The following is a 288,358-nucleotide window of genomic DNA, read 5'->3' on the forward strand; positions in this document are numbered from 1 at the left end:
TTTCTGGTAGCTAACTAGAGATAAGAGTCTCCATAGACTTCTCTGCCTAGGCTGGCTTTGAACTGCAGTCCTTAGATCTCAGCGTCTTGAGAAGCTAGCATTACAGGTGTGAGCCACCAGCACCTAGCTGAGAATCTAGGTGTTTTTTTTTTTTTTTTATTGTGAGAATACCATACAGAGGAGTTACAATTACATGGGCAAGATAACGAGTACATTTCTTATCAAGCATTGTTGCCTCCTCTTTGTTTCCCCTTCCCATCCCTTCCCATACTCTCCCCTTTCCCCCCACCTAATCCTTCCTCCCCCATCAAAGTTGTAAAGATCGTTTTTCGACATAACGACTTGTACATCTCATTGTTGCAATGGGTCCACCTGTATCCCTAGTTAAACGATTTGTTTTTGCCCTTCCCCTCCACAACTTGCACCAACATCAAATACAGTGAAAGCAGGGGTTATACCGTGGGGGAGGGACATATAAAGCAACAAAGAAATAATCTTATAAACACGTTAGAAACAATAGCATGAAAGAAAAAAACATTTGAATACATATCTTAAGTTTCTTATTTAGCTCTTCTGCTTTAAGTGGGTAAAAAAATCATGTGAGAAAGACCAAATTTATCTCCCTATTTCTGTTTTCATTTGAAAATATACTTGATGATAACATTGAGTATTTTGTATATTGTATGTCTATACTATAAGTTCATGAAGTAGACAGAGGTTGTATTTTCTCTTATTTTATAGATGGGGAATATGAGATCCAAGTTGATTAGGATTATGCCACTAGTTAGGAGACCCCACATTTTAAAATGCCTCTATCACTTTCTGCATTTTTTAAAATAAATCTTTTAAAGCTGATTCCTTTGCTTTCCTTCATTTTTATTCGTATTTTATTTTATTGTTAAGATGTTGTACAGAGGGGTTACAGTTACATGAGTGACATTACTTGTTCATCATTGTTACTCCTTCCCTTCCTTGCTGCTGTCCCACTATCCCTTCCCTCCCCCAGCTCCCACACTCCTAATCCCTCCTCCCCACCTTGCCACTTGAAGTTGTAAAGTTCGTTTCCAATATACTGTCCTGTGGGTATCATTGTTGCAATGGGTCATCCTGTGTCCTTGTTTCAGAGTTTTGTTATTCCCCTTCCCCTCTCCAGATTAGACATGTGTTTATATAAGATGCAGGGTATCAAAATCGAGTATAGTGACAACAGGGGATATGCCATAGGGGAAAGAACATACAAAGGAAACAACAACAACAAAATAAAATCACATGGTACATTTAAAGCAGTAACAATAAAGACAGAACTCCTGTGTCCATATCTTGGGGTTCACTTGACTTAGTATCATCTTATATGGTCATTTGTACATGGTTTTTGAGCTTTCAAGCTCATCTGATAAGATTATCCTATATGTATACTAATTATTAATTGCAATAATTAGTATACATATAGGACAATCTCAAATTTTTGTTCTTGAGAAATATTAGCCATTTTTCTATTTCCATATAAAAAGTATAGTGAGGAATTTGTTATTTTTTAAAACCAGTGGTTCTTTTTAAACTTATATAAATCTCATAATGAAAGTAAGTATGTATCATGAATTAAGAATCCATACCTTGTATGGACCTTGAAAGTGGTGTAGAATAATACATCAGGGACTGAGTCAGGTGAATTATTTCCTGAATCAAGAATTAAATGGCCATTTGGTCTAGTGGCTTTTAATGAATTAGAGCATGGTGAAATGTTCAGAACAACTGTGATATAGTAGTGTGTATAATGCATTTCTATCAATTGAGAAACAGATTGTATTTCTGGGAAAGGTAGCTTAAAATACTTCTTATCACTTTGGTACTTGAGCTTCTTGGCATTGCACTATTGAATAATTATTTCTGGGTACTGTTGTCAGAACCAGAAATACTAAAAATAAAACCAACTCTTGGAGAATTAACATTTCTCAGAGTGTGGAGATATCAGTAGAACCCAGCACTTTGCATATGGTACTTGGCAATGCTTTTCTTGCCCAGATTCAGTTGATGATGCTGTACAGTCAATAATTAGTTATTGCACATACTCATGCCAGGCTTTGTTAATGTTGGTGAACTCTGCTAACTGGGTGTAGCATTCTTCCATACATCTTAGCTGATTTGAGGCATATTAAGTATTCTTTCTTATATTAAATGTTTTCCCCAAAGTGCTAACCATGTAAATAGAATCATATTAAATGTATTAAATGTGGTAGGAAAATGGTTATTTAAACATAAATACTTAAAAAAATTATGCAGGTGAAAAGTAGGTCTATTCTATATGGTTTAATTTGAGTCCAGATGCTTTTCTTATTCTTTCTCTAAGCCAGTCCTTGTCTTCGCTATGGGATCAATGTGGAGTGTGATGGCTGAAAAATCTCTGGAGAAACTTTCATTCTATTCCAGTCCTTTGAACACAGCTTCTGACATATAGGAGCACCTCTAGAAACTCCTAGACTAGAGAAATATCTGAAAGAGTTGAGATCAACTGATCTGCTCTTATTCTTACCACATCTTCTATGGTTACACTACTGCTATCAAACTAATTTGGATGGTTTCAATTCATGGTTTCTATCTCATGATAATCCAGGAAGGTATGTGTTATCTACTTATTATGTAAAAGTGGAGACTATAGCTCAGAACTGTTAAGAATACTTACCTCTACCTCCATAGGTCATTTTCATTGTAAATGAAAGTAGTTTGGGGAACTTGATACTTTATCAGTTGTATAAATTCATTCATTTCTTAACTTATTGTAGTTACCTTTGAATCCACGTTGGCTTTCATAATTTTTGAGTCTTATGAGACAGAAATTTGTGGGGGTAACAGTGTGAATTTTGCATTGTTTTGTGTTTGTGCCTGCCAATACTGGGGCTTGAAGTAAAAGCTTCACATTCTTAACTGGCTTTTTCTATTCAAGGCTAGTGCTCTATCAATTTAACCATAGCTCCAATTCCAGTTCTTTCACTGGCTAATTTGGAGATAAAAGTATCATGAGGTTTTCTGCCTGAAGGAAGTTTCAAGATCTATAGATCTCAGCCTCCTTAGTATACAGGATTATAGGCATAAGCCACCAATTCTAGCCTATTATAAAATTTTGTGGTTGTACTTGTGGGAAGGTTAATGGAGCCACAGACTGAGTAGAAAACTAGCTATGGGGTGTGTCCTCAAATAGTGAAAGAATTAAGGGTAGAGAAGATATCATTCCTCTCCTCACTGTTTTCATAATCTGCTTTTCACTTTTTTACCTCCCTTGAGAGGCATTGAGGGCATCAATTCTTATCACTTTTATAAAAATATCACCACGTTATAGTTTCTCTTTATAACTGAACCAACTAGAAAAGGAATGTGTAGCACAATACTGCATCTTTGTCCATGAAAGGCCTTAAACCCCTGGACCCCATTTTGGTGGCTCTTCAAAGACCCAACCAGGAAAACCTACAAACTATCTTTCTCCCTTTAAAATTCCACTTGGGTTCTTTATACTTATGCATACTAATATGCATTATTCTAGTATAAAGAAATTACTTGGGTAAGGAAATTATTTTTCTAGTACCAAATCTAGTTTGAAAAGAGTAAGTGATTTACAGTGTTATCTGACATAGCTCAAGAGAAAAAAGGCAAAATTTGAAAGGAATGCAAACACTGGTTAAACAGAATTATCTTCTAATATGTTTTGTGGGTAGGCAAGAACCCTGCATACAGAATTTTGATTATATATAGAAACTTACGGTGACATTCCTGATACAAAAAATGGTCTAACTCTACATTCCTTTTTTTGTGTTCTTGAAGATTTCCCCCCAAATGATAGTTTATCAGATATAATTGCTCTACAAGCCCACTGTACATTTTGAAACAAAAAATTCATGCAACATTACAAAATGGTAATGGCCCTAAGGGACATGTGGAGCTAGTGTTAAGCTACATCTTGCAAGTTGGAAATTTAAATAGTTTATTATTTCCTTTCAGTTTTTGAGACTCCTAGGAGAGGCAGAGCACATCCAAGATTTTGTGCATTGTGTAGAATTTCACAAAAGAGCCACAGGTAAGGTGTAACAAAGATTACTCTGTAGGTATATGCTTTCCTTATTCATGGCTACCACAGCACATGCTTGTTACAGAAGAGCATTTAAAGTTATCCAGTTTCACAGAAGCTGAGTGGGTCTTAGAGCTCACAGTAGCCTAAGATAAGCCATTGTATCCTCTTTATGATTTTCCTTTGAATTGGAGCATTGCAATGTAGGTATGTAAAATTAAAGTATTTTCATGTATTGGGTGAACCAAAATATCTAAGATTCCAAATATAATGTAAGTATACAGCATGTTTTTGGTGCACTTATAGCATTCCAAAGACAACATACAGAATGAATCAGAGTCTCTAATAATCCTAGAATTGAAAAAAAATGATAATATACTTTAATCATAAAATGCCTCATGAGAAGTTATAATTATTTATGGTAATGTCTAAACATCTAAGGGCATGAGAACCATCTCGTTAAACAGTATAATTTCTTTGGCTGTTTTGACATGTAGTAGGAGAAATAAATGATCTCCCATCCTTCTGGCCATTTATTTTATGGAACCAACAATCCCTAAGCTTCAGTGTGAGATAGCGTCTTAATTATATTTATGAAGATGTTGGCAATAAATTCCCTCTGCAGTGGATCTTCTTGGACTTAACACCAAGTGTTATCAAGGAAGTGTGATTCTTGTGTGGGCCAATGTGCCTCATGGCAGCTGACAAATTGAATGGCAGACATTGCAATGTAAGAGTATTAGTTACTTCCTACCTCATGCAGAGTCATATAAGAGGAAATCAAAACAACTGAAATTGTCCCAAGGTCTTAACTCTGGTGAAGAAACAAGTCTTAACTATCCATTGCACACTGCCCGCTTAGCACCATACTCCGTTTCTGTTATCTGCATCTCTAGCATTTTCTTTTGCTTTTTTAAAAAATATTTTTTTATTGTAAAAATACTGTACAGAGGGGTTACAGTTACACGAGCAAGGTAATGAGTACATTTCCTATCAAGCATTGTTACCTCCTCCTTTGTTTAGTATTAGAAGGGTTAATAATCTTGATGAACTCTAAATGCATGGAACACTGGTTTCAAGGACATGGGATAAAAACTGGATGGGGAACTCAGTATCATGAGTCAAGATGAAGCCAAGGCAGCAGAGAAAGCTCACCACACCACCAAGATCAATGTCCACATTATTTGCACTTATGGAAAATGGACCGTACATGAACCCATGGCCATGCTGGCCAATAGGTAATTGGTAACAGACTGTGGCAACAACTAGTTTGATTACTGATTAACTACCTCTGATATTTAAACTTAAATTTTGTTTCCAAATCTAGTGTTCTTTTCATCATTACCACCTTGATTTTCTAAAATGATATATTTAAAAACAGTAAGGCTAGACAAATGAAGAGGAGAAGGTAGGGATTAGAGTCATGCATTCAATGCGTATCCTACAAAATTAAGAAGAGTAGAGAGGTAGATAGGGAAAGGGTAGACAGGGAGGATGAATATTGAAAGGGGTGACCTTGACCAAGATGCATTGTAGTCCTAAGTTTCTTTGTTAAGTAGCAACTCCTTTGTGCAAAGACTTAAAGATTATTAGAATAAATAAAACAAAATATACTCTGAGTGTTCATTCCATCAACAGGTGAGCTGAAACTACAACCTCAATGAGACCTTCTGTCTTGGTCATCAGGGGTTAAGAGAAATGTGTACACTGGACCCCATCCATTATTCTAGTCTTTCCTGATTCTAGTCTTTCATGAAAGAACTCTAGATTCTTTTGCTATTTCTGCCAAACAGTATCAGCTTCACTAGCACATTCTTCTTTAAGTGTCCTTTATTCCTTTAAAATTATTACCCACAAGAAAATACACATTTCTCCCACATTCTTGTCCCATTAGGTTTGCCTGTTTCTTATTCTGTCTTCCTCCCTTGTTCTTATTCATCTCTTACAAGCTTTCCTCTGGCCACTCACATTCTTTCACAAGTAATCCACAACCCCCATACGCTCAGCCTCTTCTCTGAACACATTCTTGAGCTTTTGAACAAACACCAATGGACTCTGCAGAGGATCTTGTTACCCTTGCAGGAGTCTCAAATGGTGGCACTTTTCCTCAATCTACTCTCATCAGGACTATATGTGAGGGAGGTTTCCTAATCGCTGTTGCCATTTTAAAATCATTTTCTCTGGTCTTACTGTTGGATGTTATGTAAACACACTGTATGACCCTTTAATTGTGCTTCCACATTATTCCATTGCCCATTTCAATACTAGTTTCAATCGAAGGCATTTTAAATGTCTGCGCATATAACTCTCCCAGTGCCTTGTAAGTGTAGATCCTTGAAGTCTTCCTTTCCACCAATTTTGTCCTGCTTTCTGCCTCATACTTCCGTGGTCACGCTCTAGCTTTTGTGCTATTAGTAACTGCAGCCTGAACAGCTGTGTTGATCTCTGACCACCATCTCTGGCGTTTTAACTTAATTCTTTTTATCCTGACATTTTTCTGTTTCCTTCATGAAGCTGTCAATACCTTTAAGAGTTTTCTATCCTCCCCCTCTGTTTTCCTTCCTCAAGTCTCTTAATTCTATTAGATTTTTTCCCTTATTTTTATCAGTTAGTTTCTTAAGTGGGGTTCATTTTGACATGTCCATTTTTGGGTATAACATACCTTGATCAGATTCACCTCCTCCATCACTCTCCCTCATCTCTCTTTCCTCGTCCCCAACCTATGTCAATGAGCTTCATATTTCCATTTTCACGTGTGTACATATTCACCCTCCTTCACCCTCTCCATTCGCTTGTCCTTCTCCCTGTACCCACACCCAGACAGGACATGTTTTACATTCCTGTTATTCATTTTTAAAAATGTATGTTAATCAATATTTTATGAATATATATGCTGTGTGTTAATCTGACTGATGCCTCACTTTCCTCATTCCCCCTTACTCTACTACTCAAAAGCCTTCAGTGACTTTCTATATGCCATCTTATGCAGACGCAATGCATTTTGATACAGTTAACCCTCTAACGCTCTCTTTTCTTTTTCCTGTCCTTCGAATCATCTCAACATCCAGTTGTTTATCTCAAATTACAAATGTTTATTATACAATGCATGTTTATATATACATGTTTATTTTGTATAATGTACACATGTTTATATATACATATCAAAAGACATACAGGAATATATACATGTCTCCATAGATCTGTATATATTCATATATATATATATATTAGCAGATAGATCTGTACCTATTTCTGTATGTCTTTATATATCTATATTATTATTGTTTAGGTCTAGAATCACTATGTGAGAGAAATCATGCTACCTTTATTTTTTCTGAACCTGGTTTACCTCACTTACTACGATGATTCCTTTTCCATCTGTTTCCATACTAATGACATAATTTAATTTTTCTTTATGAGAGAATGATACTCTTTTGTGTGTAAATACTACATTTTCTTGATTCATTCATCAGTTTCTGTAGGAAATGGCTATGGAACAGTGGTTTTCATGGCTTGGTTTTTTGAGTTGTGGTTCAGGAATATGGGTGTACAAATGACTTTAGTTTTGTTTTTCTTTGTGGCTGATTGATATTCTAGTGTGTATGTGTTGTTATTTATTGATTCCTGTGTTGATGAGCACTGCGCTGATTATCTAACTTGGTTATGTGCCCCATGCCATGGTCCACATGGACATGTAAGTAAGAAATTTTGATCTCTTTAGGTATATACCAAAGTATTGTATGGCAGTTGTAATTTCATTGTTCGAAGAATCTCCATACTGGTTGTACTAATTGTACTAGTTGACATTTCCACCAACAATATAAAAAGGTTTTACCTGCATCCTATCCAGCATTTATTGTTTTTTGTATTTTCTTTTTTCTTTCTTTTTTTTAAAGATTTTTCTGGTGTGTGTGTGTGTGTGTGTGTGTGTGTGTGTGTGTGTGTGTGTGTGTGTGTGTGTGTGTGTGTGTGCCAATTCTGGCCTTGAATTCAGGGCTTTGGCACTGTTCCTGGGCATGGTTGCTCAATGCTATTGCTCTACTACTTGAGCAACAGCTTTACTTCTGGATTTTTGATGTTTACTTGAAGAGAAGAGTCTCACAGAGTTTCCAGTTCTGGTTTGTATTGAACTATGATCCTCAGTTCTCAGCTTCCTGAGTAGCTAAGATTGTGCTTAGCTTGTTGTTTATATTCTTGATGATGGTCATTCTAACTGAGTGAGGTAGAATCTCAATGCTATTTTGATTTCCATATCCTTTATGACCAGAGATGTTGAACATTTCTTCATATATTTATTGGATACTTGTACCTCTTCTTTCAAAAATTATCTATTCAGCCTGGTACTGGTGGCTCACACCTGTCATTCCAGCTACTTAGGAGACTGAGGTCAAAGAATCACAATTTGAAGCCAGTCCCGGCAAGAAAGTCCATGAGATTCTTATCTCCAATCAACCATTAACAAAGATGGAAAGCAGGAGAAAATGAGAGAGGGAATAACAATGTTGGACAAGAATTGTACTCACTTCCTTACTTATGTAACCGTAATACTTCCTGTATATCACTTTTACAATAAAAAACAGATTAAAAAAGACAGAAATGTGGTTCAAGTGGTAGAGTGGCAGCTTTGAGTGTAATAGTCGAGTGACTCTGAGTTCAAGCCCAAGTATTCATTGTCCATTTATTCATTGGGCTGTTGATTCTTGGGAGTTTAGTTTTTGAGCTTCCTGTATTTCTTATTCTAATCCCTTGCCATATGAATAGTTGGATTTTCTCACATTTGATTGGCTCTCTCTTTAGTGATTTATTTCTTTGACTGTGTTGAAGGATTTTTATTTGATGTAATCCATTTGTCAATCCTTGCTTTTATTTTTTGACCTATTAGCACTATGTACTGCCTATGCCAATATGTTACAATGTTTTTTTTATTCTTTCCTTTAGGAGTTTCAAAGTTCTTGATCCACTTTGAATTTATATTCATACAGGGTGAGTTATAGGGGTCTAGTTTTTATTCTTCTTGTGGACATTCAATTTTATCAATATTACTTGTTGAAGAATCCATCCTTTTTCCTATGAATGTTTTTGTCCTGTTCGTCACAAATCAGAATACTGTAACTATGTGGGTTCATTTCTGGGTCTTCTATTGTGTTCCATTGTTATACATGTCTGTTTATTTTTATGTTTTATTTTCTGCGGCTCTATAGTATAACTTGAAGCCAAATACTGTGATAACTCCAGAATTCTCTTTCTGCTCAGGATTACTTTGACTATTCAGGGTCTTTTGAGTTTTTACATGAGTTCCCTGCCCCCCCCCCCCACTCCTGTGAATTATGTTACTATAATTTTGATGGGCAGTATTTCTCAACTATTATTATTAATCCAATAGTCTCTCATTATATATATTTAATATTTTACATGTACTCTTGATTCATGTGCACTTATTTTGCTTTTCACACTTTCTTAGACAAGCACAACTTTCCTTAAATCCAAGTATTCTGCACTTGGGCAGCTATGGAGCTTTACAAAGAACAGGCTTACTGGTATCATTTTAAGTTTGTCAGTCTACTCTTTAAATGGATCTTGATGCTCCTTTGTAATCACACTATCCCTTGCTAGTTTATTTACTCTTACTCTCTCTGCATACCGATTTCACAAGGCTGATTGCAAAGCCCAGGCCCTCTTCCTCACCCTCATTCCTTCCTGATGGTTCCTGCTTCTTGTTCTACTGGAAAAGTGGAAGGATCTGCAGAGAATCTCCATGGCATCCCAGCACACACCTGCCATTTGCCATGATTGGCCTTCTTTGGCAGTTAAAGTTAAAAAAATCTATTAACAAGGGGGAAACAAACAGAGTTTATTAACATGTGTAGCACACTTACTTGCCGAAGCTCAGTAATGAGTAACTCAAGGAGGTGGTTAGAACATAGGCCTGTATATCACCTTGACAAAGCAATAAATCTCTGGACATGCGGCAAGGCAAAGGGATAAGTTTGAGACTTCCGGGGATAGCAAACTGGAGAGGTAAATACATGATGGTAGCAATGGAAGATAAGGACTGTTTTTGCAGTAAGGTTTGTTTGTTGACCCTTATTGATACCAACTTTTAAAATTTTTTCATGGCCTTAAAACTTCCTCGGGAGATGGAATTTATGGCAGTCCTCAGTTCTCAGAGGTTTATGCTTTTAGTCAGAGAAAGGAAGTTCCAATAAGGCTTTGTTTTTGCATCTGTTGATTCTTATTTGTCTCCTGTTCAAAATAATCCTTATATCAAAGTGGCACATTTTAGTTGTGGAGTGACATATATTTTTTTTTTTTTGGTCCAGTCGTGGGGCCTGAACTCTGGGCCTGGGCGCTGTCCCTCAGCTCTTCAGCTCAAGGCTAGCGCTCTACCACTTGAGTCATAGCGCCACTTCTGGCTTTTTTCTTTTTGCTTATGTGGTGCTGAGGAATCGAACCCAGGGCCTCATGCATGCAAGGCAAGCGCTCTACCACTGAGCCACCTTCCCAGCCCCTGGAGTGACATATTCTGGTCCTTTTTAATAATATACTTATTACCATGTATTCAGTTGTCAATGGAACTAATGGATAGTCTCCCATAATCACTGTATCATTTAGCATCTAAATTAGTGCTGATGGGTTACATAGCTTATGTAGTATACTGACTCTATAGATATTTTAATTTCAGTTCTTGAAAATGTTGCAAGTGCAAAAACAGCTATTGCAATCATTACATTATTTTAAAATTCTGTATATAGTGATTGCATACTGGTAATGAACTAATGAGACTTAGAATTTTAGCTGGAGTCAACATCAAGAAAGTGAAGTGGAAAATTGAGGGCATTATACCAATAAGCTAGCCTCAAATTAGATTTTCCTGAATTAAGCAATTGTGGTAGATCTTGCTGGTGTTGAGCAATGAGCTATTGCTCAAAGCCCATTTTCCTTCTTCTACTCTACTGGCTTAGCCTTAGTGACCAAATGAGATAAATGAGGAAAATGAATATTGTACACTTTAAATAAAATACAGTGACTCAATACAAAAATATACAATGATGTCATAAATTAGAAATATAAAAATACAGTGCAATGAAATAAAACATAACAATCAGGAAGACTCCAGTGATATGGAAAATAGCTATTCAGAAAGACAATTGGGAGGGGTTTCTAGAAACAAAGACCAATATGTGAAAGATTTTTCACAAGCAAAACAGCCATAAGACCATAAGAATGTAGGGCGTAGTGGTCAAGAAAGGAAGTTGGAAGGACAGGGAAGCTAAGAGAGGAAGATTGTCTTGATCAGGCAAGTAATTCTTGGGGAAAAAGTTGAACTCACTTTAATGATGGAAAAGATAATAATTATTGGTACAGTTACTTAATGCATTATTGTAGGAAGTGTGCTACATTCTTTTTTTTTTTTTGGGTCCGGTCGTGGGGCCTGAACTCTGGGCCTGGGCGCTGTTCCTCAGCTCTTCAGCTCAAGGCTAGCGCTCTACCACCTGAGCCACAGCGCCACTTCCGACTTTTTTTCTTTTTTGCTTGTAGGGTGCTGAGGAATTGAACCCAGGGCCTCATGCATGCAAGGCAAGCGCTCTACCTCTGAGCCACCTTCCCAGCCCCTGTGCTACATTCTTTACCCATGTGTTCTTATTTAACTTTTGTAACAGTCTAAAGAGACTGGAACAATGATCATATCCACTTTCCTGAAGAGCTGTCACAGGCATAGGTCAGGTATTCACTCATTTTCTCTGACTTCAGGGCTCTTAACCCTGGTACCAGTACTTTACAAAGAGCCCTAGAACATCTTTACCTAAATAAGGAGTCTTCTGTGTTCTGCACCAGAGGCACTGAATTAGTTCCAAGGATAGAGTCCAATTTTAAACAAGCATGGTTCATACGCCCAAGATAATTTAAAACTCCCTCAAGCCACCCAACTACTGCCTTTATAGGACTGGATATATTTACAAGATTCACACTTCTCTTGGGCAAAGTTTCATTCATTGTTTCCAGAATTTAGCTGTTGATTCTCTTCTATGGAGTTAGGCTGTGCCAGGATGTGGGCTAGGTCCTTTCCTTACTATGTGTATTCTTGGACCTTAAGATCTATAGCTGAGATATATATATATATATATATATATATATATATATATATATATATATATATATATATAGAGAGAGAGAGAGAGAGAGAGAGAGAGAGAGAGAGAGAGAGAGAGAGAGCTGTATCTGTGTAACACACAAACATTTTTGTCCTGTCTTTCTCTGGTCCTCAGTAGAATGTTTCCTTCATGGTAGGAATAAGTGGCTCATCTTGTCTCAACAGTCAATGAGGAAAATATATTTTCTTCTAGAATTTATCCGCTCTTTTCCTTCAATCTCCCACCTGCTGAGCTTCCTGATAAGTCACCCCAGAAAGCACAGATTAATTTTGGGATGGGTTGTTTAGGAGAGCTATCGAGTTTAATCAAATAAAAGGAATAAATAGCTAACCCAAAGATCTAATCAATGGAATCCAGGGCACTGTGAGGCACAAAGACTTCATCAATAGACACAATCAAGCAAAGCTTGGGTGCATAATTGCCAAAAATCTTGCATAAAGAAGTAGATATAATTCTAACTTATTATGAAAGAAAACGAAATGATTAATTTCTGGACAAGTAAAAATTGCGAGCAAATAATTTTGTATACTCCTTTCAAAATGCAGTCTAGACGAGAACTCACCGTGAGTAGTCTTATATCCTAGGCTTTTTAAAAATAATTTTTAAAAATTGTTTTATAAGTTTGCTTTGCTTTTGAATAATAGTATGTGTCCAGGTCTAGTGACCTAAGAACCCACTATGACATAATGCTGGCGATTTTCCTGACAGTAACTCTTCTTTACCGTGAACATTCATCTTTGCTTTCCTTGTATAGTAGATGGCAGGACTGGGGCTTGGAGCCCCACACGACTCACTCTTCTTGCCTTGTGCAAGTTCTTACTGCTCCCAGTTGGGCATTTAGGTTAATTAGACATGAATGACAATGATGTGAGTGAACTTATCCTAGTTAATGTAGCTATTAAAACACATTTCCATGCAGCATCTGTATATAATTTAGATAAGGGAGCATAAAACCTGAAATATAGTCTTTCTTAATTATTTTCCAAGCAAAAATCGAGAGCACGTTAGATTAATTCAGATTTTTCACTGCTTCTGTCAATTGAGAATAAGATCGTTATCTTGAACTCATACTTCAGATTTATTGAGTTGCCTGGCTCAGGTAACCTTACTCGAATTTTATTTCTAAGCAAAAGCTGGATGAAAGCAAAAGCCAGAGGCAGGCCAATTATTAACTAAGAAATCAGAGAATGCAAAAGCAGCAAAACTTTATAATCGTAACCACCAGGTTAAAAAAAATGGAAAAAAAGCAGTAGAGAATTTTCAAGTTAAACAACTATAAAGATGACTCAAAAGTCATGCATTCATTTGAACTAGTCAGGTTACAGTGTGAAATGATGACCATTAATAATACAGCAATAACTCTCCTTTCTTAAGCCTGGGGTATGTATCAGCTCATGTACTGGATACAGATTCTGTTGTATTTAAATCTCTCTCAACCTCTCACGCATGTGATGTTACCATTCCCTACTATGTAGAAGTTTAGACCCAGAGGGCTTAGGTAGCCTGAAAAAAAATTTAAACAGCTAGCAACTTTGGACCTGAAGACTTGACACACAACTAACAGACACAAACATGGCCAAAGCCTATGTTTTAACTGTTGGGAAATAAATTCTCTCCCTATTATATTTAGATTTAGATAGCATATTTTAAGAGGGACACAGATAAATCTGTAACCTGGTCAGAAAAGAGTGACTTTAATGTCAAAGACTTTCATCCTATTTCATATGGAGACTGACTGAAGAGCTGGAGATGAATTAGAATATTCAGAACACTCAGAAGTGGTCACTGCCTGATAATCCTTGAGAATGCCCTTTTCTTTCTCTCCTCTCTCTATTTTTTAACCTTGGGGCTTAAACTCTGGGCTTGGGTACTGTCCCTGAGCTCTTTTGTCCAAGGCTAGTGCTCTATCACTTGAGCCACAGTGCCACTTCCAGTTTTCTGGTGGTTGATTAGAGATAAGAGTCTCATGGGGAACCACAAAATGGTGAGCAAACAGCAGTACTCACTCATAAGATAACATGATGTAAATGAACTTTACAACCTGGTGGGGAGGGAAAGTGGGAGAAAAATGAGGAAGGGGGTAACAGTGTTTGACAAGAAATATACTTACTACCTTATGTATGTAACTGTAACCCCTCTGTACATCACCTTGACAATCAAATATGATTAAAAAAAAAAGAGTCTCATGGATTTTCCTGCCAAGGTCTGGCTTTGAATGGTGATCCTCAGATCTCAGCCTCCTGAGTAGCTAGGATTACAGGCATAAGTCACCAGTGCCCCGCTTGAGAATGCTTTTTGTTGACTTCTGAGGACTCTGACAGGATTTACATGGTGTGATGGTTAACTTTATGTGTCAACTTGGCTAGGTTAACAGACACCTAGATATTTGATAGCACATTGCTTTGGATGTATACCCATGTGGGTATTTTCAGATGATGTTGGCATTTGAATTAGTAGAGTAAGGAGATGTACTATCACCAGTATGGATGGGCATTATTGATATGCCAATGAAAAGATGGAATATGGATAAATTTATCTTGGTTTCTGAGTGGGAATATCCAATTCTTTCTATCCTGAGATAAGAGTTGTAAGTTCTGGGCATTTGTGATGTTTGATTTATATCAAGCTTTTCCTCCTCCATCTTAAATATTTTTCTGGTATTTAGCATTGAGTGAACATTGTCATGGTCTCCCACAGTTCTCCAGTTCCAGATGGCATATCCTGACTGGAACATCTCAGTTTCTATAATCAAGTACGCCAATCCCTGCATTTAATAAGTCCTTTGTGTGTGTGTGTGTGTGTGTGTGTGTGTGTGTGTGTGTGTGTGTGCCAGTACTGAGGCTTGAAATCAGGACTCTAGGCACTATCCCTTATCTCTGCCACCGAATGCTGATATTCTACCACTTGAGCCACCACTCTATTTTTGACTTTTTGATAGATAGTTCATTGGAGAGAAGAGTATCACCTTTTTTCTGCCCAGGTTGGATTTAAAATGCAGTCCTCAGATCTCAGCTTCCTGAGTAGCTAAGTTTATGAACATGAGCCATTAATGCCCAGTAAATCTATTCTTCTTTTTCTGTACATAACTTACTAGTTTTTTTTCCCCTGGAGGAACTTTATAATGTAATAGCTAAACCAAGGATCTACTGGAGAAAGAGTTTGTCATAATAGATAGGAAGGAGGGAGTTTTACTTTATTAGATGATTTCTGAAGTATGTAGGACAGCTATTTTGTGTGGATTTTATTGAAGGCATTAGATGGATGCTTGGATTGCTTATGTATGTGGTGCAGTTCCAACCATAAAGCCTGTTAATTTAGGAAGTGGAATTTTAGAGCAAGGTGTGATTCACACCTAGCCTATAAGCAGGATTTTCTTGCATGAGAAATATTAATAATGGCTTTTCTTTAAGTAGCTTGACCCTCTACCTTGAAAACAAGCCATTTAGAGAATAAAAGCTCTTACCTGTCTAATTTTTCATCCTGGTTCACAATAACACTGAAATGAGAACTGACTGAATGAATGAGTGACATGATCATTTTGAAATAAAAATTCGAGATCCTAAGGTCAGATCCTATAACCGCTCAACGATTATCTTTTGTGAAAATCTCATTTGAAAAAGTTTTCAGTGTCTAATTTCTTCTGATATTTTGTTTGTTCCTTTTGATGTGGCAAGAGAGTCTTCAACTAGAATGGCACTAACCATTTCCATGGGGTTTAGAGTAATCCAATAACAGTGCTTTCCACAGAATGCATTTCCAATTTTATGGACACTAAAGGTGATGGCCAAATTCTCACACTCTTGGACCTCTGAGCCAACTGCAGAGGCAGTGTGATGGATGTGAAACCCGTATTCTGGAGCTCTTCTCTACTTCTGACTAGCTTCAGGCGCCAAATGAAAATTCACTATGAGATGCTGGGGAAAAGATGGAAAAAGTTGGAAGCAAACTTTTCAATGCCTTCCCAGGTGAACTTTTAGAATAATTTTCTCAGACTGTTTGAAATTCTAACCATGGATCTTTGTCCTTAAACCATCAGGGACAGGAATGGGGAAAAAAAAGTAGATATTAGGATATTTTATCATTCGTTGGTCTACCATTATGCCAGACTTTGTCCTTAAATGATAGTATTCTAATCACTTAGTAGATATAGCGATCAGGCTTTTCTATTACAGGACCTAGAATGTTAGAATGGTTAGGGGATTGATTGACCACTGAGTTTAAGAAAAAATTATATTAAATGAAGTAAGCCAGGCCCAAAGAAACATAGGTCCCATGGTTTCCCTTATAAGATGATTTTTTTTGTTGCTTTGTATGTCCCTCTCCCATGGTATAACCCCTGTTTTCACTGTATTTGATGTTGGTATAATTTGTGGAGGGGAAGGGGAAAAAAAACATGGTTTAAATAGGGATACAGATGGACCCATTGCAACAATGAGATGTACAAGATGTTATGTCAGAAAAACGAACTTTACAACTTTGGCAGGTGCGGGGGTAGGAGGGGGGCAAGGAGGGAAGGGTGGGTGGATGGGGCGCCCAGGCTGGGAGGGCAGGGATAGTAAGGGGAAACAGAGGAGGAGGCAACAATGCTTGATAAGAAATGTACTCATTACCTTGCTCATGTAATTGTAACCCCTCTGTACAGTATTTTCACAATAAAAAAGTATTAATAATAAAAATGAAAGATCAAATATCCTGGCTCATGTTAAGTGAGGTGTTATCAGGAGGGCACTATGGGAGCATTCTCTAATTGTTCCTAAGCTTTTGTTACTATGACACATAACCACTTACAGAGATTCATACTTAAATATGTGTTTCTTTTGTCACCTTTATCTGAATATAGGGAAAACATGGCCATTGGATCTCATATGTTGTGATTTGTGGAAGGGATAATCTCACCCAGATTCTCCCATCTTCTAACTGTCCTGAAGTCTTTCAGGTGTGGCAGAGATAGCTTTGAGGCATATGTTCTTCTCTGACTAGACTTATAAAGAAAGAAAAATTACACGGCACATATTAATTAGGAATGCCAGCAGTACTCAGGAGGCAGGAATTGTGATTCCCCAAGCATTCCTTCTTGTGATTCACATTCTTCCTGGCTTATCTATAACACAGAGAGGAAGGTGACCCACAAACTGAGGCCAGATTTCTACAGAGGCTGTCAAAATGCCACCATCAATAATACAACCTTGAGTACATTTCTTCTCCTTAGTTTATCTCAGTCTTTTCATGGGTTAAACACTGTGACAGTAGAGTCACCTTCAGGGTCATTGTGTATAGTGAATAGTCACATACACATAAAATGCTTATTTTGTGAGTACTATAGGAAAGGATATCATATATAGTTACCAGATGACTATGAAGTCATCTCCTGGGCAATTATTAGAGTGTTACTAGTTTTTTAGTTTGCTGCCTTTAGATACACGTAAATCACCTATTTATTACATTTACTGTTCTGCTTCCAGCAGAACTGATCCTCTCATTTCTATAACCACTGTAAATTTTAAAAGCTTTTAACTTTGTGACCCAGACTTCTTTTCTAAGATGGCATTAGGTTTTTACAAGCTCTTCTGCAAATTAACTGAGATCAGAATTGAAACCTTGGATATATAATCAAGTCTGTTTTAATGTTTCTTGTATTTTTTTTTGGCTCACCTCTGTCCAGTCATGACTGTTCAGAAAAAAATAAAATAAAATCTCTTTTTAGTGAGATGAAAACTTTGTAGCTGCACTAAGGGGAATTAAAAGAGTGTTTGCTTCCCTACTTAGATGTGGGCATGATGGTGGCAACAAGAAATGATACCAGTGAGGAAGAAAGGATGGAAAGCAATGTGAAGGCCTTTGGTTGGCTTTTCCTACTGAGTAATGTTTTTCTGCTGTCAAATATTGTAGAGGTTGTGCGTTTTGTTTCAAAAGGTCTTTGTCAATAAAGACTGTCTAGAATTATGCTGATCCATGAAATAGAACACAAGCCATACATATAAAACACATCTTTTCTTCAGAATAAATGCCAGGTTAGATTATTTTCCAAACGTAACTTACTTAATACATGCAACATATAATTTCATAATTCTAGTGGTCGCAAGCAACATGCAGCTTGTTGTTACTGTGTTAGGCGGCATTGCTCTAAAATGAAGATGGCATGCTTTGTGCATAGATTGCATGCTGCAGAAAAGCAAATATTTTGAATCTAAGCTCTGGATCTTATTGGCTTGGTGACCTTAAGAGAGCTACTTAACATTCTGAGCCTTGGATGTCTCCTGAGTAACACAGGGACTTAGTATATTCCCAAGAGAGTTGTTTCCAGGTTTAAATGGGATAGAGCAGGTACCGGGTTTAACACAATTACATTTGACCTTTTTTTTTAATCATTAGGGTCTACTGAGGAGTTTAGATAACTTTCTTTATAACTTCATCCTTAATGAGAGCTGAATGAGTGCTGTAAGCTAGATGGAGGAAAAATCAACTTTTCAGCATTGGTCTGGTTCTTTGAGACTTTCCACACCTAGTTTGTGCATCCTAAGCTGCTTTCATTTGGTGGCTCATTTCCGCTGTCTGAGCCTTGCTTGTGTCCTAGCTGCTATCCTAGTGTTTTGCTTTCTCAGGGTCTTGTCAATCGTTGTCTCCTTCCCAATTCTATTTGGCACTCAGTGGAAACCTGATGTTTGTTTTCTGCTTCTTTGGTACTGACTCTGGTTTTATTCCTGCTCTGTCCCAGATGACAAGCTAGGACAGGCAACCTTACTCATTCAATATGAGAACTGTGTGCCTTTTAAAAACTTGAAGTGATCTTTAGAATCTATACCTCAGCCTGACACTTAATTCTTAATATGGCAAAACTAACTCAAAGTGTGTGTGTGTGTGTGTGTGTGTGTGTGTGTGTGCATGTGCTTGTGTGTGTGTGTGTGTGCTTGAGGAATATCATGACTTATCTCAGAAATGTGAAGTTAAACACAATTTAACTTGGTGGGCCAAGTAACACGACTGCTCTGGGAATAAGTAAAGCAATGTGTTAGGGCCTCTGATTTTGATTTTCAAAGGATGAGGCCAATCTCAATCCCTGTTTGCTTGAAATGTTGCCACACAGTCTGAGTCTCCATTAGTGCCAGGAGATATAAGTACAGAGTAAAGAATCAAGGAACAGTTTTTCCCACTGCTAAGTGATTATAATAGGGCTACTTATAGTAAATTGCTGCTTTTTTGGGTAAAATGGAAAATCGACACCCAACCTACAATCCAATCTTCAATGGTTGGCCCAGAAAAGATAGGGTAAAGTGAACATGACTGCTTTCATTTGAAAATTGTGAGTATAAAATCCCAATAAATACAACCTCTGTGAACATCTGTACATGATGTAACCCTCTAGCCATGCAGGAAACAAGTAGGCAAATTACTTGTCTTATTTTTGCAAACCCTAAAGACAAAGAAGCAGGCAAACATCTGATCTTTGAAACAAAATGCCTCCTAAAATAGAATTGCCCAAATCATTGGCAGCACCAGGGCTTTGAGGAAACACAGATGGTTCAGAGTTGTTCAGGGTGAGTTTATCAGCAGTGATAGCAAAGAGGATGCTAGTTAATTACAGTAGGACCAGCTGTTTTTGCTATTGTTGTGTTGTGTCTTTTTACTCTACTGCAAGGTGTCTTGACCTTTACCTTGTTTCAAGACTCCCATTAGGGAAGGGAAGGGGAGCAACAAAATCATGAGTGAACCAATGTAACAATGATACTCACAGGTAACATGTTGGAAATGAACTTTACAACTGGTGGGGGCATCAGGAGGGAGGGAAAGTGGGAGAGAAAGGAGGAAAGGGGTAACAATGTTTGGCAAGAAAGGCACTCACTACCTTACATATGTAACTGTAACCCCTCTGTATATCACCTTGACAATAAAATTAAATTACAAAAAGAAGATACTCTCTCAAAACAAATGATTTAAAAAATAATTATTGTTCTACAAATACAAAAAGACCCCCCATAATTTCTGCCTCCGTCAGTTTCTCTCTTGTACATTCCTTCTTTTAATAAAGTTCATTGGTAAGAAATTAGGCCAGAACCTGGAGATAGCTCTTCCCTAGTTGTTTTGACCCTTTATAGATGGTTGGTAGTGACTGGAGCCATCTTGAATAATCACCATGATAACTGCCCCAGAATAACCCTAAATGATTTATCTTGCAGTTTCCTAGCAAGCTGTAAGGAGACAAAATCATTAGAGTGGGGTGAGGAGCTTTACAAGCAGTCAGTGGACTAAAGGGATGTGCTTGCCTATTTTGATATTAGCTTAAGATAAACCAGTTACCTTCCAGCTGGGATAAAATCAAATTCCAGGGATCCAACTGGTCTTGCTACTTCCCAGGACCAAGCGTCCATCAATAAGCTTGCTGAAAGTTATACTCTATGTAATTCTAGATCTGTTTGCTTCTTTAGTCTAATGGCACTTTAGAGCTGGTCCTCACACACTAGGCCTGTGTTGTTCTGGAACAACCAGCACTAAATATCTTATTATTTAATTTTTCTTATGGTTATATTCTGTTGGGAACTTCTTGAAGATAGAGGTTAGCATTTCTACTTCAATCCCTGAAGGAAGAATTTTTTATGCTGTTCAGAGTAAGTAAGTATATAACATATTTCATTTAGTAGCCTAGACAATTTTTCTTTAAGCCATTTCTCCAAATTGTGACCACTCTTCTTTTAGACGTAGACTCTACTCAAAGTGTGTGTGTGTATGTGTGTGTGTAGGTGTGCGTGAATGAATGCCAGTACTGGGGCTTGAACTCAAGTCATGATTGTTGTCCCTTAGCTTTTTTGCTCAAGGCTGGTGCTTTGAGACACAGCTCTTGAGATACAGCTCTGCTTCAGGCCTTCTTTGGTTAATTGAAGATTAAAAAAAAAATCTCATGGACTTTCCTTCCCCGGCTAACTTTGAACCCCAAACCTCAGATCTCAGCCTCTTCTGTAGCTAGGGTGTTAAATGTGAACCACTGGTGCCTGGCTTCTACTCATTTTTTACACTTTGATTTTTCCATTGGTTCTAATGCTTTTTTAAAATAAATTTTATTTTATTGTAAAGATGCTGTACAGAGGGGTTACAGTTACATGAGTAAGGTAATGAGTACATATCTTGTTGAGCATTGTTACCCCCTCCTTTGTTGTTCTCCCTCTATCCCTCCCACCCCCACCTCCATCACTACCCACCCCCAAAGTTGTAAAGTTCATTTCCAACATAGTGTCATGTGAGTATCATTGTTGCATTGGGTCATCCTGTGTGCTTGTTTCAGCATTTTGTTATTCCCTGCCCCCTCCACAAATTAGATAAATGTATATACAAGATGCAGAGTACCAAAATCAAATATAGTGACAACAGAGGATATACCATGGGGGAAGAACACACAAAAGAAACCAAAGAAATCACATAGTACATTAAAAACAACAACAACAAAGAAAAACCTCTTATGCCCATATCTTCGGGTTCATTGTGTTTAGCATCATCTTATATGGTCATATGTACATCGCTTTTGAGCTTTTCTGCTCATCTAAAAAGATTATCCTAGACATATACTAATTATTGCAAATAAGGGAAACCATGGGGCCTATATTTCTTTGGGTCTGGCTGCACTTAATATAATTTTGTTCCAAGTCTTTCCATTTCCTAACAAACAGGGCAGTGTCATTCTTTTTGATGGAAGAACAGAATTCAGTGTGTGTGTGTGTGTGTGTGTGTGTGTGTGTGTGTACCATTTTTTTTGATCCATTCATCTACTGAGGGGCATCTGGATTGGTTCCATATCTTAGCTATGGTGAATAATGCTGTGATAAACATAGTTGTGCTAGTAACTTTAGTATGGATTTGTTTGTGATCATTTGGGTAAATGCCCAGAAGTAGGAATGCTGGGTCATAGGGGAGCTCTATTCTAATGCTTTATAGTTTATAGAAATGTGGTCATTCTCAATTGTTCCTCTGCATTTATAAACATTTAATGAATTTTTTTCTACCATGCTTATCTATATATTTATTTTTATCGATCTGCTATGGACTAATTATTCTTTCCCACATGACTGTCTGCTTAACTGTCACACTATATTGTCACTCCTCAGGACTCTATCATAGACTTTGCTTTTGCTTGTTCTTATTTATCTTTTAAATTTAAATTGATTTTTAACTGACAAAAACTCATAAAATTATTTAAAATTTTTCCTTTAAGTATTGACATTTCTATAGGGATTTGTTTTCTTCTATAGGTTTGTTAACAACAAACTCTTTCTGGTGAAAATGATCATGCTCCTTAGTCTTAACTCTCTCTGATATGCTCATGGTTCTCAAATGTGTGTTTTCTAACTTAGTTGTTATCTTCCTCTAGGTTCAGGATTTTATAGAAAACATCTTGCTGGCCATTCTCACATCAAAAGAATCTCTGCCTTATGTATCCTTACACCCCAGACTTACTGTATTCTCTTTATACTTTGGGACCTCATTGCAATTTGACAAATAAAGAACTATGGTGGTTGTTTTCTGGGATCATAATATGCAATGTACAAATGTGAAAGTGAAACTAGGGAAATTGAGAGGATGGGGGGCATTGAGAGAGAAGAATGAAAGGGGTGACATTGATCATGGTGCATTATACTCATAACCTGACATGCTGAATTGAAATTCCTTTATGCATCTACATAAGAATAATATAGTAATGATAATGGCAATAATTTTTTCAAAGAATATATTTACTAATAATTTAAAAATAGAACACTGTGATTTCAAGGACAAAATGCTTGTTATAGTTTCTGAATTTGTGACTGACTCCTCATCCTGTGCAGGGCCCTAGATACCTCTCTCCAGATTTCCCGATATAGGAACATCCTTCACTGTGTCCATGGGATTACAGACTGTCATCTCTTGTAATTCTATGACAGTGAAATGCAGGCTCCTTCATGCCAAACTTCCTTCCTAAAATTGCACTATCAGTTCACCGTAGGATTAAAAAATTACACTTCAGGCCAGAGAATGAACTGACTTTGGGAAAAAGTTAATCTCAATTGGATTTAAGTTTTCTAAGACTATGATATTCTAATCATACAGTAAAATACAGGACTTGGAAAAAAACCAGGAGATATTAATTCTTCCTTTCCTCAACACAGGCAAATGCTTATGCTGCCCATAAAGTGGCTTGAGTAAGTTTATCCTAAACAAGTTTATGTTCTTTAATAACATTACAATTGTACTTCCTTTCTTCCCCATCCAAGGTTTTGCTTTTCATAGTTTCAGTAATTCGTGGTCAACCATGATTTGACAGTATTAAATGGAAAATTTCATAAATAATTAAGTCATAATTTAAAGAAAGATTTTTGTCTTTAACTGGTAAATATAATATATATTCTTTATATATATATTATTGTAAAAATACTGTACAGAGGGGTTATAGTTACATGAGTAAGGTAATGAGTACATTTCCTATAGAGCATTATTACCCCCTCCTTTGTTTTTCCCCTGCCATCCCTTCCCTCCCCACCTCCCCAACTCCTTCGTCCTAGTTTATGAATTAATTACACAGTAGGTAGGTTGGCAGAAAAAAAATACATAGGTATGGTTTGTATTTCCATAAGCTACTTGGAATGAATGCCTTAAGGATGAGTGAGCACTATGGTATACTAAGAGTTGTAAGTAAACATGCACATTAACACCATGATTACAGAACTTAGGTTCTTGCTTTACATATACGTTATACATAGTGAGAAACAACAGAGTTTGAGGATTGTGTGAGAGAGAATGTCTACTGGCTAGAGTTACAGGGGCTAAATAAAAATGAATATTTGTCTTTTACTCATTTTAATAAAACTATTTTCACATACACAAATGCAGAGACATATGTATATATATGACCATGCTTTTGTAATTGTGCAGGATAAGAACTTTTCTTCTGACTAAATTCTACTTTTATGCTAATTTGATTAGTCCTTTTGTTTTCCCAAGAGAACTCCATGGTCTCTAGTAGATGGAGCAACGATCTATTGATGATACTGATTTAATATGTTGTTGTCAATTCTGTGTTTATTTAGTACTTGTATTATATATGTTCATTTACATTAAAAATAAACTTTATCCTCAAAGTTAATGAGATAATATCAGTTGCAGCTTAACTATTGAGAGGTGAAATTATTGATTTATTTTCTTTAATTTGGAATATTATTAAAGCTATTTATAATTCTTCAAATCAGAATCTTGATGCTAATCGCAGTGTTGGGTTGCTGAACTATACAGTTTTCACAGAACTGAACATGTGGTACTCTTTCTTTGTGATATATTTTATGTCATTTCAAGTAAGGAGTATACTTATTAGTGGGCTGGCAGTGCCTAGGACTTTTGAATAGTGATATAATCTTTTACTATTACATGAAGATAAAATGCATTTCTTTAAAGATTGTTCTGTTACACTCTAGGAGTCTCATATACTGTTGAGTTAGATTCAGCAATTTTGTGTGGAGCTGAACAATGCTATTTGGATAGTTTTCTAGATTCAGCCGGTTGTGAAGTTGTGAAGTGGAGATTCAGAAACTTATTAATGATTTCTTGACTCTTCAATGGGTACAGAATGTGCCTTGTTTTCTGAGGTTAGTATTTATATTTAATGATAGATAGCTGACATTGTATTAAAAAATATTTCATCTGGATATTGTTGTCTCACGCCTGTAATCCACTTACCTAGGAGGCTGAGATCCGGAGGACTGTGATATGAAGTTCTTGAGACTCTCTCCAGAATTACCAACAAAAGGCAGACTGGCGGTGTAGCTTAGGTGGTAGAGTGCCATAGCAGTGAGCAAGTAAGCTCAGTGAAAGTACAAGGCTCAAACCCAAGTAGCACAATAAAGAAAGAAAGAAAAAGAAAGAAAGTTCTTGGTTAGTGATTAAAATTGACAGCGTAACTTTGTACTTTCAATTGAACTGCAGCCAATAAAGATTTATTCAATAAACTTTTTTTTGTGTGAAAATATTGTACATGGGCAAGGTAATGAGTACATTTCTTATCAAGCATTGTTGCCTCCTCCTTTGTTTCCTCTTCTCATCCCTTCCAATCCTCTCCTCCCTCCTCCCCCCCAAAAAAAGTGGTAAAGTTTGTTTTTCAACATAACTTCTTGTACATCTCATTGTTGCAATGGGTCCACCTGTATCCCTGTTTAAACAATTGGTTTTGTCCCTTCCCCTCCACAAATTATACCAACTTCAAACACAGTGAAAACAGGGGTTATACCGTGGGGGAGGTACATACAAAGCAACAAAGAAATATCTTATAAATATGTTAAAGAACAATAGCAAGAAAGAAAAAACTTTTGAGTCCTTATCTTGGGGTTCATTTTGCCTAACATCAACTTATCTGACAGTTTCTGCTTGTCTCAGACATAGTAGTTATTGCAAATAAGGGAAACCATGGGACCTATGTTTCTTTGGGCCTGGCTTACTTCACTTAATATAATTTTTTCCAAGTCTTTCCATTTCCTAACAAATGGGGCAATGCCATTCTTCCTGATGGAGGCATAGAATATCATTGTGTATAAATACCACATTTTCTTGATTCATTCATCTATTGAGGGACATCTGGGTTGGTTCCATATCTTAGCTATGGTAAATAATGCTATGATAAACATAGTTGTACTGGTATGGTCTTGTTTGTGATCATTTGGGTAAATGTCCAAAAGTGGGATTGCTGGGTCATAGGGGAACTCTATGTGGAGTCTTTTGAGGAGCCTCCATACTACTTTCCAAAGTCATTGAACAAGTTTACATTCCCACCAACAATGCAGTAAGGTTCCCTTCTGTCCACATCCCCTCCAGCATCTGTTGTTATTGGAGTTCTTGATTATAGCCATTCTAATTGGGGTGAGGTGGTATCTCAATGTTTTTTTGATTTGCATTTCTTTTATGGCTAGGGAGGTTGAGCATTTCTTCTTCTATTGGCCATCCTTCTTTCCTCTTCAGAGAAGTTTCTCTTTAAGTCTTTAGCCCACTTATTTATTAGGCAGTTGTTTCTTTGAAGATTTGTTGTTGGGGGATTTAATTTTTTGAGTTCCAAGTATATTTTAGATATGAGACCCTTGTCCGTTGTATGACTAGTGAAGATTTTCTCCCAATCTGTGGGCTTTCTATTAATCTTGCTAGCTATGTCCTTTGTCATGCAGAAGCTCTGCAACCTTATGCAATCCCATTTGTCCAACCTTTCTTTGATTTGTTGTGTTTCTGGGTCTCTATTAAGAAAATTTCAGCCTGTGCCAAGGAGATCTAGGGCTTCTCCTCTTCTATCCTGTAATGTTTTCAGAGTGTCTGGTTTGACTCCAGGTCTTTGATCCATTTGGAGTTGATTCTGGTATGGAAAAACCTCTCATGCTCCTTGATTGGAAAGATCAACATCATGAAAATTGCAATACTTCCCAAGGCTATCTACAAATTCAATGCCATACTTATCAATATTCCAACCTCATTCGTCAAGGAAATAGAAGAGGCAATCCAAAAATTCATATGGAACAATAAAAGACCCCGAATAGCAAAAATGATCCTTAACAGAAAGAACAGTGCTGGAGGAATATCAATACCAAATTTCAAACTCTACTACAAAGCCATAATAATCAAAACAGCTTGGTACTGGCACAAGAACAGACCTCAGGACCAATGGAATAGAATTGAAAACCCAGAAATGAACCTACAGACCTATAGACATCTAATCTTCGATAAGGGAGCTAAAAAAAATAGAACGGAAGAAAGACAGCTTCTTCAGTAAATGGTGCTGGCAAAATTGGTTAACTACATGTAGAAAACTAAAGCTAGATCCTTATATATCACCCTGTACCAGAATCAGTAAACTTTTAAATACACTGGAAATGGGCAAATACAGCTTCTTGAAGAGTATCAAGATAATAAATGCCCAAGATAATAAATATAATTATTGACAAAGGAAATAAATGGATCCATATTTTTATTTCAACTAGTATTGTGAATTGCTACCAGAAATCACCTAGCTCATGAATGAGAGTGACCTGGTTGAAAATTATAAAACGTGATCATTCATTGAGTCTTAATTTTGTTTTAAGTATATTGTTTACTTTGTTTTGGTTGAATATCTTGGTCCCTTTCTAGTACGTGTGACCAAATAATGGAGAAAATAAGCATAAGAGAGGATGGATTTATTTCACTCATAGTTTCAAGGATTTCAACCCATCAGGTCTGGGATGACATGGTGGTACAGAGAAACTCACATCATAGCTTGAGTTAGGAAAGAGTGAGACATGGGGGGGAAGAGGAATAGAGAGAGTCCTAGGACAAGATACAGCTTCATGGGCAATTCTTCTGTGACCTATTCCCTCCAGCTAGAGCCTGTGTCATAAAGTTTCCAAAACCTTCCAAAATAATGTTAGTAGCTATAGTTTGAGCCTTGTATAAAGAACCTTTTGGGGATGACTTCATATCCAGGCCTTACCATCATCATCAGGATTGGTATTCCCATTTTATCTGAGAAAAATATTAGGACTGTGAACTACTTGAAATCAAACATTAAAATCTAATTTTTGGGCTGGGAAGGTGGCTCAGTGGTAGAGTGCTTGCCTTGCATGCATGATGCCCAGGGTTCGATTCCTCAGTACCACATAAGCAGAAAAAGATGGAAGTGGGGCCGTGGCTCAAGTGGCACAGTGCTAGCCTTGAGCTGAAGAGACAATGAACAGCACCCAGGCCCAGAGTTCAGGCCCTATAACCACTACCAACACAAATCTTACGTTTTAAAGTATTCATATCTAATACAATTCTGGATAGAACAGGTGCTCAGTCAAGATTTGATGTAGCAAATGTGTAATATACTCAGGAGTAAAATAATTTTGTACTTGTATACCAAACGTTTCTCTTCTCTATTTTTCTGAATTGCCTCTTAAATAAACGAGTACCTTGGTTGGGAAATTTTCCTACCAGAAAAATATCCTCTAATATTTTAATCAAAACACCAAACTTTTTTTTTTTTAAAATTTAATTTAATTTTATTTGTGAACATACTGTACAGAGGAGTTACAGTTACATGGGCAGGATAATGCGTACATTTCTTACCAAGCATTGCAGCCTCCTCCTTTGTTTATCCTTCACATCCCTTCCCAGCCTCCCCCCTCCCCCCCTAATCCCAATCCTTCTCCTCCCCTCCCCCCCCTCCCCCCCCCCCCCCCCCCCCCCCCCGCACCAACGTTGTAAAGCTCTTTTTGGACATGACAACTTGTACTTCTCATTGTTGCAACAGGTCTACCTGTATCCTTAAACAACTGGTTTTTCCCCATCTCCTCCACAAGTTATACTGACATCAAATATAGTGAAAGCAGGGGTTATACTGTGGAGGAGGGACATACAAAGCAACAAAGAGATAATCTTATAAATGTGTTAGAAACACATGCATGAAAGAAAAAAAAACATTAAAATACACAACTAAGGGTTCATTTTCCTGACATCACATTATCTGACCTTTTCCGCTTGACTCATACATATACTAGATATTACAAATAAGGGAAACCATGGGACCTACGTTTCTTTGGGCCTGGCTTACTTCACTTAATATAATTTTTTCCAAGTTTTTCCATTTCCTAACAAATGGGGCAATGTCATTCTTTCTGATGGAGGCATAGAATTCCATTGTGTATATATACCACATTTTCTTGATCCATTCATCTACTGAGGGGCATCTGGGTTGGTTCCATATCTTAGCTATGGTAAATAATGCTGCAATAAACATAGTTGTGCTGGTAGCTTTAGTTTGGTCTTGTTTGTAAACATTAGGGTAAATGCCCAAAAGTGGGATTGCTGGGTCATAGGGGAGCTCTATGTGAAGTCTTTTGAGGAACCTCCATACTGCTTTCCAAAGTGGTTGAACAAGTTTACATTCCCACCAACAACGAAGTAAGGTTCCTTTCTGTCCACATCCCCTCCAGCACCTGTTGTTGTTAGAGTTCTTGATTTTTGCTGTTCTAACTGGAGTGAGGTGATATCTCAATGTTGTTTTGATTTGCATTTCTTTTATGGCTAGGGATGTTGAACATTTCTTCATGTGTCTATTGGCCATCCTTCTTTCTTCTTCAGAGAAGCTTCTCTTTAAGTCTTTCGCCCACTTACTTATTGGGCAGTTGTTTCTTTGAGGATTTGTTGTTGGGTGGTTTAATTTTTTGAGTTCCAAGTATATTTTAGATATGAGACCCTTGTCCGTTGTATGGCTAGTAAAGATCTTCTCCCAATCCGTGGGCTTTCTATTGATCTTGCTAGCTATGTCATTTGCCCTGCAGAAGCTCTGCAACCTTATACAATCCCATTTGTCCAACCTTTCTTTGATTTGTTGTGTTTCCGGGTCTCTATTCAGAAAATTTCGGCCTGAGCCGAGGAGACCCAGGGTTTCTCCTATTCCATCCTGTAATGTTTTCAGAGTGTCTGCTTTGAGTTCAAGGTCTTTGATCCATTTGGAGCAAACTTTTTTTAAAATTTGAAATTGTTTACCTTTTAACTACCATGGTGGCTTCAAAGCCAGCACTTCTTCTATTTTTAGAATGCCACCACTAGCCACCAGAGTACTGATACTGATCCAACATACATTTTATCCCTCTTAAATTAATAATGTAGTGGATGCAGAAGGATTCTTTGACATTTCTACTCACTTCTATCTTCTATGATGTAGTGTCATTCTCTTAGTGTCCCACAGCGTGGCTTTGAAGATAGAGAAATCTTCAGCAATTTCAGATGATGGATCATGAAAAGAATAGCAGGACTTGCCAAAGGCAGACATTTTTCCCCCCTCAGATTTCTTAGACTATTGTTATTACATTGTCTGCAAAGGCCGATAATTTAATGAGTATAAATTACTACTGACATTGTAGAGAAGAAGATTTTGCTCTTTGATTTCCTCAGAAGTAAAAATAAAAGTGAACCTTTTGACTTTGTGAGAGAAATTATATTTTTGACTTACAGATAGTCATTGACATACAGCAAAACTGTAGATGTTTTAAATGACTATTTCTTGAAATAAAAAAATCATGTACTAATCAAGTAATTTCTTCAAGATCATTAAACTTGACATGAGAATAAAAAGAATTGAGGGCCTTTTTTTATTGTGCTTACAAGGTATCAGAAAGAAGGCTTTAAAATTTTATTTCCTAAAAAAATACTGGGAAGGTGGCTCAGTGGTAGAGCACTTGCCTTGCATGCATGCGGCCCTGGGTTTGATTCCTCAGCACCACATAAGCAAAAAGAAAAAAGCTGGAAGTGGCGCTGAAGGCTAGCTGAAGAGCTGAGGGACAGTGCCCAGGCCCAGAGTTCAGGCTCCATGACTGACCCCCCGCCCCCCCAAAAAAATACTTATTTAGAGATAGGAAGAATGAGCCGTGTAAAGGACTTGATTCTGTCATTTTTGCAGAAGTAAGAGGGAAAAGGGTAGTGATCAACACATTGGAATTCTACTCATCCATTTCCCCTCATTTTTGGTAGTTAGAATGTGCCTATAAATCTACAAGTAAACATACTGAGTTGTAAGTAAAGGGTTACAAATGAATTTACTGAAGTGTAGTAGATATTTTAGAGAACACAAAGAGTGTAATTCTTTAAAAAGACAAAGTCAAAGCCCAACAACAAAGTAAGAACCAGGAAATGAGTACTTGCAAGAGGAGAAGGTGGGGCCAATGAGAGAAGGATAGAAGAATGAAGAGGGGAACGTAGGGAGAATGCAGACAGTAATTCATTGTATATACCATAGAACTATTTACAAAGGAATGGGTGGATCATGAAGAGGGGATGGGTGAAGACATTGAAGTGGCAAGACAGATCAAGATGCATTTATACACAAACTTTTGTGAAATGGCAAAATTCAATATCTAACCTACAATTAAGATAAGTGAGAAAAGGGCTGGGTTGGGAGGGATGGCTGAAAACGTTGAAAGGAGAGGCATTAATGAAGACATGCTCTGTTTGTTAATGGTATCCATGAATGGCAACTCCTTTGTACAACCACTTAAAGATAATAAAAATAGTTTATAAAAGAGAAGTAGTTGGTGGACATATCACCATTAGTATACTAGCTCATGATAAGGAGTTGGGATTTTATTCTCCATATAGTACATGGGTTGTACCCTAGAACATTTTAAGTGAGGTGGTGATGAGGTTTACAGGTCAAGAAGACAATGATGGTTCTCTATGTTACGAGGAGAATTAACTAATGTAAAATGTAGGCAACATCAAATAAATAATGTTCACATAAACTCTGAACTAAAAATGTCAAAACAAAAAGAGTGGGGAGAAAGGGATCATATAGGAAGCCATCATAGTAGTGAAGGCCAGACTTGGACAAGAATAGAGTTGGAACATATTGGGTGGATTTAATGCATGTCTAAGTTACTGAACATAGGAGGGCCCCGAAGTGTTATAAATGGGGGTGAGAGAAAGAGACGGTTCACAAATAAGTGAATTTTTAGCTTGACTGGATGGTGATGTACTAAAGTAGAATACGAAGGGGACACTAACTTCTTAGTTGAATTTTCAAGTCTGAACAGGAAAGATGTAAAAACTGGAGAACATTTTTATAAGTTGCAATGAAGGATCATAGTAATGACTTGAGACTGGATTGAGTTCATCTGTGAATAAATTGTAGACAAAGGAAAAGATGCTGAAGTACTGCAGTAACCATTTTGAGATGCAATAGAAGAGCAACTACCAGCAAACTTGGATAATTAGAGGCTGGTTAGGCAATAGAACCAACAATGTGAAGGTGTTTGCTGCTTCCTTCCTGCATAAGAGGAAAGTGTTTCAAAAAGAAGGAAATACTTAACTGTGCATATGTTAGAAAGATAAGCACAGAGTTGTTAACTCTGCATGAGAGAGAGTTTTTGTGCTATTTTAAATCTGAGTATTAATAGGATTCTATTTTCTGTTTTGAATTGTATGGCCATATATAGAAAGTGGTCATGGAATTGACATTTTAAGAGTATTTCCTACACATCTTTTAAATGTAAGGTTGTTACAGAGATAATACATGGTTTTATTTCATATTATCTGCAAATAGAAATGATTTGACTTCTTCTCTGTATACTTTGTTTTTGGTTCTTGGTGGTCCTGGGGCTTGAACTCAGGGTGTGGATGCTGTTACTAAGCCCTTTCATTCAAGGTTAACACTCTACCGCTTTGGACCACAGCATTACTTCTGGTTTTCTGGTGGCTAATTGGAGAAAGAGTCTCAAGGACTTTCCTGCCTAATATGACTTTGAACCATGATCTTCAAATCTTAGCTTCCTGAATAGCTAGGATTACAAGCATGAGCCACCAGGGCCTAGTTGTATACTTTTGTTTCTTTCGTTTGCCTTATTGCTCTGGCTAATAATTTTAGCACCATATGGAACTATATAAATACTATATTGAGAGTGTCTCTTAACTGACATTAGAGGATATTGTCTCAAGTCTTCTCTATTTAGGACAGCATTAGATATAAGTTTCTCATATATAATCTTTACTATGTTGATACAATCTTAGTTTCCTCAAGGGTTTTATAATGAAGTGATTTGAATTTTTTTCAAAGGCTTTTGCTGCCTTGGTTGTGATAATCACATGACTTCTAGTCTTTATTCTGTTTATGTATTCTATTAAGATAATTGATTTAAATACATGGAACCATCTTTGCATTTCCTATATGAGACAACTTGATTATTTTTAATGTGTTACTGAGTTTGGCTTGTGAGAATATTGTTGAGACATTTTGTTCCTGTGTTCCTCAGGAAAATTATAATTTTCTTTTGTGACAAGTCTGTATCTATTTTTTTAAACTTTTAATGTTAATGCTCCATGAATGAATCAATAGAAAGAGTTTAATTGGTAGGTGTTATGAGCTGGAAGTCCTAGCTACTACTATAGCTAGGACTATAAAGGTCATAAAACTGTTGGATAGAAGCTATAGAACTAACCTAGATATCTACAGTAAATAAAACTTGAGACCTAACAATCAAATTTCCATGGAAATAGAAATTTCCATGGACATAGAAATCAGTGGCAGTGTATTTATGTATATATACATATATATTTTTTATATATACATATATATAACTGTATCACCATCATGATTAATCTCAGATGATATACCAATTAAAAATTTGTTTCCCAATGCTCTGTGCACTTGATAATTAATTTAACAAAGTTATATGCATCCCTAAAGATTTGATCCATACAATGCATTTAATCTAACTTTAAATTCTATTGTGTCTTTCCCCACTTTATCTAAACAAAAAATTAACATTCAGCTATGGTGGTTCATGCCGAAGTTACCAGCCATTCAGGGGGTTTGTCAGGAGGATCTTAGACCAGTGAGTTTGAGGCCACCACATGTAAAGTTACTGAGACTATGTCTCTAAAACAAAATACAAACATAAAAACAGGGAGCATGGCTCAAGTGATAGAGCACCTGTCTTGCAGGTATGGGTTCAATCCCTCATACTCGCAGAAAAAATAATTTTTAAAGGTCAATATTTATCTCCTTTTAAAGGTAACTGAAGTTTTTACATTGTAATTACATAGTTTGTATGACTTTTCATCCTGTAGGAGTTTCTTGTATTTTCTAGCACAATTTTCAGTGATTTTTTTTTTTTTTTTTTTGCTTATGTGGTGCTGGGGAATCGAACCCAGGGCCTCATGCATGCAAGGCAAGCGTTCTACCACTGAGCCACCTTCCCAGCCCTCTAGCACAATTTTCAAATGATAATAAAATTAATAAAACTTTTCTCAATGACTAAGTTGTAGTATAAGAAATAGGGGCTGGGAAGGTGGCTCAGTGGTAGAGTGCTTGCCTTGCATGCATGAGGCCCTCGGTTCAATTCCTCAGCATCACATAAGCAGAAAAAGCCAGAAGTGGTGCTATGGCTCAAGTGGTAGCACTAGCCTTGAGTTGAAGAGCTGAGGGACAGCATCCAGGCCCAGAGTTCAAGCTCCACAACTGACCAAACAAAAAAGAAAAGAAAAAACAAAAGAAAATGCATTTGTTGCTCAGGAATGTATGTATACCATTGAAGACTACAAGGTTAATAAGGAAGAAAACAAATAGCATAACAAAATACTGATTACATGTAACTATCAGTGAAATGAAAATTAAAACCCCAAAAGGATAATGTTTTGTACTTGCCAGAATGCCAAGAAAAGAAAAGCTTTATATATCAAGTGTTGGTAATATATGGAGCAATGGAAATTTTTGCACAGCTCTTTCTAGGGATGTAAACTGGGACAAGTACTTTGGACAACAACTTAACATTATCTTGCAAAGTGAAATGCATACATTCTCTATGATGAATAGCTAATTTCTCATGTATAAATAAGAGAAAAATCTTATATATTTGAATCATGAAATATGTATAACAATATTTCTAGGCTGTTTTGTTCAGAGTAACCCCAATCAGGAAACAGCCCACATGTCTACTGACATGAATTGGCTGAGAATACAGCTGTGACAATGGAATGACAATTGAAAAGAACAATCCTAAGTATCCTTAAATGTAATGTCCAATAGGGGGAGAAAACTAATTTTCAGCAGTCAACACACAATGTGATACCATATCTTTATGGTTCAAGCCATACATTACATACCTCTATATGTTAGCTAAAGCTATTTTTACAAAGGACAAATTAAGAAGTATTTTTAAATGAACAGAAGTAGGAGGAGGCCTGGGAACTAACAGGGAATAGTGGCTTTTGTTTTTGCTCTTCAACTAGTGGATTTAGCAGGTAGTATTTCACACTAATTTTCTGATTATACTTCCTGATGATAACTATGTTACCTATTTTATGCATTTCTGAAAGTATAGAAAAGTAGTACGTCCTGAAATTAATTATTGTTCACCTTGACTGACAATATAGATAAGCTACTACTATGATAGGAGAGGCCATATTGTCAGATAACTCTATGCATTCTCCGTTTGCTATCTGTATCACAACCTGTTAGCAGGTGCAAGAAAAGAAAGATCACAGAGAGCTTGCTGTGTCCTGTGGTCTTTCAGAAATCAGAATATATACTTTTAACATTTCGGTTGACAATGGGTCATGCTATTCGGTGCCTACTAAGTCTTCTGCCTTTCTTCATTAGATTTTAGAAGTGCTGCCTAGAGAAGAATAAAGGAAATCAAATAAATCATCTGCCTGAAGTCTCAAATGTAAGGTATAGACAAATAGTGCCCCAGTATTGATTAAAACAAGAAGATTGAAGTTCTCATAGCCTAAGCCACACTAAGCATAGAGATTGGCAAGGGAAGAGCTTTAAGCATTTGAAGTGGCCCAGTCATATCAGGAACAATAATGTGAGCGTGAATCCAAGCACTTGTCAAGGACTGTGTATTTAACTGAAGAGATAATTGTAAGCTCGTCTATAGAATCCCTGGGTAGATGAAAAATGTGGCGTTTGGTAGGTTATTAAATATTTCATAATGTTTTTTATATTCATGGAAGTATAATATAATTAGATCTTGGCTTAGTTTTTGCTTTTGACTGTCATTGTTCATTTTTTGTTCATTTCAGAATTTTATTAACTCTCAGCGCCACAGTCATTAACTCTCCTGGTGCAATTCATACTTAGCTTTGGCTAGACTTAAAGATTTAAATAAATATCTACGAAGGGAAATAAATGAAAAGAAAAAAAGATGATTTTTTCATTATGAGTAAATGAGTATATATTTAAGTAACGTACTGATCACCTACCCACTTCGGTAGTTGTATTTAGCCTCTCTTCATGTCTTCTCCCTGCTCTGTCTCCATCTCCTTTCTTTCTCTTTCTCCCTCACCATTCTTTCCCTTCTCTCTCTCTGATTGATGAATGCATAGATTTTTAGTCTTATGGAATAAGTAACTCAAACGAGTCTTTTTCTGAGGGAGAGGAAGCTTCTACATAACACCAAGCACTTGAGGAAGTTGCATAATCTGTTCTCCAATAGATTGCATTAGGATACTATATGACCAGGTTTATTTTATGTCATTGTAGAATGCCTGGTTATGCCCACCCTCATGATGTGTTTAATTTATCCAATAAACACATACATTGGATACCTACTATATGCCAGTGTGTGATGGACTCACGGAATACAAAAAAAAAAAATATTCACAAGAATAACAGTCCCAGCCTCCACAACATTTGCTTTCTGATTTCTGATTTAAAAGTCTGAACTGCCAACTATTTGGGGGCCCTCGGTGTTATTTAAAAATTATTATGGGGGCTGGGCACAATGGCGGATGTCTGTAATCCTGGCTACTTAGGAGGTGGAGTGGAGGATCACAGGCTGAAGTGAGTCCAGAGAAAATGAGCTACAGCCTATCTGGAAAATAATAAAAACAAAATGTCTGGGAGTATAGCTTAGGTGGTAAAGTGCTTACTTAGTGAGTGTGAGGCCCTGAGTTCAAGATCCAGTTCAAGTTCCATAGAAAAGAAAGAAAAGAAAAGGAGAGGAAATAAAAGAAAAATATTAAGCATGGAAGCTATTTTTTTAAATATTGGCCTCTGTGTTGTATTTGAGTTTGCCTTAAAAATTATATATATATATATATTATATAATATATATTTTTATTGTAAAGATACTGTACAGAGCAGTTACAGTTACGTGAGTAAGGTATGAGTACACTTCCTATGGAGCATTGTTACCCCCTCCTTTGTTTTCCCCCTACCATCCCTTCCCTTTCCACCTCCCCAAGTTCTCCCTCCCGCACCCAAGCTGTAAAGTTCGTTTTCCACATAGTGCCTTGTACATCTCATTGTTACAGTGGGTCAACCTGTATCCTTATTTCAGCCTTTTGTTATTTCCCATCCCCTCCCCAAATTAGAAAAATGTGTATACATGGTACAGGGCACCAGAATCAAATACAGTGAAAATGTTTTATACCATGGGGGAAGAACATACAAAAGAAACAAAAAAATCACCTAGTACATTATAAGTACATTAAAAACAGCAGCAAGAAAGATAAAACTTCTTGTGTCCCTGTCTTGGGGTTCATTTCACTTAGCATCATTATCAGCTTATATTGTCATATATACATAGCTGTTGACCTTTTCCGCTTGTCCTAGATGACATATACTAGTTATTGCAAATAAGGGAAACCATGAGATCTATGTTCCTTTGGGCCTGGCTTACTTTACTTAATATGATTGTTTTCAAGTCTTTCCATTTCCTAACTAATGGGGCAATATCATTCTTTCTGATGGAAGCATAGCATTCCATTATATCTATATCTATAACACATTTTCTTGATCCATTCACCTCTTGAGGGGCATCTGGGCTGGTTCCATATCTTAGCTATGTGAATAATGCTCCGATAAACAGAGTTACACTAGTAGTTTTAGTATGGCCTTATTTGTTATTGTTTGGATAAATGCCCAAAAGCCGGATTTCTGGGTCATAGGGGTGCTCTAATCCCCCAACAACAAGTCCTCAAAGAAACAACCACCTGATTAATAAGTGGGCTAATAACTTAGAGACTTCTCTGAAGAGGCAATAAGAATGGCCAGTAGACACATGAAGAAATGCTCAACTTCTCTAACCATAAAAGAAATGCAAATCAAAACAACATTGAGATTCCACCTCACCCCAGTTAGAATGGCTATAATCTAGAAGTCTGATAACAACAGATGCTGGAGGGGATGTGGCCAAAAGGGACCTCTACTGTATTGTTGGTGAGAGTGTAAACTTGTTCAACCACTTTGGAAAGCAGTATGGAGGTTCCTCAAAAGACTCCACATAGAGCTAACTCCCCTATGACCCTGCCTTAGAACCTTTAAATGCTAAGAATCAGGTTTTAAGTCTAACCACAGGGCTGTATCAATGAGGTAACTTTAATCTTGTGAGTGTATGAATGGGTAGATTTGAAGATACAAAGAGGGTATTCTTCGTAAAAGATAGGAGGATTTAGGAAGACTGCTTTAAAAGATTTTTTTCACTATCTTTAGTTGTGGAGTTGCTATTCAACAAAGCAGTATGTGAATACAATGCATCTTGATCTTTTTTGAAAGGGGTGACATAGATCAAGACTAGGTTTTGAAAGGGCATTAAGGTATTTGTCATTGATTTACAGCTTTAAGGAGAGTGACCAGCTGTTGAAAATCTTAGCTATGTCTTACTTTTCTCACTGTATAAAACAGTATGTTTGTGATTCTTTTCACAATGTGACTGGGTTTCATGGCTTCCTTTCTTCATCTTCTATTTGTCTATCTATCCATCCATTTTAATGGCTACCTGTTAAGTACTAAACACTTGTAAGACACATAAGGCTCTTGGTTCAGTGGAGCTTAGATTTTTCTCTTTCTCTGTTCACATAACAAGGTTATGACAGACACTACCTAAAAGGCAGTGAAGGTAGAACACTTAACTTGTGGTAACTATGTCAACTATGAATGTTTAATATGGATAATGTTATTCATATATCATAAGAATATTCTTTCTGCGACCATATTTTATAGGTTCTAAAAGGGGTATCTGTTTGAGTTCAAATGCTATGAACTTGGAGTTGAAAATTAAAGGAAGCATGTACAAAAGGCTTACTTTTTGATAATACAGGAAATGCTGTTTATCAAGCTATCATCGTTGGTTAATAAGAACATAAAGCATTGTGGGCCAAAGATCATGTTCATTTATAAGTATTATCAAACCTTAAGGTAACTGATAGATGACTTCATTATACCTAGAAACATGTTCTAAAGTATTTACCTCTTTAAAAAATATTTTTACTGTTTCTCTTTGCTTTTCACCAAATACAGAACTGCTCTTTTGCTTCTGAATTACCTTCATAACTATATCACTGAATACTTGACATTTATTTTGGAGTAAATCCAATGCAAATATCCACATTGATGCAACATATGCAAAGGTCAGGAGGTCCAAAGTGTGGTTCCCACGGCAGCAGGCTTTTGTTTCTCTAGAGCTCAGCAGTATTTGCTTTCAGTTGGTGTTAGCAAAACTTTTGTATTTAATGATGTATGCCATGGTGGAGTTGTTATGGGAATATTATTTAGGAGTTCCCGATTGCAACTCAGAAGAATCTCAGTTTGGGTGTTATAACAGTTTAGGAGTTATTTCATGATTTATATCTTTATGGAAAAATGGAGAACCATAGCACATAAATTAAAATGAACCTTTTTCTTAAACAATTGGTTAACATTCATTTTGCTACTAAATTATCTTGAAACAACAAAATATGTATTGCCTGTACTTATTTACATGAATATATAAGAACTGGCAGGTTTTTTTTTTCAAACTAAAATGTAAGAAAAAAGTATTTGACTATAAGTAGCTTTTCTTGGTATATATTTTTATTGTAAAAATACTGTACAAAGGGATTATAGTTACATGAGTAAGGTAATGAGTACATTTCCTATCAAGCATTGTTACCTCCTCTTTTGTTTTTCCCCTACCATCCCTTCCCTCTCCACCTCTCCAACTTCTCTCTCCTTACCCCTGGGAAGTAGTAAAGTTAGTTTTCAGCACAGTGTCTTGTACATCTGGTTGTTACAATGACTCAACCTGTATCCTTATTTCAGCATTTTCTTATTTCCCCTCCCCTCCCCAAATTACAAAAATGTATATACAAGATTCAGGGCACCGGAATCAAATACAGTGAAAACAGGGGTAATACCGTGGAGGAAGAACATACAAAAGAAAAAAAATCACATAGTACATTATATGTCCATTAAAAACAACAGCAAGAAAGATAAAACCACTTGTGTCTCTATTTTGGGGCTCATCTTACTTAATGTCAGCTTATATAATCATATGTACATAACTTTTCACCTTTTCTGCTTGTCCTAGACATATACTAGTTACTGCAGATAAGGGCAACCATGGGACCTATGTTTCTTTGGGCCTGGCTTACTTCACTTAATATACTATTTTTCCAAGTCTTTCCATTTCCTAACAAATGGGACAGTGTCGTTCTTTCTGATTGAAGTATAGAATTCATCTATATTTCTATCTATCTATCTATCTATCTATCTATCTATCTATCTATCTATCTATCTATCTATCTATCTATCTATCTATCTATCTATCTATATCTATATCACATTTTCTTGATCCATTCAACTACTGAGGGCATCTGGGTTGGTTCCATATCTTAGCTATGGTAAATAAATAAGCAGCCTTTTTTAAAAAAAGGGAAAACCGAACTTTGGGAACTGAACATAGGGTCTTGGCTTGCTAGGCAGCCACACAGATGAATGCTTACTTCAGCCATATCCACAGCCCTTTTTGCTTCAGGTTATTTTCAGCTCTGTCTCCTACTATTTTTGCCCAGACTGGCCATAGATCTTACCATCAGGGTCTAAATTTTATTCTCTCTCTGTCTTTTGTTCTGATATTTCCCCCTCTCTTTTCTGAATTGCCTAGTCTTCTCTCTTCTCTCTTTCTCTCTCATTCACACCAACTCTATATCCATCTGAAGCTGTTACCTCACATCTTCTCTTCTTTCATAGTTAAGCTTATTGGAGGAGGTTTCTATAATCACTGCCTTCAATTCTTCATGTCTTTCCCACTCCCGTATGCTCTCTGTTCCTCTCACTTCACTGTAGCTGCTGTTTCCCAGGTTTCCCTTAGACTTTCCAATGTTGTCAAGTGTAATGATTACTTCTTTGAGCACGTCATATGCAACCACGGAGCAGCAGTCAAAACTTTAGACTCCGTTTAGCATTTCCTTCTTGGAACACTCTTTTCCTTTCAGTGCTTCTGATACCCTCCTGACTGCCCCCCCCTTAAGTCTCTTTGGCTGCCTTTCCTTCCACTACTCCACTACTGAAGTTGGAATTGTCTCAGGTCTTGGATTTTCTCAACTGGTGATCTCACTCTTGAGTTTAAGTTTTTATAGCATGTTAGAAAGTAAAAACTAGAATTCTCAATTAACCTTGGATTTTTTTAGTAAAAATATGCACCATGTTCTATACGCACATGTATTTGAAGTGTTGTAGACACACTTATACTAAAGATATTCATTGTATCAGAAATCTAAATTTAACTGAGTGTCTTGTGTTTCCTTTGCACATTCTATCCTGAGTGAGCTCAGTCAGGTGGCTGCTGTTCAATATCCTCTATGTGCTTCAGAATTTGCCTCTCTTATGCTCTAGGTTTGTCATCCCCACTTCCTAAGTGATATCTTGAACATCTGTCTTTTCAAGCTTAATATATTCAGAAGAGAATTATTCATTTCCACCCACTTGCCACGCAACACACCAACATATATTCAATCCCTTAAGTAAAAATTCTAGTCTGTATCATTGATTCCCCTTTTCCTTTCTACCATGTCCTCAAGTCTTTGAATGAGTCCTAAGTCCACATACCCAGAACATGTCACAAGTATGTCTATCTTTCTTCTCTAATACTTCTGTAGGTCTAGCCATCATCTGCAGCCCTGGCTTTTTGACTGTTTCATTGCTCCCAACATCTATCATTCCCTCCAAGTCTTGATTCATGAAACAGCTGAGGCCTTGTAACAGGATGTTTGAAAACTATCAATCAGAACATATCAGTTTTCTGGCTACTTCAAAGCTGCCTCCATTCCCACTGTCCAGTGGTTTGATGCTTCACTGGCAATCGACCCAGATTCTTATTGTAGCCAGCAAGATCTCCATGGAATGACTTTTGCCAGTACCATTTTCTGCCTCACATTTACCCTTCAGCCACAAAACCTTTTCTATTCTATTTCTCCATTTCTATTCTTTCCTTTGCTTACAATATGCTTTCCCTTTTTAAAAGTTTTTTTTGGTATAGCCGCTTCCTTTGGCTAAACCTTTCTTACCATTTCCATCTAGTGTTGTTTTACTCCTTCACGCCTCCATCACTATTATATGATTCTCTTTTATTTATTTATTTTTACAGTAATAATCAGTAATTGAAATTGTCACATTGGCTTATTTAGATATTCATTTGTTTTCTCTCTCATGGAACACATTTTCCCTGCAGGCAGATAATTTGTTTCTTCTGATAGTTACTTTATTTATGGCTTCCAGAATAGAATACAGTAGGGACTAAATAAATATTTGCTGACATTTGAGTTTGTGTTTTCAGATAGCTTTGTGCCACACCATAGCATGAAAATTCTAGAATATTATCCTTCTCTGTATATTTGCACTGCTTTTCCCTCTGTGACATTTATGCTACTGTGTTGAGGTGGACATAATGGTGAAAAAGAAGCAATCAGCACCAAAGAAAACACTGAAAATGGATTCATCTGCTAGTGTGAGTTGGTCCTGTCCCCGGGGAGAAGGCTAGCGTATTAGAACCAGTCAGGATTCTGGGATGGATTGTCTTTCAGAGTCAAAATTCCACCTGTCAAAAGGTGGAGAAAATGATTTATGGCCTGAAGAGCTGGTAGATTAATATTTCTGAAGAACTTCTCACAAAACCCCCATAGCTACCTGTTCGTTCAACTATTAGCACATCCTTTCCTCTGGTGTAGGAAATGCTTTATACGAAACAGCATCTTTGCTTTGAGGATAGAATATATCCTAGGATGGGGTTTCCCAGTGAGCTGTGACATTCATTAGCCTCTTTGGACAATGTGGTCTGCTGAAACAGAGCTGCGTTCTTATCTCACAGTTTTATTTTCGAGTCAGAAGGCACTGGGTGCCTGGGAGAAGCTATGATGTATGAAGCAGAAAGAAGATTGATTTTTCACAAGGTACCTTGTACCTGGAGTAATGAGAGTGGCAAATTACTTGCTCACTGAGCAAACATGACAGGAATGTCATAGAGCAAATTTATATTTATGCAAACACACTGAGGTCACACAGGTGGGAATTCCACAAAGTGACCTTATCTGTGGGAGATATCCCTGTAAATCATCAGCTTGCACTTGGATGTGGACACTCAGCCAGAGCTGCGCAATGGTGGCTGAGGGGGAAAAAAAACCCAAAACAAATACTTCTAATGAATAATGTAATATTCGTGGTACAGTAAGAAACAGGATAAATTGTAGTGCCATTTTAAAATGAGAGTCTTCAACTCACAGGCTATTTCTGGTATTCATCTTGGATTTTTTTTGGCAGTGGAACATAAAATATCTACTTTAATAGAGTAAAAGAAATGGAGCGATTTATCCTAGTCATTGTGGGCCTTTAAAGCCTCTCATTGGGTAATGGAAAAATCATTGGCTGATAGAGAAGCAGATAATTTTTCTATGTGTAGGCAGCCCAATGCAGAGAGACCGCACAAGCTTCTCAGATCATCTGGGGGCTGACAGAAAAGCTGAAAAATCTCTAAGTGGCAGAAGTCATGGTGGCATTATTTGGTAAAAGTGCTTCAAGATTTCCAACATAAAGCTTGTAAAAAAAAATTAGTGTGGAGGATTTTAGCTGTGAAATATTTAACAAACTTTACAACTTTGCGGGGGGAGGGAAGGGGGAAGGATATGGGAGGGCAGGGACCCTAAGGGGAAACAAAGGAGGAGGCAACACTGTTTGATAAGAAATGTACTCATTAGCTTGCTGATGTAATTGTAACCCCTCTGTATGATATTTTCACAATAAAAACTTATTAATTAAAATATATTTAAAAATAATAAACCAAATTTTATTTTGCTAATGAGTTAAAAAGTCCGTGGATTTTAATTACATAGTTGTATATTTAGAGCTCTATTTATCCTGTTTGTACTTCATCTGTTGATTGTTTATTCATCATTTATTTTAAAATCCTAGTTTATACCTGCAATTATGATATGCAAACCACAAAAGGGTTAAAAGAACGAGCCAGCTTCTCAAGCAGTGCATTCCTAGTAAACCAGATGACAATGTTAGATAAATCCATCAAAAATGAACCTGTAAAGCCTAATCATGAGGACAGAACCAGAGGTAGCAAGGCAGAACACAGTTTACAAGAGGCCCCGCTTGCTTTATCTTGTCTCCAGAATCTTTTTTTGTGCAGTATTAACTGCATTGTATTATAATTAAAAAACTAATAATTCATGTTGCTAATTCATATACAGTATATAAACAAATTTGTATCTTTCACATATATTAGTGACCATCCTATACTATCAAACAATCATAAAAGAACAAGAACATGTTTAATCATTTTAATATTGATCGTAAAGTAGTTGTACAAAGGAGTTTCCATTCAACAAAATAATTTATGAATACAATGAATCTTGATCAATGTCAGCCCTTTCAGCATTCTCCCCCATCCCTCCCAATCTTCCCTCTTTCCTCAATTTTCTTAATTTTATAGAATCTGCATTGAATTTCTCTCTTCAGAATCTTGATTAGAGATATCCACAAAACAACAATGGTGACTTTTTTTTACTGGGAACCTATGAGACAACAGAACATATATATATATATATATATATATATATATATATATATATATATATATATCTCATACACACTGTGTGTCAGTACCATGCTAATTTGCCCATGTATGTTCACTACTTTAATAATCATGCCACCCAATCTGGGTAATGTCCAGCATTATCGCCTCCCTTCAGACAAGGAGACAAGAGAAACAAGAGACCAGGTGACTTTCTCAAGGTCACAGGGGAAGGAAGCAATGAAGGCCAACTCAGTGCTGCTGTACAAAAATGGTACAATCTCTGAGATTGTACTCCCCAGGGTAGTTGAACTTCCCCTGAAGGGGGGGAAATTCAAAGAATCTTAGGATGAAAGATAAATGAGTCCACATTTTGAAATTAAAAAAATACACATTGAATTTATTATGTGATCAAGCAAGGTATGTATATACTCTATTATAAATGGTATAGAGTGAGATTTGGGTATTTGCTTTTAGAACATGGTAGGAATCTGGAAATACCTACCTCCATCCACTTGGAAATTCTCTTTGTTTAGGTTTCTCAGGGCCTCCTTTGTGTCTACACAATTTGTACCTCCTATCTGTATGTATTGGATCGTTACATTCTTGGTTAAGGTCCTTAGGTTTTCTTCCCAGTCTTTTTAATCATTTGATAATTTTCAGCACAGCCTTTCACTGATCTTTATTTTTTTCCACAAAGATTGCATCCTTTAAAAGCTTTGCAAAATGTGAGTTGTTATAGGACCTTGTTATCTTTGCTTTGCTTGTTTTCTCTGTGTGGAAGAATGATAATATGATTGCTTCCTTCTGGTCTGAGGGCTCCAAGTTCTCTCCCAGGTGGAGTGTTTACCTTCTTCTTCTAGGCTTCAGTGAAGATTTGAGTTAACTTTACGTAAATCTCAATTAGTCTCTTTCTTCATTTGTCTCCTTATTTGCAAAGTGAAGATAATTCTGAACTCTTCCCAATGAGGATAGCATAGTTACTAAGTTGTCTCACTTACACAAATGAGCTGAGGATAATACACATGATGCTTATGTTTAGTATATTTATGTTTATTATATTGTGTCATAAAGCACCCTGTTAAAAAAATGTCAACATTGTTCTTTTATGGGTGTTATTGGGTATTAGAATCAAGATTCAAAAGAGTTCTGACTGAGGTCAGAGCTAATGAAAAAACTTTGTGTTGTCCAAAATATTTATGTCTCCTGGTCTAATCACTTAGAAACATTATGTTTATCATAAAATCCCCATAACTATGGAATAGGTTATAAATACTAATAGTAATAGCTAACATTTATCTTTTTCTATATGGCAGGCATCATTCTAAGTATTTTGTCTTAATTAAATAAGGCTAATCAGATTAAGTAGAATGCTTCTTCACTTGGAGATTTTTTCCATAGGTAGTAAGCTGTAAAAGCAGATCTGTTGCCCCTGCTGAACACTTGCTGATGCACATGGAGCAAATTCATCTAGTTTTAGAGGGGGGCAGGAATCTTCTTGATTACTGGCAGAATTCAATATGATTTATTTATTTATTCTTCTACTTGATCTTCTCCATGATTTATTTATTGGATATATTAGCTTACTCAGATATATGTTAGCTCTACATTTATTATTGGGCAAATCCTGCTCTAAGTCCTGTGCACTCTCTCTCTCTCTCTCTATACACACACACACACACACACACACACATATAAGCACATTTAAGCATCATACTTCTTTGAGAAGATATTATGGCTTTTCTCACTCCATAGTAAATGAAATAAATTCAAGAATATGCAAACGTTTTCCAGTGGCTCAAATTTGGAAAATGTTCAAGTGAAGATTTGAATCTAGGAAGTCAGGCTCCTGGATTAACTATTAACATATTAACTAGGGGACTAGTTAATATGGTCATTACACTGTCAGTGTCAAAGTAGGTGATTATGACAATAACTGCATAGCTGGTTAATTTGTGAATTACACTACTTCATTTTTTTTTGGTATTTCATGTGCCTATAAAAGTTAATGGTATACAACAAAGTCAAGGCCCGGTTTTTTTACATATATATATTTCTTTCATTAGACTATAAACCCTGCACAATCATCAGCAGGAATAGTTATGATAGTGGAGGCCCAGATCTGGGTACTATAAGGGCCCAATTCTTGGGTAAGGCATAATCTGCATTGGGAAGATCCATTTGCTGAGAAAATATGGCATCTTGGTGGCAAATCAAGAACAATATAACAAAGAGAATTTTTATTCATATTGGCATATATTAAATTGCACATTATGACATACCTACATATGTTGAACTTGCATTATATTTATCCTGTTACACTTTTCTTCCCTTCCCTCTTTCCTTTCCTTTCCTTCCCTTCCCTTCCCTTTTTCTTTTGTCAGTCCTGGGGCTTGAACTCAGGGCCCAGGCTCTATCCCTGTGCTCTTTTGGTCAAGGATAGTGCTCTACCACTTTGACCTACAAGTACATTTCTAGTTTTTGTGGGGTTAATTGGAGATAAGAGTCTCATGGGGAATTCTCTGCCTAGGCTGGCTTTGAACCAGGATCCTTAGATCAGCTTCCTGAGTAGCTAGGGTTACAGGGGTGAGTCACCAATGCCTGGCTTATTACTCCTGCTTAAGGATGTTTATGGAAGGCAAGAGAGGTACTAATGAGTAATCAGGGTTATGGGAGATGTATTCAAGGTGGCAAAGACAAGGATTAATTTTCATTGAAGATACTCTAGGAAGGTGGCAAGAACCAAGTGAAGTATTTCATGGATTTTTCAAGAGTCCTGGGAAAATGATGGAATCTTAGTTTTCTAAATTGGGGGGCTGAAGTGAGAGCTAGAGTAGAAAATGTGACGTGAGTTATATGATATTGGAGTAGATCATATTAAATTTCTCAGTCAAACACTGAGGTGGAACCTAATGACCAGAGCAAGGTCTGATTCTAAGGAGAGAGGAGATAAGATCTGACTGGAAAAACACTTTCTTCTTTGTAAGGAAGGGACTTATTCATGTTTACCATCAAGTATTAACTGATTATTTCTCATAATTATGGGTTGTATCTAGACTCAGGTGCACTGCATTGGGTCTATGGATAATTTGCTTTTTAATTGCATATTGTGATTGAGTAAAGATAGTATCTGTAGATGTTCTGTGTAATGTCCGTAAGAATAAAATAGGAGATAATATAATGCCAGTTTTTATTCATTACCCCCATAAAATGCAAGTTAATCTAGGGCTAGGAGAACAGCAAAGGTGAACAGAGGTAGAGGACACAGGGTCCCCAGATAGTTCACAAATTGGATAATGTCCTGAAGCAGATTAAAACTTAATTGTATTACCATCCACACTTGATGTTTGTATAGTGTGGTGTCAGCAGATGGTGTCAAGAGTTCTGTGAACTTGATTATTTTTATGCAGCTCTCAGTACAGAAAGTGGAATGCCACAGAAGAAGAAAGAGAGGGAACAAAGCTGCCCTCCACCCTGACTTTATGTTGCCCTTCCCCTTTTGTACAAAATGGCAACTGTTGCAGATGCCAACTGTTCTTCCTGTTCTTCATCTGGTGCAGAATATGTATGCTAATGTGGAATGGAGAAGGAGCAGTGGATTTGTAAAGGACCAATATGGGTCCTAGTGTATGACATATGGGTGGCGCCTATGGAATAAATTGCTTTTGCTCTTTGTACTCTGTTTTCTTAACTTTTACACTATAAAAGATAGTATCTTCTTCATTGTTAGACTATTAATATGAAAATGTCTTTCCACCATATCTTCAAAACAGGTTCACACACACACAAACAGATGCTATTATTTTTAATGCTTCTTACATTAAAAACAGAGAAATTTACTTATGTAAAGAAATTCGTCATAAAGTTTTAGTAATGGAAAGAAGAAGAAAACTCAAAAGCAAGGAACCAGACTTGAAATAGATTGATTTCTCTCATCTCATTTAGCTTTGCTTCACTATTTATCTTTGTGTTTTATTCTTTTCCTTTATTTTATTTTGCTCCTAGTATGATTCTTTTTTAATCATAGTATAAACACATAACATAGTATAAACACATAACAATGAATACTGGTGGTCTTGATAACACATTTTTGTCATGTTTTCTTCACTATATATTTGATGTACCATAGTGATCCACAAATGGTGTAAATGAAGCCTTTATGAAAAAAAGTTTCCCATTTAACTTCTCAGATTTTGAAGGTGTTTTGATGAAAAATGAATGCAACTATCTAGTTTTGAGAGAGCCATCCCACCAAATCCAAGTCCTACTAAAAACAAGCTTACCACATATATTCGAAGATGCAAATCTGCAATGCATAGTTCTTAGTTGTGTTAACTGAAAATAATTATAGTATCATTTGAGCTAATTGTAAGTTTATTACCTAGAGAGCGAGTTGACTCACTTTTTATGTGGTGTTTGATAGCCAGATTATAATGGGGTTTATATAGATTTCATGTGTTTAAGTTAAGGTGTTTCCCATGTTATCTCCTCATGAGGAGACCACCCCCTCCCCCCAGTACCTCCCTGACAATCCTACATTAAACCCAAACACTTCCATTTGGCATCCTTAGCACCCAGATTTATCTCTTACCACTGCTTCACAGATTACAGGATAGCATAGTTTTCACTTGCTGTTCATACTCTGTACATATTCTCAATGTTATGTTTTCCCCATTTCTTCTTATGAAAATCTAGCTCATCTTTCAAGGTTTAGCTCAATTATTTTCTGTATTAATTTCAGGCTAAATATTTATTATTTATAATTATATATAATTATATTTATTATATAATATATATGTAATATATAGAATATATTTATTATTTATAATTATTATTAATTATTTATCCTAAGACCAAGGAGGAGGTGGGGGTGCACTAAATTTGGTCTCTCTGTGTGTCTCTTCTCTGTCTCTGTCTCTGTTTCAGTCTCGGTCTCTGTCTCTCTCTATCTCTCTATCTCTGTCTGTCTGTCTGTCTCTCTCTCTCTCTCTCTCTGTAGACCAACAAAATTCTTTATTCAATATCCAGCACATTAGTTTTTAAATGACCTTCCTTTATAGTGAGGCCTTTGAAGTCAGGGCAAGATACAGGACTTGATGATCTTGGTATACCATGCAATAACTATTCCATGCACATTTCATAATACCTGTTTTGGAGGAATACACGGTATTTATAAGGTATTTCCTCAAACTAAACTTGACTAAACAGCTACATTCTCTTTGAGTTTTCCTGATAACAAATGTCTCTGTATTCATGGTTGAATAATTGCTGTTTCAGTGATACATATATTGTAAGCAATACTTTGACTATGTGATTTCAGGCTGTGCCTTTCTGAGTTTAACTAAGATAATATACCAATACATGCTTTTTTGTATGGAATTTAATGGAAAACAAACAACATATTATAACAAACTTATTAGCTAAAAGTTGATTTTTAAAAAATATTACTATGTTATTATCAAACTTCAAATTAAAGATAGACAGCTTTAATCAGAATATAGGTTCTATCACAAGTGTTAGAGGGCTAGTTGTGAACACAAAAGCTCAGGGATAGCACCCAGGCCTTGAGTTCAAGCCCCAGTACCAACACACACACACAAACACACACACACACACACACACACACACACACACACACACACACACTATATATATATATATATCACTTAAAATAGAGTGTAAAAATATATATGCATATATCGGATCTCTCTCTCTCTCTCTCTCTCTCTCTCTATATATATATATATATATATATATATGCACATATATATATATATATGTGTGCAGGGACCTTATCATTATTGTTATAGCTGGTCTCCAAATTCAAAGTAAGAGTAGGAGATTTAAGGTATTTCTTGCATAGTCAATGTAGCTTTTAGTTTCACTGGATGATAAACCTTTGCCCTTTAGAGAATATATTGCTAGGACTAAAATTTGTGAGACACTTGCATGTGGGTTTATCCTCTTTGATTCTCAAGATAACCTTGTGAGGATAATTACATAATTAGTATTGCTTTTAATTTATAAAGTGGTCAACTGAGATTCCAGAAATCATCCGTTATCAGATATTTCAACTCTAACTCCTGTGTTCTTTCCATATAATTACATCATAGGTAGAGGGTACACACACACACACACACACACACACACACACACACACACACACACACACACACACACGAGAATTTGAAAGGACCAAGTTACGAAAGGTGGAGCTACTAGGTTGGAGTGAAAGATAGTGCCAGTAGGGATGCAACTGGATGGAAGTTGGTGGGAGAATCTGAGTTAACTCTAATTGTCCTTTGGGCTGCAATACCAGCAGATAAGCTAAATTCAGCCATTTAATTTTCCTTCTTCTTTTTCTTCCTTTTCCTGGCTTATCTGAACCATAAGCTATTTCAGGCTTCAAGCATTACCACAGTCTTCTAAATATCCTTTTGTACTCAGTAGTTTTTGTTCTTACCAGTTGAAAATAACCAGATGACTCCTTTGGTATTTTTATTATTGTTTTTCTCCAGTGTTTTCCACTTGACACCCTAGTGCAGATGTGTGATTGCTACTTCTAGCTCAAGACATCTGTTTTTCAGTAGGTCTTTTCCTTTCCTTTCCTTTCCTTTTTCATCTTTGATTATAATGTTCATTTGCCACTGGTAAAGTATAGAGTAGAAATGTATCTGGTCTTATCCTTGCAAGAATGACTGCTCTGCTTTTAGCCCATAAATTTCCCCATGGAGGGTAATGCACATTAGTCTTTTTTAATATATATTTTTGTTGTAAAGATACTGCACAGCAGGGTTACAGTTACATGAGTAAGGTAATGAGTACATTTCTTATAGAGCATTGTTGCCCTCTCCTTTGTTTTTTCCCTACCATCCCTTTCCTCCCCACCTCCCCAACTCCTCCCTCACTGCCCCCCCCATCCAAGCTGTAGAGTTCATTTTCTTTTTTCCTTTTTTTTTAATTGTGAAAATACCATACAGAGGGGCTACAATACATGAGCAAGGTGATAAGTATTGTTGCCTCCTCCTTTTTTCCTCTTCCCATCCCTTCCCTTCCCATCTCCCCCTTTTCTCCCCCCCCCCCCCCCCCCCCCCCCCCCCCCGCCAAAGTTGTAAAGTTTGTTTTCTGACATAACATCTTGTACATCTCATCGTTGCAATGGGTCCACCTGTATCCCTATTTAAACAACTGGATCTTTCCCTTCCCCTCCGCAAATTAAACCATCAAATATAGTGAAAACAGGGGTTATACCGTGGGGGAGGTACATACAAAGCAACTAAGAAATATCTTATAAATATGTTAAAAACAATAGCAAGAAAGAAAAAAATTTTTGAGTCCTTATCTTGGGGTTCATTTTGCCTAACATCAACTTATCTGACCATTTCTGCTTGTCTCAGACATATACTAGTTATTGCAAATAAGGGAAACCATGGGACCTATGTTTCTTTGGGCCTGGCTTACTTCACTTAATATAATTTTTTCCAAGTCTTTCCATTTCCTAACAAATGGGGCAATGTAATTCTTTCTGATGGAGGCATAGAATTCCATTGTGTATAAATACCACATTTTCTTGATCCATTCATCTATTGAGGGGCATCTGGGTTGGTTCCATATCTTAGCTATAGTAAACAATGCTTCAATAAACATAGTTGTGCTGGTAGCTTTAGTGTGGCCTTGTTTGTGATCATTTGGGTAAATGCGCAAAAGTGGGATTGCTGGTCATAGGGGAGCTCTATGTGGAGTCTTTTGAGGAACCTCCATACTGCTTTCCAAAGTGGTTGAACAAGTTTACATTCCCACCAACTATGCAGTAAGGTTCCCTTCTGTCCACATTCCCTCCAGCATCTGTTGTTATTGGAGTTCTTGATTATAGCCATTCTAACTGGGGTGAGGTGGTATCTCAATGTTTTTTTGATTTGCATTTCTTTTATGGCTAGGGAGGTTGAGCATTTCTTCATGTGTCTATTGGCCATCCTTCTTTCCTCTTCAGAAAAGTTTCTCTTTAAGTCTTTAGCCCACTTATGTATTGGGCAGTTGTTTCTTTGAGGATTTCTTGTTGGGGGATTTAATGTAAAGTTCATTTTCAACATAATGTCTTGCACATCTCATTGTTACAATGGGTCAACCTATATCCTTGTTTCAGCCTTTTCTTATTTCCCTTCCTCTCCCCAAATTAGAAAAAATGTATATACAAGATGCAGGGCACCGGAATCAAATACAGTGACAACAGGGGTTAGTACACTAAATATCTTTAGATCTCAAGACTTCAGTATAGTCATTTGAACAAAACCACTTAATATGATGGCACCCATTTGAAACTCGTAAGCTTGGGCACGGTGTTCGATGGGAATTAATAAGGAGCACAAGGAACAGCACAACCAGTTTGCTGAAGGTCATTTCTGTTGGTAAATGCTCTCTCCCTGCTTTTTTATTTTTTCTCTCATCCAAGTCAGAGTTTACATAGCTCATGATTAAAAAGTGCTGCCTGCTCAAAAACTTATTCAAGAACATTATGGCTTAGTTCTGAGGCCACAACACTGTCTGCCCACAGACTTTAATTGGCACATGGTGTTCTTAAAAATAGGATTTAACTGAGAACACTTAAAACACGCAGAGAATTTCAGATATGGTCCGGTATTTCTGGCTCTTCTTTGAAAATAGGAAGGTATGTAGCACAAAATTCCTTGAGGTTGAGTTGAATGGGCTCTGGAGGGGCATGGGAGAAGAGATTAGGTCCTCATTTCCCTGACTTACCTGCCTGGTTCCTACTGGCCTATCCTCTATCTATAAACACCTTTTTACTCTCTGTACATATTTTTTGTACATAGTCTTATATTAACACAGTTAACCAAATATACTCTAGTTATGTATAATTTGTCTCCTTCTGAACATAAAAGGAAAAACAGAAAACATTGTGAAGCTCTCTATTTTTCAGTGAACCCAGAGGGAATATTTAGTAGGAAATTACTTTAACATATTCCATTTACAATAGCAAAGAAAATCAGAAACATGTTATTTGACATTTTGCAATGTTGGGGATTATGCTCTACCACATAGCTGTATCTCCATTCCTAATTATCAAAATATTCAAATAAAGAGCTTTAAGCCAGGGGCTTGAGGATCTGGTTTTGAGTTCTGGAGCTGCTACTTTACTGACGTTGACCTTGAGTGAGTCTCTTTACTTGTGTAAGCCCATCTCCTCATCTCTGTGAGGGGGTTGAGTTTATCTGCCAACCTCATGGTCATGTGTATCAAATGTGCTCATCATTGTGAAAGTTCTTAGTATGCCATATGGCACTGTGCAAGGGAAAGATACTTGGTGGGAAATAGAGCTATAGCATATGGTTTCTCAAGGAATTTGGAATCTGTTTACAGACACAGAGATTATATAAAATATAAATAAAAGTTGAAAATACCCTACTGCTTGCAAGAGGTAAAGATATTAAATGTTATGAAATGTAAGAAAATGTGCGATTATTCATGACAACCAAATTTAAAATTAAAAGGAAAAACTAGTTTTCCTTTCATTTATTACAATATTTATTTTTTAATTTTTCTTCTTTATCTACTTCTCTGATAAGGAATATTTTAATTCCTGGGGACAAAGTAGTGAAGTAGAAAACCTATTTTTTTTGTTTCTTGGCACTTTGTGTTCTAGTAAAGAGAGAAAGAAAATAAGCAAACAAAGGGATAGATTTAATTTAAAGTACCATGGAAAAATAAATATAGGCTATATAGGAGAGCCAATGAGCATAACTATTTCATTATGACCCTTTCCATGTTATCTTTCCTTCCCTTTACCTTTATTGTGGTAAAATAGTTATAAATGGGCTATTTATACCATTTGAAAGTGTTCAAGTCAATAAAATTGCAGTGATGGGCAACTTTCCCATTACACATTTCTAGACCTTTTAAAAAATGATCTATCCCACACAAAACCCTATACCCAGTAGAACATTAACTCTCCACATATTGCTTTCCCCAGCTTTTGGTAACATATCTTACTTTCTGTCTCATGAGTATGCCTCTTTTAAGTACTGTAGAATCATTAAATATTTGTACTTTTGGGCCTGGGTTATTTTGCTTGGCATGTCTTCAAGGTTCATCTACATTGCAAAATGAATCTGAATTGTATTCCTTTTTAAGTAGAATAATATCCTGCTACATATGTGTATCATTTAGCTATCGTTTATCAGTTAGCTGTATTACCTGGCTTAATATCTTTTGTCAGGTCTGATTTGTATATTGCTGGCTATGTCACAAAAGTACATCGACAAAAAGAATGTTAACTTAGGGAATACTGGTTAAAATCTTGGTAAACAGTTGAGGAATATGATGCAGCTATTTTGTGTAATATTTGACTTAATATGTGTTGAGTTCTTCTTCTCAACAGTTCAAGTAAGAGGATGTAACATTTGGAGTAGATGGTAAATCTGTTTTTGGCAGATAGCAGTGGTTATGGTTTGGGCCAGCCCTACCTGCCTGCTAATGTAAGACTTTATTTTACTCAGGTGTTCTTTAGAGAATTTCTCTAAAATAGACTCAGGTAATAGGCTTTCCCTATCACTTTGAGGCATAATTTCGCAATCTAGTAAATCTCACTATTGGGAACATTTCTCAAGATTGCACATTTAACTACTTTTTGACTGTTGCTCTGTAGTGTAATTGTATATTGCCGAACACATCTGCTCCATGACCAAGGAAAGCAAATTCAACCATAAGGAAAATGTTCAGAAGAAGTAGCTGATGGCAAAGAGATAGTAAGCGTCAGTGCATATTATGTGATTGATTTTATTCATAAAGAGGAGTCTCACTTATTGGACAATAAAAGAGTGAGTTTTTTTAAAGGAGCTGAAATCTTATTGCAAAAGAAACAAGCCAGAAAGCAATATGTAAACGGGTCACTATGGACAGAGCTTTATGACACATAGTGGTTGCTGCTTTGATTCTTTTTTCTTTTTTGTTTGCTTTGGTTCTTAACCATTTGGATTCTCAGTTTTGTTATTAACTGAAAGCTGAATAGGGGTCTTTGCTATACTAAAATCTTCAAAGACAGCACATGAACATACACAAAGTTATGTACAACTATTGAACACACACATGAGTATGTATAAAATTTAGTTATAAGTGTGTAGATGCCAGCATTGCCATCTTTCATTGTGTGCAGTAGGGAAATTGCTGTGCTGAGGTTTAATACTAATACCAATGACTGTTCTTTTCTTTTTTTAAAACTATTAGTCTGTTTTTACTTAAACTACTAGTTTTAGGGAGTGAAGGGGGTCCCCCAGTGAACTTCGTCTGATTCCATTATCTGTAAAAAGGTACACACAGCTATGTTTATTTTATTCTATAAAAAGGTACACACAGCTATGTTTATTCTATTCTATTTAGTGACAATCCACCCATACTTGTGAAATATAGTCATCTCTATATTATTTATAAGTAGATGCTTTGTGGATTGTACATGCATAAAGTATCTGGGTTTTGTTTGGAACCTTGTATTATTGCTATCTAGTGTTGGGAGATGGTAAATCTGAAGTTTTCTAAGCAAGTTTGATTTATGCTTTTGTAGAAGAGGAGACCAAGGGGCTGGGAAGGTGGCTCAGTGGTAGAGCGCTTGCCTTGCATGCATGAGGCCCTGGGTTCAATTCCTCAGCACCACATAAGCAGAAAAAAAGCTGGAAGTGGCGCTGTGGCTCAAGTGGTAGGGCACTAGCCTTGAGCTGAAGAGCTGAGAGACAGTGCCCAGGCCAGAGTTCAGGCACCACGACCGGACCCTCCCTCCCCCCCAAAAAAAGAGGAGACCAAATATGAAATGAATTTGTGATGTCTGTATTTTAGTCAAACAGCCTCCAAGATTTTGGTAGTAAGTGTATACCGTATATTAAATTATATAAGCAAAGTTTATTTTCAGTAAATAGTTCTCATGCATTTTAAAATTTAGCTCACATTGTAGATGGGTTGTTGTTTGATATCACATACTTCTTGCTATAGGGATACACTTCTTGCTATGGAGATCTCACTTTTCATCAGAAAATGTAGTCATAATGCCTCTTGTCAATTGCTTATTCCCTGGGAGCATCACATCTGGATTCTGGAAGCAATAGTAGTTCAGTATATTTCATTTTTTTAAATCAACAAACAATGTTAAGGATGAGGTGCTGAATACAAAAAAGAAATGAAGAGAAATACTGTAGTTTCAGGCTAATACTGAGAAGAAAAAAAAGAGATAGAAATTTAAACCTGATGGATTCCATGCCTTCAAATTATCTGTAGGCACCAGGACAGGAGTAGAATGCTTTAGCTAGGCATGTGAGATTGAAGGATGTAGATCTCAGGTTGTCTTATTGATGTCTTATGGTATTTATATGGTCTGGAAATTAACAACCTGATTATCCCATGCTGAGTGAAGATGTTAACCACGGAATTATTTTGAGTGACTCTATACAGATAATATTTGCAGATTGTTTACTCTGTGTCAAGATTTTACTGAGTACTTCACATGAAGGAACTCATTTGCTTTCCCAACGACTCATTGAAACAGGTACTGTGACCCAAAGGGAAATCAAAACTAAAATGGAAACTTTTGATACAGTAAATACAATGTCACTAATGAATAATATGTACCCAAGTCACAAACCTCGGGTCTTCATGTCATATTAGAGTAAATGTGCTCCATCAAAAATACAAAGAACAGAATGAGCATTTCCAAATCTTGATCAGAAGAATCTGTCAGTTGAACTGTAGCCAACTTGAAAAGAATATCCTTTAGGCATTTTCTTTTAGACTTGAGTTTTGTAAACAGTCAATCAAGAAACAGAAATTTGGAAATGGTACTGTGGCTCAAGTGGTGGAGCTCTTGTCTTCAGCACAAAAAAGCTCAGGGACAGACCTAGGGCCAGGCAAAAATAAAAAGGAACCAAAATTTCATTATTTTAGGATTAAACATATTCCATGTAATTCCAAAGATGGAGTAGTTTAAATATTCATGTTTCCACATTGAAGGCAATCAGAGTGTTTTGTTTAAAAACGGAGACAGGGTTGGCCTACTTGAAAATAAAATTGTAGGACATTTAAATATGGGCATCAGATAAATTCCATTTAATGTGAACATCCTGTATTTTACTTGGCAACCGTGACCAAGGTTGGCACTTTTGATGCAGCAGTTCCATTAGGTCTAATCTCCGTAGACTGGTGTCTGTTAGAAATAGGGCACTTAGTTCTGAATGTATTAAATTGCAATTCACAAGACCTTGCAATTTATAAGTGATACCCTTAGATATCCCAGAGGGCACAGTAATGAGGTGCAAACGTACTTGCTTTATCCACTATCAGGCAAATCAGGTAATTTTCTTCTGAAAAATTTCTAGATGATTGAGAACTAACATTTAATTTAAGCCATCATTTTCTGAGTACATATCTGTCTAAAAGGTTTCATGTTCTATTATAACAACTCATCACAGAGTTTGTGGAATATTGTCTAATCATAGCTGAGCTGAGAACTGAGTCAGTATGCAGAAGATCTAGATGTGAGTCCAGCCTCTACCATAAACAACTTGCCTTCAAAATATGTATCAGCTCCTAATACTAGGGATAGTCATACATGCAGAGTTCAGTTGAGATTTAACATGGAATGTTGAATGAATCAATGCATTTTAAATGTAAACCACTGCATTTAAAATAAAGCACATAGTAATATTAATACCATCAATTAGCCTATTGTGTTCAATGTCTCTCCTCTCAGTAGAATTTGACTCATATTTATTTACTGATCTAGTACTATTATGCTTTTAGAAATTATATGTGTATTCTCTGATATCCCAGAATTTATTCATTTTGTAGAAGATTCTCTTTTTAGTCTTGCTTCTATTTTAAGCCTTTGCTTCTTATCCTAATTTTTAGTTCTATAGATTTATGATAAATTCCTAAAAGGTAGCTTTTAAGAAATCTCTGAAATTTAAGTACATATGATTTTTTTCTTTTACTTAGACTTTTCATTTCTCCCTCATTCCTTGCAAGGTGATTATGGTCCACACAATATTATTAATAATTTGGAAAATAATAGTTTGTTAAGTGTCTATGCATGGTTTTGTGCTAAATGCTTTACATTAATGTTGCATTTATTCTTTACAACAATAGTACTAACGTGTGGGCATTGAGAGTCAATATCATTGACTAAAATCAACAAGTTCATTGATCAGTTTTGTCAGAGCCCAGGATCACATTTGGTTAGGTATTTCTGACTTATAAACTCGTCTCTTGAGGGAAGGATCTTTGAAGCCAGAGTAACACATCTAATTTAACACCTATTCTTCCTTTTAAGTATAAATATCAAGTGATTTCTTGTTTGTTATAATGGCAAATCTGTTTTGAGAAAATAGATGTCACACCTATAGTATAGACTGAAATGAGGTCCTGTGATTCACTTTGTAAGGATGCACAGTAATGTAGCTTAGACTTGATCATTTCAGGTTTCTTTCCAGTGCTCTCAGAAATCTGAAATGATTGCTCTATTTTTGTTTCATAGTGTTTCATTCTGAGTATTAGAGCTTGCAGCTTATAATATTGTGTTTCTAGATAAGTCATTTAAATGATAATACATTTCTGATCTCTGTTTCAACCTGTGGGTGGTAAAGGTATGCATAAATCCAACAATTTGGCCCTATACTGCCAAGCATAAATCAATCATTTTCCTGGAATTTTATGTCCACAAAAATTCCAGTATTCTGGAGAAGCAGAGTATAAAATTGGTGTGAATGAAGTGAGTGATCGTACTTCTTGCCAAACATTCCTTAGAAATCACATGAGCTTTCTACATTCAATGGACCTTCAAAGGTGACTGCTGAACAGAATCCAAGGGGTGGATTCTGCACAGAACATTGATGTCTCAATTATAATGAACATTTAAGAGAACAATCTCAGGGCTAGATATGGTGGCTTACAATTAGACATAGACGTTTGTGCCATAATCCCAGATATTAAGTAGTCTTAAGTAGTAGAGGGAGGGGTGATCTGAACCTGACCCTGGGCAAAAATTTGTGTCACTATCCAAAAAGGAAAAGGAAAGATTGGAGTTCAAGCCATAGTACTGGCAAAACAACAACAACAACAAAAACCTAGCACTATCTCAGTTCAGAAAGAGTTAAGAAGCTGATTTAGATTCAAATTCTGTTTTGAAGTTTGATTAGAAAAAGCTGACTTAATTAGGTGAATTGTGATTGGTATATAAAACCACAGCTTTGTAAACTTGATGATAATTTATAAGTTGAGAAGTTTATATTCTAGGTTTCTACAGGGAGAATCTGATTCAGGTACTGTAGTTGATAGTGTGGTTTTATAACACTGTAATGCCACAGTATTGTATATACAATATGAGAGGAAAGCAAAATGAATAGTAATAGTGAAAAAGATTAAAATGGTTGACTCAGCTTCTGGATGATATTACAATATAGTACTATCCTTAAGGTTAATGATTTGTTATGTTATTTTTTTGATTTTTTTATTGTTAAGGTGATGTACAGCAGGGTTACAGTTGCATAAGTAAGGTAATGAGTACATTTCTTGTCAAACTTGTTACCCTTTCCCTCATTTTTCTCCTACTTTCTCTCTTGGCAGCCCCCTTCACCCCCCCCGAGTTGCACAGATCACTTGCAACATATAGTCTTGTGTATATTGCTGTTGAATTTGTTCCCCACCTATCCTTTGCCTCACCATTCTGTTGTTCCTCTTCCCTTCCCAATTCAAATAAATGTATATACAATACCAGGGTACCAAAATCAAATACAGTGACAACAGGGGATATACTATAGGGGTAGAACATACAAAAGAAACAAGAAATCACATAGTACCTTAACAGCAACAACAACAACAAAAAAATCTCTTTTTTTTCACAGTATAACACACAGGCTTTATTTTATAGTCAATGGGTCAGTTCTTGTCCCCATGAAGGGTGGGGCAGGGCCAACTGAGATCCCTCCCAGCTCCACATCAGTAGTTCAGTCTCAAGTGCTCCACATGCATTGAGTTCATTGCAACAGTGTAAACATCTCCCCTTGACCTGATGCCCAGCTTGTAACAGTGACTCAGCTCCAATGTGGAATATGTCCTCTAAAACTTGAAAGCGTCATCATGGCACTTTTTGTTGTTAGTCGTGGGGCTTGAACTCAGGGCCTAGGTGCTATTCCTGAGGGTTTTTTTTTTTTTTTTTTTTTTTGCTCAAGGCTAGCACTCTATTACTTGAGCTATGTCTCCACTTCAGCTTTTTCTGAGTGGTTTATTGGAGGTAATAGTCTTAGAATTTCCTGCCTGGCTTTGAACCACAATCTACCTATCTCAGCCTCCTGAGTAGCTAGGATGACAGGTGTGAGCCACTAGAGCATCTGGCTTCATCTTAACATATTTAAAAGATAACATGATACTCTATAAGGCATTTCCTTGTCAACAAAGTAGTCATTCTACCATGTTTTACACACAGAAAAACGCACACAGTTCTAGCCATGTGTCTGCACCAGTGACAGCAGAACAGTCCATGCCAGCCAGAATTTGAGTCCTGTTTCCCAAGGTGGGACAGCCTCACGGCTCCATGGGATGCCATTGCGAGCAGCCATAGTTTCAACTCACCTTGATCTATAGCTGTGACCACACTGTACACGCATCTATAACAATGTGTACTATAGAGAACCTGAGAGTAATTAGGATTTTTTTTTTTTGGTTTTTTTTTTTTGGTGCATGTGTGCACTGGCCCTGGGGCTTGAACTCAGGGTCTAGGTGCTGCCCCTGACCTATTGTTCTTAAGGCTAGTGCTCTACCATTTGAGCCACAAAGCTCCACTTCCAGTATTTTGGGGAGGGGTTGATGGTTAATTGGAAATAGTTTTTGGAGAACTTTCCTGCAGGGCTGGTTTCCAACATGATCTTCAGATCTCAGCCTCCTGAGTAGCTAGGATTACAGGTGTGAGTAACTGGCACCCAGCTTTTCCTAGATTTTAAAATACACAACATCTCATACTTTATCATAAAAACGCAGAAGTAAGAACATTATAAAAACCACACTCGTGCTTGTGAAAGCCAGGCATCTCTGTGGCAGAACTCCCCACCCTGACAGCAATAGCAGAAACCCTAGGTCTCCTTGTCACAGGCTGAAATTTCAATAGAGACCCAGAAACACAAGAAATCAAAGAAAGGTTGGACAAATGGGATTGCATGAAACTGCAGAGCTTCTGCATGGGAAAAGACATAGTTAGCAAGATCATTAGAAAGCCCACGTAGTTAGGAAATGGAAAGACTTGGAAAAAATTATATTAAGTGAAGTAATCCAGGCCCAAAGAAACATAGGTCCCATGGTTTCCCTTATTTGCAATAACTAGTATATGTCTGAGTCAAGCAGAAAAGGTCAGATAAGTTGATGTTAGGGAACTGCACCCTACAATATGTATTCAAATGCTTTTTTCTTACATGCAATTGTTTCTAACACATTTATAAGATTATTTCTTTGTTGCTTTGTATGTCTCTCCTCCCCCACGGTATAACCCCTGCTTTCACTGTATTTGATGTCGGTATAATTTCTGGAGGGAAAGGGAAAAAACAAATTGTTTAAATAGGGATACAGGTGGACCCATTGCAACAATGAGATGTACAAGTTGTTATGTCGAAAATGAACTTTACAACTTTGGTGGGGGGGGGAAGAGAATTGGGTGGGGGAGTGGGGGAGGATGAGAAGGGATGAGAAGGGGAAACAAAGGAGGAGGCAACAATGCTTGATAAGAAATGTACTCATTATCTTGCCCATGTAATTGTAACCCCTCTGTACAGTATTTTCATAATAAAAAAAAAAGAAAGCCCACATATTGGGGGAAGATCTTCACTAGCCATACAACAGACAAGGGCCTCATATCTAAAAAAATACTTGTTATCTATTCTTATTCACAGGATACTAACACATATATGAATCTTTATAACCTCATATCTGCATCTCTGTAATAGCTATCATTTATGCATCTATATATCTATCTCTTCTTATTTCTTTTTTTTAATTTAATTTAATTTTTTTTGAACATACTGTACAGAGGGGTTACAATTACATGGGCAGGATAATGCATACATCTTCTTATTTCTTATTTTTGCTTTCTTATTTCTGATATTGCCATGTACCTCCAAATTGCCTTTTCTGTAAATAACTTAGATATATTATCTACAGCTCTACACACAGTAAATAACATATATATATATATATATATATATACATATAATATACAGGTGAATAACATAGACTGCTATTAAGTTTTTGAATAAAACCAATAATGTAATTAAACTTGTGATACTAGATGTCCTATTTTGAGAGATTATTATGGTAACCTGCTAATAACAAAAATGATTTCATTTTGAAGGATACATTTTGTTCCTATAAAACATGGATATTAGAAGAAATAATAAAATATTAAATGGTGCTTGAAGAATGCTTTAGTCTTACAAAAATTACCTATTATTTGACCTCATTTGAAAGCCTTCAGCATCTGTTCTGACTTGGGTGTCTCTTATTTTCCCATTCTGCTGGCTCTTTGACATTCCCTTTTCAAATCAGTTTTTACTTTCTTTCCCTATATGAGAGTGTATCTCCTACTTCTCCTACTTCTTGGTTTCCATTTCCTCCTGTCCCCTTTTTGCTTTACTTTCCACCAACATGCACACTACCCTTGTCATCACTATTCCTAGCTGCTGAGTACAGTGGAAATTTAATTCTTCCTAAATTAAAAGATACAGTTGAACCTCACCATTAAATAGGACTCATCTTTTCATTCTGATCATAAAATGAATGCATCAACTCTTTCATCGAACCTATCCTTTGATACAAGATCCAGGAGATTTTTTTTATGCGTTTAGGCTGTGACTCATAGACAAGATTTCTGTCCTCAAGGAAGTTACTTTTCAGTGGAAAGAGCATAAACACGTAAAAAGCATAAAGAGGTGTCTAGGATGATTTCAGACTGTAACAATGATACTGCTGGGTTTGGGGGATAGACTATTGGAGGTCCTCTGGACTTGAGGAGGCAGGATGGTCAGGAGTTACCTCAATGGAGATGCTTGTGACAAGCAGTCCACTCTGTAAGGCAGAGTAACCATGTCAGGAATGTCATAGAAGGTCAGCAATGAGGTGGCAAAATTAACAGAAGGAAAGCCAACATGGCTAAAGTGTAATGAATGTGAGGGAGAGGAATGAGAAGCAGAGTTCCATAGAGTAGTCCTTGATGGAATTCTTCTTGAGGATGAAATTTGGTTTCTATTCTCAGTCCAGTGAGGCGGTAAATTCTGAGATGTGAAGCACAGATTGTTTGATGTGGTGATATATGACCTAGTCTACATATTATACAGACATTCTGGTCTCTAGGGGGAGAAAGGGCTCTCATGCCTTGCCAATTAAAGCAGACTAAAGGTTGATTTTTCTATTTATAAAAGTGTAGGTCATTGTAATTACTTAATAGCAGGTTTGACTAAATATTAGATCAATGTAGAGAAATGTCCTAAAAGACTTAATTGTATGTTGTCTTATATGGCCTTTTCTTCCATAGAAGTATCTCAAGCCCAGGAGAAATCTAGGTTGTTGGAATCAGGTTTTTGGTTTTATCTCCATTGTATGTCCATTTTTTCACATTCTTCTCTTGACTAGTTAAATTTATTTTCTGTTTTTAATGGGAAAAGCCATTTGAAAATGGTTATTTTAGTACAATAAATGTGTTTTTTAGTAGATATAACTGAAACTTGTAACAGAAGGGGAAACCGGAAGAAAGTCTGGGAGATTTAACTGTCAGGTCCCTACTTTGACAGCTTTTCCCTTCCACCATCCTTCACTGCCAAGGTTACCATTTCTCAATTACCCCATTTCCCATGTGTTCCTTGCTAGCTTTTGCTGCTTGGGGAGCAATTTCAAGGTTCCATCTTCTGTGTGCATTTATCTTTTAGCTTTCAAAAGTTTCTTTTCTGAAACTCATTTTTTGTGATTACAAAATTCACTTATGTTTTTTGCTGTTTTTTTTTTTTTTTTTTTTTTTTTTTTAACTTTTATTTTATTTTATTTGAGAACATACTGTACAGAGGGGTTACAATTACATGGGCAGGATAATGCATACATTTCTTACCAGCATTGCATCCTCCTCCTTTGTTTACCCTTCACCTCCCTTCCAAGCCTCCCCCCTCCCACCCAATCATACCCCCCCTCCCCCCCCCCTCACCGACATTGTAAAGCTGGTTTTGACATGACATTTTGTACTTCTCATTGTTGCAACAGGTCCACCTGAATCCTTAAACGACTTGTTTGTCCCCGTCTCCTCCACATGTTATACTGACATCAAATATAGTGAAAGCAGGGGTTACACTGTGGGGGAGGGACATACAAAGCAACAAAGAAATAATCTTATAAATGCGTTAGAAACACATGCATGAAAGAAACAAAAACATTAAAATACATATTTGAGGTTTTGTTTTCCTAACATCACATTATCTGACTTTTTCCGCTTGACTCATACCTATACTAGATATTTACAGATGACTGTGACAATGCTAAACTGTAGTAGAAAATTTCAAGCTGAAACATGGTGGTTAGCAAATAGAATAAAAAGGCATGCTTCTTCCTTTTGGGCTTTCGTACAAGGTCAAGAAGAAATGTCCTGTTCATTTTCCTTTCTCTTTTGCTCCTCCCTTTTGATAGTGTTCTTTTTGAAAAATCTTTGATCACCCCATTATATTTCACTTTGTCCAAGATGGTTTGTATTTAAAAAATCAGAAGAAAAAAGTTATATATGAATTTCCCTTTTCTTGTGCTTCTTTTCATTTTGACTGATGTTGTCTGAGTTCTCTTTCTTTTCTCATTTTCTTCATGTTTATCATCTCCCGATTTCATCCTAAAGAGATAACACACACGTGTTTTCTCCTCACATTGACAACTACCCCATCTGCTTGTTTGTAAGGTGCCACCAGCATTCAACCAACACTCATTTACCAGTTATTAATTTCGTTCTTGGATCAACACATATTCACAAATATACTGGGCGTGGTTTTTATTTTTCTGGAATCTTCTTTGGGAGATGGTAAATGGACTGTGATGCAATGTGGTTGGCGAGGATCTGTTGTAAGGATACTTAACATGGTCCAGACAGTTCATCCTAGAGGAGACATTCTGACCTGCATTGTGACCAATGGAAAGCTGGCCAGTTTGAAGAGTAGGTTAGAATGGGGTGAGTTACTGATAGCAAGTGACCTGGGAATGAAATTTAACTGGAAGTCATTGAGAAAAATCTGAAAAGTTTAAGATACAATCTGTGGATTTGTGTGGAGGAACAGATGAGAAAAAAGAGCATTAAAGAAGATTAGAAAGCCGGACGTCGGTGGCTCACGCCTGTAATCCTAGCTACTCAGGAGTCTGAGATCTGAGGATTGCAGTTCAAAGCAAGCCCGGGTAGGAAAGACCATGAGACTCCTATCTCCAATAAAACCACCAGAAAACCGGAAGTGGTGCTGTAGCTCAAGTGGTAGAGCACTCGCCTTGAGCTGAAGAGCTGAGGGACAGCACCCAGGCCCAGAGTTCAAGCCCCATGACCGAAGAAGAAGAAGAAGAAGATTAGAGCTATAAAGAAAAGTCAGTCTCTAGAAAAAAAATGCTCCAGGATTTTTAGTATTCTGCTGTGGACTATACTATTTTTCTTGTTTTTCTTCTTCTAAGAAGAGAGGAGAATCTTTTTATTTGATTTGATTCCTTTGCTGTTTACATGTGAAGGTTTTAAGCAAGAGTGTCTCATCAGCTTAGTTGCTTATCTGGTTGTAACACAGAAAGTGCATTGCATTAAGTCAAAAGTATTTATCAGAAAAGTACTAATACTGCAAATATAATAGTAAAAAGTCAGATATATGCTTTTCCCTCATTTCCAGATGTAAATTCTAGGTGGTATAAGATCTGGTAGGATGCTATGGCCAGGAAGACATTTTGGTTCTCTGAATTTATGCTGCTGCATTAGGGATGGTGGGTATAAGTGTGCACATGTAAAAGATATCTAGGAGATAGTATAAAATATGGTGATTGGCTGGACAGGGGTGGGGTCAGTCTGATAGGGAGAAAATATGCAGCATTCCCAATATTGTGCTATTTTTTTCTTTCTCTCTATGCTGACACTCTGTTGACTTTGTGGGTGTTTCTGAATTTTCTATGTCTAGCTATCACTGTGGCCAGCTGTCCATTCTGTCATCCTGTTTGGTGGATGTACAATGGTATGGAATAAATGATGGGTCTCTGACCTCATAGCAGAATACATTGACTATGAGAAAGCTATTATCAAGAATTATGCTAAGCAGATCTTCCTGTCAGACATGTTTTGCTATTCATTCTGTTATATGAAATGCAGGACAATCAGGTGGTAACACAGGATGTAGAAGGTGCGGCATGATGGTGGATCATGTGAGAAATAAAAAAGGATTTTGAAACTGATTTAAATGTTTTGAGACGAAATAAAAGCAAGAGAATAGAATACTTACATGGACAGTTGGTGGTTGTTATGGCTCAGTATTTCTTTTTGTACATAGGAGGTTAATTAATTAATTTATAGGCCTTAAGTTGTTGTGTAACATGTCAGTTTGTGGAGTACAATAAATCTTGATCAATATTTCTTTGAGAGAGTCCCTGAAGACAGTAAGATTCTTTGTTATTTTGTGGAAGGACTTCTGGAAAATATTTCTGGCAAGATATATTTAACCATATATTTAACCACGCATTTATCAAACCTGGAGTTTTCCAAATATATCTCATCCTGCCTTTTATATTTCTACTGTATCCATCTTCTGTGGAACTGGAGCCCCCTACTCCCCAGCCCCAGGCTGCATCAAATGTTGATCTAAGTAAGTCATAACCATAGTAATGATTACTTACTATGCAGTATGCAGCTTTACACAACTTTTTCATTTAATCTTTGGCCACACTATGATGTATAAATTATTACTATCCTCATCTTACTGTAGTGAAAACACTGAGTTGTTGAAGAGTTTCACTTAAGTCATATAATGGTTACATAAGAAGTCTGACTTAAAACCCAAGTATGCTAACACTGAACCCATTGTATTTTGTTTTTGGCTTGTCATGAGACAAAGTTAAATGGAACTTTTGCAACCATGGGTGCTCCTTAGACTCCTCTGATTTGTGTCATGAATGGAACTTAGCCTTCCAGCATTTCCAAGAACAAACAGGTTATTATTAACAAGGATTTTTATAATCAGTGTTATAATCATTATGCCGTCTGAACATGAAAATCGGTGGGACAGACATTTCACATACATTATTTCATTTACAGATTATGGTAGAAGAAACTGAAACAGGAGATCCAAAAGTTAGAAGAGATATTTAAGCAGAATATCTAAGAAAAATAATTTACTTAAAAGTTATATATTTAGAAACTGGTAGCATCTGGATCCAAACCCAAATAGTCAGACTCAAAAGTTAATGTTTATAATCCTCTAATACTGCCTTCCTGGAATATGGATTAATTTGTACAACTTCTATAAGCAAAAATATTAACATTATATCTTTCAAAATATGTAATATATTACTTTATTTTTCATGCATTTATACATGTAAAAGCTTTCTTTAAATTATACACTCAACATTACTACCATGGAGTCATATTTTTGGGAAAAGGAATGCTTTGAAGGTGAAACAAGAAAAATTAACCTACAGAATTCAAGAGGAAGAAGAATTAGAGTAGATCAGGATGTAGCTCCAGGAAGTTACATTAGAATCTGAGAAGATAGGAATCTATAGGACAAATACAATTATAATTCAGCATAGGATTTAAATGTAAAATACTCTAGCCGACACATACAGATTTTATCACCCTCATAAACACATACATACAGATTTGTTCCATGTTAGTTTTGCTTTTCCCTGAGCAATGCAGTGATTTGTGGTAGGATTTTAGAATTCTATCATTCTGAGTTGGGATTTTTACACTATTATTAAATGAAGAAAAATTTCAAATTGCACCAGCTACGACATGGAAATGAACATACCCATGCTTTAAATTTGGTCTGAAGAACAAAATATATAATGTGTAAAGTGCTGGAGAAAGTTAAGTGCTGAATTTTTATTACTGGTAGCTCTATTGTGCTAGTATATCATTTTTACACTTTTCTGAGTTTTATGGGCTCAACTTGGAAATGTTAACTTGGATTTTTTAATTCTGCTTTTTAATTTTCTCTTACTTATGATCGGACCAATAAGGTAGATTTTAGCAATATTGTGTTTTCAGGAGCAGGCTTGTACATGTTAGATAGATCAGATTTGTTTACAATAAGGAAGCTGTTTTACCTCCCCCAACCCCTCATCCCAGTTCTTGGGGCTTTAACTTTGGGCCTGGGTGCTGTTCCTGAACTTTTGCGTTCAAGGCTAGCATTCTATCACATGAGCCATAGCGCTACTTCTGGCTTTTCTGATTAATTGGAGATAAGAATCCCACAGATTTTTCTGTCCTGGTTGGTTTCGAACCACCGTCCTCAGATCTAGGATTACAGGTGTGAGCCACCAAAGCCTGCTTTACTAGATGATTTTTAAAGATCCATTACAAATAATAAATTTGAATGCTTTCATTATGTGTAGGGATTTATGCCATTTTGCCTAAAGTATTTATTTTAATAACTTCGCTTGACATTAGGAAGAATATTTGCAAAATGTAAAATAATATATTTTAAATATATAATAATAATATATTATAATATAATATGATAATATATTCTAAATATATTTTCATACTTTATGAACAGAATGGTGACTCAGGACCTTATGTGAAAATAGAACTAGGCAAACTGAGGAGATGGGTGGGCTTGGGAGAGATGGGGGCGAATGATGGAATGGCTGATATTGCTCAAGATACATTGTGCTTATAAATTGACATATTGAATCGAAACTCCTTTGTACAACTACTTAAAGATGATAATAATAACAGCAACCATAATGATCCCCAAACTTGGGAAGCTGACAATCCCCAAACTTGGGAACAGAAACCTGAGATCAAGGCTAGCTGAAAAATAAGAAATAAGACAAATAACAATCACAAAACCAAACATCAGTTATGTTCAGCAAGCAGTGTTTTTAAGCCAAGGATAGAGTCTTCAGGAAATAAGTGCTGAAATGCTATGGAAGGCTCCAATACAGGACAACTATAATGGAAACACAATGATTTCACATACTTAGGATTTTTATTTATTTATTTTTTATCTGCAGGATGAATAAGAGATACTTGCAGAAAGCAACAAAAGGAAAACTGCTAATAATAATCTTTATTGTCACCTTGTGGGGGAAAGTTGTATCCAGTGCAAACCATCATAAAGGTAAGCTTTTGTTCTTTCCTCCCCAGCTCTCTGTGGAACAGGATTCCCCTTCAATACAGACGGCTGCATTTTGTTCACTGTCCCATTAAATTTTATTAGGTATGAGTGTTTGCCCCCAGCAAGTCTCTTTAAGTTAAAACACAGGGACTCATCCTTAAGATGACTTTGATAGGGGAAACATGATATTCCCAGGATTACTGCCATTTCTGCAAAATATTGTGCAAAGAGCATAAAAAAAATTAATGGTCTTTCCTCCGTTCTAAGTTGGTGGCTACACATTGAGGTGACATAATAACGGTGAGTCTCAGAATGCTGTCATCCTCGTAAAGAAAGCATTTTAATTTGTCCTTGTGCTGATAATATATGCACAGGATATGTAAACACTTTTGTGGGCCACATATCCTTCCCAGTAAGATATAGAAAAGGCTGAATTCTGCTGTAGAGTAGCGCTACTATTTGCTCTGTATGTATGTGTTAAGCTTGACAGCTCAAAACGATGCCTTTTCTGTCCTCTTTCCTGGCTGTTAGACTCAATATAATGAATAGCTGCCTTTTCCAAATGAGTTAAGATAGGGCTATTTCTGAACTGTACCTACCATAATCAACTATTCATAACCTGAGAAGTCAATTTAGATTTTCCTGTGAAATATGGTTTTACCACTCATTTCTCAGTCTGTTATGAAGCCTAGGGATGTAATGTAGTTTCTTCTATTTCTTTTTTTTATTGTAAAAATACTGTACAGAGGGGTTACAGTCACATGAGTAAGGTAATGAGTACATTTCCTATTGAGCATTGTTACTTCTTCTTTTGTTTTCCCCCTACCATCCCTTCCCACCCCACTTCCACAACTCCTCCGCCCACCCCCAAAGTTGTAAAATTCATTTTCAACATAGTGTCTTGTACATCTCATTGTTACAAAGGGTCAACCTGTATCCTTATTCCAGCATTTTGTTATTTCCTTTCTCCTCCCCAAATTATAAAAATGTATATACAAGATGCAGAGCATTGGAATCAAATACAGTGGGGGCTATACTGTGGGGGAAGAACATACAAAAGAAAAAAAAATCACATAGTACATTATACATACGTTAAAAACAATAGCAAGAAAGAAAAAAAACCAGTTGTGTCCCTATCTTGGGGTTCATTTCACTTAACCTCATCTTACCTGGTCATATGTGCATAGCTTCTGACTTTTTTGCTTGTCTTAGATTTATGCTAGTTATTGCAAATAAGGGAAACCATGGGACCTATGTTTCTTTGGGCTTGGCTTACTTCACTTGATATAATTTTTTCCAATCTTTCCATTTCCTAACAAATGGGGCAATGCCATTCTTCTTGATGGCGGCATAGAATTCCACTGTATATATATATTCCACATTTTCTTGATCCATTTATCTACTGAGGGGCATTTGGGTTGGTTCCATATCTTAACTATGGCAAATAATGCTGTGATTAACATAATTATGCTGGTAGCTTTAGTATAGCCTTGCTTGTGAACATTTGGGTAAAGGTCCAAAAGTGGGATTGCTGGGTCATAGGGGAGCTCTATGTGAGGGAGGAATGAAGACAGCTTTGAATTCTCTAACATTTAAATTAATTACACATGTGCATATAATTAGCATTACATGGAACATTAACACCAGGGAGAAGGAAGATGTGATTTGCAGGATTAAAACCCGTGAAACAAACTTTCCCCTTTTGTTTAAAATAAAAAAGAGACATCTTGTGAAATAAGACTTTGTGAAGAGTTATTCACATATCATAATTCTTTTTTCGACCCATAATGTATAAGTACAAATCTTTTTCTAAGCTTTCATACCAACTTTAGGATTTCTTTCATAACCTTGATCAGTGTAAAATTAAAAGGATATTCACTATGTCCCAAACAGGCAACTAAAGTCAAAATGATATTAACTGCTCACATTCCAAAGAGCTGCCCACTGTTGAGGCCAGGCCCTGTTTGGGGCTAAACAAAGGATCCTATGTCATTCCTACTATCCCTGAGGGCTACCCAGTACCTGTTCCTAACCTAAAAAAGATTTGGGGTAGGAAATATGAGTGAGTCAGCTTGGCACAGCAAATGTTCATGAAAAAGATGCTTTCTCATTTCAAAATCTTAGTGATGGGGTGGTTTTCCTTATTTGCAATAACTAGCATATGTCTGAGACAAACAGAAAAGGTCAGATAAGTTGATGTTAGATGAAATGAACCTGAAGATAAGTATTCAAATGTTTTTGGTTTCATGCAATTGTTTCTAACATATTTATAAGATGACTTCTTTGTTGCTTTGTATGTCCCTCCCCCACAGTATAACCCTTGCTTTCACTGTATTTGATGATGGTATAATTTGTGGAGGGGAGGGGCAAAAACAAATCGTTTAAATAGGGATACAGGTGGACCCATTGCAACAATGAGATGTACAAGATGTTATGTTGGAAAACAAACTTTACAACTTTGGCGGGGGGTGGGGGGAGAGGGAAGGGAGGTGCAATGGGAAGGGATAGGAAGGAGAAACAAAGGAGGAGGCTACAATGCTTGATAAGAAATGTACTCATTATCTTGCCCATGTAATTGTAACCCCTCTGAACCTCTATATGGTGTTTTCACAATAAAAAATAAAACAACAACAACAAACCATGGAAGTATAGATTGCATACCACTAGTAAAGCTGTTTCTAAGAATTTTAGGTTGTGTTCTGGTCTAACCTAACTCCCAAAGTAAGAAATTTTCTGTTTTTAATGTATTTATAAGGTACTATGTGATTTTTTTTTTTTGGTTCCTTGGTATGTTCTTCCCCAATGGTATAGCCCCTGTTTTCACTGTATTTGATTCCAATGCCCAGCATCTTGCATATACATTTTTATAATTTGGTGAGGGGAAGGGAAATAACAAAATGCTGAAATAAGGATACAGGTTGACCCATTGTAACAATGAGATGTACAATACATGTTGAAAATGTACTTTACAACTTCAGGAAAGGGGGAGTAGGGAGAATTTGAGAGGTGGGGAGGGAAGGGATGGTAGGGGGAAAAAAAAGGAGGAGGTAACAATGCTCCATAGGAAATGTACTCATTACCTTACTCATTGTAACTGTAACCCCTCCTACCTTTCCTCATTCTCCCCTCCCTTTCTCTCTTCATCCTCCTTCTCATACTTCTTTCTTCTCTTTCTTTACCAAATTGTCTTTGGGTATTGAGCTAGCTTACATACAAAATAGTAAGGATGATGTCTATGTAAGTTGTAGAACATGTTCATAAGATGGAAATTGAAAAACCATAAAAATTTGAGTTTTTAATGCTCTTAAAGTATACAAATGATTCTGTCAGTACTCTAAATTCATTCTTTCAGCTTTCTTTCTAGATAATCATTACTCTAAATGTTTCAGTTATAATTCATTCAATTTTCTCAATATATTCACTATATAAATATGGAAATCCATTCCCAAATGATACTTTACCTACTTTTAGTTGTTATTGAATTTAAATCAATAATATCATGCTGCAGTTTGAAAATGACCTGTTTGGACCTATAATGTTTGTGAGATTTGATAGAGTTGCTATATAGAAAATAGATACTATATGTCAATTTTTTAGAGTTGATCCATATTTTGTTATATGAATACAACTTCAGTATTTATCCTCTCACACAAACATTGATATTGTCTTAGTATTCTGAACAGTGATTACATGAGCAGTCTTGTGTTACCTTTTTAGAATGCATGTACAAAATTTTCTTTCATTTTTGATTTTTTATTTTTAGATGATATTCCTAGAAGCAAAACTCCTGAATCACAGAGCATGCATGGGCTTAAATTTACCAGATAATATCAACATAGACCATAGTTCCTTCCAATGTAATACTACTAAAAAGTTGCTCAAAGTATTTTCATTTTTCCAGTCTCAGTAATCTGTAAATCTCCCTTCTCTTCTGGCATGAACATTGCTCATTTGTGCCACATCTTTTTATTTTTTGCTTATTCACTTTAGGGGTGAGTCAATTTTATTTTTCAGTATCTTGTCATTCCTTACATGCCTTTTGCATTTCTTAGCTTTCCGCTCTTACCTTCATTATTTTGTTAATTGTATTATAGTTATATAACTAACACTTACATTATGCTTATTACATGCCAGATCTTTGGGTGGAGAGCTAAACTTGAGTTTTCAGCTTTTGTAAATTGCCCAGCAACTTGAGACTTTACATGCTATAGGGTCCTATCTAGAGTCATTTGCATTGGTCTAGAACTAATTTGATCTAGAGTTAATTGCTTTGGTCCAAAAGGATAATAAAATTCTTCTTATCTTCCCAAGTGGTCTAACTGGGTGTAGTTGCCTTCAGTCCTTCAATTTAGCTTTTTGGTGCCAGAAAACACCGGTGTGCTGTCTCTAGGTATGAAGCCAAGACATTGGAGATATCTGAAGTATATCTGGCCCTGAGGAAGATGCATTTACTTCTCAATGGTTAGGATGAGAACCTTGTCTCCTCTCCATCCTGATTCTAAGATAAAAACAATAAATACTGTTTTCTGTTCTTTTTTTTGTATTTGCTCTGTCCTTATTCTTTTTTTCTATTCATTTTTTATTGTCAAAATACTGTACAAGGGGGTAACAATTAACATGGGCAAGGTAATGAGTATATATATATATATATATATATATATATTTGGGAAAATACCATACTGAGGGGTTACAATTACATGGGCAAGGTAATGAGTACATTTCTTATCAAGCATTGTTGCCTCTTCCTTTGTTTCCCCTTCCCATCCATTCCCATTTCCCCTCCCCACGACCTCCCTATCCTCCCCCCTGCCCCGCCAAAGTTGTAAAGTTGGTTTTTTGACATAACATCTTGTACATCTCATTGTTGCAATGGGTCCACCTGTATCCTGTTTAAACGATTTGTTTTTTCCCTTCCCCTCCATGAATTATACCAACATCAAATACAGTGAAAACAGGGGTTATACCATGGGAGAGGGACATACAAAGCAACAAAGAAATATCTTATAGGTATGTTACAAACAAAAGCAAGAAAGAAAAACCATTTAAGTCATTATCTTAGGGTTCATTTCCCTAACATCAACTTATCTGACCGTTTCTGCTTGTCTCAAACACATACTAGTTATTGCAGATAAGGGAAACCATGGGACCTATGTTTCTTTGGGCCTTGCTTACTTCACTTAATATAATTTCTTCCAAGTCTTTCCATTTCCTAACAAATGGGGCAATGCCATTCTTTCTGATGGAGACATAGAATTCCATTGTGTATATATACCACATTTTCTTGATCCATTCATCTACTGAGGGGCATCTGGGTTGGTTCCATATCTTAGCTATGGTAAATAATGCTACAGTAAACATAGTTGTGCTGGTAGCCTTAGGATTGTCTTGGTTGTGATCATCTGGGTAAATGCCCAAAGGTGGGATTGCTGGGTCATAGGGGAGCTCTATGTGGAGTCTTTTGAGGAACTTCCATACTTCTTTCCAAAGTAGTTGAACAAGTTTACATTCCCACCAACAATGCAGTAAGGTTCCCTTCTATCCATATTCCCTCCAGCATCTGTTGTTATTAGAGTTCTTGATTACAGCCATTGTAACTGGGGTGAGGTGGTATCTCAATGTTGTTTTGATTTGCATTTCTTTTATGGCTAGGGATGTTGAGCATTTCTTCATGTGTCTATTGGCCATCCTTCTTTCTTCTTCAGAGAAGTTTCTCTTTAAGTCTTTAGCCCACTGTTTTCAGCATTGGAAAGAAATGGTTTTGTCTTATGTGTAAATGGAAACAAATGTTGCTCTCTGTCACTAATCTATGCAGTATTCCAAATATTCACTCAGCACATTTAAAATGGTTCTCATTAAAGATTATACCCTTTGGGCAAGACAGGCTGATTCATTTACAATTTTTTTTGGTGAGGTAATTAATGAAAAATTAGTTTCTGATCATAACACCTTGAAGAATATTGAAGTTGAGAAACAATAAAGAGCCAGTTGTCAGTGGCTCAAGTCTTGTAATCCTAGCTACTCAGAGGTTGAGATCCAAGGATTGAAGTTTGAAGCACATCCAGGCAGAAAGGCCTCTGTGAGACTCTTACCTGCAATTAACCACACAAGAATCAGAAATTGTGCTGTGGCTCAGTTGGCAGAACACTAGCCTTGAGTACAAAGAGGCTCAGAGACAGCACCCAGGCCCCAAGTTCAAGCCCCATCACTGACCATAAAGAAGAAAAAAGAAAAGAAACAATAAAGATGAGTATTGGAAACCCAAAGCACTAAAAATTCTTATAGATTTCAATTCATTTCTCATTTAATGGACAAAGCAATTGGTGATAGAGATACTATTTTATAACCACTTTAATTTGGTATTCCCTTGGGTCAGATCTGACCTTTAGTCCATGGGTTATGTTTTAGTTTCATATATTATATGATAGTAAAAAATCACATTAAGTGAAGTAAGGCAATCCCAGAGAGACAAAGGATGCATGTTTTCTTTCATGTGTAGAAGCTAGAATTAATTGATAAATATACACTCCAGAATGCATACAAGTGCACTGGCTGAAATATGGTAGGTTCAGGGCAGAATTCAAACGATATAATTCCTTAGAAAGACTGACTCACAGCCAACAAAGTGAAAACAGGAATTGGGCATGCAAAAGCAGGATGAGGGGAGAGAGATAGCCGAATGAAGAGAGGAAGTGGAGGAAATGCAGTCATAAATTCAATGCATCTCCTGCAAAATTAAGAAAACTGAGGTTAGGGCTGAGGTTGAAAGGGATGGGGCCAGATGTCCAAAGGGGTGCCACTGATCAAGATTCATTACATTCGTATAAACTTAATTGAATGGGAACTCCTTTGTACAAGTAAAGTTAAAATTATAACAAAAACCAAGCACCCCCCTCATTTTCCTGCTAATTTTCACTTGATATCTTCTTTTCTCATTCATATGTTCAGTTTCCTGTTTGTATATCTCTCCATCTAATGATGATTGACTCACATCGATTGATCCCAGAGTTTTATAGTTATTCTTAAATGTTTGTGAGCTTAATGTGTATAGAAAGCATATTTGTGAGAATTTTGAGGGCACTAAGAATTTTCTTCCAGAGATGATTTGTATATTCATGTGCCATGTGCCTGAGCCTGGATCCGTTGAAGCAAAGCCAAGTCAGAACCTCTTGGTCATGTGAGTTATTAGACAAGTGCTCTCAGTAGAAAAGCAAACAAAGTAAGGAAGTGCTAGAGATGAAAATTAAGAACGAACTATCTCAGCTAGAGAATAAACTATTTTTTTTCCTACAGGGCAGCTCTTTAATTTTAAGTACTTCCCAGAGATTATTCTCTCATGAGGTGAGGTCAGATGCAATGTCTTTTCTCTCCTTGTGTCCATAGGTTTTGGTTATTGGTCCATTCTTTGTGGTAGGAAATAGCTTCCTTACAAAAATATCTCCTCCTGGGTAACAACGCTCGATAGGAAATGTACTCATTACCTTACTCATGTAACTGTAACCCCTCTGTGCAGTATCTTTACAATAAAAATATATATTAAAAAAAGAGTTGCTCTTTTGCAGAAAGTAAATCTCCAAAGAAGGTGTGGCTAAGAACTGAAGTCAGTTAACATTCACTGCAAGTAAAGGATAGATGGTATAAGGACCTCAATAGTGTACAAGAGCTAATTCCTCTACCATAAGCTCCTCCCACTCAACAGTCCTCAGATTCACTTGGTTCTAATTTAGGATCACTCCATCCAGGCAAAGATTACCCACAATTTCTAAGAAAAATGAACTTTACATGTACCGAGGGCCTCTACTCATGCAGTTGGTACCAAAGGTATTACTAAATTAGCTGTCCACTCCTCTTCTGAGGTTGTACTTACACAATGACAATTCTAAATGAACATCAAACACCATGAGGTGTCTCAGTCATCATTTGATTCTGCCTCTAGAACATAACAATGGCCTTCATTACCACTTAACTCATTTTTAGTTCTTGCCTGCCCTTCAAGATTTGGGGTGAATCTGGAAGAATCTGAAGATTTTATTTAGGATACTCTCATTATTTCCCCTTGGAAAGCATCTGCTATCTGGGAACAAGTATTCCTCTACCCACTGAATCTGTTGCTATCTTATAAGAATATTTTAGGTTGGTTGTTTCTCAAGGAAAAGCTGTTTGTTTACACAGTACTTTTTGAGTACCTCCAATCAGGGCTAAGAATATATTAGGTCATAAAACTGACACAAAGCTTCGCTTTCATGTTCTTTTATGTGAGAAGTGAGAACAGAGATAATAAAAAGAAATCAAGTAGAATGTTTATGGTATCAATGCTGTGGAAAGATATAAAGGAAGAAAGAGTTATAGGAAGTGTTCAAGAGGGATGATCATTTTAAGTAAGGCCTTTGGGTGGAATCATGGGAATAATCAAAGGGAACCATGTTCTAGGCAGAAGGTTTGCCAGCATGCTTGGAGAGAGTGAGAAGTAACAAGGATGTTGTGCAGACAGCCACGTAGGCAAGGAAGAGAGTGATATGTAGGTCATTAAGGACAAGTAAATGTGTAAGATGAAAGAGATGAATAACTAGCTCTGCCAAAATACCAACAAAATAATACCCTGCCTTTCAGAGCAACCTAGTAGAGAATTGTGTCATTCCCTGTTCTTAACATGATGTAGGAACACTAGTAATTTAGAGCATTTGGATCTGAAAAACCAGATGTCTAAAAATTAGAAATTGTTGTCTTCTTCTTAATAAAATTCTCTGTGCTTTGGGAACCCACACTCCCTCACACAGAGACAAATAAGTTTACACTGCCATGGAAAGACTGTGTCCTGGATTCTTACAATTATATTGAGCTGGGCATTTCGAGAGGATTAACTCAGAACATTGTGACAGCTAGTCAGAAAATATCAGCAGTATTTCCCCCTTGGAAGCAATTACATTAGGTACAGCCTCAGATATTGGGAGATCGGAGAGGAAACATTTTAGTCTAGGACTCTAAGTTCCCAACAGAAGAAATACAGTCATTAATCTTAGAAGGCTAATATGTTTTCTTGTCCTTTCTTTCTCTCCCCATTGCATCTAAACCAAATCCTATGACAATGAGTCATCACAGATGAGTTGGCAGAAGATTCATATTTTGTGTAAAAGCAATACACATAAGTGACAAATTATCTCTCTCTCTCTCAAAAGTTTAATTAGCTAAAGTTGTATATAGTTATTCCCATTATACTATAAGGTTATTAAGAACCTCAGTTAAAATTTTGGATCTAATGGATTTTTAAAAAAGAAAAGCAAATTTAAAATAGGTATGTTTAGTCCAGTGCCTCTGTGAAATAATACCCATTAGAGATTAAGGTTAACTCTTCATTTGTGTTTGATTCATTTAATAGCTTATTCCTTCATTCAGTTGGCTATCCAGGAGAACAAATGCGCATTGTGTATCTGTCATGTCTTGGGCTTTAAGTAAATTCTAGTGATATAAAAATGAGCATAAAGAGTTCGGTGAACTTTCTCTTTCAATTTCATTGAAGAGTTGAAGGAATATTGGTGTGAACTCTGCTTTGAAGGCCTTGTAGAATTCTGCTGTAAAGCCTCTGGTCCTGGGCTTTTCTTAGATGGGAGGTCTCTTATTGTTGTCTATTTCAATGCTTGATATGGGACAATTAAGATGGTTTAACTCATCTTGGTTTAGTTTCGGCATGTCGATATTTGCTAGGTAACGGTCCATTTCTGTCAAGTTAACAAACATATTAGCATAAAGGTTTGAGAAGTATTTCCTTATAAAGTTCTGAATCTTTGTTGTTTCTGTGGTGATGTTTCCATTCTCATCTCTGACTTTAATTATTGGGTGTGTTCTCTTCTTTTTCTGATAAGATTTGCTAAGCCATCATAACCCTCATCCCCAAACCAGGCAGGGACTCATCAAAGAAAGAGAACTATAGACCCATTTCTTTGATGAACATTGATGTGAAACTTCTCAACAAAATTTTGGCCATTTGAGTTCAACAGTTCATCCAGAAAATCATACACCACGATCAAACAGGATTCATTTCATGGATACAAAGCTTGTTCAATATACACAAATCAATTAATATAATTCACCACATCAAAAAGAGCAAGGATAAAAAACACATGGTTATCTCAAAAGATGAAGAAAAAGCATTTGACAAGATCCAACACCCCATTATGATGAGAAGGTTCTGGAAAAACTAGGAATCTATGGAACCTTCCTCAATACAATAAAGGCTATATATGAGAAACTTACAGCCAGCATTATACTTAATGGTGAAAAACTAAATCCATTTCCTCATAACTTAGGAATGATATAAGGATGTCCTCTCTCCACTTCTCTTCAATTGACTATTAGAATACCTATCTCCAGCAATAAGACAAGATGCAAGCATAAAAGGGATCCAAATAGGGAAAGATGAAGTAAAAATCTCCCTCTTTGCAGATAACATGATCTTGTATTTAAGGAATCCCATGGACTCCACTCCCAAATTACTCAAGCTGATTCAAAACTTTGGCAAAGTAGCAGGGTAAAAATTAACCCTCAAAAATCAATGGCTTTTCTGTATGCCAACAATGAGAAAAGTGTGGCTGAAATCAGGAAAGCAACTCCATTCGTAATAGCCCCACAAAAAATAAAACACCTAGGAATTAACTTAACCAAAGAAGTGAAGGACCTCTATGATGAAAACTTTAAAAACCTGAAAAAGGAAATCAAAACATAACTTAGAAAGTAGAAAAACCTCCCATGCTCCTGGATTGGAAGGATCAACATTGTGAAAATGACAATATTTCCCAAGGCTATCTACAAATTCAATGTGATACCTATCAATATTCCAACCTCATTCTTCAAAGAAATAGAAGACACAATCCAAAAATACCCCAAAATAGCAAAAACAATCCTTAACAGAAAGAACAGTGTTGGAGGAATATCAATACCAAATATTTCAAGCTCTACTACAAAGCCATAGTAATCAAAACAGCTTGGTACTGGCACAAGAACAGACCTCAGGACCAATGGAATAGAATTGAAAACCCAGAAATGAACCCACAGACCTATAGCCATCTAATAAGGGAGCTAAAAAAATAGAATCAAAGAAAGACAGCCTCTTCAGTAAATGGTGCTGGCAAAATTGGTTAACTACTTGTAGAAAACTAAATCTAGATCCTTATATATCACCCTGCACCAGAATCAACTCCAAATGGATCAAAGACCTCGGAGTCAAAGCAGACACTCTGAAAACATTACAGGATGGAATAGGAGAAACTCTAGGTCTCCTTGACGCAGGCCGAAATTTTCTTAATAGAGACCCAGAAGCACAACAAATCAAAGAAAGGTTGGACAAAGGGATTGCATGAAATTTTCTTAATAGAGACCCAGAAACACAACAAATCAAAGGTTGGACAAATGGGGTTGCATGAAATTGCAGAGCTTCTGCACGACAAAGGACATAGCTAGCAAGATCAATAGAAAGCCCACAGATTGGGAGAAGATCTTCACTAGCCATACAACGGACAAGGGTCTCATATCTAAAATATACCTGGAATTCAAAAAATTAAATCCCCCAACAACAAATCTTCAAAGAAACAACTGCCCAATAAATAAGTGGGCTAAAGACTTAAAGAGAAACTTCTCTGAAGAGGAAAGAAGGATGGCCAATAGACACATGAAGAAATGCTCAACCTCTCTAGCCATAAAAGAAATGTAAATCAAAACAACATTGAGATACCACCTCACCCCAGTTACAATGGCTGTAATCAAGAACTCTAATAAACAACAGATGCTGGAGGGGATGTGGACAGAAGGGAATCTTACTGCATTGTTGGTGGGAGTGTAAACTTGTTCAACCACTTTGGAAAGCAGTATGGAGGTTCCTCAAAAGACTACACATAGAGCTCCCCTATGACTCAGCAATCCCACTTTTGGGCATTTACCCCAATGTTCACAAACAAGACCGTACTAAAGCTACCAGCACAACTATGTTTACTGTAGCATTATTTACCATAGCTAAGATATGGAACCAACCCAGATGCCCCTCAGTAGATGAATGGATCAAGAAAATGTGGCATATATACACAATGGAATTCTATGTCTCCATCAGAAAGAATGACATTGCCCCATTTGTTAGGAAATGGAAAGACTTGGAAAAAATTATATTAAGTGAAGTAAGCCAGGGCCAAAGAAACATAGGTCCCATGGCTTCCCTTATCTGCAATAACTAGTATGTGTTTGAGACAAGCAGAAACGGTCAGATAAGTTGATATTAGGCAAAATAAACTCCAAGATAAGGACTCAAATGTTTTTTTTTCTTTCTTGTGATTGTTTCTCACATATTTATAAGATGATTTCTTTGTTGCTTTGTATGTCCCTCTCCCACTGTATATACCCTGTTTTCACTGTATTTGATGTTGGTTTAATTTGTGGAGGGGAAAGGAAAAAACAAATCATTTAAATAGGGATACAGGTGGACCCATTGCAACAATGAGATGTACAAATCGTTATGTTGATAAACGAAGTTTACAACTTTGGGGGGCGGTGGGGACAGGGAAGGGGGTGGGGGGCAGAGGGGGAGGGGGGAGATAGGAAGGGAAAGGAAGAGGAAACAAAGAGGAGGCAACAATGCTTGATAAGAAATGTACTCATTATCTCGCCCATGTAATTGTAACCCCTCTGTATGGTATTTTCACAATAAAAAAAGTAGAAAACAACAACAAAATAAAACCTAAACCAAATGAAACAACAACAAATAACAACGACAACAACAGCAAAACCCATATGGAACAAATCTTTTCCTCAGACAGCAATGAAAAAAAAGCTATGCTTTAGCCCATTTTGCATCGAATTTATTTTTCTATTTCTAGATAATTTGGTAAATCTAAGTGGAGTAGGAAATTTGTTGATTTGTTTGTTGGAGCTTTTTGTCCAATTATTTTCTAAAATAAAGAACAGACATGAGCTGTGGCAAAAAAAGAAACAAACAAGGAACTTTATAACTTTGGGGGGGCAGAATGTAGGGGGCAGGGAGGAGGGGGTGCAGGGAGGGATGGGATAGGAAGGGATGGGAAGAGGAAGCAAAGGAGGAGGCAAAAATGCTTGATAAGAAATGTACTCATTACCTTGCCCATGGAATTGTACCCCTCTGTATGGTATTTTCACAATAAAAAAAATGAGCATAATATACCTAATCGATGAGGGTGGAGCTCATAGAATATCAAGGAAGGAACAAAACAAAGCAAGTGTGGACATTGTATATTAGAGAATCTCAGCAATGTTTATTGCAAAGGTTACAAAGACAACATTTCAAGCTGATAAGAATATGCAAACTGTAAAGTGGGTGGAAAGGATTCAGGAAAATCTTTTCTGGGGAAGAGAATTTGAGCTGAGATCTGTGTGGGAAGTAGAAAGAAGTGAATGGCCAGCTTGGGGGAAACTAGGCAGGAACAATAGTTTGTATAGGGTGCAAGGATAGGAAAGGAAGAGTCTCTGAAATGGAAAGACTGTCTTAGCCACGAAACAAAGAGAATGGTCATGCTCAGTTATTTAGTTTGGAGAGATGCTTGGAGAAGACCCTTGAGGGATATCTTCAGAGAGCTGGTTTCTTAGTTAAAATTGTTGGGTTCAATTTAGCTATGTTATTATGGTTTTTTTATTTAAATATATGTTTTTATTGTAAAAATACTGTTCAGAGTTGTTACAGTTACAGGAGTAAGGTAGTGAGTACATTTCCTATGGAGCATTGTTACCTCCTCTTTGTTTTTCACCTACCATCCCTTCCCTTCCCACCTCCACAACTTCTCCGGCTGCCAAGCTGTAAAGTTTGTTTCAACCTTGTATCTTGTACATCTCATTGTTACAATGGATCAACCTGTATCCTTATTTCAGCATTTTGTTATTTCCTATCCCATCTCCAAATTAGAAAAATATATATACAAGATGCAGAGCATTGGAATCAAATACAGTGTGAAAACAGGGGTTATACCATGGGGGAAGACCATACAAAAGAAGCAAAAAAAAAAAAAAATCACGCCATACATTGCAAATTCATTAGAAACAATAGCAAGAAAGAAAAATCCACTTGTGTCCTTATCTTGGGGTTCATTTCACTTAACGTCATCTTATATGGTCATATGTACATAGCTTTTGACCTTTTCTGCTTGTCCTGTCTAGACATATACTAGTTATTGCAAATAAGGGAAACCATGGGACCTATGTTTTTTTGGGGCCTGGCTTACTTCACTTAATATGGTTTTTTCCAAGTCTTCCCATTTTGTAAGAAATGGGGCAATGCCATTCTTTCTGATGGAGGCATAGAATTCCATTGTATGTATGTATGTATATACATACATACACCACATTTTCCTGATCCATTAATCTACTGAAGGGCATCTGGGTTGGTTCCATATCTTAGCTATGGTAAATAATGCTGCAATAAAAAACACTCCACATAGAGCTCCCCTATGCCCCAGCAATCTCACTTTGGGGCATTTACCCAAACTATCACAAACAAGGCTATACTAAAGGTACCAGCACAACTATGTTACTATGTTTTCTTGGGCTGGTTTACAGCTGATTATGATATATACTAATTTATGTACACTATAATTTAGAATTCATAATGTTTTAAGAAAATTGTTGATGAAAACTATAGGATCAATGTCATGAGAGAAAAGAATACAGTCATTATATTAATCAACTCTATTGTGTACTCTTGGTAACACATTTTATTATGTATTTTATTGAATTTTCAAAGTAATACATGTTTGTTGGAGGGACTTTGGCAAGAATGAAATAGATCAAGGGAAATCAAATGAGCTATAATTCTTCCACCCAGACATTAACATCCAGGCATTCTTTTGTATGGTTTAGTTTATGAACAGTATTAATGTATTTGAGGGCCTGGTATTCGTTCACTTATTATTTATTCATACATTTATTGACACTGAGAGATAATGCTTTTCTGAGCTAGTGATTCTACTTTAAATGCTACAGCATTAATTTTTCTGGAGTTTGCTTTCATGCCTTAAGCTTTAAATTCTTTTTTTGAAGGCTTTTTTGTTACTATCTTTAAGTAGTTGTACAAAGGAGTTGCCATTTAACAAAGCAGTTTTTTTTTTTAACAATACCATTGCTCATGCTTCTATCATAATGCATAAAACCAATAGTAAACTCTAAAAGATAATTAATGCAAATAAGTGTACAATTATTCACAAACAAGAATATTATCAGCCCCTTAAGTCCCATAGACCTCTTGCTAATTATAACTCCTTTTCCTATAGGACTCCTGTCCTGACTTTCTATCCCCAAACAATAGAATCTTGTTTTTTTCAGGTTTTCAATCTTTTAAAAAAGGCATTATTATATGTACATTCAAAAGCCAGAGTTTGTTTCTTACCCCAACACTTTCTTTTGAGGTTCACCTATTTTGTAATATAGAAACCCCTTGTATGAACATATTCAAATGGAGCTGAGAAAACAAAACTGAGAAGTTTTGGAATCCAGAATGAAATGAATAGGTATTCATCTTTCAATGCCAACCAAGTAAAGGCAAGTCACAGTAGTGTGGTTTAAAATAGGGAGTTGGTGATGAAAGTGTTGAATGTTGGCTCTCACTTGACATTTGGAACTTCTAAAAGCTATTGCTGCCCCTAGAGGTGGAAGAGAAAAAAGTAAAGCGATTGTTCACACTCTGAGCTCAAGACTGGGAATGTCATGATGCTCTCTCTAGGTTTAACTCTGTCATTGTTTTGTGTTACTCCAGGGTCCTGAAAAGTTGAATGCTGCTACTCAACTAAGATTAATAAAACTCCAGGCACCTGTCCCTCCTTCCCTCCTCCCTCTCTTTCCTCCCTCTCTCCCCTCTGTTCCCTCCCCTCCCCTCCTCCTGCCTGCTTGCCTGCCTGCCTGCCTGCCTGTCTGCCTCCCTCCCTCCCTCTCTCCCTCTCTTCCTTCCTTCCTAACTTCCTTCCTTCCTTCCTTCCCTTTTTTCTTTGGGTGTGTGTGTATGCCAGTCTTGGGGCTTTTGTGCTCAAGGCTAGCGCTCTACCACTTGAGCCCCAGATTCAGTTCTGGCTTTTATGGTGGTTCATTGGAGGTAATAACAAAATGCTGAAATAAGGAAACAGTTTGACCCATTGTAACAATGAGATGTACAAGACACTATGTTGAAAATGAACTTTACAGCTTCAGGGGGTGTGGAGGGAAGCCCCATTTCTGAAGCCAGAAATGGGAGAAAATGACTTCATTTTTTCCTTCATTATTCCTGTTTTGTAAGTTCCTTCCTTCATGAAGCATTTTTCCAAGCCAGAATCCAGAGTGCAATAGATTTACTGGGAGAAACCTTTGGATAATGAGAAGAGAGGATGAAGGGAGAAAAGAAATGAGTTTTCAGACCACGGTGAACATCTGACTATTTCAAGGAGAAATAAGGGTGCTCAAGGAGGAAAACCCTTAAAGTTTAGCAGAATTTTGAAGCATTGATCAGGCAAACTGCTAATCCCGTAGCAAAGGTTGCCGTTAAGGTAATCAGGCTATAGTACTCTGTCATGCTCTATCATTGGCTGGTATCATCAGCCTAGAAAAGAGGAGGCCTGGCTGGATCCTATGATGTCTTCTTGGATGGTACAACTGGAGGATGTCAGGAAATCTCATGTCTTTAGACCGGCCATACTTCCAAGGGTAAAATCTAACACAAATCACCTAGCATCGGAGTCTGGGAAATGTAGTATTAAGATTTGCAGTCCACTGCATGTTGATCAATATATTAGATGAGAGGTCAACAGGTAGGCCCATATTTATATCATTTAGACTTTGGGGTACAAGTGAATGGAGGAAATTTTTCTAAAAGTGGTTTTTATTTTCCATTTTTTTGATTATTTATCAATTCAGTGCTTTTATTATTGGTTTCTCTTGAGAGTTTTCTTAAAGCTGGGTCATATTTATTGTATATTTTAATGTTATAGACTTATTAAAATTTAATGCCACTTAAAATAATATTTATGTATTTCAGAATATAAAATAACATGAACTGTTATTGGAGAAAATTGAGATATAAATAAAATATAAAGAAGAAACTTGGAGGGGGGCAGATAAATGATGATTGGAGAGGGGGAGAAGGTAGTCATAACATTCAATACATATCCTACAAAATTACAAAAATTAAGGGAAGAGATAGGATTGAGAGGGATGAGCAAAAATTATGAAAGGTGTGATGGTGATCAAAGACACATTGTAGTCATAAACTGCTTTGTTAAATGCCAACATTTTAGTACTACTACATACAGATAATAAAATTTAAAAATCAGAATCTTTAAAGCCCCTGTAATTCCACTACCCATTTACCACTATCAACTCTCAACTATTGATCATGTAATAATGTTAAGTTGTGTGTATATAGGTCTGAGTTTTCCTTTCTCACTGATTGCGCGTCATCTTTCCTATGAACATATTTGCTTAGCCATCCTATATTATTCCATACCCGAGTTGCTTTTAAATTTTTCTTTAGTAAAACTAATGCTGCAAGGAGCCCTCATGTGTACATTTGTATTCCCCGTATTTGTTTATTTACTTATTCTGCACTTGTAGTATTTGATGAATCAAATAATTAAAAATTGGAAAGGCCATGGTACTTTCTCAATGATACTCTTAATAACAAAATAATTTTGTGTGGATTTGGGAATATTTGGAAAGTGTAAAGGAAGCACTAATAAAAGTTACGCTAGACACAAAATATTCCATTATTAATATTTATGCATATTCAAATTCATGCATGTTGATATATTCTGTAAAGTTACAAACATTCTGATTTGCATTTTCATCAGCAGGAACCTGTCGTCAACCTTGGGATTGATTGTTCTATTAACTATTTGCCATTTTCAGCCTGCTTTAAATTGAAACTTTCATTATAAAAGATGATATATTTATAGTTAGGAGTTTAGTTAATTACCTTTCCATGTCTTTTTATCTGTTGCATTAATTAGGTGACATTGTTTTGCTTGTGGTTTTTTAGGAGTGTTTTATTGATAAGTAACAATTGTTACCAGTAGTTTCAGTTTTACATGGTAACATTTCACAATTTAGTCCATCTATTAGCATACAAGTTAGGATCACAGTTCTAGAGGCCCACACAATCTTTTTAATACAGACTTTGCTGTGGATAATATTTTTTAGGAAATAGGATAGGGTCATATAAATACTTTTAAGACTGTTTCTTTGCCCTTGAGTTTTTTTTTTTTTATTCCACTATCTGTTTAGATTTTGTCTCTTTTAATTTTTTTTTTTTTTTTGTCATGGAGCTTGAACTCTGGGCCTGGGCACTGTCCCTCAGTTTTTCAGCTGAAGGCGAGTGCTCTACCACTTGAGCCACATGACACTTCCAGTTTTTTTTTTTCTGACGGTTAATTGGAGATAAGAGTCTCACATACTTTGCTGCCCGGGCTGGCTTTGAACTGAGATCCTCAGATTTCAGCCTCTTGAGTAGCTAGGATCATAGGTGTAAGCCATCAGCGCCCGGCGCCTCTTTTAATTCTTAAGTAAAGCTTTCAAGGTTGAGTTGTTTTTTTCCTAAGAAAAATTCACTTCTCTTATATTTTGTTCTCTCTATTCATTTTAGGGGCACATTTTTTGTTCTTCGTATCTAGTAATCTCTTTCTCATTTGCACCTTCATCTTTGGAGGTGTTTTTTCATGTTAAGTTAATTCTCTTTTTATTAATTAGACATTTCAGTGGATTTTAACCTTTGATTTAATTCTTACAATTTCTCTTTGGATAGTTCTGAAGCATCCACAGAGCACAGGATAAAGAAATTTATAAATATACATTATTTTTAGTTCTACAATTAGTTGTACACACAAGGTTTCATTTCGACATGCCTATTTATACACACACGGTGTCTTTTGATCAGATACACCTTCTCCAGCTTTCTCTCTAATTGTCCATCCCACTTCCCAAATCGATCTCAATAGGCTTTGTGGTTTCACACACTCACACAAAGCATTTTCATGATATTCTGATCCTACAGCTCACTTGTACCTTATGTCCAGGTGTTAAAGCCAGTCTTTAGAATCATTCTTGTTGTCTTTCTTGACATCTCTACGTATGTCCAATTGAATAATTAAAATAAATTTTCTGTGTGTGTGTGTGTGTGTCCCTGAGAATTTTTTGCTCAAGATTAGCACTCTACCAGCTTGACCCACAGCCCCACCTCTGGCTTTTCAGTGGTTCATCCGAAATCAGAATCTCATGGATTGGCCTGCTTAGGCTGCTTTTGAACCACAATCCTCAGATCTTAGCCTTTTGAGTTCCTAGCATTACAGGCATGAGCCACTGGTGCCCAGCATAAACTTCATTTTTTTTTTTTAAGGGAGAAAAGAGATAGCTATATTTATTGCCTACTTGAATTTTGTGAGTGTGATACATGACATTTCCTCACTATGGAGCTCTTTTCTGAGTTCAAAAAATCATAGATAATTTACATATTTATATGATTAAGACCTATAAACAAAGAATTGTCTTATAACATTTAAGTGCTGGATAAAATTCTGCCTAATTAATGACAGATATTCAAGAAAGTATCTTACCTTTTGAATTTGCTCCTTACTTCAGAATAATGGACTTTGATAATTTTTTATTTTAAAAGCTTTTTAATTTTATTTCATTGTAACGATGCTGTGCAGAGGGGTTACAGTTACATGAGTAAGGTAATGAGAACATTTCTTGTTGAGCATTATTACTCCCTCTTTTGTTGTTCTACAGCTATCCCCCCTTTCTTCATTCCTCCCCGTTCCCAAAGTTGTAAATTTCATTTCCAATATAGTGTCTTGTGGGTATCATTGTTGTAATAGGTCATCCTGTGTCCTTGTTTCAGCGTTTTGTTATTCCTCTTCCCCTCCCAAATTAGACAAAGGTATGTAGAAGATGCAGGGTACCAAAATCAAGTAGAATGCCAACAGGGAGAAGAACATACAAAAGGAATAAAAAAAATCACATAGTACATTAAAAGCAACAACAACAAAGAAAGACTTCTTATGTCCAGATCTTGGGGTTCATTTTGCTTAGCATCATCTTATATCGTCATATGTAAATAGCTTTTGAGCTTTTTTGCTCATCATTTGCTTTTAATTTGTGATTATTTTTCTAATCTGACTATTGCTTTTTACCTCTGGCCTCTATCTTTTCTGAGATATTACAACTCTCTTGTCCATAATGTCCTGACTCAAATGCATTTGGCACATTGCTACTGAACTAAACTTTCAAACATAAATATTTGATAACTTTGCTTTCTTTACTTAGAGGCATTAAGATAATATTCAAAATTTGTGTGAGGCTGACAAAGCCCTGCATAATTTGCCTCATGTCCCATTTTTTACTTAACATAGTCCAGATCTGCTCACCCTCCTCTCTGTCAGTTCCTTGCAGACAGATGCTCTACTCCTTTATGCCTCCTTTTCCTCTGTGCTTTTCGCATCCTATTGCTATTCGTCTAGCTAACCTAAGCTATCGCTCATATCTATAATCTCCCCCACAAAGTGGGATTAGAAATGCCATGGAAAACATAAAGGATTTTTATGTTATGTCCATGCTCAATTAACTTATTGAGAAATACTGGTTTCCACATGTATTACGGGCATTGTGCAGCTGGCAAGCATGCCATACCTTATTCAAATAAATTTATTTAATATGTTATTATGACTAGTCTTCATCACTTACCAAGGATCACAGAAAACAAAAGAGGACTTCAGTTATTTTGGTTAGAGTTGAATTAGTACTTGTTTACTTAGAGCAGCATTTCTCAACTTTAATGATCCTTACTTCACTGGGAATTTCAATACCACAGATATATCTGATTATGTGTTGCAGCTATACCTGTGATTTTCAGATTAAGAGAATAATAATTTAGTGCTCCTCTAAACCACTTTTCATTTTTTTGAGGCTGGTATGACCCCTATCAAAAATGAATGACCTAAAGTTAGCCAGTTCTTGTTAGTATCATACCTGTTTCCTCATATACTACTTTTCTTTTCCTGTTATCAAGCATTATTTGTAAAAGTTCTAATAGCATGTGGCTATCACATTCCTTAAAAACTTGGAGGAGCTGGTATAAGCCAATAGATCAGCAATCTTTATTTTTAAGGAATTTATAACCTGTTGGTGTCTCCTGTCTGTAATCTTAGCTAGTCAAAAGGCTGAAATCTGAGTATTGAGGTTTGAAACCAGCCTTAGCAAAAAAGTCCATGAAATTCTCATCTCCAATTAATCAGCAAAAAAGCCAAACATGGAGCTGTGGCTCAAGTAGTTTGGTGCTAGCCTTGAGGAAAAAGTCAAGCAAGAGCATGAAGTCCTGAGTTCAGGCCCCAGTACTGGCACACACAAAAATTCATATTTCAATAATATTCCAAGAAAATATACTTTAGCATATTTACAGTTTTTAAAATCTATGTGATTTTATTTATTTATTTAAACAATTTTATTTTATTTTTTCTTCATGTGCTACCAAAGAATTGAACCCAGGGCCCCATGCATAATAGTGAAGCACTCTACCACTAAGCCATATTCTCAACTCTATGGTTTTATCTTTTACAGATGTCATGTAAAAAATAGATGAGAGTGTATCCAAGTATTTATGTTGGCTCAGTCACACTTGGCTTTCAGTCTTGGGCCTGAAAATGCCTTTCTTACCAACTCACCCATCCATGATGTTTCAAAGTTATAAAATCCCAATTGTCAAGTTACTGCACAATATGTTAGTACCACCAATATTTTCTACTTTATCATACTGACTTTCTTTTCTACAGCATTAATGTATTGAGTTCTGTATAGCAGGGAATCATCTGCTTACTAATAGAAGTCTAGTTGTGGTATTTGGATGTTATTAAAATTAATAAGGAGGACACAAGAATAGATGTTAAATTACCAAAGCAAACAGCTGCTAAGTTGATCCCTCATGCTGAACATGTCTACTCCCTAAATAGTTTGTAAGTTCACAGTGAAAGACTGTGTTTGTAGGATAAATGGACTGAAAGACTCATTTGAAATAGTGCGTAAGATATTTCTCTGGTCAGAATATTGAAAAGAAAGTTGGAGACAGGAGGATTTGGGGTTTGTTATGATTGCACTTGGATTAAACATACTACATCTGAACATTTTGTTTCTTTATCTATATAAGCCAATAGGAATAATAGATGCCCATTTTCTTAAAGTGGATTGATATAGGGATAAAAGTGACAATACATATGAAAATTCTTTGAAAGTAATATTGTGTACAGTATTACCTTATACTTTTGTGACAATACTTTCATAAATATTGACAGCTTTTAAAGGTATTTCTTGGGAAATAAAACTAAAACATGAATCATATCATTTTCCTACTCTTCAAAGTATGATATAATATATATGTATATATATAATAATAAGCAGCTCCAGAATTTGTTGCCCATCCATGAAAATCATCTGCCTTTGTGAGCATGTATCTATGGGAGCATTTTGTGGAAACTGAGCATCACTTGTCAGTAGGCAAAAAAATCAAGCTGTTTTATAATGTATTTTCAAGTTATAACTAGCTCAGAGAAAGGTTAATGCTGAGAAATCAATCAATTGAAAATATTTTTCTGATTTGAAACCAACTGAAATAGAGTTATAAAGAGAAATGAAAATCAACTACAGATAAAACTGACTGTCACTAATAAAGGACTCAGAGAGAGAATATGTTGGCATGCCATTTTCATAAGTTATTATATCATTTGTGTGGCAGTTATACCCTGTAGTTTTCTGACTCTGTAAATGTCTTATCTCAAAAAAGATGTTAGTTGAGTAAAATCATCTTGTGTTCCCTAACAAAAGATACGCTCCTTCTACACTGTTAAAAAAAACTGCAGCATAGGAAGTGGCGCTGTGGCCCAAGTGGTGGAGCACTTGCCTTGAGGTGAAGAACTGAGAGACAGTGCCCAAGCCCAGTGTGCAAGCCCACGACTGACCCCCCAAAAACAGTAACAAATATTCTTCTAAAATTCTTGTGCATCCTCTAGATTTTTAGGTCCAAGATACATGGAGCACTGTGTGCTTCTAAAATTTGTGTTGAATGAACTCTTGTAACAGTTCATGTTAATTGAAGAGAATTTATTTTTGTAGGTCAGTCTTGATGACATGTGACTAATGGCATCCTAACGTATCTCCCTTATACATTTTACATATAAGAGATTTCTCAAGGTAATTCACACATAGCATATATTAAAAATTAACTTTCAGAGATAACATCAATTTCTTTTTCATTGTTCTTTCCAAAGATTTTTTTTCCTCAGTAACTTATTTATTAATTTGTTAATTTCTTCAACACATTGAAGATAATGCTGACCTTCTATTGTACCAGACAGCACTTAAGAACCAAGACACACTTAGATTGAATAGATGATGTGTTCTCAACAAATTTGTGTATCCACAGTATGGACACAATGAGTACTTAATAAAATTCTTACCTATTCACAGAAAGACAGGGATATATAAATATATATCTTTATCTATGTACATGGCATATATCTATATCATATATACATATATGTATATACATATCTTTATCAGAAAAACCGATAAAGCCTATGTTGAATGAAGTGAAATTACTAGGAAATGCATAAATATGTGTGAGGCTGAGGGTCAGTGAAATTAAGAAATGTATGTGGGAGGACAGTGACGGTGGTTGGAAGGCATTTACTCCAGCAATGAGAAATCTGTGTGGGAAGAAAAGAGAAAAGAAGGCTGTTAGCTATGATCACAAAATAACTTGTTTGATGTAATACCCCTGGGAGATAAACTTGATTCTTCACTTCCATCGGGGTAACAGCTTGTATTTCTAAATTGCAGGGATTTTTTTTTTACCACAGGAACTCGACAGTTTTAAGATCTCTATGTATTTGTGTGAAGGAAATCAAATACCTGTGCCAAAATGGCTATATTTTTAGAGCTGTCTTTGGGACAGATGTTTGATATAGGATGCAATTATAATTCTTATTAAATTCCAAATCATGTTTTTATTGTAACTGAAATAATGCTAAGTTACATAAACAAAGACAATAGCTCCAATCAAGTGGATGCATTTAAAAGTAGTTATTTTTAGAGGTGTCTGATTTGAATTCGTTTTGAGATTGTGGTCTTATTTTATCGGTGGCTAAGGTCCTCCAAAAGATTGTAAACTTTTAAGGAATGATGCCATTAGTGAAAATGCTTGGTAGAAAAGCTAGAATGATGACCATACATCTTTAGTAGATATTTTCAAGTATGACTCCACCCATTTAGAAAATGCTGTGGGAAGTGGAGATACATACATATATACAAACATACACACATACATGCATACATACATACATATGTATATATTATATATAAAGTTTTTTGTCCATATGAATGGATTCTTCATCTGTGGATTCAACTAACTCTAGATAAAAAGTATAAGAAATAGGGCTGGGAAGGTGGCTCAGTGGTAGAGTGCTTGCCTTGCATGCATGAGGCCCTAGGTTTGATTCCTCAGCACTACATAAGTAGAAAAAGCCGAAAGTGGTGCTGTGGCTCAAGTGGTAGAGTGCTGGCCTTGAGCTGAAGAGCTGAGGCCCAGAGTTCAGGCCACAACTGACAAAAAAAGTATGAAAAATGTAGGGCACGTTAGCTCACACCAGTAATCCTAGCTACTCAAGAGGCTGAGATGTGAGAATGACAGCTGTAAGCCAGCCTGAGTAGAAAAGTTCGTGAGACTCTCTTATCTCCAATTAACCACTATAAAACACCAGAGATTTGCAAGGCTAACTCAAATAATTGCCTGGGACATGTCTCAGAGTTTATTATTTGATTTCCTTCTCATTATGAAATAGCTGTGTTTATTTCTGCTACATCTTTTCCAAGAATCCACAGCACATCATTTATTTCAACATGCTTAGTTACTGTGCCTTACATATTAAACTAAATGCAACACCATGATTGATTGATTGATTTATTATTTTAATTGTAAAGGTGATGTACAGAGGAATTATAGTTACATAAGTAAGATAATGACTATATTTCTTTTTGAACAGTGTTACCCCCTCCCTCATTTTTTTCTCACTTTCTTCCCCGACTCCCCTTTACCCCAAGTTGTAAAGTTCATTACGTAGTGTCTAGTGAGTATCACTGTTGCATTGGTTCACCCTTTGTCCCACCGTTTCTTTTGAATTTTAGGTAGCTCGTGCATTATAGTACCAAACAACTATACAGTATGCCTATATTTTTATGTTTCATGATACTGCCATATGAGAGTACTTTACGGAGTGTTTTGAAAGCCGACTATATACCATGTAGAGATGAGCAAAAAATCTGAACAGAAATAATTTTCTATGAACTAATAATAAGTTCTCGCCTGGTTGATAATTGCTCAGGAGTCATGCTTCTTAGCAATGTGTTGCTTCTTTTGTAACTGTGCTATGATGTTTTATTGAATCGTAGTCATATTCTATTTTAGCAGGACAAAATTATTTCTGTTTAGTTTCAAATTAGGTCATAATGGAAATCTTTGGATTCAACGAGCTTTAAAATTCCAGTTCCTGTAAAAGCCATCTATTATGCCATAAATAATATAGACCCTAATCTTGGTGATACCAATTTCTGTACCTTTAAGAAGACAAAAAAGCATTTGAAAATACGGTTTTATTTTGCTTATCATTGTAGCAATAATAATGCACATTTTTGCTTCCTTTATGACAACCAAATGGCTCCATGTGTGATGCATTTCACATCTCTGAAATATTGAACTTATACTTGACCAGATTTCAATCCTGCTGAGAATGCCTGGGAACAGTTTTCAGGAGACCACTTAGAAAGATATGACTCTTTTTCCAAGTGGAAACATTTGCTACTAAGAATCAAAGGCTTCAACTTCAGAATATAGATTTTCTTTACTGACTAACACATTGAAATCATGTAAAATATACTTCTTTTCACTTAGCTATTCTAGGATAGAAGTTATTAAATTAATAATCATTGAATGAAGAAGTTACAGTGTATGATTATAAACCTGTCATCTTGTAAAGCTTCACCTGACTCAAATAGTCTACATTTTTTTGCATAAATATTAAACATTTTCAGAATTACCTTTTATAAGCCAAAAGTTTATTATGTTTATCCCAGTGAACATTTTTCTCTACCTGAGTAACCTTATTGACCTTCAAGACTAACAAAAACTCCATAGTCATGCATACTATCCCTTAATTAATGAAGGCTTCAGAACCATTCCTGATTACTCTTCTGTTTAATATAATGTTACATCTTGCAACTTCAAAGATTAACCTGCTATACATTTTAAAAGGCTAAAGTGTTTGAACTTGTTTGAAGGTTCTCTGGCACTTCTTATATACACATGTTTATGTGTGTATCAGTGTGTCTACTTCTAAACATAGAGTGCTAGCATCAAAAAATTATATTAAGTGAAGTAAGCCAGGCCCAAAGAAACATAGGTCCCATGGTTTCTCTTTAAGTCTTATTTATTGGGCAGTTGTTTCTTTGAGGATTTGATGTTGGGGATTTAATTTTTTGAGTTAGAATATTTTAGATATGAGACCCCTGTCCATTGTGTGGGCTTTCTATTGCTCTTGCTAGCTATGTCCTTTATCATGCAGAAGCTCTGCAATTTCATGCAATCTCATTTGTTTAACCATTCTTTGATTCGTTGTGTTTCTGGGTCTTTATTCAGAAAATTTTGGCCTGTGCCAAGGAGCCCTAGAGTTTCTCCTATTCCTTCTGTAATGTTTTCAGGGTGTCTGCTTTGACTTAGAATTCATTGATCCATTTGGAGTTGATTCTGGTGCAGGGTGATACACAAGGATATATTAGTTTTCTACAGATGTTTAACTAAATTTGCCAGCATCATTTACTGAAGAGGCTGTCTTTCTTCCATTCTATTTTTTTAGCTCCCTTATTGAAGATTACGTAGCTGTTGGTCTATGGTTCATTTCTGGGTCTTCAGTTCTATTCCGTTAGTCCTCAGTTCTGTTCTTTTGCCAGTACCAAGCTGTTTTGATTACTATGGCTTTGAGTACAGTTTGAAATTTGATATTGATATTCCTCCAGCACTGTTCTTTCTGCTAAGGATTGTTTTTGCTATTTGGGATCTTTTATTGTTCCATATGAATTTTTGGGTTGCTTCTATTTTCTTGAAGAATGAGGTTGGGATATTGATAGAGCTTTCATCATAAAGGGCTGTTGGGTCTTGTCAAATGTTTTTTCTGCATCTATTGAGATAATAATCATGTGGTTCTTATCCTTGCTCTTGTTGATGTGATGAATTACATTGATTGATTTGCATATATTGAACCAGCTTTGCATCCCTGAAATGAATCATGTTTGATAATGACATATGGTTTTTTTGATGAGTTGTTGAATTCCATTGGCCAATATTGTGTTGAGAAGTTTTGCCTTGATGTTCATCAAAGAAATGGGTCTATAGTTCTCTTTCTTTATGAGTCCCTGCATGGTTTTTGAATGAGGGTTATGATGGCTTCATAGAAAGAGTTTGGTAGTGAACTTTCACTTTCAATTTCATTGAAGAGTTGAAGGAGTATTGGTGTGAGTTCTGCTTTGAAGATCGTGTAGAATTCAGCTGTAAATCCATCCAGTCCTGGGCTTTTCTTGGGTGGGAGGTCTTTTATTGTTGTTTCTATTTAGATGCTTGATATGGCAGCCTCTGGCTCTGTATACCCAGTGAAGAAAGTCACTCCTTCATGGACAAAACTTCGTTTGCCTGAAATGGGCAACTTTCTCTTGGGATGGAGCTGAGCCCTGCAGGTCATGTTCCTTTGACCTGTTGAATGGCTCCTATTGTTTTCTTCCAAGGCCTGAGTTATGGGCTAGCTGCTCTAGCTCAGTCTTTTTCAGTATCAAAGATGGAGTTCTTCTCCAGTGGTGGGGGAGGGGCTTCCTTCCCACTGCTGTGCAGTGAAAAGGAGTGAGGATGTCTCATGTGGTACTCATGCCTTTCTCTTGGTTTCCGGGCCATCATGTTCTGCAACTGTCTGTAGACAGCAGAATGAAGATTTCCACTCCTTGTCAGTTCTTGCTGGTGGTGAGTAGAATCCACTGGCACACTGCCTCTGACGCCTTTGTCCCTGTGCTCGAATTTGTCTCCTTAATCAAGCTGCCTGGAAATTTCCTCTTTGGCAAAACTCTCTGTACTGTGATGGCACACTTGGTGTGACTCTCTAGCCTTCGACTTTTCACTGGAATACTAAAACTGGTTTCTACATGAGAGCTTGTTTAGCCCCGAGCTTCTCCATCACCATCTTTCTCCCGTTTATTATGTATTTTTTTGTTATCATTGTTTTGAATTCTTGACATCCATACTGCTTTTATTTAATTGTCAAAATGTACTTTTTTCCTTTATGATCCCTGGAGTATTTGCCTAACTACATAACAGGTTACTCTAAAAATAGCCAAAGCAGAATAAAAAGGTAAATATAGTATCCTGAAAAAACTCTATCGCCTTTTCTGAACTTGTTTGGCCAACCTGTGTTTTCTGTTTTCCCTGAAATATATTTTTTCCAATATCACTGCTTCTCAAATATGATACCAAGTTTGTTTTGGGACAGAGTGCAGCAGAGTAATTGAGTAAACACAGACATAATTTCTTTAGCAGACTCAGGGGTTTTAAATCTCAAGTTTTAGGTAGCAAGCACTATCAGAAATAACCTGTCCTGAAGGCCCACATTTTCCCCATGTGCTTTTAAGTGAGGTAAATTTGTTTTGAAAATCATCTCACTTGTCCTGCCTATAGACCAACTGAGAACTGGGTAGACATTCTCTGAGTGTCTCTCACTATATTTGATTGATCTCAATGTTGCTTTCTGTCTGGTTTCTTATTTGCTCCTTGGACCAGGCCTGTATCCCCATAAATACAGCAACCTATCCGCTCTCAAGTTTATACAGTATCACTTACAGCCATTCACTAAAGCTAAGACTTACATTTTCACTATTAAGTGGTGATTCCTCAGAGGATTTGATTGTCCCATTATATAATTGTGACTTAAGTTTAAATACAACTTGAGTGGAATATCTTAATGAAAATGAAATTGACTGCAATTTTGAATAGCTCTTTGGTTTTACTGCAGTGTTTTAGTCTGTAGCTTGTTTTATACTTCTCATTTTGTTATCAAGTTAAAATGCCATGAGTAATTAGGGGATCGACATCACATTTGGGTTTTGTTCTGTCTTGTTTTGTTTTGTGGGTCTGGGAATTGAACTTAAGGCCTTCTAATTGTACTGTGTGTCTTTCAGCTGGGATCCTGGACCCTGTATTATTGTTGCAGTTTTAGTTTGCTTTCTATTTTCAGATAAGATCTCATGCTTTGTCCAGTCAGACCTTGGACTGTAGTTCTTTTATCTCCACCGCTTGAGTATATGGGATTTTGGAAGTATACACTGTCATTTTTGGCTCATGTCTAGGATTTCTAAAATGATTGAGTATGATTTGAATTTTCCTCACCTAGAACGTTTTACTTTTATTTTCTAAGAAATGTTTCATGGAGTCCAATGGATATGGACATGAAAAATTTTAAATTGGGTCATGGTAAAAAAAAAAAAATCTCAACCTACCTGAATAAACTCAGGTTCTTAATTTGGCTTCTTATTCCTCATGCAGATTTACACAATCCATTGTTTGGAAATTTAAAATGTCAGACATTTCAAAGAATTTCTACCTGACATTTTCAACAGAGCTCAATTTTTTTAAAAAAAGAATCCTGAGCATGCTGCTCTGAAATCGCAAAAACGAAAAAATCTAATTGCACCTAATGTAGGCGGTATATTCCACAACGACTGGTCCTAGATCCTGACATAATAGGATACAACTGTCCTGTCTAGGACTTCCCACACAGGTTGTGAAGCACAGATAGCAAATATAGAGCTCTTCGGCTATTTCCACTGGGACACACTTGCTGGTGCAAGCAGATGGCACCTGGCCTCTCACCAGTATTGCCTCTCACTGCTTCAGGAAATAGGGATAAACACTGTGTCAGAAGTGAAGCAGGGACTTCAGGAAGATCTTTCTTGGGTTAATTGGAGGAAGCTTTGTGTTTGTAGAAGGTCTTTTTATAGCTTGGATTTGATTCTTTTATGCTGAATGGGTGACCTTGCTTTGCTTTAGTTTTAGGTATCTGTATAATTCATGGCTTACGTAGTTTTTTCCTCTGACCTTGTTATTGGACCCAAAAATGTCCATCCACTGTCCTCAATGTCCTCACAGTCTTAGTATGACATTCTCTTACTCAAATTGAATTAAATCCCTCTAGAATAGAGCATGGTTTGTATTTTCCTTAGCACCTTTGTATAGGACTGACCATGGTAATTGTATACTTTGGCTTAACTTAAGCTAATGAATACTTACAATAATGAAAAACTTTAAGTAAATGAACCAAAATACAATGGGTACTGAAGACAACAGATATTGTGTTATGAGTTACCTCAGGAACAAAGATGATTCCTTGGCAACTGGTATCTAATTGTCTTGCTCTATACCAGAACCTTTGAGGCTGGTCCATTTGTTCAATCATCAGTTAACCAATCTGCTGATTTAGGCGTATGTTCCTAGAATCTGTGGGTATTATTGTCTGCTCCCTGGCTGAAGGGTGTACCACTGAAAATGAACATGTTCATATAATTTCAGGAAGGTTTGTCAAAGAACAATAGAAGTATACATTTAATATATAAGCAGTCTTATAACCACCATAGATTGAAGAAGTTCTATAATGTACTAGGTTGATTCTGTGTGTCAGTCAAACTGACTGGTTGTGAAACATGCCAAATGACAATACCACTGATTTTATCACACTTTTGATATAAATACCCAGACACAGTAAAATGCAGAACTGAAGCATTCAGGCACATATATAAAAATAGACATGAAGCATACTGTTAGAATTAACCTAAAAGTGCCACTGCTTTCCACCTCATAATATACCCAGTCATAATGCTATGTTCTATGAACGTGACTAGTGCATTATTGGATTCAGTTTAGATTTACTACAACAAGACTTGGCTCTCTAGTACTATCTCTTGTTTTGTCCCTGCCTGTATTCTTTACCTCAATGGTATGTCCTATCCTCTTATGGGTCCAGGTCTTTGAATATGAGGCTCCTAATTAAAATGTGTGCTAACTTTACTTCACTAATTCCTTCTCATTCTTCTGATACCAATTGCAAACTTTCTCTTCTGTTTCCTTAGATAGCAACTAAGAAATTTGTCCTCTACTAAGTGGAGAAAGGGGTGGCTTGACCCTTCTAGACTGAGCAGTGCTTTTTGTCACAGGAAGACATGTTTACTGTGTGTCAGCATTTGTCAAGTTTCTTAATTGATAGCTTTCATATTCATCTCCATACTAGATGGAGTTTCTTCAAAGAAAAGTATTTGCTTACTTCACTGTTCCAGGGCACAGGCAAACCTTAACAACCGTGAGAGCAAACCTGAGGAAGTCTCTTCACTCTGACTTTGTTCCGCTCTTGCCCAGGGTCCTTTCTATTTCCTTCATTCCTTTAAGGAAGTTGTTTCTAGACTTGATGCTCTGATGTTCGTTGTGGGATCCTGTTCTATGCATTTCAGGGACATCCCTGAAATGACCTCTGCTCATTAGAAGCTAGTCATCCTCCAGTTCAGTTATGACAGCCAAGTAGGCATCGAGAAGTTGTCCAATTTTCCTAGGTTATTGAAAGAGAAAGTTTCCTTAGCTGAGAATCACTGGCCTTGGGTTCTATTCATTATAATTTATATCAACCTGATGCAATTTCAAATATACTGAAATTACATAAATTTAATTTTCTAGAAAATCGAATGCTTGTCCTTTCCCCTGCTGCACCACACCTGACACACTTCTGCGGTACCTGGCATATAGTAAGTGCTCAGATGTTTAGGGAAAGTATTCACTAATACCTGGAAAGAACACGTTTTTAAATCAATGAATTGCCTTTCTGTTGTTTACTTGCTTTCCTTTATGCCTGATGGGATCAATGTGGAAATGTCTCTTAGGCTAAATCTCAAATCCTGTACTTACCCTGATGGATACACATGATTGCAGCTCTCCCTGCCTGACTAGTCACAGCTCAGAAAATTTTTCTTTTCTTCTTCAAGGATTCTGTCCGTATTTTTGTTGCTGTTTTTGTCTGCTTCGAGTCTCCATCTGGAGTGCGATCCCCTCTTTTGTTTACTCAAGTGAGTTAACAGGCTTTGGGTTGAAAAATTACAGCAACTTAAAGGATGTGATGGCAATCGATTGATTGACAGAATCTACCGATACTTTCTCAAAGTCCTATATGTTTCTATGTGTTCTTCATGGCCATAGAGAAAGAAGGGGATTTATTGGAAGCATCTTGTAGTGTTTCACATAATTGAAGTAAAAATAGGGTGATCCAAACTTAGGAGAGAACAGCAACAAGAACTTAAGTGCTGCGGTGGGACTGTTCCTGTGTCTGCTTTTCATCTTCATGCCTCTCTGATACAAACTCTACCATTGCCTTCTGCCGTTTCCTTCCTCCACATGCAGAGAGCAGAGACACAGGCTTGTGCTGGCCTTCCTTTTACTAAAGTCTGCTTTACTACAAGAAAGGAATTGGTTCTCTTCCCATAGGTTTAGTTCCCCCAAAATGTGTCACCTTCACTCACTAGCTCTGCTGGTGGCTAAGATCTCATAAAACAGATGTGGGAGCATCTCCCTGGCTTCTGTGAACAACAGCCAACTCAGATGTCTACTCTACTGGTTAATTATTTTCTACCTTTCGTTGATCCTTCTTAATATCATTTCCTCAAAGAGCCCTAATTACAAGCTCTTGTAGAGCTTTGCACTTCTTCCTAATACTTACTATAATTATAATTACTTCTTTATTGGTCTATTTGTTTTCCATCTCTCTCCCATACTACAATGTGTGTTTCAGAAATGCAGAGTTATCACAACTGTCTTGTTTTGTATTGTCCTTAGCAATTAGTGCCTCGTCATGCTGTGAGTGAATATCTGATTAGTAAAGACTGAAGCAGGCCCAAGTTCCTGGGCTCTGTTGCAACATTTCCTACACATATTTCTGATATATAAGCGATACATTTGATAAGAAATTCAGAGATTCTAATTAATTTATTTATGGGAATGTGAGTCAATTTCATACAAAGTATACATTGTCTACATCATATGCACGCCTCTCTTTCTTCCTTTTATATGTTTTTTTATTGTAAAAATACTGTACAAATGGGTTATGGTTACACGAGTAAGATAATGAATACATTTCCTATTGAGCATTGTTACCTCATCCTTTGTTTTTCCCTACCATCCCTTCTCTCCACACCTCCCCAACACCTCCTTCCCCCACAAGTTGTTTTCAACAGTGTTTTGTACATCTCATTGTTACAGTGGGTTAGCCTGTATCCCTATTTCAGCATTTTGTTATTTCCCTTCCCCTCCTCAAATTAGAAAAGTGTATATATAAGATGCAGGGCACCAACATCCAACAGTGAAAATGGGGCTGGGAGGGATAAAAAAAATCACATAGTACATTTTAAATATGTTAAAAAACAATAACTAGAAAGAAAAAAATTTGTGTCCCTATCTTGGAGGACACAATAATGCAGTTTCCAAGTCTTTCCATTTCCTAACAAATGGGGCAGTGTCATTCTTACTGATGGAGGCATAGAATTCCATTGTGTGTGTGTGTGTGTGTGTGTGTGTGTGTATCACACATTCATTTACTGAGGGGTATCTGGGTTGGTTTTGTATCTTACATATGGTAAATAATGCTGTGATAAACATAGTTGTGCTGGTATCTTTAGTATAGCTTTGTTTGTGATCATTTGGGTAAATGCCTAAAAGTGGGATTGCTGGGTCATAGGGGAGCTCTATGAGAAACTTTGAGTCTTCTGAGGAACCTCCATACTACTTTCCAAAGTAGTTGAACAAGTTTACACTCCCACTAACAATGCAGTGGGGTTCCCTTTTGGCCACATCCCCTCCAGCATCTGCTGTTATTAGAGTTCTTGATTATAGCCATTCTAACTGGGGTGAGGTGGAATCTCAATGTTGTTTTGTTGAGCATTTCTTTTATGGCTAGAGAAGTTGAGCATTTTTTCATGTGTTTATTGGCCATCCTTCTTTCCTCTTCAGAGAAGCTTCTCTTTAAGTCTTTAGCACACTTATTAATCAGGCAGTTGTTTCTTTGAGGATTTGTTGTTGGGGGATTTAGTTTTTTGAGTTCTAAGTATATATATATATATATATATATATGTATTATACATATATATATATATGTATATGTATAATTTAAAATATCATACAGACAGGTTACAATTACATGGGCAAGGTAACGAGTGCATTTCTTATCAAGCATTGTTGCCTCCTCCTTTGTTTTCCCTTCCCATCCCTTCCCATCTCCCCACCACACACCCCCCCTCTCGCCAAAGTTGTAAAGTTTGTTTTAAAGTTTGTTTTTTTGACATAACATCTTGTACATCTCATTGTTGTAATGGGTCCACCTGTATCCCTATTTAAACAATCTGTTTTTTCACTTCCCCTCCACAAATTATACCAACATCAAATCCAGTGAAAACAGGGGTTATACCATGGGGGAGGGACATACAAAGCAACAAAGAAATCATCTTATAAATATGTTAGAAACAACAGCAAGAAAGAAAAACCATTTGAGTCCTTATCTTGGGGTTCATTTCACCTAACATCAACTTATCTGACCGTTTCTGCTTGTCTTAGACATACTAGTTATTGCAAATAAGGGAACCCATGGGACCTATGTTTCTTTGGGCCGGGCTTACTTCACTTAATATAATTTTTTCCAAGTCTTTCCATTTCCTAACAAATGGGGCAATGTCATTCTTTCTGATGGAGGCATAGAATTCCATTGTGTATATATACCACATTTTCTTGATCCATACATGTACTGAGGGGCATCTGGGTTGGTTCCATATCTTAGCTATGGTAAATAATGCTGCAATAAACATAGTCGTGCTGGTAGCTTTAGTATGGTCTTCTTTGAGGACATAGCTAGCAAGATCAATAGAAAGCCCACAGATTGGGAGAAGATCTTCACTAGCCATACAAAATACAAGGGTCTCATATGTAAAATATACCTGGAACTCAAAAAATTAAATCCCTCAACAACAAATCCTCAAAGAAACAACTGCCCAATAAATAACTGGACTAAAGACTTAAAAAGAAACTTCTCTGAAGAGGAAAGAAGGATGGCCAATAGACACATGAAGAAATGCTCAACCTCCCTAGCCATAAAAGAAATGCAAATCAAGACACAGTTGAGATACCACCTTACCCCAGTTAGAATGGCTATAATCAAGAACTCTAATAACAACAGATGCTGGAGGGGATGTGGACAGAAGGGAACCTTACTGCATTGTTGGTGGGAGTGTAAACTTGTTCAACCACTTTGGAAACTAGTATGGAGGTTCCTCAAAAGACTCCACATAGAGCTCCCCTATGACCCAGCAATCCCACTTTTGGGCCTTTGCACAAATGATCACAAATGAGTTCTAAGTATATTTTTAGATATGAGACCCTTGTCCATTGTATACACCTCTCTTTCTATAAAGGTCCTAAAATATTGGAGGGCACTGTAAATTATTTTAGCATAATTCTCATAGGTTAAGAGTTATGAGATATAAAAGAACAGCATTCATACTTGTAGGAAGAGAATTGGAAAGTAATCACATATGGAAATAAGTGTTTTTAATAAAAAACTGAGCCACACAGGTTTTGATTTTATGAAAAGTAAAAAAGAAAAAAAACTTCATTACAACAGCCTTGAGAAAGAATCAGCAGGTTCTGTGTTAATCAATGGATTACAGCCCTCATCATATTTATTGTTATATCAGTCATAAAATACAGATAGATTCAGACATGAAAGATTAGTTTGACTATGCAGACATTAACTGCTTAAGTTAAAAATGCAATTAAAACTAAAATGGTTTTAGTTTTGTTTGAAGAAGACTTCAAAGCTTTTTATAACAGATGATGAACTAATAGTCTAGAGATTAAATATCTTAAACAACTCAATAAGAAAGAAAAAACCTCAAACACTTTTGTAGGTTAGCAAGACATCAGAAAAAAGGAAGGAATACAATTTCCCAATAACTATCATAGACATATAAATGGCCCCATTTCACCTTTACTATGCTAATAGGGATCATATATAGCTCCTATAAAATATTTATTATTATATAAAATTTGTGACACTTTAATGTGCTTGTAAAATGTATGATATTTTTTTTATAATGTAAGACAACATGTGTATATAAAATATATGATACACTACATGTTATATATTTGTATATTATTTATAAACAACATATATTATTTATATATAATACATGACATGATACATACACATATATTGCATGACACATTACATATACATATATAATACATGACACATTGCATACATATAATGCATGATACATTATGATGTATATGTGAGCAAAATTGGCAAAGATTCTTAATACTACTTGCTTGCTTATTTGTGACCAAATGTTTTTTGTAAAGTATTTTTGAAGAATGCAACTGATCCTAACTTTGAAATGAGCAGTTTGGCATTCTTTTATAAGAATTTTGATTTTCTTCAGCAGTAGTTTATACAACACCATTCAGACCAACAGTTAGTCCACTAGGTTGCTTAAGTAGGAAATTGTAAAATTAAAATTGTGAAAATTGGGGCTGCGAAGGTGGCTCAGTGGTTGAGTGCTTGCTATGAGTGCATGAGGCCCTGGGTTCGATTCTTCAGCACCACATAAGCAGAAAAAGCCAGAAGTGGCACTGTGGCTCAAGTGGTAGAGTGCTAGCCTTGAGCTGAAGAGCTGAGGGACAGTACCCAGGCCCAGAGTTCAGGCCCCATGACTGACAGAAAAGAAAAAGAAAGAAAATATATATTAATTTGCTACACTCTTACAGAAGAGAAAGTTCTATTCTTTGAGATGAGCTTGCTGAATAGTGTTTGTACCTACTATTATGCAGGAAAGCCTTCATAAACAGCCAAAATGTGTCGTCTGTATTTCAAGGTAGGGAAGAATCTATAGCACTTCCAGAATAAATCTGAGTGCCAAATCTTTCCAGATGCCACTTTCCCTGATCTCTTACCTCTTTTTTTCCCCACTGATACTCAGATCCTCCAAAATGTATTTTCAGTTGTTTTTCTTTGGTGAATCTTATCCAAGCAGTTTATATTTATACACTGCCTGTTTTTACAAAGCCAGCCCAGGCAGAAAAGTTTATAAAACTTCCTTTCAAGTGAAACAGCAGGATATAGGGGTGTGCACCTGTCATCCTTGCTATAATGGGTAGCATGAAATAGGAAGATCACAGTCTAAGTGTGGGTCAGAAAGTAAAGTGAGACTTTGCCTTACAATGAACCATCACAAAAAAGGACTGGAGGCTTGTCTCAGTGGGAGAATGCCTATCTAGCAAGCAGGAGGGTCTTTAGTTCAAGTGCCAATGCTGCAAAACTAAGCTAAACCACACTAAACAAAAATAACATGATTGGGTTTTGCTAGACCTGATGGCTTGTGCCTATAATCCCAGGTCTTGGGGAAACCAAGACAGGAAGATTGTAGTTTCCTGCCACCTTAAGCAAGAATTAATGAGATCCAATCTAAAAAACAAGCCAAGTGTGGTATGGCATTCTGGTGGCCCTAGTTATTCTAGGAGTAGAAATAGGAGCACTGTGGTGGTTCAAGGCCAGCCCAGGAAAACTTAGTGTGAAACTCTATCTGGAGAATGAGCTAAAGGCAGAGAACTTAGGGTATGGCTTAGATTGGAAAATTTTACTTACTTGAAGCTCTGACTTTAGTAGTGTGTAAAAAACCCCCCAACAAACTGGGTTTTCCCAAATGCTAAATATTACCCTGGTCAAAGAATATATAAAGTGATCAAAGATGGATAGTAAATATTTTAATTGCAGTAAAAGTGGTGTACAGTATTTTCCCATTTTTAACATAAATTCAGTTACTTATATCTATATGTGACTAGCTTAGAAAGAAAAACACAGTATTTGTTCACAATAGCCCTCTAAGTTCTGTGCAGTATTTCATTTTATTTTATTTTATTTTTGTCAGTCGTGGGGCTTGAACTCTGGGCCTGGGCGCTGTCCCTCAGCTTTTCAGCTCAAGTCGAGCGCTCTACCACTTGAGCCACAGCGCCACTTTCAATATTTTATTCTTGACTACAAGTTTTATGTAGTCTTTCCTGTCAGAAGAAAAAAGGAAAGTTCAAGATTGCCCTAGTGTTTTCCTCAGGCAATGAGAGGAAATGGATTAGCATTTAGTCAGGAGAGCAGAAAGCCATCATGAAGCAGCCGAGACAACAAAAGCAATTACAGAGGATCATAGTCACATGGAAGACAAATTAAGAAAATGACAAGGAAAAAAAGATCATCTTCTAAGAATTGAGTTTAAAGAGGCTAGAACCCATGGGGGGAAAAGCATGACTTACCATAAACAATAATTGCCATGACATCATCATTTTTATAGTTGATGTTCATAAAGAGATATGGTTATCATTTACTTTAGAAATGGTCTAAACCCAGCCAAACCATAAATAAAATGAACAACTGATAGGATTTAAAAGCTTGATATTTCTTGTGGCTTTTTTCTCCTTTTTATCTGCAGGGTTTGGCTTGCTGTTTGAAGTCCTCTAATTAGGACAGTCCCCTATGAGTTGGCATCTTGTGTAAGATGGGATTTGGGAAAACATGTACTGACCTCTTAGCAAAACATTGTACAAAGCTGCGTACACAGGGTCAGTACACAACTGCACAGAGACTTGTAACCTGCAGCTGTGCTCTGTTGGAAGTGGAGCTTTGGGCTGGCCTGATGGCCCTGTCAGTCAGCCAGATTTCCTGCTGCAGAAGCCAAAGTCACTGGGTCAGCCTCGGGTCAATATTGTGTCTCAGTAGAGTTATTCTTAGCAGAAATGAGAGCTGAGGTGCAGGTAAGGAATCTAGTAGCAAGCTGCAAAACCAGACAACCTGATGCTATTGATCTTTTTCTGATTTCCTGCTTGGGCTGCCAGATTCTCATGTCTCTTGAGTGGAAAAAAAGGAAAGATTATTATAACTTGGACACATATCTATGCAGGGCCCAGAAGCCAAGCACTGGAGAACAGAGCCAGAAGCCTTATATCTGCAGTGATTCATGGTGAGGATTAAGTGATCTAATGTGTATTAAAGCATTCTGATAAGTTCGTGACGTCAAACACAATTATTATTTCTCACTAAAAACAAAGTAATGAATTGTTCTGAGAAGGGATGAGGTAAAAAGAGATTTCTTCAATCTTTTGGATATAGGAAAATTATGTGAGAAATTCATTACTAAGTGAGAATAACCTGGGTTATATCCAAGACCATGGAGTAAGACTTTATAAGGTAGATTTTTGTTGTTATTATTGGTCATGGGGCTTGAACCCAGGGCCTGGGCACTGTCCCTGAGCTATTTCTCTCAAGGCTAGCACTCTACCACTTTGGGCTACAGCACTATTTGCAGTTTTCTGGTGGTTCATTAGAGATAAGAGCCTCACAGACATTCCTGCCTGGGCTGGCTTTGAACCATGATCCTTAGATCTCAGCCTCTTGAACAGCTAGGCTTACAGGTATGAACCACGGTGCCCTGCTATAAGTTAGATTTTATATCTACAAAATTATTCTGATGTACCAGATTGTAAGCCATTAAAGGAAGGAGTATAGGTGGAGTAGAGCTGCATAATGAAGTGCAAGAGAGATTGGTAGCATTTATTCACCTTAGTGAATCTGAGCAACATAGTTCTTCACAACTGTGTGCAGATAAATTCAAAGGGCTAGGCATTTGATTCTACTAGAAGTTCAGAGAGGTGATGTGGGGCTGGGAAGGTGGCTCAGTGGTAGAGTGCATGCCTTGCATGCATGAAGCCCTGGGTTCGTTTCCTCAGCACCACATAAGCAAAAAGAAAAAAGCTGGAAGTGGCACTGTGGCTCAAGTGGTAGAACGCTAGCCTTGAGCTGAAGAGCTGAGGGACAGTGCCCAGGCCCAGAGTTCAGGCCCCACGACTAGACCTCCCCCTCCCAAAAATCAGAGAGGTGATGTGATCAGTTCTGAGAATCGGGGATGTAAATTTCAAGGCTCTTGAATAACAGGAGTGAGTAGGGTCATGCTGATTAGCTCCTATTTATTTACATTCAAGAATTTCATAAGTAGCTCTTGAACAATGCCCTGGTTCCAATTTTAGAAGATCTGACTTGTGTTGGGGGTAGTGCCAGGCTCCTGATAGCATGTAAAGATGCTGTACAAGATTTCACTATGTAGTTTATCATGAAAGAAGGTTTCCTGCCCTCATCTGTTCATTGGTATACTGGGAAAACTATGTGACAACTTGTCTTTCTCTTCAAATGGTCATCCTTGCATCCCTGACTTTCAGTTGTTGACATTTGCTTTCATCTTTTGGAAAAAATACAATTAATCAGAAGAGACTGTCCACATTCAAAGTCTACACAACTCAAAACCCTTCAACCCATCTTTCCCATATTTCATTAGAGCAAGTGAACTAGCCATGCCTTACTCAAAGCAGACTCTCTCCATAGGCACAGGATGGCATCTTCTGCCACCCTTCCTCACTCCATCCGCTTTCAACTCTCTTTTGGGGTCATTAATGCAAACAGTAAGAGATCCTTTCAAATTCTTTTTCTGACCCTTCTATGTATGTCCTATTTCACTTATCTGCTTCATAAAGAGCAAAGCTCCTGAAAGGACTTGAAATAAGAAGACTATTGTCTCTGTTAACATGGCTTATTTAGTTATTTTTCTTCTTTAGTTAATCAGTTTTAGTTATTTACTTTCCCTGTGTAGTTACTTTGCCTCTCTTTTGATCACCTAATTTCACTGGCCTTCCTTTCTCAGTCTTCTTGAAGGATCCCTTTTTCCTTTTGGCTGAGTGCTTGGACAGCTTGGACAGATTTCATGATGTGGTCCATCTATCCATATGTTTAAAAACTATGTACTCAAATTCTGTTTTTTTTTTTTTTAAAAAAACTATCCAGCCACACTTTCCTCCTTATTTATAGTATCATATGTTTAGCTCCTTAAGTGACGTCTCTCCTTGAAATCCTAACATGCATTTCAAGTTTAACTTTTCCAATATCATATTCTGGCTGTCTGACTCCTGCCCAAATCTTCTGTTTGCTTGGCTTTCCCCATTGCCATCTTTTAATAGCTACAGTCAAACTTAGACTTATCATTGGAGCCTGTCTTCCTCACACATTCAACATCCAGTCCATTAGCAAATACCAAATCCCTTGGATGTCTCCTAAATATATTCTTAACTTTCTCCCACCGATGCTCACAGGTGTAACAACATTCATTTTTACCTTTTTCTCACTTAGTTTAGGAAATCACACGATGACATTTGGCTATTTCATGGTGTTGGGTACAGCTGAATCATCAAGGGCAGTGCTGATTAAAAGGAAATTAATTACACTCAGGGAGAGGGAAATTAAGATTCTGCATTGTTATTGGTCAACATTAGAATCACAGGGCAGAGGAACAAGTAGAAAGGAAGAGATCAATTTTACCATCTTTGAGAAGAAAATGTACTGCAATTCGTAATTTTTGATACAACTATTTATGTACATAGATTTCTTATTCAAGAAGTTTAGTGATAAAAGAAAGAAGATGAGCCAGATTTATTTAGAAGGATGTATTTTTAGACTGTCCATTTTTCGAAGAAAAAAACCCAAAAAGGGTAACCAAAGAGATTAAGTGATCTGCCCAAGGGCAGATAATTTGGAGGAATCCTAGTCTTTCAGAAAACACAGTGCTTGTGCTTCTTATTTTCCTCTTTACCACTCTGTCCTGGATTCTATAGATGGGATAATCTAGAGTTCACTATGTGCAAGTACGATGGATTAAGGGCCCCTAGCCTCTATTTCAAAGAAGCTCTGCTTCTGATTTTACAATTTTTGTTGGAGTTGCAAGTGAAATTTTATAGTTTGAAAAGAGGTTTTTTTTTTTTTTACTTATAAGAAAATTGACAACAATAGATATTCTCAAAATATCCTTCCATTTCAAAATATCTGTATTTTTTTATTATTCTCTCTTCCTGAATATTCTATAAACTGAAAAAAATGCAAAGACTGAAAGCACTGGCCCTTGGAAGAAGAAAACTAGTTTTGAGTCTTTAAATACCAAGGGAATTTGATTCTTGCATATTTAATCTATTAAATCCTTGCATTACTATAAAGTAGGAATTATTTTATCCAAAACTTACAGGATTCAAAACTAAACCATTGATCTATATAGATCAATACTCTGACAGAACAATAAAAAAACCAAAAAATTATTGAAATAAGTTTTTATGACCAAAATATTTGTTTAGGACAGAGGAAAAAATCCTTATATGTTTGGTAAAAGTAAACATTCTAATGGATGGCAATGTTTTGTGCCAAGAAACAGTAAGTGGGATGAAATCTAAGCAAGGGATCCCTGCATGAGATGACAGGTATCATTCACTTTAAGTAAAGGGAAGCTATAAGGATTTGGAAAAAAATTGGATTTGAAAGTTATTAGATAAGCTTTGTCTGCCAATGAAGAAGCTCCTGCCATGAACAATTAAAAATAAGCTCTCCTTCCTCCCTCCCTTCCTCCTTCCCTCCCTCCCTCCCTCCCTCCCTCTCTCCCTTCCTTTCTTCCTTCCTTCCTTCCTTCCTTCTTTCCTTCCTTCCTTCCTTCCTCTCTTCCTCTCTCTCTTCTTCCTTCCCTACCTCCCTTCCTCCCTCCCCTCCCTCCCCCTTCCTTCCTTCCTTCCTTCCTTCCTTCCTTCCTTCCTTCCTTCCTTCCTTCCTTCCTTCCTTCCTTCCTTCCTTCCTTCCTTCCTTCCTTCCTTTTTCTTCCTTTCTTTCCCCCTTCCTCTCTTTCTCTCTCTCTTTTTTTCCTTCCCCAGGGCTGTTGGTAGGCTTCATTTATCAGTATGTACTGGGACTGGTACTACTGCAGTACCAGCCATGCTCTGAAGGTCTTAGAAAGAATGCCATCAGGATAAAGGAAGATCACAGTTTATGCTTTCCCTAAGGTTATTTAGCTAATGGTTATTAAGCACATGTATTTAGTTACTTATCTAAAATTTTTGCATGTTTTAAATCATTTTGGCATGTGATTAACAGTTCTAATTATTAAATGCAAATTTCTGGTGAGATTTAACTCTTTGAAAGTGAGCCTTCCCTAGTGACTAAATTATATACTCTAAAGCATAAAGCACACAAAGAATTTTCTTTTAAGTTTGATATTTACATATTAACAATGGATCCAAATGGCTTGCTCTGTTTTATCTGTGTTCATATTTGGACGATAGATGATGGTAATCTACCATAATTATGGATTATACAAATTTTTCTTAGGTTATGACTATGATCATTGATTATCCACCAGTTTAATGATGCTAAAAATGACACTGAACTAGATTTTGAACTATTTGTCTCATGTCACAAACCTAAAATTAATAGCAAGTTTGGCTTAATAATAAGGTAGATGTCATTTAATGGGAGTCAGGCGTCTTAAAAGCCCATCTCTTTTTAATAATATAAGTTTTTGATAATTACCTGAGAAATCAAATATGTTTTGAGATTTTATTTTTTAGCTTTAAATAGAATTAATTACTACCCACAAATATCTTACCAATGTGACAAGACACTCAAATAAACTTAATTTAAAATTGTAATTGGGAAAAAACACAGGAACATTATTAATTTATTCAAAAGATATTGGTATTCAGAATCAACTTCTCCCTGTGAAGTCATCAGATGGCTATTCAGAAGTTTACGTATAACTTAGAGTTCAGTGGAATCATTGTTAATTCTCTTTAATTAAAGGTCTGAAATTTATTGTTTGATACCACTAAGAGATTTGGTGAAAATCATTTTTATTAATTAAATTTATTGAATGCACTTTCTTTTTTTGTAAGTTTTTAAGAACTGAATGTTTGTCTAATTCAAGAATGCTAGGAAATGAGCTGGTTGAAAGCAACTTGGTCACAAACAAGTTAGTCAAGATAAGAATTTGATTAAAAGTTTGTGAAAAATAATTAGATTACTTCCTCCCCCAATTTTGGTAATCTTAGTAAAACTATTTTTTAGTTTATTATCCATAGTACAAATAATTTATTGTGAACATTTACAGAATAAAGTTTTTCTGTTTTAAGTTCTACCATGTAATAGTATAATATTAGCTAAATAATGCACTATTGCCATAACTAGCAAAAAATTAATGTGATTCTACTCAAATGAATTCAGGACCATATATTAACATAGCAATTGCTAAGAGACTGAGTTTGGAGAACTAAATGTGACTTTGAGTTGTATAATTATTTTTGTGATGTTCAGATTTCTGAGCAAATAGAAAATGGTGAAACTAGTTATATTGATCATCAAAAATGATTTTATTTCAGTGATACTTGCTGAATTATCAGATTATTGAGTGAAAGCAAAATTTATGTAATTTATATCTTTCTGTCTGATATATAGAACATGATATATAGGAACAGAATTAATTAAACACTGACATAGCAGAACTGAACAGTAATAGGTTAGGGACACAGGTCATTTCAAATGAGTGTATTGGACTTTCAGTTACCATTTAACTGTAAATAAATGAATATAAAGTGACTGGGGTAAAAATGTTAGACAGGCTCACACTCAATAGAACTAATTAATATTCATTATGGTATTGTCTGTTTCAAAACTAGAAAGTAGATGAAATGGGTCATCTTTTGACTTTGTTATTGGAAAGTATCCAAGCAAAATTAAGGAACTATTTAATGAGTAGGCACCAAAGATTTATGTATTATCTGGTGATTTAAAATTTCCCAAAGAAAGTTTATGGAACAATAGTTCTAAAGTATGTGAATATACATTGTGTTTAACATATCCAATGATGTGTTTCAAGTAAAATAAGAAGCTAAGCATGTCCTTGTGTTTTAGGACTGTTTATATTTTTCATATGCTAATATGCGTTGTGAATTTCAACAAAAGAAATGGATTTTAGGTGTTTTCAAAACTTTTTTGACTTTGTTACCCTTTATTCATGCCCTGCTATTTAACCCATCCAGTTAGATACCCATCAGTGGCTAATTACACAACAGACCAAATGTTATATAAAACTTCTTCCAATGGGGCACTGTTGGCTCCTGCCTGTAATCCTAGCTACTCAGGAGGCTGAGATCTGAGGATTGGGGCTTAAATGTGGGCAGGGAAATCTGTGAGACTTATCTCCAATTAACCATCAGAAAACCAAAATTGAGCTGTGGCAAAAAGTGGTAAAGGCTAGGGCATTGAGCACAAAAGCTCAGGGGCAGTGCCCAGGCCCCGAGTTCAAGCTCTGAATTCAAGCCTCACATCTGACAAATAAAAACAAAAACCAAAGAAACGAACTCCCCCCCCCCCAAAAAAAAATGTTCTTCCAGCTTTGAGGTTATTTGAATATAATCATTTTCTCAAAGGGGAACTGCTAATTTGAAAGAAGATAAAATAAGCATGATATGTAGCAATAATGATAAGAAATACCATCTATGCATAACACAAATCTTTTAAAATCACAGTGATTTAAGTTTTAAAACATGACAAGATCCAAAATACTACTACTTTAAACAAGATGTTCTGCTCATAAAATTGTGAAATAGTATTCAGATTTCACTGCAAGAATTCATGAAGCATGAAAATAGGATCTGCTCAAGCTTCTTACTGTGATTGTCCCAATCCCAGCATCCAAGATGGCAACAAAAAGGGAAAGAGAGGTTACCGTTTCTTGTTTTTAGAAGTCCATCCTGGAAATTGTACACAATTCTTCTGCTGTTAACCATGCTTCTCCTCCTTGTGGCAAATCCCCAAGGGAGAAGAAGTTTGAAGGAGGAAAAATTTATCTTTCCGCATAGTTTCAGAGGTTTCAGCGAAATGCTGGTTGAATCAATTTCAGTTTGAGTTTAAGGTAAAACAGAATATCATGGACTGTGGCTGTGACAGAGGCTATTTACCTCTTAGGGCCAAGGAAGCATGGAGACAAAGTCAGAGAGGGCTGGGATTGCATCTTTCAAAGGCCTTCCCTCAGTGTACTCCTTCCTCCCCCTCTACCTTCCCTGCTACTTCTTATCTTCTTCCAATAATACCCTAGTACAATGCATACACCAAGGATTATTGCTTTGAGGATGTCAAATCACTCGTGATGTGATCATTTCCTCAAAACCCCACTACTAAACGTTCCTGAAGCAGCAACCATGCTTTCGGCACCTTTGAGGAGACTTTATATCTAAGCCAAGATGGCTCTTTTGGCATCAGTTTGACTCAAGCAGTAACTACAAATGTCTGGGCTTGGTTTCTTCTGAATGATTTGCTTATACAGAGATTAAGAAACTCCATTTCTGCCCTGTGTCAGTAGATCACGCCTGAAATTCAAGCTACTCAGAAGGCTGAGATCTGAGGATTGTGGTTTGAAGCCAGCCCAGCAGGAAGGTCCATGAGACTCTTACTTTCAATTACAAAACAAAAAGCCAGAAGTGGAGCTGTGGCTCAAGTGGTAGAGCACTAGCTTTGAGCAGAAAACAGTAACCAAAGTACATGTTCAAGTCCCAGGACTGGCATAAGAAAAAGAAGAATCTCCGTTTCTATAAAATAAAGACATGTGGATGTGAGAGAATGACCTCTCCTTGCTTTCAGGTAATATTTTCAAGGGAGAGTCTCCTGATGAGAATATTATCTCCACAATTAAAACTCTGTTCCCTTTTGTTATTCCTTTATGTATGTAAGCATGTATGTATTTACATATGTATGTAAGACCAATGGAAAATCTACCAAAGGATAAAATGTTAAAACATTTCAGAGAGTGAGTGAAAGAGGAGAGAGAGAGAGAGAGAGAGAGAGAGAGAGAGAGAGAGAGAGAGAGAGAGAGAGAGAGAGAGAGAGAGAGAGAGAGAGAGAAGAGAGAGAGGAGAGAGAGGAATATAATGAGATCAACACAGGCTTAGGTAACACATAATGCATCTTGCTGTGAGTCCAAGCAGAATAGCATTTTGCATTAGAGGTGAGATGTTTAGGCCACTGGGAAATCAATATGTACTCAAACAGGAAGTTATATGGTCTTCCTGCTTTATAGGCACTCAAATATCCATAAAATATTTCCTTTACGGTGGCATTGCAACTTTTTATATTTGCATAACACGAATTCCTAGCTTAAAGCTGTTTCTCAATTGTCTTTGATTTCAAAGTTTCTGACATTTTGTCTATCTCAGTTGTTATGTTTTCTCTAAGCATTTATCACTCAGTCATATTGCCAGTTCATTTTCTCACTCAACACATCATTTCACATTTCTTACTTTATAAATATAAATAACTATTTTATGTTAACTAATAAATAGAAATACGTTTTTCTACATAAGGAGGTGTCTACTGTGATGCTAAATATGGACAAAAGATAGCACTGGGTTTCTACATCATGTGGTACACAGATTGTAAAAATTGAAGCCCCAGGAAACAGAAAATTTTCTACAACAAAATGCAAATATGAGCCTAGTGGGCATGGTGTTATCTGCTTGTCGGGACATAGCACTCATCATCAAGTAATAATTTGCTTTCCATTGCTGAAAACATAGGTGTTATAATCCTGTATCTAGTTGTCAGAGCTTCAACTCAGGGTGCTGTATTATGAAATGGAAAGCATGTTGAAAATTGTCCAAAGAATGTAGACAAGAAGCTTGGATTTTACTAAACTTTCATCAATTCTGCTACTTACCACAGCTCTGCATATGTTTCTTTTTAACAGTTTTGGTAACTGACACTATATTCAAAATAGGTACAGAGTACCTTTTCTCCATTAATTTTCTTTAAAAGTAAAGGAAAGAAAGTTCTATATGCCCAAATAGCAAAACTTCCTCTACTCCCTCCCTCTCTTCCTTCTCCCTCTCTCCCTCCTCCATCCCTTCCTTCTTTATCCTTCTTTTGGAGGTAATTGGTTTTGAAGTTAGAGACATGCACTTGTTACACAAGCACTCTATCACTTAAGCCAGACCATCAGTCCTTTTTGCTATTTTTAAAAATATTTTTATTGTAAAGATACTATACTGCTATTATTTCTTGAATGATTTTACATTTCTTCCCTGTGATGTTAACCAGGAACATAATCTTCCTATTTAGGTTTGCTTAAAAGCTAGAATGACTGACATGTACCACCACACTCATCCTTTTGAGGTGGGGTTCTGGCAAACTTCTTGTCACGTCTGGCCTCAAATTATGATCCTCCTGGTTGTAGATTCCCAAGTAGCTAGAACTTCAAGAGAGAGACATTGTGCCAGGTGGCTTTATATATTTCTATGAATTTTTGTCTTTCTGCTGGTCCTGGGATTTGAACTAAGGGGCTGGGTGCTGTCCCTGAGCTTTTATGCTCAAGACTAGTGCTCTACCATTTGAGCCATAGCTATACTGCTGGCTTTTTGGTGACTAACTGGAGGTAAGAGTCGCAGTGAACTTCCATGTCCAGACTGGTTTGAACCAAGATGTTTCAACTCTCAGCTTCTTGAACAGCTAGGATTGTAATTTTGAGCTAGCAATGCTCAGGTCTATGAAATCATTAAATTATATATATGTATGTATGTATATATATATCTATTTTGAAAGTACTCAGACCACAGTCCATTTTTTTCACCTTACAGCAAGGCAATGCTACACCCTAAAAAGCATGAGGCATACCCATCTCTCTCTAATTTTTCCCAATACAGTTATTTAAGGTCATTATTATTTTTACCACATGTGCTTTCTACTACCATACTCCTCTCCCCATTGTACATATAACATCTACCACACACTGCAGCCCTAGGGGATTCTTCATTGCCCAGCCTCTTAGCTCTCAGTTTCCTCATCTACCCTCCAGGCCAAATCTCCTGTGCATTCACCTGTTAAGCTCAACATCCAGCCATTTACTTTGTACAGGCCAGTGCTCCTTGTTAGCTTTCCTGCTTCTATAATGATGGGCTGTCCCCTCTCATCCAAGTGTGGATCTTCAAAGTCATGTCAGCTCCTGTCTGATGCAAACAGACATCCTGCTTATTCTAGGTACCTTGACCACAATGTTGTTCTTTCTAAATCATTTGTTCTAAGAACATAGCCTTTATTCTTATCCCAGTTTGCCTTCATGTGTTGTTTTCTCCCAGAGGATGTGGTCTTTCTATGCATATCGTTATTGAACAGTCAGCCATTACATTCTTGTTTAGTCCCATGGTCTGCTCTAGATTGGTTCATTTAGGCAATTGTACTTTGATACAGTGCATTTATTTCTTCTGTTCTGAAGTTGATTCTTTAAGAAACACAGGATCATATACAATTGAAAGTGTATTTTTTTTTGGGGGGGGCTGGTAATACATACTCAAACATACTACAGAAAGAGTGTAATTTTTCTCAGGGCAATACCATTTCTTCTTTGTATCTATATCTCCAGAGTCTTTTTTGGGTTCCACAAAGCAGAAGTGCATGAATGAATTGATGAGCGATACTATCTGTATTTGTAGATCTTAGTTGTGAGGAATTGGCCAAAATCTACTTAGTTACCTTGAGAATTAATTACTAAAATCATTTCTTCCAGTCTACTTTTAAGCCTGTGAGATGTTTGGGAAATAAAATAACTACAGTATCTTTTTCATTATCCAAATAGCCATGAACTAAGGACCACTGTACAAAAAATAGGGGCATGGCAAATTCAAGATTGCCTTTGCAGATTATTTTATCATTCTGAACCAAATTACCCACAAATTTAGCATCTTAAAACAATGTACATTTATTGATCTGATAATTCCTGTGGGTCAGGAGTCTCAACATGGTGTAAGTAGGCTCAGTGCTTCAGGGTCTCACTGAGCTGCAACCTATGTAGTGACTGCATCTTTGGTGTCATCAGAAGCTCATCTGAGTATCAATTTGTTTTCCTGTTCACCTAGGCTATTGGCAGAATTCATTTTCATGCAATGGTATGACTAATCCATAAAATAAAAGGTGATTTTTGGGGGGGAGGGGCAGAGGAGGAGGTGAGGCCTTGACATTATAGTTATAAGATTTACAGGATGAGAGATGCTTTTCTCCTAATTTTGATTTTTAAAAAAATTTTCAGTAAAAAGAAAGAGTGAACACTTGTACCTCTAAGTGCCACCGACTTAATTAGTGTACTGTTAATTTTATCTTTTAGTGTGAATGAATCGTTTAGATGGAATGAGACATTATCATTTAGAGAATAAGTTCAAAGATTTTCTTCCTTAACACCTACATACAATGCCCTGCATTTCTTAGTTTAAAATTGTCCTAGTTCTTATTTAAATTTATCTCATTATTTATAACTGTAACCATCAATAAAAATGGCACTAATAATTCCGGGTTACCCTATAATTTGATGGTGCAACTTGAAGGTGATAAGGCCTAGGAAAATGCTTTATTAACTAGAACCTTCACAGGAAGGCAAACCTTTTACAGTTGGTAAGCTAAGTTCAAAATTATCTTTTGCTTTCTTATCTTTGTGTGGTGATAAGGATTGAACCCAGGGCCTTGCATATATCATTATATATGCAACCAGGGCCTTGCATTATATCATTAGTTACATCCCCAACTTCCTGGAATTCTCATTTCTTGAATTTTTTTTTTTTTTTTTGGGTCCGGTCGTGGGGCCTAAACTCTGGGCCTGGGCGCTGTCCCTCAGCCCTTCAGCTCAAGGCTAGCGCTCTACCACTTGAGCCACAGCGCCACTTCTGGCTTTTTTCTTTTTGCTTATGTGGTGCTGAGGAATCGAACCCAGGGCCTCGAGCATGCAAGGCAAGCGCTCTACCACTGAGCCACCTTCCCAGCCCCTCATTTCTTGAATTTTTCAAACAAGTTCTCTGGCATGACAGAAAATAAGTTGATTATAAAAAATACTCTGAATTTAGATCCCATAAAGTCAGTGTTACATTATTATAATTAATGTTCTCCTGGAGAGGTGCTAGTGGAATTTTAAGCATAATGGATAAATATGTTCTTATTAGAGTTCTTACTTGCAAATTTATGTTAATATGAGTCACAGTCCAAATGATAAAGAAGAAGTTTCCCAGAACACCTTTGAAACATTTGTCTCTCTCTTTCTCTCCCTCTACCTCTCTCTCATTCTGTTACCTCCTTCCTTCTTTCCTTTCTTTCTTTCTTCTCTTCATCCCTTCTTCCTTTCCTCCTTCCTTCTCTTCCTTTTCACTCCACCCCTTCCTTCAATCTCTCCTTCCTCTTCATCTTTTTCCTTCTTAGTTTCTTCCTATTTTAGTTTTTGCAAACAAGAGTATTAAAAGATAATAATGTTCTATGGAAAGATTAAAAACTCAAACTAACATTTTGGAAAATAACTTCTATTTAACTGTAAATACATTTTGTTTTCTTTTGATTCTTTGATCACTTCCAAGATGACCTATTTAAAAAAACCAGTAAAAGCAGATAGCATCTAATAAAAATATCAAAGCTTTTGAGGGTACTTATTATATTTTTGATACTTAATCATCAGTGTGAAATATGGATATCCTACTTTCTATCTTAAGACAGTGAGAAGACACTTTTATCTTACCTAAGTACTGAGTTCAAATTATAGTAAGATGTGTCAAGCCACATTTAATTCTGTGTGGGGCTGTGCATTTGTATAAAACCTAATAAATTAAATGTTAGCCTTATAGATAAGTCTTAAGAAAAGGAAAGATCAGAGAAAAAATAAAAGGACCTCATCATTGAATGACTATCTAATTGATAGGCAATAAAAAATTTACTTCTTTTACCAATTAGAGAAGGTACTGATATTTTCTCCAAAGTGTGCAAATAGGTACATCCACTGATTGCACATTTTCAAAGTGAAAAGAAAGTGCCTCTGTTTTACATCTCTTTGTAAAAAAAAGTACATTTGAAAATTATTAATGCTGTAACGACAGATCATCTAGTCTCACTCTTTCATTTCACATATACCTGACACATCAAGTGGATTTCTGAATCTAGAGAAAACTGATTAAATTGGAATCCATCTTATTTTTCAAGTAGTAGTTCTTACTTTGTTTTCCCATTCATTTATTCATAGACTCATCAGCTATTCAGTGAGCATCATATTTAGTAGGGTTGAACATGAGATGCTATAGTTAAACTTATTTTTATTTATTTACTTTGAGTTTTCTTTCTCTTTACTTCCTTCCCTGAGTTTTGTATCCTTTCATCTCTTTTCCTTGTTTTCTTTCTTTCTCCTGATTCCTTTCATATTCCTTGCTCTGATATACAATATTTTAAATGCTTAGAATTCCTAAAGGTAGAGGGGGTAAGTGAGTAGAAAAATACACAATGAATACTATTCACTGGGTTTAAGTAAGAACCAACAAGGGAATAAATGCAGATGTTATAATTGGATTTTCCCCATGGTTTTATGATCTCTTGAAATAAAATTAAGGTTTTAACATATTATGATAATATGAATTATTAGCATTCAAAAACTATACATTTGCCACCATTTTATAAATTCTTCATGTTGATAGAAACCAATAGATGCACCATAGTGCATAGCATGGTATGTGCATCATTGTCTCAAGTGTAATGGGATCCAAGACATAATGAGAAATGTTGGTCTGTTGGGGCAGGAGAAATGAAGGCAAATGCATATTTTTTCTTTTTTGTCAGTCATGGGGCTTGAACTCTGGGCCTGGGCACTGGCCCTCAGCTCTTCAGCTCAAGGCAAGCACTCTACCACTTGAGCCACAGCACCACTTCTGGTTTTCTGGTGGTTTATTGGAGATAAGAATCTCAGGGACATTATAAATATGTTAAAAACAATAGCAAGAAAGAAAAAACAACTTGTGTCCCTATCATGGGGTTCATTTAGCTCAACATCATCTTCTCTGGTCATATGTACTATCATGGCGTTCATTTAGCTCAACATCATCTTATCTGGTCATATGTACATAGCTTTTGACTTTTTCTGCTTGTCCTAAACATATACAGATACTAGTTATTGCAAATAAGGGAAACCATAGAACCTATGTTTCTTTGGGCCTGGCTTACTTCATTTAATACCTCAGATCTCAGCCTCTTGAGTCACTAGGATTATAGGCGTGAGCCACCAGCACCCGGCTAAATGCAGTTTTTTATTTTTTAAAGAATTCAACAATGGCAAGTAAGACTTATGTGAAATTTTTGTTTCATTTTTACCATGCAGGATAAAGTGCTCCTTTACAAGATCATTATCCTTTTAATTCCAGGCTAAATGAAGTTTGAATATCACTCCACAAATTTGCTTAATGAGTTTGGAATGAGAAGTATACAATGATTTTGATTCTTAAAAGTTTTTTGCGAGGGGGAAAGTTTTTTTTATCTATCCAGATGTTGGTAAATTTATGAAATGTAATAAAATTGCACGGGGAGTAGGCACTAAAAATGCCTTCCGGGACAGTTGTCAGATTCTCAGTGTGAATGCATGAAATGGGAAACCAGAAGCTGTTCTGAGCTGTAGTCATTACGTAATAGATAGTAAACATGTGTTTCCGACAAGTGAATAGTTAGCAAATTAGGCATCTGGATGAAGTGGAATTTTGTATCCTTAATTGCATAATTCACGCCTGAACATCTGCCAGCGAGAGAAAAAAAAAAGAGAGCAAAGATAACACAGAGTCTGAAGAAGGATATATGCTGATAAGATGGGAATGCTAATGAGGTATCCAACAAGCATTTGAATTCAAATCTGTAGTATATTTTCCACAACTAATACTATTTCTGTAATTATCCAGAATATTTAGATTTGCATAAGAGGTATTCTAAGGATATGGAATTCAGCTGATTATGAAGGATGAGATTAAATGTGCTTGACTTTACATTTTACCATTGGAAAGATGTTATGAGCATGAAAAACGCAATATATGCCAGGGATTCTATTAGTATCCCATGGAATAGGAGGAATTGAAAATACATTCCTGGAAATATTTTCATTTAATCCAAGGTTTCTTTATTACATTTGGAAGCACTAGATTTGGTAAACATTTAACTTTATAAACTTATTGAAGCCATCCTCTCTCTTTCTCTCTAACTAATGAGCCTCTTTTTCCTCTATTCTCCTTTCACTAAGTTAAGTAAACATAAACATCCACCATCAGTCAGATATCCTGAATACTTCGACCTTAAATATGCGAGAGAATCTAACCAGTAATAATGTTGGATGAAAACCAGGTCAGGAAGGTATGATGAGATTCAAAACAATGTATAATAGTGAAGAAGCAAAGCCTTGTATCATTTGCCTTAATCTTATGCAATACAGATGAGTCTCAGAGTTTTCATTGGTGAAAGTGAGCATGACATCATTATTGGGGAATGAATGATACAGTTTATTTCAGTAAAATAAATTTGGCACTCAAAAGTGTTACGTTTCCTTGATACTCAATTTTTCTTACTGCTTATTTGCAGTAGAATTTTTAGGTAGCAGAAGTAGAACATGACTTATTTATTTAGTGCCCGTTCTGAGGCTTGAACTCAGGGCCTCACATGATTTTGCTCAAGAGGGATGCTCTACCACTTGAGCCATGCCTCTCCTTCTGGCTCTTCGCTGGTTAATTGAACATCAGATTCTTATGGACTTTGCTACTGAAATTCTCAGATCTCAGCCTCCTGGATAGCTAGGATTACAGTTGTGGCCCACTAGCACCCAGTTTTTTAAATTATTAATTATTTAGTTAAATGATGGCTCTATGTTCCTTGGGGTCTTGTAAGCTGTAAACAAGTGAGAAGTCAGTATCAGGAGAACAATGCTTGATCACAGAGGGGAGTTCTGGAGTGATTCTCCACTGAAGAGCTTTGTTCTATACATTTGCTTACAATAAGCATTTGACAATAGAGTCTCTTTATTTCACCACAGCTTGAAAATCTACTAATTTTGTTCCATAAAATCCCAAGCTTATTAATGAGGAAAGTGAGTCCCATAGATATTACATCATTTATCCATAAGAAATATAAACCCCCAAATGAATATATATATATTTGGTGGATTCTGTTCATCAGAGAAAAAGACAGAAAGGTCATCTAAACAGAGAGATGAGTGAACAACTTAATGAAGAGTGAGAAGAATAAGAAGTAAGTTGAAGCTTTAGGCAGATGATAAGTCTATTGGCTAAAACCCCAGTGGAGAGAGATCAGGACTCTGTTTTCATGAGGGTTGCAGGCATCCTGCTGCTGACATAGGAAGAATAATACAGCTGAGGTTGGGTGCTTGGGAAAGTCTGTTAGCTGGTTGGCAGCCTTGGGTGTTGCTGAAGGATGATGGAAGCAAAGAGTGAAGGTAACTAAATAGCTGCGGCTCCCTGGAGCCGTCCCTATGATTTAAAGTATCTAAGAAGAAAGTTTTGAGCATTTCAGGGGAAAAAAAATGCCTGGAGGAAGATAGAGGTTGGTTGAGGCAACTACAAAACTCTGTTAATACGTCATTTTGTGGTGGCCAATTTGTGTTTATCTTGTTGATTTATATACATCAGCGTTACTGCTTTTTGGTAAACTTCACTTGTAGTCTGTTGTGTCTACTCTGGCTTGATCAGAACCAGAGTGAGTTAGACTGTTTTCAAAGAGCCAAGGCATACCCAGCTGCCACTTAACACAGAGAATATGTTTAAGGCACTAATTGGAGCATGAACTACAGAATAGGAACAATTAAAAAGCTCTCCCATGGGGAAAAGTATCAGTTGGATGCGCATCCCACTACCTGTGGGTAGTCACCTGGCTGGTGTGGAGTCTCTCTGAGTAAACTGTGAAATGTTTGAAACAGCAATAAAATTATTGTTTTAATTGGTTTCTCAAACCTAGTACATAGTAAATGTTTTTTTTATTTTGCTCATAATTTTTCACGGGCATACATATAATACAATATATATTATAACAAAAGCTATCTCAACTGGGATCAGTGACTCATGCATATAATCCTAGCTACTCAGGAGGCTGATATCTAAGGATCCTCGTCTATGAGATTCTTTTTTTAAAATTATATATATATATATATTTTAACTTTTTTAAAAAACTTTTTTATTGTGAAAATACTGTACAGAGGGGTTACAATTACATGAGCAAGATAATGAGTACATTTCTTATCAAGCATTGTAGACTCCTCCTTTGTTTCCCCTTCCCATCCCTTCCCATCCTTCCCCTTCCACCCCCTCACCCAATCCTCCCCCCCCCCCCCACCAAAGTTGTAAAGTTCGTTTTCGACATAACAACTTGTACTTCTCATTGTTGCAATGGGTCCACAGGTCTATGAGATTCTTATCTTCCATTAACCACCATAAAAAAGCTGAACGTGGAGCTGTGACTCAAGTGGTAGAACACCAGCTTTGAGCAAACAAGCTAAGGGATTAGTTCAAGCCCCAGTGCTTGCTCCCAGCCCCAATAAAAATAAATAAGTAAATAAAGTTATCTCATTGCCAGATTGTGCATATAAAAAATAGGCAATATCTTTGTCCTCCTAGTGTTCACTAAGATAGAAGGAGGACAATAAATCCAACAGGAAATATGGTTGCCTCTCTGTCATTGAAGTCTCAGCTTAAATGTCTCGCTAATAAAACCTTCCTAGAGCCTCAATCTAAAGATGCTCTTCTCCTTTAAACTCTAATATATCATGTCAGTTCCCAAGAAAGACCTTTTCCAACTGGTCCTTAAAATATTTCTGAGACAAATACGATTTTAAAAATTGCTGTAATATTTATCCCTTCCTATATTTTTATGAATTTGCTTGGTTTATTATCTAGTAACTTGCCTGGAATAAAATCTCCATGGGAGGAGGCATATTATCTTGCTCATTCATAGACAAACAGATCCACAATAAATATTTAATGCATGAAGGAGTATTTTTTCAACCCCCATAACTTTAAGTACTGTCTGAATACTGAGCACCCCTAAATTTTATCTCTGGAATTTATAAATTCCACCCTTATGTCTCTATTAAGCACCACATGAATATATCTGATTGCCTACTTCTCACTTCTTGACTGTCTGATAGTCTTCCCAAACTTAACACTTTTAGAGCAGAACTCTTTTATTTTCCCCTTCTCCTCTCTTGTCAAGCTTTCTTCTAAAATCTGTCCAGTTTAATAAATTTTTACCATTATCTACCTACATATTTAAATCAAAACTCATAGATCCAACTTAATGCCTATTCCATCACATCTGCCTAGAAGATACATATACACATATATATATATACATATACATATATATATATATATATCCACTTCTCTCTGCTCTGTGATACAGACATCTTTCACGTGAACTACATACTGCAGCAATCTTCTGTATTAGCTTTCTATTGCTGCTGTAGCAAATTATTACAAATGGAATTACAAGAAGAGTAATTGCTTATTTTATAGTTTTGGAAGTCAGAAGTGCAGAATGGGCTGCACTAAGCTAAAATCAAGGTCTCTGCAAAACTTTGGGCCTTTTTGAGGTGCCAGGGAAGAATGCATTTCTTTGCCTCGTCTAGTTTCTGCATTCCTAGGCTGTCTTGAAGCTACCTGTTTTTCTTGGTTTGTGACCTCAGGCGCATATGTAAATCTTGCAGTATAGCAAATTCCAATTTCTTTAGGCTTCCTTTGTCATATTACCTTTTCCAAAGGACTTTAGAAAGGTTCTTATAAAGATCCTTATCATAATAGGGGGCTCATCCAGAGAATCAACTTCATTGAGGCCTCCTTTGTCAGGTAACATACTATATTTACAGGATCTGGGAATTAAAAAGTGGACATCTGTATGTACACGTGTGCAGGGGTGGGGGTGTATGTCTACCATACCATATCTTTCTTGCTTCCACTTTCACCTTATTCTAAGCCATTTTTTCTTCAAGTAGACAATCAGCTGTCTTACAAACCTGCATCAGATCTTGATTCTTTCCTTATAATAAAGCTGAGAAGGACTGGGAACTTCTTGCTCATAGCAATAGAATGAAGGAGGTTCTTAAAATGACTGAATAGTAAGGTTTTCAATATTCAAACACAGGCGAAAGTCTTCCCTTAGTTTAAAAATATAAGACATACATATACTAGTTATTGCAAATAAGGGAAACGACGTCTGAGACAAGCAGAAAAGGTCAGATAAGTTGATGTTAGGTGAAATGAATCCCAAGATAAGAACTCAAATGTTTTTTTCTTTCTTGTGATTGTTTCTAACATATTTATAAGATGATTTCTTTGTTGCTTTGTATGTCCCTCTCCCACGGTATAACCACTGCTTTCATTGTATTTGATGTTGGTATAATTTGTGGAGGGGAAGGGCAAAAACAAACCGTTTAAAAGGGATACAGGTGAACCCATTGCAACAATAAGATGTACAAGTTGTAATGTTGAAAAATGAACTTTACAACTTTGACTGGGTGGGGCAGAGGGGGTGGGGAGATGGGAAGGGATGGGAAGGCGAAACAAAGGAGGAGGCAACAATGCTTGATAAGAAATGTACGCATTACTTTGCCCATGTAATTGTAACCACTCTGTACGGTATTTTCACAATAAAAAATTTAAAAAATATAAGACATAAACTTGGGAAGAGAATTCTTTACTACTTAACATGCTAAAGAAGGAATGCTTTTAAAAAATGAAATAATGTTGTAAATCAGGATTTTAGAATCATGAGTTAATAATTGGTGGTAGAATGCCAGCCATAAACAAGCAAACTGAGTTCAAATCCTGGTAACCTCACCCAAAAATTACCATTAGCATTTACACTGCATTGCAATTCTAATTTTAGTTCCACATATGTACATACCTGGTATAATTTGTCACCTATTTAAGAATGTCTTTTTTCACGTGGAGACATAGCTCCACTTTCAGCCTTTTGGTAGCTAATTGGAGGTAAGAATTTCACAGATTCTTCTATGTGGGCCTGCTTTGAACCATGCTTTTCCAACTAGCTAGTATTACAAGTGTAAGCCCTGAGGGCCCAGCATCTCATTAACTTATATCTTTTATTTCTTATTGAGTCTATTTTGTGACCCAATGACTTGTATTTTCTTGAAGGTCAGCAAAGGACTTTTCTTATATCTTTTCTCCCTAGCCTTTTGGAAGCATTTGACCCAGTAACCCACAGCATCCTTGTCTCTGCTGCTAATTTAATGTCTGTACCCAGCATTGTTCTGATTCTCCTGCCTCTCTGAGCACCCCTTCTCTTCTGCTGTTACTCCTCTCTTTTCAAACTGAGTTTTATTGTTCATGACCTGTGTCTCTTGAAAGTTCATATAGATTCTGCCATTGTAGAAAATGGTTTCCTACTTTCCTCAGGCCAGTTATGTCCTGAGCATTTTCTCCACTTTTCCAAATACTTGGTAGATGTGTCCCAAAATATAGGGAGAGCACCATTCCAATGTGTCTAAATGAAATCTTCTCTCGTTTTCTTGATTTCAGTTATTGAATCATCCAGCTTCCTGTAATAAATATAAATTGCACAAAGCTTTCAAATTTATCTTCTGAAAGTGAGGTTCCAATTACAGTTTCTTTCTTCATTGCATTTCAAACTTGAACGCAGAGTTCCCAGCCACAGATATTACCAGCTTCTCCCAGTAGTGAGGAAGATCAAAAGAGACATTGTAGATAAAGGTGGCCAACATTGTCTCTGGCACATAGAAACATAGTCAATGCATTATTCATGACTCTGACTAATTATATTATCCCCCCAATCACTAATTTTATTAAGTCACATATTTTTTTGCCTTTCAAGTGTCATTTAAATGAGCTCCTATCTTCTTAGTTGTCATTCTTATGAAAGTATCTATTCCTTGATTATGATTCCAAATGACAGTATTTGTTTTTGAATGATGCGATTTACTTGGTTTCATGCCATCTTACACTAGAAGTAATGGCAGAATTAATGTGAAAGGAACCAGAAGAACACTCAAGACATCTGTGCTTTGTTGAGATTTATCCTGAGAGGGGCTCCCTTGGAAGGACTCTGTCTTTTACCTCAGCCTTCAGGCCTTTTATTCTTATCCAAAAGTATAACCCCTAAGACAGGACCAGAATCTGTAAAGATAGAGCCTAAGTGCTTGAGAACACTTGGTGTATGACTTTGTCATGAAAGTTTAAAAAAAAAAAAAACAGAAAAGCCAGTGAAATCAACTGTATATACTAATTAATATCTTATTAGTTCACTGTGAGAAGAGAAACAAATATAGGCAGATATATGCAATACTGCGCTCCATCCACAAAGTATTATCATGACTTTAAAATGGAGATGGGAGGGAAGGGATGGCAGGGGGAAAACAAAGGAGGAGGCAACAATGCTCCATAGGAAATGTGCTCATTACCTTGCTCATGTAACTGTAATCCCTTTGTACAACAATTTTACAATAAAAAAATGTAAAAAAAGGGCAAAGTGAATGGTATGCACACAAGATGACAAGACATTTGTGTGAATTGGCCACCTGTCATGGCAGATCCAGCACAGGTGAAGCTGCAGAAAGCTGCACTGCCTAACGGCTCCTGTTTCTTGGCTGAAAACATTATATGATGTGTAATGTGTTACCTCATGCCATTGGCATTTGGCCCAGTAAAGGAACACATGGAGAATAAAACTTGTTCAGAGCTGGATAAGGTGGCAGATGCTTGTAATCTTAGCTACTTGAGAGGCTGAGACAGAAGGCTCATGAGTTTGGAGCCAGCCTGGTAATTTAGGCAGCTCCTCATTAAAAAATCCATTTCCTCTGAATAATCACATAATCAATTATCTTGTATATCATCCATAAAATATACTTAATACCACATGTGTTCTGGTAGGTCTCATCATGACTGATGTTTAATATAGTTTTTTGTAAGACACTTGATAATGCAATGTATATGTCTGAGAGAAACTTGCATTTTGATAGTGGTGCTATTTACCCTAATTTTTTTATCTAGTTTTCTTTTCCTCATTGCACATGTACTCTTATAGTCTTATACATAGAAATATTACACTTAAAAATAAACTATAATTTATTAAGTGTGAGCACAGTGGCTGACACTTGTAATCTTTGTATACTAGGGAAGTAGGGATCAGGAGTATTGCAGTTCGAGGCTAACCCAGACAAAAAGTGAGATTCTTTCTCAACTAATTAAAAGCTGGACCTTTACCTGTCCAAGCAGCTATACAGGGAGTATGAATGTGAAGACATAGACCACTCTAGTCCAGGCATAAATGTGAAACTCTATCCTCAAAATAACTGGAGCAAAAAGGCTGGGGGCCCTGGTTTATGTGGTTAAAAATCTACCCAGCAAGTATGAAGCCCTAAGTTCCAATAATACATACAATGGGAAAGTATTAAGTAAATGAAGGAAATTCTACTACTTGCTAAAATATGGGTTAAGCTTGCGTAAGTGAAAGATCAATAGAGAAAAAGACAAATACAGTATGTTTCCAGTTAGATGAGGTGGTCAAATGCATGGACACAGATAATTAGAGAGGTAGTTGTCAGGGACTGAGAGGCTAGGTGATAAAAATGGCTCAGGATATTGGGGTGTCATATAGGAATAAGGATACCAACTCGAAAGGTACTTGGAAAGGCAAAATTTACTTCTTTGCCTTGATGTGCCATCAGCTAAAAATCTGGCACACAAGCACATAGACCAGGCAGACTGCCTTGCCCCTCTGCCTGGGTTGTTTGAGCTCAGATTCACAATCTGCTCAAGATTGGCTAATTAGAAGAGGTCACTATTGTAAGATGTTGAAATAAGACTAACAGTACACAAGTAATCTCAAAGCATACCCACATTCTCTGCTATCTCTTGTACAATCTTTGGTGTGTCTTCTGAGGTGTGTCTTAATTCCATCTTGGAACAACTAAAACAAAAACCTTCCTTATCCCAAAGCTGTTCATATTTCCCTTTCTTTACTTGCTGAGTCAGTTCTTTGTTTTCATGTCCAAAATGATCAAAATGGCAAACATCCAGATAAGTGTAATTTGCCGTAAGATAAAAATGAACCTCATTGTCAAGGCCAGTGTTCTTCAAAGGGCAAGTCTCCACGCATTACTTGATCACCAAGGGGTTTGTTAACAGCACTGAAACAAAGAATAGAATAGAATATCTGTGCATTACTCCTGACTGAAGCAAGTGTTGTTGGAACTTCTAGTTCATGCTAACTAAGCCAGCTGGCCATTGCTTTGGTGGGCATGTAGCTACTGTATGGTTGATGTCTTGTTTTCTTAGGTTAATGTCCCATTGTGGTAGATTGATGCCCATGACACACTGGTTATGAAATATTGTGAGTCACATAGAATGCTGCATGATAATATGAAATATACCTGTGACTGCATTGAAGACTGAAAAAGAACAGTAATGACACATTTTTGTTATAGGAGAAAGTCTTAAGTGACCAGCAGAAAACTCTGTTTAGACAAACTGAAAGAACCAATATCCAGGACATTTGAAGCTTTAACTGGCAATGAAGCTCTTGTAGCTATGGAAGGGGTCTTGACTCTGTGGAAGATGAGATCACCAGTTTAGAGAAACATAGTCTCTCTAGTGCCAAAGCACTGATGGAAGAGAATGACTGTGTTAATTCAGGAGGATGAAACCAGTTGACTCTAACCCAGCAAAATCCTGGAGTTTCTACATAGAGGGCTCCATCTGTGGTTTTAGATTTTATAATTTTTTCCTCAGATTTCTGTGTCCAGCTGAGTCTAGACCAATTTGCTATGTAATTTATCTAAACCTTTTCCTGAGTCAGCAGCTATAAATCTATCTTACTGTCCACTGCAGTTCATGGCCAGTGTACTGGGACTATTTGGAGCTTAATCTCACTGGGTTATTAGTGCATATCTCCCCAGAGAATGTAAACATTTTCATTCTCCTTGATTTTCATCCAAGTGAGCGAAAGTCTCCCTTCACAGATGGCACTTACTAGTGGCTGGCAGGCAAGTTGATGGATGGATTATTTTTTTAGCTCTGGCACTGTGCAATAGAGCATGGATGACAGTGTGGCTTTGGCAAACTTTCCATTAGGTTAGCTTTTAAAGGCTACTAGAGGTGGCATTGGTGTGTGGTGGTGTGTGAACTCTGAACCCCATTCTACATCCAGTAGGAATAAATGGGTTAATTACCCGGAGGAATCAGCTAGACCAATGAAGCTAGCCTAACATCTGTTTAGGAAACACTTACCAAGAATTACTCTTGTGAATTTGCGACTGCTGTCTTCAGAACTTGTACAGGGTAGAAGAGTTTTGCAACAGCTGTTTCAGAGAGGCCTGATGAAGTGTGTCCTCTTGTACTTCCTTCTAGGTGAGAGATATGCTTTTATATTCATATTTATGTTAAATGGTGTAGTCACTAAGCTCCAGGTTCACAAATTTCTCTAAATCATTTCCCATAATCCCAGGAACAAGAAGATGCTTTGCTGAAAGCTAAAAGAACATACAATTTTCTTATCTATTTATCAAAAAGGGAAGGTAGCTGGATTTAAAGCTGCTAAACAATTATGACTTCTTAAGCATAATTTTAATAAGAGTGGCTTTCAACTATTATTTTTGAGATCATTCAATGAGTATGAAATTCTCTTTCAGATATTTGAGAACCATGCTATATGCTCCCCTTTATTTTCTTCTTTTTTATTGTGAAAATACTGTACAGAGGGGTTACAATTACATGGGCAAGATAATGAGTACATTTCTTATCAAGCATTGTAGCCTTCCTTCTCCTTTGTTTCCCCTTCCCATCCCTTCCCATCCTCCCCCTACCCCCCCCACCCAACCTTCTCCCCACCCATACCGAAGTTGTAAAGTTCATTTTCAACATACGGACTTGTACATCTCATTGTTGCAATGAGTCCACCTGTATCCCTATTTATTTTCTTCTTTTTAAAAATCCACCTCTTTCTGCATCTCCCCACCTCACCCTACTCCTCAATTACCAGGAAAACAGTAGTCTGCGTTCTCTTATTATATCTTATTTGCTTTCTCTAGAGTTTTATATAAATGAAATATTATTCTTATTAATTCTTATTTCTTTCACTTAAAATAATTACCTAAGACATCATGGTATTTCTACAGTATCTGTGTCTCTCTGTCTCTCTGTAACTATCTGAGATAATCATGTTACAATTACTTGTCTCTATATTTTTCATTATTTTAGAAAAATAAACACATAGGAGTGCAATGACCACAGCATATGGCCGATAAATATTTAATGTTTTAAGAAATTGTTGAATTACTTTCAAGTGATCATTTTATTTCACTAGGAGTGTATATGACTTTAAATTCTGTCTTATTCATATTGTTATCAATACCTTCATGGTTTTAGCAATTCTAATATTTTTACAGAGGTATCATTGTACATTTTATATTGTTCTATTCATCTGTTTATCTTTTCATGTTTTGGCTATAATGGGGCTTGAGCTCAAGGCTTCATGTTTGCTTAATTTGGTTGTTCAGTTGGTGCCCTACCACTTGAATTATATACATCCATCCATGCTTTTTGCTTGTTATTTTGGAGCCAGAGTTTGAGGTTGGCCTCAATCTTTAATACTCTGGATTTTAGCTTCATGAGTAGCTTGGATTAAAGGTGTAATCTCTTTGACTTCTTATCTGGCATAGGTTTTGCCATTGCTTAACTTCAATCTAATAAATATTCATTAAACACTATACTGTACTACATTCAAGAAATTACTATCATAATATAAGCAACCATTTATTACAATACAGTTCAATTACTGCCTAAGCACATTGGTAGGTAACAGAAAGGAGCATGTAAGCTCTTAATTTTATTTCCAGAAGTAAACCTGATTTTGTCATGTATAATTAGACATGTGAAGACAAATCCAATTCATATGAAGTTGTCAAAACCCAAACCAGGAAGCATTATTCAACAGTTCTATATAAAATGAATACTAATTTGATGTGCCTTACAATATCCCTTTAGAGCTCTGGTTTCATAATTCTGATTGATCTTCAGTGAGCTCCAAGCACTTCAAACTATTTTTGCCTGAGGCTGTCTATCAAATAGTTAATGATCTGTGCATAGTGTTTTCTGTAGGTAGTTTTCAAACAACTTATTGACCCTTTGATGTAAGAGGAGGTGGAAAAAGTAAATATGTAACATATTTAGCAGAATTCTTCCAGAATAAATGTTTTCTTAAACTTTAAATTTTGGAACCTACTGGGGAAAAATATGAATGTCAATTGTGCTGACATTCATGATCAGAAAATAAAAGCTCTTTGGAACATTCCTAGGGGAAATTGCTTTACATCTTTGCTAAATATCTTAACTAAATAGCAAACAAATATATTTAGTGCACGTAAGCTCCTAAGTACTGCATTACACATGTCAAACTTAGGGAAAACATCTCCTACACAGTCCCTGAGTCACAGAGGAATTTAAAAACTGATAAACTAACAAAGGTTGGAGATTGAATCTTTGTGAACTTAGCTCTTAGAGGTCTCAAACATTTACCTGGAAATATACATCTTTTACATTAAAATTTTATTACTTACTTCAATTTTTACATAACATACATTGACTATAATGACTGAATTCACATGCCCTTTTACTTTCCATTCCTGTGTCCCTTCCTTTCCACCCCCACAAACCTTCCATTATTTCTACTTCCTAGTATTCATTTTGATAAATAGTTCTTTAGTTGTTTAGAGGAATTAACCCTTTGGACTCCTCCTTCAGCATCTTTTAGTCAGTTGGTTTGTGTGTATAGAGCCCTATATATGTCATCATGCATATTTGTAGTTTAGATGGAGCCTCTACATATGAGGGAAAACATACACTTTTTAAGTCGCTGTTTATGCCCCCATCTACAGTCTACAATTCCTGCAAACTTCAAAAGCCCAGTGTTTCCAAATGAGGACCCTCAGATCAAGGGGTATGAGGAATGAGTCCAAGCTCACAGAACAGTTTTGTGTACTTTATCTGTTGGTGACTGGCACGAAATCTCATACATTTCCTTTTGTTAATATTTGTTCCTAAGCAGAAAAAAATGAAAGACTGTTGTTCTTGATTTTCAATTGCAATCACTATTGTTTTAATTCCATTGTTTGGTTGGCCGAGGGTTACTTAGAAAAAAAATCCATTGACTTTTGAAGCAGTTTATAATTGTATTATAGATTTCCCTCTAAGATTAACTAACAATAAAAATGTGTATATATTGTGCATCACTGTACACTGAGAAGACTGAGTCATTTGATTTGCCTAGCTGATGAAACACTCACATGCACACACATATACACATACATATACTGGCATACACACACACACACACACACACACGTGTGATATTTTGAAACATATAAAAAAGTCAAACTGAAAAGCCAACTCAGATTTCAAATACAGTGATATTGAGAAGTCTAAGTTATTTTACCTGAGGTTAGACATGTTTAACCAAACAAACCCCGAACACCTACATTAATCAAGTCAAGTGAGGCTGCTTATGTTTGCAGCTGAGTGACAAAAATAACCTTAGGCTCCAACTTCTTTTCTACCCTAGCCCAGTTGGAGGTAGATGAGGCTGACTCTAGGCAGAGCTGTAAATCCTGTGAAATTTGTCTTTATCCTCATTTTTCTGCCTATTTCCCTTCTCTGAGTTTCCTCCTTGCCCTTCTATTCTTCTCACGCTCCCTGGGCACCAATCCAAACAGGAAAGGATCTGATAATGACCCATTTATACCTATTGATTGACTGATTACACCTACACACTGCCACCGGAATGCCTTCACACTGAAGCATTACCTCAACCAGCCTTTTATCTCTCTGATTGTAAAGAGGTTTATTCTTTGTTAGGAAAACTTTATTTCCTCTGCAAACTGGTAAGGAGATTGTTGTATTTGGAGAGTGAGGACAGAGGAGTCTCTCAGGAGCTTCTGAAATCTCAGTTACTGTTCAAGCAAATTTGATTTAGACCTGATGATGCTCTCAGCTGTTCAAGCAGATGATCTACAGCTGCTCTGCTAAAGTAACACTGCACTGGGTATTGATACTTGTTAAAAAGTGGCAAGGAAGACTATTCCAGATTGGTGTAGTAAGGGTGAAGACTGTTGCCATAGTAGAAGAGAGATGGAGCTCCACTAACTCAGAGAATAGGTGTGTATGAGAGAGGGGGGGAGTGGGAGAGAGAGAGAGAAAGAGAGAGACAGAGAGAGAGAGAGAGAGAGAGAGAGAGAGAGAGATGGGGGGGTTCAGGAGTTTGAACTCAGAGTTTGGGCACAGTCCCTGAGATTTGTTTGCTCAAGGCTAGTGCTCTACTTAAGCCACAGCTCTACTCCCAGCTTTCTTAATGCTTAATTGGAGGTAAAAGTCTGTACAGACTTTCCTGACTAGGCTGGCTTAGAACTACAATCCGCAGATCTCAGCCTCTTGAGTAACTAGGGTTACAGGGGTGAGCCACCAGTCCAGGTGGCAGAAGGATTTTTTTTTTTTTTGCAAGAAAAATTCTTATATTTTATTCTGATATTTTGTTAGTAACAGATTTTGACTCAAAAGTCATAGGCAGGAATCTAATTTTACACATCACTATAAGAGTAATTCTTCTTTTAAATTTTATTTTATTGTAACGATGCTGTACACAGAAGGATTTCATTTTTGCTGCAGTGTTTTTATGTTTTTGTTTTTATTTGTTTTTTTGTTTTGTAATTGTGAAAATACCGTACAGAGGGGTTACAATTACATGAGAAAGGTAATGAGTACATGTCCTAGCAAGTATTGTTGCCTCCTCCTTTTTTTCCCCTTCCCTTCCCTTCCCATTCCACCCATTTCCCCTGTCCCTCCCCCATCCCCCGCCAGAGTTGTAAAGTTCGTTTTTCAACTTAATGTCCTGTACACCTCATTGTTGCAATGGGTCCACCTGTATCTCTATTTAAACAATTTGTTTTTTCCCTTCCTCTCCATAAATTATACCAACATCAAACACAGTGAAAACAGGCGTTATACCATGAGGGAGGGACATACAAAGCAACAAAGAAATAATCTTATAAATATGTTAGAAACAACACAGAAGGATTTTTAAACAATGAGTTAGACCATGAGTTGAGCTCGTAGAACAGTATGGAGACACTGGTCAATGTCATTGGCCTGTCCCCATTGTTTGCTAATTGGTGTTTATCAAACTTATGATCCTATCCTTTCATAGAGGGTAAGGCAGGGATCTCACAGTCTTTCTATAAAGTAGCTCAGTCTGGCTTAGAACTCTGGATCCTCCAACCTCAGCCTCTCTAGGACTAAGATAGTAAGAAAGCAGTGTCCCCTTCAAAGTCCAAGGGATTGTTCCACGGTTTGGGAAGAAGATAATCCTGGTTTATAAATTGGCAACAACCTGGGAGATTCATTTCTCAGTAAACGATTTGCAACTTGTTTTATAGGAAGTGTTCATAACAAAGGAAGTCTGAGAACTAGGGCTAGTAAGAAATGTTTCCAGTTCAGTCAAGGCGGGGGAAAGGTTAGAGCCTTCTTTTTCATTTGCCTTTGATACTCTTCTCTTTGCTCTTCTCACCCCATGCTCTCACTATACTGACAGTTGACTTGATGTCCTAACAGGTATGTTAGCTGGAGTTTCTGTTCCTTCACACTGTATATACTGCCCTGTCCACAGCCTAGCTGCCCAGAGCAGTGGGGTGGGTTGCTAAGAGAAAATACTCAGGCATATTGGTTTATTGCAGTGGGTGAATAGGGAAAGTCCCTTAGTAGCAAGCCCAATGGATATGGCTTCCCTTCTCCACAGTTCATCCTACCTGGGTGACACAGAAAGGCCTTTTACAGGTTAGCTTATGTAGACACTTGTATTAGCTACCTTTGGCTTGTGAAAAGGAAGCTCCCTGTTCTGCTAAAGTATTTTAGACAGTGTTTATTGGGGGGCATTCCAGCGTGGGGATGATGCCCCCTTCCCTGACTTAATCTGTATCCTGTCATCTCTCAGTGTGCCCTGTGGCTTGGAATTAATGATTTCATTTGAGTAGGTTTTCATCTTGTAGCTTACCTTACTTGATGTCTTCAAACACATTCCTGAGTCTAATATAGTTGATACTTCTAGTTATTAAGTGTTATTCACAACTGCTAGAACATCAGACCACATTCTCTTTTTAATAGAGATGTGTCATACTGGGGGCAAATTCATAGTTAGAAACCAAAGGGAAAGAATAGATCTAGTATGAGGATAGCACCTAAGCCTGGGAAGTAGCTATCATCTTGAACCTGGAATGTCGCAAGCCCAGCCCAATCTATCTAATCTGGGTTTTGTTTGTTTGTTTTTTAAGAAAAAGATAATGGCAATGCTTTCTCATAATACAAAAAACAAATCTCTTCCTCCCAGGAGAAACTCTTTTGCCATCTATTGATTTTTGTCTTTTCTGGAATGTATCTTCTCACCCTGCCAGTAGAGTACACAAGACATAATAATGTAGAGAAGTACATTTCTAAACACCTTAGTATTTAGCTTAGAATATGGCCATATAGAATACAGGGTATGGCAGAACCATTGAGAGATAGTATACTGGGTACAGTGGTCATATGTGTCACACATGCCTAGTTTTGTTGCTCCAAGTGTTAGTCTCAGAGTCTTCTACTGGTGTACACTGAAAGCTTCTTTCTCTGTCTTTATCTCTGTTTCTCTCCCGCACATGAATGTGCATGTCTGTGTGTGCGCGCACACACAACTCACATACACACACACCACTATCTACAAGGAGCAAGAGTTCTTGGTCTTCATCATTCTCAGACTTAGTAGGTAAGCCTAGTTTTAAAAGAAAGGTGTTTCATTACATGCAATATAATATGTGAAGATGTATGACTGTAGTAGCACCCGCTGACATTCCCATAATGATGTCAAGCCTGGGTCCTTCTCCAGGGGGACTTTTTGCTTTGCACTTTCAAAAACAAGAGATATTGGTGGTGACCTTTCTTTCCAATAAGATAGGCTGTGGTTTGCAAGCATATCTTTTCCTTGGTCTCTTAATAAGCCACATTCTTAAGCCAGGAGTCCTTCCCACTGGTCCCTGTAAGCAAAAGGAAACTGGTAACACGATTTATTGTTTTCTTCGTTGGTCTATAGCAACCTCCCAGAAGATGGTGATAGACAGGTTATTCTTCTAGGTAAAAGTGGACGTTGCACACACATTTCCCAAAAAAAGGAACTGGCATTTCAAGAAATTATATAATTTGTAATTATGTAATAAAGCTTGGCTTATAAAAGAGAGGGTCAGGGGCTCAAACCCAGATCAATGTAACTCCATAGCCTGTGTCCTAAATCAGTGCCCTATACTGTCTACAAGCTATATCATGATGTGCTGAGTATCTTCTTCATGAGGCCAGCAAATTTATCTTGCCTGTGTCCAGCCTACAACAAATATGGTAAACAGTCCATGAATGATCAGATGAAGTTATACACAAATTAGGGAAGGGAAAAGAACAATAGAGATGTAGATTTCCTGTGAGACCGGGCAAGGAAAGTTAACTGGTAAGAATCTGTTGGTGCCACTGTTCACAGAAGTTCTAGATTTTCGTTAGGCGTCCTGGAGGAGAAGCCTGCTCATTAGGTTCAGCCTGCCATCATGACACATCAGGTTTGTGGTTAGGGGTGGGGTCATAGTTTGACAACTTTTCTTAATAATTTTCTTGTCTCTAAGACTAGAAAGACAGTGCAGAGCAACTGGCCAAAGAACAATCTTGGAGTTCAGTTAACCCTTAGGGTCAAACACATACAAAAGTTCCCCAAACTATTTTATATTCAGGATCTTATCTCTTGGCCACAAACATTTTTATAAGGTCCATAGTTTCCATTCTTAGGCGACAAAGTCACCTGAGACTTTGGAGTGAAATAACTTGAGCAAGGTCAGACACAGTGGGCAAGGTTGCCCATTCCAGTCTAGCTAATCTTTGCGAATGAATTTCCATTTGTCCCTTTCTATCCAGGCAGATTTATGAGAATGCTGTCACTAGCCAGGTCAGAAGTGACCTCCCACCTTTTCTCCCACTCACCATTGATTGTGCTATAACCTTCTTCTCCAAAGGTGTCATGAAAATGTCCTTTCTGTGGATAGCAAACATTTGCAGGATAGTTACTGTGATCCTGTACTGTGCTTAATATATATGGTTTACTTACATTCTTTTAATAATTCTGAGGCGGGCACTAGGCCTTTTTATCTAAGCATTCAAGAGGTGGAACAATTGGCAAAAATTGTCCAGCAAATATGTAGCAGATCCAGAATTGTACCCCAAGATGTCTTTGGTCCCACCATCTGTTCTCAACTATTCACTATTTATATTTCCTGCTGACTGACTGACAGGAGAAGGTAACTTCCCTATTCCTTGCATTCAAAACTATTAACACCTGCCATGCTGGTTAACACAAGGTTAAGAGAAGTGTTTCATAGCAGTAGTAGTAACAGTAATAGTACTAGCAGCAGCAGCAGCAGTAGTAGTAATATAATAATATAGTAACAACATCAACAATAATAATAGCCAATGCTCATAAAGCATGTTCTACATTCCACACGATTGAGTGCGTTATGCACTTTATCCTCTCAAATAAAATCTGAAGTAGGTTCATTCTATTATTCTCATTTTCAGATGAGGAGACTGGAGCTTATGTGTAAGTAACTTGCTCAGACACACAGCATGTGGCAGCTGCATAAAAGCCAGCATTTGCCTGACTTCCTCTTGTAACCACTAGAAGCTCTGCTGTCTCCCACCAGAGGCTGCTTTAGTTCTTGATTCATTAATTAGTTTTGCTGGATGGTGGCCATGTCACCCTGCCCAGGAGGGCATGCTACTGTACACGCTCATTTCACTGGCAGGAGAAAAAGGCAAATTACCCAAAGAATAAACAAACATCAGGGACCTTTTCAAGAAAGATGGTCAGCATCCATTTATTACTGTATTTCACACAATGTCCTGGGTTTTTAGCTGCATTAAGCTTCACTTTCAGCCCATCTAAGACTGGAAGCTTGTAATTATGGTCAAGATTAATACTGAAAAGTTAAATGACATTTAGAAGTTACTATTTATCCTTCAAAAAGATTCATATTAGAAATATTTCTATGTAGTAGTATTCCAGTAGCAGTGTACATGCTATGATTAAAAGGAACACATGTAATCAAAACAAATATATAGCTTTCTCGATGATTATTAAAGATACACATAACATTTTCTCTTTTCCTCTTTTTTCCTGGTATGGGAGTTTGAAGGTATGGGAGTGTGAATTCAGGAACCTTACACTTGCATGGCATTCTTGTTCAAGGATAGTGTTCTAGCATGTTATCCATGCTTCTAAGCCAGCATTTTACCAGTTGTCTTGAAGATAGAGGCTTGGATCTTTCTACCAAGGCTGGATTCAAACAACCCCTTATAGTCTCATCCTCCTGATTAGCTCGGATTATAGGTGTGAGCAACAGGTGCCCAGTGAGTCTTACATTTTAGTCTAGGTCTGGTCTTGTACCACAGTCTTCTTATGTCTCCGGTATAGCTGGAATTACAAGTGTAAGCCATGAGGGCTGCCCCCCAAAGACCTTACTTTTTTAAGAGGAGTTTTAGGCTCACAGAAAAATTGAGCAGAATATCGAGATTTCCCATATGCCTTCTGCCCTAATACCATACATGGATGATTCTGTCCATTATTAACCCCTGCCTTCCCCAGTGCTATATTTGTTTCAACTGATGAGCACATAGTGAGACATCATCATCCAGAATTTCTATTAGAAGTCATTCCTAGTGCATATCTTGTGGATTTAGACTAATTTGTGACATGGATACATCATTAATAGTGTCATAGGAAAATTGGCCCCACCCATTTATGCTCACCTCCTTTCAATCTCTGTAACCCTAGTCTTTTCTTAGTGTTACCTTCTTTTAAGAATGTAATGAGTAAAATCACACTGTCTGTAGTTTTCCAATCAGTGCTTTTTAGTGATAGGCACGTAAGTTTCCTCCATGTCTTTTTATGGCTTGATAGCTCGTTTCCTTTATGCCACTATCTGGATATGCTACAGCTTATTTATCTGCTCACCTCTCTGAGGACTATTTGTCAGCTTCCAGATCTTGGCAGTTATAAATAAAGCTGCTATAAACATCTATGTGCAGATTTTTATTCAGATATAAGCATTTAGTTCCTTTGGGTGAGCCTCAAATGGACAAGGATTGGATTATATGGTAGGGATCTCTTTAGTTTGTAAGCACTGCCAGATAGTTTTGCAGCCTGGCTGTGCTATTTCGTATCCTCTTAACATTTGCTGTATATCCATTGCCAACATTTTAAGCTGTCTTGTTTTCTGGAATTTGGGCACCCCAAGAGTTGTACAATGGTATCTTGTTGGTTTAATTTACTGTTCCACAATAACTTACGATATGGAACATCTTTTCATATACTAGGGGCTGTCTTTTTTGGCAAGGTGTCTGCTAAGGTGTTTGGCTCACCTTTTGAATTGAGTCATTTATGTTCTTTTTGTTGAGTTTAAAGAAATCTTTGTATATTTTTGGATAATTTTTAATCAGATAAAACTTGTTCAATTTTGATCCAGTCTGTGATTGTGCTCATATTCTCTTGATAGTTTCATTCACAGAGCACATTCTTTAAAATATTTCAATGAAGACCAGCTGATCAAGTCTTTGAGGTTATTTCTACACTGATCATTTTGGGACTGAAAGTCTGTCAGAGTCTAATGGGACACACAGGTTTGTATTGATTACATCACAAGCTTCCTCTGTGACATACAAGTGCTTTCAACTGATGTCCTCATCTTTCTTTGCTCCGTGATATTAAATATTCCACCTTTACCACAGGACATTAGGTGATTTCTTTCTTTTACAGCTGATATATTGTTACCTTAGAGATACTAGCTGATTTTTCCAAACAGCACATTGTCTGTCATGGCAGAGCTTCTGACTTCCCAAACTTGAGGTCTATCCTATGTATCTTCTTAAACCCCAATGAGTCGCTCTTTTCTTCTCTAGAATGAATTAAGCAAAGATTTGTGTATGTGTGTGTGTGTGTGTGTGTGTATGTGTGTGTGTGTGTGTATTCACAAAATAGCAACATCAAATATTTTATCCATTTCTAGTTAGTTCACCTAAGCTTGTGCTGTATGTTATTGGAATTGGGGCATTATTTTTCTTCTCTTAAGAATCCTCTTATTAAACTATATTATTTGTTCATCTACTCACCAAGTATAATGAGTTTCAAATTATAAATCACAAACTGTGTCTCAAACAGGAATGTGGGGAAGAAAATTATAGATTTAGGCCCCAGTTTTTAGTAGGAGAAAGCAGACATACAAAAATTATACAGAGAACTAGGGATTTAACTCTGGCAGAGGGCTTTCCTACCATGCTCCAAGCCCTGAGTTCAAATCCCAGTAGAAAACTAGGTAAGTAGACTATTACAGATATTATAGAAATAAGTATAAAATGTGAGGAGAGGGAGTAGTTCAGCATCCCTCGGGCATTAATCATCAGCATCAGAGTAAGTGAAGTGATACTCAATCTTTTGAAATTTAATTTTATTGTAAAGATGCTGTACGGAGGGGTTACAGTTACCTGAGTAAGGCAATGAGTACATTTCTTGTTGAGCATTGTCACCCACTTCCTTCTTGTTCTCCCACTATCCTTAAACAATGAGTTAAGGTGAGCAAGAATCCAGGATCATAATGAGATATCCTGAGCAAACACCAGAGATTTCGAAAAAGATTTAGAAAAGGGGGTGACATCGATCAAGATTCATTATATTCTGCATCTGGCATAGTCTCTCATTTGAGGTAGATAGCATGTACCTATAAATATGCAAGTAAATGTGTTGGGCAGTATGCAAATAGTTACCAAGGAATTAACTGAAGTATGATAGACTTTATGGATTGTTCAAATAGTATAATCTTTTAGAAAAACCAAGTCAATCTCAATAGGAAATGTACTCATTTCCTTACTCATGTAACCATAACCCTTCTGTGCAGTATTTTTACAATAAAAAATATATAAAGAAAAACATACTTGAACATTCAGTCACTTGGGGAAAATAATAAAGGCCAGTTCAAAGCTCTCCAAAACCATTACCAGGAAATGGGTAAGTGCAGGGGTTGGGGTAAGGAGAGAGAAATAAAGTAATGAAGGGGAAAGGGAGAATAATGCATTCAAGAATTCATTGTATATACCACAAAATTAGTAAAAGTAAGGGAAGGAGTGTGTCAAAGAGGGATGAGGATATTGAAGGAGGTAACACTGACCAAATTCATTGTGTTCATAAACTGCTTTGTTATGTGGGATGCCTTCTTTTTACAACTATTTCAAGATAATGAAGAATTAAAAAGAACAGATGCATTATATTTATAATTAGTTGGATGGTAACTCCTTTGCACAACTCCGTAAAGCTAATAAAACTGTAACTTAAAAAATGACTATGTACCATGAGTTTATTTTTAGACAGATCTTCCATGATTAAATGGGTTATGTTAAGTGTAGGAAAGGGATAGGGAAACAAGCAAGAAGCTATGGAGATTAGTCATAGGATTCTCATGGATAGGAACTAAAGGTACTAAGTATCCCTAAGATCTGTCAGAAGTGAAGTTGTAGAGGAGGGAGTGAAATTTAGCACATATGCTAGAGGAAGAATTAAGTTGTAGAAGAGGGAGTGAAATTTAACACATATGCTAGAGGAAAAATTAAAGGAATCTAGTGACCAATGAGGTGTGGGGTCAGGTAATAAAGGTGACATTGCCTAGAAATGAAGAAAACTAAGTTCTAATTGTATATCTTTTACTATCTGTGATTTCAACTAGGATTATGTTTGTTAGCCACGAACTTCCATTTTCTAAATGGATAAGTTGAAATTTATTATTCTTGGGTTCCTTCAAAATCTAAGGTTCCTTCTCAGATATCTGAGTTGTACACATACATTCATTTAGGTCTTCTTAAAACCCACAGTTATTATTAATAACTTTTTGTTTGATACAGTTTTGTTTTGAATATTAACTCAATGCTCATTACAACCCTCGAGGATAGGTAATATCTTAATTTTCATTTTGCAGACAATTGGCTGATGCTCATGAAGATGAAATAATGTTCTCAAAATCTCATCCTTTTTCTTCTCGGTTGCACATATTCAGTGTGTCATTTCCTTGGGCTCCACTCCGTTTTTTTCTAGGTCCGTAGCTACTGTTTGCTACTGCAGCAGATCTAGCTATCAGTCATTACCTTAATTTTAACATAGCTTAACTTACTTCTTCCTGGTGTGAAATAGAGTTGGTGACAGGGGTTGATATTTCTCCTCTATGTAGAATCACGTACTGATTTTTGCCTTTTTCTTCTTCCACACACATTTTTCAAGGTCAGCAAAGGCCACAGCCCTCTGTCTTAAAGGTGAAGACAGAGAGTGGCTGGCAAGAATGAGAGGTCTTAATCGGCCTGGTCTTTAAGTATAACTCCAGTCTTCCCTATGTGTCACTGCAGGGGAAATGGGCAAGTGTGGTCTCATTGTGAGCCCCAGGAGCACTTAAGTGCATGAAGTTTCATGCTTAAGAGAGTACTCTCCTTTAAAGATGAAACTGGAGCCTGGACACTCTGATTTCAAAATCCTTAGTTAAACTGCAACTTTGTATTACTTTTGTAATACAAAGTAATCTCTCTCAAGAAATTGGCAGTAATCAAGCTCATTTGCACATAAAGTAATGAAAAGATGTGGATTGATTTTATAGCAAATATTACACCAGGCTGTTAAGATTCGTGACTTCATTCAGTTATGAAATATATCCTAAACAAAGATGCCATCCACTCTCATCTCAGTTTCTAGTTAAGCTCAGTAACTTAATAAAGTTAGCTTGAAGGGCTTAAAAATGTATTATACTTTGACTTTCATTTTCTGCTAGGTATAATAGATTTTCCTCAGAATAATAAAAGTTAATTATTTCATAAACTTATAGAATTTTTTTGAATGGGAAGGAAACTTCCACTCTAAATTACCTCTCAATATAGCCTGATTTCTTCATATTATAGATAAGGAAGGAAACGTAGTGACCTAAATGACGTACTGCATCACAGCGTTCAGGGGCATACTGCGCTAGAGTGAATTCCCTCGTCTCCTTCTCATTGCCCTTTTAGCTCACCCTGCCATTCTCTACAGGAAGCATTCAGACTCCTTTCTAGAACATGGACCTTATTAATCATAAAAGAGTGACCCTTATGTTGCCTTGGAATTGAGAATTGTTCTAATGCTTTACATTGATTTGGCATAATTTAGAATTAAAAAGAAAAATCTCCTTTTTACCCATTGCCATTAGAAAAGTTATATATGTAATAAAATATATAGTAGTAATGATAATAAATCATAAATAATGGACTGCTTTCCCTTGATTGTATTCTAGATGGTCTTAGAATCAAAATCAATTTTCACTGAGGTGAATGTATGAGGTATGAGTGTAGGATTGGAAATTTCATGGATTCTACTTTGAAGGTTTAGTAAATATCCTCTTAAATGTGGAGGTCAAAAGCACTCTGGCTGATACTTTGCTCTTCTGATTATAATTTTAATTAAAAAGTTATCTAGAGAGCACATTTTTGGACTATAGGTATCATCAGATTACCATAGGACAAAGAATAATCATTGGAACCTGTTGTGTAAAAAAAAAAATCTTCAGGAAATTCTGAAGAAGAGTGACACTGAGATAGCTAATGAAACTAATGGCCCCTTCTAGCTTCTCCTTCAACCTATGTTGGTGCCTCTCTGACACCTTCTTTTTTTAAATTATTATTATTTTTTAAAAATTTAATCTTATGGTGCTAGGAAGGTGGCTCAGTGGTAGAGCCCTTGCCTTGCATGCCTGAGGCCCTGGGTTCGATTCCTCAGCACCACATAAGCAAAAAGAAAAAAGCCGGAAGTGGCGCTGTGGCTCAAGTGGTAGAGTGCTAGCCTTGAGCTGAAGAGCTGAGGGACAGTGCCCAGGGCCAGAGTTCAGGCCCCATGACCGGACCACCCTCCCTCCCCCCCCCCCAAAAAAAAAAATTTTGTCTTATACCGCATTCCTTGCGTGTAAGTCTACCTTTTATTTGTTTTCATTTTCATGTAAATCCTAATGAGTTTTTGTATGCACATCATTGTTCCCTTCCTATTCCACTTACCATTAAAGGATAAAAACATGTGGCTATGAATTCATAAAGTATCAATACAAATAATGATATGACATTCTATTGATGAGTTGGTTGATTTACTTCATCTAGTTTACTACCTTAAAGATTCAAGGTGTTTTCCATTATTTCTTACTGTAGCTTCTAGGAATATCTTTTAAAAAATATTGTAAAGGTGATGTTCCAAGGGGTTACAGTTACATAAATAAGGTAATGAGTACATTACTTTTTTTAAATTATTATTGTGAAAATAGCATACAGAGGAAAAACCAAACTGTTTAAGTAGGGTTACAGGTGGACCCATTACAACAATGAGATGTACAAGACGTTATGTCGAAAACGAACTGTACATTTCTTTTTGAACAGTGTTCCTTCATTTTTCCCAATCCCCCCATTTCCCTTCCCCCCAAGTTGTCCAACATAGTGTCTAGTGAGTATCACTGTTACATTGGTTCACCCTTTGTCCCACCATTTCTGTGATTCCCCTTCCCTTCCCCAAATCAGATAAACTTATATACAAGACAGAGGGTACAGAAATAAAAAAAATGACAACAGAGAATAAACCCAAGGGGGGATAAAGAGAGAAAAATGTAAGAACTGCAATCAGTACAACTCCCCCCCCCCAAAAAAAAAAAACCACCACCAACACCACCAACGACAAAAACACTCTTGCTTCCATTTCTTGGAGTTCATTTTGATAAGCATAATTTTATATGGTCATGTCCACTTCATTATTGAACCATTGTGTTCCTCTGCTAAGAATATCATAGACGTAGTTTAGTTATTACAAATGAAGGAAAGTATACGGCCTATGTTTTTTGGGGTCTGGCTTAATATAATTTTTTCTAAGTCTTTTCATTTCCTTATGAATGGAGTGATACTATTCTTCCTGAAGGAAGCATTGAATGCCATTATGTATATACACCACATTTTCTTGATCCATTCATCCACTGAGGGCCATCCGGGTTGACTCTATATCTTAGCTATGGTAAATAATGCTGCAGTGAACATAGTTGTGCTGGGACATTAGTGTGGCCTTGTTTGTGGTCTAACACCTTTTTTTTTTTTAAATCTCTCATCTCTGTGGAACAAATATCTCCATAGGACACTTTGTTCATGATGTCAAATGATATGTTGGTTCCTGTGTCTATTTCCATGGGCAGTGCTGTGGCTTTAGTTCCAAATTTTTGGATGAAAACATTTTACTGGTCCAGTAGCTCTTGCTTGAAAAACCTGGTTCTCTAACTCTCATTGGAGCCATCCTTACAGATGTAAGTTGCAAACAATTTATTTAGGGACCACTAGTCTTCTAGGTTCACTCTGTTAAACATCAATTTTTAATTTGAAATGAGGAAGCAGAAGATATTTGTGATTGAGCTGAAGGGCATCAACCTAAAATTTCTTGCCACCTTCTTTAATCTACTCTGTTCCTTTCTCCACTGCCCTCTGGTGGGAGTTACCTTTTGTTAAGATGCTGAACATCGTCAAATGGAAATTTTGCATTACAATGTTACACTGCAGTGGCAGTCTTTTCTCCAACTAATTTTTATTTATTTTTTTGGAGAGCTGAGGACCAAACTCAGGGTCTTGCATTTGCCAGGCAAGTGCTCTCCCACTGAGCTGAATCCCCAACCCCTTACTTTCATTTTTGACTTTGTTTTATTTTCATTTTTGTTCTGTATTAAAAATGTGAAGCAGATTGAGAAAACAGGATTTATAAAAGTTGTCACTGGCTCTTTACTCCCTAACTTGATCATCTTGACCACATAAATTATAAGAATTTGTGAATTTCATTCAGCTATTTAAATGACCACTCCTTTTAATTAGATTGTTTCAGCATGAAAGTGTAAAAATGTGTCCTATTTTCTCACTCTAATGAATAGAAGTGAGAAATTAGCTGTCTCCCAAAGTTTTTGTTTCAGCACATTTTTTTTTTTTCAGTCAAAGTGATTTACAGCAACCTAAATCTACTAACTAGCTTGTATTTCAGATGCCCATTGGTGCATGTAAGTGATGGTTTCTTTTTGCTTAGAAGTTGAATACAGACTCTTTGGGAAGCTAGTCAAGCTGGGTAAAATTATTAAATAATATATAAAGACAAAATTTTAGAATCAATGAGACAAACTAGAATGCAAATAAGAGCTGAAATCTAGTGGAGAGGGAGCCATATAGAAACAAATTCACGCCTTGATGCTAAATTTATTCTCTTCGGTAGCTTAAGTGTCAGATTGGAGATTTTCACATGCATCTTATGTCAACACAATTATCTATAGTTTTTGAAACATGAAATTAGAAATTCTATGTAATGTGGATAACTTTCCTTAACAGCCATCACTTTATATCTTCTATATACGCTGTATTGATTCAGAATACATTAATTACACCATCAGTGAAAATAATGACAACATTTAAATAATGTTACATAATTTTCTTTTCCTTTTTTTTTTTTTTTTTGCCCATACTAGGGCTTAATTCAAAGTCTAGGTGCTAACCCTTAGTGTTTTTGCTCAAAATTGGCACTCTATCTACCACTTGAGCCACAATTTCATTTCTGCCTTTTTGGTGATTAACTGTAGATAAGAGTCTCACAGATTTTCTTGGCCAGGCTGGTTTTGAACTGCGGTCCTCAGATCTCAGCCTCCTGAGTAGGTAGGGTGAATGTAGGGCCATTGGTGCTTGGTGTGTCATATAGTTTTAAAAAGTCTCACACCTACTATGTGATTTTTATCTTCATAAGTACCTTATGGAGTCATTTTAGAAAGAAATTAGTTCTTTGGAAAGCAATCATATTTGTTTAAAGGTTGACCTAAGTCATCTAGTACAAGTCAAGCTAGGCTTGAACTCAGGCATTTTGGTTTCAGCAGCCATGTTATTTCTTAAGTACCAAGCATTGTCTATGGGGATGATACAGTGATGGTTTCTTCAGTCCTTTATGTCACTGGGGATGTCTCAACTTCTTCATTTATAAATTGAGGATAAGAGGGGGGCAGGGGATGGGAAGGAATGGGAAGGGGAAACAAAGGAGGAGGCTACAATGCTTGATAAGAAATGTACTCATTATCTTGCCCATGTAATTGTAACCCCTCTGTACAGTATTTTCACAATAAAAAATAAATTGAGGATAATAAAAATTTTCTTCTCAGTGCTTGCTGTGATGGTAAAATGAAATAATGATTGACCCTATAAATATTAAGAATATTAGTAACTGCCATCATTATATATGTTTTTGCAGAAGTATATTAGTAATTGTTATGCCTAGAATGCAATATGCATAGTATATTTTTTCATAATCTTTACACCTCAGGAATTCAACCACTATTCAGGGTGAATGACATATAAATATTATTTTGCTGTAAAGTTTATTTTCTGTATAACGTTTTTATGGATGATTCATCAATTCTATATACAAAAGGCTCCAAATAGTGCTGATATATCATTTGAAAAAAATCTGTATGTATACAAATCAAATGCTGTTTAATTTAGTTCTTGCCCCCCCCATCCACAGAAAAGTTATTTTCAGGTTAAATAAACTGGCAGGTGAAAATAAATACTTTTGTAAAATGTGAAATGGAACTTCATGTCACAATATTCTGGTCATAATAGCCTGACAAAGCAGATAAGATTCTTAATCAATGGCTCAAAAGGGAGTGTTTTAAGGGCTTGTTTTTGGGACAGGTCAATGGGACTGGAGTTAAAGTAAGACATAGACTCATAACTTTGGAAGGCTACAATTAGAGCAGGGTAAGACTCGATTTTCATCCTTCTTGAGAATTTAATGAAAACTATTTGTCTCTGTTGTCATTTCCCAAAAATGTAGGAGGCAACACATTTTTATTCATGTATCACATCAGAAAAGAGACAAACCTAAGAAAGTGTGTGTGTGTGTGTGTGTGTGTGTGTGTGTGTGTGTGTGTGTGAGAAGAAGGGAGAAAGGAGGAAGACAGGAGAGAAAGAGGAGAGAGGGATCAGAGAGATCTTGGGAATTGTGACATGAAGAAAATTGTTTGTCTTTTTTCACTTCTTGGTGCGGGGGTTGGTTCTCACATCATTTTGATATGATACTAACTGATCTTCTATTTTGTTAAATTAGAAAGCCCTAATATTTGATTAGGTTGGTTTATCTGAGCTTTTCCTGAGTCTACATAGAGAATTTGAACTTGAATTTCCTACTGTTTCATTAACCTTTTACAGGAAAACCACAGGAATGAGCTCTACCATCTCAGATTGCTTGTTTACCATTTATTAAATGCTTACCACACACTGAGCAGCTAATATGAAAAATTAGTCTTTGTCGGCAAGAATTTGATTATCTTTGTAAGAAGTTAAGAATATAGTGACAAATAAGAAAACCACAACATTTGCAGACATATGCCATGTTAAGATGACCTAAATATGTACAGAAATTTTGTTTCACTCTTGTGAGTTATTTCATGTACTTGGCATATGCATGGGCACAATAAAAATACTGGACATTTAATATTTTGCTATAATATTTTTGCTACACATGCTTTCAAACTCTTGGATTAAAAAATTGCCTATTTATCTATCTATCATCATCTATTCTATTTAAAAGTATGAGCTTATGTCTTTCTTTCTCCTTCCCTACAAAAACCACTGTAACTTCAGCTTATTAGAAAGAATGAAGGGTGAGAGAATTTTCACAAAATCCTATACCTCACCAGGAAACTCAACCTGTGTTTTTGCACGTTTTTTTCCTAGCAATGAAGAGAAAGGATGGAGCAGGAAAGGCCTTTGTCTGACAGGCTACCACTTGCTCTTTCTGTCACCTTTATATTAATCTCCTGACATTTAGTGCCATGTTCTCTGAGGGGAGATACTCTTCTCATTCGTCATGATGCAGCTACCGCATTATCTTCTCTCAATTGAACAGCATGGCCATCATTTACCCTCCTTTCTTTTACAAGAAGAAAGAAGCATCGTTTTTTTTTTTTTTTTCTATCACAGCTCTGACATTCTAAATTTAGCCAATGTAATTATCCCATTGTAGAGTAATCCCTTACAACTCTTCAAAGTGCATAAATATCGGAACAATAACTCTTTTGTCTTTATTCTACATTGCTTCACATGCACTGGAATGATCCAGGATTATAGATACTGGATTTATGCCATCTTAACTTAGGCCACAATCAACACATCTAGATTCCTATAGGAGTGTTAACTACTGAACAAATTAGGGAGCAGGAGAAGGAATGACCGTATTATCAAAGTTCGTGAAATTTGAGGTAGTCAAAACTCCTAGTGTTAGAGTTTTTGGAACAGGATCAGTTTATTTTGTCCTTGTGCATCATGGTTGGTTGTGATTGTCTCACATCTCTGCAGTTGGGATCCAGGTTAATGTCGGTTCTGCTACAAAGAAAAGCTTTCATTCAGAAATGCCTCTTACTGAATGTGTGTGTGCATGCATGTATGCATGTATGTGTGGTGTGTGTGTGTGTGTGTGTGTGTGTGTGTGTTTGTGTGTGTGTGTGTGTATCCTGGTGTTTGGACTCCCTGACCTGGCTGTTTCTGAGCTTTATGCTCAAGGATAGTGCTCTACTACTTGAGCCACAGCGCTTCTGGCTTTTTAGTGGTTAATTGGAGATAAGAGTCATGAACTTTCTTGCCTGGGCTGCCTTTGAACTGTGGTCCTCAGATCTCAGCCTCTTGAGTAGCTAGAATTAAAGGCATGAGCCACCAGTGCCAGATTTCTTATTGCTTTTAATTTTATTTTATTAGACAAAGAAAGTAGATCCCCATAGCCAAAGTTGACAGGATGGAGAAGTACAATGCTTCCACATGCCAGAAGAGAGGGGACCAGACTTCTCCCTTCTTTCCAAATATATAATAAAAATCTTTCTATGATAATGTTTGAGAAATAGATATGGTTCTGAAGAAATACCTCTTTTCCCAGGAGAGAGGTCAGGGAGCCATACCATATGCTGTTTCTTGGCTGCTATGTCCCTATGGAAGAGAGCAGAGGCTCAGCCACCAAGTTCTCTCCAAATTGACCTTTGGTCACTGATTGCTTGCCATGGGCACTCTCTGGAGAAGGCTTAATCATCTCTTTCTGGTCTCCATTCAAACATGAAAGACTATGGTCATCATCACTCAATATCTTGGTTTCTCTAAATCACTATTAAAGGCCCAAGCATCCCAAGTGATGTGTTGTTAGAGGAACACATTCTTCCAACCTCAACTCTACAAGTTCTGCCCATCATCCCTCCAGTCCCGCACATCCTCTTCACTTTGCATCCTTCAGTGAAATCCCTGTGAGATACTGTAACTGGTCCTTCCCAGATTCATATCCTTTTTTCATAGATACCTGCTTCATTCTCTTTTATTTCTCTTTTCAAAAATCTCTCACAGTATGTCTGGGAAGGTGGCTCAGTGGTAGAGCACTTGCCTTGCATGCATGAAGCCATGCGTTTGATTCCTTAGCACCACATAAGCAAAAAGAAAAAAATCCGGAAGTGGCACTGTGGCTCAAGTGGTAGAGCACTCACCTTGAGCTGAAGAGCTGAGGGACAGCGCCTAGGCCTGGAGTTCAGGCCCCACGACCGGACCAAAAAAATAAAAATAAAAATAAATCTCTTACATTAGATGAAAACAGATAAGAAACTACTGCATCTTCCATTTGTCTACCTACAGTTTTTCAATTTCTGTCCTCTTAGAACAAATTATGTCCCACACCAAGCTTAGTTAAACACTCCCTACAATGTTTTTCTCAGTTTCACGGGCTATATTTTTTCAACGTGGATGTTTTTTTGGCTGTACAGAGCTTTTTTATTCTGATTTAAGCCCTTTCTTTCTATTTTTGCCTTTGTTGCTGGTGCTTTTGTTTTTAACGTCTAAAAATAGCACTGTCCAGATCAATTTCATGGAACTTTTCCCTTCTGTTTTTCTCTAACAGTTTTATGGTTTCAGATCCTGTATTTAGGTCTTTAATTCATTTTGTGTTGATTTTATATGTGGCATGAGCTAAGGCCAAATCAGTCTGCATATAGGTGTCCAGTGTCTCAACACTGTTTATTGAAGAGATTGTTCTTTCCTGATTGTGTCTTTGTACCTTTATGTTTTGTAAAAGTTTTGTTCTTTTCTAAAGATTGCTTTCACTATTCAAGGTATATTATTTTTTTAATAGACACTATGCTCTCTTCACTTAATTGGATCTCTCAATGACATTTGACATGGCTGATAAGTTGTTTCCTTTTGTACATTTTAGTCCTTGCTCTTCTGTTCCTTAAGTCCCAGGACTTTTTCTTTTTTCTTTAATTGCTTCTTTTACCAGTGTTTGCTGTCTTCTATTTCATGTCTAGATTTTAAACTCTTTTTCCTTTTTCTCTTCTGTATCAGTGACATTTTCATGGCAAGCCTATTAAAGCCTTGGCTTTACATAACATCTATCGATTTAAGGCTCTTAAGTCTATGTCTGTAGCCCAGATCTCTTCCTTAAGCTCTATGTCTTAAATGTTGCTGTTATTTACATTTCTACTTGGGTGTTGCAAAGAATCTCGGAGTTAGTCTAGGCATGATGTTATATGCCTAAAATCTCAGGTATCCATGTGGCAAAGATTGGAAAGATTGAGATAGGAGACCAGCCCAGGCAAAACAATTAGCAAGATCTCAACTCAATCAAAAGCTAAGCATGAGGACACATATCTCTGATCTCAGCTACTAGAGACAGAAGTAGGAAGAATATACTCCATGGCCACCACTGGGCAAAAGTGTGAGCCAATCTGAAAAATGAAGTAAAAATGTCTAGGGGTGTGGTTCAAGTGGTAGAGGGCCTGCCCAGAAAGTGAAAGGCTCTCTCCTCCTCAAATAAACTCAAATTTAACACGACTCAATCAGAAGTACATCTTAATTCTACCCATCATCTTCCAATTCCCTTTCCTCAGGTTTTTCTATTCGAATCATCTACTACTAATTACTCAGATCAAGAGTAATCTTTCATTCCTGTTTCCCTTTCACCCCTTATTCAAGCAATTAGCTTGAACACATCTTTAACTCGCTGCTTCTGGCCTCTGCTATAGTTAATAGAGTCTAATTCCCATCTTTTACTACCTAGATATCTACAACTACTTTACAGATTTCCATTCTTGTTTTCTTCATTTCAGACTTTAACGGGATGGTGGGGAGGGGGGAGGTCAAGCAAAGTTCTAAAACATAAATGATGTAATGACATTTTCCTTATAAGCCAAATAATAACCAGTGTCCTTACTAGTCTCTGCATGACCTGACTGCATTTGTGACACAGTTCCCTCAACCTCTCAATTCCTTAAATTCACCGCAGTGACCCTGGCCTTTTGCTGTTCTGAAAACACAGCATATTTCCTCCTATTTTTATGAGCGCCTTTTTTATGTGGTTGGCTTCTGTTGGAAATGTTTTTCCTTCCTTACATCTCCATAATGCACCCTTCGTTCTTATAGTTCAGTTCACTCTTCAGGTAACTGCATCAAAAGAACCTTCTCTAGAACTTACTGCATCTTCCTTACATCTCCATAATGCACCCTTCGTTCTTATAGTTCAGTTCACTCTTCAGGTAACTGCATCAGAAGAACCTTCTCTAGAACTTACTGCATTGCTTCAAGAGCTCCAAAATCCAACATTTACTTAATCTCTGACCCAGGGGTTTTCTCCCTAGGATTTCCAAGTCTTTAAGAAGAGGGATAGACTGTGTCCTTCTTCACAGTGGTGTTTTGTGTGTGGTATTCATTCATCTAAAACACGACTTGGTTTTGTGGCTTCACATGGAGGGATTAAAAAGTGGATGATATAATTTATATTCTCTTAGAAAAATCTACGCAAGCTCTCTAGCCTGACTTACTGCACATCTCACTGTTTTCTCATCTCTGGGGACACGGTTAATAGAATCGCATGGTGTAACAACTTTAAACACCATCAGACCTGCTTTTCTATTTACATTTCTGTTTTTATACCAATCACATTTTCTAAACTTCTGAAAGTGTAATTACTCAGCAAACGTTTTAACATAAAGCTTTTTTTTCCATTAAGGAAATGAAACATACTTTATCACCTCATAGTAGAGTTAATGCTTTAAAGAGGAAACAGGGAAAAACCCCAACAAAGATGAAGGCAGACTCAAGTCCTTTCCAAATGTGGCAAGTGAGCTCCACATATTTCAATCTCCCAGAAAACTCAACAGCCTTGCTTTGAGGTTTGAACATATAGTCCTTGGAGGCTGAAAGCTTTCACATCTGGATTTCCAGGTGGCTGGCTTCCATATATGATTCATCTACGTTCTGGCTGCTCTTGTCATTTGGTAGTACTTGTATCCTCAAGGAAAGGAATGATTCTGGACTAGAGATTGGCTGGCACTTTGAATGCAATGGTGGCAACTTAAAGATTCTTTTTTACTGGGGATACTGAGCAGGATACTGAAGATGTGGTTCTCACATTCTGTTTTGTGGTTTTTTTTGGAGGATTCTCTGTCTAGTCACACTTTTATCAACATCTGCTTTAAGAAAGTGGCTAGGCTCAACTCTGCTGAAGGACATCTTGTCCCAGGACTTACATTACTATAAATGCATCAAATGGAAAGGTGTGAAAAAGTCATCTGCAAATAAATATGTTTTTGATGGCACCATGTATTGCCTCTATATTTCAGACTGCTTTCACAGCTCATTCTAATGGAGTCAACTAATTGTCCCTGCTTCACCAAGCATTTACTGACAGAAATGGTCTCATCACATTGAGAAAGGAAATCAAATCTGCATTATGGAGTTAACATCACTGTATTTCTAGTTTCATGCATGGTGGCTCCCTTATAGAGCTATATTTAATGTCCTTCTAATTAAAAAAAGAGGGAGGGAAGTGTCCAAATGTGTCCATATTGTTTTTATCTTTTGTTTCTTTTGTTTGCACAGCTCACCATGTTAAAACAGGAACTTGCGAGGTGGTGGCGCTCCACAGATGCTGTAATAAGAACAAGATAGAAGAGCGATCACAAACAGTGAAGTGCTCCTGTTTTCCAGGGCAGGTGGCCGGCACCACAAGAGCTGCCCCGTCTTGTGTGGATGGTGCGACTTTTTCCATTACTCACTGTCATAGCATAGACCGGGCTGCTTGGCATTGGAATGCTACTATAATGATGTACACTGGGAGGCCATCTTAGGGGACCACACTGAAACGAAGTGTTCACAGGGGCATTTTTTAGATGTAGAATTTTTTAAGCTCTCATGCAGTTCTGTTACAAAAACAATTATCATGAGCCAAAGTACTTCTTGTTTGGATACCGTCAAATAACTGATTTCATGGTAGAGAGTAGAGAAGATGTGTGTTAATTAATGGCAAGATGAAAATCGATAGTATAAGAGAATGGATTCTTTAGCCCAGGATGGCGATTAACAATGAAAAACATCAACACTGTGTATATGAAGCACACTGGTTTTGTGATGGTGCATGAAAATACAAATTTCTTTCTTCATAATTAGAGCCCACCTAATTATAATAGAACATAGCTTTTGTTATAGCTCTACTTAATTGTTATTAACATAAATAGTAATTTGTTAAACAGTATATTGTTGTGATGAGGCTACTGTCTGTGATAGAAAACAAAAATGTTTGCCTAACACTCTCCTGATTTTTCAGACTACTCATGATAAATACTATATTGTTTCTAAAATACTGATTCAAGATCAGTTGAGTCCATTTTCTTATATATTTCCATAAGCCAATGCATGCACATCTTCACATAGGTTTCTTGTAAGGAGTTCTATATTTTCACATGAGAAATGTCCATCAACATCCAGGCACTGATGGCTCATGCCTGTAATCCTAGCTATGCAGGAGGCTGAGATCTGAGGATATGGTTCAAAGCCAGCCAAGGCACAAAAGTCTCTATGAGACTCTTATCTCCAATTAACCACTCAAAAAGAAGTAGTGGTGCTGTGGCTCAAGTGGTAGATGGCTAGCCTTGAGCATGAAGAGGCTCAGGAACAGCACCAAAGCCCTGAGTTCAAGCCCCACCTACAAAAAAAAAATAGTCCATCACTGTGGTTGTAATTATCACCAGTGTATTAGTCCACTAGAAATATATTTACATTTTAGATACTATGTTCATTGTCCTTGGCACAATGAAAAATAAAATGTTAAGTAAAAATTCCTTTAGCAATGAATCATTTAGTTAGAGCACTGACCTTTGTTCTTCTATACATGTGTACCCAGAGAATTAACCATGCAATCAGAAAATATTGAGATGACTTCTGTCTGTCTGTCTGTCTGTCTGATTCAGCTTCCATAGTGGAACAGAAATGGTGGTGTCATATGCAGCCATGTTTGGAGGGAGAAGAATGTAAAGTCCTTCCAGATCGGAAAGGATGGAGCTGTTCTTCTGGGAATAAAGTGAAAACAACTAGGGTAAGTGGACAACTGTCTTGAAAAAAGAAGGCAAGATATCTCAGAATTAGAGAAGGAGGCACTTGTAGTTGCTCCATTGAGTGGTGGTTATAAAAAGAGAAAGCATAGTTTCACAAAGTACAGCTTTCCTATTTTTCTCTTAATTTACTTTTTCATAGTATTTTTTTAAAATTTCAGAATAACATCTTTTATATATTAACATCAACTATCATGCTAGGTGAAGAAAAAATAGTTTCATATTGCCATTAATGTGAACCTCTCAACGAATGCATATTAAATGCTTGGCAGTTGATCCCACATCTTATTCTTGTGATGTATAGTAATCTGAATAAATTCTGATACAGAAGTATTAAGTTCTCTATGACTCTATTACATTTTCCAAATAAGCTTCTTTCTGTTTTACGGAAGAAGTTATTTTGATATTGTTAATTTCTAGAACATTAATTTTCATCTTCCTCCTTCTCTCCTCTCCTCTCCTCTCCCCTTTTCTCTTCTCTTCCTTCCTGTCTTCATTCCCTCCTTCTAACTTCCTTCCCCTCTCTCCTTCCCTCCTTCCCTTCTTTTATCTTTTCTTCTTCTTCTCCCACTAACGGAGCTTGAGCTTAGAGTCTTCTGCTGCTGCACTGCTTTTTCTATTTACAGCCAACACTCTACCAATTGAGATATTCTGCCATTCTAGTGGTTTGTTGGTTGATTGGAGATAAGATTTTCTTAAATAAGTCTGCTTGGGCTGGCTTTTAACCTGGATCCTCAGAGCCTAGCCTCCTGAGTAGATAGTGTTACAGGTCTGAGCCACTTGCACCAAACTCATTAAATAGTTCTTTGATGGTTGATGTTTGCAGCCATTATAATGGGTTACTATGAGGAATTACAGAATCCTAGAGTCAGTGCAAAGAGAGCACTCTAAAGATTGTAAAGTCTTTCAGTTTTGCTATTTCAAACCTCTGGAGGTTGGCAAGAGGACTGAAAAAATGACTATTATTTAATTTCTCAGCTAAATAGATCTTCTGGTCTGGCAGAATTTGCAGTTCATTTTGTTTTAGAATTAGCACATGAAAGTTTAGTCTTTTTTAATTTAACAGAAATAAAATTATTTATTGAATAATACAAAATTATTTATTGAATTACACAATGATGGTGTAGGAGAATTTTATAAAGACATACAAAGCTAGCCTGGTTATTTATGATATAGACATAGAATTTTTAACCTTGTATGGACATATTAAAGGGATTAATAATTCACCCAAGTATATTTCAGTCTATAGAGGAATATCTGCAATGCACTGACTGATTAGCTATACACAAAACTCACCATATTCCAAACAGCACAAATAAAGAGAAACTTTGTCAAATTATTATTGACTTTAAGTAGTTCGTTAGATGTTAGACATCTTTCCAAAATCCATTAAGTGAATGATTAAACTGGAATAACTGTATTATACCTTGAATTAGAAAGTAATATAATTTATACTGATTGGTTAAAAGCATTTTGGCAACATAAAATTCCCTTATAAAATCGTTATCTCATAAAATTATTTCCCCCTAATCCTATCAATCCTTAATGCAAAATAAAACTCATGGAAATTCACCAAGGAATTGAGATGGTGAAACAGATGAAAAAAACAAACAACACAAAACCTGTCCATTCTCCACAGCCATTCCATGTTTTCATTACTCAGTGGACAAGAGGAAGCTAACATTTATTGGCTACATAAACATAGACCAAATACCAAACAAAATGCTTTAAACTAATTAGCTGCTTTAGTCCTCTTAATGATCCCATGAAGAACATATTATTGTCTCCCCTTTTGATCTCATGAAGAACATATTATTGTCTCCCCTTTTTAAAGCAGATGAGTTAACCAAAACTTTAAAAAGTTAAGTGACTTCCCAAGGTCAGAGCACTTATTAATTAGGAAACCAAGATTCAAGCCACATAGTCCCTTTCCAAACCTATTCTTCTAACTTGTATTTTGTAGGTAACTTTACCTTATAACTTAACTTACTGTTAGGTAATCATTATTACTTAAAAGTTTCTGATTTTTTTTCTCATGAGGTAGACCTTTAAAATTTTTTAACTTTCCAGATCATTGAAATAAAAAGGTCAAGACCATGTTATCTAAATTCTCATGAAAAAATAAAAATAAAAATCTAGTTTTATTTCCTTCCTTGTTGGCCAGAATCTCATGGTGGAAATTAAAATTGAACCTTTCCTACACCAAATACTTTCCAAAAAATTGAAACTGATAAAAACCACACCTAACTTGTATACTTTGTTTTCATTATTTGATATGACCCCAAAGACATTGGCCTCTTTACTTTTCCTTCATCTCTTCTGCCTTAAAGAACAGAAGACCTCATCAAAGTTATTGTAGAAAGGATTTATGCAACAATAGACACTTGGATTAAATTATGTGTAAGGATTTTAATGAGTTCATGATTCCCAGTTTTATCTTCATATAGAAGAGAAGATTTAAAGAAGAGCTTTTTGAGTAAAATCAAAGTAAATTATTACTGCTGTCTCTTCCTCTACACAAGAAAAATATCTTTTATTAAAAAAAGAGGTATTAAACCAGGTCCTGGATTATAGGTTCATGCTTGTGATCCTAGCTACTCAGGAGGCTGAAATCTAAGAATCATAATTCAAAATCAGCCTGGGAAGAAAAAATTCCCTGAGACTCTTATCTTGAATTAACTAGTAAAAATCTTGAATGGAAGTGTGGCTCAAGTGATCTAGTACAAATAAAGACAAAAAAGTAATGCAAGACCTTGAGTTCAAGCCCTGGTACCAAAACAACCCCCCATCCCTATGATAAAAGGAAATATTTACGTATTTTAAGCCAAAGGATGTAAATGGTTTGGAGAAAATGTGCATTTATGGACTAGATATGATGATGGCTGCATGTACTCTTATCTATTAGGGAAGTAGAGATAGAAGGATCATAATTTGAGCCAAAGGAGACAAAGTTAGTGAAACTCTATTTCAAAACAAGCTGGATATGAAGGGTCATGTATGTGATCCCAGCTACTCCGAAGGTAGAGATAGGAAGATTGAGATCAGAGGGCAGCCAAGATCAAAGCATGAGACCCTGTCTGAGAAACAAAGTAAAAGCAAAGGACTGGAATGTGGTTGAAATGTAAAACAATTGCCTAGCAAACAAAAGACTCTGAGTTCAATACATAATACAGCCCCTCCTACTCACACCCCCCCCCCCACCAAAAAAAAAAGGAGAAAATTTCTTGAAATATCTCTGGGCAAAATGTGTTGCTTTCTCCATGGGATTGTTGGATTGTTCGCTGAAGGTAATTTCCACCATGCACAAGTGGCAAAAGCTTATTGAGACAATACCTGAATTATCTGATTCATTGATATCATTGACCACTTGCTGGTCTTGAAGAAGCTAGCTTGGGTGCTGTGAGTCTAATAAATCCTGATTTGGCAGGACCCAAAAGTTAATGGAAATCCAAAAGTTAAGCAGGAGTAAGTTACAAAGTAGCTAAAAACTGCTCTTAGCCAAAAGCAATCTGTGTCTCATGGGAAAGAAATGTTGGTCATACGAGGTGATCACTACAATCAAAATGGCTCCAGAAATGACGAAAATTTCCAATAATGTACACCCTCCTTTGCAATTGCCCATATCCAATCTGGAGTGCTTAGGAAAACCTAATGGTGGAAAAAAGCAGTCAGCCAAAAAGCAGCAATGAGGCCTACATGGCCTCTCTAGAGATATGTGAAACCTTCCAGAATTGAATAGAAATCAGAGGCTGCGCAAATTCATTGAAGATGAACTTGGATTGTCTATTGTACTTATTACAAATATGAATTATATCCTCCTGTTTTGTACTAGATTCAGGAAGCTGTTTTTGTTCTGACCCATTTTTGCCCTAAAAACAAAGAAAGGCCAAGAACAGACAGCTCTTTTTTTTTTTAAGCATCATTTTAATCTGAAGAGAACAGAAAATGCAGCATTTGTTTCCCAAACACCTTTTCTCATTGGAAAGTTGAAGATTTAGGATTTTCTGTGATATCCCTGTGTCCTGTTTTATTTTTAATATTTCCTAAGTTTAAAAAGAGAGAAAATTAATCTTGTGTCTTTTATTTCAAACTGACTTTCAACACAATGAAGAAGTTTTTCAGAGTCATTAATAAAAGAATAGTCTTTCCAGTGTGAAAGAACACATAATTATATGCTAATTATACAAGGCAAAAGTGGCAGGGGTAAAGGTGCTGCACAGCTTATAAGATGGGAGAAAAAAATTAACATTGTTGAAACCATATGAAAAACAACAACAGCAACAAAACCCAGACTGTGGTTCATGTCTTTTGATGCTTTGATATTCAATCTCTGGGAAAGCTCTAACAAGTCATATTCTACTTTTTTTTTTAATTTATGTTCTTTGCTGGTTGGTGTAGACACAAAACTCCTAACTACAGTGATCACCAGAGATCATATGTCTGATTCATACATGAGGGAAAAATGAACTGAAGCTCACTTTATGTGAAACTTTATATTGTCATTAGAAAGATTATCTTTGCAAATCACAAACCCTGGATTGACTATGCTTGAGAAGAAAGTTGGATAATTTTGAACTAATTCAGATGATTTTTATCCTTATTCATTATGGTAGAGTGACCTAAGTAGAAGAGAATTTTGTAAACTTTGAATGAGTCTTCAAATAAGATTAATTTTATTTTATTACATAGTGCAATGAGAATCAACAAATGTAAAACTCTTTGGTGCAGGATGTTATATGATAGCAGCATTTCTACTCAAATCAACACAAGCATATATGAAAACATTTACTGAAATCTTGCCAGGTACTCAGTGGTTCATGCTATAATGCTAGCTACTCAAAAAAAAAAAAATGAGATCCAGAGTAAAAGCCAGCCCAGAAAAGCAAATTTGAAAGAGTCTCATCTCCAATTAATCAGCAAAATTTTAGAAGTGGAGGTGTGGCTCAAGTGGTAGAGTGCCAGCCTTGAGCAAAAACGCCAAGCAAGAGCTCAAGTCCCCTAAATTCAAGCCCAACTACTGGCACAAAAACAAAACAAAACAAAAAACCTTACATGTTTACTGAGCTCTTACTGAAAACAGTCACTGTTAAGTGCCTGACATATATTGATTAATTTTCCAAACTATAATAGACGCTAAGGAGTGCATAGAGATATATTGTTTAATCCCTACGGGCAAGGAATGTATGCTTTGAGGGGGGGGGGAATGAATAGTGCATATGGCACAGTTCTTTTCTTTATCCACCTGCAGTCCACTTACAATAAACATTGACATCAATGACAAACGCAACTCAACAAGTAATGGTCAACTAACATGATAGCATAAGCCCTGAGAGAGATAAATAGAGATAGAGAGACAGAGGCAGAGTTAGAAATAGAGACTGAGACAGAGATACATAGAGACAGAGAATGGTGAATTTTATTCAATGTCAAGTTCTTCCATTCAATATTTATTCTTTGGTTCCATGTGTCAAGTACATTTATCACTTACTCCTTAGCTAAATTTATACACACCAATACCTAGCTAATCTCAGAAGATGGGCTATTAGGATTTTAATATAAGATTGTAAAGAAATAGCATCTTGCAGTGCTTTCTTGCTTAAAGCCTCAAGTTGTAATCTTGAAGACTCTACTGGATTTTATAAGAAGGCTCAAAAGCAGTTTCCTGTTGGTGGGGCTGAGAGTCCTGAGATGCTATTTCAGACATAAGGCAAAGGAAGAACACAGCAAGAGGAAAAAATGTCCACCCTCTTTCCTTGAGATGGTACAAAAAGTGTGAATTCTTTAACGTTTCCTTTTGCCTTGAAAAGTTAGGTACAGTGTAGTTCTTTAAAAGAGAGAGGAGGAAAGAGAGAGAGAGAGAAAGAGAGGGCATGCGAGAGAGAACAAAAGAACAGTGGAGGTATTTATTTATCAGCCTTTCTTAACGGGTACCTCAGCATTCATTTGTCTTCATCTTACCTCCAGTCAGGCCCTAAATTGCACTCTGGTCCACAGCACAGAGCGTAATGACCTTTAGGACTATGGTTCTCAAATTATATTTATGGCATCTACAGAAGAAATAACTCTTAGATTGTGATTCAGAATAAACAGCACATATACACACACATGCACATGAATACACTTGTATCTGCCACACTGACATGAAAGTGGTACTTTGCTATTTTGGGTTAATTTCCTTCTTTCTCGTCATCCTCCCATCCTCCTTTCTTTCTCCTTTCTCCCAATATGAACCTCATAAATTGATATTTATCACTTACTGCAACCTGAAACTTGAAACACAGTACTTTAGGAAATAGTATTTGATTGTTTCCTGTGTTTGCTCTTTGGAATGGACAATTATTCTTTACTTAGATGGATACAAACTACCGAATAAGCTCGTTTCACAACTTAATACTGATTTTCCATATTTTGGATAAAGTCTACTTTATTGAGGTTTCAGTATACAAATGCTATGAAGAAGAATATATATGGTGACAATATTCATGCATTCAAAGGGTCTTTATTGTCTACTATTTTCAGAAGTTGTTCTAAGTTCTGGGCATAAACATTGACACAAAATAAAACAATTCAGATAGGATTCCCTATCTTATAGGGGCTGTAGTCTGTGAGGGTGTACTGATTTCTGTTGCTACCATGGCAAATCACCACAAATTTAGTGAGTTACAAAACAGCATGAATGGTTTATCCATACAGCCTAAGTCTAGGCACTGAGGAACACAGGGTGATCTCTGTGCTGAGTCTCCTGAGGGAAAAATTCAGGGAAGTATGTCTCCTTTCCACAATATAGCTGTGCTTCTTTCTGAAGATTCTGTGGGGTGGGGAGGGGGAAAGATCCACTTCTAAGCTCATACAAGTTGTCCGAGTGAAAGTAGGACTGAGGTGTCTGTCATCAGGAGTCCCTCATGCTCCCTTCAAAATGCATGTTTCTCTCTTTATATTTCCTCCTTTGTCTCAGACATCAATGACTTCCTAAGTCCTCCTCACACTTCGGACTTCCATACCCCCTCTCTTGCTCAATCACTCCTCCATCGTTCTCTTCTTTGTAGTGCTTGGACTGACTTTCTTTGCCTTTCTTTTGCCCTTTTAAGTCTTAGATCTTTACATTGAGTCCACCCAAAAGATCAGGGTAATTTCTGTCAAGGTCAGCTGACTAGCAACCTTAATTACATTTACAAATACCTTTCACAGTAGTTCTTAGATTAGTGCTTGTTTGAATAACTAAAGGTTATAAATCTTGAAGTCACATCTTTGAGGGTTTGTCTACAACAGGAGAAAAGTTTAAAATAACAAAGTAATATATATTATATATGACATAACTCACAAGTATAAGGGATAGTAACATGATTGTCTAAGTAGGTTGCGTACTCAAATTTATAGAGTAGGTGAGGGGATGAACTGTATTCAGAGGATTAGCTCTCCAGACCTAGGATATAATAAAGTAACAGAAGGAACCATCGTGGGAAAACTATATTCACGAGATAGCTATGATGATTGTGTGGGAATGGAATTTAGGTTAGGAATACAGCTTGCTATGTCATTACTGACTTAACGTTTGTCCTAAACACATAGAGTGAGGATATTATTACTAGATGAGAGGGGCAGCCTGTGGGAATAAGATGTCTCATGTGTCACATTAATGATCATAATCATAGGTCGTTTAAATTAATGGAAAATTAAACACATCATAGCACCTTAAAATTGATATTTCTTAAGAGCAATTGAAAACTGTTTTATTATAATAATGAGAAATGCCAACACTGAATGAGTCAAACCCATTCAATGAAATTTAAATTTTTAAATGATGTGGAGATTTAGAAACAACATGTAAAGAACCATGCAATTGCTATCACGATATTAAGCTTTAATGAAGAGATGGGGGAGGATGGATTAATATGGTGAAAATAGTATACCACAATTAGATATTGAGTTTAAGGTAGGTAAAACACTAGCTAGATGTACAGAAGCAGAATTAATAAAGAGCAGAATTTTAAGGGAAGCTTCAATATAGGAGCCACTCACTCACTACATTAAAAATAATTTAATTAGGCCAAGAGTAGGCCAAAAGCATGGCCTACATTTTCATAGTTAAAATGAGAAATGGGCAACCTAATAGGTGTGCTTTGAAGTTCCTGTAAGATGTAGATGCTCTTCTGATATTTGTAACATGTGATCATTTGTAGATGTTGCTCTGAAGTGTGTTTATAATCCCACAGCTAACTGTGAGTTAATTGTATTCAGACATAGTAATAGAAAGTAGAACAGAAACTGTAACAGTATGAGGTGCATCTTTAAGCTACAGTTATATTCTGCAAATCAAGTGTAGAGAAGAATAGCTCTGTCTTTTACATGGTATCTGAAGTTTTTAAAGAAAGAGGATAGCACCCCCTACTACTTGTAGAAGAGGAAGGGGTGTTGAAGGGATTATATTTAGTTGGACTTATAAGCTTTTTTCTGTGTTGGATGAAAAATCTCTTATTTAAAAAGTATAGTAAAAATAAATGACAGTAATGTAAAACAAGTCCTATATGTAGTGTAAGTACATGTAGGAAAGTAAAGGAGAGAAAATATGGGTAAAGTTCTAACTATGAAAACAGAATGAAAGCAGGATTAGGAAGAAAGATGGAGTGAGTGAATCTGATGATTATATTGTATGAATGTATAGACACATCAGAGTAAAACGTCCTTGTATAACTAATAGATGTTAATAAAAATGTGGGAAAACACATTTTATGTGCCATAAAACTCTGCATACTTTTCCTCAAAGCTCTTTCCTTCTTTAACCCTCACATATTTTCTGTAAAATTTAAATTCATAACCCACTAATTTTAGATCTAACTTTAATTTCTGACTTTGGAGAATGAGGTGAAGATGTGGCTGAGATATATAAGGGAAATTTCCAGAAAGCTCAGAATTCTGAATGCTTTGTAGCTAGTGAGAAACGTAGTTCTGGTCAAATTTCCATGACTCTGTAAGAAGATAGAGAATCCTCATTCCCTGTGGCACAACTGCTCAGCCTGCTCTGAATTGTGGAAGGACGGTGGTGTGTGTGTGGGGGGAAGCATAGCATAAAGGGAAGAGTTGAACTTTACACCATAACAGATAGACGACATGTAATAGAACCAACAGAATTCTAGGCAACAACTTTGATGAGGTAGAAAAAGGGAGTTGGTGGGTATTTCCTTCAGAGAATAGGAACACTGGAGTGACATATTTAAAATTATTTGACAATATAGCGTGCGAAGCTAAAACATTTGTTCCAATTGACTAGAGGGAATACAGCTAAAGTCTCTGAACCCAGCTTTCTTGATGTTAGGGTCTACATGACTTGGATGGACTGCTAGGGAAATAGTTTAGTTTTTAATTTGGGGGCATCTTTAATTTGCAAGTTAAAGGACAAGTGAAAATTCAGAATTGATTATGTTTACTGTGAATACAAGCAGAGAATACTCATGCACAGTTGCTGAGATAGTGAATGGTGAGTCTCGCTCAGGGAATTGGAACTAGCTCACAGGATGATGTAATGTGTGTGAGAAGAAGTAGATAATGAGGAATCCTTAGGAGAAGAGTCAGGGCAAGGTTGAACTTTTTATCAGGAGGGGCTTTGAAAGGCCCAACTGTAAGATTCAGGTTTTATTCTCTAAGCAATGGTGGACTACTGAAGAACCCTCAGTAGTTAGGAGGGGAGAAAAGTCTGATTTATATCTAGCTGTACTGAGTCAGAATTAAGGGAGGCATATGGCAATGACCTGCAATACAAAAGTGATGGCAGTGTAGAAAATTAAGGAATTGATTGATTAGAGGATGTGATAGAGAAAATTCTGGCTTGTATATTTCTCATTAGCTTATTCAATGTTAATCATTGGTAAAACAACTAAAGGGGGATAGAGATATCTAGTGGAGAAGTCAATATATAGAAATAGAGATGTGGCCAAATGAGACCCCTCATACACTCTTGGTGGGAATATAAACTTGTTCAACCACTCTGTAAAGCAGAAATAAGGAGAGCTCAAATAACAACAACAGATGCTGGAGGGGATGTGGACAGAAGGGAACCTTACTTCATTGTTGGTGGGAATGTAAACTTGTTCAACCACTTTGGAAAGCAATATGGAGGTTCCTCAAAAGACTTCACATAGAACTCCCCTATGACCCAGCAATCCCACTTTTGGGCATTTACCCAAATGTTTACAAACAAGACCACACTAAAGCTACCAGCACAACTATGTTTATTGCAGCATTATTTACCATAGCTAAGATATGGAACCAACCCAGATGCCCCTCAGTAGATGAATGGATCAAGAAAATGTGGTATATATATATACACAATGGAATTCTATGCCTCCATCAGAAAGAATGACATTGCACCATTTGTTAGGAAATGGAAAGGCTTGGAAAAAATTATATTAAGTGAAGTAAGCCAGGCCCAAAGAAACATAGGTCCCATGGTTTCCCTTATTTGCAATATCTAGTATATGTATGAGTCAAGCGGAAAAGGTCAGATAATGTGATGTTAGGAAAATGAACCCTTAGATATGTATTTTAATGTTTTTTTCTTTCATGCATGTGTTTCTAATGCATTTATAAGATTATTTCTTTGTTGCTTTGTATGTCCCTCCCCCACAGTATAACCCCTGCTTTCACTATATTTGATGTCAGTATAACTTGTGGAGGAGATGGGGAAAAACAAGTCGTTTAAGGATACAGGTGGACCTGTTGCAACAATGAGAAGTACAAGTTGTCATGTCCAAAACGAGCTTTACAACGTCGGTGCCAGGGGGAGGGGGAAGGGGGGGGGTAAGAGAAGGATTGGGATTGGGAGGGGGAGGGGGGAGGCTGGGAAGGGATGTGAAGGGTAAGGAGGAGGCTGCAATGCTTGGTAAGAAATGTACGCATTATCCTGCCCATGTAATTGTAACCCCTCTGTACAGTATGTTCACAAATAAAATAAAAAAAAGAAAAGAAAAGAAAAAGGAGAGCTCAAATAGTGCAATTCCTTAGAAAAGCAAAGCAAAAGTTGAAGTTCAAAAAAATTAACCCAGGAAATAGGTACTTGAAAAGGGTAAGGTAGGGTCAAGGAGAGAGGGATAGACACATGAAGAGGAAAAGGGAGAGAGAATGCAAACAAGAATCCTATAAAACTAAGAAGAGAGAGAAAGATCTGCAATGGATACTGACATCTCTATGCCCATTAGATGAATATAATATGTTCCATTGTAATCTTATAACATTTCTCCTATTTGGATGATGTCATTGTTAATACTCTAAAATATAGCATAATATACATCCGTTTAGACAGAAGGCAGTGGTAGATACACTTTAACAATAATAAATATTATACATTCATAAATTGGTAAGGCTGAGTCAAAACCTTTTTGTACAACTACTTAAAGGTAGCAAAACATTAGAAGTTTTAATAAGAATAATTATATCTTTATACAAGTATTAACAAATTAAGGGAAGCTTGTTATTCATTCACTCTGTAAAACTAGATCAAATCTCTGCTATGTAGCTAGGTACCAGGCCTTGTGCTTGGCATTTATATTTTTAAAACATCATGACACTTAGCTGTCTGAGAAGTCACAGTCAATTGGGTAGAAACTCAGTAAGTAATTGCCATGGGCAGATGTGGTAGGAAAGATATTTGTACAGGTGCCACAATGACACAGTGACAGTTTAATATTGCATGGCCCATAATTGTCCTCAAACTTAAGAATAACATATTGTGATGTCATTCAAGAGCACTTTCCCCAATAGTTTGTCTCCTTAGTAAATAGTGAGTAAATGCAGTCAAAATGTTACATTCTGTGGTATCAAGTCTGGTCTACATAGCAAGATCCTATCTTAAATGGAAAAAAGAAACAAAGAACTGAATTGTTTGTCAATTTGATATCTAGTATTATAATACCATAACAAAATCAAACAAAATCTAATTGATACCTACTTTATCTTTCTAGTGATAAACCATTCATTAAAAAAATCTAACATTGAAAATGAATATTCTGTGAATTGGGCTTTTGAATCCTCTGTCAATTCTATACCAGATATAGAATATAAATGAGAGGAAGAGACTGATAAGGACAACCGAAGGCCAGAAGAGGGATTTCACATATAAAAATACAAAAAAATGAGGCTGTAGTAAGAGCTTGAATTAAATTTAAAAGAATTTAAGATTATCATCAACAAATAATAATACTGAAGGGCTTGAGGCCCGACTTAAGTGGTAGTACACCTGCCTTGCTAGTATGAAGCTTTGAGGTCAATTTGAATCTTATGACATTGAATACATATTTTAAATTTTAGTAATATGTTAAACTCATGAAACACTAGATCTGGAAGCACTATGTATTAGTTTCAGTTAGATTAACCATTCAGTTGAACTATTATCTAAGATATAAAATTCAAATCGCCAAATTAACCAAAGACCCCAAAATCTTTATAGTTTTTACTAAGCCTTGGCACTGCAATTTGTATAATGTTTAATATTGACCTCTTTAATTGCTTAGCTATCAATGTACCTTTTGCTTGCGATGTTTAGTGTTATGACATTTTGTTTCTGTTGAGTAGTGCTGTTGACTTTCCTAGATTGATGAGATTAACTCAAAGTCAATAAAGGCTTGCTTACTGTTGTCCATTTTAGCTTGACCTTTTATTGCTTATCTTTTTTTTTATGACAAACATACTTTTACCCTTACCTTGCACCCCCTGTTCTCTTCCTGATCCTGTTAAAAAAACAGTGAAACCTGAGATTGAGGAGGGAAAATTCATTTTAGAAGTATGCTTGGAAATAAATGGCTGCAATCTCTGATTTAAGGCTCTTCTTTAAAATACTCCTGACTTAAAATGATTGCTGGACAGAGTTGATTTAGTCAGCTGGTTTCTGGGATTCTTACACTCAGATGATTTTATTTTCCTCTGAAATAAACAAATTGGAAGCTTCTCTAAGGATACTTTGGCTGTCAGAAGAATTTAAACAAGTATGCTTAGAAATGTGAACTTCAACTTAAGTTACAATTTAGCATCAGTTTGTGAGTTTACTGAATATCTGGCCAGATAGTCAACCACTGTTTGTGTTGAAACTTCACAAATAAAATGATCATGTTGAAAGTACTTCTGAAGATATAATACAAAATGTTTGACATACGCATTCAGATGATAGCTTCAGGGTTTCTGAAATAAATTGTGAGGGAATACCCATATGAAGAAAGTTAAGATAAAAGCAGTTAATAGTAATTTTCAATGAATTCATTTTTTACTCATGTAATAATCCAACTATACCCTATGCAACAAATCTCTACCCATCACTTTATATACAAACGGTGAAATAAATTTTCATAGCATGAAATAAAAGTATTCATAAAAATGTACTAAAACATTCAGAGATGATAGAATTATTTTTAGTAATGTGTCACTAAAGAGTTGAACCTTTCTAAGGTTAATGAAAATTCTGAGAAAGAGACATTGGCTGTATACATTAGATAATTTTCAATTCTCTATTTTATCCAATACCCTATCTTACACAATTCTCTTTTTACCCATAATGACCAAGGGAATTCATTTTGCAAAAAACCTAATATCATCCTTTCATTTCTTCTGTACGGTGGTTCTCTTGGCCTAACAACTCTATAAGATAGAGCATATCAACTTTATGATGAATGCTTAGGGGAATGCTTGGCTTTTTTTTCCCGTCCTGAGGCTTGAACTCAGGGCTTGCGTACCATCCCTGAGCCTCTTTGTGCTCAAGGCTAGCACTCTACCACTTGAGGCACAGTACCACTTCCGGCTTTTCCCGAATAGTTTATTGAAGATAAAAGTCTCATGGACTTTTCTGCTTGAGTGAGCTTTAAACTGAAATCCTCAGATCTCAGCCTCCTGAGATTAAGATGTGAGCCTCCAATGCCCAGTGAATGCTTTTCTTTTCCAGGCAACTTCTGGGTTACATTTTCTCTGAGAAGGCTAGGATATTAACACTATTTCCTTGTGTCTGCATACAGTTACGTGTGTCTTATGAACACTTCACTATTCTATGATTTTGTACAGCTTTTGCTTTGAGACAGGCCTTCTTGATTCTTCCAGGAAGCTTCATTCTTTTCTCTTTTCATCTAATCAAAAAGGGTAGCTCATGCCCAAACTAGGAAGTAGAATCGCTATTCAAAATACAGATGCCACCTGCCTCTTCACAGGTTTTACAAGAAGAATGGATGGATGGAATATCCAATAGTGAGTATCTGTTTCAAACTTCCCAAGGAGAAAAATCAAGAAATATTGTAGGTATTTCTTAGTCATCAGAACATCTTTTATGTTCACGAAGAATATAAAAGACTATACAACTCCTAAGTTGTATATTAAAATGCATACACACATATACAGTAATATACAAAAACGTATTTATGTTAACCTATCTAATTAACCTTTGACCTAGCCAGAGTGACCAAATATTTGATCAAACATTATTCTAGATGTTTCTGTGAGGCTGAATAATATTGAAATTTATACTGGTAAACTTTGGTAAGGCAGATTCTTCTTCCTCAGATGAGTAGAACTCATTCAATCAGTTGAAAGCTCCAAGACCAAAGAGATGACCTCCCTTTTGAAGAAAGGTCATAGTGGATTTTTTTTCCCCTGAGAAAAATTTTATTGAAGCAGTTGATATACTGACAGATGAGTAGGGAGGGGAAGGAGGAGAAAAAGAGAGGAAGGGAGGAAAGGAGAGGAAAGGAGGATTTTGGGGGAATGATAAAATATTTAAAGGCAAGCACCCAGTAATCTACTCCTCCAACTAGCCTCCACTCTTTTTTTTGTCAGTCATGGGGCCTGAACTCTGGGCCTGGGTGCTGTCCCTCAGCTCTTCAGCTCAAGGCAAGCACTCATAGAGGATTCTTAGTCAACTTTCTTTGTGTGGGAACTGACACTCTGTCTGGAGTTCCTCCCTGCAAAGCCTCTCCCTATCAGATTTTGGACTTAACATGCCTTCACAGCTGCATGAACCAATTTCCTAAAATATAATCTCTCATATTCACCATATATATATTTGTGTACATATGTAATTTATGTACACAATCCTGTGGGTTCCATATAGACAGCATTAAACAACTCTGGGTCAAAAGTTACTTAGAAAAAATGGACTTTTTTGAACTCATATACATAATTTTTTCTTGACATTGTTCCTATAATCATTTGCGTGGAATGTACCTAGTATTAAGTACTGTAAGTAATCAAGGGATTATGGAATAAATACAGGATGAAGGGAATAAGTTATATGTAAATGCTATGTATAAGGGACATAAGCATCTTTCCAGTGCTTTTGGTTTCCATAAGAGGTCCTGAATCTAATCCCCTATATATGTCAAGAGACAAATGTAAACATACAACACATAATATGAATATATGCCTATGTAATATGCCCAGACACATGCATGTGTATATATTTTTATGTATACACACATAAGCATTTTATTGCTTCTCTGTTTAGAGGGATGTTGACTTTGCACTTGGAGTTTTTAACATTTGCAACAGTATTCAAAAGTGAAAAAAGATGACCCTAATGAGAGTATTGGTAATTACTAGTAGTTTTTGTGTGTGTGTGAATGTGGTGTGTGTGTGTGTGTGTGTGTGTGTGTGTGTGTGTGTGTGCGCGCATGTGTGTGTGTGCATTGTGCATGTGTGTGATTGTGTATGTATAAATGCCAATACTGGTGGTGAAAAAGTTGATGCTCTACCACTTTAACCTAATCTCTACTTCTAGTTTTGGAGTGGCTAATTAGAGATACTGAGTCTCATGGACTTTTCTGCCCAGGCTGGTTTGGAACCTCAGTCTTCACATCTCCTGAGTAGCTAGGATTATATTCGTGGGCCATTGGTGCCTGGCACAAAATAGCTTTATTTTGTTGCATGGCCACTATTGTCAGGTACTGTGCTATGCAATTTAATTAAATACTTCTAACAGTTACCATAATTATAATTATAAATCATCCTATTCCTTTGTGTAAATGAGGAAAAGAAGCTCAAAGAAATTAAGTTACTTTCCTAAAGTTACATAAATAGTAAGTATAGAAGTCAAACACAGATATTTCTGATTCCAGTGTTTTGATTCTTTTCAATTTAATATTACATCTCTCAAAAGAATGTAGGTGCCATGTGACTATGATAGCATGGTTACATTTCCACAATATTTTCTCAGAAAGTTTTGACTGGCATGATCATCATGTGTTCTAGATATGTTATAATTTACTTATCCTTTCAGCTCTGAAGCTTCCTTCATTGCTTCTAAGTTTTGGCAAGTATAAAGAAAGCTGCTACAAAGATCCATGTACATGTTTTGTGAACATAGAACCTTAATTAATTAATTTATTTTTTGTTGGTTATGGGGCTTGAACTCTGGGCCTAGGCGCTGTCCTTCAGTTCTTCAGCTCAAGGCAAATGCTCTACCACTTGAGCCACAGTGCCACTTCCAGAACTTTTAAACTTTTGGAGAAAATACTAAGGTGCATAATTGTAGGCTCATACTTCAAGAGTCTATACAGCTTTAGGTTACATACTCCTTATTTTATCTATAAGATTCAAGATTAGTTAGAGAAGGGAAGTCTTTGAGAAGATAAAAAAAGCAGCAGGCAATTCAGGAAAAGATTCCTTTACTAAATGTTCTATATCTGAAAGAGTGTACATTTTTATCTAAAATAAAAAACATGCTATTATAGAAAAAATAATCTTTTTTCTTATATCAAATAAAGTAGAGCTAAGAATTTTCATAAATACATTCTGGAGCCTTGTGCCTTCACCAGTGAACCTTAGTGTAAGGGCCACAGTCTTTTTCCTTGAGAACAGAACCATAATCGCGATGACTTATAGGGAGTTACATGAAAAATATTCCTCTAAATTGCTGATGACACCAGAATGGCTCCAAAAACTCTATTGGATTTGCTTTATAAACTCACAATGGATGCATTTATTATCTATCTATCTACTATCTATCTATCTATCTATCATCTATCTATCTATCTATTCCATCTACCTGCCTACTTATTCCTATCTAGCTCATGAGTCCCATTCCCTTTAGATGGAGGATATGTTCTGCCAAGAAAGCCTTCAGGGATGGTATAGTAATTATGAATATAGTTTCTTGAGCCAGAATGCTTGGCTTCACATACTAACTGTACAGCTTATTATTTTCTGGCCTTGGAAAAGAAAAGCCAGTTTATATCTATGCTTCTTTTCAGCACATCTGTGAGATGGGAAAATAACGTATTCACCACATAAGCTCTTTATGGATTTAAGTAAATTCCTGGCCAAGTATAAAGGCTATGTGCTCCTTAAATACATAAATCAAGCAAGTCGTTCATACACTAGTAAAATTGTCTAATAGTCTCCTAAATAAAATATAAGCATTATTACTTGACAATGGTCACCCTTGTTAAATAGATAACTACATGGAGGTATTACTTGATACAATTTCCTATCTCTGTTCATATTCAAACAAATAATTGAGAGAAAAAACATTGATTTACTGGAGATTGCTCTATATGCACCTCTTGCTTTCTGAAATAGCCAAAAAATTCAACCTATCTAGAAGCCATAGAACTGAACTAAATAGATCTCACTTTATGTAGTAGTCACAGAATCTGTGTTGTTGTACTTACCAGAGATGGACCAAGTGGGAGCTGTTGTACTAATGAAATATAAAGGTGCTTTTCCAGCTTGTATGCTGCAAGAGTGTAAATGTTGCTTTCTTTTTGGAAATCAGCAGCCGTTGCTTTTACAAGCTATATCTCTTGAGGACTTATTGGGCCCACAAACTGAAAAGAGCAGCTTGTGCTTTTTTTTTTTTGTGACCCTTGTAATTGTTGACCTTTATTCAACGAGTATTTATAAGGATGGTTCAAAGACAGCCTCATAAAAATACCTCTTTGTGATTTAAACTGTTGTGTTAAGTAGAAGGAGAGGAGTCTTATGTTATGACTATATGCTTTTTGTGCCTGCTTTTTAATTTTAATCTTAACGTTTTGTAAGATTTTGCCTGCAGCAATTTAAGATGAGGATGGCCTGGTTGGTTACTGTAGCAGTAAAGGGTTGTTTTATTGAATGCTAAGTCTTCCTTGCCCATTTTGCCATTACTAATACAACATTAATGTTCTTACTAAATCACAAAAACACCAAGCAGAAACTGGTGCAGAAAGTGTTTATAGAGATTCAGCAATTAGCACGGGCCAATAATTCCTATTTATGGAATAACAAATAAAATCTAAGTGATTTTTTTATTCCTTACTACATTTCAACCAAGATATGTTGCAATAGATACATTTTTGCCTTTAGGAAATTAAAAATCTTTCATTAGGTAGTATGCATACAATATTCTTACTTAATAATCTGTCCTGACTCTTGTATAACCTTTGAGAATAATGCAAGATTGTTCTCTAATGGATACACAAAGCACTGTAAAGGCAATAATAGTATCCGAATGCCAGAAATACATTCATAATTAGATTTCACATTTTTGTTATGGCAATGGAATAATAAGGATACTCTTAAAGAGACAAATTTACTCTTTTGAAAATATTCCAAAATATAGCTGGACAGTATTTGAGTTATTGTTTCTCATATTCTTACTGTAAGCACAATTGGATTTATTCTCCATAGCAGTATGATGAAATAAGGATTATCTCCATTCATTGGTTAGAAATGGAAGAGGAGTGTGGTATACAAAAATAGGGCCATGAAGTTAATAAATAGCCAAGTTAGGATAATTTTGTCATTAAAGGCACTTAACCCCATGCTCTTAACAATTACACAATGCTTATTGCCTTGCTGATACTTTGAAAATCTTCACCATCATCACTAGTAGGTGAACATTAAAGCTGACCATGCATCATAGTTAACTTTTAGTTGTTACAATATATAAAGGGAGAATTTAGAAGAAATTGAAATATGTATTTTTTTTTCAATTTTGGACATATAGGAAAATTCCAATGTAACATATTCTTTTTTTTATTAAATAAGTTTTTTATTGTGAAAATTCTGTACAGAGGAGGGGTTACAGTTACATGAGCGAGGTAATGAGTACATTTATTATCTTCTTGTATGCATTTTATACCTGAAATTGGACTTAGGTGAACATGAGTTGGTAGGCTGCACTTGGAAAAATCAAAATTTTTCTCAGGAGGAAGATTATGGCTCCAATAGGTCCACACTTTGCAAATATGGCACTTAGCATACACATACAAATAGAAGACCAACTTGGGTGGGAAAGGGGGGGGTGGGAGGGAAAAAAAACTGGGAGAAAATGAGGGAGGGGTGATATTGTTCAAAAACAAATGTATTCATTACCTGCCTTATGCAACTCAAAAATTAAAAAAATAGCCGGTGCCGGTGGCTCACGCCTGTAATCGTAGCTACTCAGGAGGCTGAGATCTGAGGATCATGGTTCAAAGCCAGCCCAGACAAAGAAAGTCTGTGAGACTCTTATCTCCAGTAAACCACTAGAAAACTGGAAGTGGTGCTGTGGCCCAAGTGGTAGAGGACACACCTTGAGCTGAAGAGTGCAGGGACAGCGCCCAAGCCCAGAATTCAAGCCCCACAACTGACCAAAATAAAATAAAATTAAAAATAAAAATTAAAAAAATAAAGAAAATTCCATTATATATATATATATATATATATCACATTTTCTTCATCCATTCATCTACTGAGGGGCATCTGGCTTGGTTCCATATCTTAGGTATGGTGAATAATACTTGGATAAACATAGCTTGTCCAGCTCTCTTGGGTAGGCTGTTCCACAGGGTAGCCTACTTTTTTTTTTGTCGGTCGTGGGACCTGAACTCTGTCCCTCACTTCTTCAGCTCAAGGCTATTGCTCTACCATTTGAGCTACATCGCTTCCAGCTTTTTCTGTTTATGTGATGCTGAGGAATCGAACCCAGAGTCTCATGCATACAAGGCAAGCACTCTACTTATGAGCCACCTTCCCAGCCCGGGGTTGCTTACTTTTAATGACTTACTTTTTACCTAGAACAGTGCCTGCCATTTAATAAGCACTTTATAAATAGTAGCCAAATAAATAAATGGAGGAATTGGAAACACAAGACCTGTATCGCTGAGTTTGAGTCCCCCCAATGGTGGTTCCATTCCTCATATCATCTTGATTTGCAGGCATGTTTGGGTCTGGGGTGTTTCACTTAGTTTATCTAAAACTCAATTTCCTCCTGTGAAACTGAGAGGAATAATAAATAGTGGCAAAGGCTACCTATTGGTGGTAACAATAAATAGCCAAGGGGCATGGCTCCCAGAATACACTGAGGGTTTTTTTTTAAATTTTTATTGTAAAGATGCTGTACAGAGTGGTTACAATTACACAAGTAAGGTATTGAGTGCATTTCTTTTCAAGCATTATTGTTTTACTCCTACTATCCCTTCCCTCCCCTACCTCTCCCACTCCCCCCCCCCCCAGGAAGTTGTAACGTTTATTTCCAACAAAGTGTCTTGTGAGTATCATTGTTGCAATGAGTCATCCTTTGTCCTTGTTTCACATTTTGTTATTCTCCTTCCCCTCCTCAAATTAGATAAATGTATATACAAAATGCAGGGTACCAAAATCAAATACAATGACAGCAGGGGATATATAGGGGGAAGAAGATGCACAAAAGAAACAAAAGAAAATCACAGAGTACATTAAAAAACACACAACAAAGAAAAACCTCTTGTGTCTATACCTTGGGGTTCATTTCACTTAACATCATCTTATATGTTATATGTACATAGTTTTTGAGCTTTTCTGCTCATCTGAGAAAATTATCTTAGATGTATACTAATTATTGCACATAAGGGAAAACATGGGACCCATATTTCTTTGGGCCTGGCTTGCTTCACTTAATATGATTTTTTTCCCAAGACTTTCCATTTCCTAACAAATGGGGTGGTGTCATTCTTTCTGATGGAAGCATAGAACTCATATATATATATATGTATGCATGTATGTATAGTATATTATGTATATATACATATGTGTGTGTGTGTGTGTGTGTGTGTGTGTACCACATTTTCTTGATCATTTCATCAACTGAGGGGAATCTGGGTTGGTCCCATGTCTTAGCTATAGTAAATAATGCTGCAATAAACATAGTTGTGCTGGTAGCTTTAGTATGGTCTTGTTTGTGATCTTTTGGGTATATGCCCAGAAGTAGGATTGCTGGATCATAGGGGAGCTCAATGTGGAGTCTTGAGGACACTCCATACTGTTTTCCAAGTGGTTGAACAAGTTTACACTCCCATTAACAACGCAGTAGTGTTTCCTTTTGTCCACATCCCCTCCAGCATCTGTTGTTACTAGATTTTTTGATTATAGCCATTCTAACTGGGGTGAGGTGGAATCTTAATGTTGTTTTGGTTTGCATTTCTTTTATGGCCAGAGAAGATGAGTATTTTTTTATGTGTCTATTGGCCATTCTTATTTCCTCTTTAGAGAAATCTCTGTTTAAGTCTTTAGCCCAATTATTAATAGGGTGGTTGTTTCTTTGAAGATTTGTTGTTGTGGGATTTAAGCTTTTGAGTTCTAAGTATATTTTAGATATAAAGTCCTTGTCTGTTGTATGGCTAGTGAATATCTTCTCCCAATCTGTGGGATTACACTGAGGGTTTCATTCACAGGTGTGAGCTAAGATGTCAAATGCTACCAGAAATTACTGTATGAAAAATCAAAGCTATGGAGGATGAGGAAATCCCAGATTTCTTGCCTTCTGACAACAGATTCTACACCAGGACTTTGTAATACTTTCGCAAAGCACAAACCAATTTCTCTTTTCCTTTTAAAATACTGATCTTTAGACATGGGTCGGGGGTGGAGGGGTGGTGGAGAGTGTAGGAGTGACAGGTCAGGTATCCTGTGTTGTAAATATATAGAATGTATATTCTCTGGGTGTGTAAAGTAGGCAGGGGTTGAATGCCCAGTAGTATTAGGGTGGTGGTGAATCACTCATCTGGCTTTTGTGTACTGTTTTCCATTATAGAAAATCAGATGCTATTTCACCACCATACCTGATGTCAAGTGAACATGTAATTCCAAGCTGCAGGGTAATTGTTGTCACAAAATATTCCACAAGAAATTTTTCCTGACATCTGTTTATCAACACTGTGAAAATTACACAAGAGAGGAGTGAAGTATTTTTTTAATTTAGGATAATTTCTAGCTGAAATATTAACTGTAATGAGTATGCTAGTATGAACCTTGATGCATCCATTTGGACATTTTCCATATCCCAAGTGTCTAAGCTAATACCAATTAAGGCATCACAGATTGCTTTTATCTTCTAGCATTATTATTTTCATGAATTAATTTTATCTTAAAAATCAGACCTCCTCCAAGTGAGAATAAATTTAAATATCTGAGGTATAAAAATGAAACTGAATGTCAGGACCCATACCTGACTATAACTTCAAATTCTGAAAATAAAGAACTGTGAAAATAATCCTAAAAGAATTAAAAATGAAGGAGTTGACTTTTCATTCACCTAATCATTGATTCCCTTTGCTGATTATGGAGAATACAAAAATCTAGCTTCCCCTTTCTAAAAGTACTTGTTACTTTCCTTCTTATATGCATTCATTCATTTGTTCTTTCATCTGTCCTTCTATAAATATATATCCATATTTAATACTTAATTTAATAACCATTAGGAATCATTGGACATCTTTCATGTTCCTGGATTATTGCTTAGTCCTCAGAAAACAAATAGTACCCTCTTTTACAATACCTCAAAGTGACAGAAATGAAGAGGTTATTAAATAATCATAATATAATGAAACATTTTAAAATAGTGTGTGAAACATCTTCTGGCTGGATGAATCATGAAGTTATGGCACATTTATTAGTGTTTGAAACAGGGCAGTGCTGACAAAGGTAAATGCACCCGGAATATGGCAACATGGAAGGGAATAGCTCGTATGACGAGTCATGAGTAGAGTCCTGAGTTGAGTTGAGAATCTGTGTTTCTGAGGAGGCCTTGCTGCTGGGTGGCTTGGGGGCTAAAAATGAAGGACTTTGTATATCATAATCAGGAATTTAGATTTCATTGTACTGTAGATGGCTTGTCTTAGATCATGGTGAAAAAGAGCAGGGAGGAACTTCAAAGTTCAGGGCAAGTCTGGAAGCAATTGCAGTTGTAGAAATAGAATAAGGCCTTTAAGAGAGTGACTAACAGAGACACAGAGCAGGAAGCAGATTTGAGAGAACACTAGAACTCAATTAGTGATAAAAATGTTATGCTATTTTTAAAATATTCAGTAGGGGGTGTATGGATTAAAAACCATTTCATCCCCCCCCCCAAACTCCCTGTTTTTGAACAATGTAAAGAAAGTAGAAGTAAACAGTTGTTATATTTATTTATCTGTTCCTTGTTTTTTTGACACAAAGCCCTTTTCAAAAGTACCAAATATCTTTTTTTTTATTATGATATGATTTGCCTTTCCTCCATGACTTTACTTTTCATTTATTCTACAAAAAAGCTCTGCTATTTATTTCTAATTACTATCTCTTCCCTCCATAAGATTTCTAGCATGCATTATGGCTATTCATATTTTCCTCAAATTACTATTCAAATATTTCAAATTTAAATAGCATGTTTCAATATTTCTGCAGTACTTTGAGAAAGAGAATATAAAGAAAACTTTTGAAAGTTTATATCTTAAAAAATGTCAAAAATTTAAACAGAACAAATGCTTTGGATCCCATTCAAACTGTGATGGGGGGTAACAGAATTGATAAGGAGTAGAAAGCAGTTGGAGTGAACAGTGAGCATCCATGCATGACTAGACCTAACCATTGCTAAAATGAGCTGATCTCATTTACATGCCTTAATGTGTGTACGATTCAAGTTTATGCCTTAGAAGATTATAAATTACTGTAGGCATGGATATTCAGACATGCCCAAGAATGGCTAAGAATGTAAATACTGAATCTCTACATTGTACACAATTTTATTCCCACGTTCCTATTCTTTTATGTGAAAATAACTATTTGTTGGTTTCTGTGTACTTCTCACTTGAATTTAATGAAACTTTTTCCTATGTGTGTGTGTGTGTGTGTGTGTGTGTATGTGTGTGTGTGTGCAGAATGCTTCTTAAAATATTTATGAGAAATGCTTACAATCTTTTTTTTCTTCAATTGCTTATAAAGCTGTTTGTTTTAGGTCTCAGTTATGAGTATGTGTTTCTCTGAAATTAAAAATCATAACAGGTGATAATATTCCAAGATAAACAGAGAGCTAACCTACTGCAAGGTTTGTTGGCAATGAAAGAAGTTACTATTTTGCTGTCCTTCTTTGCTTGCTGAAATGTTCCCTTTTCCCAAGGTTGCTTCCTGTAATAATCTTTTTGAACAGAGGAGTACCTGACATGTGTTTGTTCCTTAGGCAAACGTGTAAAACTCTTCAAGTTCGAATGGAGAAGTAGAAAGAGAAGGTTTCTGCTGTGCCCGATGGCAATTTTTGATTTTCCACATTGAAAAGTATTCAGGCTCCACGTTGGAGCACTAGTTGTGGCGAATCCTCTAGAGTTGGTCGGATTCTAAGGAAGGGACAGAAGTTTCCTTAAGAAGTAAAGATTCAAAACACCTCCAGAAATGAGTTCCTGTCTTGGTTTATTTCTCCCAGAGCAGCAGGTGTGTACACCATGTTAACAGGATTAACTGTGACCTACTATTTCTCATAGCTTCTATTAGTTCTAGGTGCATGACTTAAAGAGAAGACAATGAACTTGGTACAGCATTAGAGAACAGAATGCACAATACTGTCTTAGTAGTAAGTGAAGAAACCATGGGTTATCGTCAATAAAAAATGGGGAGGGTACCAGTATTTGCAGATAGGAGGTGCATCCAAACAACTGTGTTCCACAAAAAGTTAATATACTGTGATTGATAGACCTAATACTGCCATCTACAATGTCTCTGTAGTATATTGCCTTCCTGAGATCAGGAAACATGTAATAAAAAAGCCCGGTATATTCCTGGATCCTATCAGCATCCAGTTGGTTTATTATTTAGATACTAGCATGAACAGTGCTGAGGCATCAGTACTTTCATTTATCAAGACTGGGTCCTTACCTAACGGTCCATTTTTTATAGATATTGGAGTTACCTATATTAAATATTATATCATGTGTGCACCTAAGCTATCACAGTTAAATAGACTTAAAGGTTCACATTTCAATAATCTTTGGAAATTTAAGATTATGGAATTGCTATTATATTGTTAGAGAAGTCCAGGGAGGATATAGTTTAGAAGAAAATCAAAGCACATTGCATAGTGCTCATCACTGACTATAGTGCACAAGCTTAAGAAAATGGGTTTCAGTTTTTATAACATACAGAATGGGAATTTCTTTTGTCTTTTAAAGAATAACCACATATTGAATGGTCATTATTAAATTTAGTTGTCTGGAAGAAGGGAGGGATGGAGAGGAAGAGTATTTGTGCTGCTTCCAGCATTTTCCAAAAAAGTCTCAATATTGGTTTTCTGTTTACTCGAGTTACATCAAGTGCATTTAAAAGTTACAACAACCATATGATTCTTTTTGACCAGTATCTCAAGGAAAGATTCTTACTAAGAGCCCTTTGCATTTGTAACTCACACCAACCAGGAAGTTAAGAGAAATGCTCTTAGTAATCCTCAAGTGACTAAAAGAGATTGTCTTCTAAGTCTCAATTCTTCTTCTGCTCAAACCCAATTTATCATAAACTTGCTTTTAAGCACAAGTTTTGTAGCTTACTTTTTCTATCCTTCATCCTTAATGAAGCTGGAATTCTTGGAGAATTCAATTATAGACTAGATTTAAACTTTTTTTTTTTGGGGGGGGTCCGGTCGTGGGGCCTGAACTCTGGGCTTGGGTGCTGTCCCTTAGCTCTTCAGCTCAAGGCTAGCACTCTACCACTTGAGCCACAGCGCCACTTCCGGCTTTTTTCTTATGTGGTGCTGAGGAATCGAACCCAGGGCCTCGAGCATGCAAGGCAAGTGCTCTACCACTGAGCCACCTTCCCAGCCCCTAGATTTAAACTTTTAAAGTAAAATTTTCTACAGAAAGTAAATAAAAACTAACAATCAAACTATTCTTTTTCAAAGAGAGGTGAATCTCAAAAATAAAACTAATGCTGGGTGCTGATGGCTAATGCCTTTAATCTTAGCTATTCAGGAGGCTGAGATCTGAGGATCATAGTTCCAAGCCAGCCAGGGCAGGAAAGTCAATGAGATTTTTCTCTCCAAATAACGGAAGAAGAAGAAGAAGAGGAAGAGGAAGAAAAAAGAAGAAGAAGAGGAGGAGGAGGAAGAGGAGGAGGAGGAGGAGGAGGAGGAGGAGGAGGAGGAGGAAGAGGAAGAAGAAGAAGAAGAAGAAGACGAAGACGAAGAGAGGGAAGGAAGGAAGGAAGGAAGGAAGGAAGCAAGCAAGCAAGCAGCAGCAGCTGGAAGTGGAGCTCTGGTTCAAGTGGTAGAGTGTTATTCTTAAGCTGAGGAACAGTACGCAGGTCCTGAGTTCAAGCCCCAGGACTGGCACAGAAAACTACATAGAACAAATATCAAATTTAGTAGATACATTATATTGCAACCTAATTTAAAACTCAACTATGTATAAAAGTGTTTGAAAAATGCTCATTAATAGAATTTGTATCTATAAATCTACTTGTATTTTCTTCAGACATTTAAAATGCTTACTTTCATCCAGGAGCTAGTGGCTCACACCTGTGATCCTGTCTACTCAGGAGGTTGGGATCTGAGGATTATGGTTCAAAACCAGCCCAGGCAGGAAAGTCCATGATACTCTTCACTCCAAAAACCAGAACACCAGAAGAGGAGCTGTGGCTCAACATGGTAGCGTCTAGCCTTGAACAAAAAAGCTGAGGGACAGTGCTCAAGACTGATTAAAAAAAATTGAATCAAATAAAAGGATTACTTTCCTGTCTTAAGGATTTTTGTTTATGTTTTCAAAAGTTTTGTCTTTATTCTGAATATTGCTGCCTTTTACCATTGTCTTAAATGGTTATTGAGAGTTTCCTTCCTATATTTTTTCTTTTTTAATAGTTTTTTTTCATCTACAGCAAACCAAAAGTGCATTGCTAGAGGGCCCGGGGAAAAGAAGGAAGTGTTGTGTCTTAATAAATTCTGTAAAATCTCAGCGGAACTTATTAGCTACCCAAAGACAGAGCAGAGAGTTCTTTGTTTTGCTAACTGTGAATGTCACTCACACAGAATCATGTCTGTTTCTGAGTGTATGATGAGCATAAATGATGTTGTCACCATCATCTGCTTCCATGAGTCATGTAGGAGAGTTCATGGCAGGCATACTGTACAGCTTTCAACGTTCCAGGAAATAATACAGACCCATCTGTTCCAAAGATTCAGCTCCAGCGAAGATCCTCGTTTCCACAACCCAGGAAGCCCAAAGCCAGATGCTGTATTTGTGTTAAGAACTCAATAGTTTCTGCATTCTAATACAATGATTAGGTATGTTAGAAAAATGACGTCTCCTGAGTGGTTATAGCACTGTTGAATTTAGAGTGATCAGGAAAAATCTTTTCCCATTTGAAAGTAGTGTTTTCTAAGGAAGAGTTGTGGGAAGAACGGAATTTAAAAGAAGTTCTCTAAGTCCAACTGACTAGCTTGGAAGGTAAATGTAGAGATTCAGAGAGTTTCTAGTCTGGGGAGGCAATACTTGAGTTTGAACTCAGGGTTTTATGCTTGCCAGGCAGGCACTCCATTCTGGAGCCACACTTTCAGCCTACCAAAGAGTAACTTGTCCAGTGTTCTAAATCTGGTAGGCAGACACCCTGGTATGAAACTCTGGTCCCCTGAGTAGTAGCGTAATGCACCCTCTCAGACCTGTCTGGTGCTCAGATTCTCTTCTAGAAGCACAGCAAGATTATATGCCAAGGCCAGGGCGTCTTTGCTTTGTCTTCTTCTACAGTGGAACTCACACTGACTTATACCTAATGGTGATCAGTTCACCACAGGAATGTCTTCCTGTTGTTTGGGAACGAGACGACCTTTCCACTCACCTTAGGCTGTGACATTTTCCAAGAGTTTATAAAACAGATAACTGAATAGTTCAAGGTCATTTAGGACACATGCGGATCCTTGCCCAAGAGTTAAACAGATCGCAAATATTAACATAAATATTTATGGCAATCTGATATCATAAATTGTTTTGGAAGGAGAATTAAACAGTTGCATGAGAATGCAGTGGGTTTTATGGGGTATGGAAATTATATGCCTCACTGCAAAAGTAAAATATTGGCTTAACTTTTATGTAGATGAATGTAGTTATGAAGTTGATGGTATGATGCATACATTCTATTCTTAGTTCCCCATCTACATCTGAAAGCTGTCTGGCCAACTTGTTTGATTTCTATCCCGCATAGATCAGTGCCTTTCATTTTGTGATGTGCTTTGAGACAGGACAAATGTGTTCATGCACAGCTACAATCAAACTAACAGCAGCTTTTCTTTAGCTTAATTAAAAAATATGCGTCACTGAAGAATAATGTTTTAACTGCACATTAAGTTATACAAAAAATGACGTAAGAACCTCACATATGTAACCGTAACCCCTCTGTACATCACCTTGACAATGAAATTAAATTTTAAAAAAATGAAGTAAGAGCTTAATTCATGTGCTTGGAAGAGCTACATTAAGAAAATATATTTGCAGCAAACAACAAAATTATACACCAAGAAAGGAAGAAAAAATTGTTGAAATCAGTATTGCAGATTATGAAGTTACTCTGTTCATGTTTCCTTAATAGAGTGAGTTAAATCTGTTGAGTATTAAGCTTGAAATGGTGTCTATTTGTGATGCTGTAAAGTAACTGTATTATGAAGATTGGACACAATCTGCATTTAAACCTGCTTCCTTTCAGAAATATTAATATACTTCTTTGCTTCTAGTTGTTTAAATGAGCATATTCATTAGTCCAAAATAAATGTTACCCTAAGAACAGGTGTACTTTAGTTTAAGAAAAAACCTCTTTTGTTTAAAATGAAATTGATTGGAAAGCCCATGATGTATTATTTATTCTACTACTTGTGGATATATAACTCATTTTATATTCACCAGGACATAAATGTTGTTTGTTAGTTCCTCCTAACAAGATTTTAATGTCCATATTACAGAAGAGAATGTGTTATTTTGTAAATTAAGCCACTATAAGGTTCGCATTGATGTTGTGGAGATCTGGCAGTGATTTCACAAATTTGTGCAGGCTGAAAACTGAACAGCTGAGACTCGAAATAATCATGGAGAGCCCAATTAAAGAAAAACATATCAGAGGAGCCATCGACAGAGAATAAGGGAATTTGCATATTTACATTTCATTCTGACACAATCACAGCACATTTTTTTTTAGAGCCTAGATAAATTGCTGTGCTGATTTCCTTAATGTATGTCCTATGTGCAAAGTGTGATGGGAGGGGGCCAATGGGGGAAAGACAAAGAGTCTAGTAACACAGGCTCAGAGACGATGAGGGCTGAAACAGAATCCCATGCATTGTGATGGGGATAAAAATGCACTCGGGTGTGAACAGTGGTTGTTAACCTGAGCATCATTGCGAAATACATAGTATGGTCCTCAGTTGTATTTCTCAGCTCATATGGCCCAATGATGCACGAAAGGGTAGATTTTCTGCCCTGTCACCATCTCAGGCTAAGTTACCGGCATAACCAGCCAGTGATACTTGGTAGCCTGATCCCCCAGCACAACCTTTTAGCCACTACTTCCTGCTAAAATGTTCGGAAAAGATAGCGCTTCTTCCAATGCCAGTCAAAACAGTGTCACATTCTTGGTATGTGACTTATTATTAAGAAGTTTATGGGAAGAAGTGATGAGCTGCTAGTTTACCAAGCAGAAAGTCAACTTTAATTAAGTTAATACCTGTACATAAACAAGTAATTACACTTTCCCTTTGGTATTCTGTTTGGAAATGGTTACTCCTAGGACCTGATAATTGTTTTTTACAGTAGAATGCAATTTTTAAAAAAGATATGTTTTTTATTGTAAAGATACTGTACGGAGGGGTTGCAGTTACATGAGTAAGTTAATGAGTACATTTCCTTTCGACCACCTGATAATTTAAAAGACCTTTCCTGGGACAGGATCTTTGCATGGATTATTTAGTTCATCCATATTAGCAAAGTACGAGGCTGGGTAGTAATATCTCATATTGGATAGAGACTCTAGTAAAGTTAAAAAATAATTTATTCAGTTTAGTTAGTGTTAGAATGTGATAGGGCAGGAGTTCAAACTGAGGCAGTCTGCCTACAGACTCAATCTATTTGTCACTGTAATATACCATCTCCCATTAATAACCTAGGTATCAAGACTTCACAAGGAAAAGATGAACTTTAGACTCTATAGATGCATATAATCATTTTAGGAATTTTTCAAACACCATCTTTATCTTTGGGGAAAGAATAGATACTTGAATTTTAACTTGAAGTTAGGAAGACAATATTTTAGAATGTTTGAAACATAAAATGAAACAGTATAAATTATTGGCAGTTTCAAAATTTAATAAACACATGTTATTTACCTCGTCTTAATTTTTATTTTAGATTTGTGAATAAGTTTGACATGATCTTTGAAAGACTTTTCTGAGAAATCTAATCAGGGCCCTATAATAAATCTGTTGAATTGGCTTAAGTAGATACTTTGACCTTAAAGAATCAGTTCTTGACAATGATACCCACAGCATAGTATATTGGAAATAAAATTTACAACTTCGGTGGTGGGGTGGGGTGGAATGGGGAAGAGTTTGAGAGGTGGAGGAGGGAAGGGATTGTAGGACAACAACAAGGGAAAGGGTAACAATGATTGACAAGTAACCTACTCATTGCCTTACTCATGTAACTGTAACCCCTCTGTACACTATTTTTACAATAAAAATGTATTAAAAATTCTCAAAAAATAAAATCTAAAAAAAAGAATCAGTGCTTAAAAAGTGATTAGTAGTTGGGTGCAAGTAGCTGACACTTGCAATACTAGCTTACATGAAGTACTAGTATAATATATATATATTAATATATATGCACGCATATATGTATGTTCGCATATATATAACATGCATACATGTTTGTATCAGCAGATTAATTTCTTCATCCTGGTGAAACATTAGAATTATAACTTTGTAGTTAGAACTGGAGAAACTGTTTTTGTAATTACTGTTATTATTATTGTTATTTATTATTATTGCAGTTACATTTTACAAGTTTGTTCAGTGTTCCAGCAGTTAAGCATACCAAACTGGTTGGAGCTCAGAGCACACAAATAAGTTTACATAAAGAACAGCTGTATGTGGCATATGAAACTCAAATATAGCCATAATAATCAAAGGACCATTTCTCTCCCTCACGCAGTAATTTATATCTATTGCCCTTAGAACAAGAAGTCAATGTGCACTTGTAGTAACAACTGCTATTTCTTATCCTTTAAAGTGAATTGCATGGCAATATCCTACTTTTAGCTACTAAAAACTTGCTGAAAATCCTCCTTAGAAGGTAAAATGTTCACTGGGTCTTCTAAGAACTACAAGTTGGGCTGGGAATGTGGGTTAGTGGTAGAGTGCTTGCCTATCATGCAAGAGGCCCTGGGTTTGATATCTTAGTACCACATAAACAAAAAATAAATAAATAAAAATTAAATCATAAAACTGCAAGTTGAATGAAAGGAGTATATAAGTTCTAAAAATGTGGCAATAAATGCATTAATGTCTTAAAATTTATTCTTTGAAATGTTTGATTGTATAAACATTGCTTAAGTACCTCTTGCATACCAAGGCTGTAATGCTTATAGTGTATAAAATAAGCTGTAATGCTTATAGTGTATAAAAGGTAAAATAGCACTTAATTTGTTCTCTTCCCACTGGAACACTGGAATTTAAAGTTTGTCACTTGGAGTTACTGAGAATAGAAATGATGAAATGGCTGAATTTTTAAAATTAATTTTAAATAACTACATTTATTTTTAACATACTATTGGATCTTATGTATCAAATGATTTATATTCAATTGAAGATTGCTTGCTTTGACTTAAAAGATATGTAGTTGCAATCGGCATAAAATAATTGGATTAATTTCAAGTTAAAGAAATAAACCTTTGCTGCGTTTTCTTTAACTTTGTTTACATGACTTATTTGAGAAACTTATTTTATCACTGCTGTTGTCTGAAAAACTGTATGGTCTAAATAGGGCCCACAAGTCCTCTTTCTAGACAGCCTCTAAGGCATGCTTTCTTCTAGGCTGACCATCAAACTTTTTGCTGTTCACAAGTTTAACATCTAAGCATCTGTGAAACTAATCAGCTATAACAGGTTTTCCTTCAGTCATTCATCAAGCCTAGTTTCATACTTCCAGAAGGACTTCAATTCATCAACTTGATTTCCCTTAGTTCAGTACAGTCAGTTCAAGTCCCTGAGTTAAGGTTGAGACATTAATCTCTTGTAACATTATTTTGTTTGGCACTAAGTTAGTGTTTTCACAAACCTTGGCATTATTGTGCAGTTTTTCTTTTCTTAGGAGTGGTATCTCTACTCTTCAGCTCACTACCATCATTGCCTATTTTTTGGCCCACATAATCATTAGTAGTGTCATCTGAATTTCTACAACAAAAATTTGGTGATAGTGTGCTATATTTGGTATCATTCCCTATATTAATAATATATTAAAATGTTTGACTCATTAAAACTATATTGTTGGGCTGAGAATGTGGTTTAGTGGTAGAGTGCTTGTGTTGCATGCATGAAGCCCTGGGTTCAATTCCTCAGTACCACATAAACAGAAAAATCTGGAAGTAGCTCTTGGCTCAAGTGGTAGAATGCTAACCTTGAGCACAGAGAGGCTCAGGGACAGTGCTCAGGCCTTGAGTTCAAGCCCCAGGACTAGCCAAAAAACTATATTGTTGGGTTTTTCCATTTCCCTTGTCATAAATCTACAGGTTGTTAGGGATGGTGCTAATCCACGTTCATAATATGTTCATTTTCTGCTCTGTAAAAAGGAAGCCACATCCCTAGTCTTTGAATTCCCTCACTGTCTTAGGCCTTTCAGTTGGCTGAATGTCTCTCTGTGAAATTCTTTCAGTCTTCCTAGACTGTTTAGGATTCATGCATTAAAAAATGAGCACTTAGATTGCCACTGGTGGCTCATGCCCTGTGAGACTCTCCAATTAACTATCAGAAAACCATTCCTGGCCTGTGGCTCAAAGTGGTAGAGCATTAGCTTTGAGCAAACAGTCTCAGGGACAACTCCCAGGCCTTAAGTTCAAGCCCCATGACTGACAAATAAAAGCAAAACAAAAAAGCAAAACAAAACAAAAAACCCACATTTATGTCAGACTCTTTTCAGTGTTGGCAAAACTAGATGTTTTCATAAACATTTAATACTTGATTCTTCCAGTAGCACTGTGGACTTAATAAGACAATTCTGGGTGGCAGAGTTTGTACAGTTTGCAGGGAGTATGTGGTTTGTATTACTACCACACTGATTGAAACCCATTGCTCTGGATCCTAAAGTACAATGTATCTCCTGATCAAAATCAAATAATCAAATTGAAAACAGATTGTCTACTTCCATCTGATATTAGAATGATTTTCGCTCTACTCATTATCTTGTAAAATATGCTGTAATCTTTTAAGACTAGTAATCTAGGAATGTGGCCTAAACCATGAATGTGAGCAAAAATTGCTGTAATTATTCTGTCTATGCTTTCTTAGACAAGTACTCTTTCAGTTGTGTTTAAATTTAGTTTCTTCTAGCAATTATTTTAGCTGATGGAAACATTAGCATCATAAAATATGCATTTCAAATATACATTTAGGATACTCATTTCTTCTCCAGTAAATGAATTATATTCTATTTTCACATCTGTGTATATATTGTTTTTTCTATAGAGACCGAAAATTTTGTTATTGATGTAAGCCTTCAGTATTTTTCTTGTAAATTATACTGCTTATTTTTAAAACTTTATAAAAATAAATCTTTAATATATAAATAACTGAGACAATTTCTCCATAGCTTTATGCAAAGCAACAGAATCAAATATTTAGCTTGGAAAGAGGTACATGTTGCATCTACCATAGTCATCAATAGATGACTTAGAATCAGTGCTCTATATGGCTCAAGACAACCCCAGATCCTCATTTCAATCCTATCTTGTTGCTCCAGCTGCTAGCACTGAACCCATCATTAGACTAAACCACTCATTCTCTTCTCTCAATCCCCTCTCACCTGCTTTTCTTCTTCCAGCACTAGTATAGAAATATGTTTATTAGTATAGAATTATGTTTCATATTTTGTCCGCTAATAAGCAATTTTTTAAAGTTGGTGAATTGTTTGCAATCAAAAGAAATCAATGTTGGTGTTCAATTAACTTTATGGAGAACATTTTAGTAAAAACATAATGCTTCTGTGTTTATTACTATAATCACCAGTTGCCCTCAGCAACCTGTGACATGATATCTGTGGAGATAGGAATATTTCTTTCTGCACTCTTCTTACCCTGACCTTCAGTATGGATATCCTTCACAGAATGTATATGCAGTGACCACTGACTGCTGATAGAGCAGTGGTGGGGTTGCTTATTGGCCTGAGGAATCTCCTGCTCCCAGAATCTATCAAATTCAAAAACCATTGCTTAGTTGTTGTTTTTAATTTCTTATTTCATTTTCTCTCACTGTCCTTTGTTCAGGGGAGAATGACAGTAAAAGATTTAGGCAAAGGCTCCTTCTTCAGGAATGCTAGTTGTCCAGAGACAGAAAAAAAGATGATTATCTCCATGCTTTAAAATTCTGGAGCCACACCTGTAATCCTAGCTACTCAAGAAGCTGAGATCTGAGGATCGAGGTTTGAAGCCAACTCTAGGCAGAAAAGTCCCTGTGAGATGCTTATCTTCAATTAACCACTCAAAAAATGGAACTGGAGCTATGGCTCCAAGTGGCTAGCCTTGAGCAAAAGCACAAAAGGACAGTGCCCAGGTCCTGAGTTCAAGCCCCATGACCACCACCACCAACAACCAAAAAAAGGTCCTTCAATTTGACATCTTTTTGTAGTATAATTTGAGACTATCCGTGGCAGAGAGAAATTGAAAGTTATTTTTATTTAGTATTTACGTCATTAACAGCTTATTAGAAAACAACCAAATAAACAAAAACTACATTCTCATATGTGTTTTGTCAAAGAACCATAACTGTCACTTAAATGAAATAAAATCAAAGTATTCACATTAATTTTCAAACTTCACTTTTTTAATTGCAGTCATGGCTAGAGATGAACTTCTAGGTTATTATATCTAAGTGCCCTTCTGCTAGTATAGAACTAGAAATTTATTGACATAACAGAATTTCTCTCTATATGTATGTAGAGGATATACAATATACTTAATTATTCTTTTTACTTGTATGATCTTTGGATAATGGTAGGTATAAAAAGTCAATGTGAATCTTTCTAATAATTTGAATAGCCTTAATAATTGTACTCCAGCTAATTTTATGAGAACTTCTGGATACCTTCAAATTGCAGTGAATCATTATACGATTCATTATTTTTTTCTCTCTGAATATTTTATGTCCTCATGAATAGAGGATTTTTTTTCACATATTTGTAGTTGAATCACTATTACACTATTTCAAGAATGAGTTTCAAAGAGCCAAGGATATTCGAGAATATCATTCCTTTTGTTACAGAGGCCATGCATGATGTATTTATAAACTTTGGATTAATTATATCCATATGACAATGCATTGCTTATAATCTTTGGATTGTGTCCACAAGTCAATGCCAAGGAGAAGGATTCCAGAAATTTCCTATGGCACTGTTACCATTTCAGATCTTTGTGGTCACAGTTGAAGTCATTTGAATAGTTGTGAAAATAACTCTAAAAAGACTGTAAAATAATAAAAAGTTTATATGTTTTCATAAGCTGGAAACACTTGAATACAGCAGTCCTTTAAAATGCAGCAGTGTATTGGGTATAGCAGGTATATCAAACTTGCCTATCAATTAGTTACTGTTTGTGTCAATTGTGTGATTACAACTGTATTATGAAATGTTGATTCTATTATCTCTTTTCTTCATAGGTAACCCATTAAGCAAGGATAAGTCTAATGATTGCCCCAGGCTGATGACAATGAACACAGGCATAGACACATGACTCCTGAGGTGATCTTGAAGATTTTTATACTGCTCAGCAAAGACACTTTGGAGTCTATTTCCAAGAGATTCCATGGCTTGTTATCAGTCTCTTCCTGAACATAAGACTAATTCAGACATGAACTTCCATGTCATACAGACTTCGTTGGGTTTGAATCCTATTCAACTTGTGACATTGCTGAGGGAACTTGGAGCTGCTATCTGCAGAGCTGGTGGACTGTTGGTGTTTTCAGGGTGACTTCAGAGACAATCACCTTTTGGGTTCCTAGCTCCAGCTGTGACTGCTTTTCTTGTTTCTGAGAGCTGTCTCCTAAGTGCACTGTCCTTCTGTCATAAATGTGTTCCTGGGTCCTTCATGCATTGGCTAGTGGACTGTACACAGCTTTGATGACATTTCCTCTGGTGGCATGATGTACACCAAGACTCTTTAATTGGTATATCATAATCTTGGAGCTCTGAAAGCCTACATTTTAACATCTTACAGTCGCTTTTGTTAAAGGAATGGAAATATATATATATATCCATTTATACTAATTATTGTTGGCAAGTAGTAGTAATCCAAATACATCAATCATGTAAGAATGTATAGACAAGTTGACATGTTTCCCCAAGGCTAACATAATACTGCAGCTTTCTGCAAGTTAAATAAATAGTAGTAAGAACTGGATTACCATTTTCATTATAGAATACTTGGTACCTCTAGACCACTGTCAGATCTTTTCAGTGTGTTTTTTTTTTTTTTAAGTAGGCCTTAATTGTTTTTATGTTTACTTTTGCTCTTCTCATAAATCAGTGGTGAGCCATCAAGTTAGTGGGTAGTGTGTTCAGATCAGAAAATTCCCAGGGATGCATGTGAGCTTCTGATTTCTTAGCTTGGATGTTATTCACTTAGATTTCTTCTTATATTTTTTAAAAAAACTGACCTTTTTTTTTGGGGGGGTGTCATTTTAAGAGTCTGTCTCTTGCTTGTTCCCAATGACTGTTTGAATGCTTATAGATTTGTTTGTTTGGTCTGTTGATAGAATAAATTGTTCATTTACCTTGGTCTCAAAGTTATAAATATTTGCTTATTGTTGTTTCTAGCCAAACAATTTCACAGGCCAGTATTTTGATCATCCTTTTTCATAGCCATTTTACCATTGGTGATTTTTAGTTCTAAAGGATCATCTTATAAATATTTAAAGGCCTTAAACATTTATGTATTTCTTTATGGGTTATTACAGAATGTATAATTTTATACTACATTTATTTTGCTTCATTTGTGAAGTGGAGGGAGAGAACAATGGAGACTACATAGCCATTTTGTATTAATATTGTGTAAAACCATGCTTTGAAGGAATGTAAAGAGGGATTTCTGCGTCTTATCTGCTTCAGATTAATCAAAAGCTGCTTCATAAATGGTCCTTTCAGGAGTCTCACAATGTTAGAGAAAGTGTGAAATACTTTGTATTGTTAAAACCTCCTGGCATTTCCAGTTAAGTGTACATGGGCTTGTATGATTGAGGCTTATATGTCCTAGAATATTTCAATCTGTCACTTTGTACCAATGTTGAAAGACCAATATATTAACAAGATTCTACTGGGAAGAACAACTAACACTGTAAATTTTACTAAAAATTAAGTTTGGAAAGTATGTTTTTGACATCGAACTGAAGTCTACTGACCCACAAATACATAGAATGAAATGGCTTCCTGTTTCCATTTTATGCATCAAATCAATTATATTACTTCAATTGGGTTTTGCAACCTACTATATGAAAGAAAGAACATAAGAAAACATAAAGAAAGGAATAAGTTATGCTGGAGTTTCTTCATCATTTAGAATATCATTAATTCCTTTAGAACAAAGTAGAAAACTATATTGTTTTGGAAATTATGGATTTGTCCTGAGTTTGTTGGAAGTATAGATCATGCTTCTCATTTAAAGAAAAAAACATGTCTTTAAAACAATGCTGGAAATTCTGTATTATATACAAGTGTAATACATGCATATCAATAGAAAAAAATAAATGGAATTTCAAATATACTAGCTAGGTTATCCCCAATAGATCCATGTTGTAACTCTTCAGAAAAGGTGAATAAAATTTGGATACAAAATGAACTCTCTTTCATAAGTACACTTTGGATATATGTTTGCCTTGTTTTATTTTAAAAATACTTCAGTTACCAGCCATTCAAACCTCTAAATTCAAAGAAAAACTGAAAAAAAAAGTCCATCAGCCTTCTTTTAATGATGATTCATGGCAAATACTGTCATTTTCATAAGGTTCTAATATTTGATTTGCTTCTTGTCTAGAAAACAATGAAACAGACACCTGCCTGTGTCATACTTCTACATCTTCAATCTGAGAGCAACTGGCAGAATTTTGCAGAAGGAAAAAAAGGACTGTGTTTTGAAAATTGTTGACAAATGAAGTTTATCTTTGGAAATAATGCAAATGTGCATCTAAATCAAATGTATACTTGATTGTTCATAAAATATTTGCAACACTTTTAATTTGAAAAAAAATGCTTTTGGTTGGTGGGGCTTGGACTCTGGAACTGGGTGCTGTCCCTCAACTCTTCAGCTCAAGGCTAGCGCTCTATCACTTCAGCAACAGGGCCACTCTAGTTTTCTGAGTAGTTTATTGGAGGTAAGAGTCTCACAGACATTCCTCCCTGAGCTGGCTTTGAACCATGATCCTCAGATCTCAGTCTCCTGAGTAGCTAGGATTACAGGCGTGAGTCACTGGTGCCCAGCTTATTTTGAAATATTTTTAGATTCAGAAGAAGCTAACACAACACAAAAAATTTCGGTTGACTTTTTCCTCATCTTCCTATGACATTGTCATACAGAATCATAATACCTTGTGAAAGCAATTGACATTGTAAAATACTGTAAACTTCATATCAAGGCCAGAAAGGACCTTCCTTTTTTCCTCCCTTTCTTTCTTCCTCCCTCTTTCTCTTCCTCTCTCTTTCTTTCCTTCTTTCTCTCCCTCCTTTCCTCCCTTTCTCTCCCTCCATCCTTCCTTTTCTCCTTTCCCCTTCCCGCTTTCTTTTCTTCCCTCCCTCCTTTCCTTCCTTCTTTCCCCCCTCCCTCCCTCCCTCCCTCCCTCCCTCCCTCCCTCCCTTCCTTCCTTCCTTCCTTCCTTCCTTCCTTCCTTCCTTCCTTCCTTCCTTCCTTCCTTCCTTCCTTCCTTCCTTCCTTCCTCTCTTTTGTTTTGTACCCAAAATTCTTTAGGGAAAAGATATTGAAATAAATATATTTACAGATTTCTCATAAAATATCTTCTTTATTTCATTGACTTATACCATGTGAGACTATGAAATTTAATGTGCATAATTGTTTGGCATTTAAATGACAATGAATTTCTATTAAGCACAAACATATTTGACTAAATTAAATGTGCCAATTAGTTGATGTTTATCCTTTCAAGTTAGTTCTATTCTCTACGTGGCCTACAAGTACATGTCACTATGTTAGCCAATGGGAAAGTGAGTCTTCAGGAAATTTGTTTTTCACACTTGGTTTCATTTATATTCATCTTTTTCAATACATTACATGTTAGAAAATGGTATATGTCATGCCTTAATAAGCAAAGCCTTATTTGATATACAGAGCAACCAGATTTTATTGTAGATGTTATATTATCAGGGCTATGTATGCCCAAAGCCGATTTTTTTAAGTAGATTAAAAAATTTGACTGAAAATCTAAAGGAAGAGAGATTGCGGGTATAAAGAACTAGAAAGTTAAAAGCCTAAGGAAAACTATGAAGTCTTGAGTGTGGACCATAGCACTGGAGAAAATAAGAAACAATGAGTCGCAATCCTGCTTGCAATCTAAGTTAATTGAGTATTAAAAAAAAAAATCCATGCTGAGGCTTATACCAAGATTGCCTTTCTCTTTATTTGGCAGCTTATGCTTTACCACTTGAGCCATACCCCCAGCTCTTGTTCCACTTTTTTGAATGTGTGTGTGTGTGTGTGTGTGTGTGTGGTGCACACGCACCCTTGTGTGTGCTGGTCCTGTGACTTGAACTCAGAGACTGGGTACTGGCCCTGAGCTTTTTCTTACCTCCACTTTCATGAGGCCCTGGATTTGATTCCTCAGCACCACATAAGCAGAAAAGGCCAGAAGTGGCGCTGCGGCTCAAGTGGTAGAGCGCCAGCCTTGAGCTGAAGAGCTGAGGGACAATGCCCAGGCCTAGAGTTCAGGCCCTCATACATGCAAGGCAAGTACTCTACCACTGAGCCACCTTCCCAGACCCCAATTTCAGCTTTTTGATACTTAATTGGAGATAAGACTCTTCCAGCTTTCCTGCCAGACTGGTTTGAGCTATGACCCCCAGATCTTAGCCTCCTGAACAATTAGGATTACAGGCATGAGCACTAGTGTCCAGCCATTTGAGTTATTGTTTTTTTTTTTTCAGATAGAATCTCATACATTTCCCCCCCCAGAGATAAGATGGCTCATAATCCTCATACATCTCCTTTCTACATAGCTGGGTTTAGAAGTGTGACTTCCAGGGCTAGGAAGGTGGCTCAGTGGTAGAGAGCTTACTTTGCATGCATGAGCCCTGGGTTCGATTCCTCAGCAACACATAAGCAGAAAAAAAAAGCCGGAAGTGGAGCTGTGGCTCAAGTGGTGAGTGCTAGCCTTGAGCTGAAGAGCTGAGGGACAGCGCCCAAGTCCAGAGTTCAGGCCCCACGACTGGCTTGTTTGTTGAGATGGCTCCAAATCATGATCCTCTGATCTTTCTCCACAGTGGAGATTACAGACATAAGCCACAATGCCTGGTCCTGAGATTCTCTTAATTGGGTTGAAATAGAAACTTGACATGGGTATTGTTTTTGTTTTTTACAGAATCCCCTATTGTTTTTAATGTGTTTCCCAGTTAAGAACTACTACTGAGGCATTGTGTTAAGTTAGAGATGATAAGATAGATGGGTAAAGTAATTGAATAAGTGAAAGAAAAAATGAGGAAGAAAATTCCAGTGGATTCTGAGGCTACTAAATCAGGAGAACAGAGATCCAGTTAAACATGAGAGAAAAAAACCTGTAGAAAAGGAAGCTAAGAAGCAGGTAGGCAGAGTTAATTTTTAATGCCCACTGCAGTCATTTAAAGCACAGTGAAACATTCTGAAAGGTCACATTGTGTGAGAGCTAAGCAGGTTTATTAGATTTGTGATTTGAGATTATTGTTGGTCTTAGAGTCATTTCAACCAAATGTTGTAGAATGAGATTTCAGTGGGCTGGAGAGTCAGTGGGAGATGGGAAGTGAAGATAGTACATGAAGACTTCTCTTTCAATGGGGAGTATAAAGGATAAGCTGGAGGATTGGTTATGCAGGAGATCCCATATGAGAGATAAGAATATATTTATTTAATCTATGTTATTCAAGTCAAGGGCTGAGGGGAGAGAGAACAAGAGCTAGAACTAGAAATAAAGGTAGCTGATGATAGAATAGTTGCCTACCAAGAGACAGAAGGAAATACAAAGTAGATAAAGTATAAGGGGAACATAATCTGTTAGGAAATATACTAGGAAATATACCAGGCAGGTGGTGTGAGGACTTTGCAGAACAGTGTTGGTACATGATGAACCATAAGTCAAAGTACAATTAATGGGTGAATATTGGCTTGTGCCGGAACTACCAAAACATAGTTGGTTTATAGGTCCAAGATTATTAATGAAGAGAGAAATTAATGAAATCACAAGATCCTGCTTTTTTTATTTTTTTTATTGTGAGAATATTGTACAGCCTCACAATTGTTGTGAAGACCCAGTGAGTGAATTGAAGGGTTTAACAGTATCTAGCACATGGAAAATACTTATGAAATGATGGTACTCTTATCGTAAAAGATGACAAAATTCTGATGACCCATAATGTATGTAAAATATGGTTATAGAAATTAATAAATTCACATCCTGTATGACTAAAGAATGTGGGACCTATTAGTACATGTATTAAGAAAGAGAGATATGTAGGAGATGCATTTAAATACATACCTTTTGTACAATTCTGAGGCTATTGAAATAGGGACAGACAGTAAGTAAGTAAGGCAGGAAAGCAGTGTACACTGATACAATTTGGAGAAAGAATAGCTGAGGGGAGACTATTGATTGGAAGGATGAGGGAACAGCATACCCTTTCTCTATTAAATGACAGAAATAAAGATGAGTGAAGCTAACAAGAAATTACGAAGTGAGGCCAAGGGAAATATATGAAGTGATTCTGCACTAAGGGAATGGGGCATAGACGTTTTAAGAAGTTAAGATTCACCTTCTGAGTATACAAGGAACGCACTTGGGCCTGGGATCTCTAAGGACCTCAGCAAACACATAAAGCAGATTTGGTGTTTCTTGACATTGAGATCTCCAAAGACATTAAAGAAACAGTTCAGAGCATTTCATTGGTGGCCACATGTTACGTTCCATAGGAAGGATGGCAATGAAGAGTTGAGATTATCATTGCTGGATGTTAGGCAAGTTTGTTTTTTTTTTTTAATGGCTGATATATCTCCAGCACTTCCTCTATATCACAAAAGTCTAAGGACTTTCCCTAATTTACTCCTGTTTGAGACATACATTCTTGTCATTGTTAGTTTGTAAGAGTCTTGGGCACAGAGAGGATAAGTCATTTCCTACATGTCACAGAGCAATAAACCAGCAGCACTGGGGTTGTGCTAAGCAAGTGGTGCACTCTGGGGCTGTGCTTAGACTCAGCAGCAAGTATATCCACTGTGTGTATGAATCCAGCAAAGGGTAGAAATAGTATCAAGACAAAGAGAAATTTTATTACTTTTAAACCTGTTCATTGATGAGAACATTTTTAATATATATTTTTGTTGTGAAGATCTGTACAGAGGGGTTACAGTTACATGAGGAAGGTAATGAGTCCATTTCCTATCGAGCATTGTTATCCATTGCCAATGACTGCGTGAGATGCGGAGAACAAAATACAAGTGGTAAATTTCACCCTTCTTTCCAATGATGCTTCTTTTAGGAAGGGAAATTAAATTGACTTTGTATCAGTTTGCTTTAAGAATCTTTAGGAAGTCCTGTGCAGAACAGAAAATGCTTGGCAGCACCGGGGAGAGAACAGATTGACAATAAAGGAGGGAACTTGTGGATAACACAGGTACTCAATACTCCAGAAAGAGGTCTGTTGTTTGATGAGAATAGATAATGTTAGTAATATAAACCCCAGGAGTGCCTAGATTTTTCACAGCACCTTCACACGAAGCTTATATTCTACTTTCTGAGTTTGTGCTTGGTTTTCTGAGTGAGGGTCTCTTTGTGTCACCCCCGAATGCATCAACTGTGCTTCCACAAATGCAGGGGGCGTGGCCTGAAACAGCAAGCATCTGTGATTGCTCTTAATTCTGTGGGTAATTTGGGAGTGTCCACTGGTCTTAGCTGTACTTGCTCCTGTGTCTACCGGAAGCTGTGGCTGCCTGGGCAGATCTCCTGTTTGTCTGGTGTTTATTTTTTTTGTGGAACCAAGCTCTACACTAACTAATCCAGAGTGATCTTTGCTGTGATGACTGAGCTAGGTATGTACACGCTGTGTCTCATCCTCTAGAAAGCAAGCCCACGGTACTTTCTTTCTCATAATGGAATCAGGGTGTCATGGCAAGGAAGTCAGAAGGCATATTCTTACTTTGGCCATGTTCCCATGGCTATAGCAAGGCACTAGGCCAGTCAGCTCATATTTTAGAATGGAAGTAGACTCTAATTCCTGATGGAAGTTCCTGCAAAAAAAATTACATGTAAAACTTGATAAGGACAAGGTGAGGAATTGGGCCTTTTTATTTCAATTAATTACCACCAATAGCTTTACATTAGTCTTACTCTCTTCAAATACAAACTATGGTTATCTGAGTGATCTTTCCAACCTGCACACAATCTTGTTACCTGTAAATTAAAATTCTCAAGTGGCTTTCCACCAGTAACAATAACCTGAATACTAATGCAGGCAGAGTCTTGCTTGTGTCTTGTCTTGCCACACACTCAGTATCCATGCATAGCTCTTACAATGTACTTTGCTTGTACAGAAACTCTTTTGTTTTGTCTCTGAGGTTTGCCTCTATGAATTGTCCTTCATTCACTCACCTTTAAATTAGCAGTCCTCTAATTAAAATATCAAATGTAAAATTAAATGAATATTATGGTCCTATCACAAGATTTACTATTGATGAGAGAGTTTTGAAATAATGTTCCCAGAACATACGGCCAAAAGAGACTTCATTCCTGACATGGCAAAGAAGACATAGTCATATATCTACATACACATATCTATTTACCTAGATTTGAACTTGCTAATGAGAGGATGACCTATAATCTATCTATAGATGCTCATAACTTTTCTTCATGGTATGTGTGGTCATAATGCACGTGTGCATGTGTGTGCACACAAACACACACATACATACACATACACCCAACACAGACTTAGTTACCCTTCCCCATTGCTTCTGTTTGCCAGTTCTTGTATGCTTGCTTGCTCTCTACTGAACTACTGCAACCCTAGTCTCTTCTTTTGGTGATCTCATTGTGTAGCAGTACTTAGATACAGTAATAAATCATTGAGTGATTTAATACATACTAGGTAAGCTCATTTAGTAGTCACGGTTTGCTTCCTTTTGATTGACTAACTTGTTCCTTTTTGGGAAATACTGAATATCAGTTGTTAGGGAAGATTCAGGTAAATGGAGCATGATTGTGATTTGCAGTGCAAATGTCATGTTCATTTTTTTTTGTTTTGTTTTGGGTTTTCTCTGGTAGTTAGATTGCTTATATTATACACCACAAGTGTCACAGGTAAATAATCAGAAGGATTAAATGGCCCTTTGTAATTTTCAGGCCTGCTAAAAATGGCAAAAAGACATTATCTAATCACTGTTGTCAGTATTCACCAGTGAGTTCTTATGGAAAATATTTCCTTTCTTATTTTGAAGCATTAGGAAACATACTCCAATTACAATTTAAAAGTCATTGTTCTGGAAGACATGGTCTATTGTTATTGAACTGTCAGTCATTTCTAGTGTATTACTGAAAATATGTCTGGTATAGTTTCCCCTTTCTGGTCACCTTCAATGTTGTCATTTTGTGTGTGATTTTTTTCTACTCTCTTTCAAAGTTCATCTTAAAAAATTTTAAATTCTTTGCCGTTTCCTTAACACAGCTCCAACACCTCTAAACCCTAAAAGGCAGTTAAGAGTTTTGTTGGCCCTGTTATTTCTGGAAGTATTTCTAATGGCATTTGGGGAAACTCATTTGACCTTCCCCATTTGAACTCTGGCTCCTCATTAGACCTCCTTTCTTGTCTTGCCATTCCCATTTAGCTTTCAAAGTTAAAGTGGCCCATTTTCTCTTTTAAAAGACTCATTATTGGAACCAGTGTCAAAAAGAACTGTGCAGCAGTTGGCAAAGGGAAAGCATGAGGTATCTTTACATCCCTTACAGGTTTGCTGAGAAAGAATACTAGAGAATGGATTACACATAATTACTTCACAAGGAGCTTTTTAAAATCCAATTTGCCAGATTTCTAATTTAAGTGGAAAATGGGGAGAAAATAAGCACTAGTCTCCAAGTGCTATTTTGCAGAATATCAAGTCCATCCTGGGAATCTAGCTGTGTAAGGACTTTGTAATAGGACTGTTTTCCTGTAACAGGATCCACAGCTAGCATTATGATGAATCTCCTGTATGTGTTCATTTAATTTCAGGGCTTGCTGCACTAAACAATAAACCAAATTTGAGAGCCTGAAGCCGGATGTAACTTGTCACTCTCTTTCCCAGTCAGTTCAATCACATGTCATTCTATTCAATTGAATATAGACAGGGTGAATTTCAAGTAAGGGAAAATTCAACCTGAGTGACAGATTTTTCTCTAAAGTTACTTCTGTTTGATTTCATCCTCTTTTTTCTTTTTCTTTTTTTTTTTTTTGGTGAAACCACACGATGAAATGGGAATCAGAATGTCAGTTCTACGACTGTTTGCTGCTTTTGCATCAGGAAAAGTTCTTACTCCATATGTACCCCCTGTAGTCCCTAGGCTGGATGCTAAGCAAATCCAGGGAGCATCATTTACATAGACCATTATCTACATGGCACATTCTAGAATTATGCAGTGCTCATGTTGTACAACTGTAAATAGAAGCCTTGCTGAGTTTCCTCATTGTGAATAAGGTGTTTACCTCCTGCTTTGTTTCAAAGGAAGATATTTTTATTTGTGATTTAAGCACTCTTCATGGCACTGCTGGAAATCAAGGCCCAGATCTGATAAATTGTGATCATAGGTAAGCAAATTCTTTGAACCTTTTCAGCCTTAGTTTTCTCATCTGGGAAATATAAATACTAATGATGGGTAACATGCATTGTATATTATTATGAACGTAACATCTCTGCCAATTAGGATTGTTGTGCAGAATGAGTAAATGATTGGTTCTCTGCAAAGGTAAAAAGCATTTGACAAAGGTGTTCTAATATTATTATCACTATTAGAATGCACAGAGAGAAACACATGCCTTTTGGTGCTCTTGGTGAAACCTGTGTCACATTTTTTTTTTTTTTTTATCAGTGAGAGCTATTATGCACTAACATTACATGTTAATTAAAACAAGGTCATATTACCTTGTGATTCTTACAACTTCTTAATATTGCAATAATTACAGGCACTTTGTCTTTTAAATATGCATGGATCTGAGAACACATTCTCTGTAGATGACATTCTTATGCTATTCTCCACATCAAGTCACATTGTATTTGATCTTCTCACTCCTAATTACAAATAAGACTTAACCTTCGAAAGGCCAGCTCTAAGCCAGTTATGAGTCTCATAAATAAGATTGAAACAACTTATTTTAATTAAGCATTTGTTCACGAACATTATTTGGAGGGTCCATGTGTAGGCTTTAAGGCCTCTATTTTAACTCATTTAGTCCTTAACAACTTGATGAAGAAGATCTTCTGAAGGCCTACATTATATTGATAGAAAGAAGTTGAAGTTAAGTAAACATGAACCAATCTCACAAGTAAATTTAAATCCCGGACATTTGGTATAGACTCTTGCTCATAAGCACTAACTTTCAAACAAATGGAGGAAGTAACGGTGTGTGAATACAGTCATAATACTCAATGTACTTATGTGAAAATGGAATCAGGTAACTTGGAAAATGTGTAGAGTTTAGATAGATGGGGAGAATGATAGAAGGTGTAACACCAATCAAGATGTATTATACTCAAAAGCTTACACGTTGAAATAAAGCCCATTTGTACAACTATTTAAAGATAATAAAAATACATAGTTTTCTAAAGCGTTGAATAAGAAAATGTAAGCCATATGGGTAATAAACAAAAGGGCCTGTAATATTGTAGGTCAGTAGTACTGTGCAAATAAATCCAAGGTTAGAGGCTCCCCTCATGCAGAGTTCTCTGTGAAGATTAATGCTATTTATTTATATATGCAGACTAAGAAATTAATAGAAGACACAAACAAGATCCAAATATCCTAAGTGGATCATCTGTGCTCTGATGACCAGAAATGATATTTCAATTTTCACAAAACCATGATGACACAGGAAATCTTACCATATGCTAAAATTATTCTCCATCAAGTATAGTTTCTCTAAACAAACATTCTCCTATTGTGAAGTGAAATATAAATGAAGTTAAGACAAACCACTGTGGTTTACCTGTCTGTTGTCTACTTCTTGAAATTTTGTGGCTTTATCATGCTTTATTGGAATTCCATCTCACTAAAAATCAGTAAGAGTAGGATATATCAGTTCTTAGTGCCATAATCCAACATTTTCTTCTCTCTCTGTCTCTTTCTCTCTCCTTACACACACACACACACACACACACACACACACACACACACACACACACACACACACACCACATACACACGATTCACAGAGTCTTGGGTATTCTAAGCAAGCACTTGATCATGGAGTTTCATCCCCAACCCTTTTCTTTTAATCTTTGGAAATTGTAATTACATTAAAACCTCTTGTTTTCTAGGGCTACTGCATTACCCATGGCTCCATGGCTCCACTATGATTATTATACATAATTTGGTGCTGCTAACTATGAGTTCTTTTATTTCTTCTGAGAAATAGTCTGTGTGAAATGAAGGCAAGAGTGTATTAAAAGTAATCTTCTCCCTTATATGTACATCTGATGCCTTACCTTTCTACTAATTATCCCCACCCTACACACCCTCCACCCAATGTAGGGAAGAGATTATTTGGGGGACAGCAGACAGAATGAAAACAAGAATGAAAGAACAAGTATTGTTCTTTTAGAATACCTATTAGATTTTTTATTTGTTTAATTTTATTTGATGCTTACTACAGTAATATGTAGCAATATGCATAACTGTGATTTACAGGGAAATAGATTCAAATATATTTTAGAGCCATGAAAGGACTGAATGTTAAATCTAAGCTTTTCTAAATTCTAAAGTACTTTTACTTTCCATTACTGTTTAGCATTTCTCTCTAAATACCCATTAAAACATAACAGTAGAAAAACATAACAGTATTTTACCACAGAAGGATTTGGATTTGTTTTTAAGAGAAATTATGGGTATTTTTAGTCTTACTAGAATTTCATACATCTCTGTTGATGACTTCGAATTAATATTTACAACTATATTTGATAAACTTAAAATGTATGCTTAAAATGTTCTTACACTTTATACTCACCTTCTTTAAAGTAATAGGAAATCATCATAGAGCTCTCTGTATTGCCACAACATTTTTAGATGAACAGTTCAATTTTTTTATTATGTTTAGGTAGTTTTACAAAGGAGTTGTCATTCAACAAAGCAGTTAATTGATATAGTATGCCTTGATCAATGTAACCTCTTTCAACACTCATACCCATCCCTCCCCACCCACCCCTTCCCTCACTTACCTTGTTTGTAGAATATACATTGAATTTTTGACTGCATTCTTCTTCCCCTTATTCTCTTCATTCATCTACCAACAGTTCAACTTTTCATTGCTCAGTCATTCCTTTCACTCCATAGGAACCACCAATATCTTTTCCTAGAAATAATCGTTGAATTACTCTAAAACAGACTTGAGTCTTTTTTTTTTGTACTATAACCAGAACTAATTGATTCACTCAAGATTTCTTTATAATGGAGAAAATTGCAGAATAGAATTTTGAGGGCTGCTTTCCCTTAGAATCACAGACACTGAGGTTAAAACTTACAATACTAAATTCATGGTAACTTTATTACATGGAAATTATCAATAAAAATAAACCATTGTCCATTCAGTAGAAGCTGAGACCTTTTGTTTAACAGAATTCTATTCTCAGAGCCATGAAATTCTATTGAAATCCTATTGAATTCTATTGTAAATGTGATGCACAGATAAAAATTTCTAACCTTCGCTTTGCTATATTTAGATCACTGAATTCTCATATAAACCTAAACAACAAAATAGACCAAATATTTTAATCAGGCTTAAGTCACGTATAAGCAATCAAACAGAATTATAAGATTTACTTCGTCTTTTTTCTGAAATCCACACAATTCTTTTTGTGTGTGTGTGTGAATATGCACACTGGTTCTAAGGCTTGAATTCAGGGACTGGGTGCTATCCCTGAGACTCTTTGTGCTCAAGGCTAGTGCTTTACCATTTGAGCCACAATGCCACTTTTGGCTTTTTCTGAGATGTTTATTGGAGATAAGAGTTTCACTTTCCTGCTCCAGGCTGGCTTCCAACTGCAATCCTCAGATCTCAGCCCTCTGAATAGCTAGGATTATAAGCATGGGCTGCCAGCATCCAGCAATTTGGATAATTCTTGATCCACTACAATGGATAAAGTTTTTCTTCTGAATCTGACATTTCTTCTTTACTTATATCATCCATGCTGATGACTTCTCAAGTGTGGATCATTAGCCCTGACCTTGCCCTTCAGTGTCAAGTGTATTATTCCAATAACCTGCTTAATGTTTCCACTCTGATGTCTGCTTCATATTTCAAATAGAACAATGACAAGTAGTACTGTGGACTCCTCTAGCCCTCTCCTAAATCTTCACCCTTCAGCTTTAAGTTTTTTAAGTTTTTAACTGCAATATCCATAAGCCCCGTTTCTCAGCTGAAAACTTAGAAACATCTTTGATTCTTCTCTACTTTTTCATCAACACGACCCAGATTATCTATACCTGCTTTGCTTCATCTCCTTTGCTATTATCCCAAACCAGCTCACCTTTATTTCTTACCGTGACAAATGAGGAAGCTTTTTTTTTTTAACTTGGCACCTTCTACCTATGACCAGCCCTTACTACATTCCAAAATCCACACAACATCCAGAAATATACAAAGTACAAATCAGTCTTTCAACAAATGATGGTGAGACATTCTGTCGGCAACAGAAAACAACAGACATTTACCCAAGTGTCACATTATATGTGTAAATTAAATCAAGGCAGATCGTGGACTTAATATAATAAGTATTGGGGTGGTTGAGGAGACAAGGCAACTTTGGTTCACTGTTGCTGGGAATACACATTAGTGTAGTGGTTTTACTACATGCTTATTTCTCAGTATTATCATGGAAATTTACATAAAGATTCCCCCCAAATTAAAATAAATATAATCACCATATTGCCAAGGTATTGGCATAGTTTGAATATCCTCATAAGGAGGCTGTGTCCCATGGAAGTGGTAGAAATTTTGGGAGGTAGGACCAGGTAGGAAGTCCTCAGCTCACTGAAGACAGGTTGTGTAAGTTAGATTTCATTGAACTCTTGGTAGTTCTTATGAGAAAGTTGTTGAAATAAAAGCCTAAGTTTTGCCTCACTTAACTCTGTCTTCTGGTTTTATGTCTCATATTTCACAGTAAGTTTTCACTGGAGCTGAGCAGGTATCATGTTCTAAAACCAGGGCTAAATAAACTTGTTCTTAATAAGCAGTAGACAGAAGATATTTCATTATATTGATGACAATCTAATATACATCAGGTATCTCATTTCTGAGTACATATATATGCATATATAGGAGAAATATGTATCTATCTACATGTATACGCACATATGTATGTATGTATATATGTACCTATTTACATATATATATGGATACAGTTACATGAGTAACATTTAATGTGTCATAATGGTGTCCACTGGACAGAACCAACAAGCAATTGCACAATAGAATGAAAAGCAGGGAGGAGGAGAGAGAGAGAGAGAGAGAGAATTAAGAAAGAAAGATAAAAGCAACCAATTGATCAGGCAAATAAGGAAAAACAAACTAATTTGAATAGTTGAAACATCTATAATCTATGAGTTATTAGTGTCAGACTTTATCAATCAATTCTGTTTCTGGGCTTGTGCCAGAAGGGCCAATCTGGGCAACCACACGTAAATGCATGACGTGTATTAGTAGATAGCTCTGAGCAAAAATATGATGGAAGGCACTGTGCAGCTGGATAATGTAAGAATGTGCTCAATGATATTATGAACAAGTAAACTGGTGGACGAACATGTGTACGTGGAATGCGGAAGTTCTACAGTGGCCCAGCTACTACTTTAAAAGTAGAGGGTAAGGAGGGTCACTTCTTACCTTCTCTTAAAGGTGTCAGCATATTCTCCATTAAAATTGAGAAAAGGCAGAGCTGTAGATCCTCAATGAAACTAAAGCTACCTAACAATTCCACAGACGTATTCGGAAGAGTATAAAGCACTCAGAAATGCAACGGGGCTTTATATATGAAATCAAGATAAATGCAATACGTTGTAACAATTTCTTGCACATATCCATGGAATTGGGTTGAGGGGTAGAGTAATGTTCACTGCACATTGGAAAATTGGAGGTCGGCACTCAGGTCCTTGCAGAAATTTCTTCTTTTTTTTTGCTATTACCTTGTAAATCCTAACAGGATAGCCTGCATTTTGTAATAGGTAATGAGGTAGAAATTAAAAGCCAACAATGACGGCCATTCTAGCCTCTACTGCCAGGTCTTCCTGCTGTTTTGCCTAGAATTCATGGCAAAGGAGCTAGAAAACCATGTCTCCATATGCCACAGTTGCTGGACTTATTCCTCTCTTGTCATTTTTCCTATGTAGGAACTCATTAGACACCTAGAGGAAGAACATATGAGTGGAACTGTATAACGGAATATTTATATTCTAAAAGGTCTGGCTATAAACAACTTACTAGAAATAGCAATCGATGGCTCTTCATTTTGTAGGTACTGACATAATTCTCACTTTCTTAAGAAAACATAGACATATTCTTTATTGAAACAAAATACTAGCTTCTCTAATTATTGCTGTTTATTTATTTATTTTTACAATATTGAAAGCCTAGTTAATGGGACTAAGCAATTGTAACTCTTTTGCAGGAGACAGGATGACGCTGACATTCCTGTTTCCTCTCTTTTCAATGAAAGAATACTGAAAGGTGAATAAAGTTAGTTTTGGTGAGGGGCTCAGTCTTAGAAATCTGTAATCAGACAAACCTAGGTTCCAGTTCTTGTAAACTTATTGGCACAAGTTCTTTATTGCCACTCAGTTCTAATTTGTTCCATCCACAATCAGGCCATGTAAGTCAGCAGTTGTGGGAATTTAGTAAAATAAAGCCAGTCAGGTTCTAGAAAGCAAGGTGTTCCATCACCATTTATTTTCATTTGTAGTTTTGTGATCATGCAAAACTGTCTTTCAAAGTAAGAGAACAGTCAATATTAATGCAGCTTCTTCACAAGAGTGAAACTGACTAGTGTGAGTGAATATGTAAATAGATATCCATATTAAAGTAGGTTAAACTAAGCTGAAATGAAATTTTGGTATCCTTCTTACAGTACTCTGTAATATTAGTGAATGATATTTGTTGCATATACGTATCATTTATTCATGTGGTGTTTGAGTCATGATTCCTGCCAGTTATTCTACCAGAAAATATTTCTTTTGGGTAAACATATTGTTTTGGGGAGTTTGGTTTTGCCGTGGCAAGATGGGTATATTATAATGTTACATAAGAGACATCTGATCTTTTCTGTGTTTGGGTTCTGTTATTTAAAGCTCTTGGTTCTTCTGTCACTGATGGTAATGGAACAGTAATTTAGTTGAGACATGATGACAGGGAAAATGTTTTGGAAATTTATCATTCATGTAACTTTGTATAATAGATTTGCAAATAGTTAAATTCTGGAAGTACCATCTTTTTTTTTTTGGGGGGGGGGTCTGGTCGTGAGGCCTGAACTCTGGGCCTGGGCACTGTACCTTAGTTCTTCAGCTCAAGGCTAGCGTGCTACCACTTGAGCCATAGCACCACTTCCTGCTTTTTTTCCTGCTTATGTGGTGCTGAGGAATCGAACCCAGGGCCTCATGCATGCAAGGCAAGCGCTCTACCACTGAGCCACCTTCCTAGCCCAGTACCATCTTTCTTTTTTTTTTTAATTTTAATTTATTGTGAACATACTGTACAGAGGGGTTACAATTACATGGGCAAGATAATGAGTACATTTCTTATCAAGCATTGCAGCCTCCTCCTTTGTTTATCCTTCACATCCCTTCCCAGCCTCCCCCCAGTCCCCCCACCCACCCAATCACCCCCCCGCGGCCCCCCCCCCTCCCCCGCACCAAAGTTGTAAAGCTCGTTTTGGACATGACAACTTGTACTTCTCATAGTTGCATCGGGTCCACCTGTGTCCTTAAACGACTTGTTTTTCCCCATCTCCTCCACAAATTATACCGACATCAAATATAGTGAAAGCAGGGGTTATACTGTGGGGGACGGACATACAAAGCTACAAAGAAATAATCTTATAAATGAATTAGAAACAAATGCATGAAAGAAAAAAACATTTAAATACATATCTAAGGGTTCATTTTCCTAACATCACCTTTCCTAACATCATCTGACCTTTCCTGCTTGACTCATACATATACTAGATATTGCAAATAAGGGAAACCATGGGACCTATGTTTCTTTGGGTTTGGCTTACTTCACTTCATATAATTTTTTCCAAGCCTTTCCATTTCCTAACAAATGGGGCAATATCATTCTTTCTGATGGAGGCATAGAATTCTATCATAACCCTCATCCCAAAACCAGGCAGGGACTCATCAAAGAAAGAGAACTATAGACCCATTTCTTTGATGAATATTGATGCAAAACTTCTCAACAAAATTTTGGCCAATCGACTTCAACAATTCATCCAAAAAATCATACACCACGATCAAACAGGATTCATTTCAGGGATGCAAAGCTGGTTCAATATACGCAAATCAATTAATATTATTCATCACATCAACAGGAGCAAGGATAAGAACCACATGGTTATCTCAATAGATGCAGAAAAAGCATTCGACAAGATCCAACACCTCTTTATGATGAAGGTTTTAGAAAAATTAGGAATCCATGGAACATTCCTCAATACAATAAAGGCTGTATATGACAAACCTACAGTCAGCATTATATTTAATGGTGAAAAACTAAAGCCATTTCCTCTTAACTCAGGAACAAGACAAGGATGCCCACTCTCTCCACTTCTCTTCAATCTAGTATTAGAATGCCTAGCTACAGCAATAAGACAAGATGCAAACATAAAGGGGATCCAAATAGGGAAAGAAGAAATAAAACTCTCCCTCTTTGCAGATGACATGATCTTGTATTTAAAGAATCCCATAGACTCCACTCCCAAATTACTCAAGCTGATTCAAAACTTTGGCAAAGTAGCAGGGTATAAAATTAACCCCCCAAAATCAATGGCTTTTTTGTATGCCAACAATGAGAAAAGTGTGGCTGAAATTAGGAAAGTACCATCTTTCTTGAACTGAGCTTCTTCCAAAGTCCCAGTGATTGAGATGGTGCGATTGGATCCCTTTTATAAACAAAAAAGAAAGAAAGATTCTAATTTCAGGAAGCTGAGGAATGAAAACACATGGAAATAGTAGGCTCAGTATCATAAATGAAATGTCAACTTGGATAAGAGATGTGAAAATTTTTGTTATGATTCTATGATTTGATCAAATTATCTAGATATTTACTCTCTCAGAGCTTTGTAGAGAAATATAGCAATTATGATAGAGGATGAAACTTACTCAATTTTCTTCCCTATTCAATAGGTTGAAAGAAAATTTAGATTTAAGTATCTTACTGGATAGATGATTCTTGGTAAGTGAGGAAATGGGATTCTTCAATTTGTCAGTTTAATTTATAAAAAAGAAACATACTCCCATGGACTTAAAACTTAACCTAGAGTTTAAAATCAATCCAAAGTGGTTTGATAATCATTTAAAGACAAGGCAATTGACAAAAACCTTAGGGTAAGGCCATCAGTGGTCATGAACGCAAAGAAAGAATGTCATCTGAAGGGAGATGGATAGTATCAGTGACTTTATTTTCATATACCAAGTAATATTATTCAGATAGCTCAAGGAATCTATTATCATTTACTTTTCAGATTTGTATCAGTCTGGCAGAGGTATGAAATAATTGTTATCCAATATCAGAAATCCTGGGCACTACTTGCCTGAAAATGAGAGAATTTATAATTTGGTAATATTCAGGTCAAACAATGCTGAAGGCTGATTTTTATGTTAAATACCCCTTTTTCTATAAAAGGCTGGTTGTTCTTCAAATTTATAGCTTTGCTTGTGGAAGCAAAAAATATCATGCTGAAGAAAGAAATGTCAGAGTATCCATTGGCTCTGTCCTATTACAGCAGCGTATAGCTGCTTTATGGATTTATTGTAATAGTTTTAAAAGGTCATTTAAATATGAAGACAATTGTCTGGCTTGCCCCTGTAAGAATTTGCTTTCAGCAAAGTACATCAAGGTTTATGTTAATGGAGCTTCCTGAACCAAATCTATACCTAATGTTAGATCCAGTCTCATTCAACTTTTTGTCCTTTTACTTTGATCTCCTGCTTTGGGGTGATATCCATCCACAGTTCAGTCTGGGACAAAACTTGCTGGTAACCCGCCCAGAATAAATAGACCTTCTCTAGGGTGCAATGAGCCCAGGAAACAATATACATAATTCTTTGCAAAGAAATCCAGATTTCAAAAAAAAGTCTCTCCTAATTTCCTCAGAAGTGCATTTAGCAATGTCACACGATGTGTTATTATTTTCAATTTTGGTAAGTGAAATCACCACAATGTATACCTGGTAAATAAACATTCAATGTTCAGAAATCAAGAGAACATAGCACACAAACAAGTGTGAAAGTTTGATCCAACAAGTGGTTCTGGATTTTCAGTGCTACAGCAAGAGCCTTATTTCTGGTATTAACTTTCAGATTCATTATGTTTCCAAGCACAGAGATTTCAGAGCAAGTTATATGGAAAGATGCCTTATAAAGAAAAACAAAATATCCCCTGAACCAAACATAGAAGCATCAGTAGATGTCTGAAAAACTGGAGAGACCATAAGCCTGTTGTAAAAGAATTCTGATTGAAAAGTTAGCTGCCACTAAAAAGTCAATGATTTATGAGTAATAGCTAGCTCACCTATGACAAGGTTCCTTGGCTTGTGTCTAGAGCCCCTATACAATACTTCACACTTTTCTAGTTGGCCTTGGGTCTGAATTCAATACAAGGATCTTTACTCAGTTTCATCAAGTTACTCTGCAGCTGCTCATTCCATGGAACAACTCTGTTTAGTGGGGTACTAGGAGGTGCACTCCTGTACTTGTATTTTAAGTCAACTGAATGGTTCTTAAACTTAGACATTGAAGCCTTTCTGAGTTTAATTTGAAAAAATAATCATGTCATTGAAAATGTGATAGGAGATGGCAATCGTTAAAGATAGGAACACACTAGATTTTTTCCCCCATCTTATTATACCTATTTTTACTTTTTAACATGGGCACATCACTTAATTTCTTTTTTTAAAGATTTTGTTAAATTTATGGAAAATGCACTGGGTAGGCAATAAACATTAAGGGTAAGTTGTAACTTTTTTTTTTTAAATGCGCTCTAAATTTTCTTGGTTGGGTTATGAAATATTTCCCACACAGATTCCTATTATAATATTGATCTGGCAGATTAATTTCTGTTCAAATTATTAAAGTAGGTTCAGTACCCCCATTAAAAGGTATACAATATTTTATATATCTGTGACTCAAAGTGATCTTATAAGAAAAAACAAGTTTTATTATAGAAATGAAATCCTGTTATTTCCTGGAGTGCATAAAATTTTTTTAAAAGACAATGTTCAAGTACAAATGTATGTTAATAATGCTAACAACTGGAAAAAAATGTTTGGTTAATTCAGTAGAAAATACTACTCTAGGGCTGGGAATGTGGCTCAGTGGCAGAGTGCTTGCCTAGCATGCATGAAACCCTGAATTCTTCAGTACCACATAAACAGAAAAAGCCAGAAGTGGCGCTGTGGCTCAAGGGGTAGAGTCCTAGCCTTGAGCAAAAGAAGCTCAGGGACAGTGCCCAGGCCCTGAGTTCAAGCCCCAGGAATGGCAAAAAAAAAAAAAAAAGAAAGAAAATAAAATATTGCTCTAGTGTTCTAATCTGCACAACACAAATTTTAATTTGCTTAGTTTTCTAAATTTCTGATAGCTTATATTTCTTTTCACAACTTATTTAGATGGCTCAGCTCTAAATACATCAGATTAGCTAATTTCACTGGTTTTCAAATTCCTATCATGAGATATTCAATAAAAACAAAAATGAGACAAAACCTGAATTTTTACAATTTCAGAGGAAGGGTCAATAGTAAGTGCTGTATTATCATTCTTTTAATCGTAGGGACATTCTTTTTGTAAGAAACCCTAACATGACATCAAAAATCTTCCTAATGCCTAGAGAAACTACGGTTTACATTTTATTTTCTGAAATTTATATATGTATATATTATAATAATAGAACATCAAAGACTCCAGAAAAGAATTTCTTACATTTGTTTCCAAGCTGGAATATTATTTAAATACATTTTGCTTGGTGAACAGATAAACTCACTCAACTCATCTACAGTGAAAGTTCTGGTGCCTTAAGCTGCTTTTCTCCGTTGCTTTGCTGTCAAGGTGACTTCTCTTTCTGTTCCGATTGCCATTTAACTATTACCGTGATGGAAGGCTTGAACTACACTTATTTATGAAGGGTGACATTTCAGGAGGCAGAATCCTCCCCCACTGTGTCTGGAAAGAAGTGTTACATTAATGGGTCTGAGATAAAGATGGCACGAAGCGGTGAAACGAACAGATTCTCTTGCGAAGGAAGACTGGAATTCACAAACGTTAATTATCCCTAGGAAGTAGGGAAGTGTGAGCAGCAGCTGTTCCTTGCTTAGCTTGTGTTTCACTGCTTGCTTCTAAGATTTTTGTCTGAGAGACACAATAGAGGCTCAGGTTTTTACTTTGCAAACGGGTGATATTTTCCTTGATCCCTTAAAGACAAGCAAGTAATGGAACCTTTTAGATCTGTTTTTGCGTGGTGTTTAACTTGAAATATAATGGAGCTAGACATGACATTTGGAATGGGTGAACATATTCGTTAAATGGTACTTTCAATAAGCTCTATAAGCTTCATTACCAGCTTCCTAAGCACACTGAGTCTCAGATATTTTACCATCAGTCATTACTGAAACATACAGGAAAACTTAATATTGACATGCTTTGGAAACGTTCATATTTACCGAGATGTTAAATCTTAATGAAGGATGCTGCAGATTGCAAACCTAGGAAGCCCCTACAGCGTTCATAATGGTCAGCATTACCCTGAAACCCACAGCCAACCAGAGAGCAAGCAAATAATGGCTAAAGATTTACTAGCCACTTTATACCATTTGCCAGTCACTGAATTAAATGCTTTCCATGTATCTTCTCATTTCTGCCTCAATTCACACCACAAAATAAAGACACCATTCCTCTCTTGAAATAAGCATACTATGTCCTTTACAGATGAGGGAACTCAGCCCTAAAATGTTCAAATTAACTGGACCAGATTCCACGCTAGCCAGCAGTGGTTACCCAACTACTGAAACTACCTCTTCTGCTTAAATATCTATTGTCCTTGATGTGTTTGGGATAACATAAAACATTGGTATGCAAATAGAAATACGCTAATAGATATTTATTTTATAGGTATAGTATAAAGGAACAGTATGTTATTAGTAAAAGAACACTCACAAACACTGATAGATGTCTCTTTTTTAAGATGGTGTGAACCTGTTTCAGGGCAACTTTCTAAGTCCGGTATCACATGGAGGCTGAACAACACACTGCTGAATCATGAGTGGGTCATGGAAGAGATTAGAAAGGAAATTCAAATGTTCATGCTATTCAACAAAAATGAACACACAAAATACCAGCTCCTCTGGGACACAGCAAAGGCAGTACTCAGAGGCAAGTTTATAGCTCTGAGCTCCTACATCAACAAATTGGAGAGATCTGAAACTAACAATTTAATGACACATCTAAACCTCCTTGAAAAAGAGCAGCAAGATAAACCCCAATCCAGTAGACGGAAAGAAATAATCAAAATTAAATCAGAATTAAATGAATTAGAATCCAAAAAAACTATAGAAAGAATCAACAAAACAAAGAGTTGGTTCTTCGAAAAACTTAACAAAATTGACAGACCCTTAGCAAATCTTATCAGAAAAAGAAGAGAACACACCCAAATTAATAAACTCAGAGATGAGAATGGAAACATCACCACGGAAACAACCAAGATTCAGAACATTATAAGGGAATACTTCTCAAAACTTTATGCTAATAAGTTTGAGAACTTGACAGAAATGGACCTCTTCCTAGCAAATATTGACATGCCAAAACTAAACCAAGATGAGGTAAACTATCTTAACAGGCCCATATCAAGCATTGAAATAGAAACAGCAATAAGAGACCTCCCAGCTAAGAAAAGTCCAGGACCAGATGGTTTTACAGCGGAATTTTACAAGGCCTTCAAAGCAGAGCTCACACCAATTCTCCTCCAACTCTTCAATGAAATTGAAAGAGAAAGCTCACTACCGAACACATTCTATGAAGCCATCATAACCCTCATCCCAAAACCAGGCAGGGACTCATCAAAGAAAGAGAACTATAGACCCATTTCTTTGATGAATATTGATGCGAAACTTCTCAACAAAATTTTGGCCAATCGACTTCAACAATTCATCCAAAAAATCATACACCACGATCAAACAGGATTCATTTCAGGGATGCAAAGCTGGTTCAATATACGCAAATCAATTAATATTATTCATCACATCAACAGGAGCAAGAATAAGAACCACATGGTTATCTCAATAGACGCAGAAAAAGCATTCGACAAGATCCAACACCCCTTTATGATGAAGGTTTTGGAAAAATTAGGAATCCATGGAACATTCCTCAATACAATAAAGGCTGTATATGACAAACCTACAGCCAGCATTATACTCAATGGTGAAAAACTAAAGCCATTTCCTCTTAACTCAGGAACAAGACAAGGATGCCCACTCTCTCCACTTCTCTTCAATCTAGTATTAGAATGCCTAGCTACAGCAATAAGACAAGATGCAGACATAAAGGGGATCCAAATAGGGAAAGAAGAAATAAAACTCTCCCTCTTTGCAGATGACATGATCTTGTATTTAAAGAATCCCATAGACTCCACTCCCAAATTACTCAAGCTGATTCAAAACTTTGGCAAAGTAGCAGGTTATAAAATTAACCCCCAAAAATCAACGGCTTTTCTGTATGCCAACAATGAGAAAAGTGTGGCTGAAATTAGGAAAGCAACTCCATTTGTAATAGCCCCACAAAAAATAAAATACCTAGGAATTAACTTAACTAAAGAAGTGAAGGACCTCTATGATGAAAACTTTAAAATCTTGAAAAAGGAAATCAACACAGAACTTAAAAAATGGCAAAACCTCCCATGCTCCTGGATTGGAAAGATTAACATCGTGAAAATGGCAATACTTCCCAAGGCTATCTACAAATTCAACGCAATACCTATCAAAATTCCACCCTCATTCTTCCAGGAAATAGAAGAGGCAATCCAAAAATTCATATGGAACAATAAAAGACCCCGAATAGCAAAAACGCTCCTCAACGGAAAGAACACTGCTGGAGGAATATCAATACCAAATTTCAAACTCTACTATAAAGCCATAGTAATCAAAACAGCTTGGTATTGGCATAAGAACAGACCTCAGGACCAATGGAATAGAATTGAAAACCCAGAAATGAACCTACAGACCTATAGCCATCTAATCTTCGATAAGGGAGCTAAAACAATAGAATGGAAGACAGACAGCCTCTTCAGTAAATGGTGCTGGCAAAACTGGTTAACTACATGTAGAAAACTAAAGCTAGATCCTTATATATCACCCTGCACCAGAATCAACTCCAAATGGATCAAAGACCTTGAAGTCAAAGCAGACACTCTGAAAACATTACAGGATGGAATAGGAGAAACCCTGGGTCTCCTTGGCTCAGGCCGAAATTTTCTGAATAGAGACCCGGAAACACAACAAATCAAAGAAAGGCTGGACAAATGGGATTGTATAAGGTTGCATAGCTTCTGCAGGGCAAATGACATAGCTAGCAAGATCAATAGAAAGCCCACGGACTGGGAGAAGATCTTTACTAGCCATACAACGGACAAGGGTCTCATATCTAAAATATACTTGGAACTCAAAAAATTAAACCACCCAACAACAAATCCTCAAAGAAACAACTGCCCTAAGTAAGTGGGCGAAAGACTTAAAGAGAAGCTTCTCTGAAGAAGAAAGAAGGATGGCCAATAGACACATGAAGAAATGTTCAACATCCCTAGCCATAAAAGAAATGCAAATCAAAACAACATTGAGATATCACCTCACTCCAGTTAGAACAGCAAAAATCAAGAACTCTAACAACAACAGATGCTGGAGGGGATGTGGACAGAAAGGAACCTTACTTCATTGTTGGTGGGAATGTAAACTTGTTCAACCAGTTTGGAAAGCAGTATGGAGGTTCCTCAAAAGACTCCACATAGAGCTCCCCAACGACCCAGCAATCCCACTTTTGGGCATTTACCCAAATGATCACAAACAAGGCCACACTAAAGCTACCAGCACAACTATGTTTATTGCAGCATTATTTACCATAGCTAAGACATGGAACCAACCCAGATGCCCCTCAGTAGATGAATGGATCAAGAAGATGTGGTATATATACACAATGGAATTCTATGCCTCCATCAGAAAGAATGACATTTCCCCATTTGTTAGGAAATGGAAAGGCTTGGAAAAAATTATATTAAGTGAAGTAAGCCAGGCCCAAAGAAACATAGGTCCCATGGTTTCCCTTATTTGCAATATCTAGTATAGGTATGAGTCAAGCGGAAAAAGTCAGATAATGTGATGTTAGGAAAACAAAACCTCAAATATGTATTTTAATGTTTTTGTTTCTTTCATGCATGTGTTTCTAACGCATTTATAAGATTATTTCCTTGTTGCTTTGTATGTCCCTCCCCCACAGTGTAACCCCCGCTTTCAATATATTTGATGTCAGTATAACATGTGGAGGAGATGGGGACAAACAAGTCGTTTAAGGATTCAGGTGGACCTGTTGCAACAATGAGAAGTACAAAATGTCATGTCAAAACCAGCTTTACAATGTCGGTGGGGGGGGGGAGGGGGGGTACGATTGGTTGGGAGGGAGGGGGGAGGCCGGGAAGGGAGGTGAAGGGTAAACAAAGGAGGAGGCTGCAATGCTTGGTAAGAAATGTATGCATTATCCTGTCCATGTAATTGTAACCCCTCTGTACAGTATGTTCTCAAATAAAATAAAATAAAATTAAAAAAAAAAAAAAAAAAAAAAAAAACTTTCTAAACATGCTGTCAAGCACTCAAGTTCATGGGAGTTGTAGCATCTGTCACCTTTGAGAATATCTTATTCTTTATTTTTGAATATATTTGAAATCAAAGCAATGGGAAAGTAGAAGAGGGGTAGTAGAATTCTATGACTTTCAGTGAAAAACAAAAAGGAAAGGTAAAAGAAACATAGGTCCCATGGTTTCCCTTATTTGCAATATCTAGTATATGTATGAGTCAAGCAGAAAAGGTCAGATAATGTGATGTTAGGAAAATGAACCCTTTCATGCATTTGTTTCTAATGCATTTATAAGATTATTTCTTTGTTGCTTTGTATGTCCCTCCCCCACAGTATAATCCCTGCTTTCACTATATTTGATGTTGGTATAATTTTTGGAGGAGATGGGGAAAACAAGTCGTTTAAGGATACAGGTGGACCCGTTGCAACTATGAGAAGTACAAGTTGTCACGTCGAAAACGAACTTTACAACTTTGGTGGGGGAGGGGAGGGGGGAGATTGGGTGGAGGAGGGGGAGAAGGCTGGGAAGGGATGTGAAGGGTAAACAAAGGAGGAGGCTGCAATGCTTGATAAGAAATGTACTCATTATCTTGCCCATGTAATTGTAACCCCTCTGTACAGTATGTTCACAAAAAATAAAAATTAAAATTAAAAAAAAGGAAAGGTGAACTAAGGGAATTTTTAACCTTGGCATTTGGAAGAAGAGTGAGAATATAGTTCTAAATTGTGTGATCCTGGGAGGAGGGGCGTATAGTTTTGAAACTATCTAGGGATTGTTTGTTCATTTCTGTATTGAATAGGTCCAAGCTACTGCCTATTATAAAAGGCGATATAGTCCAATTTTATCAAGTCCTATGGAAAAGTAGCCTCTTTTCCCATTCTATCCTCCTTCAGGATGGCAATGTCTTTTCAGAGAAATTTACTTTAGCCAGAGTGCTGTCCATTTTTTGTAAAGAGATTATAAAACATTAGAATTATGTACTCCTTACCAATTGCACAAATTATGTATAACATTTGTACTTTTGTTGTGTGATTGGTTGAGGGGATGTGGGGAAGGAGTTTTCCAGGGTAAGCAATAACAAATTAACACTGTTATCTGTGTTGAAGATGGCAAAATGAAGCTCTCTGATAAAGCTGTTGAATAGTAAGAGATAGGAAGAATGGAGAAAGCAAGAGTAATCCTGTGTATGTATGTGTGTGAATCTGTTTATAATATTTTATATGCACGTGTGAAACACAAAAGGGAAAGGAAACCCTTTTGAAAAATTAACATAATTCCAAACAACATGAGTGATAGGAATGCAAAGCAGATCCTGTCTAGGTTGGGGGAACTAATGGGAAGGAAGAGGGTGAATGGGGAAGGTAAACATAGTCCTTGCTGTAGATGTGTGAAACTAGAACACTGAAGTTTATTGAGATTGGTGTGGGAAGGGGGAAGAGATGTAGGAGAGTGACGGTGGAGTTCAGTGTGATCAAGGTGCATTGTATGCATATATGGGCTAGATCCTCTATTCCCTTCCTGTATTCTCCTTCCAACATCCATGCATACATGCTGCACACACGTATACCACTGATGTACATACACATATTCATTCCACACACAGTCTACTTTAATCTTCTTCATTCGTCAGTATCTCTTCTTTTTTCCCTTTCACCCCTTTACCACCCCATGGATCTCATTTTACATTCATATCTCATGGTTTTCAGAATCATCATTAAATTTGAGGTCTAAATCTCACAAATGAATGTAAGCATACAATACTTGGCCTTGTGAGTTTGATTTATCTGGTTCAACATGCTCTATTCACTTTCCTAAAAGTGACATAAATTTGTTTTCTACATAGCTGAGTAGTATCCCATGGTGTGTATGTATATGTATGTAAATATATACTAATGTATATATGTATGCATATGTGCTCATATATACACGTACATATATAAATACCATCTACAGACACACATATTTATATTTTCTTTATCCATTAATTGTTTTATTGGACACGATGATTGATTCTCTGTTTCATTGGTATTTACTGTGCTTTTCCCTTTTTATAATCTTCAGCTTTATTAATTGTGTATTTTCCCTCTTTCTGTTGTTCAAATTGGATGAGCTTATTAAGCTATCTTTTCAAAGAACCATTTAGACATCTTTATTGATCCTTCATATGATTTTTTACGTCTCCATTTCATGAATGCTCTGAATTTTAATTATTTCTTTCCATCTTCTAATGAAGACCTAATATTGAGGTCTTTCTGCTGCCTTACAGTGTTGCACCACATGGATTATTTCAGGGACTCTGGAGACTATGATGAAATGCACCAAGCAAGAGGCTCTGAGCACACAGTGGTTCCCAGGTAGGCCTGTGAGCCTGCCGTGAGTCACATGTTTTGAAGGACCCTTGGGGTCCATGCTGGAGCCCACTCATTGACCTCTGGGTATGGAATGGCGTCACTTGTGGGCTCAAGATGGAGTCATGTGGCCTGTCACAGGTTGGATGGGGATGAAGTCAGTACTCTTTGCCCGGAGCAATTTGTTCTATAACTGACATTTGTGATGCGTGTTTTATCCTACATCTCTCTCTCTAGGTATAATTCTCTCTGCTAAGTTAAACCACATATTTCTTCCCTTCTAGAATACTACTCTGCACTTCCAAAATAGTATTCACTTTGTTTTTGCCCTCTTCCATCAACATTCTATTCAAAGATATTCTCTTTTTTTTTTTTTTTGCTGGTCGTGGGGCCTAAACTCTGGACCTGAGCACTGACCCTCAGCTCTTCAGCTCAAGGCTAGCGCTCTACCACTTGAGCCACAGGGCCACTTCCAGCTTTTTCTGATTATGTGGTGCTGAGGAATTGAACCCAGGGCCTCATGCATGCAAGGTAAGCACTCTACCACTGAGCTACCTTCCCAGCCCTCAAAGATATTCTTGCATCATTATTAGAATAAAAAAAAATGAGGACCTCCCTTATAATGGAATTGACACACAGCTTTATATGTTCTTTCTTTGGGAGCATGTATATAAATAATAAACATATCCCGTCCTGGTGTAGAAAGGTATCTACAATAAGCCTGCCTCTGAGACAGGTATTAGTTTACAAAGGTTTTTTTGTTGTTGTTGTTGTTTTGTTTTTCTGATCCTGGGGTTTTGAACTTATGGCCTCCTGCTTACTCAGATTGCATTTTACCACTTGAGTCATGGTTCTAAGCCAGGATTTTGCTAGATTTTTTTTAAAAAAGAGTCTCAGAAGTTTTCTATTCAAGCTGGCTTCAAATTGTGATCACCTGGATCTCAACCTCCTGAGCATCTAATATTACAGGTGTGAACCACTGATACCTGGCTTTTTTTCCACTTCATATTCAATACCACAGCCTTCATAAGAGATACCTGAATTAAATGCTATTAGATCACTTTCAGACAGTGACACTATGAAACAACAAAGTTAAGTGGTGACTGTTCCTTAAAAAAGAAGCATAGATTGGATTTGAATGTAAATATTTAGATTTCAGAGTTGGTGCTTCTTAAATGATAGCCCTATCTTAAAAGTACTTCTGTTACCCTTGTTAATACTGTTATTAAAACATCAGCAAAACTTTTGACAACTATGCCAACTTTTAGTACTAGTGACTTCCATCTATGGAGTAGCTGTCATGTACCTACAGCTTTCATAAACATTTTGCATAGAATATTTTTTGGATATTTATAATAACTCCATGTTATTATCTCAGTTATTTGGTGTGAATACTGAAGCAAGGGGCCTATGGATAACCTCATAAAAGGAAAATCAAGACCTTTAATGCAGACAAAATGATGTATGTACAAAAATGAAGCCATTTTCTCTGTCCCTGTACATTTTAACTCCCAACTCCATTTTCCCTCAAACCCCAATTCTGAGCATTTTTTTATGAATCTTCAACTTATTATGATACTAGTCAAATATATAGGGAATTGTAGGAATCTTTACAACAGACCTTGGGTCAATCATTGATTTTCAAACCCATGAAAAGATGAGCTAGGAAATGAACTGTTGACTAAAAAGTGTAAGAAAACAAAGTAATGCAAAACCATTACCTAAGAAGCAAAATTCTGGCATTCTCTTGTCTGTTCCTTAAGTACTATTTTGTCCTTTGCCTATTTGAGGGGCAATTATCATTGGAACATAGTTGTTAAAGGTGCCTGCTTCACTGTGCTAATTGACCTGTCTAATCATTGTCAGCCAACTAGGAGAGGACTTTGTCTTCAGTTCATGATCACAATTCAAACACTATGAATATCTACTAATAAACTAGCTCCTGAATAATCTCCTTGCCAATAAAGAATTTTGCTCTGACATATTCAAACACATAATTAGTATCTGTAAGTGAAATTTGGCTTTGCAAGACACATATCCAGATACATACAATTATTTAGTTTGCAGTCTCCAGTTGGTTTTTCACCCGTTACAATTATGCTCAAACTGTATGCCTTCACACATTGCTAGAGAATGCTTGTCCACAAGCTGAATGTAATTACACATAATTGAATAGAATGTTATGGTGGGAAAAGTGAAACTATCTTGGCATTTTGTTGCCGTTAGTTGAAATTAAGTCTGAGTCGTAGACTAGCAAGTTATTAACCTTATAAGCCATAAACTTTGCAAGATGACTTCAATCCTCTGAACTCATTTTACACATCCACAAAGCAGAAAGTTTACCATCAAAATCAAATGCCTTAATTTACAAAAATTCTTTAAAATAACAATAAACTATAGTTTAAATGTCATAGTATTTATCATCTGGTCTCAGGTGTCAGTTCTAGTCTCCTAGCTTCATAGTAAAGATAGTTATTTGATTATAGTAGTCTTCTCAGAGGGCATATACTGACATGTGTATTTATATTTATATTTGTATTTCGAGGGCCTATCGAGGCAGATTCTCAGGTGCTCACTAACCAATGTCCAAAGATACACACTAGATACATTTACTTCCTTATCTTCTCTTAACTTAGTAAACTTCACTGCATTCAGAGAAAGTACGATTCACAAAATACATATTAAGTCAAGAGAGATACTGGATGTTGATGATAATAGGTGTATGGATAGAGTATGTTTCTCATTTTTCTGGGACATAACAGCCTGGTGAGAGAGGTGGTGTTAGAGAGGCCCTACTATCTCAGGGATTAGAACTACAGTGGGAGATTCAGAGGGAGTGATGCTTATTTTCCCCCTTTAAGATTAAAGATTTGGCTAAAGCTGACCTTGACTGGGTGTGTGGGGCTTCTAGGTGCCACATCAGCATTCTTACCTTGGGAAGGGTGGAGATGATGAGATAGTGTGTCCTGAGCATGAGAGGATCATGGCCTTCACTTCCATGTTTTATTGAAATGTACTCAGTAGTCCTCACTTAATCTGAAAAGGACACTTTCCAAGACCCCATTGGATTCCTGCAGTATATAGTACCTATAAATCCTGTAAATGCTAGAACTCTTTCCTAGTCATATATATTTATTATAAGCTTTCAGTTATAACCAAGCATAACAGATAATACAATAATAACTAGTACTAAACTAAAACAAGTATGATGATCAGTTGTAATAAAAGTTATTGGAGCTGGGCGCTGGTGGCTCACGTCTGTAATCCTAGCTACTCAGGAGGCTGAAATCTGAGGATCACGGTTCAAAGACAGCTCAGCAAGAAAGTCCATGAGACTCCTATCTCCAATAAACCACCAGAAAACTGGAAGTGGCACTGTGGCTCAAGTGGTAGAACCTTGAGCTAAAGAGCTGAGGGATAGCACCCAAGCCGAGTTCAAGCCCCATGGCCAATAAACAAACAAACAAACAAGTTATTGGAAATATACAAGTTTAGTTTTGGAATTTTCCACTTAAAATTTCTAGACCTCCAAGTGCCTGAGATTTTGGATGAAGGGAATACTCTACTGCTTTTTACTAGAAATTGAAGTATGTAAAGGAAAGGAGATGAAGAAATCCAAAGCAAACGTAACTCACACAGAATTCTATCGTATTTCTTTGTAGGGGTTCTTTTCTGCCACATCTTTCATTTTGTTTTCTTACAGTATATTCACAGTTTGTTTTTGTTGTTGTTGTTAGAAGACTATTTTTTTAAAAAGCCAAAATCCACACTCATTGTCTGCTAAGTAAAAGTACAGCAAGGGAGAGAAATATTTGAAATTGAGATTTTTCTTCTATAAAAATGATTTCGGTGTGCTCATGATCACTTTTAGTTTAAATTCAGAAAAAAAGAAGGCATGGTGGTCTGGCGAGGGAGATTGCTCAACTCAGCATTGAAATCTTGTAATTCACCTTTGTTCTCATTGGAACCTGTGTGTCCCATAAATAACCTCTGTACTTTTTGATCCAGCAGAACATGAGATTTGAGGTAGAAATGTTTTTTTTTTTTGTCCCTTAGGGCTGGTCTTGAATAAATCTATTTCCATCTATTAGCCCAGTTAAGCAAAGAAGGCACCTTTAGATACAACTTTGGGGTAAGTTCAACATACCTAAATTTATTTAGGTATGCTGCCATTTTTATGATCTGCTGTCTTTATGATTGAAGATGAGCATGCACAAAAGTTCACCAGTCTACTGCTTTAACTTTTCAAGCATGTGTTCCATGACTTCAAGCCAAGCTTATTTTAAAAATGTGTCTGCCATCCTTTCTTGTAACTATGACTTTCTACTGAGCCTGGTCAGGAAATGTGCCTCTGCTCGAAGGGCTTTCTCGTATGAATATAGCAAGGCTTCCTGAATCAAATCCCTGTGCTTTGTGTAAGAAAGCCATTGCTTTGGATATAACTGACTTGCTCTCATTAGCTAGTAAGTTTTCTTCCACTCTTTGTTCTTGGCCATGCTTATTTTGACTTTGCACTCACCTGTAGGCTAAAACTATGTTCAGTTATACTTCCACTAAATTTAATTTCTTGATTCAGCTTTTGCTGTATAGGACCCCACAGTATGAACCTAAGATTTAGTAAACATCTCTCCTTCTACATCTTACTTCTTTATTTAATACCAATATTTTCCTGTTCATTGTTAATGTGGAGCAATTTGAGGTTCTCTAATGTTTCCTGAAGCCTGCCAGCACAAGCCCTTAGAGATCTACATTTCCCCTCCTGTGGCTTGAAAATATGCTTCTTAAGAAAGGCAATTTTCTTGAAAATGATTCTAAGGTCAGGTTTAAGTTAATACTGCTATATGTATTTATTCACATGTGTATTCATATACTATAAAATAAAAACAAATTAACTGAAGAATTGGGGCCATTATGGAAATTAAGTTTAGATTTAAACAAGTGTAGGGTTATTGTACAAAATGCACATCATAAGGTCAATTATATTTCTTGAGGCATGCAAAATTTGTGATCTTTAGAAATGTGTGTGTGTGTTTGTGCATGCAAGCTCTGAGGGAAAAGTGTGCATGAGGAAGAAAAAGAAGAGCAACTAATAAATTACAGTAGGTCCATACTGACATAGTTGAGTGTGAGTGTGTGAGTGTGTGTGTGTGTATACTCATCAGGTATGAAGACCTGAGAAAGTATTTCTAGGCAAAAGCATCAACCAGCAGTAGTCATATGGTGTGCTTCAAGGAGCATCAGATAGAGCAGAATGTATCATAAGGCATAATGGGAGGGATGAGAGACAAGGCTTGAAAATCAGCTCAGGAGGAGCTTAAAATTCATCTTGAAGTTAGAAAGGGAGTTAAAAAATGCTTTTCAAGCAAGAGAGAAAACTAGAAGTATTTATATTTGGAAAAGATATCCTTATAAATATCTCAGAAAGTTGAGTTGTGATTTATAAACTGTTTTCCAATTAACATTTTCTCAAATTATAAATATAACCACCTACTTAGGAAGAACACATTTTTATACTCATTTGTGTTTATCAACTGTAAGCAGGAGTTGTAGTTTTAAACACTGTTTCCAGATTAAAATTTACTGAACATTAGAGCTAAGCTATTTCATTTTTCAATCAAAGGCCTATCACAAAGATTTTTTTTCAGCTCAATTCCATGCAAAACCTAAGTAATGTACCATACAAATACCAGATATTACTTATGAAAGATTATTTTGAGTATTCAATATTTGAATTGGTGGAGCTAAGTTTTGGATATTTCATCCATAGGTGACAGCCATATTATTTTCTGGGATTGCCAGAGTAAATGACTAAATATTGTTAACACAGCAGGTCCAAAGTCATTAAAAAAGTTACTAGAGATATTCTGAGATATAATATTTGAAAGTTTTGCCATCTCTTCCAAACTACAATTCAATAAAACCCCATTAAATAGAATAGTTCATTGATTATGTTTCTTTTCCCCCTACAATGGCCTATCTTTCAGCATGTATGGAAAAGTGAATTCATAGAATCTCATTCATGGCCATAGGAAATACTGTAATGAGCTATTAACAATGCTCATATTCAAGTAAGAACTAGAATGCATGTAATTATTTGATCTGTACACATTTCATAGAAATTCTAGATTAGAGAAAAAGATTAACCAAGGCAAAACTGAAATTATTTAATTCAAAGGATTTAAAATTTTCTTGTGGTGGTCCAATGTAGGTTGAGAAGTATTATTTGCTTCAAAATCCAATAAAGGAAAATTTAGAAAGCAGACTCAAAAATGACAAAAGCATAGAGGAGAATTCACTCATCTAGATATATTATTATGTCTGAGATTCAGTTTTCTATTTTCTGATGTACTACACTAAATTTGAGTTAGTATTTCATTGCAAATGTGGTTTGTGTTAGGTAAGTGAATTACAGCATGTAAATATAGGACTTGTATTCAAAAGCAACATGATTATAATAATATTTAAATTTCTTACTTGTATGTCTGCGCATTCTGATAAAGACAAAACATTGAATCAAAGATGTTAATCATTTATACTCTTAATGGGCAACTTTTGAAAATCCATATGTAAGAATATTTTTAAGAGTATTTGAGTAAGATCAACCAAAATATTGTGTTTTACAGATAGGACCTCTGAGATGGGAAGTGAGTTTTACAAAAATCCATGTTCTTGAAAAATAATTGAAATCATATTAATAATGTTGCCTATCACATGTAAGTGAATGAAAGAGCAAATAGTGAAGTCTCAGGAAACCTATGTACGAGGCTAAACAGATATCAATCAGTGTCTAAAACACACTTCTAGATGTTACAGCAGTGCCGAATTATTAACTCTTTGAGATCTTATGATCTATGCAGGTCTGGGACAAGTTGAAGCTCCAGGATAATAAAAAACACCCATCTTTGCCCAAAGTGAACAAATATTAACATTTCTACATGTGATGCCACATTTAAAAGTTTGGGAAATCATTTGAGTTATCTGAAGAGCATGCATGCTGAACCTTAGTTTGAGCTGTTGGCTTTCTAATAAAGCTCATAAAGAAGAAGCAAAAAGGAGTACCTCCCTTTGTAATGCCATTGTCTTCCCATCTGCACACTGTTATACAAATTTTCTTCAATAGTCTGTTCTGAAGATGAGATAATTTAGCAAAGCCACTTGGCAAAACTATACAGAGATGTCACAAGTGATTGCATGTGGCATTGTGTTTTCAGGTTCCAGCATGCCTGAGAGCAATGGGAACAGCTAAGCCAGTGATTGTCAAATGGCTGGATGAGCAAAATACTTGCCTCTGTACTTCTTCACTTGTGTTATTAGAAGCAGAGTGGCATCAAGAGACAAGAAGTAGGGCAGATTTGGAGTAAGTCTTATTTGTGTTGTCACCATGTTTTCTGAACACTGAAAAACAAGGTAATTAAAATAAGCTCTTCTCCTTTGAAGAGTTATTCATGTTTAAGATTCTATCATCTCTCTATCATCTTTATTTTACTATCATCTATCTATCTATGAGACTATCATCTGTTCTGTACCAAAAAAAGCATATGACACATTTTAACAGATGTTCTTGAGAAAAATCTCTTAACAAATTAGCTATATAAAGAATTTTGTTAACATAATAAAAGTCACACATGACAAGCTCATATATTGCATCATATTCTATGGTGAAAAGTTGGGGGGTTTCTTTTAGAATTAGAGCAATTCACGAGTGTCTACTCTTAGCACTTTTATTCAATATGGTACTGGAAGTACTAGCTGGAGCCACTGGGAATGAAAAGGAATGAAAGTTACTCAAATGAGAAAAGAAGGTAAATTACTGCTTCTGTTTATAAATAACAAGATCTTATATACAAAAGTCCCCATGACTCCACTAAAATATATCCTATCAAAAGTAAATATAAATTCAGTAATATTGTATATGACATGCAATCAAAATATACACATCAGTTGCATTTTGAAATACTAATAAGGAACTCTCCAAAAAAGAAATTAAGAAAAAAATCATTTATGATCATATCAAAATGAACAAAATACTTAGAAATAAATCAAATCCAGAATGTGAAAAATCTGTTCGCTCAAAATTGTAAATCCTATCTCTCCATTTTACAAGTAAAGCAATAGCCATCACCATCTACTGACAAGCAGTCTGGGAAAGTGAATGAAAAATGAAAAAAGAACAAGGAAGAAGGAGGATGAAATGACCATTTGAGTTTCCAAAATTGTGGTCTACAGTGTCTAAAATATTAGTGTTTAAAATGCTCAAAGTTATTGTGGTGAAACGTTTTTAATTGCATAGCCTACCATTTTAAAACATCAAGTAAAAATATAGACTACAGTAAAGTAAAATACATTAGTCACGTATATATATCTATAAACATACAAATATGTTTTTGAATTCCTAGCAAACTGGGGAAATGTTCTAAAATGCTGTCAATGGCCTATCTAGGTGGTGATATAATTACCACTTACATTGTTTCCCCCTTGATCTCAGATTAAAAATATGCAGGATATTTAATAGCAGAAATGCCTTTTTGAGAAACCAACTGCCTTTTTCTATTTTAATTTGAACAGAATTTGCTTTTTACTTAGTGTAGGATTTGTGATACTCAGAAAATAATGACCACATTCTCCTTTCTTTGATGTGAAATAATTTTAGAGCCACATAATGGCAGAGCTTATGCAGAGCAGCTGGCTTCACGTTCTCAGTCTGTTGTGATGATATTTGCTTTGCCAGTGTTTGTATTGTAATCACAGGCTGAGGGACACTTCACTGCTACTTTGGTGTTCTTGGCTTAAAACAATGAACCATACATAGGCCAGAAAAACTGCACCAAACAGGGAAACAAAACAAATGACATCCATAACACTGTAGTGTGAACCCAGGCTGTGGGGAAGTGGTGACTGCTTCCCGAACACTGCCTCATCATTCTCCTTAAGTACTGAAAATGGTCAGTGTAGTAAGAAGGTAACCAAAAACTACACTGCAGTTTTATCAACCATTTCCATAGATTCCTTAATTTCCTGTCCTATAGGATTGCTTACAAAGAATCTCTGAGGCCACCGTGCGCTCACCATATTGCCACTCAGCTTTGGGCTTTGCATGATCGCCCTACAGTTTGTAGTCTGCAATGCTTTTGGTCTCAGACATTATTTTCTGCCTTCATAAACTTTCCGTTTGACTTCAAAGAGTTATTGTGGCTCAAGGGATAGATAATGTGAGAGTGACAGGATACTTTCTTAAGAGAAATCAAATTGAGTTCTTTCTAGGGAACAACTGAAGTTTCTATTCATCATTTCCTATCAGATGACCTTGAAGAGCAAGTAGAAAGATGGAGAACATTTTGTAAGAACATACACTCTGACTTACATTTTAAAGCTGTAGGGACAGAAATTAGAATTAGGATGATTCAGAGATTTATTTTTCATTGTTATTGACTTAGATTATGCAGGTTGAGCTATTATGTATTTATGTATTTATTTGTTTATTTATGTTTTACTGTGCTGGGGGTTGAATCCAAAGCTTTGTGTATTCTAGGCAAGTGTTCTATGATGGAGCTCTGTCCCTAGCCTTCTGGCACTGTTTTGGTAACAGTGCTGTCTCAGAAACAAGATTTAATCCTAAATAAATCTTGTTGCACATCCTATGAAATTTTTTGATGAGTTTTATATTTGCATTTGAAAAACAGTGTCTTTTATTACTCCTCACTTCTTTGGAAATTTTTATTCTGTTATTAATTTGTTATATTTTTCTTGCCATAAAACTTTAAATGTTGGATATGCAATGCTGTTAAAGCTGTTATTAATGTTGCTATTATTAATTTCTCCTGTGTTTTTTTTTCTCAGTGTGTTTTAGCTATGAAGATTATGACCTTCCTCACTTCAGGGAATAGATTAATTATTTCTTGAACACTCCTAGAAATACTATAGAATGTCTGCTGGTGCCGAAGCCTGAAATCCCAGCTACTCAGGAAGCTGAGATCAGGAGCATTGGAGTTCAAGGGCAACCGGGGCAGAAAAATATCATTAGACTTTATCTCTGAAATAACCAAAATGGCTGGAGGCGTATTGTGAGTAGCAAAGTGCCTGCTAAGGAAGTGTAAGGCATTGAGTTCAAACTGAAGTACTTGCAACAACAACAAAGAGAAATACCACAGTATTGTTGAGAGATTTATTGTAAGAATTTCCTCTATTTTGGCATTTACAGACAACCATGTGGAAGATGGATTTACAAGTTGAAGTCTGAGTTTTAGAAATAATTTGTCTTTAATTATGATCAAGGAAGTATGGTTGTTGGCAATTGAAATTTTTATCTAAAAACATTATAATGCTAAAAAATTACACAAAATAAAAATCATATTTAACCTCACTGAAGTTGATTGATTATAAATTGTGAATTAAAATTTAAGAACCCTTGGATCTCATTTTGTTATAGTTCATTTTTATAAATTGATAATAGAAAGATTAGCCCTTCCTATCAGATATAGCTATCTTCTAAGTCAGTTACAATTTGGAAAGTTAATAAAAATTTGAATATTTCCAATTATACTAGGAGAAAGAGGGAGAGAGATAGGGGAGAAAGAGAGAGAGAGACAGAGAGACAGAGAGACAGAGACAGAGAGAGACAGAGAGACACAGAGAGAGAGAGAGAGAGAAACTGCACATGAGAAAAAGGAGTATTAAGCATTGGATACTAACACAGAAATTGTAGAAAGATAAGTTAAAATTTTACTTTATGGAATGCTTACATAAAATCATATTTCTTTTTTCCAGAGGACTATGTTTGTCAGTCATCTATAATCCTCAATGACCATGTTTTGTTTTGTTTTGTTTTTTGGTTGGTTGTGGGGCCTGAACTCTGGGCCTGGGCTCTGTCCCTCAGCTCTTCAGCTCAAGGCTAGTACTCTACCACTTGAGCCACAGCCCCACTTCCCACTTTTTCTGCTTATGTGGTGCTGAGGAATCAAACCCAGGGCCTCATGCACGCAAGGCAAGCACTCTACCACTGAGCCACCTTCCCAGGCCCCTCAATGACCAAGTTTTAACTATGTATTTACTAGGAAAAAAAGTTTTCTTGTTACATAGAAATGAGTAGGCAGGTTAAATACCAAAGATAACCCTTTAAATAGGGATACAGGTGGACCCATTGCAACAATGAGATGTACAAGTCCTTATGTTGAAAAATGAACTTTACAACTTTGGCCAGGAATGGGGGTGGGGGAGATGGGAAGGGATGGGAAGGGGAAACAAAGGAGGAGACAACAATGCTTGATAAGAAATGTACTCATTACCTTGCCCATGTAATTGTTACCCCTCTGTACGGTATTTTCACAATAAAAAAATTTTAAAAAAATTAAAAAAAGAAAATGAGAGTCAATATTCTTTTGGGAATTTGTCATTTCCATTTTTTAGTGATGTTTTTGTGTATCATACAGAACCTTGGGTAAGGCCTGTCATTGAAATCCTCTGATTTTTGAGTCTACCATCTATCTGTGGCACACCCACTCACCTTATTATTGATTTCCCAAAGATTTCCCTCTTCTCATTACTTTCTGCAGAGTGATGGATGAATGTACCCTCACGGTCACTTCTCTCCTGACACAAGGGCAAGAATATAAGTATGTGGCCTGCTGGAGTTTTCCAGAGTGAATGGGAGCACATCCCAGAGATTGTTTTCATGAGTTCAAAATGTGATTGAGATGTTGGCAAGAGTCTAAAGAGAAAGTGGATTTAGTCTGAATGGAAAGAAGGTTATTGAACAGATTTCTTTCTGCCCTAGTTGATGAAACCCTTTTTAGGTTCACGATGGCACTTTCCATGATTGTTTTATAAACAGAAGCAGGTAACAAGAGAAGGCAAACCTTACTCATGTCCCCAGAAACACCACCCACGTAAACTCGCCACAGAAGTGTGTGTAGAAACTACTTAGAAAATGTTTACTATGTATCAGGTATTGTTGAAATAATAGTAAGTAAAATGTGAGTTCTACATTAGAGACCATGCATACTTTCTAGAAAGAAAAAGTAGATAAATATAGCATTTGTCATGACCCACGTGACATAGAATGCGAATATTTTAAATATACTTCTTATGACTTCAAACTGACACGTGTTAAGTAAAAAGGAGGGGTTCAGATAGAAGAGTTGTTAGCAATATGTCATTTCCGGCAAAAATAACTGAAAATATATTCTCTGTAATCCACTAGCATTGAATTGATTTGAGCTCTGCAAGAATAGAAGAGAGGTTTAAGGAATGCATCACAAGTTCAAAGTCTAGTTCATCAGCTCTTGTAACAGTGTGGGCATATCTGGCTCAAGAGGGCTGTGAAGATATTTCACAGGCAGAAAGGATAAGAAAAATAGACAGAATAAGAGAATTACTTATCCTGACATGATATTTTAGTAGAACCTTCCTGACAAAATAGAAAGAGTGATAGTCAATGGAAAACATGTCATAAATTGTAAGCACCAAGATAGGGAAGAAAAAATATCTAGCCTACTAAGTAAAACCCATGTGCTGATGTAGGGGCTACAAAGAGTTGGGAGCATCTCTCTGCGGGTGGATAGAGGAGGTGGTAGGAATGTACACAGTGTACAGTCTGTAGCAGGACATGGTTCTGAGCCATCACTTTCTATATTGTGATTATTCCTATCTCAGAAGACAAGTTTCATGTGAGCAACTATAAGGTGGACCAGCTGCCCATACCATATTTGGAATGTGTTCACAAATGTAGAAAATATTACCAGTAGGATTTATTCTCCATTAATGCAAAGTGAGCTTGGTTTGAGAAGTTGAATGTTTTTTTTTCCTTTTCCTGATGTCTGTCTTCTTTATGTCATAGAATTAAACAATGAAAGACTCATAAATAATCTTTGCTGTTGAATTATAACTTAACTAATGGTAAAAAATCATCTGATATTGAAAACTAAGTAAAACTTTGAAATTAATACTTGAGATCAACATGGCTAAAACGTTTAGCAGACATGTAACCAAAACACAAGGCACAGAAGTGGAGCTGTGGCTCGAAGTAGTAGAGTATTAGCCCTGGGGTCAGTGACACTGCCCAGACCTCACCTTTAAACCCTATGACTGACAAAGAAAAAAATTAAATTAAGCTGGCTGCTAGTGGCTCATACCTGTAATCCTGGCTCCTGAGGAAGTTGAGATCTGAAGATTGTGATTTGAAGCCAGCTTCCAAAAAAAAAAAGTCAGAAGACTCTTATCTCCAATTAACCACAAAAAGCTAGAAGTAGAGTTATGGTGCAAGTGGTAGAGTGGTACCCTTGAACACAAAGAGGCTCAGGGACAGCGCCCAGGCCCCAAGTTCAAGCCCCAGGACTTGCAGGAAAACTACTACCGCTGTCACCACCAAACCCCCAAAACATAGCCTCACTCATAAATACAACTAGCAGAAAGAACAGTAGTTGGGCCATTCCCAAACTTGAATAATATAGGGTATTACTAAATACAGTAATGTAGCTTCTATAATAAACTTCCAGGTTTCATTGGTTTGTCACAAAAAGTTTTTCTCTCCCATGATATCACAACATGCATTATACTGGAGCGGGCATCCTTTCTCCAACAGTGATGTAGAAATCCAGTCTCACTATGATTTTGTCATCTTCTATCCCCCTTGATCACCAGGTGGCAAGCAAGATACCTCCCTAGACTCCAGTTAGTCAAAAGAGAAACAGAGAATAAGAAGTCACTTATGAAAGTTTTACCATTGCGATCTCCTATTAACTCACTGTTCAGAGCTCAGTCATTTCAAAGTACCAGAATGTAATTAGGAATGTGCTCAGGAGAAACATGAGATGGATTTGGAAAGTGACTGACTTGTCTCTGTCCCAGATTATATATTTATAATAAAACTCTGGTAATTTAAAAAGGAACATTAAGGATAAGAATTCAGTGACAGGAAGATAACATCTGTTGAGAGATTTTTAGAACACAATAATTGAGTGAAATCCACAAAAGATCAGCGTTGCTTTGACAACCTGAAAAGAACTATCTCAGCTGGACCTCTTCCATATCAGGTTGAAGGTTTGTGTCACTCCTTAAAGAGAATGAACAGACTTAATATCACAAGTGAATGGCATTCGTAGCTTTCAAATGCAAGTTGATGTATAATACTAAGCAGTATGTGTATAATCTTCATTCCATAGTAAGTATTGCCATCCTCCAGTAAGTATTTTACTAAACTCATAAATTCATAATAAGTCCATTTAGATGCTCATGTAATCTTTGAGGTTTGGAGTTTTTCAAATAAATTCATTTCAAATTGTGAAACTCATAATTAGACTTCAGTAATGTAGACTCTTTTTAAAGATCTCACAGAAGTATAAGTGACTAACACTATAAACAAATAAATAAATAAATTGCAAATGATTAATTGTGCAAGAGCTAGGCCACGAGAAGTAAGTTGATATTTATCATGTGAAAAAAGACTGAACGAGCAGGTGCGTTGGGAATGGTGTCAAGTTGGAAACCAGATGGAAGTCAGAACATAAAATCTATCATGGAGTTACTAGTTCAACAAGTTCAGTCAGTGAGTTCTTAGAAGTCCTTGTATGCTTGTTTTTGTTTTTGTTTTTGTTTTGCCAGTCCTGGAGCTTGACCTCAGGCCTGGGCACTATCCCTGAGCCTCTTTTTGCTCAAGGCTAGCTTGAGCCCCAGTGTCACTTCTGGCTTTTTTTTTCTTAGTCGTGGGGCCTGAACTCTGGGCCTGGGCGCTATCCCTCAGCTCTTCAGCTCAAGGCTAGCGTTCTACTACTTGAGCCACAGCACCGCTTCTGGCTTTTTCTGCTTATATGGTGCTGAAGAATCAAACCCATGGCCTCATGCATGCAAGACAAGCACTCTACCACTGAGCCACTTTCCCAGCCCAGATTTCTGGGTTTTTCTGAATAGTTTATTGGAGATAAGAATCTCATGGATTTTTCTGCCTGGGCTGGCTTTGAACTATGATCCTTAGAGCTCAGCCTCCTGAGTAGCTAGGATTATAGGCCACTTATATGGTTCTTTCACTCACCAAGAGAGTTACTCATTTAGAGCTTACATTAATAGTTGTACATATTATGTATACAAAATTCTCCCCTGTTTTCAATGACTTGCACAGACCCAGTGAAATGTGGGTTCATGGAAGAGAAGGTATACATAAACCAGAAGCAGAATAACAGAGTTGGTTTTAGATCTAAATCCTATTAAAGCATTACAGGAAGTTCAGTGTAAAATTGTTAGAGAGGTTAGGATTGATCTAAGCAGAAAGAATTATGTAAGAGTCAACTTGGAATATTTTAGAAACACAGGAAGCATTTTAAGAAAAGAATGACTAAATTGGATATTATGAGTACCTAGCTTTCAAATCTTACTTTTTTCTTTATGTGGTTATCCAAAACTACTTAACTTAGCTTCTATTTCATGCATTTTAGTTTGTATCTCCTAAAGTTCGGAGTTTTACAGTCTATAAGTATGTCTTCTTTACTATGTTGAAATCTATAGTGATATCTCAAGTCCAAGTAAACCATATGTTGTGATTAATAATCTTAGTTAAGTTGCTCTGAATTTAATACTACAATGCACCCAGCTCATGTTAAACACAGGTATTACTGAAAAGTAAGCACAGCTACCTTATCAGTCTTTGAATCTGGCAAAAGAAGACTGTAGGCAAAGATAAGAAACAACAAAATTAGGAAAGTATATCTAAAATAAAATGGTCAAGATGGGCCACTTGCCCTTATACACCAAATAAAGAGATATAATAAAGGGCAGAAAATGAGATGTATTAAGTGGCAGGAGCATGACATAGAGAGGGTGTAGCTTCATCTACTTCTGGGGTACTGTACATACATGAATAAGTTAAAAGAATCAAGCAAAAGGTATATACCCTTAAAAGGTCCTCATTACCAGTGTGGCCTACATGTCATTATTTCAGTTGTGTTTCTCTGGGGTTTCCTGAGATACTGTTGCTGTAGCTGTTTTCATTTGAGGGAATAATCTGGTTCACATGAAATGATTTCTTCTGATCCAGCACGGAGACCAATTATTATAAACAGTTGTCTTTTATTTGGGGGAGGATCTTTCCTGCAAGGCTCTGCTGTTTCTTAGGAGGTACTTTCAAATCCCTCCTTATAAAGTCTTGTCTATCTTGGAATCCAAGGTAAATACAAAGTCACACCTGAGAGAATGATTTAAAGCAAAGATAAATACAAGTGGTGGCATGGAAGCCATCCTCTTCACTTGCTTTTAGTTAATTTTGACTCCAACTAAGGATTCAATGCCTTTAAAAAATTCAAAATAATCTAACTACCTGTTATAAGTACACTTTTCATACACTGAAAATCAGTTGTCTCGAGGCTGAGAGCAATAGGATTAGTCTTGGGTTTTAGTGCTTACTGAGATGGCCAGTGAGAAATTGCTATCCCTGGGTCTAGTGTAGAGTGATGTGTTCATGAGTTGGAACATTTTAACTACAGTAAAGATGTCTGATCATCTCTCTGCTAACCAACATTTTTTCCTTTAAAGACTGGAGGACTTGAAGAATTTTTGTTTTAGGTTTTCTTTGCATGTCCCCATTGCTCGTAGCTAGCTAGCTGTTACCTATGATCAGTGACGGAGAGAAAGTGCTCCTGCTCTTCAGGAAATTGTAGGCTATTGTGACTTCAGGTTGAAAAAAATTTTGCACAAATAGCTACAAAGCAAAAGAATAGTAAAGGTCTTGAACAAAAATACATTTGAAGTGCCAGGGATGTTCAAAATGGGAAGAGAGTAAAGTTGAGGACAAATTTCATAGTTGAAGTCACATATAAAATGACCTTTGAGAAAGATGATTAGCAAAATAATGTGAGATGGTATATATGACATCTCAGATATTTGAGAAAAAACGTACTACTATTAAACTCAATGAAATTTGGAAACGAAGAACTCAATTCATTTGAAAAAGCAAGTAGTAATGTTTAGGATTCAATCCATTCCATTGCTTAGTCATTCAATTATAAGCCTTTATTAAAATCAACAAAACACTACCTACTCACCCAGCTCCTAGGTTGACTAGGTGGGAAAAATTCACCTGAAGAAATGAATCTCATATACTGAAGAAAAGACTGACTAGCACTGCATACCTAGCATCACAGGAGGACTGTGATGAGAACCACTCTGTGTTTTAACCACTTAGGACGTTCCTTTTGAGGTGAGAAGTACATGGAATTGCTAATTCGGCCATGTTGGTTCATTTGCATGTCAGCTCTGAGACTCGTGGCCTTGGTTAATTTATTCTGAACAAGTTTCATTCTCCAGGCTGACAGGTTGATGTATTGAATTTCATTATTTTGCTAGCCTCACAGATTCCCCCTTCAGAGAAGAGCAGGGATTCAATCCCTAGCTCGGCAGAGCTGTTATTTTAGGCTTGTTAACTTTTTGGATGTAGCCCATGAACATTCATGTTCATGTGAGTGAGGTTATGAAAATATCTGTAAGCCAGTTAAGTCAGTGGACGTTTTCTCTGAGTAAAGATTTTGGCAGCAGACATTCCTGAAAGGGTCTCCTATGAAAACTGGCGCTGTAAGAGCTGGTTGGCATTCTTTGAAATTGTAAGCCATGAGTATAATAAACGAATACAATTATTGAACAATTTTGTCATCATGTGTTAATGTGACTGGAGTAATAAAATTCAAATCAAGCTTTCTGCTCTGAAACCCACCTCCTTCTGCATGGTTTTCATGCGGTATGTGTCTTGTCTAAATATAGTAAACTTCAATAAAAAATCCTATTAAATACTTACTGGAGCTACTGTCAAGTAGTTTCTATCGAATGTTTAGACAATTTCAAGCATGGTAGTCTCTTACCTGTAAATAGCTTATTAAATTGGACCTGTGCAAAAAACCTTTAGTTTCAACTCAAACTGCAAGAGCCAAATGAAACCACAAGGACCATTGGGAGTAGAAAGATCTTGTGTTTTATAGTTTGTATAACTGTGTTTGCAACCTCTACCACATGAGGATTTTTTATAGAGTCACATCATCCTTGATGCAATTTTGCCAACTGTCAGCAACGTGCTGTTCTTTTGTGTACTGTTAGGAATAGATACGGGCTGGAACTCGTTACATTACTGAGGAAGTGTGTCTTGACAGAAGTTTCATTGTTCAATAGTTGACCTTGGCAGGCCCCTCATTCAGCCAGCTAATGGCACTGACAAGATCTTCAAATGACACCGTATAGGAAGGGGAAGATAAAAACAGCATCTGAAAGAAACTGTTAAAAAATACCACCCCAACTTTAATTATCCCTCGTAGAAGCTTTTTGGGGGAGGTATTCCATCCCCATATCCTGCTTTCTGGTATGACTAGGGTGGTTCATCAACATCCTCACACTTAAAGGGGCTCAGACTTTGATTTCCGCACCGGAGGCTTGTTAAAAGAAAAGGCTGCATGCAGCCTGTGTTCCATCTCAGTGTTTAATGAGCTGGCATGTCTACAATCAGTGGAGAGAATGGTACAGAATGTACCTGTAAAGTTATATTAGCAAGTTATTTGCCATTTGAAATGACTGTAAGGGACACATTGAGGTAAGATCAATGGGATGACACGGTGACTGCAGGGCTTTTGTATGGAAAGCAATTCTGAAACATAATCACTAATAAAAGATCTAGTAATACTATAAAATACACTACTAGGTTCATTCTAGGAATTAGTAAGTAGATGATAATTAGGAAATGGAATGTTTGAATGGTATTGGGAGACCCAACCATATTCTCCACCTGTTCTGTAGGAGACTTCATGCTTCCCTTATTTGGTGATAAATTTCGAGGTAAAAAAAATATCCTTTAAAGAAAAATTGAAATCAATTTCTCTTTCTTTTTCACATACTGGACATACTGATTTCAAAGCTTCTACTGTCGAGACTAGCAAAACAAAACATTGGGAATAGACGAAGGGGATGGGCAATAAGGTTTTGTGTGTCCTTGTGGGGTGTGTGCACACATGAACATGTGAACATGCATGCATGTGTGTGTGTGTGTGTGTCTGTGTGTGTGTGTGTGTCTGTGTGTGTGAATGTATTCTCATATGGCATATGTGTCTAGGTGAAATGGAAGCAAGGTCCTTACAACAGCATGATGTCTTTTACACCTCATACTGCTCATTTTTAGATTGTTTTTGTGTCTGGTTTCTTTGAAAACACTGCAGGAGGCTTCTCAGTTTGCCTCATGGCTTGGCAGGTCTAGTATAGTGCTGGAATTCTGGGAACATGATTTTAACCTCACAACTTCTCAACAGGTTCCACCTTTGTGTTTCTCTCATCTTCTTCCACCCTATCGAGTAAACTTCAAGATAAAAGAAAAAGAAAAAAAGAAATAAATGAAGCTAAAAAAGAAGAGAAAAACATTGAGTAAAAATAGCCATGAATCATGAAAAAAATAACTCATTATATCAATTTTAAATCCTTCAGAGCTCGATTAGATACAACATTTCACCCATTTGCTAATTGGCAAAGAAAACAATTCAGCTTTCAGCATTAACTTCTTTCATTTTCTGTTTAAGGGCTATCATTTTTTCTTTCTGTAGTCTTTGCCACTGGATATATCATGTATTTCCAGAGCCAAAGATCTGAAGATTAAGAAACACTCACCTTAGTAATGATTCATAAACCTTCATCATACCTCACATTGCCTATCCAACACAGTGATGATAAAATATCTTCATTCTAGAGTTAGATGAGTACTGTTTTACAGAGATGATTGAAAGTACCATGAATATAAATATTATTTGTGCACGAGTCTTTATACAAGTGATTTCATTCCTCTCTATGACAACTATCATATAGATGATCCCCATTTTCCAAATTGGAACATGGGCTTAGGAAGCTTCAAGCATACCTAGCCAGTAAAATAGCAGAGTTAGGGCTTCCACTTGTATTATTTAACTTATATGTAACCTCCTGATTCAATTACATTAACTGTGTGGCCTTGAAGAATTTACCTCTCATTGCCTTATTTCCTCATCTGTTAAAAAATGTGTTAGTGATAATATAAATTGCTGGGCTGCACTGGGCCATTAGTGGTGACCTGCCATTATTTTTCTGATTCCAGAGCATGCTTTCTACATGGGGATTCTCAAATTTTAATGAGCATTGGTATCTCCTGGGATCTTAATTACATTGCAGATCAACTCCTTGATCTAGATAGGATCTGAGAGTCTGTCTCAGAATTCTTTGCCCGAAGAATTAGAATTCTCCTAAGCAGGTCTATGCAGGGAGTGAAGATGGGCCATGCAGGGTGCCTGAGTCTTCATCCCTGTCTAAGAAAAACAAGACCACCTTCACACTCACATTTCCTCACTTCTATTTTTATCTTTTGTGTAAGTCATGACATTGCTCTGAGCAAAGGGAGTAGAATGGAGAATTTCTCTCCAGCTTTGGCCCAAACTGTAAACATTTTCAAATTTCCATTTCTTTTTCTAACATGTCATATCATGATAACTCTGGCAAGTATTCAGATCTAGAATAAGGATTTATGATGGGGGAATTCTGAAATAAGAGATGTCAAGGAGGCTAGAGGCTACCTACTGCTTTATTCATGTTCCAGGGGAATTATATTTGAATTACTCTCAGAGAAATGATGCAAACAAGCAATATATTCTTTCTTCTTTAAGCAAATGACTTGGCCATAGAATTTCAGCAGAATATTTTGTAGAGTGAAATACTATTTTATTTTGTAGTCTTCCTCTTTATTTTTTTTGTCACCATTATTCACTCCTTGAAGAACGTGGCCTGGACCATTATTTTTTCCTTGTCTTAATGGCTGTTTGTGGGTAGGAAGGCTAACTCATTCCTAATAGAGTGAAATGCATTCTATCCCATTGTTTCAGAATAAAGAAGGGAATCATTTCACTAAGCAATGAAAGTGCCAGGGAGAGGAGGGAGGAGGAAAAGGAAGAAGACGAAGAAGAAAAAGATAGGAAGGAGTGTACCTTGTTCAAATGAAGGCCTATACCTTGACAAAGCTTCTATTAGTAGTATAACCTACAAAAGCAGCTGGCAAGGAAGGAAGAGGAAGACATTAAGCCCAAACTCCTGTTCCCTTGTTTGGTATAAAAGTAGTAACATATTAAAAAAAATACTGCATTAGATAAGATGGACAAACTGAAGTTGATTTTATTTGGATACCATTGACCACAACAGGGGAGGAGAGAGCATGAAGTGGGAGTTTGAGATCCCAGACACAAACTCCAGGAGCTCTGCCTAAGCTTATGCGACAAATAAGGAAGCATGGGTAAACAGCAGCGAAAGAGAATTGATTATATGGCTCGGGCATGCCATGGGGTAACAGCAGTACAGCCCATCTTCTACTGTCTTTGGGGGTACAAGCAGAAGATTAGATATTATAGAGAAGAGAAAGGGAAAGGAGAAGACAGACAAGATTAGTAAATAGTCCTTGTAAAAATAGGGTACGATTAATCATTATTTTAGTCTTTATATATACAGAGGTTCTAGAGAAGTTGTTTTCACTGGCTAGAATAAACAAGTCATCTTTGTTGTCTGCTGGTATTCTGTCCTAAAGTGGTATTCTGCTGGTATTCTGCTCCTTAAGTGTTCCTTGAAGGGGTAGTTTCTATAGTGATCTGTGTGCCAGAAGCTCAGATTTCTAACCCTAGCTAGTCAGAAGACAGAGATTTGGAGGACTGATATTCAAAGCCATCTCTGGTAGAAAAGTCCTGAAGACTCCATCTCCAAATTAACTAGCAGAAAGCTGCCTGGAGGTGTGGCTCAAATGGTAGAACATTAGTTGAACAAGTAAGTCAAGCATTCTCTGGGCATTGGCTTCAAATTCCAGTACCAGCAGCAGCAGCAAACAACAACAAAACCTTCAGAAGCAAGTATCAGTCAGTTTTGTTCTTCCTGGATTCCCAAAATGATTGCAAAGTAACTGCAGAGAGAATAGTTTATTGAAAAGACATAGAGAATAGTGGTAGGGATGCCAAGTTTTTCTCTTGTTTATAATTCATTTGTAGGCTCAGCAAAAGAAGTTTCTAAAGCACATCAAATCTGGAAGTATAGTTACTATGAAATGAAGGTGTAGAGAGATTTTGGAGAATGGGTATTAGGTTACTTGTGGTTGCTAGCTGGGCTTACTCAAAATGAAGATAAAAACCTGATTTTACTGATAGGGGTTAGTTTCATAACTTTGAGCAAGACACTCATACCATGTGAGATAGCATGCTATCTTCCTTGATGCTCTAGTGGTATTTCTAATCCTTGGCCCTGGTCCTTAAGAATGGTTTTGCTTTGACACATGGATGCAGGGGTTTTAATTTTTTTGTATTCTCCACAGAGAAAGGAAAATAATGTGAAAATTATGTAAATTTCCTAAGGAATGTGAGATCAGGGTCTGAGAACTAGGAAGTAGCCTGAGTATTGTTTTGCCTCTGGGTGAATTCTTAAACATCTTTCCTTGTACACTGGCCAAAACCTCCAGAACCTAACAAGGGACATTGTGCTGGACCAAAGGAGTCTTAGAGGTCTATGTTCCCACACCGAGGAAGGTTGAAACTTTCTTGGTCAAAGTTTGTTGGACTTGATAAAAATTCTTCTGTTTCCTGTCTGCCGAATTAAAATCTCAGACTTTAGCATTTCTTTTCTTCTTCAAGAATCTTCTTCTAGATCAGAACCTAGACAGGAATCTCTCACTATATCCCACCTATATGACTAATTCACTTAACAGATTTCCAGTGGTATAAAGACTCCAACTCAGATTACCTTAACTACTTTTGGTCTGACAGGAAGGCTCTGTTTTATTGGCCTTATCTGCAGAAACTGTTCTTCTGAACTCAAGCAGAGCCCAAGCCATGTCCTGCTTTGATGACATATTTCAGGAAAGCATTCGACAAACTTTAGACACACCATGGAGAAACTGACCACCCCAGCAGCTTTCTGGAATAGCTAGCTAGACAAAAAACGACAAAACTCACCAGGACTTTTAAATGCTTAAAACTCCTCAGGCTTAATCCCATTCACAACCCACACTGCCTATGGCCCCTGATTGCTTTCCTTTCTTGCCTTTAAGAAGACAAGGCAATTTGTGGGGACATGTGAAACTGTTTTGGGACTTTCAGGCAGAGGAAGTGGAGGAAGTGTTAGTGGGCTTCTAAAGGATGCAGTGATAGAGTTTGATCTTCTCTTAGAGTCCTCTAAGGAAGGACTCACCCAACTTGAGTAAGACTTGATCATTTTTAAAAAAATTATCCTATTACGTAGCTAAAGATCATCTCACTCTGTGCCATGGGCTCACTCCCAACATCCCATTTCATTTCTTTCCTTCTTTGTCTGAGTTTCTCATCATCTTATTTTAAAAAGAAGAAAATTACAATTCTTTTGGCTGCCTTTTCTTAAATGAGCTTCTTTTCTCTCCTCTAGGCTATTATGCTTAAGACAAATTTTCTCCAAATAGAGCAACATTATGAATACAAAGCTAAGGGTTGGTCTAGAATTAATGAAGGAGAAAACCAGAATATTTAAAGGAGTGTCTTTTATCTGAAGATTTCAAATCTTTTATGAATTGGAGTTCATGAATACTAAATGGAATTAAATAGTCCAAATATATATATATATATATATATATATATATATGATCCAGTAAGAATAATAATTAATTGTAATAATAAAGTACTTTGAATTGTTAAGATGAATTCTCTATCTATCTATCTATCTATCTATCTATCTATCTATCTATCTATCTATCTATCTATCTATCTATCTATCTATCTATCTATCTATCTGTCTATGCCAGTCCCAGGTCTTGAATTCAGGGCCTGAGCACTGTCCTTGAGCTTTTGTGTTCAAAGCTAGTGCTCTACCACCTGATCCACAGATTCACTTCTGGCAGTTTTGAGTAGTTAACTGGAGATAAGACCCTGGCTTTGAACAGTGATCTTCAGACCTTATTTTCCTGAGTAGCTAGGATTATAGGCATGAGCCATCAGTACCTGGCTGATATCTTTTTTCACTATATTTTGAAGTAATTAAGTTGTTTCAAATATCAGAAAACACATAGAGTTTGAGCTTAAAGCTTTAGTCAATTGTTGTATAAATTTTGAGGATTTGTAAGGATTTCTAGTAGTAGGGTTTGTAGTCTGCAGGATCTTTTCCTGCTCCTTTTCTGTTCTACTCAGAATATAAGTATCATCTCTTTAGCAATCACCCATTGATTAAAGATGAAACGTTTTTAACGTTTTTTTTAAATTGTTACTATAAAGATGGATTACAGTTATGTAAGTCAGGTAAACAGTACAATTCTGTTTGGACAATGTCAACCCTTCCCTCACCCTCTCCCAGTTTTTCCCTCCCATCCTCACCCATAAGATGTATAGTTCATTTTCAACATAATGTCCAGGGAGTACCACTGTTGCATTTGTTTACCCTTTGTCCCTCCATTTCTGAGCCTCCTCTTACACTCCCAAAGACATATAAATGAACAAACAGAACTAAAAGAAAAGAAACAGCAAAAAAAAGAGAGAAAAGTATCTTGTTTTCATTTCCTGGAGTTAATTTTGATAACTACTATTATTTTGTATGACCAGATGCACATAGGCACTGTGCCTTTCCGTTCCTCTCCTAAGAGTATCCTCCTTTGGTCTCACTGTGTGTGAATATTTTATTATGTCCCAGTGTATTTTAGATCTAGCTTCTACATGTCAGAGAAAACATGCTCCATTTGTCTCTCTGAGCTTGGCTTACCTTAATTAACATGATTTGTTCTAGGTCCATCCATTTCCCTGCAAATGACATCATGTTATTCTTTCGAATTGCCATGTAAAGTTCGATTGTGTACCACATTGTATGGATCCACTCATCTATTTTTAGGGCATCTGGGCTGTTTCCACAACTTGGCCATTATGAATAGTGCAGCAATGAACTTTGCTGGCTTGTGATGTCCTGGGGTAGATGCCCAGCAGGATGAAACTTTTGGAAAGCAGAAATGCTGTCTATGTTTTAATGTGGTTAATTTGTTAATTATTTAATTGTCAATCTAGCCAATATGAACCTATCTTTATTCTAAGCAATATTAAATATTATCTAATAATATTATCATTCAGTATGAAGAGGAGAGCCTATAAAGTACCCAGAGAAATACAGTTGCTAAAGAAAAGGATGCCTGTGTGGCAGAGAAGTTAGGGGGATGATCCTGGGATTCATCTGAAATAGAATGATTTGAAGAATTGTCAGTGCTGCAGGGTAAAGTTAATTAGCAGTAACTTATATAATGTAATTGAAAATCTTTTGTTTCAGGGTAAATGTAAAATTTTCAATAAGGTCATCCAAGTTTAATTGTAATTATGGATTCATACTCGGCTCTCTGATGAGATGGTTTATGGTAAATATCAATGTGATGGACTTTGGCAACAAATTTATAGGATGTATGTCAATCACGCGGCATGAGTAGACTCAGCTTGTAATTTTCAAGATTTTAGATTTTTCTAACTAGTATGGATCTTAAGATATTCTTAGGTAGCCTTAAATTATACTGGAAAGAAAACTGGTAAATCAGCTTGAATTTAGGCCTTTTGCTTCCCAAAGGATTAGACAACTCTTTTTAGCTTTTCTCTTGACTCTTTTCTCTTCTCTCTTCCTCTCTTCTCCCTTCCCTACCATTCCCTCTTCTCCCCTCTCCTGCCATCCTCTCCACTCAGGTCTTTTTTTTTCTGAGTTGCTTTGCCTTCTGTTCTTTCTCCTCCCTCCTGTCATTTCTTCTTTCCTTCTTCTCCCCCCCACTTTCCATCTTCCCTCCCTCTCTCTCTCTTCCTTCCTTCCTTCCTTCCTTCTTTCCTTCCTTCCTTCCTTCCTTCCTTCCTTCCTTCCTTCCTTCCTTCCTTCCTTCCTTCTTTCTTTCTTTCTTTCTTTCTTTCTTTCTTTCTTTCTTTCTTTCTTTCTTTCTTTCTTTCTTTCTTTCTTTCTTTATCTCTCCCCTCCCTCCCTCCCTCCCTCCCTCCCTTCCTTCCTTCCTTCCTTCCTTCCTTCCTTCCTTCCTTCCTTCCTTCCTTCCTTCCTTCCTTCCTTCCTTCCTTCCTTCCTTCCTTCTTTTCATTTTGTCTTCTTATAGGAAAAAGTAAGGTTTCTTATGCTCACAACTGTTGTTAACAATAGGATGTTGATACACAATCAAATCCCACACTTCATAAAATTACATCTTTTAAAAGTTGGTGGTAGTAGGAAAATTATAAAGCAAAATATATGAGAATCTCTAAAAATTGGAATTGAACCAGTATCTGAAGTGAAAAAATGGTCTTACGATATTTTCTTTTAGCACCGATACTGATGCCATTTATCTTATAGCAGTAAAATCTGCCGGAAGTTAATGTAATCCATGTTTGTGACTTACAAATTGTTTTACAACCAAACTACAGTAGTGAAAGCCATATATTATATTAAAAGGGATACCTTTCCTCCATTACCCATTAGCTTCAAAATAGAGAATGAAAAATACTAAAAGGCACAGAGAGATAATGGCTCTGAGCTGAAGAATTTTAAATAGGTTTCCAATTTGTCAAAGCTGACTTTTACCATCCTTAATAGATAGGGAGCTTTGTGATGCAGAATGAAGGGGAAAGGCTCTTTCATAGGTGTTCACTGAACGTTTGCTGGTGAAATAAATTTTTTTTCCCTGTAGAGGGAGTTCAAAACTTCAGGGTAATAGATTGGCCTGGGAGCATATATAAGTAGCATGTAACAGCATGCAGTCTTTGTCTACCCTACAACATGGTCATTATCTTCTGGATTTGTCATCAACCTTCCAAGTAAGCAGACACACAGATTGCTACATGCACTCTTTCTAGCTTTACAATAAGTCATAGAAACACAGACCTACTGTGCTTTACTTGTCTTAGCACTTCAGGCAAATGATGTATTAATATTCCATTAAAACAACTCTCTGGGGTATTGTAATATAATGATAATATAATGACTATTGGATGTGAAGTCTGCCAATGATGTGAAGATATTCCCCAGTCTGGGACAACAGAACAATTCAATTGTAAAGTCAAGTAATTGCACTTTTAAAACGTTTTTAATTTCTATCAAACACAATTACTGCATTTAAAGTATCACTTGAGATTTCACCTTTCATTTATCCTTTTTGCTTTTACTTTCTACTTGGTGCTGAATGAGAACATCTTCTCTAAATGTTCTTTAATTCTCTAATACTTTTACTCTCTTCCCTGCCAAACCCATCCCTTCCTTAATAATCTCAGTGTAGCCAATGGCATAACCACCTACCATGTTAGAAGATCTGCTCATTTTCTCACGTCATGTCTTCCAACAAATGACAAACTCTTTCAGTCCTTTTTTATTTATTTATTACTAATTTATTTTCATTTGAAAATGCTAAAACAGAGGGGTTAAAGTTATATAAGTGAAGCATAGAATACATTTCCTTTGGGGCAATATCACCCTTTCTCTTGTTCTCCTATTAGTTTTTCCCTCCCATCCCCACCTACAAGTTGTGTGATTCATTTTCAACATACTGTCCAGTGAGTACCTTTGCCACATTTGTTTACCTTTTATCCTTCTGTTTCTGTGCCTTTTCTTACAGTCCCAAAGACATATAGACAAACAACACAAAAATAGATCTTACGTTTACTCAAGTATCTTTGTTATAATAGCTAAACCACCAGATCTCTTCTGTATTATTGTTAATTGCCTTTTAATTTATTTTGGTGTTTCTATCATCATTTCCTACAGTTTCTTCCCAGTCATTTGACACATGAATCAGATCTTTTCCCTTTACTGTTCAAAATCTCTAATTGTTTCCCATGATATTTAAAATAAAATACAAAGAAGTTTTGTTTCTGTGGCTTCAAACCTTTCATGGGTATCTGTCTGCCTTTCTGTCTTTTCACGTTGCCCTGTTGATGTTTCTCAAAGCTGTCAAGTCCCAGCTCTGGGCATTTACACTTCTAGCTGTCTTGGGAAGCCCTTTCTTCTCTCTCATATGCATCTATATCTTGAGGTTCACTCCCCCTTCCTTCAGATCATTGGTCAAATATCAGCTCATTTCTACCCTGCATACTTCATCTAAAACATCTGTGCTGCAACCACCTTCCTCCATACTCATTCATTCCACTTTTTCTGAAGGGACCAGTCTAAAGTCATTACTGAATCATGCAGTACTTTGTCTATTCTTATCTACTTAGCTCACTTATATGCAAAGTGAAGGAATGCTTTTTTTTGCTTCTTACTTTTTAAACAAAAAAGTAGTAACATAGCTATCAGATACTCAAAGAAAATTAGTCAGTAAAAGCTGAGTCAATATTATTTCCTAGATCTGGATGATAGTGGCTCATGCCTGTAGTCCTAGCTGCTCAGGAAGCTGAGATATGAGGATCAAGGATTGAAAACAGCCTAAGAAGATAAATCCCAGGGATGTATTTCCAATAACTAGTGAAAAGATGAAAGTAAAAGTGTGAACAAATCAAAGAAATGTTGGAAAATTGGTATTGCATGAAACCGCAGAGCATCTGCATGATAAAAGACATAGCAAGCAAGATCAATAGACAGCCCATGGATTGGGAGAAGATCTTCACTAGCCATACAATGGACCAGGGTCTCATATCTAAAATATATATAGAACTAAAAAAATTATGTCCCCAAAAAACAAATCCTCAAAGAAACCAGTGCCCCATTAATAAGTGGGCTGAGGAAAGACTTCTCTGAAGAGGAAATAAGAATGTCCAATAGACACATGAAGAAATGCTCAACCTCTCTAGCCATAAAAGAAATGTAAATCTAAACAACACTGAGATTCCACCTCATCCCAGTTAGAATGGTAATAATCAAGAAATCTAATATCAACAGATGCTGGAAAGGATGTGGCCAAAAGGGAACCCTACTGCATTGTTGGTGGGAATGTAAACTTGTTCAACCACTTTGGAAAGTAGTATGGAGGTTCCTCAAAAGACTCCACATGACCCAGCAATCCCATAAGAGCTCCCCTATGACCCAGCAATCCAATTTTTAGGTATTTACCCAAACAAGATCATACTAAAGCTACCGGCACAACTATGTTTATCGCAGCATTATTCACCACAGCTAAGATATGGAACCAAGCCAGATGCCCCTCAGTAGATGAATGGATCAAGAAAATGTATGTATATGTATATGTGTATGTATGTATGTATGTATGTATATATATATATGTATATATATACATATATATAATGAAATTCTGTGCCTCCATCAGAAAGAATAACACTGCCCCATTTGTTAGGAAATGGAAAGATGTGGAAAAATTATATTAAGTGAAGTAAGGTAGACTCAAAGAAACATAGGTCCCATGGTCTTCCTTATCTTCAATAACTAGTATATGTCTAGGACAAACAGAAGAGGTCAAAAGCTATGTACATATGACCATATAACCTGATGCTAAGTAAAATGAACCACAAGATCGGGACACAAGAGATTTTATCTTTCTTGTTGTTTTTAATGTACTATGTGATTTTTTTTTGTTGTTTCTTTGTATGATCTTCCCCCATGGTACAACCCCTGTTGTCACTGTATTTGATTCTGGTGCCCTGCATCTTGTATATATATTTTTCTAACTTGGGGAGGGGAAGGGAAATAACAAAATGCTGAAATAAGGACACAGGATAACCTATTGTAACAATGAAATGTACAAGACAGTATTTTTAAAATGAACTTTAAACTTTGTGGGGGTGGGAGGGAGGGAGGAGTTGGGGAGGTGAGGAAGAAAGGGATAGTAGGGGAAAAATAAAGGAGGGGTAACAATGCTCGATAGGAAATGGACTCATGTAACTGTAACTCATGTAAACTCATGTAACTTACTCATGTAACTGTAAACCTTCTGTACAGTATCTTTACAATAAAAATACATATTAAGAACAACAACAAAAAAAAGAAAGTAAAAGTGTGGCTCAAGTGGTAGAACACCAGCCCGAGAGAAAAAAGAAAAGCAGGAGTGCAAGTCCCCAAGTTTGTCATAATAACTTTTAAGTGCAGTCATAATATTTGATGTATATATGTGAGAATGGGATTAGAAAAATTTGAGGAGATAGGCTGGGGTTGGGCATGATGGGGTAGAATTATGAAAGAAGTAAAAGTTGATCATACTCATAAACTGACAAGTTGAGATGAGAGCCTTCTGTATCATTACTTCATAATAAAAGTTAATTTGTTAGTGACAGATATTTTACACATTGTAAAGAGCTTATGTGTTACTTTATGTTTTAGGAACATTGTTATAATAAGTAGCAATCATTAACAGCTAAAACTATGTGATCCTCCTGTCACCTTATGAAAATAGGAGGAAGGTTTTTTATTTTTTGTCAGTCATGGGGCTTGAACTCCAGGTCTGGGTGCTGTCCTTCAGCTCTTCAGCTCAAGGCTAGCACTCTACCACTTGAGCCACAGTGCCACTTCCGGTTTTCTGGTCGTTTATTCTCCAATAAACTACCAGATAAGAGTCTCACGGCCTTTCCTGCCCTGGCTGGCTTTGAACTGTAATCCTCAGATCTCAGCCTCTGAGTAGCTAGGATTACAGGCATGAGCCACCAGCACCTGGTTGAGGAAGGTATTTTTGGTTAAGCAAATCTGCTAAGGTTACTTATCTATGTTACCTTACTTGAAGCTTTCCAGAAGAAACAGCAAATCTCACTTAGACTATCAGAGTATCTTCAAAGTAATCATCCATGGAAAAAGAGACAGAATTAAAGGCCCTTGGTTAAACCTGCAAATGCAATTGAATAAGAAACATGAGGATTAACTTCTTAACATAAAAATCCAGTACTTTTAAAGATAAGCCCTGGAAGCTTGACTTAATCAAATGTCACTTTGACAGCAGCAGTGATAAACTTGTAGTCTTGATGACTTACCAAGCTCCATCGGTGAGAGAAAAAGAGGGAGGATCAATGGAACGAAGTGTTGAAAGGGGAAATTATCTCTTGTCGTTGTAATTCCTGAGCATCTTCTCCAGTATTAATACATCTATGTTAAAGAATACAGACTTTGAGTATCTAAGCACTGCCACTCAAGAAGATCAATATCTTTGTTTCAGATATAGGATGCGTTAGATTTTTTTTTTCTAAATGGAGTCACATGAATTAGCTGTCTTATCTTAAAACCACCAGCAAGTGACCAGAAAATATTGACAAGTTAAAAACTGCCTTTGTATAGTAAAAGCAAGACAATTGTTTCAAAACTGTGACTTTTAACAAAACCTGTGATGTTAAAGAGATGAATGAGTCATGTTTCAACTGCTTTCATTTACAAAATGAACGTTTCTATTTGCTGGCTAGGGAAGCCACTCTTGTGTGTGTGTACTAAATTAAGAGTGATTAAATGAAAATGGAAATTAGAAATTTACCCATATTGCACAACAAATCCTAGTGTGTGTGTGTGTGTGTGTGTGTGTGTGTGTATGTGTGTGTGTGTGTGTGTGTGTGTGTGTGTGTACATATAGGTAAGCTGGAAATTTACATCTCAAGGCATTAAGCAATGATTCATTTCAGATGCATGGCCATCTCAGATGTCAGTACTGACTTTCTGCTGCTTTATTTCATTAAGCCATCCCAAATAATATTCTACATATTTATAGCTACGTGAATTATTTACTTTTGGTGTATGCAATATTGGGGCTTGAACTCAGGGCCTGGACACTGTCTTGTAACTCTTTCACTCCAGGTTGGTGATGAAGCACAACTCTACTTCCAGCTTTTTGGTAATTAATTGGTGATGTGTCTCATAGATTTTCTTGCCTAGTTTGGTGTCAAACCAAGATCCTCAGATCTCAGCCACCTGAGTTGTTATGATTATAGGCATAAACCATTGGCAGCAGCTTTTAATTTATTCTTCATGTGCTTTATAAGAGCAATTATTTGAAAGTCTAATTACATAAGTAACTACTAAATTTCACCAATCTTGGAAGTTTGAATAATTCTTTTAAGTTTTAATTTTTAAGTCCTTCTGTTTAAAGAAGGCAAAGATTTCCTGCTGTGAATTTCAGACCCTTAGCTCTATCTTTCAATACTAAGCTTTTCTTTAAAATAGTTTTAGTTATTATTAGCAGTTTGTTTTTCAGTTGGGTTAAGTGTGGTTATAGGCTTTGCAGGTATAGGAGTACATAAGAAGGAAAAGATTTGAATTTTTACGGATATACAGTCCATGAATAATACTGAAATGATGCAGCAGAAGGTGAACAGTGGTTCCTAGAAGATAGTAAAGGGGTTTGGAAGGATGCTTTATCACTGTGACTTGAGAGTCGATTCAAAATCAACTTAAAATCAACTCAGGATTTAAGAAGTTTCAGTCTATAGTCAGCTAACTCTATTGTTTCTGGGCCTGTGGTAAGAAAGAAATGCATAAAAGAGTAAAGCTGTTCATATCGCAGCAGCCAGGAAATGAGAGAGAAAAGAGGAAGAGAATAAAACGTATACTATGGGAAACTATTCTACAGGGACCTACTTACTCCAACCAGACTCCACCTCCTCCACTTCCAACTGCCAGATCTGGGAACCAAGCCTTTAACACATGAGATTTTGAGGAACATTAAGGGTCAATTAATGCTTGAGAGGAGTCCCTCTGTAAGAAGCAGCCAATTATGAGGCCCAGTCGCTCTCTTTGAATGGCAGAGAGAAGATCTGCAAGAAAATTCTTCCTGAGTCCCTGATCAGAAAGAGTGGGGAGTAAGCATGTGGTCAAACTTTATATATCCAGTTTCTCTTCTGGTTATCCTGGGTTAAAAATACATGGAAAATGGAGGCATAGAATTCCATTGTGTATATATACCACCTTTTCTTGATCCATTCATCTACTGAGGGGCATCTGGGTTGGTTCCATATCTTAGCTATGGTAAATAATGCTGCAATAAACATAGTTGTGCTGGTAGCTTTAGTGTGGTCTTGTTTGTGAACATTTGGGTAAATGCCCAAAAGTGGGATTGCTGGGTCATAGGGGAGCTCTACATGGAGTCTTTTGAGGAACCTCCATACTGCTTTCCAAAGTGGTTGAACAAATTTACACTCCCACCAACAATGCAGAATGTATTCAAATGTTTTTTTTCTTTCATGCGATTGTTTCTAACACATTTATAAGATTATTTCTTTGTTGCTTTGTATGTTCCTCCCCCATGGTATAACCCCTGCTTTCACAGTATTTGATGTCGGTATAACTTGTGGAGGAGAAGGGGAAAAACAAATAGTTTAAATAGGGACACAGGTTGACCCATTGCAACAATGAGATGTACAAGTCGTTATGTCGAAAATGAACTTTACAACTTTGGTGTGTGTGTGGGGGAGGGGAGAATGATTGGGTGGGGTGGCGGGGGTAGGATGGAAAGGGATGGGAAGGGGAAACAAAGGAGGAGGCTACAATGCTTGATAAGAAATATACTCATTCATTATCTTGCCCATGTAATCGTAACCCCTCTGTACAGTATTTTCACACACACAAAAATACATGGATGACAAAAGGGTTACAAATGGATCCAAAATCTAGGAATTCTTAGGGACAACCCTTCATACACTCAGAAAATAAGATAGAAGTACTTTTCTACTTCCAAGCAATTAGTGTCAAATTTTTCCCAAGGAAAACAAGAAACCATTGGAAAATTTTACCTAAGAAGGTAACTATTTGCAGGTTTATTCAATTTTTTCCTTGCCAGTATCAGAGTTTAAAGGGTCGTGATCTTGCTTGGCTTGCTTAATCATAAATGGTGTTCTACCATTGAGCTACATCTCTGTCCAGATATTTATTGTTATTATAGAGATTGGTTGGTTTTAAACCGTGGTCCCTCAGATTTCAGCCTCCTGAGCAGCTAGGATTATAGTCGTGAGCCACAGTCTCACTGGACTGCAGACTTCACCTCTGGGCTGGCAGTCATGAGCCACCATATCTAGCCATTCAATGAGAAAGATTCTCATGAATTCTTATGCCTTTTCTGCCCTGAAACTACAACCACTAATCTTCACCTCCCAAGTTGGAGGGGCAAATAATGATAGCAAGGAAACTCAGAATTAGGAAACTAGGAAGCTTACTGTCGTGAACTGAGTAACAAGGATAATGAGGGCAGTGAGAAGTGAATAAATTCTATGCAAACATTTCACTGTTAACCATAACCACAAACTGTAAGGGCTCAATTCTGAGCCTCTGACTTGAAAAATTTAAAACTTACTATAAGTTTTATGAAGGAGGCTAAGCATGGAGAAATGTGGACAGATAGGATTTCTTTTAAAGGGTGAATTGGAAGCTCTTGCTAATAAATGAGTTCTGGGACAAGGGAAAGCAGAGGTTCTGCCCACTTTATGAAACAGCCACACACCCCACTATTGACTCTTTTGTTCTCCTCTGCCCTCTGGCTTATGTGTGTTATCCTGCCCCCTTGTTCAACGCTTGTCTTTTTTTCTTTACCTCTGCCTGGCTAATTCCTCCTGATCTTTCAAGTTATAATTAAAGTGTCACTTACTGGCTAAAACCTCCCCCATCTAAATTAGATACTCCTTTTTGACCTTCTAAAGACCCAGCATGCACTCCCCTGAAAGCAATTACTATGTTGAGTTACAACTGTTGATTAACATAAAGATTTAGCTGTGGACATGTTACCAGATCTGGGAGCTGGCCCTAGGGAACCAGGGCTCTCGGGGTGGCCCATTTTCATTCTGAAACACATGTAGGGCATTTCCTGTAGGGATTCTAGTTCCCGGGGCCCCTATAAAGCATAAGAAAATCATGTATGGGAAAGTTAGAAGTATAACACTCCATGTGGCTGATTCAGGAAAAAAAATATCCTTCTCTGGTTAATTCTGAACTAGGAGAGTGAGCGAAACAGAGAAGATGTCTATTACACTGGACAAGGCTTGTCTAAATCTTGTTGCTGCAGACTTAAAGTTGGCTTTTTAGTCCTTTGACATGGAAGAGAGTTTTATTGTCTTAGATGCCTTCATCGTGTTCTATGTGTTCAGTCCCTTTCTTGGGGCTTAACAGTGGTCACATAATGAGGAACCCAGTGTAGGCATGTAGGTACACTACAGATATCCAGGAAAAGTCCTCAATGAACTTGGCTCTTCTCATTTCTTGGTCTACAATTCATAAGCATACGCCATTGGATTTGGATTTCATAAGTGTAAAATACTGATATACTTCTGATGATCACAACTGAATTCTGAGCAGTAAATTTCATCAGATGTTTAAGAAAGTCTACACCTAAAATTTACCCTACTAACGATTTGCCTTTTAATTTGAGGAAGAAAATTCTCCTGGGGATTTCTGTACCTTTCTCATGGCCAAAACTTTGTCATCTTGCCATTCTAGTTATTAAAAAGTTTGGAATTACAGCATTCTGCACCTAAGTATGTGTTTTGAGCAATGCAGGAAAAAAGCAGGAGTTGAGTAGTTGAGGCAACCTGTTGAATCTATCTTCCCACTTATACATGGGGCTTTTTAAAAGAAATGTGTGTGCTTTAACTAAATATGCCAGAATACAATAAAAAGTCTGAAATTACAAAATGAATTAAGCCTATTGTGATCCTGACTTTATAATACGGTTTTTAAAATTATACTTGCATCACTTACAAAATTGGAAACTGTCTGTCTGCATAAAATTGTTCTCTAGCTGAAAAGTAATGTGCCCATTACCTGACTTAAGTAACTGTAACCCTTGTGTACATCACCTTTACAATAAAAAGAAAATAAATAAATGAATAATTGACCACTGTAGTTAAAAAATGTTCCATGACTGAATTATGTATGAGATATCAAGATTATTTGTACCTGTACCTCACACTTGACATTCATTTTCCCATAACCACTTCGTAATCCATGAGCCATAGTACTACCATTTTACAGAGGAGGAACATGAGGTTAGTCAGGCAGTTTGTTCAAGATCACAAAGCTAGGAGGTGGCTGAGCCAATCTGTTAGCCCCATTGGATGAGATGACGGGGAGTGGAGAGTGTTGACAGGGTAAGCCCATGGGAGGCTGACTTCTTTGGGGATTCATATATTTGCAGAAGCAAGGTTCTATGTACGTGAGAGTAAGCTTTGTGTGTTTCTGGTCATTGGAGACCAGAACATTCAGTGGGCAAAAGAAGGCTTTCCTGAGTTGATATAAAGTGTTGACAGGGCCAAGCTCCATTGTATATATGTACCACATTTTTATTGATCCATTTGACAATCTCAAAATTCATATAGAATGATGTAAACATTCTTGCTTAAATATGGGATAGGAAGTGTTACCCAAATTTGGAAGAGAAAAAAAATACTGACACACATGATAGAATGAAATAGCACTGGCATATTCAGAAAGAAATACTGCAATATTGTAGAGACGAGGTGGCTATTAGACCACTTAAATAAATGTCTTTCTTAGCTTGTCAGGCTTCTGTATTTTTTTGTAATTCAAAGTATTGAAATCCTTTGTTAGGCTGCCTACCCAAGAAAAGAGCACAAAACTCTCCCCATTTTTCTTTAACTAGTTTCTTCCTTTCATCCCCTTCCATTCGTATTTTTTTTTTAATTCCGTGTTCTCCTATCACCTCAGTCTCTTTGTTTGCTTTCCTTTTTAGTTTTCAATAGCTTTGTAAAACATAAAAATTTTGTACAGGCTTTAGAACTGCATGATAACAAGAAACAATATTCCTCATTGCTAAATTTAAATAACAAGCACATATTAAATAAATGTTTTCTCTTGAAGAATAGGATATAATACGCTATTTAAGATGTCATTTGGTTTGGGGTTTTAATATTAATGCCTAATTAATAGGAATTAAATCACAAAGGTATTATCAAGGTATCTGTATATGAATTTTGCATTGTTGCTATAACAAATTAAATAGTTGTTCAAAATAACACACATATTACCTATAATTTTTAGGGTTCAAAGTCCAACATTGAAATCTAATCAAGTGTCCCTAGGGCTTAGCTCCTTTCTGAGGCTCTAGAGGACAGTCCATCTCCTTGATTGTTTCCTTAGCTTTTTGTTTTATTCAAAACTAGTAATGATCCATTTCTTTGAACATTCTTCAAATGACCAGTTCTACCTCCCTCTCTGACTCATAGTTGCTCTTAAAGATCTAAGTGATTATTTTAAACTGGAGTCATCGACATAACCCAGGGTTCTCCTCACCTCCAGGTCCTTAGCCATAATATTACTTCTAGAAAGTTTCTTATTTCTTTTATTTATTGTAAAGATACTGTATAGAGTAATGAGTAATAATGAATACATTGTTACTCATTACATGAGTTACATGAGTAATAATGAGTACATTTCCCATTGAGCATTGTTACCGCCTTCTTTGTTTTTCCCCTACCATCCTTTCCTCCCCACAACCCAAATCCTCCCTCCACCCCCCCACAATTGTAAAGTTCATTTTCAACATATTGTCTAGTACATCTCATTGTTACAATTGGTCAACCTGTATCCTTATTTGAGCTTTTTGTTATTTCTCCTTCTGTCCCCAACTTAGAAAAATGTATATACAAGATTCAGGGCACCAGAATCAAATACAGTGAAAACAGGGGTTATCTTGTATGTTTTCCCCCCATGGCATAACCCCTGAAAGTTTCTATGTAAATTAATGTATTCACAGGTTCCAGGAATGGAGACATGGATGGGCTTTTAGGAAGAGTTAAGGGAGACATAATTCTGCTTGTCACATCTATAAAAATCACCTGACTTCCTTATAGTTGGGGGGAAATTTTCCTCATGTTTCCATGATGGATTTACAAGACAGAATTTGAGGAATTTACATTAATTTGCACTTTTAAGGGTTTTCCAGACATTTTAATGTGCACTAAAATTTTGAGAGCTACCATTGTCAACATGGCACACATATTCTTTGTTTTCTTCATTAGAAAAAAATAAAATTGATAAATCAATATGCTTCTTTCTGATTCTTTATTTTATATATACTTGCGTCTAATCAGCAGTGAGCTACCTTGTAGTCTGAGAACCAGGTAGGCCCATCTGCTAGATGGCCAGGAAACTGTGTCCCCATGATTCCACCTTCCTGTGGAGCAGAACTGTCATATCTTTAAATGGATCCTTAAGATTTCCCAGGCTTTTAGTTAGGAGGAAAAAATGTACCATGTTGAAATGAAATAACACCTGCCAGATGCTTTAGTACACATTTTTAGTGGTCTACGTTGTTTTAAAACGAGGAACTCTGTAATCATCAAGAGCTGAGAGCTGTCATAGTCTTTAGCTTTTTAATTTAGGGTCTGGAATTCACCCAGTAGACCATAATGACTATAAAGTGAACGGGTGATTGGTTAAGTGACTCTCAATATGCAATCAAAAGCAATCCCTGAGCTATAATAGCTGGACACAGTGGGGCATATTAAGGACTAAATTTCTTCCATAAGTTGTGATGTCTCATACTAATAAGTGACATTTAAATCATTAGTGTTACTTTTAATTAGCATAGACACTATCTATGGAAAACTTAATGCTATTAATGGTATGTGAGCACATTCATGTCCATAAATTAGATGTTGCTAAAATTTTGATAGGGAATTATGCATTTGGTGAACTTGTGACCTATAGTTTTCAATAATAACATGCCATGTTCTTCAATTAAACTTAGAATATCAAATTTAATTGAGGTATAACATTTAAAATAAAGCCCTGATAGATACCATGTAGTGTAAGAAAATGTGAAGAAGAAAACCATAGTTCATGGTTGGAGCAAATAAATCATGTATGAGCCAAGGATGGTGCTATTACTTGTTGGATCAGTTGATATTTAGTAGTATCATTTGAGTGGCTCAGAAGAGTGTCTTCTGAAACTCTTTTCCTTATAATCTGAGATATATATTCAACAAGAGTTTCTGTTTGGTAAGACATTTATTTCATTTGTTACTTATACATTGTTACTTCTTCTTTTGAAAGCAACTGTCCTTTGGCATGGCATTATACTGAGGATCCAATAGATTAAAATCACAACATTTTCTTGAAAGGAAAAGTATAATTGCTACAAAAGTGAGCACGACACATAAGATGGAAAGTGGTCACTAGAATAAGTTAATTCAGTTTATGCAATTCCATTTATCCAGCCTTTTTTTGATTTGTTGTGTTTCTGGGTATTTATTTAGGAAGTTCCAATCTGTGCCAAGGAGCTCTAGTGTATCCCCTATCCCTTCCTATAATATTTTCAGGGTATCTGATCTTACATTGAGGTGGAAGCAAGCCAAACCCAAAGAAATATAGGCTGTATAGTTTCCCTCAGTTGTAGTAACTAAATATGTCTATGATATTATTAGCAGAGGATCACAATAGCCTAAAAGCTATGTGCGTATGATTACCTATCTAAATGAACTTCAATGGAAACGAGGTTTTTTGTGTTGGTGTTGTTTTAGGGTACTGTTTGTAATTTTTTTTCCCTTTCTTTTCTGCCCCCTTTGGTTTATTTCCTGTTGTCACTATTTTTTATTTTTATGCTCTTTGTCTTATAGATACATTTATTTGATTTGAGGAAGGGAAGGAGAACCACAGAAGTTGGACAAAGGGTGAACTAATGCAACTGCAATATTCACTAGACACAATGTTGCAAATGAACTTTTTAATTTGTATGGGGGGGAGTCAGGGTGGGAAAGTGGGAGAAAACAAGGGAGGTGGTAACACTGTTCAAAAAGAAATGTACTCATTACTTATGTAACCCTCCCTCTCTCTCTCTCTCTCTCTCTCTCTCTCTCTCTCTCTCTCTCTCTCTCTCTCTCTGTGTGTGTGTGTGTGTGTGTGTAACTTATTTTGTCAGTCTTGGGGCTTCAACTCTGGGCCTGGGCGCTGACCCTCAGCTCTTCACCTCAAGGCTAGCACTCTACCACTTGAGCCACAGCTCTATTGCCATTTTTTTCTGGTGGTTTATTGGAGATAAGAGTCTCACTGACTTGCCTAGGCTGGCTTTGGAACCATAATCCTCAGATCTCAGCCTCCTGAGTAGCTAGGATTATAGGCGTAAGCCACTCACTCATGGCTACAACAACAAAAAATTTAATATGCTAATTCATAACTGTTCTAAGGAAGCACACAAACTTCTGTACTTAGACCAGAAATCCAAAGTGCATTTCAATTCCTCAGTGTCCATTCTGTCTTTTCCAAATTAATGGACACCTCCAAACTCTTTACTGGTAAGAGCAGTTCCTCAGAAGCAGCCTAAAATTTTTAATCCCTTTTGTATTTTTGTGTGGTCTGGTGATTAAGTGCTTCATGTGTGAGAGGAAACAATTTTGTAATTTCTAGAATGTGCCAAACAAAAGAAGTAAGTCTTTTTCTTTCCTTTTTCTTTTTCCTAGATCCAACATGCAGAAATGATAGAGCTAGACTAGTTCTTTTGTCTTCAGGGTGGGCTCTTCCTTTTTAAGGCGAGTATGTGAAGGACAGAAGGATCCTGTTTATACTGCCAGTTATACATATATACCACCAATGAAATGAGAGATGGTCATTAAGGCACCACTCTTTTATTTTCTGACACTAGTTCCTGAGATGAGTACTATCTAGAGTGAAAACTTGAACATCTGACCATTTCTTTTTGCCACTAATTCAGGAGCAAATAGCAGCTTTGAGAACAGTAAGTACTAAGTGAATCAACAATGGGTATACATTTTGTTTTGTTTTTTTCAGGCATCACAATCTTGCTTCTCTCCTATTTTCTTATGTTCCATTGACTTTTAGAAATCCTTTATGTAGTCATCTATTGTTTTTCTAACATTTTCAAAATATCTGCTTGGGTTTCCAGCAGTGAATAATACAAAAGATGTACAGGTTTCACAGTGAGACATGGTGTTTTCTAGGTAGCCTTTGCATGTATTTAAATCAAAATGCTGAAACTAAGGAGTCCTGATGCCCACATTTTACATGCAAGAGAGCAGAATCAGTTCATAGCTGAACTACACTCTGAGACCTGTGGCTCACACATTCATGATCACTGTTCTTACTCTATGCCAACTGCATTCCACTGCTTCTTACTTGTTTTCTTTTTTTCCTTTCTTTCTTTTGAGTCCTGGACTTGAACTTAGGGCCTGAGTGCTCTCCTTGAGCTTCTTCTTCTTTTGTTTTTTCCTCAAGGCTGGCACTTTGGCCCTCTGCCACTTGAGCTACTGCTGCACTTCTCTTTTTTTAATAAGGGTCTTATAGACTCTTCCTGCTCAGGCTGCCTTTGAACCAAGATCCTCAGATTTCAGCTTCCTGAGTAGCTAGGATTAAAGGCGTGAGCCACCAGCATTCAGCTACTCCATGGTTTCTTATAAAAAGGAGGCTTCTCCAACTTATGAGCTAGCATTTAGTTTCGGAAGTTAATTAATGATAAAGGAATATGTTCTAAATTGTTTCCTTTACAGAATTACATTTGAGCCTATCACACAAATTGCCTCTACTGATTACATATGGCTTCTTGATGATGTGAAAATAGATGTGAAAATATGCACTGGGTGGTGGTAACTTTGGACCCCTAGATTTCAACTTCATTTTGAGAAATATTGCAATCCTTTACTACCCCAGTAGTAGTGATTTTTAATTGGATTTGTGCAATGATATGGAAGACATAATCATGTCAGTGTAGATTGGTTAGGAATTGAGTTGTCAAATTGGAGACTTGCTCCAAATTTTCCTGCCCATAGAGTCTGCACAGCCAAGAATTAGTCAAAGAGCTAGAAACACCCTGGGTTAATTGGAAACTTTGAATACAGAAAATAGAGCAAACACAGCTATTTTTCATGTCCTATGGTTGTGAATCTCCTCTTCACCTTCCCCCTGTAGTGATGTTTTAATGAATTGCCATAAAGAGTGAGGTGGTTTGAATCTCAGGAAAAATAAAATCATTGGGCTCCAAAAAGCCAAAACAGATGGTATGCCTTAACAAAATTTTTGCCTTCATATTTCAATTGTTCAAAAATACCCTCTGCAAAGCTGGTGCCTGCTTTGTAAAGGGCATTTCCACAGTGAGGAAGGAACTAAATGAATTGGATAAAGCAGGTTAGATTGCTGAAGGCATTTTGTTTTTATTACAACAGAAAAAAATTTTAATTAGTTATTTATGGTGTTTCTGACTTGGAACTGTCTGCTTATGCTCCAGAAAACACCTCAGCTTCTTTAGTAAATATGGACTGATTTCTATCCTGTTTTGTTATTTCCCGTGGTATTTTAGGCAGCTAATTAAAATTGAGTTTGCTATCATATTTTAGGATGAAAGATTTTATTCATAATTTTAATGTAATTTCTGCTCTACTAAGTGCCTATAACTAGCCCCCCAAACAATTATGCCTTCAAGGCTGTGTGCTAGACCTGAGACTGTAGGTAAGGAGGATTCACAATTTCAGAAAATCTCAGATCCAATAGAGAAGATATAGACTGCTAGAAAATGAGGGGTGAAAAGATTAGCTTTTTCAGGAGGAACAGAGAAGCACTCCTAGAAAGGCCTGTACTTGAACAGATAGGTGAAGGGTGAGTGGAAATTTGCAAGACAGAAAAAAGTAGAGTTAGAGATAGTCTAAGCAAAGGAAAAAGTGACTACAACATCATGAATTATGTGCAAGCCTATAGCATATTTGGGTCATGTTAAATATTTTAGGGTGCTGGAAGACAGTATTAAGGGAAAAATTGGGAAGGATGCTAAGCAAAGACTTCCCTTCCATGTAGAAATTATTTGACTTCTCATCCTACTCTGCAATACTCTCTCAACTTTATACTCAACACTGTGTTTCAATGAGGCCTCAATCGACCTTTTCTTCATCCTTCTGTCACCTGATCTGCAAATATGCTCCAACCAGTACCCGTTATTCCCTTTGAGGGCAATGATCCTCCAAGGAAATCGTGTCTTTTGAAATTTCTTCCCCCCCCCCCCCACACACACAGTGCCACTTCAATTTTCTGGTGATTAATTGGAGATAAGAGTCTCACAGGCTTTCCTGCCTCTTGAGTAGCTAGGATTACAGACCTGAGCCACCACCAGTGGCTTGCTTCGTTTTGTACAAAGTGACCCTCGCTATCATCCTTTCTGTGGTAGGTGATAACACTCTAACCTCTCTACCACAACCCCCACACAGACAACACCCAGAGCTCAACTTGGTGCTTAGCTGGAGAACACTGCTGTGACAACAGTAATAGCACTTGGTGGCATGACATTGCAAAACCTTGAGGTGACCTTTCTTTTTCCTTCGGTGACCCTGGGTTGGACTCCACCACATGAGAATTCTATTTAGACAGAATTCTTAGGATTTGGGAGATGAAAATGGAACAGGTTGAGAGGTGTGCCGTGTGTGTTGCTATGAACCTGCAGTCATTTTTAAACCAGCCAATTGCTCAATTAGCTTCAAAATCCAGGAGTCCTGAAACTTAAGCATAATCTCTGATATTGCTTAGAGGAGGAATATGAGGGTATTCTTTAACAATTCACATCTGCTTTTCCTATTTGCTTCAACCCAAGAGGCAGAAGCAACTGGTGCATGCAAATTGTCACACAAGGTCTAATGATACAGTCAATTCAAATACCCTGGTGAACCCATTGTGCTCACATTCCACCTTGAGTTTCTCTTTGGGTGATGGAAGCCCAGGTAGAAGAAGCAGAATGATTTTGTCCCCTTAATATCGTCCCCCCTGTTCTTGATAACTTGATTTGGAAAGGACGGGGAATCTTTTGGGTCAGAGAGTCCATTTGGAGAGAAAGAGAACTGAGGCTCGAGTTAGGAGCCTCAGACTTTGAAATAAAGGAAGTAGATGAAGAAAAAATGCCATGAGCTTACTGAGGGAAATCATAGAGCAATGAGCTGAAGGTGGGCCTTCCTCAGAAACAGAAGATGCAGAATGAATATAAGAGACAAAGGAGAAGGTTGAGAAGAGAATAGCATCAGGAAGCAATGGAGTTGATGCACTGTCTTACATGATGCCTCTACATCTCTCTTCCCTCCCTCTATTTTTCTCTTTTCCATAGATTATTATTCTTAGATGACAAATATGATCTAGTGTCTCCCAACTTAAAAACAAACAAAAGGTTAACAAAATTTAGAAAATAAAGCGAAGCAAAATATTTCTTGACTTTTTTGATCCCATTTTGGCTTCAGGTTTTTTTTTTCATGTTTATTCTTTTGCTTTTCAAAAAAAAAGCAGTATGTGTGCAGCAAATACCCAAAGCCTGCTCCTAAAATTTCTAACTTCCCCCAGGCCATCCAAGAGAATAGTCTGACCCATGGATTGTGAGCAAATACACAAATATGATATATGACACGAAGAGCTGGTGGACCACTCCCAAATGTCTTTTCCTTCCCACAATGAACTTTGAGGCTACATATTACATGGCAGAACTAAAGGATGGTTGTATATGTGTGTGAGTGGGTCATAATTAAACATGAGTGGGACATAAATATTTCTTGCATAAAGACCCTAGGGTTTGTCTATAACAACAACTCCCATAAATCATTCCTCTGCTCATTTTCATATTCAAGCTTCTGCAAAGCATTTTGTAAAATTTTGTCTTTTCTTTACCTGTGTACCCTTTACTTCATTCTCTTCTTTTCTGATGGTTATTAACTGCAAAAGTACTGAAGGAGATAAATGTGTATGTTTGTGTAGTTTTTCATGTTTCTAGGCTTGGTAGAAAATGATATTGTTGGCCACTTTCTTTGAGACACACCTCTCATGTCTCTCCTAGTATTTATTCTTGATGTTCTTCTGGTTCTTTCTCTTTGTCTCCTTTGATGATTTTGTCTTTTCTTCAAGTTTGTCAGTAGCAAATTTCTCCAAGGTCCTGTTAACATTTCTTTGTGTACTATTTTACTTGATTAATTGTGAATGTCTTTGATTTAGTAAAGTTGTGAGCAATTTTCAAATAATGTAAAATATATGAATACTAGGCTACTACACCTTTGTAAAAGACTTGATTTTATTATTTTTGTGTGTGTCAATCTTGTGGCTTGAACTCAGGGTCTGGACCCTGTCCCTGAGCTTTTGGTTTAATGCTGGCTAGAACTCTATCATTTGAGCCATTCTCTACTTTGGGCATTTTTGTGATTAATTGGAGATCACAGTCTCACAGACTTTTTTCCTAGGCTAGCTTCAAACCTTGATTCTCAGATCTCAGCCCCTGGAGTAGCTAGGATTACAGGTATGAGCCACTAGTGCTAGGTAGATTTTGTTTAATTATTTTAGTGTTCTCATGTTGATCGTGCTTTCTTGGAACCTTTAAGTCAGCTATGGTCCTTAGAATTAATTTTTATTTTTGAATAAGGGAGTAGATACAAATTATATTTATCCACCATGACCAAGTTGACAGACAGCTAGGTGTTAATGATGGAAGCATTAGGCTTCTTATCAGAATGCCTAGATATACTATGCTTTTGTCACTTATAATCAGCAGTACTTTTCCATACTTGTTGAGATTGAATTTTTGTAATAATATGCAAAATTAGAAAAACATTCCATAGGAATTTTTGAGATATAAAATACCTACGTTTCTGAAAAACATTTAGCTTAGTACCTTTCATCCAGTGATTTCTCGAAACACTCTTACTGAATCTAGATCAGAACTCACATGCTTGATTTTAATTACTGCTAAAAGTTGCATTTGGGGACTAGAAAATTCCTTAGGTAGTTTTTGGCAACCTATTCTTTTAGGAGGAAGGAAAGCCAGTTGGGCTGACTTGTCTAGAAGTCTGCCATTAATGTCAGTCTTGTGGCAGAAACTCTAGTTCCCCATAAGCAGCCCTGCAGGCTTTTCCATGATTGGCTTTGCTATAAGGAAAGTGTCACAGGTCCCTGTGTGTGGCCAGATGTCATCTGTTACAGAATCGACTTCTGATAAGAGAAGTAGAACATAAAGACTTGGATAGTTGTGCTATATGGAGGACTAGGGTTCAGATAGAGTTCTTGGGTTTGCTAGCAATGATTTCTAGCTAGTCATATTTGGTTTTTCCTTAAGCAACATTCACTATATTAGTCTTCACATAATTGTTGCTTCATTTAGGTTAGGGAAAATTAGTGTCTGTACTTAGCATTGTTTGTTTTTCTTTTGTCAACATCATCTTTACTACTATTTGTAACCTCTGGATTTGTTTTGTGAATTCGTTTACTGTATTCTTCCAATCTAGATAATTTAGACCACAAAGGGTGTTTTTTGTTTTTTGTTTTTCCAAATGGTTGTTCCCCACACCACCCCATCCCCAATTATCTGAACAATTATTTTAACTCTCTGGCTTTTGATGCTTTCTGGAAGCTGAGCCATGATAAGTTGCATTCGTTAATTGTTGAGGTCACATTGTCACAGCTCTGTAACAGAAATGGACTTGTAGCCCCTAAGTAGAGGACACAGCTTTCTTTAAATAATCTCCCACAAAGGATTGTAGTTAAATTATTGCTTTTACGGTAGTGGCTCATTCCATGTGCAGCCACAAAGGCTAGAGATGTGTTTCCTTGTTTGCTTTGTTTGGTTTTTCACACCTTAGCCAGGGATAAGCAGATCTGCCTACTTACTCTTATTTTAAGGCCAAAATGACCTCTAAAATAGGGTTGCTTTTAATTGGATCTATTTATACTCTACTTCATTTCATCTGGGGCACTGACCCATGCCAGGAGCACTTCTGCCTGGTGGCCTGCCCCAAATTGATACAGTACTTGACCTGCTACACTCCATTTCCTGAACGGCAGCCCCGAGTCTATTTCCATAATGCTCAGCACCCAGGCATCACCGGGATGACGGGCCATTCACTCTAACAGTTGTCTTCTCTCGAACTAGCTTTCAATGCCAATATTCCATTATTAGCAATATATATTTTGCTGGCTATAAAATCATAGAGCAGGGTGATGGGGAACTATTTCCTTGGGGAAGTCTTTTAAATTCAAGCTGTCATTTATTCCTCAGACCAGGGCAGTGGTGAATTATTCCAGTTGCGGGTTTTCATTTGCTTATCAGTCTTTCTACATTAAATTCATTTTTTTCTCTGATTCTCTATGATAACTTTTTTATTAATTGAAAGAGTGGAAGGAAAAAAAGGATTGGAAGGACTGTAGAAAAATCTTGAGCAAGACTGAGTTTCTGTTATGGCCATATAGTTGTATGGATGGGATGCAGTATAAAAACAAATATTGAGGCTGTTAAACTGATTTTGTAGGGTCTGTATCTATGAAAGATTTTCCAATGAATATTGACATGTTAGAAAATGGAAAGAGAAACTGTGTACATGAACATGTTCAGCAGAAAATCTTATTAAAATATGCATATATACGTATAGATTAAAATATAAATAAAATGAGTCTGAAGAAAAAAAAAGAAGTGAAAAGCAATGTGCTCACTAGCAATAGTTACTTCTGTGGGATGTAATTAAGGATGATGTTCTTTGTCTATTTTATAAATTTCATAATAGTTTGAATATTTGCAATGAGTTATTCTCATAATAACTTTTAAAATTAGAATGAAGTGAGTTTTAAGCATCAAGAAATAACAAAAGAAATAGAAGTTTGAGCAGGTGTACATTGTTCCAAGAGAAGGCTCTGCTCTTTTGAATGACACTACAAAGAAAGGACATGTTAAGTTTTCTTAGGAGAACTTTTTAACATTTAAAGTTTTATTTTTAAATGAAATTGACCTTTTATGGGTCCCTCTCTGGTTAAGTAAAATTTTTAATTCTTTGTGAAATTTTAATTGTTTTAGAATGTTCTTTTAAACATATTAACATTTCAATTTTAAAGTTCCTCCCCATATTGAGTAATAGATCTATGCATACATGCGGAAAAATAGTGGTAAAATGTGTGAGTTATTGCCAAATAGACAACCTATAAAGTAATGGAAAAAGTTGGTCCCTTTCAAATGCTTCATAATATATAAGCCATAGTCCCATAAAATAGCATTTTTCTGTTGTGTTTTACTCAAAATATCTTCTTATGGGTAGGTGAAAATGGAATTTCAGAAAAATAAGGTCTGTGTAAGTGTTATCCTAATTATTGCAGCAGGGAAAGAGTAGAACTGAGCTCTACTTATCACCATAGCAAAGAAGGCTGGGGATTTATAACAAAGTGAAAGTTAGTGAAGGATGGAGCATTCCAAAGAAGAAGCTTATAGAAATCAAGGATGGAGTCATAAAACTCAATGTATGTATGTGAGAATAGAACTAGGAAAATTGAGGAGATGGATGGGTTGAAAAGGGGAGCAGGAGGAAGAATTATGGAAAGGATATATTATAGTCACAAACTGACGTGTTGCATTGAAGCCTATTTGTACAACTAGTTAAAAGATAATGAACAAACAGAAACTAAAAGAAATCAAGGCTGGCCAGATTCTTGCTAAACTGGCTTACTTGGATTCTTGCTAAGGCTGAGCTAGGTTGAGTCCTTGTAGACAAGAGGGCTCAGAGGTGCAGGACTTTAGTTTGATGAAGCAGCATCTCAAGTAGCAGGTGCGACCTATGATAAAGGCACCACACATAGATTGCTTTAGCAAACGGTACATTACGGGATTCTGAAGGGATTTAATATTTCCTAACCAGAACATTAGAGCTATTTGCATATTTGTGTGCACTTCCCCACCACTGCACCTGCTAATGGGAGGACATACGAATTTGCTTGATGCATGACAGAGGCAGAAGATTGATGCATTCTACTATCTTAAGCAAGGCCATCATTTCTCCTGGGCACTGGAGCATGGTTTGGAGTGTGGACATGTGACAGGGTTGCCTTGACCCAGAAATAGCTCAGTTCTAAAAGTTTTCATAGCTCGGATACTTTGGGTACCTATCTCCTTCTAGATATCTGATATTTTATAGATAAATAGGAATAATAAAGGTAACTATCAAATTACTATTAGAGTGAAATGATTTTCCCTATTTAAAACTACTATGGCTGTAGAAAATAATCATCGGTATGTTATATGCTTTCTTTCCCACATAAGTCATTTTAAGATTAGGTTGCCTATCCTACATTTTCAATAAGTTGTTGGTTTTCTGTATTCTATTTTCCTTCCTAAGAATCTTCTCTTAGGATGTGTTGGCTGTCTCCAAATTCTTTCCAAGAACCACATTAAGCATTTCTATTCCCTCTTAATGTAGCTCCCAGATTCCTTTTTGCATTCCAGATGCAGCTTTTATTTCTTTTATGTTTGGGGGATATTTAAGAAATTTTTACGATGGCACAAGTATTTCATGATCTTGAGCAAAGGCTGTGGGAGAACTAAGGTTATGTTTAATGATGGGAGTATTGAGTTCTCCTAACATATATATTTAACGATATTATAACAGGGACAGATATCAAAGTATTGCAAAATTACAATTGGGGTAATTAAATCACTTTCCCCAATTGTTCAAATTGAATCTCTTTCTTTTCCTCCACCCATCTGACAAGGATCAGTGCTTAAACTCAAGGCCTCAGGCTCACTTGGAATGCTTTTGATTACTGCTGATACTCTACCACTTGAGCTACTAGTTGGAGATGTAATCTAAAGTTTTCTGTCTGGGCAAACTTCAAACTGTTATCTTCTTTATCTTAGACTCCTGAATGTTTTGATAACATACATGTGCCACTTGTGCTGGGCTATCATTTCTTTTTTAAAAAATTTTTTTTATTGTGAAAATGCTGTACAGAGGGGTTACAGTCACATAAGCAAGGTAATGATTACATTTCTTATCTTATCAAGCATTGTTGCCTCCTCCTTTGTTTTTCCCCTACCATCCCTTCCCTCCCAGGTCCACAACTACATTCCCCACCCCCCACCCCCAAATTGTAAAGTTCAGTTTTCAACATAGCGTCTTGTACATCTCATTGTTGCAATGGGTCCACCTGTATCCCTATTTAAACAATTTGTTTTTTCTCATCTCTTCCACAAATTATACCAACATCAAATACAGTGAAAACAGGGATATACTGTGGGGGAGGGACATACAAAGCAAAAAAAGGTCACGTGGTACCTTATAAATACACTAATTTGCCCTTCCTTACTGCCTTCCAGCTTTCCTGCCTGCCTCCCTCCCTCTCTCCTTCCTTCCTTCCTTCCTTCCTTCCTTCCTTTCTTTCTTTCTTTCTCTCTCTCTCTTTCTTTCTTTCCCTTCCCCTCCCTCCCTCCCTCCCTCCCTCCCTCCCTCCCTCCCTCCTTTCCTTCCTTCTTTCCTTCCTTCCTTCCTTCCTTCCTTCCTTCCTTCCTTCCTTCCTTCCTTCCTTCCTTCCTTCCTTCCTTCCTTCTCTCTCTCTCTCTCTCTCTCTCTCTCTGGTTACATTGCTGTTACTTTAACTCACCTGTGTTGGGAGATTCTAGAGCCATTGGAGAAGAGCCATGCCCTGGTAGGCTATCAGGCCCTGCTTTCCTCTGAAAGAAACATTGTTAGTATCCACCTCAGAGGTGAAAATCCACAGGAGATGGATAGACATTGACATCAAGGGGAGTGCTGAGCATTGAATACTAATAAAGATATAATTCCTCATCATTCTCCTTTTATATTTATTTCTTTAAATACAATGTTTTAGTTTCATCTTACACATGAACTTTATCAACCTTAATATCATGGGAAAATGCTCATTACATTAATTAAAAAACAAACAAACAAGGAAATTGTTTTCATTGGATTCACAAAGTCCTTGTGAACTGGTTTAAAAAAATCTATGCTTCAATCAAGAAGTGAAACAAACTACTTAGAAAATTACAATGAAGCTGTCTATTTTCATCTTCTAGTTTGTGATCAAAGGAGCAAAAATGTTAAATCAAAGTAAGCACTCTGTTTACTTTGCTTTCAGTTCTAATAATTAAATGTATTATTCACAGCCAAGGAGCTTTACTAATGCACCCTTCCTGTCTTTGATTTTTCATGATGCACATATGTTTTTCCTTTCCCATCCCCAAAGCTCCTTGTCCTTTTAAAATATGAACGCATTTCCGTAAACTTCTTTGCACATTGTCTTCTAAACCTTGTTTTTCATTGATGTTTATTTGGACTAAATCACAGTTTTACATTTAGCCTTAATTATAATATTCATATTGAAAGTAAAAATTCTCCATTTGGGGGATGTCATATAGTTATTTTTTTTCAATTAGCACTTTGTTTTATTTACAATATCTTTTTAAAAGTAGTTATTGTAAAGGTGATATACAGAAGGGTTACAGTTATATAAGTGAGATAGAGAGCATTTCTTTTCAAATAATGTCACCCCTTCCCTCACTTTCTCCCAGTTTTCCCCTCCTGTCCCCACACAAGTTGTATGATTCATTTTCAACATAGTGTCTAGTATCACTGCTGCATTTGTTCACCCTGTGTCCCACCATTTCTGTGCTCCCCTCTTACCCTCTCCAAAACAGATAAATTTACAAACAAAATACAGGAAACAAAAACAGCAACAGGACTCTAGACATTCACACAGTGAAACCAAAGGAGGATATTCTTAGAAGATCACGAGGCTACATAGTTATGTGCATATGACCATATAAAATGATAATTATCAAAATAAACTCCAAGAAATGTTTATAATATTATCTTGATAGGAAGGGTCACAATGGTGAATCTCAGGTCCCAAGGGAAAACTTCAAGTTCATCCACAAGTGGGAGAAGAGAGTCTAGCAGTAGAACAGTCCTTTCCGGTGGTATCTGAGTTTGCAGATCAAAATGTACAGGCCCCGTGGCAGGGCAGCACTTTGCCAAGGTACAAACACACACACCACACACACACACACACACACACACACACACACACACACACACAGGGCGGCATTCAGTATCATGATATGGAAGGCTTCAGAAGCCTCTCTGTGGCTTCAGAGAGTGGTTCTGTTTGCCACTGCTTCTTCTGGATTGGTAGACTTCTTGGGAAAAGAAGTCAGAATTGGGCCAGTGCCACATCAGGGCTCCAATATAAGTACACAAAGCTTTGTAGCATGGGGGTAAACCCAAGAACATTTTGTTCTTTTTATTTATTTATTTTTTATTATGAAAATACCGTACAGAGGAGTTACAATTACATGGGCAAGATAATGAGTACATTTCTCATCAAGCATTATTGCTTCCTCCTTTGTTTCCCCTTCCTATCCCTTCCCATATCCCGTCCCCACCCACCCATATTCCCCTCCCCCCCCACCTCCCGAGTTGTAAAGTTCGTTTTTCGACTTAACGATTTGTACATCTCATTGTTGCAATATTCATATTGAAAGCAAAAATTCTTAATTTGGGTGATGTCATGTAGTTATATTTATTCAAAAATTTAGCAACCATTTTTACCAGTATTCTCCTAACACTTATTATGGCCCAGTACATCTTGGTTAACATAAAGTATATATTGGTGAATATAACAGGATTCAAATTCCAGACAGATTCAAACTAATAGTCTTCAAACGTAAAGCCAATAATCTTCAATCAAATAATCTTTTAGGTGGCCCCAAAGGTAATTCATTTTCTGCCTGTGTCAAATTACAGGTTACAGAGTGCCAATATTGCTCTTCCTGTCATGGGTGGACACCTGTATTTTCATTTGCCTACCCTTCTAAAAGGCTCATGATTATTTTTAGTCTGTGTGGTCTAGTTGGGGCTGAAGGTACTTCCTATAATGGGCACATGACTCAGGGCTGGCCAGATGGAAGCGAAGATGGCCAAAAATCTAACTTCTAAGTTGGAAGTGGATATGTGAGCAAGCCAGTAAGTCAGTGTTGATTAAAAAAGTGAAGAATGAGTGTCCTTTTCACGGCTGTGCTGTGCTTCAAGAGCATAAATGGGGCTGCTGTCTAGAATGAAGATGTTCAGAAGTAGGTGTGGTTTTGAGGTCTTGGACTACATCTAGGTTCCCCATATCCAATCTCCTGAGCAAAGTCTTTTAACTTATTTAAACCAATAGCCTATCTTTTAATTTATTCCAATTACAATTTGCAATGAGAACCAGCTAAAACTACAAATAGTAACTGTTGAATTCATCTGGAGCCATTACCTTTAGAGAAGGACTTACAATTTGGGAAAATGTTTTGGGAAGTTAAAAACAGAATTTTCAGAAGTTACAAACAGGCATTTTCTCATGCCTGCAGAGAAACAGGATCAGAAAGACGTTAATTTGTATTGACTATTTGGAGGCAAAACTGAAAATGCAACTTAACAGTTAACTTTGCTTTTAATTATGAATAGATATGGTTTAACCCAGGCATAACAATGTCTACTAGGCTAGATATTCTGGCAAGGAAGCAAATTTGCTCAAATAGAACAACTGGGACAATGAATATGAGTCACAAGAATGAGGCTTCTGATCCAAATGAGGAAAACTTAAAAAAAAATATTCTCAGAAGAATGAATAGACTTTCTTGAGAAGTGTCTCATGGTTAGAACTATTTCTTTATATGAATTATGTTGGTTGTGCTGGAGTTTGAACTCAGGGACTTGAGTTTGCTAGGTAGGTACTCTTTCACTTAAATCATGGCATGGTCCCAGAAATTTTTGCTTATTTTGGGGGTGAGGTTTTGTGCTTATATCTGCCCTAAATTATGATCCTTCTATTTACTCTTCTCCCTTGAAATTGCAGTAACAGACATAACCACTGTGCCCAAATTTTATTAGTTAAGATGGGGCAAGGGGAGGTCTCAGTAACATTTGAATTGTTTTCTTTAGTCAAAGATGGCTTCAACCTTGGATTTTCCTGATCTCTACCTCCCAAGGAGTTGGAATTGCAGACCTGGCTCCAGTCTGAATTTTCAGAGGTCGCTTAAGTATATAAAGGTAGGACAGAGATGAATCTCTCTCATACCTTGTCCAATTCTGAGATAGGAAGTTTCAATAAAAATGGTAATCCGGCTTAAATTGGAAGTTATGCTACCTTGATCTTTAAAACTCTCCATTCTTTCAGGAAAGAGACATTCCATTGAGGATGTTTGGCAACTCTAGCTCTGTAGAAATATGCTAAGCAATGGAGACATGGACCTTAAAGAAACAGTGTCACAGTAGAATGCCTTTTCATATTGAAATAACCAACCAAACAAACAAAACAATCTAAAAAACATCTAGATAGAATTTAAAAGGGAGTGAAGATTTTCTGCAATCTTCCACACGGATTTGTCAATATACACTGCCAAATTATAAGAGTTAGATAATTAAGTGATTTGGATTCTTAAGTCAATAAAATTAATTATACTACTAAGCAAATTCACATGGTTTATCTTGTGGAACTTTGTTTTTCAGCTGTGGTAAGGATTTTGATACATGCAGCTGTATTGTATAAATAAAATTCTATATTCATCAAGAGTAATAAGGAGATGCTCTTGTAAAGGTGGACTATAATAAATATGGGATTCTTGGCTTAAATGTGTGCTTAGACTTTGTAACAAGGACAGAGAGTGAACATCCCACAGGACTGCGGAGAACAGATGGGTAAAAGACTACTTTGGGTTCAAATTGGAAGAGTGATATTGAACAAGTGACCCTGTATCGGTCTTTACTTTAGCCCCAGTTTCTTCATCTGTAAAATCTATCTGTGCTATAGTTTTAATCCCACTTATTGTTAACACTTTAGACATACCTCTCTTTATGTCCATTATCTCTTCTGTAAGTCCTTCTCCCATTTTACAGATTATTATATTCTGATCCTTAGTAATATGTTTTGGGTTCTATTCTAGTTGTCAGACCACACTCCACTGTTCTTTTACAGTCACCATTTTCATTATAATTTTTTTGTTTTTTCTTATCTTGTTAGGATTTTAACCTCTCTCCTTCTCATGGCTACTTAGTGGAAGAAGTCCCATTTAGGGAGACATGGCGGAGAGAGAAAGCCCAAGGACCAGATGGGCTGTAGATAAGCCAATCACCCTAAACAGGCTTCGTAGAAATGCAGAAATGACTCAGGCTTGCAAAATGGGCCAGATGGAATTTGAATGTGAAACTGAGCACTTCTCACTGTGTGTACTTCAGACCATGGTCTGAAAATGAAATAGGTTTCTTAAAATGGAGATAGACAATCAGCAAAACCCCAACGATAACATAAAAGCTTGTGCTCAATGCCATATTGCTGCAGCAGTAGTAGTAGCAATGCCAACAGCAGTGTTATGGTCTTTTTCCTAGCTATCTACTAATATCTTTGATTCTTCTACTCTCCTTTATTTTTTTCCAACTTGAAGCTTGGAAAAACTCTATGATGTGCCTTAATCCTTTCTTTTCTTTTTTTTTGGGGGGGGGGGTCCAGTCGTGGGGCCTGAACTCTGGGCCTGGGTGCTGTCCCTCAGCTCTTCAGCTCAAGGCTAGCACTCTACAGCTTGAGCCACAGCGCCACTTCTGGCTTTTTTCTTTTTGCTTATGTGGTGCTGAGGAATCAAACCCAGGGCCTCATGCATGCAAGGCAAGCCCTCTACCACTGAGCCACCTTCCCAGCCCCAATCCTTCCTATAACATCATTTACTCACATCATGACTGGCACACAGTGGCTAATACGTATTAGCAGAACAATTATGGGACTCAAAGAAAATTCTATGAGACAATGCTTATCAAAAATTTAGAAAATAGTTCCAGGCCTATTTGTTAGGAAATGGAAAGACTTGGAAAAATTATATTAAGTGAAGTAAGCCAGGCCCGAAGAAACGTAAGTCCCATGGTTTCCCCTATTTGCAATAACTAGTATATGTCTAGAACAAGCAATGTATAAGAACATATGATCATATAAGATGATGTTAAGTGAGATGAGCCCCAAGACAGGGACACAAGTGGTTTTTTCTTTCATGTTATTGTTTTTAATGTATTTATAATGTACTATGTGTTTTTTTGTTTGTTTCTTTCTTTGGTATGTTCCTCCTTCACAGTATAAAACCTGTTTTCACTGTATTTGATTCTGGTGCCCTGCACCTTGTATATACACTTTTCTAATTTGAGAAGGGAAGGGATAAAACAAAATGCTTAAATAGGAATAGAGGTTGACCCATGGTAACAATGAGATGTACAAGACACTATGTTGAAAATGAGCTTTACAACTTGTGGGGGGGGGAAGAGAGGAAGGAATTAGGGAGGTGGGAGGGAAGGGATGGTAGGAGAAAAACAAAGGAGTAGGTAACAATGCTCAATAGGAAATGTACTCATTACCTTACTCATGTAATTGTAACTTCTCTGTACACTATTTTTACAATAAAAATGTATTTTTTAAAAAAAGAGTTCCAAGACTAGTTGAAGCTGCTATTAATAAGAGCTTTCCTCCTTTCTCTCCTTTAGCACAGAATCTTCTTGCAACTATTTTCAAAATATGGATAATAACAGCTAATCGTTGAAGTTAATTTCAACCAATGTTTATGATTTTTCATAATAGAACTTATCAACATCTCAGAAATATATAAGTTCTTTAATTATTTTGATGCCTTTGGTGGCAGGGACTGTTTTATATTGTTTCTTAATATAGGGTCAGCTCCTTTTACCCTGCCATATCATGGATTTGAGAATTATCCTAAAGGCAATGAAATCCACTCCTGTTTCAGTCTGAGATGATATCAGACTGGCCAAAGGAGAAGATCACTCTGGCTACTAGAGAGAGATTAGATCAATCTGGGTCCAAAGTGTATGTGGCGAGAGCACTCTGAGACCATTTTCTGTGCAAGTCACTGGGGTTGCTCAGACTATACTAGAGATCTGGACACATGAATGGAGCTGTGATATATTATGGGTAGAGAGAGTCAACAGAAGTTTGTGACTGATCAGATGTTAGTAGCTAAAGGGGTGGAGAATGCCAGCCTAATATTCAGTGCTTAACCTGAAGGTTATGGTTGTGAGGGATGGATGGAGGAGAATGATAACAGGGTGATATCAATCAAGAGGCATAAACTGACAACTCATAAACTGAGTTGTTGAATGGTAACTCCATTGCACCACTACTTAAAGATAATAGAAATAGAATTTTAAGAAGAGAGATGAATGTATTATTGCTATTATTTTTAGAAAATGAGTGCTTACACTTTGTTAGAACATTGATTGTATATATGAACTGACTAAAAGGGTTATAAAAAGAAAACAGCAGCAACAACAACAACACCAACACAGAAAACAACTTTCTATAACAGAGGTACCAGAAATGGGAATGGAATTAGCAACTGTTCTTTTTTTTAAGTTAATTTTTTTTCAAGTTTTGAGGCAGCTTACGAAGGCACAGTTACAAAAATGGGGGAAAAATCCTCTTTAGATATTCAAAGCATATAATTTTCTGAGTTTGGACATTTGTACAGATTCATGATACCAGCATTATAGTTACCTGCAAAAGTTTCCTTTTTTGTACAATTTGTTTTTAGACAGTATAGACCTATAGAAATTACTTATCTTGCACACTCCATGAATATTGAACAGTCACTATTTCTCTAGATCCTAGCAATCTCTTATTGTATTGTTTAGGTCTGTCTCATTTAAAAACAATTTCATCCCATGTCAGTGAGTAGAACATAGCCCCCAGCTGAAAGAACAGAGCGTCCAATTAAGGGTAAAGATCCTTTGCTGTCTATAGAGCAGAGAAGAGTTGTGCAACTGTTCAGTAAGTAGTTGTTTCCAGTCTAAACTAGCAGGGATTTGCTGTTTTCTTCATTTTATCTCAGGTGGGAGAGAGCCTGGGGTCAGATCAGGAGATGTAGTTATGACTAGTTCTCTTCAGAAGACTGACATGCCCAGAGTGAGAAAATATGAGACCAGCCGGGTCAGTGACATTCTGGAGACAAGCAACACTCATATGAAAAAATATATATATACCTGGAAACAGAAGAAAAGGGATAGAAAAAGAAGTAGAAAAAAAACCCAAACCTTATATTAGAGTGACCCCAGTTCAGTGGGCCACTGAGTTCAGTGAAAGGCTAGGAACAAAACTAAGGAATGCAATGGCAATGCAAACGCCGCTTAATATAGAGAAAGAGGAGAGAGAGAGACTGCTGTGGTGAATGGAGCCCTACTTTGCGGCAGGTGGTGGGCTAGGTGTGTGCCTATGCTGTCATAGTTTATCCCTGTTCTGGTCTCCTGTGCTGGGTTTCATTTCTATTTCCATTCCCCAGAGAAAGAAGCAGACTCAGTGGCGTGTCATCGCTTGCTTATGTTCACACATTGCTCAGTGGTGGCAGAGGCTGGACTAGTTCCCAGGTTTCTCTAATTCCAAAGAGTGCTGTTTTCCTTCTTTCATTTACTTTTTTTTTTTTAAACATTATATGGCAGTTCACAGCTCAAAATCCTTTGGGGGTGCAGGTAGGTATTCTAAGCGAACAAAACTGGCTGGGTAAAAGGCATCAGGGATGGAGGCTGTGAGGAGCGCAGGGCTTTTTTTTTTTTTTTTGAAAGAACTCAGTCCCTACGCAGCTCTAGGAAGAAGACATTGCTGCCACTTGGTGACGTGGGCTCTGTGTTGTCAGATCTTCCGACTTCACAAGACAAACTGCGAATTTGTGTTTTTATTTGAAATCTCTTAATTTGTACAGGCTGCTAATTAATTCGGCATTTTAGAAAGCTTTTAAGTGATCGAAGAGAACTCTTCTGAAGGCTGACTCCAGCTGGCGGCTCCAGGCTGGGGAATCTCTGTGTTACACCTGTGGCTTGGGGCCTGCTTGGCATTTAGCATATCAACATCCCTGTGACATCATGTCTGGAGGTTGCATAAATACATGGTCAGGCAGAAGGTAACCATACGAAAACAGGTAATAAGTGGATAGGAAGGGACAAGACAAAGTAGGCCTCTGCCCCATCACTGGAAGGTTTCTTGTTAGTGCCAGAACTAAAGAGAGAGTGTGCACCTGTGTGCTCCTGTGTACTGGTAGTTTTGCTTCTTGTGGTTGTAGATGGTCCATCACATTGTTATTGCTAGTTATTACTAGTCATTGTTGCTAATGTCTTACTCTGCCTAATCTCTACATTAAGCATCATTATCATAGGAAGAGACAAAGTACATGTGGAATTTGGCACTGTCTGAATCTTCAGGTGTCTCCTGGGCATCTGGGACTGTAAAGGGCTGTACTACCAATGGTCTGTAGGGGGAGCTCACATCTGTTCTCAAGACCCACATTGTAAAGGTAGGCATGAATGTTGTCTGTGTTAAAACACTGGTAGCTTGAAATTAGAATACATAACACAATATCTGCAAACACTAAAACTTAGAATTTTTATTTTAAAATTTAGCTTAAGGAAATACATACTTATTTACCAAATAAGATTACATAAAATGTACTTATAATATCATTTGGTAATCCCCTAATAATCCATAGGGTTCTGAACCACCAATTTAATAAATAATCAGGATCTATGTTTAGATGACGTTAGCCTATCTTTTCATTTCCCTATTGGTGATATGGCAAGGACAATTTCATGATTGCATGTGTATGAGTAACCGAAGTAAAATGATGTTTGGAATAGGGGATAATTCATTCCATAATTAGTTTTAGATATTATCAGCTAGGATGCTTCTGCTTGCCAAGACACTAGTCTAAGAGATTTGCAAATATCAAATTCCATGTAAACTTCACAACAAACTTATGAGAATATAGGCCAGTGTTTTTATAGTTTCATCAGTGAGGATACTGAAGAAAAGAGAATGTTATATAATAGCAAGTGGCCCAGTTGGGATTCGAATCCGTACCTTAGCCTTGTGTCTACTGTTTGCTATACTTCTAAGAGTCACTACAAGTGACTGTTTTTCATTGGATCACTCTATGCAGTGGTATATCAACAAGATTTACTATAATAAATAATAAATATAATAATAGTAAATATGGTTGTGTGCCAATGGCTCATGCCTATAATCCTAGCTACTCAGGAGGTTGAGATTTGAGGATCACAGTTTAATAAAAGCCAGCCCAGGTAGGGAAGTCTGTGAGACTCTTGTCTCCAATAACCATCAAAAAAGGAAGCCAGAAGTGGAGCTGTGGCTCAAGTGGTAGAGTACTAGCCTTTAGCAATAAAGCCCAGGGATAATGTCCAGGCCTTGAGTTCAATTCCTGGTACTAGCAATAAGTTAATAGGTTAAATAGAACATAATATGATAATAAATGATGAGTAACTAACTATATTAAGTAAAATTTAGTAAGTAATAGATAAAATTATAAAAAGTGCAAATGAACCAAACCATAAGAATTTACACAATATTAAATATTCAGTTATTGGAAAACAATAGAAAAATAGTTTATTTCTTCAACAAAATATTTTCCTATAAATGCAGCTCTATACCTTTAAAACAAAGTCTTCCAAGTCTTTACTTTCTCACTGACTCTTGCTATATGACTCTGAAATTAACTATATAAGTTTCGTCTCTATATGTATTAGTGTAGTGGGCCACAGGATATTAGGTACTGTGAGCCTTACTTCGTTCTTGTTTTTTTTTCTTTTTTTCTTTTTAACTAATGAGGTATGATTTTTTAATGTTTTTGCATAATAAACCTATGGAAATATATTATTCTTCCAGATAGTTACAATCCCTGGGGAGGAAAATGGGAACTAGAAGGTAGAAGGGTGATGTCTGTTAGGATTTGAATTGGGAGGAAAAAATGCAAATAGCAGTTCTTTCTAAAATGCATACATTTAGAATAGAAAATTACTAAGGGTTATTGTATAGTTTATAAAAACCTGCGGAACAAGTCCAGACCTGATTTGAATATCTTGCTGCAGAGGGAAGATACCTTAAATCATATTTTGAAGCCAGTTCCTACTCCATTCTTGCATTTTCCCTAAGTCAATTATAAGGATATTGAGATTAGGACACATTTTGAATTGCTATAAGAATTCTAAAAGCGGACTGGGAAGGTGGCTCAGTGGTAGAGCACTTGCCTTGCATGCCTGAGGCCCTTGGTTCAATTCCTCAGCACCACATAAGCAAAAAGAAAAAAGCCTGAAGTGGTGCTGTAGCTCAAGTGGTAGAGTGCTAGCCTTGAGCTGAAGAGCTGAGGGACAGCGCCCAGGCCCAGAGTTGAGGCCCCATGACCGGACCCCCCCCCAAAAAAATATTCTAAAAGGTATAGATTTGTTTGCTTAAACATGTGTGTTGCCAATATTTGTTTATAAGTTTTCTGACACATGGCTTTAGGTAGAATTTTAATTTCCCCATATCCCTAATCATATGCTTCTTTTATATTTTCTGTATAAAATTCACAAATTATAGTGTTGACATTAATTTTTCAATTTAAAATTATTTTGGACCTGGAAAATAAAAACTCCCTAATTTATAAAATAACCAAAGGCCTCAATTTCCTTCCTGTTTTTTTTAGGCTTACATTTTTTTCCTAAAATGAGGTACAGATCTCACTTTGTATCCTGAGTTTTCCTTGAACTTATGATCATCCTGTCTCTATTCCTGTATGGGGATTATAGGTGTGTGCCCTCATGCTTCTCTTTTCTATTTTTTTTTTGGTCGGTTGTGGGGCTTGAACTCTGGGCCTGGGCGCTGTCCCTCAGCTCTTCAGCTCAAGGCGAGTGCTCTACCACTTGAGCAACAGCGCCACTTCCGATTTTCTGGTGGTTTATTGGAGATAGGAGTCTCACGGTCTCTCCTACCCAGGCTGGCTTTGAACCACGATCCTCAGATCTCAGCCTCCTGAGTAGCTAGGATTACAGGCGTGAGCCACCAGCGCCCGGCTGTCTTTTCTATTTTTAAAAAGTAATTTTGTAGTCAACACTAAAGAAGATATGAAGAATTTGATTATGTTTCATATCATCTTTTAATCAAGATCCCCAGATTTATCTCTTTCAGGAAATTGATCTGTTTCATCATATGGTATAAAACATATAAATATGAATATGTAATAAATACTACAAAGAAAAAATTAGAATACCCCATATCTTTCAAAGGTCTTGAGAAGAAAGATGGATGAGATAATGGCAAAGTAATATAGAGGAGGATTCCCAAATGCTGAATGTTCCTTAGAGTATAAGTCAAATAGTCATGGATGTAAGAAAGAGTTAACTTCCGGTCAGGTACTAGGCATTTCCATGATCCCAGTCTTTGAATGAAGAGAAAAGTTGAGACCTAACTCTACGGGATGCCTTTATGGAGAACATGAGATTTCAGATTGGATCTTCTAAAATGGGTAGGTACTAGATATACAGAGAATCCACTGCGGCAGGGGAGTGGCATTTAATATCTATTAGCAATGCTGAGGAGGGCTGTGAGGAAAAGCTCCTACTATAGGGAGATCCTACTGCTTAGATCAAGCAGGCAAGCAATGTTTTATTTTCTCAGATCTGAATGAGGCTGGAATTATAATCACATAGACTATTGAGCAGAATGATTTATCTGTTCTTAAGGTTGTACTCTTCAGTGAACATGAGAAAATCCAAATGATTGATTTATTGGAAAGCACTTTCTATGTGACAGGAATTCTTTGTGCACTAGACTAAAAAGTCATAATCCCTGTCCTCAATGAGTTTAATATCAAGTGAACATGAGAGAAATAAGTGACAAAATAAATTTCACATAAGTGTTTTAATATGTGCTTTGTGCCAAGGATCACAAAAGTTTATTTTATAGAGGTTGGACAGGAATGTCTTCAGAAATTAGTTGATAATTGGAGCTTGACCAGAGGATGTTGTGAGAGGGGGTCGCTGGAGGGAGAAATGGAAGGGGAAGAAAAAGAGAGGAGAGGTAGAAGATGGAGGAATGGAGAGAAGGAAATATTAAGTACAAAGGCAGAGACAGAACCTGTCATTAGGAGCTTCCTTCTGCACTTGAGTCAGGCAGAAGCAAAAAGTAGCATACAGCTCTGTGTATGTGTGCTCAATATACTTTATTTGGACTAAGCCTAAAGAGACAAGAATGTGATGGTATTATTCTGTCTTCGGATACACATGGGCCTGAAGGCTAGATGGTAGATAAGAGCTGAGATCATTGATGGAAGTGAATAGAAGATTGCACATTTCTGTTACATGTCTCTACTCATAAAAGCAATTTATTTTTCTCCTATTGGAAAGTGATACTGTCAGTGGTGTTATTTCCTTCATTAAACTTAAGATTGACTTTATGCTGTTCAGTTACAAGCACCATAAACTCTCTGGTGACCTTGTGCTCTGGTCTCTTGCAAACATACTTGGCTACAGTCGGGATATTATTGACAAGACAAAATGAATTGCTAAGTCATTGAAAATATGCCACCAAGCTTTGCTCCAAGGAAGTGTATTGCACTTCTCTATAGGTGGCCTTTCACTGTTCAGATGCTGTTAGAAGACCTGAGTTGCCCTATTCTTCCTCCATACCCTGGGTTGTTCAGAGAACATATGGGGTATGTTTTGGGGACTTTCGGAGAAGCAAATAAACATACAGAATTTCAACGATAAACCCTCAAAGCTATGCAGAAACCCACAGCTTTGCCTCTTTTGATTCTGACCTGTTTTTCCCACTTGTTTATGTTCATTTATTTATTCATTCATTTATGTACTGTGGTTGAACACAAGACATCGCACTTTCTAGTGCACTTACCAGATAAGCCTCATCTCTGGTCCTTTTGCATTACATTTGACTGATAAAACATATATAATTTTTATTAGCATATATTAATTCCATAAAACATTTGTATATGTCTTAAAATGCAAAGCATCTAGAATAGTTAGTTTTTTTTTGTTTTTTTTTTTTTTGTCCTTCGTGGGGCCTGAACTCTGGGCCTGGGTGATGGCTTTGAGCTCTTCAGCTCAAGGTGAACACTCTACCACTTGAGCCACAGTGCCACTTCCAGTTTTTTGGTGGCTGGTTGGATGTAAGAGTCTCATGGACTTTCCTGGCCCGGGCTAGCTTTGAACTGGGACCCTCAGATCTCTGCATCTTGAGCAGTTGGGATTACAGGCATGAGCCACTAGTGCCTGGCATAGATACTGTTTCTATTTTAGTACTTTGACTGGCTTGATGCAATTACCAAGTGAAATGAAGTAGTGTTTTGGTTT

The 288,358-nt window shown here is 36.6% G+C and overlaps 1 protein-coding gene across 2 annotated transcripts; it reads left to right on the forward strand.

Annotated features, from left to right (window-relative positions):
* Positions 1–69,741: 69,741 nt before the first annotated feature.
* Tafa2 (TAFA chemokine like family member 2) lies at positions 69,742–197,578 on the forward strand. Of its 2 annotated transcripts, XR_006150502.1 has the most exons (5): positions 69,742–69,847; positions 157,806–157,958; positions 159,173–159,297; positions 183,708–183,955; positions 195,405–197,578. XR_006150502.1 is itself a non-coding variant. In XM_042698888.1 (4 exons), the coding sequence occupies exons 1-4, from the start codon at positions 69,742–69,744 to the stop codon at positions 195,414–195,416; spliced, it is 396 nt and encodes a 131-aa protein (XP_042554822.1). In that variant the 3' UTR covers positions 195,417–197,578. The 2 variants fall into 2 exon arrangements, 1 of the variants encoding a protein (XP_042554822.1); XM_042698888.1 differs by lacking the exon at positions 183,708–183,955.
* The last annotated feature ends 90,780 nt before the right edge of the window (positions 197,579–288,358 follow it).

Source organism: Dipodomys spectabilis, unplaced genomic scaffold, assembly GCF_019054845.1.
Source record: "Dipodomys spectabilis isolate Male_0828 unplaced genomic scaffold, ASM1905484v1 ptg000234l, whole genome shotgun sequence".
Taxonomy (NCBI): domain Eukaryota; kingdom Metazoa; phylum Chordata; class Mammalia; order Rodentia; family Heteromyidae; genus Dipodomys; species Dipodomys spectabilis.

Bases quoted from the DNA above. Each gene is read 5' to 3' on its own strand.
- Tafa2 (XM_042698888.1), top strand. From the start codon at position 69,742: ATGAATAAGAGATACTTGCAGAAAGCAACAAAAGGAAAACTGCTAATA. The intron at 69,848-157,805 runs GTAAGCTTTTGT...TTGTTTGCACAG, and splicing joins CAGTGCAAACCATCATAAAG to CTCACCATGTTAAAACAGGA. The intron at 157,959-159,172 runs GTGCGACTTTTT...TGTCTGATTCAG, and splicing joins TGCCCCGTCTTGTGTGGATG to CTTCCATAGTGGAACAGAAA.